The following is a 288,358-nucleotide window of genomic DNA, read 5'->3' as shown; positions in this document are numbered from 1 at the left end:
AAGATGTTCCCCAATATTGGAAGAGGAAGCAGTTTAAACAGCTGTTTAGAAAAGAGAGTTATGCAGGAATTAAATGTCTCACATAACAAGCAAAATTGAAAAAGTAAATCAAACATTAGAAATTAAGAAAACAAAAGGAAGAAAAGCAGAAATATTTTGAAACACACCAGTGAATCCTCATGGAGATGCCCTTTATACACCCTAGATCTATTGGGGTTGCTCTCTACTTACCATTTAAGGAGGAACTTGTATTATCTGTGCATCATTGCAACACTGATACTAGCATGCAATGCATAATTGTGTTTGCTCTCAGTGAAAAGCTCCAGCTCCCCAACTTGGTTCCTATAGCCATGTTCTTGTCACCATTCTTGAGATGCTGCCTGACATTGTTCCACTGATTCATTAATAACATGTGTTGCGGCTCATTCTGTTGTAAACATTGCCCAGGCTTTCACAAAGGTTTTAATAAATTTCTCCACCTCCACATACAATAAAATGAAACATTATTGATGACCTCTTTTGCAAGTCTTTAATGATGACACTGATGACATGCAATTTGGCTGATGAATCACAAGTTTGCTGGAGATTTAAGCTATGTTTGTGTCCGTCTCAGTGGAGTCTGTCCCCATCTTCTCCATGGTAACTGCTCTGCCTCTGACATCACTAGGCAAAATAGAGCATGGAGGTTATAAAATCCTGAGGGGGTGTGGGATGGCGAATGGTAGAGACAGAATGAAAACATAATTCAATCAAGGAACCATCCTTAACACTTCAGTCACCAGACAGTGTCCAGTAAAGGCAAAGGACATCTGCAGTCTAAGAAATAGTGATATCAGTATTGCAGAGCTGGGAATTAGAGTAAGGTTATTAGAGACCACTTGGAAAGCAGGACAAGCTATGAGTCCTTTTTTGACTGAATCATGATGTATTCGATACATATGATTTTCTTTCTTGACATCAGACATTCCCTTAATCACAATGAGGGCAAAAAGCTCCATGTTGGGAGTCAAGACAGGTCTTTGACAACTAGGAAAAAAAAAAAAAGAAGACAAGAGCAGACATTTCAGAGTAAGTGTCCTAAAGTAAACACTGGTTTTACTCAATTTTTATCACAATCTTTAGCTGTAACCTGGGGTGTTGCTTTCCTAAGGCCCAGACCTCAGAAACCAGGAATTTGATGACCACCTTAACCCTCCAATTTGAAAACAAACAAACAAACAAAACCCAACAAACAGAAACCTTTTTTGTGTTATGAGAGACTAATATAAACATGCCTTGGAATTTCAAAATCAGAAGGAAAAGACAATGAACCCAGAGTTTCTCAGCCATGAACATGTCACAGTTCAAAGTCCAATTGGGAATATCCTAGACCACAATTTAATGCTCTGGAACCACAAGTACTGCAATTTGGATGCCAGGAGAGCTTAGAAGTCGTAATGCAGGGCGGGGGGAAATAGTGGGCACAGAGACAGGTCAAGAGGGTGGGAGAATGTTTAGGCTCATCTCTTAATTTGAGCAAGGCTGTTACTCTTGGAAGGGTTAAGAGCTTCCAAGGGAATGGAAACTCAGCTCCAGCCTTGTCAGAGCTCTGACACGACAACACATATAAAATAAACAGAAGGGGAGTGTTAAGATAATGCACACACACCAGGTCTGTTCAGTGTCCAGAACATTTGGGTTCACTTCACATAGCTATTATCCCTTTTTGACTTGCATGGTTAGCCAATTTTAAACGTCCTGTGGACTGTTTCATTTAGGAGAAAAAAAGAGCTAATAATGGAGTCCCCTATTTCCTTTATTGCACCCCTGCTTTATTTACAAAGAAGGTACATGAAACCCTTTTTCTTTGCACAAAAAAGGAATGAAACAGCAGGAAACAGTTTCTTTGTTCATATTTTTGAGCCAGCATTTAGTCTCGAAGTCTTTCTCTCTCTCTTCTTTCATTCCTGTGTTTTCTTTTTCTCAGTGCTAGTTGTTTTATTTTGTTTTCCAAATAAACCAGATGTATGCAAGGGGGGGGGGCTGTTTATTTTTGCTTTAATAAAATGTCTTCTAAGAAATTGAGAAAGCAACTTGTCCAATGAACAGCAGAAAGAATGCAATGTGAGCTCCTACAAGTTTGTACTTGCTGTCCCTGTCTCTATTTCCACTCAGTGCTCAAACAACACAGAGACTGATACCCGTTTGCAGTTTGGCCTGACAGCATACCAAACTGGAAAAATAACTGTTAAATATACACTGTGGCCTTTCCCTCAACAAGTTCCTAGCTTGGACATCTTCACTTGGTTGTTGATTTTCATGCAACTCATAAGAATTTGTGACTTTCATTTGTAGAAACCGGGGAGAGTGATGGCCAGGCAGCATTGTCTTGTGTCTTATTGCCTTAGGACACTTTAGGTTTGTTTTATTTCAATTAACTAAAAAAAAAGAAAAAAGAAAGAAAAAGGGAGGGAGAAGAGGAAGGGAAGGTGGGAGAAACATGGGGAACAAAGGAAAAATACATTTTAAACCAATATGAGAGGAGAAAGAACGGATTGTGAAGCAATTGAGAAAAACATCGAGATGAAGAATCAAAAGTAATCTACACATAGAACGGAAGCAAAGGAAATTTACTCTGCTTGTTTTATGAAATGAATTAAGACTACGTTGACAGTGCTAGTGCAATTAAATCAGGTTTCTCTAAGGAAGTCAAACACAAAAGAATAATGAAATTTTGTTACACCATCTGCAGAAACAGCTGTCAAATGTCTGCTGTCTCAATTTTGGTGAATCTGAGTGAGTTTGGGCCATTGCATGTATGCACAGCATATATATAATCATCTTAAGAGGACAGGTGACACGATGTGTTTCTTTCTTGAACTGTTTCTAGCCAGGTGCTTAAATGTGCATGTTCCAAAATGTTTTTGTTTGAAAGGATGGATATTACGCTGTAGTCAAAGACCAAGTGTTGAGGTTTGGACTGGTGTTCAACAGGTACAAGGGGAGCTGTCAAAGAGAGGCAGCAGGTCCCAGCCTGGGTCCCACGGGCTGCAGGGACAAGGGACCTCCTACCATCTCTTTGGCCCCTCTTGCCTCTTTAAGACCAGGGTCTCCCAGGTCCTGTAGAGTATCTGCTGCCACATGGCTTCAAACTCAAAAGAGAAGTACAGTGTGGTCCACCATCCTCTCAGCCTCCTGTCCAACTCCACACAGCAAAGACTTTCCTTGTCTGCCTCTGCACCATTGCCGCTCGTCCCTCTGGCGTGGTGGCTGATGACAGTGAGCAAGTGCTCTGCCTCCAACCCTCATGGTCTTGCAACTGTAAGATGAAGGCTACACCAGTGTCAGCAGTGGCAGAGGTGTCATATGGAGTCACTAATGTGCAACCACACAGGACAACACCTTCACTTGCTCCCACAACCAGGTGAGAAACTGACACCAACCAGGAAGGGACATGAGTGATTCAGATGTGAGCAAGGCAAGCCTTGGGGGCAAGGATATTAGCTTAGGGGTGATGAAGAAATAGAATCGTAGAATCATAGAATCAGTCAGGGTTGGAAAGGACCACAAGGATCACCTAGGTCCAACCCCCCCTGCCATGGGCAGGGACACCTCACACTAGATCAGACTGGCTAGAGCCTCATCCAGCCTGTCCTTAAACACCACCAGGGATGGGGCCTCAACCACCTCGCTGAGCAATCCATTCCAGGGTCTCACCATCTTGCCATCCCTTTCCAGGTCACTGCTTCAAGGGGGAACACCTGCAAATCCCAAGTGTCAGACTCACACCTCACCTTTTCTGCTATCTTGTGCTTTGGCCATGCTGTGACATGTGGCCTGAGCTGTGCAATTCATCTCCATGCTGCAACTGCTCTGTGGGGTCACAAAAAGCTGCACCCAGTTAAAAGGAACAGGACATGTAGATTATTTTCAATCAATGAGGAGTCAATGAACAGGTGACAAAAATCCACCTGAAAGCATAAACCTCAGCTAAAGGAACAGCGAGGGCTTAGGTGTACACTTCAGGGGTGAGCAGGAAGGCTGCCTACTCTTTTAAGGTAAAGATGGAGCTCCTTTTTCTAGACTCATCAAAGAGCATGGCTGCCCATCTTAAAGGTGAATTTTGCTCTTCAGGTTCAGCTGCCCTGTTTCTCTTCTGAGAAATTTGAAGGGTTTTTTGAGGCCGCTTGGTTCCATGCTGACGCGGCCAGAGCTCTCCTTGGTACAGAGTTGCCTGGAGGCTTGACCAGCTTCATCAGGTCCCCATGTCCCAGAAGAGCCTCAGGAGGAGGAGCTTCCAACTGCTGCCTAATGTGGCGGTCCCTCCCCTGTCCTGAGTTCAGATGCAGATATGTCAAGTGACAAGTGTGGGCTTGCTCCAGCAGTGTGACAATGAATAAACCCTGACTGTGATTCAGATCATGCAGATGCTGTGTGATCTGAGCGAGGGTGCAGGGGCTGACGCGTAGGTCGGAAGACAGTAGAACAACTTGAAAACTGGTGTCCTTACCAGGCAGAGAGGCAGGACCTGATTAAAACCCCACAATGTTTGGTTCCTCTGCTTCATACTGCCTGTGCCCTCAGGTTTGATACCTGCTTCAAGGGGCATATAGTGATCCAGCTTTCACAGCATTCACATTTGATTTTAGCAGCGTGCGCCAGGCACATGCCTGTGAGAAAGATGAGGTAGGTCTTGATTAAGTCCTACAGGAACAGCAGATTTAGATGTAAAAACTGAAATGACAAGAAAGGCGGTGAAAATATTTCAATTGTGGCATTTATGGATTCCCTGGTGATTTTTGGCACCTGTACTCAATAGGCCCCCGAAGCAATAGACATGCTTCTGAGCTTGGGGTGGAAATGCCATTGCTTCCTGGTTGGGATGAGCACTCTTTTGCTGCAGAGGGCCAGGTGCTACAGCTTGGTTGTGGACAAGAAGCTGTGGGAGGCAGAGGATGTGATATGCTAATGTGGCTCACTGCCATTGGACCCAAGTTACAGCTATTAGCGCAGATAATTACAGGTGTTGCAATTTTATCAGTGTGCTTTTTCCAGAACTGTGTATCTTAGCACATTTCAAAAGAAGCGAGCAACCCACAATAGGCATACTAATTAGCAAGCAGTGCTGCTGAGAGAGACCAAAGAGATGCTGGAGGGGAAAAAAAAAGCCGCAAATCGTTCACAGGATCAAGCACTGCAGCTCTCAGCCAAGCTCAGATCTTGCAGTCAGCCTCCCGGCTTTGTGGAGTGACATTTCTAGCCTTTGAAGTCACATTTTCTTTTGACACCTTTGTGTGCTGAAGATGAGTCCACACTGCAATCCTCCATGTGCAGAACCGGATGCAGATGGGCTAGTACAAACCATGCCTGCGGTGCAGCAGGGCAGAGCACTCCCTGCAAACCCCGCAGCAGGCAGGCACCAGCTGGGGACAGGGCAGCCCGGCTGTGGCGTTGTGGGCTGTGTGGGCTGCTGGCTGGGCTTGGGCAGGCTTGTTTTGAGCAAGGATGTCCTTGGGAAAGCCAGGCCAGGCACATGCTCTGCACAGCAGGTCCCAGTTGGAAATCTGACTCTTGGGAACGCCAGAAGGCTGCTCCTGGCTGAAGGAAATGGCACATAGCTTCAGAAACAAGTCACGAAGCCTTCTCTTTCACATTCCCATAAATCACACAAAATTCATCCTGTTTTTCCTTCTTTTTCTGGGCTCTCTCCCAAGTTTAATGTAAATTCCTCAGAATTTACATTGAAACTAAGTCCCATCATAACAGAAATAGAATTTAAAATTACATTGTCGCTTTTTTTTGTTTTTTGGTTTTTTTTTGCTGGCCTCAGCTGGTGCAAATATCACAATGGATGAATGTGGAAGTTCACTTCCATTTTAACTTTAAACTTCAATGGAGTGGTCCACCTCCTTCATTCTCTGAATGAGGCACCATGAACTTAAAACTTGTCTCCAGGCTTGGCTCTCTGAAGAACTGCATTACATTAACTTCAAAATGCTTCACTTTATCTTCAAATCTCTTTATGGTCTAATTAAGTTCTAGGTGTGCCTGCTGGGTGGATTTGCAAAGGCAACTGCTTCCCTAGCAAAACCAACCTCTCTCTCAGGAGCCACCCCTGCAGCCAAAGGTGAAAAAAGCTGTTAAAAATTCTGTTTAAAATGGTGGAAATAAGACCTTGACAGAGTCTGGGTGAAAGAGGATCCTTCTTGGTGTGCCTTTTCAATGGCATAGATACCAGGAAGGCTAGAGAGGATTGTTTGGGTTGAAGTGGAGGAAGAAGTTTTACATATATTTTTCTCAATAACAACCAAAAAATAACAGCATGAAAAACAGTGTTTCAGATCTTTCTGAAGCATTTTTGCTCAGGCCAAGAGAAAGCACTTGACTGTTCTCTTGTGAATCTTCTGCAGATCTTACCTTTTAAACAAACAAACCAACACCACAAAATTTCTAGTCAGCTAGTCAATCAAAACCACTCTTTTTTTTTTTTTTTTTTTTTTTTTTTTTGTGTGCTGTTTAAAAGTCTGAAGTCACTCTGAAAAAACCTTAGATGCAATTTAGGCTTTTCCAAAATGGAACATCTCATTTTTTTAACATGTCTAAGTGACATTGCATGGCATTTTCAAAATTCCTCCTTCTCTTCACAGGTTTTCTTTTCCAGTCAAAATTATTTGCTTATTTTGACCCAGTTTTGCAAGTAGTTCCGTTTAATGGTTGTCAAAATAATTTCCAGATGATCTATTTATGCTGAGGTGAGTGGCTAGAGGAAGACATGGGCTGTAGCAACAAGGGCTCCATGAGGAAGGAATGGAGGGGCAGGAATGGGAATGGTTGAGCAGGGGCACAGCTACTAAGAGTCCTGGCCCACCATCCTCATTCAAGATGCTTAAATTCAGCAAATGAGGTGTCACAACAGGGGCATTTCTCAGATAACAAGAAGTAGGAGGAAAACCTGGAGTGCAGAATGTGCCAGAAGAACTGAGGGGAGACAGAGAGGGACTTAACTGGAACAACAAACTATGAGTGACAGTAAAGCTGCACTAACTATCCCAGCTCAGTAAAGAACTGAATGCCACAAAACTAATTTAAAGCAGACTCAGAGTCTATTAAGATGGTCATTCAGAGGGTTAAGCTCAGCCAGCTGCACCATATGTATTTGAGCTGACCAGGGGAGAGGGTGAAGTCCCAGGGATATTTCACAGGTGAGGGACAAAGCTGGATGACAAATTTGTTTCCCATTAGCCTGCCCGACTTCAGACTGTGAGCTCTCAACCCCGCTTGCAATAAGCAAGGTTCTGTTTGCATTCCTATCCCTACATTGCCTGCAGAAGCCAAGCCCCAACTGCCCAGGCACATCCTGGAGTGGGAGATGAGAAGTGCTGTGCAAGGTGAACAAGACACTGAAAGCACAGGTGATCCCCTCCTTGGGTAACACCATGCTTCTTAAAAGTAAATCCTCTTCATTCAGACCCTGTTTGAGTCTCTTAGCCTGGGGCCTGAGTCAGTGAGGTGGCAATGGCAGACCCATTAGGCAGCAAAGACCAGTGAAAGGTAAGAGAGGCAGCCTCTGCAGGCAGTAAAAGAAAGCAGATGCAGCAGCTTGCTAATACATAAAGACCAGAAAATTTTTGAAAGAGTACAGAAAATAGCATCTTGAAAACCTGTCAGTCAGCTTTTCCTTTTCCTCATTTTTTTTTCTTTTTTTTTTTTTTTTTGGCTGCCCATCCCTCTATGCTGGCTGGGGAAAGGAGTGTCTAAAGGGGCAATGCAGCACTGAGACCACACAACCTCAGAACATTAAGGGTCCAACCCTGCTGCCAGAGCAGGATCACCTGGAATAGGTCACACTGGAATGTGTCCAGGTGGGTTTTGAATGCCTCCACAACTTCTCTGGGCAGCCTGTTCCAATGTTTTGTCACCCTCACAGTACAAAAGTTTTTCCTTATGTTCATGTGGAACTTCCTATGCTCCAGCTTGCACCCCTTGTCCTATCACTGGACATCACTGAGCAGAGCCTGGCTCCATCCTCCTGACACTTGCCTTCACATATTTATAAGCATGAATGAGGTCGTCCCTCAGTCTCCTCCTCTTCAAGCTAAAGAGCCCCAGCTCCCTCAGCCTTTCCTCATAAGGGAGATGTTTCACTCCCTTAATCATCTTTGAGGCTCTGCACTGGACTCTTTCAAGGAGAGATGTCACCATAGCTAAAGCCAGGCAGATCCACTGGACCCAGAGGGACTTTTCCTCCCTCCTATTATTTACATGTTGGGCTGGCTTCTGTGGTAAACGACTGTGGATCTGTTTCTCTTCATGTCTGCAGTGTCCTGTGATATTTAAGCAGGAGAGTCATCCATGGAAAAGAGGACTCACCCACAGGGCTGGGGGAAGCTCACATATTTTAAGTAAGGATACAGAAGATATCTAGGGATTAAGGAAACCTGGCAGCTTCAGACTTATGCAAGCAGTGGCAGAGACAGGCACAGCATCAGAGCCTGATGATTGCTGCAGGCCAGGTATTCCATGTCTTGTGTGTAAGGCATAATACTTTGGCTGTCTCCTTCACCACAGACCCTTTAGGCCAGATGAAGCTGGGCATTCTGGGTGTCCTCTGCTCTGCAGTGCCTGGGTAGGAGAGACACAGCAGTACTGCACTGCCTCAGTGAGTGCACCAGCCTCCACAGCTGCTGTTTCCCACTGCAGCCTCTTCCTCATCCTCCCTGATATGCTGGATATGTCTCTCATCACATGATGTGATCCCTCAAGCATCACACAGGAGGAGGCTTGAGAGATCTGAGCAAGCAGGATAGGGCCTTTCACAGAAAGACTGGGGGAAAGTGGCACTCCCCTCTCCAGTGTTAACTGAAGAGAGTTATTGCAAGCTCTAGCTTCTTCCCTACACAGAGGACTAATGGGGTAGGTCCTCATCTAGAGTCATTGCTGCACAACCAGATGAGCATCCCTCAGCATGCATAGCAAGTTTTTCTGATTCCATCCTTTCTGCCAGCAAATCCAGAGCATCCTTCTCAGTTCCACATGAGATCAAAATCTTTAAATCTTTGATGGTGCCATTGCTCCAGTAGCAGACTGGCTTTGGCTGTGTCCTACAAAGTCTACCTTTAGTTTTCTGATTCACACAGGTGAGTTTTCATTTTTGGATGCTTTTCTGGTGAGAACAAACCAGAGAGCTCTTGGGTATGCTCAGAAAAGAGGAATGACTCCACAGTAAGGACTATAGCCACATGATGGTTAAATCTCTCTGTTATAGGCTCCTCAGGCAAGTTCCCTAGCTTTCAATCCACGAAAATAATCTCCTGTAAAAACAGCAGCTGGAAACACAAACCCCCAGTGCTATAGTGTGTTGGAGAACTGCAATGTCTTCACTCAGTTTCCATCTCATCCTACAAGTACTGAAGTGCAGATCTGCCCTACTCTATGGTGCCTCACGTTGAGGGAAAATGCTTCATGGAGCCTCCTGCAAGCACCATCTGAAACAAAGAGCCAGGCTGTGCTGACGTTGGTGGTGTAGGAAGAGGAAGCATCACTTGGCCAGATTTTTGCCTTAGGGTGATCACAGATGGTAAACACCATCTCCACAGTAGGAGAAAGGGACAGTATGGACAGCAACCTGACCTGCAATTGCTTGGAAATGTAGAATTGAGGAAGGATTAAATAACCCTGTGTTCTGTATTTACAAACAGGGAATGGCAGCAAAGAGAATAATAAACAAAGCTGACATGAACACGTCCAGGTGAAAGTGAAATGTTTGAGCAATGCATTTGTAAACAAAGTACAAAGATCTGGTGAAAAAGGTGGGGAAGTTTTAGTTATAAAAGAACAGTGCTAGGTTAGCTGATTCCTTGGTCTAATCCCTACTTTAAATTCACAGAATCACTTTCTGCCATGCAGCAGCTACATACATACAAGCCCAGGATCCAGGGTCTCCCATTGGCCAAAGGGTAAAGTCACATCACCCTGTAGCTGCTCAGGCATACTTCTGGCACACACTGGACTTCTTGATTTGCTGACTCACTAAGCTGGATGAAAACTACTTGAATCACAAAATAAAAATAGTCAGTCTGCTGCTAAGCTACTCAGCTGAACTGAGGTCTAGCACGGGGAGGACAAGGGCTTGTGGATGGGCTGGGATTTGGTGTAGAAGAGGATGGGACAAGGGCACTAAAGGACATCCAGCTCTGGGGGAGGATGAGTACACAAAGCACATTGTGTAAGGGGGGTGACCCACTCAAACACTTCTATCCAGGACCTTCATGTATGTGAAGGACATACATTCAAGGCCCCCTTCCCATCTTCACACAAGACTTCTGCTGTCCCACATGTGCCTTTCCTAAATGGCTGCAGCATATGGCTTCAAGTTACTCTGCCTCACTTGGTTGTATCCCTTCCAGGCATATCTCCTGCCATCCTGGGCTACTTCTGACAGTGCTGTTATCAATGAGTACTGAGCCTGATTTTCAATGGCAGACTGGAAGGATTTTTCTGACTATTGTTGACTAAAGGCCTTGATGTGGTGCTTTCCATTCCTCTTGCCCACGCAACTCCTTCACAGTCTCACTTCCCTCAGAGTAACAAAGAAATGCCTCTCTCTGACTTACTGTGTAGAGCCACTGGAGCTAACCTTCTCAGACACAAATGCCCTTACGTTAGTTTCACAAGCTTTTCCAAATCCAAGGACCACTTTCCTTTCTGAAGGGGCTCCAAGGACATCCTGTGCTGTGTGTCACCATGGAGGTTTTAATTCACAATCCAGTAACAATCAGTCCATTAGAAAAGCATTTCTTTCTTTAGTTTATTCCATCTGTCTGTGTATTTTTCAGCTCCTGCATCAGGAGAATGGTGAGTAGGAGGAGGTTAGGAAGGAAGGGGTTTTGCAGTCATTTTTCCTGATCACAGTCTGATGTTTCTCATGTACCATCTGAGGATACCATGCTGTAAGAGATGTTTCTATTTTGCTCTCTACTCACAGCTACAATATCCCTCCCTCCTTCCTGGTGGGACTGGGGCTATTTTGACCTTTCAGTATGCTGATTTAGAGACCAAAACTAGTTGAGAGTTAATACTTTTTTCCTTCTGTGACTTAGCCCTGCACTCTGCATCACTCCACGGACAGATCATCACCAGTATCAGGGCAAGGGAAGGGATGGGGGCACTTGGCTGGAGACAGGGTGCAGGACAAACTTGCCAGAGAGAGCTGACCACTGGATTTGAAATCAAACACATCATACCACACTGGTCCAGTGGATGAGGAACACTGTCCAAGAATCTTAATGCTGCCCCAGATGATGAACTACTGAATTACCTGTTGCCTAAACCTGCTGAGCCTCCCTAACATATTCCTTCCCTCACTAGTGATACTCACTAAAAATAATCATACTAAAACTGAAGCTTTGTCTTTAGAAAAGAGTAATAACCAAACCCAATTCAAGAGATTACAGATTTGAGAGAGTCCTTACAAAAAGGACTCAAATTAGAGAGTGCTATTACTTTCCTCTGCCAGCCACTCATTCCAACCCAGCCTTGGTCATTAGTAACTGGAAGTGGTTCCTGCCTGCTGGATTTTTCATTGAGCTACATAAAAGAGGTGAAATGGAGTGGATCCTTAGTGCAATGGCCAGGTGCCAACATCACATCCCCCAAGTACCATTTTCAGGGGTATGAATGGATCAAATGGATTATGAATAGTACCTTTTTCACTTGGTCTAAGTATTTCCCTCCACAGTCCTTTCCTGGTGGTGAGGAGCTTGCCTTACTGCTGTCACAGCTGGTAGCTTGCATTCTTTCTTTTTTTTTTTTTTTTTTTTTTTTTTGTGTGTGGTTAAATGGAAGATTCCACTCTTCTGGGCTACCAATTATGTGGTTTTCACTATCAGCTAGAGCCAGAGGGATGATCAAAATAAAGTGCAGAAGGACAATTAAAATAAAGTGCAGCCTTTTGTTGTGCCCTTTGCCAAAGGAACTGTCAGCCATTATGGATGATAATAGAGACTTCTCCCACCCCTTGCAGTTCAAAAGGTTTCAAAATGTTACAAATATATATTTATTTATCACAGTTCACCCCACCACAGTGTCTCCCATTTGATGAAATAACTTGTCTTTGTAGTACGACCCTTGGCATTTTGTTTTAGTGATTTGGCTTTTTCCTGAACCTCTGCTCACAGTATTAGTGCAAGCAAGTGACCGGTTTTAGCCTAGCTTTTACTCACAAAATAGACATTTCTGTTCCTGCTACTTGGCCTAACTGTGCAATTTTCTGTTCTCAGAAATGTAATAATGTCTTTAATAAGAGACTGACATTCAAGTATCAAAAGACCCTCTACATTCTTGTCAGAAAAAACCCATAGGCTAGTCACCATTTATGGTCATTTGCAAACAAAAAACACCTTCTCAAAGAGCAGCAGTGACACTGCTCGTGTCCTGCCAAGAACCCAGTCTGACAAACTTTAACTGTAGTTTGGGCAGGAATATTTTTATTCACTTGCAACCCCAAAGCTTTCTGCAGGCTGTTAAACAGATGCACATTTCATACCAGATGTGAATTTCCTAAAGTAATTCCTGCTGTACATAGAGAGGACTAATCTGAGGTCTTTGAAGTAAGTGGTAAGACCTGCTGTTGACTTTGGCTCACAAATGTATATGGACTGAAAAGATATTTGCAAGTTCTCCGGGGTAAGAAGACCACATACATGTAGAATATTATCACAGGCCCATAGAAGAGTCTGTGATTCATTTAAGATGGGAATCTGCCTGCTGTCTCCAGTGGGAGATATGTATGTCAGATTGAATATGGGCAGTAAATGTATTTTTCCAACTTTAAATTTTTTTGGAATGGCAAATATTCTCCCATTCGTGCACCAGTATGAATCTACCCAGGGGGGGATCTCTCTCTTCAGTTTTAATGGCAAAGCAATAACACCCCAAGGTGCTCAATGACAGCTAACATCCCTCAAGGACAGTTTCATCCCAGATGGCATATCCCTGAAAAAAAAAAAAAATCATGGTGTTATCATGCCCCCCATCCACTAGGCATGATAACATCAAAACCAAAAATAAAATATACATGCTTCTTTGGAAAATTCCTGACCAAGAATTTTGTTACAAACAGTTCTAAGCAGAAGCTGCTACTGAGAAGGAGACTCAGAGGTATTTGGCTCCTGCCAGGCATTGTTTCTCAGTTTGATTAAGCTCTTAATCTTACACTTCCTCTGTGGGTATCAAGCTCCAGGAAACTGCCTTATTCAGATGCCTAAAGGGAAATAAGATTCAACTTCAAACAAACAACAATCACTGCTCCATTTTTGATCATAATCTGGGGGGAAATGTATCATGAAACACCACAACACCTCCAAAAATCAACTTTGGGAGTCAGAATTTAAGAATCTGTCAGGGCTAATCACTTCAAATAACGCTGCAACAGAAGATTGGACTTGCCACAAGAAGCAATTGCAGCAGGAGATAAAAAGATTACATGCTGGATGATCTGATGTGAATAGGAAAGATGCTATTTGTAAAGCTCTGAACTCCCATGATGCAGCATTGCAGCTTTGGGCCAAAATGGTGAAGCTACAGTAGAATTGTGTGCTGATAACGTCAGAGCAGTCAGCCCCCGGGATGGGAGGAGAATTCCTGCTTCAAAAGCATGTTTCCATTGCAATGCAGTTACTAGCATTTAAACCAGCAGCAACTGGACTTACTGAATCTCAGCTGCTAGGTTTTACTCCACACCTTATAATACACAGCCACTGCCCCAAGAACTATAAATGTATAAAGAGACACAGCAGACATATTGTTGGAGAGGACATGGAAAAGAAATCATCTGACTAATGCTTAATATCAGAGCAAAAAATACCATACAGGGTCTTAGCATGCTGTGTGCTACAGCCAAGCATCCCCCAAAGCTGTCTCCCTGCCCTGAAGTGTCATGCTTTACATTAAAGGAATCTCAATTTGATAAGACTTTACCTGGTTGAAATGAGGAGGGAAATGACAGTAGGTGTACTAAGGCAAATCCCATGGGTTAGTGACCTGTTCTGCTTTTTGCTTCTGAAATGAAAAGCCTTTTGGAATGAAGCATAGAAAAAGACATTCCTAAGTGAGCAAGGATTGAGTCTGGGTCTGCCTAGGATACACGTGAACACCTATTCAAAGAGTTGAAACTGATCTGCAGATGCTCCAATAGCTGACAAACAGTGGGTATCAGCTGCAGTGAAAACTAGGTTGGCAGGCTGCCTTCAGCCCTAGTCAAGTCAAGTTCAGGAATTCAACAGATAGAAGAGTTTCTTGGTAAGATGAAGGAAATGCTGACAAGAGGCTTTAAGAGCCTATCTGCTGAGTCTGGCTCCAGCTAAACACAGCAGCAAGAAGATACCGGGTTGGGAAAGAAGTTATTAAAACTACAGAAATGTTTAAAAAGGAAGCAAATGAGAAAATGTTTTCTGCAGATGCACTTAAAATTAGAGCAACCTCCACTGATAAGTCCAGTGAGGAAAAAGAACTATTGATGCTTTTAAAACAGAGGTAGGATAGCTGAGGAACTGGATGTTGTGATGTGCTTCTCTATGGAAAAGGGAATGGAGTTAATTGGTCTTCCCAAGGCATTTGTTCCTAAGAAGACGCTGCTGTTCTTCCAAACATACTTTTCTAGGAAAAAAATAAATAAATTAATTAAAAGCTCAGAAATCTTGTAAAGTTTCTTTCCTATTGCAACATCATGAAAAAATTTATAAATCTGTGAGTATCTGATAACATCTTGGAGAGAATCTTGTGATCATTGATAGTTAGACTTCTGTTTGTTTTTGACTGGACCTTTCATATTTATAAGAATTATGCTTCTGAAAACTGAATCCTTTTGGCCCAAAATAACCCCAAAACCCTCCATAATGCATAAAGCTGGAAGAACAACTATCATCCTCATCTGAAAAGCAAGCCAGTGAACTGCAACTAGCCTAGAGTTTGTAACCAATATATTTATAGCAATCTTTCGACCCCCCTTGGGATGATTCACATTTCAAGAAAGTTTAAAACCTGCCTTTAAAAGATATTTTCACTACCACATACACCCATATCTATTGCCTCTTGGAAAAAAAAAAGTTACAGCACACCATGTTGGAATTAGGATATTAATCACACATATGTGATGATTATCCCTGATCATGCAACACAACAATACAATGCAGCAGTAAGGTAGAGATCTGATCACATGTCATCCAGCAAGGGTTGAGCCACTATATTTAGAGGTTGACTAATTTGGGAGAGCACTTATCCACCTTCCTGAAGGATTTCTGCAGCTCCCCTTCCTGGGGTATCTGAAGACTTCTCAGCCATCTGGGCATTTCATGTCTAGTGCTCCTGCAAGGCTGGAAAGTGTTGACCTTCTCTGTTCCACACCTGTTGCCCATGGCTCCCTGTCTCTGCTTGCCACGGCAGCTTGCAGTTACCATTCTTTCTCCTGGCTCTCTCAAGGGCAGCAAAGCCCCGGTTCTTTGCCCTTAGTACAAGCATCACCTGGACAAGAATGAACAGAAGAGGTGGTAGAAGCCTTGTCCCTGGAGGTTTTTAAGGTCAGGATGGATGTGGCTCTGAGCAACCTGATTTAGTGCAAGGCGTCCCTGCCCATGGCAGGGTGGTTGGAGCTAGATGACTCTTGAGGTCAATGATTCAATGATTCTATGAAGGACACATTCCAAGAAAACTGCCTCTGTGATGATGGAGATCTGATCTGTGGTACAGCACCACACATATGTATGCTTGTCCTAAAACATTGGTTAGACTTAACTAAGCCTGATTCTTCAAGTACTTTAAGTACTTTTCTCCCACAGTGTATGTAGGAAGGGAGGAGTGGAAAGTTCTTGAGTAGGTGTAAATATTCTCCCTCAAATTCCTCTTAACAGTGCCTCCAAGCATATTTCAGTCCAGGGTGTTGCTCATCTGCAACATAGCTCCACATCTAGCATCCTTTCTTAGGGGACATGGGGTCTCCACATTTGCAATGCTGCTGAGACATGCTTGGGGGGGGGGTGCTAGAAAAATATGCTGCTCACATCCAAGATGAGGAGCCACAGCTACAAAGCCCTCAGGGACAGCAGAAGTCAACTCAGCAGTAACTTTCTCAGATTGGAAAATCTCTATGCCTGGGAGAGATCCAGGCACTTGTAGCCAAAGCCTTTTTAGGAGCCTGTGAACTGACTGCGCAGGCAGACCCATCGTGGCAAAAGCTGGAGAGGTCAGCAAGAGGCTGCAAGGACAATCTGTGAGAGTGAAGCAGACCCAGGAGAGCCAGGGATCACCCATCACTCAGCCCAGAGCTATAGCAACACGAAAAGACAAGACAATCAATCTTTCTAACTTACTTGGCTACATAATCGAGGTACATTAAGCACTGCATCATAAGGTTGCTGTACTTGGAAAGGTATTTGGAGTCCACAGTGTACTGAGCTGGAGCATACTGAGCAAGGCTGCATGGGAGGTTATTGACTGATTCTAACAGAGACAGCTAACTCCTCAGCACAGCAAGAAAGGACCACACATAAAGATTGTGTACATGAGCTATACAACTCTCACACTCCTTTAATCAGGCCCCAGGATCCAGGCAATGAAGCACATCTGAATGTCTCTGGCAAGCACACGATCCCACAGAGCACAAAGACAGTGTGGTGCACACAAGGTTAGAGATGGCTGAGCCAGAGGACATGGGAACTCAATCTCTCTTCAGCACAGGGACCTGTCTATCTCTGCTTTGTAACAGGTGGACAACCACATAACAGGATCATATTTGATTGCCCTCCTCAGAAATGTCAGGTCACCGTTGCAAGGGCAGCTGGCTGATTTTTAAATCGCCACATTCAGCTGTGATTAAAGATAGCAGACAAGGAAGTTTATTTTATTATTGTTGTTCATAGAGAGTTTTGTTGTTTTTTTGCTTTTAAAAGGCTTCTCTGGGAAAAGAGAGGTGGCTTGTTATTGGCTGCTTGACAGTCAGATTGCAACTAGTTACAGCCTGGAGAATAAATGAAGGATTTCTTTTTGCTGATCACAGGGATAACCTGTGCATGCACTCAAACATGTTAGTATAATGGAACTGTCATTCACAATTTTCTGAATATAGCTACATTTTAAAAATTTACAATCTAGATAAAGGTATTTTTTTACAATGTTGAAGAAACTGCTGAGAGTTCAGAAAAACAAGCATTTAAAGAGTTACTGTTAGATAAGTCAAATGACAATGCATGTGCTGGATATAAGTCTCTTATCAAAATATTTTACATTAAAATACATGGTTTGCTCCCCAAAGAAAACCTGTTAATGGAAGTGTTTTCCTTTTGGAGTTCATCAGGATTGTAGAACTAGTTGACCTCAGACTAATTGCTAATCCTGAATTCAAAGAGAAAAATAAGCTTCCCTTTTTTGATGTTCTTAGCTTTGAGTCTGTTAACTATGGGACTGATGTAAACTGGAAAGAAAAAGCAGAGAAGATGTTATTCAAATGCAAAATGGATCTCAGTTGTCAAAGCAATCCACCACTTCAGTAAACTCTTACTCCTGGCCATTAGCCAGTTTGGACAGTTTTTGAAATTTAAAGCAGTTCATCTCTCCTGACAGCTGTTATTTTTAAACCTTGGTCCTTCACCTTTCTTACTCCCCAGAGAAAACAGTCCAGATCATTAAGGCTATTAACAGACTTTGCAGCTCACCCCATCTGTGTTCCCCTGCTCCCCATTAAGCTGCAAAGGCAGAAAGATTGGGTACAGCTAGGTACAGCTGGTACTTCTTACATGGGGAGAGGGAAGAGGGAAGAGGAAATAGGCAGAAGATACTACAGTCAGATGAGATGGGAGAGAAGATAGCTGCTCAGGTGGCTCACCCTTAGTTAGATGCCTAAGCAATTCATAGGAGAATTAGTGTTTGCAATTCATTTCCTCATAGACTAAGTGCCTAAACTAGCCAATATGTGTCTGAAAAGAGATCTATGGCTACATCCCATCCCCTTCAGGTGCTCTGCTGTCTGAATTGCTGGGTAAATACTGCAAAGGATCAAGGTGCTCAAACACTGCTGCAAGAAGTGGATAGGGGCTGAATGCATCTTAAAGCATGTACGTAACCATGGCTTATTTTTGTTCTGAAAGTGACTTGTGTTCTCACATATGGGTGTTTTTGAATTCAGCCCCAAAATAACAACCTCCAGTTGGTTGGGAGTGAGACTACAGAATAACGTGCATAGCTCTAAACAGCCAGATTCTCCAGGGAAATAAGTAGCAGTTAGGAGGTCCTAATCAAATGCTCTTTCATGTCTTTATAGGCATTATTAGACTCCTAAAAGATGAAGACTGACTTGGAACCCCCCCATCTCTGCAGTTTCCTCTGGCAATTAAGTCTTGGGTGGATGCTGAGGGAGCACTGGCTAGCAGTTGCTGAGGACACCATCCCAAAAGCAGTTTCCACAGATTTGGAAAGTGCATAAAAAACTGTGGTTTCTGGAGAGTGCCTAGAGATCATCCCAATGCTCATACCAGACAGTCAGTGCTCTGAAGCACTGAGACAGAGTGAGAAAGACAGAAAAGTGTCCTTGGCAGAAAGTGACCATGGCTACACTGCAAAGACCTCCACTCCAGAAAGAGCTCTCTGTCCACTGGCCAAGCAGTACAGTGTGAGTTGTGTCTGTCTTGCTGAGAACCACCCACATGAAAGTGGCTGCTTGTACACTGCATCGTGCCTGGCCTTGAGCTTCATCAGGCACACATGTGCACCAAAGACTTTAATTACTCCTCTTGTGTTTACTCTTCCCCCACATCCCATAGCTTTGGAGTCTGAAATTCCAAGGCCATGTTGCAGCCCACCAGAGTGTGTTTTGTAGCTCCATGCAGGGTGTGTATGTTGCATGCCTTGGAAAGTGGTACAAATGAGCATGCAGTGTGTGAGCATGAGGTGCCCGGGAGCAAAATACTGGAGGGATGTACAGGGCAGAGAAAGCCAAGTCTGGTGCAGACTCCACCATGCTGCCTGAAGGGCAGAGCTAAATATCCACACAAAGATACTCAGCTTTTGCCTTGGTAGCAGCTGGTTTAGAGTGAACTAATGTACATGCAGTGTGGATCCCATGACCTCAATTCAAGAGAAAAGCTGGGAGCTAGGTTATTCACAATATAGATATGTTCTCCACTGTCTTGTGTTTTAGGGGGAAAAGAGCTGACCCAGAATCACAGCAGCCCTATCCTATAGCTGTTATGTAGGACACAGTTCAGAGCCAAAGCAGCAGACTATTCTTCTGTTCAGGCCTTGGAGTCTCTTGAAATGCCTCTTACTGTCAAAGCCTGATTTGTAACTTCTGCCCTGCTCCTGTTGTTGCCTTGAGTGCCGTTAGGACAGAGCCTCAGTCTGTTTCCAGCACAGGAAGGCTATTAATACTTACAGTAGTGTAGATGGGCTGCGTGAGCATCATTCCATCATCCAGGTGGTAACCACAACACAATGCTGTCCCAACCCATGATTTCCTCACATTGTACCCTTCTCCCAAGCAAGCTAAAACAGTCTCTGCACAAAGCTGACATGCTGCACAGCATTTGGGAGGTGTAAAGTCCCATCTCCCCCTACATGCATACACAGCTTTCTGAGCTATGCCAGCACTGAGCAGAGCTATTCCATCCATCAGACCCTGGTATTTGTTTTCATCTGTCAAAAAGAAAATAATATCCAAGCCTGAAATCTCCCAGGAAGACCTTTGAGACTGGATCCAGGCTTCGATCAGGAGTGTAAGTCAGGGGTATTTATACTAACATGTACAGTTCTGGGTGTGTGGAAAACCTCCTAAGGAAGCCAAAATTATCAAATATACAGCAGAATTTTACTGTGTCTTTAATGCTTAGCTCTATAGCAGTGTTCATGCTCATGCTGGCTAACATGTTTTGCAGTCATATGGATATGACACATTTTGTTCTTGTAGTAAAAATATGGCATCAGTAAAATGCCATGTATCAGTTACAAAAGTCTTGAAAGAGTAGTCTGGTCCCTCAGTAATGAATGCAGAGAGGGGAAATTACAACTAACAGGCCTTATCGTTAAGGAAGTGATGGAAACTGGGGAAGACTGCCAGATCCCCATATTCCAGTTAGGACTGGGGTCTTAGTTGCAGGTTTGAATCACCTCCAAGTTTGAATTACCTCCAATTGCTCCCTGAGCAAGAGTGAAAGTCACCACACTGTGAAAGTCCAAAACTGACTCCAACCAGTGTCTCTGATGGTTCCATGTATCCATGGAATGTCTCTTTCCACAAGTTTTCTTTGCTTAAGCTCTCCCTTCTGATGAATATGAAATTGTACCTTTTTTTCTGGATTTCCAGCTGTGCCCATGCAAAGGCCATTCATGATCCAGGTTCTGACAGTGATGCCAGGCTGCCATACAAGGCTTAGACTGTGGATGTGAGTTATCCCAATGGAAAGCACAGCAACCATTCACAACTCAGCAGCTAGTTACCCACAAAGTGCTGGGACACTTTGCAAGCACAGAGAGGGGCAGAACTGGCTTCTATAACCAAAGTCCATTAGTCTGTCTGTAAGTCCCACGTCCTGACTAACAGTAGAAAGACAACCTCTTAGTTTCTTGCACTTAGAGTCTGGTGTAAACTGTGAGTTACAAGACTGAATATTTCTTCCAGGGTAGATTAAAACAAGGTCTGACTCCACCCTCTTCTTTTAAATTAAATGGAGATTTGGAGCTGTGTAAATGAAATCAGATTGCATCTCTATCTGTGCCCAGAAAATGTGATAAATATCCAAATAAGCTGAACTGAATATGATTTAATCCTCAAAGCAGACATATTTTGAAGGATTTGGTTTCCTTTGCCTTCTAAAAGTCAGATTTTTGCTGTAAGCCTTTATCTACAGAAAGATACTATTTGCAGGGACACACTAGCCCTTCCTTTGGCTTATGGAGTACCACAACCCACACCAGATAAGGTAAGGAGCAGTCTCTGCCTTAAACCCCTAATATAGAGTGGGGAAAGTTCAGAGGAGCTGCTGGGCAGTTTTATCCCCTGTCTTTCTAAATATGTACACAGGACTAGAAGCAGAGCCCTAAACAAATTCATTTCCAGCTAAGGAAAGACAATTAGCAGCAGGCTACAATGAGGTTCCCTCTTGCTGGACATAATGGCAAAAAATATGGAAGAGACAAGAGCCTACGTTGTGTTCATGAGGACATGCATAGCCAGTGGTAAATTGACAGCTGCCAGCTGTCAAACATTTATTTGTGGCTTGCTAGCCAACTGAAAATCCACCTCGGCAGGGTGAGAGAAGGAAATCCCTCCAGAGCATGGCAGAGTGCAAAGGGATGTTGCCATTTTGGAAGCGGACTCAGAATCAAAAGCTTTGCAAGACAGTATTTGTCAAATGAATCATACAGAAGGAGGCTTAGGAAAAGGTGTCATATGCCCAGGCTGGATTAGCTCTGTGAGGAGGATGCCTGCTCCTCTTCACTCTGGCACTGTGCTGTCAGCGAGAGGGAGAGGCCACGGCTCGGTCACCCATGTGCTCGTGGCCTTTGCAGAGTCACGCTGCAGCTGGGCCCGGGGCCATTCTGGCAGCACTGAGGGCTTCAGTAAACTCTGGGTCTTTATTAATGTGACATTTGTCCAAACTCCCTCCTGAGCTCTTGCCATCCCTGTCTACATGGATGGTGTCTTTTAGCTGCTGCAGGTCTGGCAGAGGGCTCTGCAGCTCTCCTGCTACATCACTTAGCACAACAAACCTTCCCCAGTTGCGATCCTCTGGTCTATTGTGTTGAGACTCCAGTCAGCATTACAGTTGTCAATCACCTCCATCTCCTCTGAGGTGGAGGTATTTCTGATGAGCTTAAAAGGGTTTTGGAGCATAGCACCACTTTTCAGAGAATGTAGGGGAGCCAAATGGGTTCTGGGAAATGTTTCTGCGTTTTTGCTCTCTAACAAAGATTTGCATTCCGGAATGTCCCTGGTTTGTTTCACCTTTGCTAAGTATTCACAAGTAATTGCTGCTGAGACTCATCTGGGGCCCACCAAAGCTGTTCCCTGTGCTGAGAGTTTCCTGTAAGCATGCAGATAGATGCATATGTAGGTGAAGGGTAGTAAGAATGAGAGGAGAGGAGAGAATGTTGTACATGATTGTGGCCATAATGCATTCTGGGGAGTTGGGATGAGGGGGCAGAAGAGGGCTGTCACTCTCCTACTAAAGCAAATGGGAGCCCCAGCCCACCTGGGACATTACATTTAGGTGACTTTCTGCCACTTAGGTGGTTGCACAGTGACTGTGTCATATCAGGTGTATGGTTTAATGAAGACACCTACTTTCTTTTGCAACAGGCTGTGACACTTGCCAGCTGAGCTGGGAAAACTGGGCTGGGAAAGCAGTCATTTATCATGAGCTGCCCAGACCCTGGCATGAGCAAGGGGTCTGGCTGGAGAGAGCAAATATCTATCTCTTATATGAAAGAAAAAAAAGGAAGCAAGAAAAGAGGTCAGTGCTGCTTACTCTTGATAAAGCTTTTAACTACAGAATGTCATATTCCTTAAAACCCAATCAGCCAGTCATGCTCTAGGCTTTAACAGCTGTAACTCTAACTGAACAAAGAAAATTAGCTGATCTGCAGCGTGAAAACATAAAGTACAGCAAAAAATCTAAGTGAGTTTGCATGGTAGGAGGGTCTCACTACACTGGTATTGATTGTCCACACTTCTTTGCCAGCATGGCCTTTCCAGCCTCCCACTGATGACAAAGCCCAAGATGGCCCATAAAGAAATGTACTTTCATTTACTGCTATCAGTCAGCCTGCAAGCAGCAGAGCAAATAACTCACTCGATAATTAGCATCTCTGCTGCTGGAAGAGCATGAGGCCAGCCTTACTGAGGAGGGAAATCTTGGCTGACATCTTCCCACCCTTGATGCACTGCTGTCTCCTTCCCTGGAAGAAGGATTTTCATTGTCCATGTCTGACAGTGTCATACATTACCTCTCAGCTTCCTGTCACCCAGTGACACCAACAAGAATAGCTTCAGAACTCAGGACAGGGAAGAGTTGCCTGGGGTTGGAGCTTAGAAGCAAAGAAAATTCTTCTAAGGGACAGTCAGATGGGCAGCTTCCCATTTGAAGATGTGCATTCCTTATTCATTTATCTGTGCTGCCTCCCAAGTAAGCATCTTTGTAATGGCAGGCTAGACCTGGATTTCTGCTTGCAAGCACTCCCAGAAGTACTGTGTCTGAAGGTTAAAATGTGCTGCAGTCTGCCCTTAGAGGATTCCTGGGTCTCTTGTCACAGGATTGTTCATGAAAGGCGTAGCTGCACTTCTGCTTGTGATAGTTAGGGGTAAGAAAGGCTGGTGTTTGTTGTGATGGTGTGTTCTGAAGTTCTAGAGATGGAAGAGGAGCTGAGCAGGTAATTGCTTGGCAGAAGAGGACTGATCCCTGCATGACTGATCCCTGCATGATCCCTGCACTTCCCAATGTCTCAGTCAATCGAGTTACACATGGGACAAAAAGCAGTGTGGATTTCAACACTTCCCCTGAAGATGTAGTCCAAAGCCAGCATTCAGAAACTGTCAAGGCATCAGACTGCTCCTCAACTCATGCCAATCCATTCCCTCTTTTTCTTGATGTCTGAATCCTTGGGGAGTTAGTCAACTCTATATCCTCTGCATCCAAAACTTTTCTCTCACTCTCCAGCACTGACTTTGGCCAGTCCCATTCACAGTTAGACACTCGTCCACTTGCTATAAAGCTCTTCTCTTCTCCCAACACTCAGTGTACCAAGTTTAGTTCCTGCCCTAAACAAGGCAACTTAAGGATGTCAAAAGCAGGTTTCTCTCTATACAGGTTTCTGTTGTGTATTCTGGCAGGGTGTGACTGAGAGGACAGGGAGATGTGACCCTCTGGGAGAAGAGGGTGACCTAAGCTGGACTCCAGGCAAACAGTCACAGGACACTCCATCATTCCCCAAGATCCTTCTCTTAAAGGACTGCACTCAAGCTCATAATTTCAGTAGATGGGTGGCCAGAGTCAAGTAAATAGTAGGTATTGCCTTTCAAGGCTGTGACAGAAGCCAGTGCAGGCCAAACTGCTCATGTTTAGTTTTCTGGCTGACATGCATGGCCTGCATAGCCAATGTGTCCACTTCACTATGCAGCCAGCCAGCCAACCATCCATCCATCCATCCATCCATCTCCCTGGAGTTTCATAATAATATCCATCTGTTCTTTAGCTTGCTTACAAGAAAGGATCATGGGGTTAGAGTGGTACCAATTAGCACATCTTGTTGAGACTGTGTTTAAAAATATTCACTGACCATCTGTGTGGAGAGAAAAATCCATTTCTGTTAACAAGGTTGTTTTCCTTCTGACGCTTGCTGTCTGCACTACTCAACTTGGTACACTGAGTGTTGGGAGAAGAGCTTTATAGCAAGTGGACCAGTGTCTAACTGTGAATGGGACTGGCCAAAGTCAGTGATGGAGAGTGAGAGAAAAGTTTTGGGTGCAGGAAAGTAGCAGAAGAGCATAAAACAGGGGAAGTATTCACAACATTCGCCCACCCCAAACCCCACCATAGACAAGCCCCAATGGCACGGAGCTATGCTCTGGATGCACTATCTAAAAAGGATTCTGTGAAGTGCTTACTCACTTGGTGTCCAAAGATGGAACACAAAGGGGGATTTTGCAGAGCACAAGCACTGCACTACCACAAATTGGGATTTGAAAAGATCTCATGGCAGGAATGACAGATGTTCCTCAGCACCACTGACTCCAACTCCATTGTGATTGGGCATTTTATCTGTGATTGCCTTGTTCTCTCCCTGACAATGGAAGACAACAGAAGGTATGAGACATGTAAAAGAATTTGGCTCAGGCCAAATTCAATAAAATGGCTGAGAGAGAGTGCTTGTACTCCCTGTGTGAACAGGGAGATTGAGGGGGGTGGCTGCCAGGAGAACAATGAGCAGCTCTCTGCCATCCCTCTGCTACCCCCAGCAGGGCACCCCCTCCAAGAGCCACTTGGCTCATTTTTAAATTTATCCCATGCTAACTCCATTCTCAGAGCTCCATCAAAAATGAAGCACTGTGAAAGACACTCACCATATCTCCCACAAGTCCTGGGATTCAGTTTCCTCACCATATGCGTACACTGGGTTAGGCTTGCTGCTGGTGCCACCTCGGGGAGAACGCAAAGCAGCTATGGCTATAGGCACGAGAGAAACGAGCGGCAAATCAGGCTTGGCTGGGGGGTCCATGGATGCCAGCCAGAGAACTGAATGTAAGCTTGGCCTATGCTATGGGCTCTCTTACAGTCCCAAAGGGCACTACCCCCTCTCTACAACTCTGGCCTGCTGTGTCAGACTGTCTCTCAGGACAGAGAGTAGTTGGTGAGGAATGTGGATACTGTCTGGTTTTGATAGCAAGGTCTGGCAGTCTGAATAAAGCTGGGGGACATCTCCATCACCACATGCAGATGCAGGCAGTGTTGCAGGACCTCTCTGCACTGATAGGACACTGCAGTGATAGGACAGTCATGGAATAGAAAACCTTTAGCTTAAGCAAGAGTTAAAAACTGTGCTGTAACATATTTACTGGCTGCTTATGGCTTTGTGTGGAGTTGGGACTGATATACTACAGTCCTAGGGCTGCTTAGCTTCCTTTGGCAATAACCAGAGGGGAGGGGGCCATACCTGACATTTCAATCTTATGGCTATACACCATTTTCAACTTTGTGTCATTACATTTTCTTTCACTGAAAAGTTAGCATGAAGGGAGCTTACAGACCCAAGCTACCAAATGTGAGAACCTTCCAGTGCAGGCTGTTTTGCATGCAAGGGTTACCTTGCCCAGGTGAACAGACCATAACATTCTTCCCAATTCTGAGCCCAGCGAGTCTAGGCTTGCTCTGATGAGGCTTTAGCAAGAGTAACTTTCCCCTCTGGAGGTGGTGGCACAAGATGTGACTGTCCCTCCCTTCCCTTTGCAGATCCATTTTCACGAGTCCGATGGGCCACACACAGGACAGCTGTAAGAGTTGGGGCAGGGGTCTGGAAGAGCCACTGAAGGACATTCAAGGCAACTCTGCTTTGCTTTGTTCTCTTTCCACAAGTACATCCACCTTCAGAATATGTGTAACTCCTTGTAACCTTCTCTGCTTGAACTTTGCAAAGAAAAATTAAAAAGACAGTTTTAAACCATCACACTCCTCTATCACCTGCCCTTGTTCCCTCCTGACCAAAGGATGAAAAATACCTGGAAGTACCCCAAAAGAATGTGTACGTGTTAACTTTGTTCCAACAACTCATATAATACATACCCTGAAGGTCAGTCTCTGGAGTGCTGGAAAGCTGTGCCCTATCTAGAGCTGATTTCTGTAATGAAACAAGCTGTCCAGCCACAAAGCAGGTAGTGACCTGGCTAAGTTTTGCCCAACCAAATGCTCCTCATCCACCCTGATGATCCATGCCTAAGAAAGCTTGGCTAAGTTCACTGAGAAACATAGCAGGGCGTGTTACACAGGCCAAAGCACTGAGGGATATCAAAATATTAATATCTGGGCAGCCAGGGCTTTTTGCTATGTGGGAAGTCCTAGCACCTCTGACTAGGTGCTAATGGGACACCAAAGGTGTTTGTAGCAATGTCAATACTACCATGCCAAGCATTTTGAAATTTGAGCCACCTCTTCCCAAGTCATGAGATTGGCTTGAAAGATATTAATATTTATTTTCTGACCGAAGATAGGAATAATCTGCCTTTACATCCAAACATCTGAATTTGTAGGGGTTGTTCAAATGATGCTTACCCAATTTTCTCCATGCATTGAAAACTTGGTTTGTTGTCTTTGTGTTGCTTTCCCTGCTTTAAAATAAAAATAAAACTGAGTGGTTTGTTTTGGTTTTTTTTTTTTCTCTCAGCACACAAATCCAAAGCCAAGAGGACTTGAATCTCATCAGCTGTTTGGAGATTTACTGTAAAACCACAAGGATTTGCACTGGTTATTGAGCAGCCATATGCTCGGCTCAGCGCAGTGCCCTTTGGTACCTCTGACCAAAGCTGCCTGTCTGTCCCCTTTAAAGCTCTCCCTGCTGGCAAGAGTTTACATTAGCTCAGGTAGAGTGAGGACATCAGATTTATTCTCTATTTGCCCTTTTCAGTATTCTCAAATAAAATTTGTCTAGCGTGATAGACACAGTTGCTAGTGATGTCTAAACAACTCATAACTGAGGCTGTAATGAGCCATGCTGAAAGCAGATCTCCAATCAACCCCACAAACTGTTATATGCTGGGAGAACCTCTCAGAGGTTCATCCTGCAAACAAAACGCCTGGCTTTTCGTCACCTTTCCCCTTTGTTTATAAAGGGAGGACAAGGAAGTTGTTTAGCAGTTCACCTGAAAACGTTTATTGCCTAAAGTCCTCACTGGCAATGAGAGCAAGATGCCATCACACACCCCCTTCATCTTGTCCTTGCTGCTGCAAGTGGTGCAGGCCTGGAGCACACAGTCTTTTAAAGCTGGGTGTGCTGAGACCCACCAAGGGCTACAGCACATCTGTCAGGGGGTCAGAAATCCTATTTTTAGTGGTGCACTTTGTACTTGAAGAACCCTTAGTGGGCAAAAACCACTGAACCAATAACCTTTCTCAGGATGTGCTCCGATGAGTGATGGATAGATTGAAAGGTGCTTTGGAGGCTTCTGCTGTTGCACAAAAGCTTCTGAAGCCTCCAGAAGGAAATTCAAGGCAGGGGTGAGGCTTTGAAGGAGGCACAAAGCTCTAGCAGATCACTGATTTCTAACTACCCAAGGATGTGAAATGTGGGCTGACGAAGCTTTGCGTGTGCGAGAGAAGGGAAGTGCCCTTTCGCACCTTCCCAACCTGCTTCTAGTTGCATAAGCCTGAGAGCGCAAAGCCTGAGGTTGCTATGCCAACTTGATTCCCTAATTCCTCCCAACAATCTCCCTGTCTGAACAATATTGTGGGCCTGCAAGAGTGGTAGCACACCCCAGAATGATGTACCCATGACAAAGGCTTTATTCAATGAGTGGAGCAGGCTGAAGAACTCTGAGAGGTGTGCGTACCCGTGGTCTGTGTGCAACCAACAAGGGACGGCACCAGAGGGACTGGTTTGCAGCACTTCTGCTTTGCTATTCTGCATGATTTGCCTTTAGTGCTGAATTTGATTTCAAGTCCTCACTGGCAGCACTGAGCCTGTGCTGTCACTCATCAAAAGAAGCACAGGTGCAGCCTGGATCTGTGTCCTTGGCTTCCTTTCTGTAGCATTAAAGTGTAAAGTGCCTCTCAAAAACACTGAGAAGGAGAAACCGCGATTTCCGGGTGCTTACATAAACTGTCATCATGTGCAAAAGTGGAAAAAAATTGAACTCCTTATGTTCTTCCTTTACTCCCTCCCTTAAGAAGGATGCTATATAGAATTAGGTTGTATGGTGAAAGGGTCAAATCCTTGAGACAATACAAAAATGCAATGTGGTGTAGGTCTGTAACGCATGGAAGAGACTGGCAGATGAAGCAGGTCCAAGTTTTCGTATCCTATCCTAATTAGCAATGACTTCCAGTACAAATTCTTATGCTTATTCCCTTCCCTTTGTTTGACCTGCCACATAAATCACACACCCTTTTCTCTACACCCCAGCACTTTCAGGAGTGGAAATCCTGATGGGTTAGTTTGCCAGTAATTAAATTTGTCCCTTCTGTTCATTTCACAGTTGCCCTCTGCTTTGAAGCAAAGTGCAGGTCAAAGCCAGTGGGAACTTTTAATAATCTGGTAGTCTCATCCAGTGTTGAAGAAGGAAAGTTTTGTTGTTAATTGGATTCTTGTGAGATTATCTAAAGAGGAACAAGCTCCTCTGGACAGAGGGAGGTTGGGAGAATATAGAGTGATGGAGAAGGTAATGGGTAAATTTATACTCCTGTACACGTCCTCTGAGTCTTCAGCCAGAACAAACATGCAGAAAATGCCTTGGATCTGATTTTCTTTGACTCAGCAGCTTGCTTAGTCATTTACACCAGAATAAAAGCACTTTGATAGGCTTTCATGTCAGAAAGATAGCTTTGTACATTGCTAAAACTGAGGTGCCAGGCTAGCACAGCCTGCAGCCTGAGCAGAAGAAACAAGCTCACAGCAAGAAAAGGCTGGTGTTGCCCTCAAGCTTTTACCAGGCAGGACAGCGGGACAGAGGCTCAGACTGAATTGCTCTAGGCTTGAAACCTTGCCCATGAAGAGGCAAGAGCAGCACTCTATACAAGCAAGAACTGCTTGTAGCCATTACTAGAAAAATCTGAATTTTCTCCTTTCCAGACCACCAGAGAGCTATTCAGGCAGAGCAGCCAGGCTCAGGAAAATTCTCTGATTACACATTAACTGAAGAGACCCATTCAGATCTGGACTCTGTCCTTAAATATGTGTTTTTTAGGTAAAAAATAACATTCTAGTCATTTCTGCTGCAGAATAAAACCTGATCCTGAGACACCCTGAGGGCTTCTTTCTTCTTATCTAGTTTGTTTTAATCTTGCAGATTTTAAGTCTGTTCCATGAGTTTGAGGACTTGATGTATATTTTGTGGAGAGACTGTAGCAGGCAACACTGCCTCTTTTTAAGGGGCCAAAGCTGTTCTGTTCTCTGGTTCCTTTCAAGGACACAGGTGAGGTTATTCATATATCCATTAACTATACTTCACTGATGGTTTTGGTACTCTGCAATAAACATTTGTACTATACACTCTTGGCCATACAGCTGATGCCTGGCTCTGGGGACAAGGACATGTGGACTCTTATTTCCACTCCTGCAGTCTAGAGGCTATTATTTTGCATGGCCCTTTCCAGACAGATAGAACCCATTCTGCTCATGCTCCAAACTGGATAAAAGCAATGTACCTCTCAAAAGGACTGATTAACTCATGCTTTGCAGCTCATTAGTGATGGTTGCTTAGTTTTCAGTTAGTATGGAGTGAGGGCAGAGGGAACTCAAGTCTGGAAAAGCTCACCCTGAGTCACCTGGAAGTTACTGCTAAAAACCTGTATGTGCATTCATTTTTTTCTAACTGTGAACTGCTAAAGTACTTATTGTCCTGCTCCATAGGAGGGACTGAGTTTAGCTTCCTTCCTAGAATTTTGCAGACTATGAGGAGATAGTAAAAAAGTTACCATAGGAGTACATAGTATTGCCATTATTATTATAATGGATTTCACTTTGGGTCTTGAGCACATAATTTCAGTCCTCTGAGAGGGGGAAGCAGAACTAGAACAAAAAGAAATACAGAAGAACAATCTGTCATTCTCACCTGTTCTTCCATCTGGAATGATTCCCATTCCCTGGCTTCATTTGATTATTAGTAAAGGAATGAGACCTTTTTCAATTGCCAAAGCATTCTTAGTTTCTTAATGAAAGGAACAGTAAAAAAGAACCAGGTTCTAGCACAGGACTGGTCCTTTGTTTAGAGGACAACACAGAAAAAATTAGCCCAGTATGAGGACACAGTGCCCTAATTCATATTAATCATCAACATGTTGCTGTTGTTCTTGTAAGTGACCACAGTGAAACCCAGTGCCAATGAAAACCTGTGCAGATGCAGAGCCAGAGCCACCAGGAAGTTTCAGGGTGGCAACCCAAGAAGATCACTTAGTACTAAACATCCCCAGTGCCCAGGCTCTGGCTCCAGTAAGACAACCAAGGGAAGCACCTGAGCAATCAGCTCGAGGTGGCACAGCCCACCTGCATGGCTTCAGGGAGCAGCAGAGGATTTAGAGAAGCCCATCTCCCAGGCATAAAACCACAACAGTGTTGACAGATTTGTGCTCAAAGGAGATACTTGTAAAAAATACCCAGGTTTTACAGGTGAATTAAGCCATTTTCTGTAAGCACAGGTGTAGACAGGAGGTGTTGGTGGAATATGAACAAATGTGAAAAACCAGATCCTTAGAGAAATAGTTTTTTTGCACTCAGCAGCTTGCAAGGCAAAGAGGGCTTCTGAATGGGAGTGTTTATAGAGACCCAGCTGATCCCACTTAGAGTGGCCAGGCCCAGCTTTGTGATTGCCCCTTCTTAGCGGAGACCAAAATAGAATAGGCAGTCACAGGCAGGATCATGTGTGCTGAAGAGAGTTTTGGCTTGTCAGTCTCTGCTTCATGCATTTTTTATGCATCTCCTCTTGTTTTTATGCCATTTGTTTCATCTTCGTTTTCAGCTCTATTTAGTTCTGCTCACTTTAGCTGTTCATATTCCCATCACAGGTAAAAATCATCCAGAGACAATCATCAGCCATGCCAAGAGAGTCAGAATGGACGGTAAAAGAGGACAGGTAAGGTCATATCTTGGGGAGCTAAGTAGCAACAGTGAGAACACAACTACAGAAATGGCCCAAAAGGGATCATTTTCCTCTCTGTCTTTTGGAAGCACTGGGGATGATGTCAGCCAGAGGAGAACTTTGGGGGCCTTTTGAATGAACCCCTTGCTATCAGAATCATTCAGCAGCAGAGATGTGCATTGGCACCCTCCCAAGTATGGAGTGATCTTTCTGGACGCAGGGCTCCAAAGGAGACAGGGAAAAGGGATGCTGAACAGGGGCTGAAAGTCGTGATGTGTAGCTACACCTACTCCTTCTTGAAAAGCTCACACAGCATTCTGTAGTCACTGTCAGGTGAGTGCATGACTTGTCCTTCATTCTGGCAGGATCATAAGCTACATGGATGGATGTTGTGGGGATCACTTTTCCTCCATCAGAGCCTTGGAGACTATAAACCAATCCCACCTTGGTATTCATTGAGGGTAAAGAAATTAATGGTACACTTTGGGGATTTTTTTTTCCCCTTCATATTCTCTTCTGGGGCTTTTTTGAATACTGGAATTTTTTTTAAGCTTTAATTTTGCTTCTTAGTAATTTTTCAAAGATGGGGGAGATTTAAAAGCTTCAAGAGTGGAATGAAAATGAAAGGGTGCATGCATCTCTGGTAAGGAAATGTAGACATGCTGTGTCAGTAGCAAAAGGAAAGGAGGGGAACTAGAAATGCAGTCTTTTCTCCAAAAGTTTCATTAAAATGTATTTTAAAAAAACATTCACAGCAAGAGCAGCAAATAAGAGACGACAGCAAAGCAATTCTTTTACGTTTTTCAGGGATCTCAGCAAGTATTATTAACCCATTTTACACCCTGGGATGCTGAGATATTACAGCCACACACAAATTCTGTGACAGCACCAGGAATATAGTCAGACCACCACCTTCTCAACTGTATGCCTTCTCCAGCTGTATTCTCCCAAGAATTACTGTTCTCACTTGTAACTGATGATCATCAGCACTTATCTTCCCAGTCACTCTAACACCCCTGGAGAGCCCTTTACTGAGTTTAACTGCCTGGGATGTACAGCTAATGCAGCGGGACTATTACTTGTGGCTGCTCACCTACTTGCCATTCAGAATATGACTTGATACCTGCAGTTTACTGACTCCTGAAGACTAACTTTTCAGCCTTGCTTGAAGGGAGGGCCACCAAGCATGAGAAATTAATGTGGGAAGGAGGGAAGGTGAGGGGGTGGAAAAATGAGCCCCCTTTACTGAATAATAAGAGGAGTGAAAATGAATGAGAAAAGAGAGAGAAAAGCTTGTTTAAATATTTAATCTCTGTTGCATTTGCTTTTGAAGAGGAGACAAAAGCCTTGGAACATCTTTTGTCTTGAACTAATTTTGACCAGCATGCATCTGTCACTTCTGTCATTTGCCTTAAGGAGGAGAAAAACAGATTGGTCCTGCTGCAGCAACCCATCACATCAGTCTCTGTCTCTAGCCGTGGCTGGTATCTGGAGCTGCAGAAGGTATAAATTATTTGTGACAGGAATATCTCTGTCTCACAAGTCCACACTCCCCCAGATCCTGGTGCAGAAGAGGTCAGTGTCCATGCTGCCTGGCAGCTGCACTTTTCTTCAGAGAGGAGGAAGCTGCTTTGAGGGGTCTGAGGAACAGTTGCTTGTTGATGTGTCCCACCACAAACGAAGTCACTTCACTTTAGGTCTTTACTACCACTTGGTGCCAAGTGGTTAGTGCAATATATGACAGTAGTACTTTGCCTTTGACTTTCCGCATTCCTCTGGACATCTTTTTAACCAGCCTCTCCCTGCCACATTTCTCTTCCCCTTCTTTTGGCTTGCCTTCTCAGGCCCTCCCTCTCTGCTCACCCACAGTCTAGGCAGAGTCAAAATAAGCACAGCTGTCTTGTCTGCTGGCCACAGCTGCACCATCTGCAGTGCCTTCCACAGCTGAGGCAGCTCCATGGATGAGCTGGCAGGACCCACACACCAGCTTCAGAGGCAGCAGCTGGATGTGCTAATGAGCTGCTGCATCAAGGAGGTCATTTGCTGTCAGTTAGTCCTACGTATACCAGGTTGTTGAGTTGATATAACTCATCTGCCATGTGTTCTGCTTCTCATGTCTCTCACACTGAACACCCAAACTCGAAGACTGCAGCACAAGTCATAGCCAGTGTCACCCAGTGAGTTAGGCTCAGCACCTGGTGCTGGTGATTCTCTGCAGCTATAGCCTGTTATCCTCCAAGACAGCCTTAGCCAGATAAAAGCCTCATTTAAGCTTTTAGACTGGAGGAGTAGGAGGGAGAAATCCCTCCAGAGAGTAATTCATTGTGAGCCTGGATTTTAGATTGGTAAATACTTGTAAGCTCTATGAAAGGCTGATGGTCTCTGACTAACCAGAGGAAATTGCTGAGGCAGGGAATTTTTTCTTTTCATCCTTCTGATCTGAACTCATTTACTTCATAACCCTAAAAGCAAGGAGGTGATGCCATCCCAACATCTCAGATGGGGGGCAGATACAATGTGAATTCTCAACCAGAAACCCTCGGGACATCTTTGGAAAAGCAAGGATTTTTAAGCTCTGGTCTCCTGAGCCCTGAGAGAAGGCATGAAGACCAAGCCTTCTGTCAACCCCTGAAATAGGAGCAAACCAGGAAAAAATGAAGCAAATAGCTACAACAATATCTCTCAAGCCCCTGAGGGCTCACAGGTAACAATTACCTTTCAAAAGCTTACTTCAGAAGTAATTTCTTATTTTCACTAGCTATTTGCTATGAGATCAAACAGAGAAAAGGTCCGTCCTTATTTATTTTGATATAATTTAAGGAACTCCATTGGCTACTTTAAATGCTGGAGAAAACAGCTGAGTAGGAGGTTGGGCTGGGTGAAGCCAGCTAGGCAAGTGTTGTGTATTTTGGCTTACAAAAGGGCTTGAGTAGGCTGAGATTCCAGGCTGATGAGATGGTCTCCATGATGACTACACTTCTCTTTCTTGGCAGAGACCCCCCTATACTCATATGTGAGCCACAGGCATGAAAGAGGAGTTTATTCTTTGTACTCGTACAGGTCTTGACTTTGCTGATTTTTGAAGCTGTTTCTCCCATGGCAGTGATACTAGGATGCTAGTCATCCTGTTTGGATCTAATTGTTGACCAGACACCAAAGACAGCAGCCCTTGACCAGGTTTGATCTGACTCAGGAATGGAAATTATCATATCTTATTTCAAAATATTTTATGAGTCATAAACATCCTCCTCTACTTTTTGCCAAAGAGAAAAGCCTCATGAGCTGAGAAAGGAGTCTTGATATTGTGGTGGAAAAAGAGCTGAGTTCAGGACCTGACCAGTTCACAAATACTGCGGTGTTCCAATGGTGCTGTGCCAAGCCATGCCCTTCCTTCCCACATCTAAAGTTGTCTGCAGGAGCTGCTGTTTCCCAAATTTGATCAATGATATTTGTCTTTGTGTTAACCTGGGACCTTCAAATCTGCTTCCTGTGCAGGAAGTAGGAGATGCTGCCTCTCACAGATGGTTACAGCAGGGCCATTCTCATGGCCTCTGTTACGGCCTTCAAAGTCTGTTGGCACAGAGAGAGGTACAGGTGTGTCAGATTAAGTGCTTGCATCAGCCATGGCACCTTTCTCAAGAGCTGCTGGTGACTGCTCTGCAATGCCAGGAGCACAGGAGAAGGAGGGAAGCATTATTCTGAAGGTGACAACAGAAACTTCCTCATGCTTGGAGAAGAAAAATGAGGAAAAAGCAAAGCACCTCAGGAATTCCTCAAAAACTGCCGGAAATGTGGGGATCTGGAGATGAAACAGACAAGGTAATATTTTTTTTAAATAGTCTTGTAGATCTAAATCATTATTTCAGCTCAAAAAGGAGGAAAAATAGTCAATACAGTGAAATAAACTGCAAGCATGATTTTTTCACTTGGAGTTGAGTAAACTCCTTGAATACACCCTTATTTTCCTTTGTGTTTCTTTTTTTTTTTTCCCCGACCCTTGATCTCCCCACACTTTCAGCTAGCTTGACCTTTTTATTTACATTCTTATTACCCAGTTCTAGTTCAATTTTTCATTTATTTAAATATTAATAAAATAACAGCAGTTAGGCATTGTTCTTACTGCTTAATCAAATCAAACAGCAATCCTAATATATCATCTTCGAGTTTGAGGGAACAAGAGAAAATACTCCATGTAACAAAATAATTACAGCAAAGCCCCTGTTGGGAAGATGAATCAATCCACTTCTATCTAGCAAAAAAAAAAAAAAAGATCATCAGGGAAGTATAGATCTTTTAGAAGCAGCTTATGAGTCTTGCAAAGTAAGTGGAGGCTTTGTGCCTCTCCTACACATACACAAACTCATTCCTCACACATGCATATGAGGAGGTCTCTGGTGGAAACACAGGGAATGTGCAGTCTGCAATGCCTAGGAACTTTCTGTTTAGAGGGGAAAAAAGAAAAGACTTTTTTCTTCAATAGGCACAAAATCCCACCCCCTCAGCAGCCCTCCTTCCCTCTGTGTCTGACACTGACTTCAAGGGAGGAGTTGAGCCAATTATCTGAGTCCTACAGAAGGAAAATCTGCAATTTGCCAGTAGTTGTGAGAGCGAGAGGGAGAAAGGCAGGGAGGGAAGAAGAAATACTTGACTGACAAATGTAAGGAAAAGCCCCTTCTGTCTTAGAGTGTTTTAAAGCAAATCTCAGACCAGAAGAAAAGAAGCTCTTGGGGGCTTGTGCCAGGCAAGACCCAGGGAAGTGTAGGTTCATCACAGACAACTTCGCTGATTTGAACCCACAGGGGCTGAGGCAGAGCAGAGGCAGGGTGGGCCAGCCGGATGCACCCAGGACCCTGCACAACTAGGTGTCGCTCCAGAGACCCCCTCCCCCTGCAAAGTGCAACTTGCAAGAGAAGCCAGTGGGAGTGGGAGAGATTCTGCCTCTCCTTCTCTCCAGCTGAGGCTGTGAGCAGAAGAGCTCATCTCTCCAACGGGAAAAGCTGTCACTGGTTCTGAGACCCTTCTTCAGCCTGATCCAGTACTTACCATCCATGGGGGAACACCCTCTGGAGCCCTGCAGTCCTTCCCAATCCTCTTAAGTTCCCAGGAAATACTGAGCCCAGAGCAAGCAACGTGGGATCCACAGAACAATAGCCCTTTACAGCAGCAGCCACCTCTGATTGAAATTATCAGCTTCAACAGACTGCATCAAGACCCAGGACTGCTCCTCCAAGAAAAGAGAGGTAAGACAGTAGCAGGGAGTTTGGGATAAAACAAACATCCCACAGGAGTGATTTTGGTATGCATGAAAATTATGGGAATCCTAGAAGTGATTTTTAAAATGACAGGTCTGTTATGTACAGTACAGTTTGTGTTTGCCTATGTTCATTTTAGCTGAATGATGCAGTGAATTACCTTGGGATGACAAATAGAGACACAAACAGTAGATGAAGACTCTGAAGTGCAAGAGAGGCAGTTCAGAAGTCTGTTCATGGATGGGGAATGGTATGAAGGATACTCCCTGATGTGAGGACGAAAAACTAAGGTGTAAGAGCTCTAGGAAGGTTGAATGGAGAATGCCTTCCTTAGGTATCTCTCTCCAGATACTCAGGATCAAATCTGTCAGCACCTCACTGAAATTCTAACAAACACACTTCAAGAGCTTGTAAAAGCAGGTGCATTGACATTCTCTCCAATATCTGTCTATGAAAGAAGCAGTGGTGGTTAGATATAAGATAACACAGAGAGTTAAAAGAAATGAGGTTTAATGTTGAGTTTGGGCAACTGTTTCAACTCTCTCTGGGCATAGGAACCTTTCCCTTTATTAAGTGGAGATAGCACTCTGCCTACATTTGTATGGCATTTTTAAATCCCTGTGCTGTACTAATGTAAAGTTTCTAGCACCAAGTCGGTGCATAAAGCAGAAGGTAGCACTGGGAATTCATCTATGCTTAAGCATTTAATAAACTGGGAGGAAAAGATGTAGATTATAGCCAGCTGGAGGTTGGTTGTCTCCTCATTCTCTTCTGATTGATTTTGCTTTATTTAGTACATGAACATGTGGTCTCTCTCTGTTCCTTTTCTTCTGTCTTTAATCTTTTTCAATGCATGAGTCCCTGTGCTCCCCCACACCCCTGGGTGTGAAAGCTGAAGTTTCATTTCTTTTCTGAGGGGAAAATAAACCAGGTTATATTGAACTAGAGAAAAACTGGAGTCAGGGGATAAGAAGAAAGAGCACGAAACACAAATATAAGCTCCTGGTTCAATGGCATGCTCTGAGTCAGATTTGCAGCAGAGGTGAGAGATGGGTAGCAACTCTATAAATCAAAGTGCTGAAAGGCATCTTTTGACTTCACGTGAAATTAAATGCATTAAGGCGAGCACAAAAGTCCTCTTGAACGAAGGCCTTGATAAGTGGAACAAGAACATCATAAGCAACTATATAATGCATTAAAATCTTCATATCCTCAAGCCTCTTCCTCTTTCACACACCTCTGACCTTGAGGCAAAGCATCCTTAAATAAGCAAGTGTCTGCACATAGGATTTTGCCCTTCATGGGGTGGAGGCAGTGTGATTTAATGGCCAGAGATGCAGGAATGAGGAAAGGTGAGAAGCAGTTTGAAAGGTAGGAGTCCCAGATTCTGTTCACATGTCCCATTTGTTTGATCTCAGGTGATCACTCAGCTTCCCTGTGCTTTATTCTCCCTATCTATGGGAAGTTGTGGCAGCAATCCCTTCTCCAAGCTCCTCAGTGCACTGAGGTCCAAAGTAGTGGAATTCATTTCAAGGTGGAGGAGAGAAATCTCTAAAGGTGCAAAATCACCTTCCACACAGCTGCAGTGCCCCGGTCCACCTCCTTTGCTGTGTGATGGGAGTTTCTCTAGTCACCAGCACCTTGGTAGCTAGCTGTCAGTCAGCCATGGAATCCACAGGAGTCTGACTTGTGAAGTTGCAGGCCAACTCCCCCAGCATGCACATTCTGTACAGGACATAGAAGGCATTTGCTTGGAAAGCTTAATTCCGCTCACTTTCAGATAGTGCCTCAGCAAACTGTACAAAACTGACCTTCAGCAGGTATGAACCGATATAGTCTGCTTGTCTTCATGCAGTCCATCCCAGTCTGAAGAGCTGACTCATTTCTAAATACTGAACCTGGGCTGTGGAGAAGTTTGTTGGTTTTCTCATTAAATCTATTTCCCTGGTTTTCTCTGTCAGCTAAATAAAGCCTGAGAGGGTGAAAGCAAACATCCCAAAGCAGCTCTGACACCATTTGTCTGCCCACGGAGGCAGGGCAGTATTGACTAGCTATGTGAGAAAGGGCTGATGGAGGATACATGGCAATGTTGAATTAGAGATTGTATTTGGTGTTTCTGCACTGTTGGAGATTGGTCCTGTTCTGAATAAAACACAAAGTCCAGTTCAAACACCTGGTGTGGTTCTTGCTGTCATTCCCATCACAGCAGTCCCAACAGTACCCAACGCTCTGCATGTGTATGTCCGCCCAAATTTATGCTCTGACATTTCTCTCTGGCTCTGACAGCACACTGTCCTGCCCACTGAATGTAATTCAGAGCTTGAGATATTCTTGAGGAAAGCATTGCATTTTATTCTGTGCTTTAGATAGGGCTGAATGTGCTGTTGGCACGCAGCAAATGCAGGAAAAATAATAAATAGTCATGTTTTGCTGTTGTCTTGGGCTATATCACAGTACTTATAATGATGCTGTATCAGAATTCCAGAGACGACTGTATTTAGCAGTGGCCAGAGATGCTTTGGTGCTTAGCAGGTGTTAAACAAAGTAAAAGGTTTCAAGCTTTTGACTGAGATAAATGTCAGCTGCATAAAAACTTGGGAGAAAAAATTCACTCAAGGGAGTGGGAGATAAAATTCTCTCAAGGGAAAGATAGGAATCCAGATCTGGACCCAGAAATGGACTTTCAGTGTACATAAAGTACTTGCATTGTAATATTAAATAAACAACACCTAAGTTAAATAAACAGCACAGTGGGAACTGGATTATTCTTTAATAAGATCCTAGTAACCAAAATAAACTCTGTCAAAAATGTGCCTTCTTTGCTTTAACAATTAGCTTCCCTCATACAGGGGTTAGATTTTTCCTTTTGGCACACGATTCATTTGAACTGGCACATGAAAAATATCTGAGCAACCCTCTTTGCTTTCCATCAAAGTTTTCTGCACCTGAATGCTATGTCAACATGTGATCTCCAAGGTAATAAGATTCATTTTAGTTGTTAGAGGATGGAAATCTTGCCTAATAGCTATATAGGGTGGCTGTCCTTCATCTTGTACTTAGCACCCACAAAAGACCGTGACGTCTATAACATGTGTGTATGTATAAAGACTGAAACTCCTACAAAATCTATGTTCCTGCCATTCTGTCTATTGCCAGCCACCCTGCTACAATCCTGATGGTTTGCTGACAGAGACCAGCCCAAAAAGCAAGATTAAAATCTGTTTTCTAAAAGGCCAGTGAAGGCTGTCGTGTGGCTCAAACTCCTTGAATCAGCAAGGAAGGCTGTATGGGACCAGCTATTTAAAGTAACTGAGATGTCTAGCTTCTGCTGATGTCAATCATGATTCTTGCTTCTGTCTGACTTTTGGCTAATCTCAGAAAATTTGTGTTATTCAGGAAACCAAATGAAGTAATCTAGGCTCTACTGGTAGCTACAGTGAGTGCAATACATTGGGAAATCTGACCTCTGTGTTTATGTATCTAAATGAGACCCAAGCTCTGCTGAACAAATCTGGTAATATCTAAGTGACGCAGATGGTGGAAAGGAACTCAGTGTCTAAGTTGAGCACAGGCAATAAAATGAGCCCTCAATGTTAAATAAAACAGCAAATTACAATTCAAGCCCATCCTATTTTCAATCCTCATGCCTTCATTTTTATATGACTTTAAAATAAATGAAAAAAAAAATATGTATCAACAACATGAGACTGAAAAAGTGAATCATTTCCAATGAGAAGATTTCTCTATGGATCATTCATCTCTTAACCAGGGCTACACTCCAGAGCACAAGCTTGCGGCAAGGAGTTGCCCTGCTCCGTCGTCCCTTTAGTTTCTGGTCTTTCCTCCAACTCTGTTATTTCCTCTTTCAGGATCAAGCAATGATGAAGACTATGTCTGGTGGAAACTGCAACCTGAATGTGCCAGCCAAGAACTCATACCGCATGGTAGTGCTGGGAGCCTCCAGAGTGGGCAAAAGCTCCATTGTCTCCCGTTTCCTCAATGGCCGCTTTGAGGACCAGTACACTCCCACCATTGAGGATTTTCATCGCAAGGTCTACAACATCCGGGGAGACATGTATCAGCTGGACATCCTTGACACCTCTGGGAATCATCCTTTTCCTGCTATGAGGAGGCTTTCTATCCTGACAGGTGAGAAATTGGGGGGGAAGTCTGCAGGTGGGGAACAGTGAGTGAAAGATAATAAGAACTGACGTTAGCCTGGAAACTGTAGCCTGGAGATGACTATTTCTCAAGAGGCAGCTAAAGAAATTGCTTGATTTTCGTGGCAAGATGCACTGCTCTAGAGAGATATTTCTTGGCTAGGATGCTCCAGGCACTATTGAAAGCATATTAGCTGCAAAGAAGTCCACTGGGTGAAGGTCTGAAATTGAGATTTCTCTGTAGTCTATTTCCCTCCTACCTTCCCTTCCTACTCCATATTTTTTATTGCAGTCACAAATAAATGGCTGAATAAAATCTCACGGGCATGAAATGCATCAAGGGACAAAATAATCATGTTGTTACGAGACCCAAGCAGTGACAAACAAATGTAAAAGTCACAGGAATGGAATTCCAAACAAGAAAATCTCAAAGATTTTTTTTCCCTAAAATTTCCAGCCTGATGCCCTTGGTTTAATATTCCAAGGACAGTTCTACTTTTGCCCTTTCTTCTTAGTCTATGGCTTATCAAATGTGTTAAAAGAGGGGGGAGAAAGAAAATGGTGGGCTCATCTTGTACGTTCTCCTGGTCAAGTTGTTCCTGTTGTGAGCTAAGATGTAATCTTCAGTTGTGAAAGTGGAGATATATTCAGCCACAACTCACAACAGACTTGCTTCCTGTATTTGCTGTGTAACCTTCTAGCTGAAACATGACATTGACATCTGACTAGGCTGGTGTCCATGTCTGGCAAAGTCCTAGGGCCAGTTTCTGGGATGTGGATGTGAGCTTTTGTCCTTGGAAGCTCTCTTAGCATGTTCCACATGAACGTCATGCAACAGGCAATGATTTGTGTTATTTTATATTTGCAAAAGGAATTGTAAGTCGGGAAATGTCAAAAGGAAATGCCAAGGGATCTGTGTCATTTTTGTATTTCTTTTCTTTCCATGATCTGATTCTCTTGAGCAAATTACATGACAGCAGAGCACTGCACAATGGAAAACCTCTCCTTCCTGACTTAGGTGTTGAGGACTGATTAGCTGTAAAGCCCCAGTTCAGGTGTTGCTTTTTGTACTGTGTAACCAAAGAGTCAAGGCTGAGTGGCTCTCCACTCCTTCTGGGGTCAGAACAGGCTGTGTTTTGCACAGAGATATAAAAGAAAGGAAGAGAAAAGAAAAGCAAAGAAGCAGAGCTGAGATAGAAACAGGTTTAAAATGGGCCTTAACTTGTAAGTCCAGTGCAACCTAAGAAGAAAATCAGATATGGCTGAAGTAACGTCACTGACGAGTCTTTTCCATGGCACTACAGAAAGGCGTGGGGAGTTGAATTAGAAGGACTGGATTTAAAGTATAGCTGAGTGAATAGATTCAAAAGGACCAAATTAAGACTATGGGGAAGAGATGGCAAATAAACCTATTGATTTTTTTTTAACATTAGCTCCTCTGACACAGGCTGTGACCAGCAAGGCTTTACAGTACCTTTTTTTTTTTTTTTTAATTGCAGGGGATGTTTTTATTCTGGTATTCAGCTTGGACAACAGAGAATCTTTTGATGAAGTCAAGAGGCTCCAGAAACAGATCCTTGAGGTCAAATCCTGCCTGAAGAACAAGACCAAGGAATCAGCTGACCTCCCTATGGTGATCTGTGGCAACAAAAATGACCACAGTGAAGTATTCCGCAAGGTAAGCTCAGATGAAGGCGAGGACCTTGTCTCCAGTGATGAAAACTGTGCTTACTTCGAAGTTTCAGCCAAGAAGAACACCAATGTGGATGAGATGTTCTATGTCCTCTTCAGCATGGCCAAGCTACCTCATGAAATGAGCCCTTCCCTCCACAGGAAAATCTCCATCCAGTATGGTGACACTTTCCAACAGAAATCCTTCCGGATGCGGCGAGTCAAGGACATGGACGCCTACGGCATGATCTCCCCCTTTGTTCGTCGGCCAAGTGTCAACAGTGACCTGAAGTACATCAAATCGAAAGTTCTCAGGGAAGGTCAGTCCAGGGAGAGGGAGAAATGCACGATCCAGTGAAGGGGGCTCACACTTCTATCTGAAGTCATCCTCCACATGCAGTGCCTTAAAGAAAAGTCATCTGGGAAGCACAGAATGGGCTCATGGAGGTCATTGAGAAAACCCAGTACTGAGAAAGGACAACTCTTCCTGTGGTTTCTACTGACTCATCAATATAAATAATGCTGTCCTTGTAAATGACTGGGGGAAATCATATGCCTGAGCTATGAGTGCATTTCTGTCTTTGTAATGTAGTTCCTCTTCTTTCCCCTTGTTGTTTAACAAGTGCAGACCTGAGGAATAAAGGCATTTCAAGCTCATCCTTGTCGAGGAAGGTCAACAATGTACAGAAGGCATTAACAGTTGCCAGGCATGCAGCTCTTGCTGAGAGGAGGTTATGTCTGTGTGCCTGCGTGTCTGTGTGCATGCACATGTGGAGCACTACTTTAAAAATAAAAATGAGACTTGCATTTCAAAGGGAGCAGTCTTAACTGAGGTTTCCCAGATTGGGAGTAGACTATATATGGACACATGACTCTCACTCACTTCTGAGAGGACCTGCATCGAGAAGACCTTGATTTTATGTTTGCTGGGACAGTTATAATTTCACATTAGCATGGATGTTGTTTTGTATTATAGATTTTATTTGGGATTTGGGAGTTTTTTATTGTCCAGGAGTGGGTTCTTAGCAAAGATGGCAAGTGTGATTGATATCAAAACAGTGCCTGCCTTCTAGCAGTGAAAGGTGTTTTTAATTTGTAAAACTATGTAATCTGTGCATTGATTGAGAGTGAAATTGTTCTGCCAAAAGCTAATACATTTGACTGCTTTGCAAGCCTCGTGTGTTATTGTTTCCCAAAGCAGTCACATTGACTCTGCATACTGCAGTGCAAATGCCACCCTTTGCCTAGCTGGCCACTGGAGCAGTGGGTCCTTCCTCTGCTTGTATCAGCCAAGGCTGACCAGATTTATTATGTAGTCTCAGGCAAGACAGTTTTCCTTCAAAATTAAGAACTGAAAAGTCATGGGGCCAGCTCTGTCACAGTTCTCCTGTTAACACGCCTTCAGTCATTTTGTTCATAGTTTTCCCTGTTGTCTGATGGTTTTCTTGACAGAAACCTTTACACTGCAGAAGTTCTTCAGAACAGAAGCCTTATGCTGGCTCTCCAAACAGGGCTGAAATGGCTGGACAGATAGATCTTGGGCTGTCCATTCAGTTCTTCCCTTTCTCAACCCAGTCCAGGCTTCCTTGTCTTCAGCTCTCTCCCTGTTCTGCTTCTGGTTTGGTTGGGTTTTGTGCTCCCATATGCCCCCAAAGCTCAATATATTCCTCAGATGTGATCTTACCACTTGCTGAGCAGAATGAGATGTGTGCACACATAACTGTGGGCAAAGCATGTCCCCAAGATTACACAACAGTATCTATGTTATATATACCTCAGAACAGCCTCCACTTATCGTGTGTCCCCCTTCCCCTCAAATTCTGTTCTTGGTTGTATCTGCCTTGCTGTGTCCTGGGCAGAGCTGTGTGCTATCTTATGCTATAATTTGACAGGAAACTAAGAGTGATGGTTGCCTGTAAAAACTAGCCTCTGGGACTCAAAATCCCATATTCATTTATCAGTTCCATCTTTCATTGGTACTGTATATTGACTGGTAAAATACACTGTTCTTTTACTCCTGTTGCCAGGGCAGCACCTTTCAGACCACATCCCCTTCCCTATCTATAAACATGTACATGGTTTATGATTAAACCTGGTTTATTTATTATCTGTGTCCTGATTGGTTTTACTTTCTCCAGAAATAACATGGATTTTTTTGTTGTTGTTGTGTAGTTGCAGCTAAGCAAGTAAGTTGTAGGCTGAAAGCCCTGATGAGATACCTAGCAAGTTCTGGAAGAGCCTTTTATGATCTGCAGGCACCAATGACTGCACATTTGTGTCTGTTTATACAGAGTTCTATCTATCTGTCTATCTATCTGTTTATCTATCTATCTAATCTACCTACCTCTACCTATCCACCTTTTTTTGAACATTAACTTACATATAGAAACCTCACAAGCAAAACAGCTCCTCTTCCCCATGCTGCCTCCAACACAATAGGACACCACCATTCTGTCCTTTGAGCACAGAGCAGACATATTTGTCCCTGGTGTGATTTAGTGTGGTCTCTGCAGAGACATCACTGCTGCTCTCAGCAGTCTCTCCATCTTACCATCTGCTTCATCTCATCAACTGCATGAGTGTTGGTCCCACTGAGCACATGTCCACCTCTCTGCAGATTCTCCACTCAGGTCCATGAGTACTGAATGTATCCTGATCAGGGTCTAGGATTCTTGTGCCACTGCCATTGGCTGGGCTAAGGGGCTCCAGGAAGCTAAAGGAGAACTCCTTGCACTGTATGCCATGTGCTACCTTATTGAGCCTGTGCTTGCCCTCCTTCAGCCTGCTGGATAAAGATGAATTTTTACAGCCCTTGCATAATCATCAGTCTACTGCCTTTGTCTTACTACACCAACCTTCTTACAATTATTTTCCCTACTGTCCTTCCACCTTTACAAAGACACCAGCTTTCCTCATCCTTCTTTCCATTCCTGCCTTTTCCACCATGGACATGAAGCCACAGGGCATAGAAAAACAACTTTGCAGTGGCAATGGTGCAAGAGTAGGGAAAGCTGAAGACAAAGGAAAAGGTGTTCACAGAGGTGTGCTGGATCATATGGGAAGACCAGTGAGCCTCAGCTTCACCTGACAAAGCTCAGAGTGAAAATCATCTAAGAAACTGGCTGGGAGTGAAGGTGAAGCAGGATTACTGTCACCCACAGAAACAAATGGCAGTAAGCAAGTAATCTTATTAAAGCAATCCTGGTCTTCTCTCTGCATTTTGTTACTGATGGTAATTGCTTTTGAAGTTAGATTATCATGCTCCTGGGGATATTTTATGGTTTTTTTTTTCTTTTTGTTTTTATCATTACAGTCATTCTACTAATACTCATATATTATTTGGGCTCTAGGAGTGCTTACAGCCCCTAAACCAGACAGTATGTATCAGTTGTTCAATCACAATTAGCAGCCATTCTATTCTGTGGAAAGGGCTGGACTGGAAAACAGTGAGCAAGACTACCTGCCTGCACAGGAGACATCAGGCAAGACAGGAGGAGGAAAGGGCTTGATGGGAAACTCTATTACATGTGAGAAGAACCTGCAAGATCCTAAAAGGAGCAAAGAGCAGACCTACATCCAGACCTCAGGAGCAATGACAAGAGAAATGAAGTACTTTTTTTTTTTTTTTTTTTTTCTCTCTTGGGATTCAAGGGGCCTGCACAGAACTTACTGTAACCCCAGAAGTTATGAAAATACACAGGACTAAGGGCAAGTCTGGAGGAAGGGGATTGTCTGGCAAAGATGCTGAGAGTAGATGTGCCCTTACTTGGTCTTACCTGGTGTAATGAAGCTGCTTTACTCCAGTAGCTGCCTTGTCCTACATTTCTATATGTTAAACCTATCAATTAGCCTCACTGATATTTTTCATGTACTTTCAGGACAACAGGGAGGGACATACACCTTACTGAGGATCAGCTCTGGAACAAGACAGGGCTCAGATTTATTTTGAACATTGCTCTACCCAGTGAGAATGTCCTTGTCCTGAAGAAACTACAAGTCAACACATTACAGGGGCTACTATAAATAATGACAACAATCTAATCAAGCCACAGAGTCTGTACAAATCAGGAAGGAAATAGTGGTCATGGAGAATTAAGTAAAAAATAAATGGAGGGTGGGAAGAACAGAGCAAAAAAAAAAAGCCTGTTTTGACTTCCACAGGACTAAATTAGGCTTCTGTTCTGAAGGATCCCCAAGAGAACTGCTGCCACCAGGCCAGGCTGATACTAAAGAGAGGCTGTCATGGTGCAGCCTCAACAAAGAACATTGTCACCTTGAGACTCCAGGTCTCATAAGCCTGATTGTCTCAGAGGCCTAAGGGCTTGTGATTATCTCAAAGACAAGTAAGAAATGATGGGATAATTTTCACAAGGGCAGGAGAAAAGAGCTTCAGAAGGGGGCTCACGAAGGCAGAATGGCAAGAGGAAGGTGGGTGGGTAAAGGAGAGAAAAGCTAGTATAGAGTTTGTGTTACAAAAAGTACCTTTCACCCTTGTTTCATCCTTCTCTCTCAACAAATCAAATCTACAGACAATTTTTTAATCATTTTTGTCCTTCCTCAACCACTTGCTGATGTGTAGGACCCTCCCCCCACCTCTCATATACTTTTGACTGCCTTAGGTTTACTCTCCTGTCATTTACCATACTGCAGGCTGCCTTGCAACCCCTGTCCCAGTGTCTTGGCTGGGGCAGAACGTTACTGGCAGAGGTGTTTTTGAAGTGATGATTATTTGATTTGATTTGAAACCACTATTACTCTTAGACATCTTATTAGCATTATTGTTTCTCTAAAATCACATGGTGGCAGGCTCGGATTAAAGCATCTCCTTGGGAAAATATATAAAACGTGCTATAATGTACATTTTCCCCACTGGTTTCTATAGCAACAGCCTTTTCTCTGCACTCAGAAAGATCAGAGAATTTGCAGGGGGGAGATGAGTAGCAGTGGCTCTGCCCTAGATCTTTCACCTCTGAGTCATCATGGGAAGTTCTCCTCCCTTCAGTTTCTGTTATGTGGAGAAACAAAGACCACCAGCCAGACTCACCTCACAGACCATTCAATATGTCTGGTAAAGCTGTGGGATGGATATGCTACCACAGATAAGAAAGTCACTTCCATGATGTGATTGCAGACTAGGGTATTGCTCCTGGTACAATACCTGACATATTGCAAGCTGCTATAAACCCAACTTCTGTACTCAGATCTGGTTAGTTAGCTATGAGCCTTGCCCAGCTTCTCTTCCCTGTCTTTATAGACCACCATCTGGTACAGTCAGAGCCTGAGACTTCCCAGAGAAATTTTTTTTTCTCTCTCATGACATCAGCCAAAGACCTTTCTTTGCCCCTACCATCACTGGCCATTCATAACATGCAGAACAGCCCTCAGTCTCAGGCATCATGTTCCTAGAAAGTTATTGACAGTTTGGAAGCAAGCCAAGAACAAGCAAGAAAAATAGTTTATGAGCCTACAGGGAGTGTCTTGAGTAAGCCTTAAAAAACACTCTGAAAGGGGTAATTCTGTGCCATGTAGGTAAACAAAGTCTGAGAGAGGCTGGCTGAAAACCACTATGTGTTTTTTGTAAAGGTGGAGATGACAACTGAGGCAGCACTTAAAGCTGGACAGTAGGATACCTCAGAGAGAACAACAATATTAAGCAGGAAATCATAGCCAAGAGAGCAGGGCAGACTTCAAAGCAAAGTGGAATCTGTCGGAATATTTTCTAAGAGATGTCATGAAAGTGAGGAAAACACTGGGAAAAACACTGAAATCTACACAGACAATGGGGTAACTTGGTACTGGCAGTGAGATAGGCCAGCTGAGCCAATAGATTTTGATCCCACACACTTGTATCTGGGGTGGAGCCTGATCCCAAGACCGATTCAAAGAAATTTCCTCAGACTTCCTGTCCTCACTACATGCTCCTGACCCCCCAGGTGGAAGGTTCAGTTCACTGGTCACTCCAGTCAGATCACTAACAATAAAGACAAGACTTCTTACATGAGACTCTGTTTCTCAGAACATTTCCACAGAGATCCCTGAGTTGTTTTCAGCAAAAAAGCTCCTTCTGTGGATTGCCCATGAACAGTTTCTTCTGCATTTGTTTATTGTTCTAAAATATTTGATGAATGATTTATGCAACCATGTCCTGTGCTTTGGCTGGGAGGGATAACTCAGATTGGTTCAGACTGAAGTCAACGAGGGGTGAGGTCACTGTTTTTCAGGACATCTTGTAGCAAAGTAAAAGAATATAAATGAAAAACATTCCAACTTGAAGATGTGTCTTCACATCACTCTGACCTAAAGGGAAGCAAACTCCCTCTCTCCAGCTCATTCTTCCCCACCAGGCTGTTGAAAGAGAGGTTTCAGACAGACTGTACTTTTTTTGTCCTCTCACAAGAATTTGGCTTTCCTAGTTAGTATAGAACATTAACTGATACATTAGAGCACTGAGTTTTAGTGATATATCTTCAGTCTCACATCTTGAAGTTAAAAAAAAAGAAAAAAGAAGAAAGAGGAAAAGAACCTCTACAGTTGTGGTGAAGGAAATTGAGAGGGAAAAGGGGAGGGCAAGAAAAAAAAAGATTTCTGGCTCCAAGAAACTATTTCTTCACGCATTGACCTTATCTGGAAAACTGCACACCCCTATTAAACTGGGATTTGTGACCTTTCTGTATAAGACCAAAGCAACAGAGAAACACAAGAAACACACTCCCAGGAGTGAAGTCAGATCTTGTATTTCAAACTTCACTAACATCAGAACTGTGACAGATCCCACCTCCTTCATCAATGCATTTGTGAAGCTCCCAGGAGTTCCAGAAGTCAAGTTACAGTCTCTCACATAACTGGTTGTTAGGTACCATGGCTTTCTGCCTTACTCTTCAGGTCAGAGATCTGACAGCCCCACCAGTTTCCACACTCTTCACATAAATCAGTATCTTGGTTCCCCATCCCTGACTGAGGGCAAATAGCACTCACAGGAGAGCTTGGAGAGGATAAATACTTTCTAGATTGCAAGGCACTTGGGTACTGCAATGATGGATAAACATGTTAAAAGGTGAAGAGGCAGACCAGAAACAAATATCACCTCAGGCTTGCCAGCTGCAGAAGAGAGTGATTACATTTTGTATAATCCCTGATTTCTGCCCTACCTACAGTCTTGTTCTCCTCAGATTCTACTGAGCTGGCAAGCCTGAGGAACCTCAGGATTAAAATCACACACTGGCTACTCCCTGCTCTTCAACCACTACATACCTGTGTGTTGAAGAAGTTTTCACTTAGGGGCCCTTAGGTGAATGCACAACATAACCTTTCATCCTCTGTCTGCTGGAGAAATGAGTGCCTCATGGAAACACAGCCTTGTTAAACACAAACTCTGGGGGTTAGAGGATGACATAGGGAAGATGAGTGGCATCACTTTTGCCTCGTCCAGTGCAGCAAGTCTCATCTTTTCTGTCACAAAACAGTTTGTTCCTTGCTAGGAGGTTCATTGCTGAGGTAATAAACACAAGATTCTAAAAAGAAATAAAGTAAAAAGGAAAAATAAACACAGAGCAACAACTTGTTCTGCAAATTGACAGGAGACTTGCCTGAGGCAATGGATAAGGGGTAACAGGGGTGAACAGCTCTCTTGTGGAGTCTTACTAGAGAGGGGGCCAGAGCTCTTCTCAGATACTCTTTATGAGATGTTGCCATCTGGGAGAAATCCAGATTGGCAATTATTAGAACAATTCCAGCTGGCCACAACACTGCCAAAGCAAAAAAATCGTCCCCTTACACAATGGCACTGACTCAGACCACTCACCACTTGTGTCGTGTTTGGGGCAGTTACACAAGGTCTGCTGTTAGTCATGGGGGTATTTAGTTGTATTGTGGAGCCTTGCCCACACAGCAGGGCCCAGATGCAGCAGTTGGTATACAAATGCACAGCAGGGCTACAGGAGAGCTAGGGGAGGACTTTTTACAAGGGCTTGTAGTGATAGGAGAAGAGGGAATGAAGATTGAAGAGGGGAGATTTAGACTGGATGTGAGGAAGAAAGGCTTTACAGTGAGGCTGTTGTGTCACTGGAACAGGTTGCCCAGAGAGGTTGTGGATGCCCCCTCCCTGGAGGTGTTCAAGGCCAGGCTGGATGAAGCCTTGAGCAACCTGCTCTAGTGGAAAGTGACCTTGCACATGGCAGACGAGTTGAAACTAGAGGATCTTCAAGGTCCCTTCCAACTCAAACCATTCTAAGAATCTATGAACAAATGGATAGTCCCAATGTATGCAAAGGCCAGAGCTGACCTTTAGTCATTAACTACATCTGCCATATCCACCCTGCCCCTCACAGCATGTCTTATCCTGTGATGGCTACCTACATGTTTCTTACCAGCATCCTATCTAACCTAAAGGGAGAAGAAACTGCTGTATGCAATATCAATACACTACTTCCCTGATTAACATCTAATTATTCCTACAGAGATCCTGTAACTACTATGCTGTGGTAATAACAGCACCAAGACCCTACTGTGACTTAGCAGTGTTCTTCCTTCAGCTGTACTTACTGAAAGAGAGAAAGCCCACACAAGGGTGGTGCACTGTTTCCAAACTACTCTTGAGATGTGCAAATTCTTTATTATTCTGGCACAGTTTCCTTGCAGTCGTTCCTAGCAGTTTTATTGAGGAGAAAGAGCATCTTTGTGCTGTGTTGGTGATCCTGTGGTCATGCAAGCCTCCAGCCAGGCATGACTCATGGTAGTTCAGAGCTAACTCTGAACCATGCCCTGTAACAGGCAGCAGAGCTGTCTTACATATGGCTGTTGTGAAACCTGACTCTGAGCAGGGTGAGGATGTAAAGCAGCCATGTTGCCAAGTCCTGACCAAAAGCTGATGACCAGATGATGTATCAAGGGATGTCTGCTCCTCTCCTGGCTGTGAGCCAGACCAGGACCTCCCACAGCTTTCAGCAGAAAGAAGTGGGTCATATATTTCTAGGCGCAGGGTGCCCACCCACCTCTGCCCACCTCTGAAATATCAATTGGAGGAACAGAAGGCACTCACAGAATTTAAAGTTGAAAGCAGTGAAAAAGCCTGGAAAGTGCTGAGATTCTCCTGAGTGGCCCTTTTGTACTGCTGTAATCCATGAAAGAGCTGTTAGCTGCCCTTGATGTCCCTGACAGGAATATCTCTGACACAAACTTTGGCAAAACAATTCAGAGGATCCTAAAATTTTGTCTTCTCCCTCCACAGCATCATTATTGGAGAAAGGGCTGCCCTCAGATGATACAGAACTCAGCTGAGGCAGAGCTCCCCAGCAGGAGCAGGACACTTTACTGTGCTAGACACTGAGCAGATGCTTAAGAAGTGAAAGCCCTTGGTGGAAAGGAGACCCTTAAGGATGTTTTCTATTCCTTCTTCTTGGGACTTGACACATCTTCCCCAAAGTATTTTCTCTTTTCAGACAAGAATTATGCCAAAGAGGAAAATGTCTAAAAACATCTCATTAATTAAGGAGCCTTGAGTTTTGCTGATTTTTCCATGAGACTTCAGACTGAATTGACTTTTGAAAATGAGATAAGCTTAGGCTCACTTAAGCACTTTCTCAAATTTATCCAAATAGGTTGTGTGAAGAGGGAACATTTAAAGATTTGAGATGTATCAGGAGGAAATATTTTTCTGAACCAGAGAAAACTGAAAAGACAAGTGATTTTCTGTAAGAGGTTCTTGAGTAATGAAGGTTTTCTTATTAAAACAAGAACTGTTTGAGAAGCCCTTCTGCTTTCCCACTCATTTACATAAAAGAAAAAAAAGAGAGAGAAGCTTGCTGCTTCTTAAGAGAACTGAGGAAAAAGAATGTAATCCAGAGTGAAATTCTGGGTTTGTCTTTTTTTTCCCATTGTATCTTTTAGTCAACCAGAAATTGAAGCAACAGAGATACCAGGGCCCCAAACATAAAGTCATCTGTGCCCCCACTTGAGTTTGGCTGGGTCTGTGCTCTGCCTCTAGCTTTTTATGTGAATCTGAGAAAGAACAGATAAAAGAGGCAGTTTGGGTTTTGACTAGAGGTATGTGGGATGCTCCAAGTGTTTGAGACAGCCAGAAGAGCAGCGTTAGCAAGCTGAGTGGGAAAATTATCTCTAAATTAGCTGTAAGTCTTATGTCAGCTGCTATCCTCCTCTAGAAAGGTCCTGTCCCCTTCTGTTCTTAGACAAATAGTCAAGGCAGGGGAAGATAACACCTCCTATTTCTAGCACTCCTAAACTTCAGGTGAAAGCTTCCCCATTTTTCTGCTTAGCCAGAAACAAGAGGAAACCAAAAGTCTCTGTTGAGCTCTGTCTAAGTATTCCCCATTTTGCATGTCAGCTCTTGTCCTCTGAACCTCCTCACCACCTGCACATGGTTGCATACTGCAGTGCCAAGCTTGTGCCTGCTTGATGGCTTTTAATTCATGACCCTGCAGGAATGCTCAATCCAGCTACCAGAGTTTCCACAGATGTGGTTTCCAAAGCCTACTCCCTGATGGCATTCTTAGAGTCATGGTTTGAGGAGACAAGGGCTTTGCATGCACACAGCAGAGTGATTCTTCTCTGCAACATGTTGTGCCCCATCTCACAAAGACATTAGATGTCATTTCATGCCATGGCAAAAATACAGAGAGTGACAGTACCTGCCAGAACTGAAGATCTTCCCCTGGGCTTGGCATTCTTCATACAAGTAAGCACTGGTGCCAGGCAAAGCATCAGAAATCATATTGTAAAGAGTAAGTCTAGATTACAGGACTCTTTCTGAATTTCCATGCCACAGTGCTGATCCTATCTGTGTCCCATATCAGGCATGACACCGTTTTGGCCATCAGACAAAGGAAAACCAGGTTAATACCCTAAAAAGGGACTTGTGGTATGCTGTGACAGAAGCATGGCTTGCTCTAACAAGTCTGTTGGGTGGCACAGACACAGACCTTCTCAGAAATAAGTGTACAGCCAGTCAAAATTATTTTAACTTCATAAGTGAGAAGTGAAAAAGAGAGCATTTGGAAGCTTTGCAGTTGCATCCAAGGTCAGCTGTGCAAGGCTCACTGAGTAAGTTCTGCCATGTTTAAACAGCTTGATCCTGAGGTGCTTACAGAAAAGCACAGCTGAGCAGCCTGGGGTCAGTATCCTCAGAGGGACCAGCATGTGTTGGCACCACACTAACAAGCTATCAGGGTAACTTTAAGGACACACTGGTCTTTGACACCATTCCAGCAAGGCAGCAACCTCAGAAGTCCCTGACGCATGATAACTGGTTCAACAGTTGTCTTCTGTGACAGGAAATGTCAGCGTGGCCCATGCCTTGACTCCAGCTGAACATGGGCATTCAGCCAGCAGCTGCTCTCTGGTGGGATGTACTGCCTGCCTGTTTGCCAGGAGAGGCACAGAGGGAGCAGCTGAGTGCATTGAAAAAGGTCAAGCCAAGAAGTGCCAAAGTCAGTCGTCAGGTTCCCCCAAAACAGCTAGAGTCAATTTACTCTCTGGAGCCTGAAAGAGGCAGAGATGACAACACCAAAAAAGTGTGCAGGAACTGGGGAAAAATGGGTGGATAGAATGGTCACTGGGTGATGCCTGTCCTGTGGACAAGAAATGTTACTCTGGGATTGTTTTAAAAGTTTCATTTATCTACCCCTGCTTCATCAGAGACAAGAAGCCTGACTATTTATAAAGACAAGTTTGACGTACTAGGAAGAGGCTTGTGTGACATGAGAGGTTGTTGCAGTCAGGAAATGGACACCCTGACCCAGGAGAGGCATTCCAGCAGTGTGCTCCTGAGCTCAGGCTCTGGCTATCTGCAGGCTTCACTCTCTTTCTCAGGAGAAGACAGGAAAAGGAAAGGAAAAAAAAAAAAGCCTTTAGTTTCAACTCAAGCTAAAGCTATTCTGAGGGGAACGGGAGGCATCAGGAAGTAAACAAAAAAGTGTCTAAGGAGATGCCTGTGTCAGGCATTCCCTTGAGCTAACTGATCAGTAGTGCTGTTCTTAGGGTAGGAGTTTGACACCAAGCCAGCAGTAGCAGTTGAGCACCAAAGGCCTATGACTTGCAAGGGTGATATGAAAGCACCACCCCATGCAAGGTATCACAAAAGCCTGTTCCTCAAAATCATGTGAGGGGATGTTGCCAGGGCAAGTCCATACTAATATGTAACCTGATAGAAGTCCAAAAAGCTGGAGGTGTTGTCCTTGATTGTTAACCAAAGATACTGGAAACTAAGACTTGTTCTTTTATATCTGACCAGAAAACTTGAGAAGCTAAAAAGTGGTTAAAGTGGCAACTTACCTCCACATAATAAGTGGGGACTCATTATGTTGGTCATATCCTTAGCTGGAAGTCTTCTTCCCCCAACCTGGGGAGGGCAGCTTCCCACCTGTTGCCTCATCACAGGGACAACAAATGCACATTCAGGCAGGGGGAGACTAAGAAACAGAAGCCATAAAGGAAGCTAGGAGGGTTTCCCACTTGGGCAGTTCTAGTGTCTGGTGTTCTCCTGCTAGGAGGTGGAATAACACAAGCCTCTGCACTGCAGAGAGGGAGATGCTGTGTGGGAGATTCCCATCTGCTGCTGCTTTTTGGTCTCTGCCAGCAGGGCTTAGAGGGTTTGCAAAATCAAATGCTGAAAGGCAAGAGGCACCTTGGCCATGACTATACTAACAAATCTACTGGTGTCAGGGTGTGTTCCCAGACTCCAGAACTGCATCACTGACTCTCTTAATTGTTTGCACATTACCTGTTGCAGTTTTGACATGGACCAAGGAGGGGTCCTTCCACACAATCCCTTCAAGCAGTCTGTGATTTAGCCCAGGCCAGGGACAATTAATTCTTCATAAGGAGATTGCAAGCTTTCACCCACTCCTGGAAGGTAATGAGGTTTAACAAAGTGAATACAGACCCCCAGTTAGTTTCAGCAACAGAGCAAGATCCTAGATTTAATTTTCCAGTACAGCTATAGCCTACAGTACCATTCAAGGAGCAGGGTAGAAAAGGTCACAGGGTTTGGAAATATCTCTGATGTAGCCTGCTCATAGTGTGAAACAACATCACCCTTCACATCTATTTGAAAAACAGAGCTGTGGCTGCTCCCTTCAGTTCTATTTGTGTTTGCAAAATGGCTCACTGGCAAACTCGTGGAAATAAGCTGGGACAGCCATAAAGCTCACCCTTTTGGAGGGTACTGCAGAGAAACAGCAGTACATTTCCGCACTGAGGGCTCTAGGATATCCAGCAGGGAGGGGGGAAGGAAGATTGATCAAAAAGAAAAGAAAATGAAGTCTGAGGGAAGGTCATACAGGACTAGGTTGCTGACTCTAACCATGCTTCAAGGGTCTCCCGCCAACTTACATTCCCTGCAGATGCTATGTGAAAAGCCTAAAAGTAGTTGTAAGACAAGCTACAAACCTTCAGCTCCATTCATCTTTTGCATCAGAAGTACTTGGAGCACAACAGCAGTAAATTAGTGCCAGCTCTCCTGCTGAGGTAATTCAAAGTATCTTTCCGTGCCCAGCAGGGTCTGATTTTTCATGTCGATTATATATTGTGATTAATATGGACACATTTGCTCATTTGATAGGGGAAAAAACCCCAAACTGCAAAACCTTCACCAAACAGGGCTTCTGGGAGGAAAACTTGCTCTGTTTATTCTTCTCCACTCAGTGAACTATTAATTTCAATGAAGAACTCTGACAGCAATGGGCCATGATACAAAGAGATTGACAGATCCATGCTGGTTCACCATCACTTACCTATTGGGGTACATGTACCTTCTGAGTGAGGCTTGTCAGTCACCCAGTGCTTGATATTGTCCCTACCTCCTACCCCACTGATTAGTGTCACTCACCAAATGAGCAGAGAGGACGTGGAGGCAGATTCTGCCTGCAGTAAGAAACCAACTGCAAATCAAACCGGTGAAATACAGCCTAAGATTCATGCCATGTAGGTGGAAGGGAGGGGAAAACATCTTTCCCTTGAAGAACTCATGGCTGCTTTTATTTCCTGTAAAAGAGAAATGGTCTAATTTGCTAAAGGGGAAGAAAGAAGGTGGGTTGATTGTAGGAGCACAGTATGATTGTCTTGGCAATGAAACAGTTCAGAGTCAGAGAGTGAGGGACTATACAGAGAAATTGTGCTACCTGCGGAGGGTCCCTGCGAAAGCAGGTAATCGATATCCATCTGCCAGAGACAGCTAGATTGTCTTTACAGGATTAGCTCCACATGGCAGAAGCCCAAGAGACTCTGCAAGGATGATACAGAGGTAGGGAGAGAAGTGGGGAAGAAAGTGGGAGGCTGGTTTTGATGTCTGCATATTGACAGCCAGCATCTTGGAACCTCGATGCAGAAGGCTTTTGCTAAAGGAGAGGTGAATTTTGGTAGCTACAAACTGCACTGAACTGCAAAGATCTGAACTGGAATCTCTCTGAAGCTTGAGTGTGCCTAGGAATTGGAGCTGTAGTTGCCATCCTGTGAAGAGTCAGTTTAGATGTTATGGAGTTGGTAGGGAAGCTGGATTGAAATCTGGTTGAAAATGAAGAGCAGGAATTTATGTCTTAGACTGTGGTGAGACAGAAATATCTGTGCTGCTTAGTAGTGCATTTGAAGTCAGGAGCTTTGGAGCAAAAGGAGGAAGGTCCTCTCTTCATTAGGACAGAGATTTAGCTGTATGGAATCAGTTCCACTTTCATCAAAACTGTTGCTGAGATAGACACTGTGAAGCCTATAAATGATTGCAAAAGACTACAGGGGAACCCAAATGCTCATCCCAAGATGTCAAACAGTGGGCATGCCTGACCCTGAGCACTTCTACTCATGGCAATGAGATCAGAACAGAGAAGATTGCCCAGGGATGTGATTGAGGCTCCATCCCTGGAAACATTCAAGATACGTGACCCTGGGCCTGATCTGGTTGGAGGTGTCCTTGCTCACTGCAGGGATGTTGGACAAGATGACCTTTGAGGGTCTCTTCCAACCCAATGCAATCTATGAATCTGTGAAGTCACATATTGGTTGGACTGAGCTTTTAGAAGAGCTATATCTTTGGAGTCTCATAAGCTCTGACATCTCTGGGATGGAGAGATTGAACAGGTCAGCTTTGCTATAGGAATGGGAGAGTTAAGGAGAGAAGATGAAAAATGAGATATTTGGCTGGGAGAGACCTCTTAAGGGTAGCGGTAGATGCTCCTGAAGTCATTTGGGGGGAAGAAAACACTGGTGGCAGTGGATGCTCTTCCCAGCATTAGTCATATCCCTGTACACCAAGTCTGTTGGGAGCCCTAGCCAGACTCTCAGGTCCTAGCAGAGGTGAGGTCAGCTGCAGGAAGGGGGCTGCCTTGTGTCTACCCAGCTGCTCAAGGCAGCTGCTTGTCCTACCTTTACTCAGATCCAAGTCCACTTATCTTTCCTGAAAGCCCTATAAAAGCAACAGATCCTGTGCTATACCAGCCCTTAGCAGGACCTGGCACATGGAGGTCCACTCCCTTCTTGGGGCTCTAAATACAACCCACAAAGCTATCAGCACCATTTAAAGGCCATTATGCAATGACACACTATTAGAAATTACAACACAGCTCTATTTTGCAGCCTTTGACGTTGCTGACAAAACCCTGCTAGGGCAGGAGTCCTTATTAAGGCAGCTGTGGGGTTCTCCACGTGGCATTCACACTTTGAGGAACTGATCCTTTCACTGTTAAATAAAAGCCATACAGCTGTATTCCATACACAAATTACTCCATCTAGAAAGAGATGTCCAATTAAGGGAAAATATCTTTCCAAAAGTAATTTTGTTTTCTATGGTTTACAAGCTTTCTTTTTTTATTTATTTTAATTTTTTCATTGACTTTTCATGTCAGTCAGTTTGGGGTTGGTTTATTTTCAACCAAGATAGTAAATTCCTATACCCCAAAGCCCCTATGAGGAGAGAACAGACTCTGCCATTTGGTTTTGGTTTTTAATGAGAGAATAGTTATTATATTTTCCACTCCATTTTTTGATCTAAAGTCCTTTGTTCCATTGTAAGTCAATGGATCTAAGATCTGTTTTTAAGTGAGGTTGCAGAGGCTCAAAAGACCAAAAGAAAAAGAAGATGAAAAAGAAGAAAGAGAAAAATAAAAACAGAAAAAGAAAAAAGAAGAGGAAAAATAATGAAAAGAAGATGGAAAAGATGAAGGAGGAAAAGGAAAAGGAAAAGGAAAAGGAAAAGGAAAAGGAAAAGGAAAAGGAAAAGGAAAAGGAAAAGGAAAAGGAAAAGGAAAAGGAAAAGGAAAAGGAAAAGGAAAAGGAAAAGGAAAAGGAAAAGGAAAAGGAAAAGAAAAAGAAAGAAAAAAGAAAAGAAAAAGAAAAGAAAAAGAAAAGAAAAAGAAAGAAAAAGAAAGAAAAAGAAGAAGAAAAGGGAAGAAAAAAGGAAAAGGGAAAGGGAAAAAGAAAGAGAAAAAGAAAGAAAAGAAAAAGAAAGAAAAAGAGAAAAGGAAAAAGACAAAGAGAAAAAGAAAAAGAAAAAGAAAAAGAAAAAGAAAAAGAAAAAGAAAAAGAAAAAGAAAAAGAAAAAGAAAAAGAAAAAGAAAAAGAGAAAATGAAAAAGAAAAAGAGAAAATGAAAAAGAAAAAGAGAAAAAGAAAAAGAAAAAGAGAAAGAAAAAGAGAAAAGGAAAAAGAAAAAGAGAAAAAGAAAAAGAAAAAGAGAAAAAGAAAAAGAGAAAAGAAAAGGAAAAAGAAAAAAGAGAAAGAAAAATAAAGGAAAGATAAAAAGGAAAAAGAAAAAAAGAAAAGGTAAAAGGCAAAAGAAAACGTTGCGGGGTCAGCCGAGACTGGTACCCGCGACCGCCACTGCTTCTCGACTGGGCGGCTGCGGGGGGGGGAGAAGTGGGGGCGGGGGCACAAGGCACCAGGGCGCCATCTTGTGGCGCCTCCTCGCCAATGACGGTGACCGTGGCAGGGCATTGACTGCCCTGCGGCTGCCTCTCCCCGAATGGTGCCTGAACCCCTCAGTTTGAAGCAGGCAGGGAGAGCCAAGCCCTAAGGCGTCTTCTCCACAAGGTGCAATCAAAATACAGATTAATCACTGAGAGGCTGGGTTATTCCTGCGGGGAGCTGAAACACTAGGGGAGGGCTTTTCATCTTCTTAGCAACAGCAAAGAAGTTGACTTGACCACAGGGCAGGTGGGTTTGAAAGTGGTCCCCTAAAATGAAACACCTCAAGACCATGTATAACTCGGGGAGCAGAGGTGCCTTCCCCCCATCCTTTGCACACCCTTGAGTCAGGAAACTGCAGCTGTGAACTGTGCAAACACAGCAGCTCCAAGGGCAGCTCCTCCACCACTCCACTCACCCAAGCCATGTTTCTCCCCAACAAGGCCAAGAGTGGCATGCAGCTCCCAGAGACCTAACATTCCCAAGGAACCATGGCTTTCAAGGAAATTGGTTTAACCACTGTGAAGCCCAGTGGCATGCTGGTAACTAAAACCCTGACTCACCATTCTTTTAGAATGTTAGAGAGCAGTAAGGTCTTCTTCTATGGTCAGCTTGCCTTGGCAGCATTACAGGAAGGCTTTCGTGACCCAGCATGGAAATTCTGGTCAAAGCAAGAAGAAGAGAAAGCCAGCAATCAGCTGGCAGCAATCAGTCTAGGGAAGAGGATGACAGTTAAGTGAAATAGTTATCAAAGGGGGAAAAAAGAAGAAGAGAAAGAGAAAAGAGAGAAAAGAGAGAAAAGAAAGAAGAGAAAGAAGAGAAAGAGAAAGAGAAAGAGAAAGAGAAAGAGAAAGAGAAAGAAAGAGAAAGAGAAAGAGAAAGAGAAAGAGAAAGAGAAAGAGAAAGAGAAAGAGAAAGAGAAAGAGAAAGAGAAAGAGAAAGAGAAAGAGAAAGAGAAAGAAAGAGAGAAAGAGAGAAAGAGAGAAATAGAAAGAGAATCTCAGTTGTTTCTCCTGTAAAAGGATCTGGCTTAGCCCCTCTGCTTACCTGCAGCTTTAAAGTTTGTGTTTAAGGCTCACCTGCTTAAGATCACCTGAGTTTGCTGCTGTTAAGATAGGACTGAAGCTTGCAGTCATGCCACATGGATTTAGCCATGACGTCTTTGATGATGCAGAGCTAGGCAATATCTCCTTCTCCTTGAATGCCCTCAAAGCAGGAGAAATGAAGGAGAGTGGATTTGAAGCAGGGAATATAAATTGCAGCACAACTTCCCTCCAAGCCCCAAACCACCGAAGGAGCCAAAGCCCACCTTCATGCAGCAGGAGTTGGATAACTGTTGGTGACTGGGATAGAGCCCATCCTTTGAGCATCCACAAAAGTCCTCACTTCTATGGATATCTGCTTCTACTACATCTACTGCAGGGAACTGCAGATTGAAGGCTTACCACTTTAAACAGCTCACAGCTATAGGCACAGAAAGCACTAATCAAAAGGGCTCATGCAGCAGCTGATGAATAGATGCAGAGCTGGTTTCCAAGTTTCTACAACATCATGGACAGAATGAAGTAAGTGGTCCCAAGCCTGTGGCAAAAAAAAAAAAAAAAAAAATGCTATATAAACCCAGGTCTTTGAAAGGCCTCACACCCACTGAAATTAATGAGTGCTGGGAGGCTGTGTACCTTTGAGGCTCCAGAATAAAACATTTAGTTCAGTGTACTAACTATAGGCTTTGTGCTGTACATACACACTCAACGCCCACACACACCCTCTCTCATGGCAGACTTAATTGTAAGCTAAGCACTCCCAACAGGAATGAAATTAAATGCCTGAAGAAAGGTTATTTCTTGAATTTATTTCTAGGGTGCTCTGTCCTCAGGACACAAATGACAGATGTTCAATCTTTCTCTCAATATCCACTCTCTAGTTTGTATTACCTCTTACATCTCCAACACCAGTACTTGAAAGGATGATGCTCTCTGCAGAACTTATTCTGGTTTGGTCTCTTTCTAATGCTGAGAGGCTCTAACACGCTTTTCCTCACAGATACAATTAACCCCTTTACTGAGGTGAGTGCCCTGTTGTCCATCTCTGACCTGACTGTAGATGGAAAGAAAAAGTATTGCTTCCATTTCTACCTATTTTTCAGCACTGAATGTTGCCGGAAGGACTGGAACTGAAGAATTCCTTGTTATGAGCCACTATGTGTATGGACATGGACATGATGGAGTTAGGAGAGGAAACATTTCTTGGCTGTTGCACTTAAGATCTTTAAATTCCTTCCAGTCAGGCTCAGCTGCAAGCTATCCTCAAAACAGAGCAATGTGGAAAGAAAATCCTCTTTCTCCTTTGCACTAGCTCTCTTCCAAGGAGAATTGTGTGTGAGGGTAGATTCAGATGTTACTGTCGATGAGGTCAAAGGGGAAGTCATAAGCATAGCTCACAGGAAAAAACCAACAGACTCTCTGAACACATATAGCAGGCTCTCACATAGCTTGTTGTTCCCAAACAGATCCTTCATGCTCTGCTCTATGTTATTTAATGCCAGGCACTTAAATCTTTTCTCCCTTCTCTCTCCATTTTGCTTCTCAAAGAGACCACTATGAATGGTCTCATCAAGATAGTAGCAGCCTCAAAGGTGTAGGAAAGCTTTTAGTTGCCCCTGGTTGCTGGAGTAGAATCTGAAGGCTGAGCTACTTGCCCAGAACTCCAGCACACCTCTAGAGAGTTTGGTGGTTCAAAAAGGTTTCAGACACCCATCTGTCTACATACAGCCAGTATGAAACCCAGCTCTGAGGTTTTTGTTTTGCTTTTTTTCCCCCCCCAAGCCTCCTCTTTTAGAACCTAGGCAGCCAAGTCAGGCAAGAATTCATCACCCAAAGGCAAGCCATTACAAACAAAATGTAATGCAAGGCACAGCTCACTTTCACAAAAAGAAAAAAAAAAAACCACACACAAAGCAATGTGAGCTGAGCTATCTATGAGGCAAAAGGCATGCACCTGAACCTTGTTCACTAACCACACTGTTAGATGGAAGTGGATGCGACTGCATTTTTCTGGAGGTCAGATGTAGGTAAGGTATGTTTGGTTTCTGCCATAATATGCAGCAGAACATCACTCCTGAGGACTATAAATTAATTTAGGTAGATGAACACTGCCTAAACACTGGTTGGCTTAGACCCACCCAAGACAGTGGAAGATCAGGGCATAGCGAAGTGTTAGACATCAAGTACAGGGTTACAGATGAAAATGTAAGCATGTAAAGATTTACACAGGAGGATTTGAGGTTCCTACACTTGGATTTAGGGACCTTGCTTATGCCAATAACCTTGTTTAGATATTTATATCCTTTATTGTCTCAGTCCAGGGCCTGTTTCTTTGGAAGTGAGAAGATTAGCAGTGTCCCAAGTGATACCAATAGTTCATTAATCTCCAGAGCATTTCATTCCAAGTTCACCCCAAAGGTCTTTACACTGCTTTGCTTTCTGTGCAGCATCTGTAATCTATCTGGGTATTTACACCACATCACTGTTTCAAATGAACATCTACATACAGGATGTCCTTTGACGACTGCTGAAATAAACCACATCAAAGCAAGGGCTGCTTACTGGCAGATGGCACAACTTCACATCCCTTCCTACACAAGAAGCTCACAAACATCCTCTGATATATCATTGGCAGCCTGGCCTAGTGGACAGCTGAATGACCAAAACATGAAACAATGGATGTGCTGGTGTCTGGCTGTGCCTCAGTTTACCCTCTGTAAAATGGGCTAATTGTACACTACTGTAGGTAGGCAGCACAGACAGGGCTGTAAGGAAGGTCTAGGGTAGTAACAGTATAGCAAATAACTCAGGCATCTTGTAAGAAGGGTGTTGTTCTAGATAGTACATTTCAGAGACTGAGAGCTTTAAACTGGATGAAACAGAGTTCCTAATTACCATTAAACATCAGGACAGAGCCTGTCCCAGATGACACTCACAGTCAACAACTTTCTGATCTAAAACAGACAAGGAAGCTACAGCACAGCTGAACTAGAAAAACCATAGCAGGGAATATGTTAAGGATTATTTTCCAATCATTATTGTTATGAGCTAGCAATTCATGATTGTGAAAAAAAAACCAAACCTCCATTTTGGGACAGGATTTTGACTGGAAAGCAAGAAAATTTATGACTTTATACTCTAAGGGATCATTTCAGCTGTTCGGGGAACATAGCAAACACATGGGGATAGCATCCTAAATGTGACATGCTGAAATTAGCTGGGGAGTTAGCAATACATGCTACTATCAATGCAAAACCAAAAAGGCACAAAATGTTCATTTTTCATGATTTATGGGCCAGCTTTGTGAGAGTGTCACATCCATAGTGCTAGTACCATGAGAAAAGTCCAAGTCCATCTTTCTTCCCAAACAAAAGCACATAGATTACCGATTTGTGTTAGGAAACTCCCTCCATCACATTACAGTAAGTTGTCAGAATAATGCTGCTGCTCTTCAGGAGGCACTGATAGCAGTAAATACCCTTTGGGGGAGGCAGTTATGCCTCCATTTCCCACCTGCATTTCATTTTCATTCTTCTTTACAGACCCCACAGATCCATCTGCCCTCAGAGGGGGGTAACTGCAAGCATGGCACATGACATGCCCTGTCTGCTTTTCCTCCATCTCTGTACAGCCTGGCTGTGTCTGATGCAAACCCTTTGCTCAGTGCAGGCTCTCCCACAGACTCTACAGGGATGCTCTATGGCTGGTTTAGGCAAAGCTTTGTTGTTTTTTTTTTCTCCCCAACCAGCTCACAGTTAATCCATGACATACTACATCCCTCAAAGGGCACCAGGCTATTCATCCATATGGCAGGTCAGTGAAAAAATACAGACTCACTTTGACACCATATCAGCTAACTGTCCAGATAACCCAAAGATCACCGAGAGCCAAGAAGACAAAGCCTGCTGACTAGCAAGCCCTGGGCAGAGCAATCACAGATATTAGTGAAGGTATCAGCTCCAGGAATTTTCCACCCCTTTGGTGAGAGCTTTCATGCTGAAATTTAGCTTGAAGAAGGAAACAGACATGTTGGGGGGGAGAACAGAAAAACAGCACTGAATAAAACCACCCTTACTTATACACACTGGGAAGCAACAGGAGATCTACAAGTTAAGCAAGGAGAATTAAGTGCTAATAACCCAGAATGTATTCCACCCAAAGCTATTCTGTCACTACAGCATTTGAACCTGCTTTAAGGATGATCTAAAATAAGATCAGGCACCCAGCAGCTGCATTCATACCAAGCTTTCCTTGGAGGAAAGGAACGGGAAACAAGCACAATTTTAAGCTCTACTCCAGGCATGAAGTTGCAACTAAGATATACAAACCAATAGTAGCTTTAAAATAGCCTTCCTGAATGCCAGTAACAGCATAGCTACAGCCCCCTTCTCACCCCTATGGCCTCAGGAAATTCACAAATTCCTAGACAAAATTATCTGTGTTTGACTCATTTTTAATACCTGAGGTAGGAAACTGTTTTGAAGTCATGTGTACTGCTGGATTGCAGGGTAACCATACCAACACCAGCCTCCTCTCACCAGGTCTGGGTAAATTCACCAACCCAGCCCCACAGCCCCATGATGTATCCAGCAGGCTGTCCCCAGTGACCTCGCAGCACTTGCATTTGCATGGGCATAACCCAAGCCGTCTGAGGACCACTGCTGTCATCATGTGATGCTTTTCTTGGGACATGGGGAAGGAATGGAGACTCCAATACCCTCCCCACCCAGACACAAATTGCTTTGTCCACCCAGCTACCAGCTATGCTGGTATGCCCTGCACCAGGGCTTGCCTTGCCCTGCCCAGCACAGCCCCAGACCTGCCCTCTGTCTGCCATATCTTACCATGGGTGGTCTCTCTAGAGCTGTCTGATAAGGTGTAGGCAGCCTGTTCTGTTTGTATATTTACAGGGGCTGAAAGCCAAACTGGGAAAGGACTTGGTTAGAGTGCAGCCAAGGGACTATAAAGTACTGCTTTAAAAAGCCACAAGGTCACCTTTGCTGACATTTGGATAAGGATTTTATAGAAGTCACAGGACTGGGAAATGGGCTTGTTGTGCCTACTATCACCAAGGAGGAAAGAATTTATGCTGGTCAAGGAGGCTGCATTGTTGTGACTCATAAATGCTCATTTATTAGACTGTTGGATAAAAGAGGCTGACTGGGATTCCTCTTCTCACTTACTGTAGTTCCAGGTAGCTTCCTTGCCAGCACACTTTTATAAAATTTAACAGCCCCTTACTTACCAGCAATCTCCACATCCTTGCACAGTCTGTCCTCCAGCTTGGTGAGACCTTAGCAAAATTTGGTTTCACAACCACACTTCATTTAAGCATGGTGTGAGGACTAATACATACAATCCTTTCCAATGAAGAACCAGCACACAAGTACACTTGACTCTGAAGGATCTGGATGGAGAGGGGCTTGGCTAGTGATGTGTGAATCTCATGCTTTGTGTTTAGATAGCCATATGTGTGTGCTCAGCCTGAGAAGCAGCACAGACTCTGAATGTTAAGTCCTGCACAGCCTGATCAAGCAAGGATGCAGCCTTGAGTGGACCTGAGAGGAATGAGTCCAGGAAGCAGGAGGACATATTCTGATATTATGTACCTTCTGGGAAAAAACATTATGAGCAACTGAGTCTCCATGAAAGAAACATCTGGCTCCACCACTGGTTTCTTTTCCTCAGTGGCATAACATGCAGGATGGGTTTTGACCAGGTGGCAGAAAACATAAGGATTGTGACAAAAATAATCCACATCTGAAATCATGTGATGTAGGTGAGCATTTGAATCTCCTCATTAAATTACACTGTCATATAGACATTACATCCTTCAGGCACTGTCTGTGCTTCACTACCCAGAAACCAGACGTATCTGTTCAGTGACTGTATCTGGGTTGGAAACTTCCCTGCCCTTTTCTCACATCAGCCCTGCAGGGATAGGCAAACATGAAGAATGTCACGAGCTTCATGCTAATGTGCTAAGTATTTAACATAATTAGTCACTGGAGCCCCATCCTTTTCTCCCTCTGAGGTGACCAAGAGACAGATCACAGGATTATTAGCATGGTCCCCAGAACTTGATGCCACTTAGACTTTGGCAGGTGTACTGGAGCCAGGCAGGATCAGCCAAGCACAAATCAAGGGACACAGGCAGCACAGCCTGCGGTATTGTTGCATGCTGGCTGGGGCTGACTCACTCACTTCCACAGCACTTGGGAAGCAAGGGCCTGCTCCCCATGTCTGAGATCCTGATGAGTCACTGGCATCTGACACTGAAGGCCAAGAGAACACAGACAGGGCAATTACTTAGTGTCATGGGGAGCTCTGCCATGCAATAGAAACCATGGCAGTGGGAGAAGAATAGTATGTCGAAGATGTTTCTCAGCCTAAGGGAGGATGCAGGTGGATAACACATTTGCTGCCAGAGACAGCATCATTAGCATTAAAAAATTGTGGGAGTGCATGGAAAGCATAGGACAAGCATAAGCCTGGCAGTAGTCAGTGTGTACGTGCTGGAGCAAGGAGGCTGGCAGCCACACAATCTACATCCCATCATGTGATCAGGACCTCGTAGGTGACACCAAATGGTGCTAACGGAGAGTAGGGCTGGGCACAACCCCCTGGGACCCATCCTCCTTATGCAAGCTATTCCTGGAAAGAAAGCAGGAAAATGTCTGGGCTTATGCTGATATGGTTTATCTCTGCTAAGGGACTTTGTCCCATACCAGAAAAGCTACGTGTGCAGTAGCACAGTGGAAAAGGTGACTCCAACAAAGATGTGGAATCAACATAGTATGGAGCTAAAAAATCCTTTCCCCACCATCTCCTTTCCCCTAGGAAACTTCCCCTGTCCTGAAAGTAGGGGCTGCTGCAGGAGCTTCATAGGCTCACTGTGTGGGAACTGCATATATCACTATGCTGTCCCTGCACTGTAGCCAAGGACATGCTCAGTTCCCAAAATAGCAATGTTGCAGGCACACAGATTTCCCCACAAGCATCCCAACACACTGAACCTGCTGGAGATAGCTCTGCTGTTACTGGTATCTGAACTTGCTGGCTCATCTCAGCTTGTGCACCTAAAGACAAGGGGTAATGGATACAAGTTGCTACTGGAGAGATTTGGACTGGGTGCCAGGAAAAAAATTGTTCACCATTTGAACTATGAGACATTGGAATAAACTCCCAAGGGAGGTGATGGACTCCCCTACATTAGTTTCAAGGTCCAGCTTGACAGGGTGCTGGCGCATCCTTATTTAAACTATATTCCTACCTGAAATGTTGGACTAGATGATCCTTGAGGTCCCTTCCAACCTGGTATTCTATGAATCTATGAATCCTCACTGGACCATAGGCACAAGCAAAAAAGCTACATCAGGCTCCACATCCAACCAGCACAGATTTAAGGATGGTCCCTAGGGCACCGACACAGTGGGCTAAGAGAGTGTTAAAGGTCAGTGCTCTCACTGGACCAACATCTATTCCAGGTAGCTAATAACCAGTACCTAGGCATGACGTGCATACAAACCCTCCCTCCTCCACCACCCTGCTCTACATAAAAGTATCTAGATGTGACTCAAGTCCCACTCAGACTGACAGTGGCAGCTGCTATAGCAGACCTTTTAATCCCAAAGTAGAGCCTGTTGTCCCTGGCAGGAAATCTTATTGTGCTGGACAGGCAATTCTAGACCTTAATTAAATAGGTTGCCCTCCCTGCAAAGTCAGACAGACTAGACTGGAGTCAGACGAAACAAGTTGCTTAAGCCAGGAACCACCTGGCTGTAACTTCATCTAGGTGACAGCATATGCTTTTGTGACTTGCTGTGAAAGGTTGAAACCCCAAGCAAGTTCCCAGAGGTAGAGTGAGGATTTATAAAGTGTAGGAAATCAGAGATGCTCTTTTCTGGGAAGGAATTCATTCCTCTCCTTTCAGAGACAAATTTTGCAGACTTTGCCCTGACCAAGCAGATCAGAATGGTTCAGAACTGATTTTTAAGAGAGCTGGTGTCTCCTCTTCTGTTTCCATTGCACACAGTGTAGCAGGGAGCATTTTAAACCAGATCCTGGTAGTAGCTCCTAATACAGAAGCCCTGCTTTTCTTTCTCGTGCTTGCCCTTGCACTTTCCCTGTGAGATAAAGCATCTCTGTAACAGAAAAGAGCAGCCCTGTTGACTCCATATACTCTTCCCCTTTAGCACTTCACTGCTGTGCCAAAATGTAACACTGCCATGAATGCTCTAGATCCTGTGCAAATATACAAGGCTGTTCATCCACCTTGCTTTCTGCCTGGAGACAGCTTGAGTACTTATACCAGAAGAGACTGAAGCACCCTACTGCTGAGGCCCTGAGCTAGATGATGGGGATGAAGGAAGATGAGGGAATGAGGACCCCAGTACTCACTGCAGGGTATTTACTGCCCCTTTGACTAGGTCCAGCCAGAGAAAATGCACAGTTCCCAGAGTCAGATAGTCCACTGTGACCCAAGATGTCAGGTCAAGACTTTGCACCCAAAAAGCCCTGTTCAGGCTCCAACCATTTCTGACTAACCTTGGGGCTGCTTTAAGCAAAGCATGGCTTTCAGCCTCTCTTAAGTCAATTCTACCTCACTGTGGTACCAGGATGGGGAACGGCCAACAAGCAGAGATAGGCACCTTGCTGCTGTGTCTGTCCCTTAAGCTCCTCCACAGAACATCTGTAAACACAGTGCAGCATGCACTGCACAGACACCTCAGCAAAAATGCAAAATGGTACAGAGACCAAAGATTTGGTTTGGAGAGCACAGGTTGCTGTTGCAAGCAATGCACTAGGACCCAAGGCACGTGCTACCTCTCCATGAAAAAAAGCAAAGAGCCTTCCCTCACCGCGTTCCCCCAACATGCACAGCAGTGGCCATGGCCTTTAGTCAGGGACTGCTTCTCTCAGCTCTAAGGCACTGAGTCTAGGCTGCTATTTTCCACTGTGAAATCTGTTAACCAGGTCATGACCCTAAGGTGACACCTGAGTGCCCGAATGCCCCTGGCTGAGAGAGATGCCACATGCTGCTTAAGTCAGGGACTGACCCTGCAGGATTCAAAACATCCTCTTGCTTTCTCTCCCCCACTTCTCACTGGCATGCCTGCAAAGCCAGGAGCAAACACAGGACATTGGTGCATGTATTTTTATTTTCTGAGACACACATACTTCGCTTCCCAGTGTAACAGAACTTCAGATGCGTAGCGGTGGCTACCAGAAAGCCACAGGAAGCACTTCTCTATAGTTTTGCTGATGTGAGTTTTTGCCAAAGTTTCTGAGCTGGCAGACCCTAGTGACTGACTGTGTTCACCCTCATGGAGCAAGGTAATAGTGTACTGGAAGCTTCCCACACTAACCTGCCAACAGTCTCACCTGTGGGAGGAATAGGAAGCTGTGCTCCTGCTCCCCATCCTGATATCCCTTTCATACCATTTGAGTCATCCCTTCACACTCCCATTCACCACGCTCCTCAACATTGCCCTTATTCCTCCATATCCCTTCATCTCTGGCCATTCCATTCACCTCTCAGATGAGACTGAGTCTCAGGGAGGAAGAAAAAAAAAAGGGGGGGGGATAGGATAGGCAGAAGCTCACAGATAACCCTTTTATTTTTCCTAAGAAAGCAGATTATTTCTCTGGTACACATGAAGCCAGGAAACACCGGTTTGTCATGGATATCGCTCTGAGTGCCTCTATGCTGCCCAGAGCGACTCTTGGCCTCTCATCAAAACTTTCCCACACATGTTGGACAGCAGATTATGAGAAGTCCAAAACAGTGCTGGGGAAGCTACTCTAAGATGCACGGGCAGGCCTCCACCGTGATGCTCCTCTGTGCGTGGGTGCTAACCCTGGAAACCGAACTCCTTGTACTTGCTGGCCATGTCATTTCGGAACATCTCCAGCGCCTTCTTCATTGCAGCCTGGGCATCAGCCCCAAAGTCTGCAGCGTGTTTTTCAGCAAGGACCTTGATAATGACTTCAGAAATGAACTGTAAGGAAGGAAAGAGAGAAAGAAAAACTGAAGGGACGCTCAAAGTTTATTTTCAGAAAAGCCAGACTGGGAAATAGGTTGCAGAGCCCGGAAATATCTCCGAGCTAATTCAGTAGCCCTTCTCAGAGTCTCTGGAGAGACAGTGAGGTCTAGCATGTACAGAGCCTGGGCTGGGCAGAAGAACTGGGCTCTATTCCTGGCTCTGACGCTGATCTGCTTCATGACCTTCAGCAGACTATGGCACTTCCCACTCTTTGTCCACCTCATCCATCAAAGCTGAAAATTCGTGCCCTTTAGTTGTCCAGCACTTAATTTTGTGGGTCTCAGACTCCAATGGATCCCCCAGGGCTTATTCTAAATTATATGTCCCTTGTGTCCAGCCACTGACAGTTCTTATGTAATGCAGTTTCTTAGGCACACAGAGGCTGCGTGGGCTGGTTATTGTCAAGGGTTGCTCAGACTGGATGTGCTGTTTGGAATGGGAAATGTAAACATGGATATTTGCATACAAATCACATACCATGAGCCCTGTCTGTGCCTCCTCCTGCCTGTACATAGAGACCTCAGATTTGAGGGACAGCTCACTGGTCCAACTAGCCATCAATAAATAAAAGTGAAACACACATAGCTGTCTCGCACACATTCACTACACATCAGATACCAAAATTCCCTGCCATTTTCCATACCTCCAGATATTTGACAGGGATTTTATGCTTGGTCGCATGGGTTTGAGCCAGGGGCTTCAACTCTGCCTCATGACTACCCTTCAGCTTCAGGATTTTGCCCAGCTGAGTAAGGACTGTAGCTCCATGTTTCTTCAGGTCTTCAGAACCCTTCATCTGATCAGGGGTCTTCAGGCCTTTGAACCTTTCAAATTTATCCAGGGTCTCAGGGTGGTCCTGAAAGAGTCTGTGGACAAATGCAGAGGGACTTGTGAGACTTGAGAGAGCTGTCATCCAGACCAGAGCTGAGGTCCATCTGCTTCAGGTATTTCAGAGTATATGGACAGGTGAAGAAGCCGTGACAACCTGCTTCACTCCCCAAAGAAACCCCTTAGTTAGTCCCTGCCAGTAGAGGCTACTTTAACCTGAGAACACTGACACTTTAGATCCTTTCCAAATTACCACCATCCCCAATCACTCCTTTTAGCATGTAGGTAAGCCAGGCAAGCACCTAGCCCTACTCTGAATCTGGTCTCAGTGTTTCTCGTCCTTCTTCAGGTAGGTTGTTCCACAACCCGATGACCACCACTGCACAGAAGTTGCCTTTCTATTTTGTGCAGGCTAATTTCTATCACTAGCAAATTATAAAATGCCTCTTGTCTTTGCAGAGCAGAAGCTCCTGACATACCTCCCTCAAGTATTGCATTGACTTTAATCCCATCCTCTTACACGTGTTGTAACATCGTTGCTGCCTTTTCCCACTCCCTTGGCTGTGACAGAAACGATGCCCTGAACATGTCCAACTAAAGCAACAGAGCAAGTGCCCATATTTTGTTTACATAGCTCTGCTAACTCTTTAGCACCAGTCCCCTGCTTTATCTCAACTGTATTAAGGTTGAGACAAGAGCCAAGGCTCATCCTGGTATTCAGAGGTGATTTGTTACATCCATCTGAAGAAAAACCAAAACCAAACAAAACCGCTTGTCTTCATTGACTTACTATTGCTGAGCAGCCAATGTGTAAACCCCTGGCTCTCACCAGGACCTTCATTCCAGCCTATCTCTCCACTGCTCAGAGAAAGAGACTTCTAGAGGCGTCTCTTATACAGACAAACACCCAAAAAAACCCAGAGCAGCCCATGCCCAAAACAGCATGAGGTCTTCCTGAACATCAGGTGGATAGGAGAGGTTACTGTGCCTCCACTCTGTAACCACAGACATGGAGGAGTTTAGTTCCTGCCATTTTTCCCCCAACCTTCAGCTCAGCTGCCAGCAATGTGATTCCTCCATCAGGAGGCATGGCACTTCAGAGTCCTTGGGAGCAAGTGGGTAACAAGAGTGTGGGGCCTTCAGGCATGCTGTTGCTGTGCCATGCAGTGCTATACATAGGCACTATGATCCTGAAATGGATATGGAAGAGTGGCTAAAAGACAGGATAGTATCATTCCCACTGTTTCCTCCCTGCTGTACTTCCTAGGAGACAGGAGGGAGACACCCCTGCCAACCAAACCAGTAGGAAATTTCACTCTTTTCCTTGCCAGTGTTATGGAGTTGAGGTGAAAAGGGGATACTGCCTGTCCTGATTATTAGGAGCAGTCTAATAATTAGGTGTTGAGAGACATCAGCTCCCTTGCACAAGTTTCTTTTCAGGTATCACACTCTCTGATGAGCACAATCCAACTGGCTGAAGCACCAGCAAAAGCAATGCTTGTCTTTATATCCAGGGCTCCACAGCTCACACCTGGGCAGTGGTTCATTCAAGTAACCTGCAGTAGTGTCTGGAGCTCCACTCCAGGACCTCAGCTCCCCTCTCATGGTACAGTGATGGCACATTTGCTCTGCCCTCACAAGTGTGCCCAGTGCTGGGACTACCAAGGGTTGCATCCCATCTAGAACTGCACATTCATCCTTAGTATGTTGCCATGAGGGCCAGACTCTCCACTCTATCATCTAAGTATGGGCCAAACTACACTAACAAATACATCAAGCACATGGAAAGCACACACTATTCTGCAGCACAAATATCTGCAGCACATCCTATAGATGTGACCCACTGTCCTGTGGCCAAGGAACCCTCCTCATTTGTAGGGAGGGCTCAGGTTCCTGATACTCTTCCAGCATGCCTGCTCTGGATCACATGAGGGAAGAGCTGCTACCCAGCTGCCCCCAGCTCTCTCTTCCCTTCAAATGGCAGCTGAACCAGGCCATGATAAAAAAGGTCAATACAACAGTCTCATCTTTGAAAAAGCTTTTCAAAGCTTTTCAGTGGATTTCCCTGGGGGTGTGGGTCCTTTCTTCAGCTGTGCTTAGGCAAGAAGATCCCCCAAGTGAGTGCCATATCCCCACTGCTCTCTTCAGTGTCCAAACCCTTCTAGTAGATCATACTGCACACAAGCTGAGAGGGAGATCTGGAAATATTCTCCTCGAAGTCTCCATCCCTGATGGTCTGGAAGGGAAGGCTAGCTTCCAATGCCTGCTCAGTGCCCACCGTGCAGCCCTGAGACCCTTTGCAGATTGCATTTCTCTGACCTTCTGATGGCACCTGAGATGTTCCCCTCTCAGGGGGCCAGGACTGCAAGGACAGTATTGTGGGGAGGGTGTCTGCTCCCCACCTCCCACTCTGACACCAGAATCATGGAGGAGTGAAGCAGAGGGAAGGATGTGCCTCATTTCACACCCAGGTCTCAAATTCACCATTAGAAGATGAGTGTTACCACCTAGATTTCTGGCCCAAAAAGCAGGATGGACAGGGTTCTGCCAGGTGAGACTAAGGTGAGGAGAGAAAAACAGTCAGCTACTGAAATACTGAAATTTTACTGAAATAGGGAAAATTGTCACAGAGGTGATTTCTCCTTTCCTGCTGCAGAGCATCCAAAGGCCTAAGACAGACAGTTTGCTCCAGCGTTTCTCACCATGGTGTTTGGACAATGGAGGATCCAAAGGAGAGCTTTGTCAGCAGAAGCAGAGGGAGTTGCAAAGTCCCACCATGTTTTGAAAGCAGCACTGGCCTGCTCCTGCACCCACAGACAGATGGAGAGACGAAAGCACAGCCACTTTACATAGTGAGTAATTTTTAACCCACAAACCATAGCAATGGAAGAACCACCACCCTGCAGCAAAGAGAACAGCCTGTTGAAAAAAACCATTGCCAAACAGAAGCCCCCATGCTAAACATACACTTCCCCTGGTCTCTCATCAAAAGCTCTCAGCTTTACTCTTCAGACCAAAGCTTCTTGCCTACCTCATTAAAATTTCATGCCCATGGCCGGCAATGTCAGACTCCACCTTCCCCCAGACGGTCAGGACCTGCTGCCATTCCTGATCACTGAGCCCCATGGTTCACTGAAGGCTGATCCTGAGTGCTCCCAGCAGCCGTCTGCCTTTCCCCAAAAGGTGTCTGGAGAGCTCACCCGTGGGATTTATAGCCCCTGCTCACAGACCTACACCTGTTAATCGTCAGCTGGACGTCTTGCTCTGTTTCAAGCTTGTCTAACCTAATCAGCCTCCCTATTTTTTTTTCTAGGAAGCTATTTTGGGTCAGGTGCTATTGTGGGTGCCACTGATGGCATCATTTCTGCTTTTCGTATTGGTCTGGCACATGTCCTGCTCTAGACAGAAAGGGCACTGCCGAAACACTGTGCCAGGAGCCTGTTCCAGGTTCCCAAGGACCCAGGACAGTGTCAAGCTTTATGGCAGGAGATTCCTGAAGAGTACTGTCATCTGCAAGGCCAACATACCTCTCTCTCCCATGGCCTGCCAAGGGCAGGCAGGAGAAAAAAGCTGGGACGGCCAGGAGCATCAGCTCCAGAGCTCCAAAGGCTTTTCCTTTGCCATGCTGATTTCACTCTCTTTTTCCTCTGGGATGGCACATGTCATTTAGTAATAGGGAAGAGCACAGTGTTAGAAGAGACATGTCCTTAAGAGCTAATGATGTTCAAAGCTCTGTCATCTCCCCAGCCCCTGCAGGAGGGAAGAAGCTATAATGGAACCAGTTACCCCACACCTGCTGCTGGAGTCCTTCTGCCTGGCTTTCTGGAGGACATCCAGGATTAGCCACCGGCTGAACCACAATGTCAAAGCCAGCAGATGTACAGCTAAGCCAGTAGGGAAGTTTGCAGCAGGCCAGAGGCACAAGAACACAGCAGGGCTTCACTCAACATGCACCCAGCCAGAGATTAAGGTCTTTGGCTACCTCTGGCAGGCCAAGTATTGGGAGGAAAAGCCACTGGGATGACAAACACCACACACAGGCTTTGGGACACCTCCCAGCCCCTCTACTCCAGGCCTGTCAGGACTGATAGCATCCTGCTACACCAGTAGAGTTCCCTCCTGCAGTCAGACCACAGCCCATTACCAAAGCCCAGCTAGCACTGCTGTCTTGAAGCATGCACCTACCTCTGGACACACACCACAGGCCTCAGCAGACAAGAAAACTCAACCAAGGGCTGAAGATCCCTGCCTTGGGGGTCAGGAGAAGAGCATGCTACTCTGCAGCCCCCACTGCAGTGCTGCAGGACATGAAGCTCATTGCTGCCTCTGTACCCATCCACTCTCTGCTCCAGCCTTGCAAGGGGACAGAAGTGCCCATGTACAGGGCTGACCAGGTAGGGAGGAGGACAGGGGCAGAAAGCCTCCCATCCCTCAGAAACACACAGGTTTAATAAAGGGAATAGTTTGGGTAAGAAAGGTGACAAAAGCCAAGTCAAGGTATCAGCTGGTGTTTAAGTCTAGAGGTAAGGGAATTTTGGCTGTTAGATGTTGCAAGTCAGCCTGTCAGCCTGTGATCCTGAAGTCCTGCCCTTGTCTCTCCTCTATACACCAGTTCATATCCATAGACCATATCCTAAACACTACAAGGCCAAGATTTCAGCCTGGTTTACCTGTGTAAACACCAAGCTGCTACCAATTACCTAAGTAAAACGAAAAGAAGAGAGCTTAGGACTTCTCTAGCTCATTCCTTGTGCTGTTCTCCACACTACAGGGGTGAGAGGGGAGAGGTCACATACCTACAGCTTCACTCCATAAGCACTTTGAGCAGTAAAAGAAGCATTTGTGCCATCCCAGGCTCGACTTTGGGTGGGATTCTGAATAGTGACCTTACTGTTTTACACACATTTCAGACATGGCAGAAATGTTTCTGGTGCATGAGAGACTGTTGCTTATGCACTGAGCTCTGTCATATTCTCCAGGCTGAAACTACTCAGTTGCCATAATAACTTCATTTGAAGCTGGTTGACTTTCCACTCTGTATATTTCCCCTGGGCTATGAAGCCAACAGTCCTGGTATGGACATTAATGTTAAATAGTCAGAAGGCTTAAAAAGAGAATGGGATTCCATATTGCTTTTTTCTTTTTTCTTTTTTTTTTTTTTACAAGAGTGTTAGTATTGAAATGAAATCATAAGCTTTTCTCCCTAGAGCTTAAATAAATTTGTCTGCAGAAATACTAAAAACTTTACAGCACACCAGACCCCCCCTCAGCCCTGCTGCTGCAAAAAGGACAAAACGTTTTATTATCTACAGGCCCCTCCTCTCCCCCTTTGGAGCAAAATCCGTCACTTGCATAATCATCTCGATAAACTACAGAGACCCAAAATATCAGCTGCCCCCCTCAAAAGCACCAGCTGATTCTTAGCCCGTTTTAAAGGACACTGCTCACCCCAGCCCACCTACGGCACTCCCGCTGAACGCGCAGCAAACGTATCGCTAACGTTCTGGGCCATGTTTTGGGGTGCATTGCTGACGTGATGAGGGTGCTGGCCTCCCCCCCGACCCTCCCGCTGGACCGCGACCACCCAGCGCAGGTACCCGGCTAGGAGCTCCCCTGCCCGGGCAGGAGGCGCCGCGGCAGCCCGGCTCCGTCGGCCAGGGCTTGCTACCATCTAGTGGCCACGGGCGACAAAGCCACGGGCACTGGAGCCTGTGTCCAAACCCCTACCTGAGATTCGGAGGCTCAGGAGGTGGCCAACATGTAGCTCTCATTTTTCAGAGGCAGGAGAGTGATCCCAGGGCACGCAGGACTGCAGCATCCCAGTGCCAGCAGCATCACAGGGCTGTCGCTGTGAGTGGGTGGCAGGTGACAGAACTTGGGTGAGGGACTTGGGTTCAGTGCAGAGCATAGAAACAGTCTGTTTTCCCCAGAAAGGGCCTGCGTTGGGGGTGGCAGGGCTTTGGATTGGCTGGGTGGCATTGTACCCAGCCTTGTGGCAGGTCTCAGGCACAGGCATGATGCTGTGCCTTCCCTCCAGCACTGGGGATGGCTGGGGTGGTGGGACTGGGGCAGAATAATCCCATGGGACAGCAACAGAGCCACAGCTGAGCCTCGGGGTACTGCCAAGGAGGAAGGCTGTCCTAGGAGCTTTGTGGGGCTTGTTTCTACTCAGAAATGTTCCAAAAGGTGCTGAGGAAAGGTCTGCCCATCTAACAGGCACAGCAGGCAGGGGAAGAGGCACTTGTGGCAAAACAGTGGCTGCAATCTCACCTTTGTCTTGCTCCTCCCTCAACAGATGTCAAACTTTTCTAAAGGTGTAAATTAATTTAGGCCGATTCCACAAATGACAATGCAGCTTGTTTTCCCCATTTCTGAGGGATCAAAGAAGTTCTGTGACTTGCTTGAGCCCACAGACACGCCAGTGAAAGAGCAAGAACTGGCTCTTGGGTATGGTTTTAGAAACACCATGGTGGTTATTAATACAGGGCACAGCTGCCCAGGCAGAGGTGGGAAGTACAGTAGGATTCACACACCAGGCACAGGGAGGGACCAGCTCCAAGTCGGTTTGGCCACATTCATTTTTTGTTCTTAAGAGTATTGCTGCTGTGAAAGGAATCCAACCTTGGCCTGTAAAGTGAACATCAGAGCACCCAGCAGTCCCCAGCATTGCCTTGGCAGGTAATATAACAAATCACCAACAATTTCTAGCCCTATTTTCTCAGCAGCCAAATCTGCTGTGGGGAAATGTGTACCCAAGAGAAAGGCACTAGCATAAATCAGTTTCCTTTCATTTGAAGTAAGTTCATGAAGTAAGCTTTCCCGCAAGAAGAGAGAGATGCTCCAAGACCTCATCCATTTTCCTCAAGAAACAATGCAGACGATCTTGTGTGCTTACACAGCAAAACAACTCAGAGGAACAAACAGATTTTCTGAGTAATTTTTTTTCTTTTAAATGGGTCTTCCCCCTCCACCCCTCCTCCCCCCTTTCCCCCCCCCCCCCCCCCCCCCCAAAAAAAAATCCCTGAGAGCAGCCAAGGGTCCTGTGGCAGTAGCGGCAGTCCCAGCTCTGCTATGACTCTGGATTGTACAAAGCATGGCATGACACAAGCATGGCACACACTGCTCTGCCAGGGGAGCGGTCAGGGGGAGGCTGGGGCTCTGCAAAAGCTAGGGACATTATATAACACCAACTTACATAATTGCCTATTGCATAATGCCCAGGGAACGGCCCTCCGCCAGGCGCCCGCCGTTTCTATGGCATTCTGCTGATCCACGGCTGCTGCACTTGGGGCTCAGCAGCCTGCAGCTCGGGCCAAGCAGAGGGGCAGGTGAGAGCCTGTGCTCACGACATCGTCACTAGCCAGAGAGGTTAGGGCAACAGTAACAGGGTCCTATAGCCAGAGCACTGCAAGAGCATTGGGGTTTCTGCAGCTGTGCCATTGACTTCAGTTCAGAGGAGCGGATAAGAGCACCGTCGGAAGCTGCATGCGTTGTATAGGGGCCGCCTCTTGCGGGAAACAAGGCGGAGTCTAACTGGTGGTGGCAGGGGCGAAATCCCTTCCAGCCTCGCCGCTCTCTTGCACTCGCTCTTAAACACTATACTTAGCAGTGTTTGAAGGCAAGGCCTCTCCTACACCGACAGATTTCAGCAGCTGAGAGGTGACATGAGTCGCTTGCTTAAAAGGAAGAGGAAAGATTAGGAGAAGGAGATATCAACGTCAGGACAAGATTTGCAGAGCTGTGCTGCGTACTTATCAGTATCTCAGCATGGATTCTTTCAGGAATCATGCCCTGTGCCATAAAGTCAGAATTAGCTTACTTTCACTTCAGTGCTCACAGGATCCAGCCTTTGGTAATTATCAGACAGACAATTTATGACTCAGTCATTTTCTTTTTCCAGAAGGTGCACAGGATAACACAGGAATGACCCACAGCAACCATGAAATCCTTGAGGCACCTCACTATGTGACACTGCACTGCACCTGGACAAAAGCATTTATTTGGGCTAAGCAGGACACTTATTGCAAGCCAGTACTTGCATTCAGTGGGAGAATAAGGAGAAAAGCAGCAACACAATCCCCAAACAGAATATTTAGGCTTCAGTACAGAAGCTGAGGCTGTTTCTGAGACTGCATGAGTTCTCTCTAGGAATGCAAACCTCTGAAGGACCAGGAAAAGAGAACATAAAAGGACAGAAGGTTTCTGTGGGAAACTGTGAGTGCAGTTACAAGAAGGAGGAGTATGATTAGAAAACAACAGGCAGATTTTAAAGCCCTACCCATCCCAGGAGCAAAGGGAGGAAATTATTTTTTGGAGGTAATAACACAGTGAGACCCTGGAGATCTCTAGGAGTCAGTGAAGGAACTGTGGCATACAGTAGCCCCTTCAGATGGATTAAACTTCATAATACTGTAACAACACACAGGGTTTTGTGTGCTACTTACTGAAATAATAAAGCAAGAAGGGAATTCCTCCCTCATCCCTCACTACTGGCATAGTACTGTAACTAGAGCCTGCCAAGGGGCAATTGGAAAGGCAAAAAAAACCCCACCAAAAATCACATATGGGGAAAAAAAAGTCCCAATCAATCAGCATGCATGCAGTATTGGGTGTCTGCCTGACAGCCTGAACTCTGTAGGCCAGAGCTACGTGTAGGAGGGTGCAACAGAGGTGTTTGCACAATGGCTGAGGCTGGGATTTCATAGAATCATAGAATTGTTTCAGTTGGAAAAGACCTCTAAGATCATCGAGTCCAGCCTAACATCATCAACCTAACACCACCATGGCCTTCATGATCAAGTTAGACTGAAATCCAGGCAACTGGAAATGGTGGCTTCTCCCACACCATGCCTTATGCCAGAGAGGGTCCCCAACCCCCTCCTCCCTTGGGAATACAGGTACAAGGGGCACCTTGCATGGTGACTTGCCCTGCAAGAGTGTGGGGTGCACTGAGTGAGTGCAGCCGGAGCGGCACTGATGTGCCTGCAGAGGCAGCAATTGCAGCATGACCAAGACCACAGTGACAGCAGCATCAGAGGTGGCAGAGCTGAGCTGCTGTGCAAACAAGCACCTCTTCTGCTGACCACCCTTCCTTGGGACACATGTAAACACATGTCCAGAGTCTACAGTGAGCTGGCAGTGCCTGCCTGCTGATTAAACTGTCTCAACAATGAAAACTTCTTCTCATCTGAGCTGTTCCTCAGGGAAGAGGAACTAACCAGGCCACAACACAGCACACAGCTCAGCTCTGGGCTCTCAGCCTCCTTACAAAGGGTGAGAGGGCCCATTGCTGCATGGTGAAATTGGGTGATACAGCTGCAAGCTGTCTTGTTCAGCCCCAGTGTGCAGGCAAGCAGCCCTCAAGGCACCAGCACTTAATAAGAGGCTGTGCCTGTTTATATGTTGGATTTGGAGGCAATGCCAGCAGTGCCTCCTCCACTCCAGCTCATTATGAGGGCTTGAAACGAACCGGATCACACAACTGGTCTGAGTTTAAAGTAGCTGCATTTATTCTTTGTTAAGTTTGTTTTGAAACCAGATCAGTTCTGCAGGCTGGTTTGTCACACAGCCAGAGTGACACATGCTGACAGCGGGGAAGGCAAAGCTGCTTATATAGGTATTGCTTGTGAAAGCAACACCCATCAAGCAATCCTCCAAAACCCCAGGCAGCATGTCTAACTGGTGGCACAGCACACACAAATTAGGACCTGAGTTTCACTGCATGAGAGATGAGGAAATAGACACCATTTTTTATTCCCTTTGCTTGCAAAATAGCCTCTTAACAGAAAGCAGGGAGGTTCTGGAGATAAGGGCTGGTAGGGAAGCCAAGATCTGCCCTTATTTTGTCTTGATGTTTACACTTGCCTTTTGATGAGCTCCAACAGGTTCTTCCTTCCAGATGCAGTTGGCCCTTTTCAAAGTTCATGGTCTCATTTTGCCTGAGAACTGCTTTAGGGAGGAGATGGACAAAGGAGGTCTTTTTCTCTTCTGAGAAGCAGCACCAATTTAAGCAGTCCCTCATCCAGTAGTGCTTTCTGTGCTCCATGAGTCTCATGGGGAACACCTGCAGGGAACCTGAGCCCTCTGAAAAAAAGACATGGCAAAAAATAAATGTCTTCTTCAAGCAGATCAACACTGGGCAGTGGTGAGCACCCTAACTACTGTGCTGGTGTCCTGGCTGCCCAAGCAGGGCATTTACCACTGCATTTGAGATGGGATCTCTGTTCTGCATCTCTTCCCCATTATTGTCATTCTCACAATTCCATCTCGTTTTCATTGCTGTGCTTGCAATCAGATCTTTTGACTGCTCTACTTTAGGATCCTCCTGGCAAGACAATCACAGCAGTGGGGCTTGATACTGGTGAAAAAAATCCAAGTACTGGAAGATCTCACCTATGCTGAGAATCCTAGTCCTGTGTTTGCTTTGGTAGTAAGTAAACCACAGCATCCCTACCAAATGCTCAGCCTGGCTAGTCCTCTCAGATGTTTGGCATCAAGGGTGTACAAATGTCCCAGGCTGGGCACCTTTAGAAAGCTCACCTGTAAGCATCTTACATACACAGGATCCATGGACAGGTAGAAGCTCATCTAAATCTCTTTCCCCAACAGCACTAGAGGTAGATGCCCAGGAAAGTTGTAAGAAGTGGGAACAGTCCTGCTCCATCAGGGCACCTTGAGCATAAAGGACTTTCCAAGGTTATATTTGCATGCCCAGCAGCCTCAGGCAGAACTCTGCATGAGTTCATAATTTTCTAATCCTCTTACTTGTGCTCCCCAAAACATATTTCAGACATTGCACCAAACTGGTACACACAACCTGCTGACTTTGTGTCTCTGCAACAGATTAACCAACAGGCAAGGACAACAATCTGCTATTCACTTTCTAACTCTTCACAAATGGCCCGTTAACAAAAAAAAAAAAAATCCCCAAACAATAAAAATGAAGATCCATTACCCTCAAAGATCTATGTACTTACTGCACAGGGCTCCCACCTCTGGTGCCTTTTTAATTGCCAGTTCTCCAGACACCATGGTTTTGGTTTTTGATCTTCCTCCTCCTGCTAAACACTCTAGTGCTGGTGGCTTAGCTGGTCAGATCCAGCTGGTCTGTGGCAGCATCTGCCTGGAAATCACAGAATCACAGAATTGTAAGAGTCAGAAGGGATCCCAAGGATCATCTCATTCCAATCCCCTCCTGCCACAGGCAGGGACACCCTCCACTAGATGAGGTTGCCCAGAGCCACATCCAGCCTGGCCTTAAAAACGTCCAGGGATGAGGCTTCTACCATCTCCCTGGGCAACCTGTTCCAGTGTCTCACCACCCTTATGGTGAAGAACTTCTTCTTGATGTCTAATCTAAATCTGCTCTCCTCTCTGACACGTGCAGAGTGAGCATAGGAAGTCATGACTCCATATCTATTCCCATTTCAGGACTATGGTTCCTGCTTTTGGGTGTTTCACTTTGTGGACAGAGATGTACCTTTTGTCTGTTGAGTGATGAACCTGATGCCAGAGCACTCCAGGGGTTGGCTCTGCAGATCAGTCCACTGCCTTGGCCTAATTCACAGAGATATTTAGCAGAGGAGTTATTATGAACCATCACATCCAACCATCTCATTACAGCTTATGATAAAACCATCAGAGGTTCAAGGCTGCTTAGCAGCACCAGCAGCTACCAGACACTACACAAAATATAGAGGAATGTCCACAAGAGGGAGAGTTGGTGCCAGTCTTGACAGTGATTTTGTGCAGGTGGCACTTTGCTGCCTGGCAGTTCTAAGAGAGCTGTTCTGCTCACTTCACTGTTGCCCATGCTTCATTTAGCCCAGCAGAAACGTTTCATTCTGGAGATTCCTCTTTCCACATTATTTTCTCTCCTCCCCTCTCTCCAGGTGACTGGGATTTCATCTTCTTTGCATGGGATATGCCCCAAAGGCCATCCTGTGCAGGTGCCAGACGTTGCCATCAGAAAAGCAGTGTGATTAGGATGTTCCTCTGCTGCTCTGCTGCTCTTTCCTCCCACTTTTGTTGTTCCATGATGAGAGGACATGCCCTGTCAGCCCCAGCACAGGCATCCTCTCCTCTTGCCCAGCTCATCACCTGGAGGTGGCACCCCACATCATCTCTTCTCAGGAGCCCCATTAGCCTTCGTGGGCACACATACAAAACACTGCTTGCTCCTGCTGGGCTCTGGGTTCAGCACCAACATCCCAGGCCCAAAACAGACTCCAGTGAGACGTGGGATTTTCAATCTCTTTTCCAAAAAGAGGTGATGGCTACCAACAACAAGAGCCTAGAAGTGTCCAAGTTTCTACAGGAAAATGCTTACTGCAAGGAAGCCCTAGAAGACACCAGTGATGTGGAAATGACACAGAAAAGGATAGACCAGGTGAGGTGAAGCAAAGAGACCTCATGGCCAAAAGAAGGTCCTTCATATGCACTGATTTTTCTTCATGGGCCAAGGTCTGTGTATGTAGCCACATCTGCAGAGGGTAGGAACAAGATCCCAAATCATGAGATGAACAGCGTGGAATGTCTTGCACCACAGATGATTATCCAGAGGGGGAAAAAAAAAATTAAAAAATCTAGGAGTAAGACAATGTGGGGAACCAGGTGACCCAGAAGCTAACTGTATGGTTTAGAGTCTGTGGAATTTTTATTGGGTTCACTTGTGGTCCACAAAGAGTTGAGAGAGCAGCACCAGCTGTATCCAAAGGAAGGTAGAGCAGCAAGAGTTGCCTTCAGAACTGCCCCTCCCCAGATGGAGCACTATTTTCTGCAACCTTCACTCTTTTTTAACTTTTCCAAATACTATCCTGGGCAAACATCCACATTTATGAACACTTTGGGGCCTCAGTTCTTACAGAATTACTAGGGCAGGTAATTTCCTACCTTCTCTGATCATTCCACTTTTGTTTTTCTCCTGGTTTTCATGCCTTGCCCTTTTGATCTTCTCTCTTGATCTCTCTGGCAATGTCTGGAGCTCTGAATAAATGAGAACCCCTCGAAACAGTGACCTTTATCCAGGCCATTCTACCCTAGAGAGATGTCCAGCCTTGGCTTATTTTCCTCAAGTCAGTGTGGGCTGGGGGCACCGCAAGCAGCTGATCTCTTCCCTACCTCCTTCCAGCCTGTGATGGTTTGAAACTGTCTTTTTAATTTTTCCTTGCAAAGTTCAAAACAGAGAAAGTGAAAGAATGTAAATAAGTCACTATTGGGTGTAAGAAAGCAAAATACTGATTGTTCTAAACACTTCCATTGGATAGATAGAAATGTTTAAGAACTATTACCCAAAACAAAGTAGGCATTCGGCACATTCTGCGTTCGGCAGTGGGGGCAGTTGCTGGGCTGTCTGGCTGCTGTTTCTTCTTCTCTTCTGGCTGAAGATAACACATACTGACCTTGGCAGCTAAGTTAACAACTTTCTGCTTAACTAACTCTGATCTCTGTCCAAGGGGGACCTGGGGGGAAGCTCCTGGGAGAGGGAGGCCCCTTTGGGAAGGGTCCCCTTTGGGGGGAAGCAAAGGGAGCTTGGTTGTGCTTTTCTGTTGATTGTATATATTTGTAAATGTTGTGAATTTTGTATATTTGTACATATTCACTGCATTTCATCATAGATTTTAGACTCTGCTTGTAAATACAGCCTTCATTTGCTTCCAGACTGGGCTAGCCTGGTTACTTGTTGGTGGGGGGGGAATTTCAGCTCACACCGACACACAGCCATCCTCACATCCTCAGAGGGAGGAGGCATGGACCAGTGGTCAACTATGTGCAGCAGGAATGAGCACCTGTCAGCTGCACACCCACGTGCCTCTTCCTTGCCACGGGCCACACACCCTGCACTCTGTAGCTTTTCCCAGGGTGAATCCTCCACACTGAGCAGTCAGGGCTCCATGACAACCTCAGCTGGTATCTCGCTCTTCCCTTTTCTTCCCTGCTCTCCTCCACCAGGTTTTTGGCAAGACCTTCTCCACTCTGCAGCCTCTGTGGTTGGAGGTGGTCCTTGGTGCTAGGGCAGCATAAGCACCAGGAGGATTTTCCCTGTGGGATCATCCCACCAGCTCTACAAACAGCATCCCTAAGCCACCAAGTCCAAAAGCTTACAAGATACATTCTGATGGTTTTGCTGAATGATTTATCAGGAGCTCACAGCATCCCTGGGGCAATTTCCTAACCTGAAATCTTAGAGAAATGTATCCAGAGGAAATCCATATGAACTACATCACCAGGATCACCAAAAAATCCCCAAGCATGGCTCCTAGCACCTTGGCCACTCCCCAGCCACTTTTAGACTCTGACTGCCAGAGCAAGCCTTGCTTGTGCCCAGCTGGCTGCAGCATGGTGGCAGCAGCAGCCAGTGCTGATTGTGCAAGTCTGTAGGAAAAAAATCAGCTCTCCAAGGGAAAGGAACAAAGCAGGGCAGCTGCTGGCAGAGTGGCCCTGGCAAATCAGGCTGCTGGCTCCCTCTGGGGAGAGGGATTTCCAGCCCTAGAAACAAAGCTGTGGCCTCTTCCTCCGAAGCACACTGCACCTGCTACTATTAACATTTCAGGCATTGTATACAAAACTACCCTGGAAAGAAGCATTGGCATGAAAGTATATGGGCTCCTACCTCTGACCACTGGCCAAAGACCTGACCTCAGAGGTAGAGTGTGGCCCATAGCCCAGCTGTGGACATCAGGCAAGCAGAGCAAGAAGAGGTCTACTACTGTATCCAAAGCAAAGTGATTTATCAGCATGCTTGCAGGACATCCACACTATTGTGACACACACTGCACACTGAGAGGGAGGGGAGGAAGTGCAAATCTACAAAAGACACAGAGATGAGAGAGAGATGCCAGCTTTACTGTAAGCCAAAGCCTTAATCACTCTGCTCCATATTATAATTCTAGGGCTGGGCAAGCTCAGGCACACAGCTAGCAGCTCATCACCATCCAGGGGGTGCAGAAATGCACCATGTGAAGAACCAGCACCTAACACTAGCTTCTGCAATCAGTCAGAGCATCTCATTCAGCATTACCTGCTCCTATAGGGTAATCTGGACAGGCACAGTGAGGCAACAGCATAAGCATCAGCTTAGCAAATACAGATGCCATAGATAGCACATTTGAACTTGGCTTTAGGTGTGCTGACAGGAAATATCATAACCAAAAGCCACCAGAGGTCAGAAGGTGAAGAAGAGAAGGGCAGGGCTGAGACAGCAAGGTTATTTACCAAACAGCCAGTGGACATGTGTCATGTTTATACAGGGTAAGAAAAACAAAAGCTTCTACTGCTAATACAAAGTTCTCTTATGTTGAGTGGAGTAATTTTATAACACACAGTCACTTCATACAGATTAAAATAGAAGTAATTAAAAGATAGGTTGTGCTCTGAGGCAGAGTTACCCTGGCACTGATTTCAGGTCCATGGGGAAGCTCTCACTTGTAGACTATCCCAAAATCCAATCCCCAAACTTCCCTAGCATCTTAGCTACCTGTGGTGTCCTTTGAAGTAATATTTTTGGTTCAAATTTAAATCTTTATCCTCCTTTCTAACTATCAATTTCTCTCTAGTCTATTGTCCATACAGCCATGAATTTAATAACCACCTGCCCTTGTTAACAAGCAAACATCCCCCTGTGCTTCTGTGCTACCCTGTTCTCCACTGAGCAGCATTTGAAATCCAGAGGCAGCTCCCTGTGTGCATTGCAGGTTCCCTAGGGTGGATTCCCATGCTCCAGCCAGACAGGGCCATGGAGATCTCGGCTGTGCAGTGTCAGGCAGTGGGGAGGCAGCTGGGACACTCACCAGGGCCTTGCTCTCTGCCCTGATGCAGGACCTGAAGGTCGGAGCTCAGGAGTATGTAAAGGGTTAGAAGAGACCTGCCTTGGGACTAGAGCTGGGAACAAGGTCTCCTGTGAAACATTTTCATCTGATTGCAAAGTCAAACCATGTAGGCAACAGACTGCCAGGATGTCAAGGGGCTTTTGGCTTGCCAAGAACCTAAAAGAAGTATTTTCATCTAGAGTGAGGCTGATATCAACATTTTCTTTCTCTTTGTTCCACTCCACGAACTCAAATGTGAACCAGAAGCCAGCGTTTTGGCCCTTTGGGGAGTGAAATTACACCAGGAGCAAATGCTTTTATAGTTCTTCAATTAAGTATGAAACCTGATCCTTCCTTTCTGTCTTTGCCCACGTGTGCATGCATGATCAGCCTCCCTCCAGCTCTGCAAGGGCATGACTTTCAACCTGTACTCTTGCAGCAGGCAAACATTGAACCACATGGCCCCAGGGCTCCATCATTTTTCATTCCTGTGTAGCACAAGCAAGCAGTGCCATGGACCAGGGCACTGTATGGCAGAGATGCCTCCAGCACTGCTCCAGCACACAGGGGGACCCAGACATCATCCTTGAGCCAGGGCATCAATGGCTTCACAGGGATATGAGAGCCCATCTGGGGAGACAGGGCTGAAGAGCCTGGCCAGGTGGAGAGAGGTTGGGCTGAAGACCTTTGCCTCTCCTCTATGCACACAGCTGCACTACCCCCAGCATGACCTCTCTTACAAACTCACAGATCAAATTTTTCACAGGGGGAAAAAAAAAAAAAAAGATATTTTACCAAGGCTAAACACTAACACCAGCTTTGCAGAAGTGTTTTGCTCTCTAGCTGCACATTCCCATCACACTTAGGCAGCCTAACACTGATTCCTTGTTCATACTCTTGGGTTTTGGGTTTTTTTTTATGTTAAAAGAAAAGCATTTGAAACAACACAATCTAATTACAGAATAAATATTTAGCTTGAAATGAGCAGACAGACATTCAAAACCATTTTCTGACATGACAGATGATCTGAAAGGAGCTGTGCTGCAGGCACTGTACACCATTCAAACCCAATTTAAAAATACATGGTGTAGTAGCAGAAACAGCCATGACCCTAAGCACAAACACAGCACAGGGACAAACCTCTCCTGTAAAATGCCATCGGTGATTTGCGAGGCAGCTGAGCCCAGCAGCAGTGGAATTGCATCGCCCACCTCTGTTGGTGCTGCTGTGATAAACTCATGTGAACACCACTGCAGCAGCACAACACATTCCCATGGCAGGGCTTGCCCAGCAGCTGCTCCAGTTTTGGGATCCCAAACTAGGTCCCAGCCTTTCCTGAAAACCTAAAGGAACTTCCTGTCTCCTTACATATGAGACCTGACCTTCAACTCTTGGCAAGCTGTGAGAGACCCAAAATGACTCTTGCTACCTTTGCCTTATCTGAATTATTGTCACATCTAAATGACAGGTGAGAGCCAGGTAGTATGGGGAAAATAACCTTTTCACCCTTAAATACTGAGGAGCTCATCTGCTGAGGAGCAGAGGGATGCAGGTGCAGTAGCTCCAACTCTAAGCCCACACAGTGTACTCAGAGATCAGCCTACTCCAAAAGCTTTGGCTCAAACCCTGGTGGCTTCTGAGGCAGCCATGAGCTTGCAGCAGAAGAGGATGGAGGCATGGCCCCAGTGTTGGTGAGATGGGCTGAGAAACAAGAGCTCTAAGGCCACACATTATCCATCTAGGGGAAAACCACCTCTGAACAGCCAGAGGCTGTGCTGGGTCCCTATGGGAATGAAGAGGCATGACCAGACATGTGTGTGACTCCACATGGGAAACACAGCTACAGGCACGACTTGGTGCAGTGCAGAGAGAAGAGAAGTATGAGGGAGCTTTGCAGACTCACCTCACTACCCACATTCCACACACAGGAAACCAGACAGGCATTGATGGGGTAAGACACAGAGGGAAACCCTAAAGGAAGTAGCTCTGGGATGGGAAAATGTGAGTGAATCACACAGTACCACTGAGATGCTGAGCCCACATGCCAGGAAAGACATTAACTAAGCAACACAGTGTCTCAGTGGGGTCATCCTGACATCTAATGATCCACACATTCTGGTATCAGCAATATGTAAAACTGCAGCAGTGGAGATGAAAACATGAACATCAGTGGCTCCTTGCAGAGATGTTCTCTAGAGCACAACTATGATTGAAGCCAACTTTGAGTGTGAGGTACTAGCCCCATTTTTCCAATGTGAGTGAGAAGCAGGAGGCACCAAGTGGTCAGGTGGTCAGAAGTAGGCAATGCCTCCATCCACAGCTGGTGCCTTGTTCATCCACCAGCCTCCTATCACCAGGGCAAAGAGGGCCTCCTTGCTCTCCTGTACCTCAGGTTTAGGATGGAAGTTCACAGAGCCCCTTGTTCCTGATCTCTCCCAGTTCCAGGATGCCTTCCCAAGACTACCCTGCCATGCTCACTGGGCTGTGTCTTCCCTTCATCATTTGGTCACCCCTTTGATCTAATCTTTAGCATTAGGACCATTGGTCCTCCAGATTTCCCACCCAGGGTCCTATTCTCTTTGCATAAGGCAGCTGTCATCTGGCCACCAGTGGGGCCAGATCTTGAGAATGGGTCCTGGGTTTGCTGTTCTTTACTGGTCAGTGACTTGTACAAGGCCAGAGAAGAGGAGAAGCCAGTCCTGTTCCCAGCGTGACTGCAGGGCTTCAGTCATGCAGCACAGCTCTGGCAATGGCCTTCCTGCACAGAGCCAGGAGATCCCTGGGATAGCAAAGACCTAGAAACCATACCATGGGGTTTGGAGGCAAGGGCTGATGACTCCAAACTCTGGGGCCTCTCCAGACTGTTTGCAGAAACAATAACAAAAGCAAAGCAGTGTTAAAGAAAGAAACTGTAAAATGAAGAATAAGTGTAGGGGAATCCCAGAAATGTCCAGACCCTGACTATCCTGGTAGGTAAGACCACATCAGGTGCTCAGGGCACTGCAGAGTCCTGCAGCCACATCCAGATAATCCATATGCAGAGCAAGTGGAGAGGGGAAAGTCTGTGTTCTGGGAGGAGCAGACTATTAAAACACCACTCAAAATCTGCCTTTCTGCTTTTGCTGCCTTGGCTCATCCTATCTGCTCAAGCCCTGTTGTTCCTGTGGGTCATTCTTTTGGGCACAGTCATGACACATGGTTTCTCTGAGGGTCTTTAAAAGTGCTACTATTTTCCCCAAAGCCTGGAATGAAGTTGAGGCCAGAAACATCTCTAGCCCTGAAACCTGACTCTGCGTATGTGAGGACTTTTTCCCACAAGGCCTGCTTGTGACTGAGAGAGGGCAGAAACGAAAAGGTTAGGAAAAGATAACCCCTGCTCTGCAGCACTTTCTGAGCAGCCACCTGCCAAAGAGCCAAGCAGTTGGGGCAGCATAGAAGAGCTCAAAGCCTGGGACCTGATCATTAGCAAAGCAGAAGAGGGGAGATTCACCCATCAGTTCTTCTCTCCTCCTGGCAACTCTCAGTGTATTTTGGGCACAGATGCTCAGACTTGTGCTGGTAACTGATCTAGAAACATGTGTCCCCAGAAGACCTACATAGCTGCAGTTGTGGGGAGGGAATGCAGAGGTGGACTCACGTGGTGAGCAGTGTCTCCAGGGTTCGCTTCAGGGAGGTACTGTACTAGGACTTGGCTGTTCTTCAAAACATGCCTTCTGCATGCCCAGGCTTGCCGGGGTCTCAGCCTTGGCAGTGTCCTCAAGGATGCTCCTCTGTGCCTTTAGGGCCTCTCAGCTTTGAGAGTCCCCAGTAAAGGGACACAAAGTCAGACAAGCACACAGAAGAATCAAGTATCTCAGATCTTCCCAAGGAGACCCAAGTATAAACCCACCATGCATTCGCCCAGCTCCAAGTAGTGCTGGGTGCTGCTGCCTCACAGGAATGCCCTGGCTCTTGGCACTGCACCACAGCCCCGTAAGTCTATCCCACAGTGGGCAGAGGGATGCTCAGCCAAAGTGGTTTACTTTTGTCAAGGTGTTGCATTTGTAGTGGAGAGGCTTGGGGGAAAACAGCTCCAAGGGACTCTCAAGCAGAATGAGAGCACACCAAAGATGAGCAGAGCTCCAGAAAACTCACTGATTTTTCTGTAAGTAGGTTTATAGCCCACCTGGTAGAGAAGGAGATTGTTTGCCTTTCCCAATACAAGAAATCAGGGGAGGCTTCCCGCTCACCCCCAGCCACAACTCAAACCTTCAAATGCTTTTTCTCTCCCCAAATGGGAAACATTTAAATGTGTAGGTAAAGAAAAAACATGAGTAAAGCTCCCCAAGTGCTGATTCACCACTGAGAGAAAATCTCCCTGGTTCCATGCCACAGCTCCCAGTCATACCTGGCCTGGAAGTCACGGCAGAGTTTCCACAGGTGCCAAGATGTTCCACCTAAGACACCACACGGGGTAGGAGCTGGCGTGGCTCTGAGCATCCCAGGGCATTGCTGGCAGCCTTTGGATGGTCACCACACCTACAACCTGAGCAAATCCAGCCAGACACAATCCCCTGGAATGAAATTTGGCCTCAGCCTCGTTTTCAGTTTTGAGGGCACCATTCCTCAGCAAAACACAATGTACTTGAGAGGTTGAAGGCTCCAGGATCAGCCACAGAAAAACCAGCAGGCCTGGCATCCTGTCCCCAGGGTTTTTTTATGATCCCCCTCAGTGCTGGTGTTGCCTTACATCTACCTCCCACACACTGCTCCCCAGGGGATGTCTGGAACAAGCTCCCTTAGCTCTGCGTGCAGAGTTTTTGCCCAGTTTCCACAAGAGAACATTGGCTGACAGCAAGGAATTGTTTCACTGTGGCCCACAGCTCACCGGTAACAGTGGGGACCAGTGGCTTGCCAGCATTCATGCTGCTCAGCAGAAGAGCCCCTGGTACTTACTCTTGCCAGTGCTGACAGGTCCCAACTCCATACTGCAAGAAGTATTTAATGTCACTAATAAGCCCGTGGGAATGGCACGTGCCACTCAACCCTGCGGTTAGTCCAGGTACTTGCTCCTTTCTAGTCAAAGCTATTTGAGAGCCCAGGGTTGAATACTTTGTACAGCCACTCAAGTGACCTGAATTGTCAGGCTGGGCTCTTTCTGGTCTCCCCCCTGGAAATAACGACCCTGTCAACCACAGCAGGACCTCGATCTTAACCAGGGATGACTCAGCTTCATCACTAGCTGTCATCTCTGTTGCCTCAGGGCTGCCTCACCCAGTCAGACTCTGAGGAGCGTGTTAAACTCATCTCTCTGGACCTTTGGCTGCAGCAGCTCTCAGCTTAGTGCCAGTCAAACTGTGGTGTTAACAGCAAGTGAGGATGGATGAGATCCACGCCAGCACCACAAACACCATAGCTGGTCCATGGAGGAGAAGTGTTATCTCGAGGCTACAGCCCTGAAGCCAGCTCAGCTGTCACCCCACAAAGCAACTAGACAAGTTAGGCGGCCACTGGCTTTCCCCCAACCAACAAGTTCATGCAAAGGTCTGCATGGATAGCTTCCCTTTTCCCTTCCTACCCTCCAAGACCACAGACAAGCAGCATGGCACAGCAGGCAGCTCTCCTTGGTGCCTGCCCACATTTGTGCAGAAGTGAGCAGAAAGCCCTGCCCAGCCTCTTGTGCTCAGGGTACCAGTGGCTGCAGCTGCCCTTCACTGGGGGAAACCTGCCCCCATGCTCAGCAAGCGTGGGGACAGCCAGCAGCACCTCGCCCACGCAAGCTGTGCTGGGCAGAAGTTATTTCTGGAGAGCAGCTTCTCTCAGAGCAGAGGTGGCAGAACTGGGGTGCACCGAAGCACTGACTGTGTTGGAAATGCAAAGTGAGGCTCCTCGGCCTCCCTCCAGGGAGGGCAGCTGATATCCTTGCAAAAATAAGAGCACGCTGCGGTGCTCTGCGGCAGGAGGGCTCCAGATGAGCAAAGGCTGTTCCGATAGAATGTAAACATGCCAGAGCTGCTGTCGTTGCAGAGCTCTGTGAAATTGGTGATTTGAGTAGAGTTCAGCTGGAGAGTGCTGCTGCTGCTGTAATAAACAGAGTGACTTTGGGCTTTGACACTTCCTCCTGACACAGAAAAAGGCGATTTGTGATTCAAAAGATGAGGAATTTATCATCAAAAGGAGCTGGGCCAGAGCTCAGTGTTTACACATGGAAGAACAAGACAGGCAGCGAGAGCAGATATATTTATACTCATCCATTAATAAAAGCCCAGTCAACCATACCTTTGTGCTAAAGTTAGAGCACAGCACTCACCATGTCCTTAAAAAGGCAAGAAAAGTTTCCGCAAACTGGGACAGCTGCTCCTAGTGTCGGCTCTGCGCATCCCCCTCCCGCCATCAGCACCCTGCAGCCAAATGTGGTGAGGCTTCTCCAAACAAGAAGGCTGACGCCTGGACTCTGGTCACAGGCTAACAGCCACTGCCACTCAGGAACCAAACAGTCCCTGAGCCACGTTCAGAGGCCTGCAGAGTAAGACTCTCTTTTCCCAGAAACAAAATATCCTCTGCTTTCAACTCCAGTACCCTTTGCTTCCCCAATCATAGGGATTACACAAGCAAGGAGCCTTCACCTCTGCTGCAGAAGACATGAGGGCACGCTGGTCACAGCACGCTGGTGTTGGTCTTGTGGATGAGGACTTGGTTTGTGGAGCTGTCTCCATCAGCTAGCAGAGGGAAAAGGAGTGGTACCCAAAAGGTGACAAGGTTGGGCTGTCACTGGAGGGTCAGTGCAAGCCCATGGTTAACAGAGCACTCAGGGCAGTTCATTCCCAGTGAAGTTACCAATAGAACTGGCCAGTGCCAGTCACTGGAGACTTCCAGATTAGGATGTGACTTTTAGAAATGCTTCAGAAACAACTAATTACAGCATGTCCCTTAACCCATAGGTAAGGCTGAATCTGTCTGGCTTTACCTCCCAAGGGCTGGGGTATATTTCAACACTGATTGATAGCAAAGACCCATCAAAGTCAGACCTTTGTTCTTTGCAAGGTGCTTCTAGAAACAAATGAATTGTCTTTCTTGACAAACAGATGAGCTCTTACAGTTGCTTCCTTGTTTACCCTCTTTCTACCCCACCCCCTGTCAGCTCCAGCCCTTTAACTGTGTTGGAAGCTTTTCACTGAACTGCTCCCAGCTGGTCTGGAGCTACAGGAGCCAGTGCCAGACATGCTATGATCCTGCTTCAGGCAAACAGAATGGTCACAGAAAGCACATCTTTTCCAGATAAAAATTAATTGTGTTGCAGTTTTTCTTCTCCACGTCCTAGTGAAACAGCCACAAATGACAACCAACCCTGGCCTGCACAGAGAAGGCAATGGGACGAGCACAGGAGGCCACAAGACACTTCTCACCTCTGGGGACATGATGAGGTTATTTGCTGTCCATAACTCATTTCACCTCCAATCTCATGCTGAAGATGATAGTTACATGAACTTGACTGACCTTTGAGCAAGACATGGAACTGGATGACCTCCACAGGCCTCTTTTAACCAAATTATCCTATGACTTTGTAATTTTCTGTATAAAGTCAGAAAGCAACCATGCAAATAACTTCCCATTCCACAGCAGCTGTAAAACTTTTCTGTCATAGGAATGCTCAGGCCACTATCCCTGAGCCATTGTAGTCAATGGCAGACCAGCAGCAAAATCCCCAAAAAAGGTCAGCTTCACCACTGGCACAGGAATCAGTGCATTTCCCTTGGCTTTTCAGCTCAAACCTCCTGATGCAGTCTGTCAGCACCAGACTAAGACACAACTTTAGCACTAACCTCACCCTTGAGCTCTTCTGCAAATTCATTTTGACTTTATAAACCATTTCAACATAATCCAAATGCTTTCCTGCAAGTGTTAGCATTTATTGACTAAATTCCCACCACACAGCTGCCAATCACAGCAGAGTGGCAGAGAGATTCTTGCTCAGCAACCATGTTGGTGGATCTTGGGCATGCACCAAGCCCTGCTGCCTGAAGCCCACAACCAGGTTGTTACCAAACTCTCTTCTGAGCTCCTTCCTGAAGCAACAGCGGTGCCCTTACTCAGTGGATGCTACCTACACATGCTGAAGTGGGCACTGTGGCTTGTGACCAGCTGTGACTCCTGACTTGTCTGCTATTTATAATAATTATTCAGTTATAGAGAGGACATTTATTAACTCCTCAGTGTTTGTTTCCTTAGCCAACTTACAGCCCCTTCAAAGGACCTGTATCAGCTTGCTTTGAAAAGCTCTGTACTTGCTAAACCCTTACTGAGTAGGGCAGTAACATTACAACACTTTCAGTGACATATTAGTGAATTTCAAGATTAGTTATTTTGTGGCTTTGCCTTGAAGTGAAGGTAGGCTGGAAGACCTAGAGGACCTCTGCTTCACTGCTGAAGCATACTTCTGCACTACATCTCTCCCAGCACAGTGGAGCTTCATTTCAAGACCTCTCCCAGTGTCACCAATACAGAATCCCTTAACCAGCTCTTCCACGACAATTATTCATCTCCCATTTCCAGGCATCTAATTTTAGCAGTTACTGTTGAACATCCTCTTGAATTATTGTTAGAATGAAATGAGGATCATCTGACAGGAACACTGCAGCTCCTTGGTAAACACCAGGAAGGAATGCTTAAGGAGCTCACGTGCCTTCCTGCATCAGTATCAACAATCCTACCACCTGGGGAACACACCTGATCCCACCCCCTTTTGTTCCTGGTACCTTGGATTTCCAAAAGCACTAAAATCCAGTGCTGGTCTCAGCTGTACTAGGCATATTTCTCTGAATCATTTCACTCAGTTAACAGTTTCCATAATTACTTGCAAATTGGCAAGAGGGATTTATTATTTGTTATTTTTAGGATCATTTCAGCAGAAAAGGCATCTGATTATATGGAGATGTGTTTGCATGGCATCCTTCACTTGAGGCTCTCCCAGCGCTTTGCAGAATATGAATGAATTTCTGCTTGTCTGCAGCGATGCTCCTTTTCTAGGCATGACAACAGGAGCAGTGATTAAAAGACACGTCCCAGCTCTCAGGGGACGTTTATGCCAAGCTCAGGCACACCAGCTTCCAGTTGTGTGTGTTAACTGTTAAACCTGTGCTAACACAGGCAGCAGGAGATTGGCTACACAAGTCACTACAGAACACACTGATGCTATAATTTGATATGGTTGCCTCTCCTTCCACTCCAACAGGTTCAAACATAGATTAGGTTTGGAAAAGGGAAAAAAAAAAATCTCCTTATCAAATACCAAAAGGCTCTTTTCAGCTAATCTGCAGCAATGGGAAAGAAAGGCAGGGGGTGAGGGAGAGCCTGGTGTGTGAACAGGCAGTGCTGGGATTTTGCCAGCATCACTCGCCTAGCCCTTTGTCACTGTTAAGAAGATCTGATCTTCCAGCTCATTCTTCACGACAGCTTCCCTTCTTTGCATGTTACCTGCCAGGGAGATGCACCAGTGAAATTCATCCAGAGGCACTGAAAAAACAGGCAACACACAGGAGCCAACAGAGTGGTGTTTCTCTCTTTTATTTAAAAACAGTGCTTCATTACCATTTGCAAAGGGTTAGGAAGGGTATCCCCCCTTGCTTAGAGTTTATAAAAGCCAGCAACATGATCAATAATTTATACACATGGATAGTAATACAAAAAAAAGGAATAAAAGCTAAAGATCTAACTACTCCGACCTTCACAATTCCAGCTACTTGATAATAATAGGAATAACCCAATGAATACTGTATGGTCTGAAAGCTACTATACAATATGATACTTAACGAGGGAGGGCAGGAAGTTAGAGGCTGTCACAAAGCCCTGGGATGCAGATACTGCTTCTCCAGAGTCAGCAGGGAAATGGGACCCTGGGCAAGCGGCTCGGGCGTCCTAGGAAATGATCCAGGGGAAAGGAAGGCATCCCACTTGGGACGCATCCTGCTCCTTGGCGGTACCTGGCAATGGGAGGTGCTGGGGAGACTGTGTGAAGGGGCAAGTCGGTCGCTGCCACTGGAGGTGCTGTGGCATCTCAGCCTCGCACTGAAAATCTCCAAGTCTCAAGTAGATCAGCCTGTGAGGTCAGTAAAACACTCCACCAGCTCCATATCACTCTACAGCCCTGGTTCTCATTTACTATCAGCCCCAGGTTTTAGCTCCAGCTATTTACAAGCAGGATTTATCATATTAAAAAAAAATAACCAAACCGAATTATATCTCCTGGGGTAAAAAGAGGACTATTTTGTCACTTGATAATGCAGCCAAATCAAGCTGCCAAAACTACCAACACACACACACAAAAAACACTGTGAACAGAAAAAGAAAAAAAAAGGAAAAAAAAAAAAAAACACCAAGAAAACCATGATTAAAACTGAAACTAACAACGTGGGAGGCCCAATTTCTGAAAAAGAATTCAGTCCTCAGGGAAGCAACAAGCCACTCCATCAGCAGAGAACTGGGAATCTGGCAAGGGATTTATTTACCCACTTCTGAATAAAAACAAAAATTAAGAAGAATAAAAACCATTCCTAAGATAAACTGGCATTTTGCTGACTGCCAGCCAAATAAATATTCAGGTGGACGGCGTTAGACACCAGAAATCTCCTGGTGAAATCAGGCAGGATTTTTAGCTGATGCATTTTTGCTCTACCACAAGTTGAGAGGCAGCATGGGAAGCTTGTCTCCTGCACAAGCCTGGACCAGATGCAGCCCACTACCCAGAGAGGACAACTACTGGCAGTGCTTTTAGCCAGTGGCAAGAAACTGCCTTCCAGGGTTAGCAGTGGCAAAGGAGACAGCCCTGGAACATCCCAAGTCCTGTTTAGTCTGCCAGTGACGCATGAGCTGCAGAGGCACAGGGGCTACCCTGCCAACTCCCAGCTAGAGCAAAGCGTACCAGGGAGAAACCCCAGAGCCTACTTGAAAAGGGCCCCATTTCATGCTCTGGCTATCAGACTCCTGCTTGCCTTACTGACTGGAGTTTTTATTGTAGAAGAGAAGTTTACTGGGGTTTGAGGGCAGAGAGGGCAATCAGTAAGGTGGGGGTGGAGGGAAGGGATTTTTCAGACATTAACATCACCAAAAATAGTGTTTTATGCAACAAAGAATCAAGTCTCACTGGTGTATACTACAAAATGTTTGACATTTTCCAAGAGCATGACAAAATAAAAACACAAAGAAGTTTACATTGGATGTTCATCTTGTTCACTAGGTTGGGTTTTGTCTCCCCCCCCTTCCTATTTTAAAACAGTGCAAACAGGTAACACACTTGAAAAATCACCCCTCTGCACCATGGACAGCATTCCTGAGACCCCACCAGGCTGGAGGGTCACAGGCAGTAGGCCATCTGCCACGCTGCCCATGGGCTTTCCCTTTGGAGCTAGACTCAGCAAAAGCGATCCCCAGAGCTGTTGCTTGTGATTCCCTTTATCAAATTCCTAAGTGCTCCCCAAACCTGTTCTCTACTGGCCTCGTTCTTGGGGCTGGGATGATGCAGATAGGGCCAGATTGGGGAAAAATGTGGGTAGGAACTGAGAGGCTGTGCTTTGTATTCTCTGCTGCCAAGATCTGGGGGCTGGAACTGAAACCCCAGCAGCCAGCATCTTTTTAGGCAAGGAAATGGTTCCAATAACCATTTCACAACCAGCACTTGAGCCAGCTCTTCAGATAACCTTCCTCAGCTCTTGCTGTGCACTTCACATCCACAGATCACAAAACAGGTGAGAACAGGGGATAAACTTTCACTTCACTGTAGGGACAGGGAAGCAAAGTCTAGCGTAGTGATGTGACTGCTCCACGATAACCCTTGAGGATCGTTGACAGAGCCCTGCCCAAAACACAGGGCTCGGACTCCTGAGCGGACTCCTGAGCTAGGTCTTTCTTGCTGGGCAAGTCTGCTTTCTCTCAGACAATGAAACAGCCAAGCCACAGCTATTTGAAAACATGGCTTTGTCTATCTGAACTCACGACACAAGACCCACATAACTGCTTAACCTGGGAAAAGCTGGCTTTTAGAAAGCTCACACTGACCTCCATGCTGTCTCCAGGTCCCATCACGGCTTTTCTTAGAAAAGCCAACCCACCTGCAACAGTGCAGCCTCCCTGCCACAGGAACAGTGACAACAGTTTGGTAACATGCTGGACATCAACATTACTTATTCCCAGTACAGAATATGCTATACCAGTAGAAGTCATCTTTGTACCAGCACAACTGCACCCACAAGAAAAGACAGACCAGCACGTTATATAAATCAATTCCTCATTCCAAAATTTCATCAGTATAACACCATATGCTGGCCAGACCTATTGCAAGACAGTACAAACAGCAACACTTAAAAGAAACATGTTTTCCTCTACATCAAGAAGAATCCCAGATGCCACCAGACTAGAAGGTGACAAACAGCAAGCTATTTGCCAGGCTGCCTGTGTAGTTTCCCTTGGAAAGCCAAGCCTTGCTTTGTGTGGGACCTGTGACTGCAGACCCATCTTTGGGACAAGCACTAGCTGCCATCAGCCAAATAAGCCAGGGCCCAGTTTAATTCATTAAGTGTAATTAATTTTGCATAGGGAGATATAGGCTTTGCCCTCACTTCTTTAAGAAGATGGATACAGCCATGACTTGACTACTCTGAATTCATCTCAGGCCAGTTCACATCCAAGTGAAACCAGAGCTGTTGTTTGCCAAGAGGGAAGAAAGACTGAAAAGCTTCTCTGCCATGGCGCAACACTCGCTTGAGAAGCCTGGTGTGCAAGTTTTTGGGAAGTCTAGTGCTCCAGAATCCTGGAACCAGTGAGCTATCTCCAGCCTCCAGCCATGCAAGCATGCCACTGTCCCCTCTGAAGTTCACCACTGAGCAGCAAGCCAGGCGATCAGCAAGCTGCCTCCGTAGGGATCTCACAGCATTAACTACAGGGTTGAGAAGACACCAGCTGCTAATGCAAGAGAGAAGCCTGGCAGGGAGCAACCAGAGCAGGTCAGACTTGGATACAGGAGGAATCAGGCTGGATAGGCTAGAGCAGGTACTACTTGGAGATCATACAGCAGGGGACCACAGCCCCACAGAAGTTGGGCGCTTCTGCACTAAACCCCTCACATTGCTAATATACTTGGGCGGGCTGAAGCTGCCATGCATAGACTCTGCTCGGAGGCAGAAACAGGGCTGGGCTCCCTACTCCCAGAGAGGCCAAGTGCAGGGGGACTGCAGGTGGCATTGCCAAGTCAGGGGAGGGCACTTGGGGAAGGAGAACCCAGCTCTTCAGGAGCTGCAGTCAGAACCGGCTGAACTGAAATGTAGGAAAGGGGCAGAGGGGTGAGCAGCTGCCCCTGTCGGGCTCTGCAAGCTGCGCTCCTCTCGCTGGCAGCCTGCAGACCTGCTGCACGGGGAACTGCCTGTGAGCAAGGGAAGGGATGGCCTCACTCAATCCCTTCAGCCACAGGTGGATAAAACAAGTCCAGTAGAGGCTTTTGCTGCATCTCAGCTCCACAAGTTCCCTGGCTGTCCTGTGGTGGAAATGGCTTCCCTTGAATATGACTATATCTACCACAAGTCCTCCCTCCCCTACCCCAACTCAGGCAGTAAAAGTCCCCAAACATCCCAATTTCCCCTCATTTCCCAGATTTTGTGAAAGCCCCAACACCCTGTTATCCCCCCACTATTTTTCAAGCTAACTAAAATATGTATATACAAACAACAAAAAAATTGTCATAACAGCAACAAACCAAACTTTGGCTTGGGAAAAAAAGTTTAAAAACCAACAATAAAACCAAAAATTAAAAAAAAAAAAAAGAAAAAGAAAAAAGGTGGCCAAGAGGCTGGCAGTTTGGTGTCCCTTTTATCTAGCTATTCCTCCAGAAAATCAACAGTTTCAGAGTCTCTAGCTAATGGCTTCCCCATTCTTCCCATTTGAGGTGTGCACAGAGAGGCAATGTGTATCCCTGGAAAAGAGCAAGAAAAAAGAATGGTGTTGCATGGCTGGGCCAGGACACCTCCCCCAGAGCTCTGCTTGCTGGTATCACTTAGTATTAAACGAAGGAGGTTTCCTATTCTGGTATCAGTGGTGGATGGAGAAGCAGGCATATAACAGGAGCCACAAAGGCTCCACCAACAAACCCACACTCCAAACATTCCTCCTGGGGGCAGCAGGCTCAGCCCAGCACCAATCAAGGGAGTTGAGGCAGCCTAAGAAAACCGTGCTTCTGCATTTCTCTATCAAGTAGGTAGAGACCCTGCCTCTGATTACTGGGGTTACTGGGAGCACTTTAGTAGCCAGCAGCTGAGTGGGGAGATCTGGAAACCAGCAACTCCCCATCACAGTATAGCTCACACAGTCATCTAAAAATGCTGACTTTGAAACACAGCGAAATCATTGTACATGAGAGCAGAAGGGAGATGGTCTTAGGAGTCATGGAGGTCTCCCCAGAATAACTCTCCATACTTCCAAATCTTCTAATATGTAGTGTCTATATGCACTGAGTAGACCAGGTGCACAACTTTATGGGAGAGGCTGGGCAAAAGAGAGCCAGGGGCTCCAACACAACTGTGTAAGGGCCTGAAATAGCCTGTGGTGGGAAGTTCCTATGAATTCAGAGCTTGCACAAACTGTGTCTACCTCCCCTTATACTCCTGACAGAAACAAAACTACTTCAGGATCACATTTAGATATAGAAGACCCTCTTCCCATGCACAAACCCACATGCCTGCCCCTCGCCTCAAGCAGCTTATACATGAATTGCTTTCCCTCACTTGTTATTTGAAACAGATTACTTGCAGAAGTGCCTGAGCACCTCAGGACAAACAGGAGAGACCTCGCACACTGAACCTCAGAGCACCTGAACACACAGCAGTGATGCATGGCTCTTCTGCCAGCTTTCTTCCTCTGCAAGGCTGCATGCACTTCATCTCTGCAAGTTTAACCACTTGCTGTCCACAACAGAAGTGCTCTGTGTGATGCTGCACTGCATCTGCCACTCCTCGAGGAAAGAAGAGGAGGAAAAGCACAGCAAGGGTGAAGGATTTTGAAAAGGAGGAAGGAAAACTAAGATAATTACAGCCACCAGCAATGGACAACAATCAGCTAGAATAAGGTGTGGGTGTAAACAGCATCCTCATCAAAATTCCTTTCAAAGTCTTGTCCACTATAGAGCAGACACCAGCCAAAGTCTCTGGGCAGGTCAAGGAAATCTCTCATTAAGTCTAAAATCCTGACATTGCTGAAACTGTCCCAAACCTGTGCGCATCAGATGGTGATAAACACAAGGAAAGTCTCTGCATTTCCCCCATTTCCAAATGCAAATGACTATTTCCCACTAGCATTTAGGTCCCAGCCACAGTTAAAGAATACTTCCTTCTGCAGACCAGAAACACAGCAGGTAGAGACCTCTCCCTCACGTCCTCCTTTCTCACAGGCACCAAGCACCAGACCCAGAGAAGTAACTCTGTCTGCGTGTTCCTGACTAATCACATGGTATCACTTGCTTTCCTTATCGCTGATCGCCTTTTCCATGATTGGTAGGGTAAGCTATGCACTGACATACAGACACGGAAATGCAGGATTTTTACCACAGTTAAAAAAAAAAAACAAACCCAAACCAAAAACAAAACCAAACCAAACCAAAACAAAACAAAGCACAATCTTTGGAACAAAAGAATTAAAGGCAGAAATTTAAAGGGAAAAAAACCCAACATATTCGAAGAACATAGTGAGGTATAAAAAAGTATTTTCTCTTTTTTGTTGTTTTTTTTTGTTTGTTTGTTTTTGTGTGGTTTTTTTTTCCTCCTCATCTTGCTATAGAGTTCCTCTACTAGTAAATATTGCAATAGCCAGGCCTCATGAACTGGGGGGGCTGTCCCACTTGCAGGGGGCTCACGTCACTTCAGTAGGGGGCAAATCGGCTGTAGCCACCTCGGTATAAACTCGCCTGTAGAAATTAAATGAAAAAAGAGGTGGTTAGGAGCAGAACTGAACAAATACACAGGACAGCACCCAAATCTCTCAGAAGGAGTAATGGACATGGTCTGTCACTGACCCACCACCATCAGCGCCTCCAAGAAGCAAGACAGGAGAACCTTGCCTGTGAAACCAAAGACACGGCTCAGGATACGATCACAGCCAGCCAGCTGCAGGTGAAGTTTGGCATCTCTTTTCATCTAAGAGTTCAGTACCAGAGAGGAGACTCCTGAGCCCTAGTCTCTGAGTCAGTTGTCTAGGCTGTCTTATATATAAGATAGCAGAAATCAGAACTTCTATGACAGTCTTCGCTTCACCTTAAGATAAAGGTCTAAAATAGACACAACGACCTAGTATCCTAGAGGTACTAACTTTTCCTGCACTGACCCTGAAGAGAGCCCAACATGATGAGCTGAGGCTGAAACAGAGGTGCTACACTGAAGGTATCTACATTTAGGTGTCTTTTTGTCTCAACACATTTGTATTCCAGCCTTTGCAACAACACAGATACTGCACTGGCTAGCAGATGGGCAAGCACATGTTTTCAGCAAGCTGCTCCTCTCTCCTCTGATGTCAGCTTACTTCATTCCTACCATTGCATAACTACTGCTGGCAGGCAGGACACCGCATCCTTCCACTAGTGGAAGAGGGAACCAAGTGGAGCAGCTTTGCAACAAGATGTCACAAGAACAACTTATTCCCTTGCTTCCTAAAGCTGATTTCTCAATATGCAACATGAGCCTTTAAAAGTTTTTGAAAATGGCAAGAAAAGGTGTCTGGCATTTCTAACCACTGCTGATTTTTGCTCTATGCATGTTCTTAATAGAGTTCTACTGATTCACCAACAATGTTATGGCTCCTGGCATATCTGGTCATTGTTCTGCTATCTCACAGATTCACAGATTGTGTTGGGTTGGAAGGGATCCTCAAAGGTCATCTTGTCCAAACCCCCTACAGTAAGCAGGGGTACTTCCAACTAGATCAGGCTGTCCAGGGACACAGGGAGTCTGATGTACCATCTCCTTTGTATCAGGCAATGTATAAGACCACGCAATAACTGATCTACAATCTGGCTCCTTTTCTAGCACATGCACAAATACACCAATGCAGAACTGGGAACTCAGCACTGCAACTAAGGATGTCCTCTCTAAAGAAAGAAGATACTCTGGGTGAGGTTTTATTACCTGACACTCATTGAAATGCAGTTCCCCAAGCTGGAAATGAGAAACAGCACAATAAAGAAAATTCCACTTACCACAGCGCCAACTCCGTAGCTAGCGGCAGGTGCAAGGGCATGGTAAGGATCTGCTGTGTACACCCTGCCATAACTGAAGAGAGGAAGAGAAGAAACAAAACAAACAACAAAAACAAAAAAAGGGAAAAGTGTCACTTCAGATGGGCAGAGAAATGGCCGTCCAACGACAGGCAATGGAAGCAGCAGCATGCCCTTCTACACACATGTATGCATACATGCACACAGGCAGCCTCTCTTTGAAGAGATCCTGTAGGCATTCTGCCATGCATCATATGAGATGGGTGAGAACAGCCTGCAAGGAGGAATACGGTAGAAGCTACGAGCTTGACCTGTAGAAAGAGGTCAGCACCATTAAAATGTCAGCTAGTGCATCCCTTACCTCACATGATGCAATTTGGGAGGAGAGTGACTGCTGGTGCCAATGCTACTGGCACAGTCACAGCTGCTTAAATGGAAAACAGTGAGGGATTCTCCGTAACAAAAAGGGAGTACATATATAAATTTTAATGGTCTTGCATGTGCTAGGATTAAAACACATCCTCTGCACAGGAGATGAAAAACCTTAAGGCAAGCACTCTGATGATGATAATCCTTTGTATCTACCGAGAGCTGCTCACTAAAGCATCCTAGAGTACTGTATAAGCTGAGTGACTTTTACTTTGTGGATGGGGAGAGAACTGCACCCAGTGATTAAACACAACCTGCCCAAAGTCACAGAGCAACGAGCTGGTAAGGCAAGCCAGGTCTTTTGACTCTGAGGCCATAACCACACTGCCTCCTTTGTAGAGAGAATCGCAATGAGAGGGAAGAGGCCAGAATTTGTGCCAGCTCACATACACTAGCAGGGCAATGCTGTGCAGGAGCAGCGACACAAATCGTGCATGCATGTGTGTGCGTGCAAGTGAGACAAAGGAACAGGGAAAGAAGTACTGTGATGGATCAACGCTCCTTGAATCCCTGAGCACAGCAAGCTAGCCCCCATGGACACCTCCCCCTTACATACCCATCGCTGTAAGCTGCTGCAGCGGCTGCAGCGGCTGTGGCTGCTGTTGCAGTAGCAGGCTGTGCATATCTGTAGGCTGCATATCCACCCTGCAGGAGAGAAGAGAACTGACTTTACAGATACCTGCCCACCCATGCAGAGCATAAAAAAGTAAAATTAAAAATAAAGTCACACGCATCACAAGGAGAGGAAGTGTTTCAAACTGCATCAGCTCCCATGTCATGTCTGTCACAAGCATCGCCCATTAACTCATGTATATTCCTTTCCTTAGAAGGACCAGGGAGACTCTTCCATTATTCTGTTTAGCAGAAAGAATAAACTAAAAGCAAGTCTCAGCATGGTTATATCCTTGCATGAAATTAAATTTGTCATCGAGGAACTGAAAACCAGGAGAGCACCGAAATTTTCTGTAAAATGTAATTTTTATATCCTCTTCCACTTATGCTGGGGAAATCAGAGCTGGGTGCTTTCTGTAGAGCGTATATTTTAGAAAAGGGAATAATCAAAGGAATTCCTTTTGTCCTCTCTACCTCTACTTTAAGCCTGGGAAACCTGAAAGGCTGCAATTTTATTTGGTCCAAATGCATGAAAGCATCAATAGTTAGAAAAGACAGAAAGCAATCAGGAAAAAATGGTCAGAGAAGCCAGTCTCTGGTGGGCTCAGAACTGACACTGGTACCAACCACACCTTTCTCCCCTCCTTCCACGTAAGGAGGGAACAGGTTGGGGGAAATTATGCCCCAGTCTGTATTTTTGCCCACTCCTGCTGCATTTCTGCCCTTGCACACACTTCTAGAAAAGGTCTTCAAAATGCTACCCCTGGTAAGAGGCAATTACTAAAAATGTGCTTACAGCTGGGTCAACAAAATGGGAATCTTGACCCAGAAGACAATCTGGCAAGTCTCCTGGAACTTGTACAAGGAGCAGAGTAAGATCTGGTTCAAATGAGCAGCTCTGCACACCCTGTGGTAGTGACAGTTGGAGGCCAGTCACCTTTTAGACCAGGGGCAAGAGCTGCATGGCAGGCAAAGCAAAGAGGACTCTGAAGCCCAGGCTTGGTCATTCCTTCTTGTATACTTTTGAACACGTTTTTGTTACTTTGAGTGGTTGGGGAGCAGGCAATGCTAAAGGAACTGTGGCTTTGCTTTGCTAGAAACATAAAGAGCAACAAATAGCATTAGAAAAATCCAGATTGCTTCAAACTTTTCCCCCTTTTTCCCAACTGACATTTCAGAGTTTGAAGGATCAGAAAGTAAATTTATGCTCTTCCCCTTCGGGATAAGTTCAGCATATATGTACCTAAGAGTACAAGATCAGCTCTACTACAAGACTGGAAGTTTGCTCAGCAGAGCTCAGTTTGGGGATAACTGGCTTTTAAATTAGAAGGAATGATTTGAAATTAATTTTGGTTGCTTTTGTGGGACCTGCTAGATTCATGAAAGCTAATGTGCTATCCAATACAAGCCTGAGGATTCTTTCCTACTTTGGGGGAGAGGTTCTTGTAGCCTTTTAAATCTTCCAGTTAACAGATGAAAGACCAACACAAATCTACAGTGCTTAAACATTACCATACAGCCCGGAAGAGGAGATGTCACGTTAACAGTTTGCTCTTTTAATCTCATCTAGTTGTTTCAATCCCTGCATTTTGGACTGATGTTTTGGGGAGGTTCAGCTTGGTGTTGGCCTGCTATCATTGCAACACCATTACTCCCACCTTCACAACATGACAGAGGCGAGTGTCATGAGGTACAGCCTCAATCCAGGCCAAACCTTTACTGACTTGGCCAAATCAAGACAAAACTTTATACCAATGTCATTGTGGTACTCCCTTAAGTTTACAAGCTTCCTGAACTCTCAATGGGGTCTATCACTTGGGCATGGTGTACAAGCCATTTTCATTTGGCACTACACTCTGCAGGGCAGCTGGCTTCAGTGTATGCCTAGATTCCCACCTGCCTCACACTTCCCAGCCACATTTCAGATCAGAAGCCATTTCGAAGTGCCTGGCACATACTCTGAGCATGAGAGCAAGATGTAGTTTGAAACCAAAAAGGGTTATCATGTAATCTCTTTTAACTCATGTCTCTCATAAAGGAAAATGAAACCAAACCAAATCAAAACAAAAAAAAAGAAAAAGAAGAAGAAGAAGAAGAAAAGAAAAGAAGGGTTGGAATCAGGTGTGGGAGGGGGAATGGAGTAACATTTATTAATCAAAATTAAAAACTAAGCATGCTGACATCTGGAGCTAGAACAACCAGCAAAGTCACCACGTTCAGACTCATATTGGCTAGTTCTATCCGTCCCAGCATTCTCTTGGGACAGCAGTTTGCCCTAGGCTCTACCACAAGCTCAGTGAAGTACACAGCCTCAAGTACTAGAGCGTGCAGCCACAACAACCTGCTATTACGGAAACAGTCAGTCACCACTGGAGTTAACATTCCAACCTTAACAACTCCCAAAGCCTCCCCAAATGGCTCCCACCCTAGCCCTGTCCCACACCACAATGTTAATAATTATAACAAGCAATAACCCATCTGTTATATCAGAGAAGGGAACAGAGACTCCACTGAGAGATTTAGAGCGGGATGTTAACATTTCTTCAGTCAACTGCACAACAAACAAAAAAAAAAAAACAAACAAAACAAAACCAAAAAACAGGAGAAATAATTCATTGGAGAAATGAAGTTAAGAAATAGCTGACATGTGTATTGCTTTTTAACCATGCACTGATGCAAAATTGAAGCTACTGTTAATTAAAAAGGAAAAAAAAAAGATAAAGTCACAGAATAGAGATACACACGCATGGGCAGACTTGTTCAGCTCAAAGCTGTCTGCAAATTCTACTTGTGTGTACTTCAAACAAAACCAAAAATGGGGATTATAATGGCCATGGTACGTTCCTGTTGTAGGAGCAATGAGTGTGGACAGCTGGGGGTTTTCTGACACAGGAATGTATTTAGCACAACCAGCAGGTCCAAATACACCAAAACAGGGCAAAGGAACAAGGAGGAAAGCTGTGATTATTACTTGTTATTTTATAAATGCTTTCAACCAAGCTACAAAGCAAAGGAGGCGCTGTGCAGGTTACCTTACCCAGCTGATGCTCCTGTTTTCCATAACCAAGGACCCACCTATCATTCCATCAATGTATCTAAAGCCCTAGCAGTTTGTCCAATGCACCAGTTATTTTCTCTGGCTATTCCTGTTCACACACACTGGTATGCAGAGCTCATTTATAACCCCAGCTACTCAGTCCTACCATCTCTAGTGATTTCTGATGCCACTCACTTTGGATACTCTAGTAAATATAAATGACAACAGAGTAGAGCATCTTCAACAAACATGAATAATCATGTTTCCCAATAAAAGAAATAACAAAAACAACAACAAAAAAACCACCCCACCCCTTGCTAGCTGCACCATGCTCCTCCAGTGCCACAGCCAAACTGCAACAGAAGACACCACTGAGTGGCATAGTCCCTGAAACACAGGACAGCCATGCAAACTCCCACTCCATCTGTTTAAGCAAAGTGATTCCACAGGGAGAGGTTATCCATCTAGGATAATTTAAAAATCTTTAGCCTCATCTCAGAAGAAATGAGTGTGGTCAAGCTTCTTGGGAAGCTGTTAAGTGAGATGTTTCCATCAAAAGGGTAATTTAAACACTGCCTCAACAAGGACATAGAACAACTAAGGGAAAGGCTTATGCATTTTCTCTGAGCAGTAACAACCAAAAGGGCTGCTAAATCAAGACAGGTCCTTTCCAGTACAGCCTTGTGTACCCTCTGGAAAGCACATGAGAGAGAAAGGACACAGCCCTAAATGTTGCTTATTTTTATTCAACTTCTCTTTCTCTGAACATCCTGCCAGTGTTGTTGGGGCTGTGCTAAACCCCCTTCCCCACATGAAATGTGTAGCTTTAGAGCCTATCGATCTCAACTGTGCAACGACTATATTGGCTCAGGTATTCACAAAAGCCCAAATTTAAAATGACTCATCTGTGGTGTTATCATCCTTAGCTCAACCACAAAGCAAGAAAATAATGTTTGGTTTTTTTTTAAAAATCCTTTTTTAGATTGGATGACAGCTTTTACAATATTGTCATATATTCCCTGAGGTAACACAGACATGGCAAAACAACATACACATGAAGCTGCAATCCCAGCTAAAGCAGCATTCCAGCTACTGAGCATGTTAATGCAGATAAATGAGCACTTTAAGACTATACAGTACGGCTCAAAATATGTACATCTTCTTTTCCACTCTTCAGGTCCATATTAGGTGATCAATCCGATAAGAACATGAGGAAATCCAAAACTACAGCTTACTTTGTCAGAATATTCTATGCTGTAAGCCTCCCTTTTCTTTTTCCCTTGCTGCCATTGACAGGTGCACAAAGTGTGTTGCTGGCTGTCTTTACTCCAAAGTCTTTATGCCACAAGACACAAGTATTCCATACCCCTGGAGAAATGTGTAGCTCATGGTATCAGTTAGATACATTTAAAAACTTGCCAAGTTTATGTAGCAAGCCCAATTTTGGGATCTTTTATTGTATCTCAAATGTGTTTTCCCACCTCCAATGCCGCTTTAGAACAGAAGTTAAAGAAGCAGAAAGGGCCTGAACAGCTTCCAGTATTTCTGTATTAGAAGGGTGGCATACGTGCACCAGGAATGAGCATGAATGAATTAAAAGAGGTGACAGGACAACGGTGTCCATTGTAGCAGGTGCTTCTACATGGTAATGGGACAAGCATGATCTTGTTAGCCCTTCCACTGAATTTACATTCATATTATTATTATTTTTTGTAATGAAATGCCCCTCAGTGTAAAATCTGGACACACGCCGCCCTGCTGCAGCGGGGGCTTGGATCACACGTGGGTCTGCGCTGCCCTAAAAAAGCCTCTGTTCCCATCTCTAACGTGGTGCTGGAATGGTTAGTATAATTCAGTTTTTTCCACTGCAATCCACAATCTGATCGGTTGGCAGGTCACACTGGCACTCCTACCTGAGGTATTTTAGCGCTAATGATTGGTTCCTGTAAGACTATTCTATAACAGAACACAGGAAGAGCAGTTCAAAAAAACACAGCTGTGGAAAGAAACAATCATACAAACAGCCCACGGGGGGCTCACCAGCCTTTTCTTTCCAGTGGATGCAAGCACGCTTTTCACAGGCAGCAGCGGTCTTGGCACAGGTGGGCTCGTTTGGGTTTCCCCCCCGCCACCCAGATTGACCCCGTTGTAGAAGAAAGATAACCTTTCTTACGATCCAAAATTAAGCCCTCTGCATCCTGGGGCAGGTTGTTTTATGAATTCGGGTGTCTTGCCAGAGTGAGATGCATCCAACAAGAGATGGAATGCCTTCTTCACAGAAGGAATGGCTAGCAGGATGGTTGCCCCAGGAAAGAAAAGAGGAGTGAGGAAGAGGAGGAGGAGTAGAATGAGAAATCGGTGCAGAACGTATGCAGAAAAGGAGCCCAAACTTGGGACGTTTCCCCTTCATCTTGCCTACCGCTAACCACTTCCTGCCAGCTCAGCTCCTTTTCACCCTGCCTTGTCACAATACTGCAGACTCAGAAGACTCAAGGGAATGTCAGTTAAACTTTCCCCTCCAGTCCTAACTGAAGTGCCCTCTTGCCATCCTTTCCCCAATCTGGACAAGCCTTTCAGAGCAACCAGAGGGATGGAAGCACTGCAGTGAAAGGCACAACCAAACAGTGGGGCATTGGGACACTGGAATCATTCCACCTGTGCCAGGCAAATTGTTTAGAAGGATGACTGCACGTTTGGATTATGGTAACGTTTTCCTGAGCTACATCAGATGGCTCTAGACAGCAATAACATAGGAAAAAGCACCTCAATCCACCTTGATGTGTCCCCTCTTGTATCATCCTGCTTTCTGATAGTGAGACCAGAGCCACCAACAGCAAAGTCATCGGAAGTCCACCTAATGATTCTAACCCGGGGGTTTGTTTTAGCATTACATTATTACTGCATTACAGCACTAAGTGGTTACAGGCATTCCTCATTATTGAAGTATCTTGTCCCTAAAACATATTAAAATAAGCCTCTCTCCAACTGCAATGGAAGCTCTGAAGAAGCTTTCTCAAAAGAAATATGGAGTAGCCCTGCCTAGTCTTCCTTTTCAACATGACAGCTTCTTATATGGCACATTGTGAGGAAGAAGGCACTAAGTTCATTTGCTGGCTTACTTCCAGTAGCAAAGTCAGTGGTCTGTAAAGCAATGTTTAAGGAGTGAGGTTGGAAAACCCAGAACCCTCTGCAGACCTCGACATGGTTTTATAAAGGAATGCTTGACTAGGCAGCTTAGTCTTTAAAGGACTATGCATACAACAGTGTCCTTAAGAATGAAGAAATGCACCCAATGCAGAGAGCATGTCTTCCTCCTGCTGTAACTGCGTTGGGAAAAGCACTTTACAAGACACGACCCTTCGTATAAACCAACAAAATCCAATAGCTAATTCCATCCATTCATTATCTTAACTCTAACCCCAGGGTCCTCTTCGTAAATGTCAGGAGTAGCATTTTCAAAGGAGCAGGGAGGTGAAATCCCTGCCAACACCTGTGCCACTACTCAATACAAAACTTCCCCAGCTCTAAGGAGCTATTATCTACATTGCCATAAAAGGGAACTCTGCTAGAGCTAGGCCGACCACAAGTTGTGATGGCAATAGCAGACCTGAATGTTTTGGCTTTGAAAGGCGTATCTTAAGATAGCTCCTCTGCAACAACTCTCCTTCAGAGAGGAAACCAATCTTCTCACTGACCAGTCAATCTCTCCATCTGTGAGCTACACAGATGCCCTGGAGATGTGCAATACAAACTGGCTGGACAGGATAAAGGACAGGACAGTCTCCTGTGGCATCAGAGCTAACTCTCAAGACAGGAGGAGGCTGCTGACTTTTCTAACCCAACATCTCCACGTATTTGTACTTTACAATTCCCCAAAGAGGCGAGAGAATCTAGCCTATTTAGGTACCGTTTCTACCAGCAAAATGAGATGTCAGTTTTCACTCTAGCAACTCAGTCTCAATTTTTAATCAGTCCCAGTGTCTTCCCCAAAGGGATAATCTCCACATCCCAGTGGCACATGAACATTTTTAAACAAACAGCTCGTTCAGTTTAGTGTGGGCTGCACAAATCAAACCTGAAAGGGCCCCAAGAGGGGAGAGAAAGGGGAGGGCAGAGGGGAAGAAGGAAAAGGAAGGTCTGAGGCTAAACCAGTCCTGTTATTTTTATATCCGAATTATGTAAACTGGAGAAGTGTTGAGAGAAATTTTAATTCACTAATCATCTCTCAGGCTGATTAGTAGCGGTGTGCATGTGGGGGACAGGACACCCATTTAACTGACCCTGGCAATGATCAGGAAACCCAAAGGCTTAGGTCTTGCACCCAGGGGCAAGCGCAGTGACAGAGAAGCATGCTTGCATTCCTAAATATATAAATATATATATCCACAAGGAAGAAGAAAACTAAAGTAAATGATACTTTAAAAAAACCAAACCAAACCAAATCAAACAAACGGAAAAAAAAAAAGAAAAGAAAAAAATTTAAATAAAAAAAAAGGCTGGCTTGTCAGGGGTTGGGGACGAGAAGGCTCCGGTGTTGTGTACTTACATAGAGGTCAGCACCGTAAAATCCGTCCTGGTAAACCACACTGCAGAAAATCCACACAAAAACAAAAAAACAAAAAACAAAAAACAAAAGAACAGAAAACACATTCCGGTTATTGAGGACGGCAGCATGCACATGCGTTTTACACAGGCAGGTGATGTATGAATCCACAACCTGGGCTTTTGGCAGGAGCAAATCAGCAAAGAGAATGTGTGCGCACGCACGCTTAGACGGCTCCAAGTCATCTTCCATGGCATGCAAAGGGGAAGGGGCGGGCAGAGGGGGAGACAGTATGCAAAGGAGAGAGGGAGGGGAACCACCATCTTGTACAATAAAAGTAGACTCTAAAAGATCTCATGTCCTGAAGAAGAGAAACAAGGGTTTAGAAACCTCCACTCTGGTTATTCTCCTGGAATGGTTTTAGTTACCCCCTAAATGCATAGAAACATTGGCTTCATGAAGTGGGTTTGTGAAATCAAGGAGCCCCTCAGAAGGCATCCCAGAGGGGCTGGAGTCACCTATGTTGGAAGCACGTTTCAGAGCGTTTGTATGATTACATATTTTGAGCTCCACAGGGCTGCATGACTTTGTTTCTGACATCCATACATCACCTGCTTTTGCCCTGCACATTAGACATGCGATAAGATTTGGCTGATCACACAAGCATGCAAAGTATTATTATTCAGCATCTTAAAGAACTGATGCAACACCTCAGAAAAACAAGTCAATCAATTCTGATCAAAGTAAACACAGAGAAATGTAATTAAAAAGAAAAAACCAAAAATACCCACAATGCATTGCTTTCACAAGCAGAGATAATGAGCTAAAAAGGTTAGGTGACTGGTCCAAGGTCCAAGACTTGAAAGGTGCAGTGGGAGTCCCCAGTAGTAATGACCTATTCCATAGCAGTGAGGAGCAACTGGAAGGGTTTCCATGGGATGGTACTTTTTCTGCTTTAAACCACGGTTTTCTTTCTCTCAGAACTTCAAGCAGGAAAGCTGTTAAACCAGAGCCTGGGTTCCCAAAGAGTCACTCTCATATGAGCATTTGCTGGCCTAGGATTATGCAGCTTGCTTTTGGGGACAAGGGTCAGGGAAGGTTGAGGAAGGAAGAGAGGGGATGCCCCCCACCCACCTTGAGTTCAGCAGGTACTTCATACTGAGGAATTTCCTCCTGTTTTTCCTTTTCAACAGCTCTGCACAAACTCACTCAAGGCTTTTAAAAGCAGTAGCCCCATCTGTGATGTTTATGGATCTAATGTGCATGACTTACCAGTAGCATTAAGGAAAAAGGTATGGAACACTAGCTTTTCTTTTGATTATAATTTTTTACTCATTAGATGGAATGTGAAATGTTGACAAGAGCCTGCCACCCTCAGACACCCACCTATTGTAAGGCACGCACACACAGAAAAGCCCAGCAATCTTGCCAAAATTCTGCATGCTATTACTAAAAAGGAAAATAAAATAAAAAGAAATCTGTTGCAGAGTTAGCTACTGCTCGAGTAATTTAGTCTTGCTGTCTTCCCCAGGAAAAGTATACTCCATTCCAAATGGATAGTTACTATGGCCTTCAAGAGCATTGGGAGCAGGTATGAAGATAGAGACCCTTGTTAGAGGAAAGGGGGAGCCACTTCAGCAGGGAGAAGCAGGCCATAAGATCATGTTTGTTGAAGCTGTATTTTTACAACCACATAACAAAGAATTTGGCTCCTGGGGCAGTGACTTACATTGCTGGGTTCTCTATCTAGGACCAGGAGTTTTAGCAGTGATACTCCACCTGCTCCTGCAGGAAAGGCAAACGCATGACAGAGGAAGTGACTGTCGGTTTATGAACAGGTTATCAGTTTTATCAGTTACTCTGAACACAATCAGCTGGTTGAATATAAGCATTACCACATTGGATCAGGCCACTATTCCTGTAACTTAGAATCCTGTCAGTAAGAGATGCTAGCAGAGCTCTCCAGAAAAAAAAAAAAACAAAAGCAACAAAAACAAAACAAAACCAAAACCAAAAACCTGCAAGGAACACTAGTAACAGGTAAGAGTAAGACCTTCTGGGTCCAAACAACCAAGTACACATGTACCCTCTTGTCTCTCCTTCAGTTAGGACTTGACTAGCACTGATTGCCAGGACTGAAATTTAGCAAGGTTTATTTACAAGCTAGAATATCCATATTTATGATTCTTAATGCTAGCAAAACCTGACAGAATTCCTTCATTTGAGAACCACAGAGACCATTCTGGTTCTGTGGGCTGACCAGAAACATGAAACAGCCCAGCAGCCCATCAAATCTCAGTGGTACCTGCAAAAAGTCCACCAGCTGAGCTAAACCATACCCATGAGAAAAAGTAATATGCTGATTTTGTAAAGCAGCATCATATCCTTTTGGGGTACCAGCAGTTCACTGTGTTGCAAAAGGAAGAAAAAAATCCACTCCAAACCCACAAAGTTCCCTACTGCCTCATATCTAGTCTGACTTTTATCTACTTTGGGCTTTGAGTCAGTGAATCCTCTATATATTTACACTCCTAGATTAAATTATTCTTTACTGTGGCCAGCCTACTCTTCATATAGGTACTTAACGAGCATGAACAAGACAATGACTACCCTATAGTTTGAGAAATAAATTGATCAAGCTTACTTAGTTGTGATATATTTTTTTTTTCAAACTGCTTAACTCTCACACTTTTTGGTTCCAAGTGCAATTTGTCAGCATTTCTGTTCAAAAAGCGTGGCTAATGCAAACCAGGGCAATACTCCAGCATAGGTTTTACTCATACTGTGTATCAGAGGTTATGACGTCTCCTTACTTCTGCTGAACACTGCTTTGGTTACAAATTGAAGGTTGCATTTGTATTCTCCAGTCAGGCTCAGGTGACTATCCAATATCCTCTTGTAATTGCTAAGGTAAAAGTAGCCTTCCATACTCAGGGATGTACATTCCACATATGCATTACTAAATCATAGCCTTTTAAAACTATTAAAAACTATATGATTTCTTGTGCCTTCATCTGGAGCATCAAGCACTATACACTGCCTGAAATGACTATGACCTGACTGGCCCTCGGGTCTGATCCAGTATGGCAATTCCAGTGAGCTTTTATTGATCTGCATTATCTATTACTTTAATTCTGCTAAGCTCTCAAATGCAGCGATACCATTAAGTTCTGCAACTTAAAATTTAAACACCACTAAGGTTTATGAAAACCAATTCTTCCTACCAGGTTTGACTTAACCTGCAGCTTGCTTTACTGTCATCTTTCACGTTATTTTGTCTTGATCATTCGTGTCTTGCTGACTGCTCTCACAGTGTCCACTTTCCACTTGCCAGGAAGAAAGCAACTGCTGCAGGGTAAGGTGTCAGGAATGTGCCATAGAGTGGTGCCCATATAAAGTGGTGGCTGTCCTCAGAGCTTACTGCACCATGGAATTCAATAGCACATTTTGTATTACTCCATCAGGAATCAAACTCCCTCTACAAACTACCTTGTAGAGATTCAAACTATGATGACAATAAACACCAAAATTAGCTAATTACGTTCCAGTGGTTGGGACTAGGAACATTTGTGAGCCTGCCTTGCTTACTGCTGTCCTGCAAATGCTTACTGGGTAGTAAGCTGCCCATGAAGACATGAAGTCAGCAGGGTCCAACAAACTCAACATAATTAAAGTAAACACAGTCAAGAGACAGTATCTGGAGGGAATAATTATTGGAGCCTGGCCCATAATCCAAATGAAAATAAGCCTTTTATATGGGACTCAGGCTGGATCTATAAAGACAAGCCTACAGTCCTTGCCAGTGACTCATAAGAACCTCCTGCTCAAGAGCACTCCAGTTGTTACTCCCAGGGGTGAAGAGCTCATTCCCCTTCCCTGGTGCAAGTATTTAATATTCTGCTAGACAGCAGCACTTAACTCAGCTTTGCTTCTCTGTTTTACTGTTGAGCACTTCCTAATAAAACTGGACTGGGTCATTTTTAGAGCAACAGACATACAAGTTGCAGGTCAAAGGCTATGGTTACAGGACATAGAAGATGAACTAGGAGTGGTAGCAAAAAAAGAGGTGGATCTGAAAACCTGAAAGAAACACTGTATTTGGAAGGCCAATGTGTTCAGACAAGAGGTTTCATTTAAAGTCTTGCAATGAATTAAATACAAACATTGCCAGATTTGCTGGAAAGCGAAGCTAGACAGATACATGACCACTGCAGCTTGCTTCCTGGAGCTCTACTTTAAGTATCAGACTGGACTCTAAAAGGAAAGGGCCAGAGTCTGCTACAGAAGGTATTGCAAACCTATCCAGAATACATTGGGCTGTCTCCTTGCACTGATGTGTGCCGCTTCCACCTCTCTTTTTAATAAAGGATTTATCATTTATGTTCTTCACTTTTCGGGTTAGTCTAGAAGAAAAGAAAAGGGTCAGTCCAATTCCCTGTGCTGGCAAGATTTCATTCCTATTCCTATTCTTTCTGAAAATGTTGCCTGAAAATATGGCAAACAAAATTCCAGAGACAAGCAATATGGATAAAGCATCCTCAAGATCAGAAACACAAAAAGACAGTTTGAAAGGGATTTGCTGATTTATCTGTCATTCCATCACACTTAAGAGAAATAAAACCCCATAACGAAACTCACATACAAACCTACTTCCCTATACTTTTATACAGCAGCAACTGCTCCACTGTATTACTCGTGAAAAGTCAGAGGGCAAAGAATGCTAAGGCCATGCATTCACCAGTGCTTCATAGAACAGTTAGAGGAATGTTGGACTTTCATTCTCCCTATATCCCAAACACTCCCAGCTTTAAATGAATGGACTTGATTAATCTTTGCTTTAAACCTTTTTAAACCGTCTCCAACAAAGAAAGCAAATCCATTGTGGGTAACTGGCTCTTCTGTGTCCTACTGTCAGATGGTGAGGCATGAAGGTAATGGATAATATTCCTTATTCCTGGGTATGAAAATGCAAATGAAGTGCAAAGAGCAGAACCTTTTCAGAAATTTTAGAGTTTTACTCCTTGTGTCCTTCTCAGCAGCACTATAACATATTGGCTCAACAGATGATGGATACTATGTAGACAAATTGCAAAATTATGAGAAGGAATCCATCAGCATTTTAAGCTGTTGCAAATATTGAAAGTTGTTTCAGTCCAGTACTTAACATGGAAAAATTTAGATTTGCCCCCACTAAATGCCACCATGTGCAGAATGCTCTGGCACTAGCAATACCCTGACTCTCACCATCCAGACAATTTTAGTTATTTTTTGTTAACTTATTAGCTATTTGACACGGTTGTGCAGAGCACTCTGCTCTCATGACCAGTGCTTACCCTGGGTAGGCAGGGATGGCTGTGGGAGGTACTGCCCGGACTGCCCCATACACTGTCCTTCCTCGGCCCCTCAGATGTGCTCCCCGAAATGCGGCTGCTGTGGTGGCTGCAGTTGGGTAGGGGAAGCCTGGAACTGCAAAGACAGACAAGGTGGAGGGTGAAAAGGATCCAAGCTCCGCCCCAGAGAACAACCACCTGCTTCAAACAAAGTGACACAGTAGCTCCACAGCGGTGGGACATTTTGCATCAGTCCTGCAAAGGGGCATGCTTATAACCCAGCAAGCACCCATTACATACTTCCTGCTACACCATGGCCTTTCAGGGAAGAGGGGTTGCAGAGAGGTTTGGCATGCAAGAGGTTAATGCTTTGGCATGCCTCACCCACCACATACAGGGTACAAATCCCCCCACCTTTTGACACCGCCATGCAGTCTGGTTAGAGTCTGAGAAGCGCAGAGAATTGCTATCAAAATAGCAGGCGGCTCTTCCAAAACTGCAGAGGCTCTTTAAAATAATTTGTCAAGAGGTCCTTAAAGTCCATCAACTTACATCAGTCTCTTCCCTCCTTTCCCCTCCCACTCTTTGCCACCCAATCCTCTGTATGTTCATTTTAAAGCCTGAAAGACAAGATATCCCATATAACAGCAGTAGAAATTTCCCATAAAGTGCCAGTTTACTGTGAGCCCACCTACAATTAACAAGTGTGACCAGTGACTGGCTCCATGTATAGTGGGGCCTGTGTTATTGTGCTTTACACTGGAGTAAACTGACTCATGATGAAAGGATGTAAAACCTTGGAGGCATCTGTAAACACATAATAAACAGATACCCAAGAGGGAAAGAGTCCCAGGGTGCAAACCCAACCCAACCAGTGTCCAGATGCATGCCACTGGGGGCCCTGCAGACTCACAGTTTAGCAGCTTGTATAATACGTACTTCGGAGATTTGTCTGTTTTGTTTCTTTGATTTCAAAAGGAGAAGGGGGGCAAGGGAATGTTTTATTCCTCACACACACTCTCCCCTTGTTCTGCAGCCTCCTCATCACTCAGAAAGACCCATCCACCAGTACAGAAACACACTGCAGATGAACAAGTTACAGCAACTGCACAGTGTACTTTGCCTCAAGGTAAACTCACTCCCAGTGAGACCCATTCTTTCAAGTATATATTGTACAGACTGGAGAGAAGAAGGGTAATAGGTCATTGTTAACTCAAGCACAGTAATAACATGGGAGCCAGCAGGGGCTACTTACTGATTAAAGGAATGTAAGTGTTAATACCCCCCCTTCCCGACAGGGGCACTGCGGCGTCATTGCCCAGCGAGACATCTGCTTGAAAGCTGGATGCTAATTGAATGAAAAAAAAATAAAACAAACAAAAAAGCAAAATGTAAAAAAGGTTATAAAGAAACAACAGAGTGAGAACATTAAACACCACTGCAGTTAAATGGCAGAAGTGGAAGCGTCTACTTAAGCTCTACCTGCATATAACTCAGGGCCGTACACCGCTCCAACCACAGGACTCAACTTCCAACCTGAAACAACAAAGACTGCAGTGAATGCCAAAATCTACACCAAGAGAAGGAGCGGGCAGCGTGGGTAGGGGAAACAGTCTCTTGCATGCGCCCCAGCTTCACATGCACAGCTCTTTCCAATTTCTGCTTCGCCTCAGTCCCCCTTGGTGTAGATGGAGGCCAACTGCCTTTTTCTAACGTCAGGTTGCTGTATCAGAGGGAACAGCAAAACATTAGATGATCCGCAGCACAGCAAAGGCTGAGGGAATGCCAACTACCTCTCAAGTGCCCTGCCACCCTCTGTTCCCTGCATGACCCTTGATGTCAGCTCCTCCAGCTGCTCCCTGCTTTCACTGGGTATGCTGCGGATCCAAAACCTCTCTAACGCCACCAGTGCAGACTGCCACCCTGGGCAACTTACAGCCTTAAATTCTCAAAGCATCCTTCTGTCTTATTCACTAGAAATCTGCTAAAAAGCAACACTGAATTACGTTGCTAACTGAATTACACATAGATAGTGCAGAAGAGCAATCTAGTCTATTCATCTCAGTTTCTCCTCTCTGTTACTTTAGTATTTCCTGTCCTCTTTACACTGCTTTTCAGGTGGAAGCCTTCCCAACAAACTGATTTTCATTTTATCTGGATAGCTGGCAGAACTGCAAATCATCAACATGAAGCCTACAGGAGAACAGCCCTTAAAGAAGTTATGAGTCATGTATGAGAGGAGGAACCCATTTCCAGACAAATCCAGGAATCTGTCTTTCCACCCCCATCCTATCACAGGAGAGAACGGGTATAAAGCTAACAACATGATGTGAGCTGGCTTCCACAAAGCATTCCTTTCAGGAAAGCTCTCAGTTGTTCAACTTGCAATCATAGAGGCTTTTTGATTTTTAAAAAAATCCATACCCTTCCCCTGTCTCTCGGAGTCTTGATGCACTTACTACACTTCAACATGACTAACCAGACTAGAAACCATATGAACAACTTTGTGAACTGCAGCCCATCAACAGCAACCCTTCATCTGCTGGCAGAGCATCAATGAGAGATGCAATGCATGCTTCCTCTGCAAACCTGGGTGCACTGCTGCTGTGCTGCCCATCCTGATGGCAAAATACTCGAGTGGTAGCAATGAGAGAACTAAGAGCAACCCTCAAACTTAGTCATACTACTGCTCGTGGGTGTGCCTTAAGACTGGCCTAATACTAAACGCATTTCCATAGCTTTAAAACTGCCTTTAAATTGCTGATTGTGAAAGCAACATATTCCTGCCTATTATCAGGGTTTCTCCAGCAAGCTAAATTTTGACCAGTCATATGCATTTTCTGCCCTTGTTTCAGGACAACACAACATAGCTACATTGCCTTTTGCTACAAAATTTCCTGGTTCCTTTCAGACACAAACTCAGAACCCCAGTCTTTCTGCTTGTCCCTGTTTCCCCAGCTCTATAATCACTCTAAGATTTATCTGCCAAGAGCCACAAATAAAATTTGTATCTTCTAACTTACAAGTCTTACATTGTAACCAAAATGGATTCTCGCACTAGCAACTACCTGTATGTAGCCCCCTGATTTTTTGTAGCTGTTTGGGAACATTTTCAGACCAAGAAGAACATTTTTGCTGTTTCAGGACAAAGACTGAGATTTGAAATCTCAGTATTTAGTTCTGTTGAGGGAAGGATGACTTTTTATGCTATATATGCCTATGCAACAAAATTACTGCACAGACAGAACCACCAAGATATCCTGACAAAACATAATTCTTCATTATCCAAACAACTCTGTCTTTCTCTATTCAGGCTCACTGGAAAACGACTGAGCACAGGCACAGTCTATAACAAACAGCAAGCACACAAGCAGTGCAATGCCTCTGTACTCCTGGTTGCTTGGGGACAGATGCACTTTTACGGTTAGAACTTAAACTGAAGTACATCCAATTATGTAAGTTTCTAAATGATGGCAATGAGATTCAGGAGTACTGCACATCCCACTGCACAGCATCAGCTTGCAGTAAATGGCAGGCAATCCATCAGGGCTTGGTTTCTTTACCCAGCTTGGCCATGTTAGACATGTCACCACTCCTATCTCTTCCTACTTTTCCATCTGTATAATGGTATTCCTCCATAAATCCTTGAGGGTCATACTGAAGGATAATGCTATAAATTAGTGTTTATGGGGTTTTGTTGTTTCTTTTGGGGTCTGTTTTGGTCCTGAGGAGAGGTGATGCCTCTTCCCTTCTGCCTGTCTTCCAACTTTTCAGGTCATCATTAGTACAAACAGTCTCTCTTACCATTTGCGTAAGGTGTGACCATCTTCTTATTGGTCATCACTCGTGCAGTGGCGTTGTTAACCTAAAAGTAAGAAAGGGAAGGGGGAGGAGAGGGAAGGAAGCACAGGACGTTAGGGAAAATGGTGGAAAACTCTCCAGTAAAACACACACACACACACACACACATTATACTTCTCTCAGCGAAAAAAAAATTAAACTAATTTTATAAAAATGCAATCTTTAAATTACTTTTAACAGTTGCCATTTAATTATAAAAGTTAAGCTAAACATGGCATTTTAAAACTATGCATTAAACAAAAGGCCAGTGAGAGTCAAGTGCAGATTCTCCACCACCACACCACGTGCTTATTTTCAGCTCATGGATCAAAAGGGCAAAATGTTGGAGGTTTTGTCCAGGCTCTGTTCAAGAGGCAGCAATAATTTCTGCAGCCTAGGACAAGGGAATTGAACCAGGTGACAGACAAGCTGACTTGTTTCTCAAGCTCACCACTGAGACTGAGGCCCAGCAGGTTACTGGCAGGCTTACTTTTTACATAGAAAAAGGCTACTTGGAGTCCATCAGCTTTAGATTTGACCTTCTACAGGTTGAGAAGATTTCTGAACACCATCAAGCTTCTGGACTGTCTATATTCACCAACTTCCTCCTCATAATTTTCAGATCTTTTTCCAAATTATTGTTTCCTTGTCACCAGTCTCATGGAGCAAAAAGAAAAAATACATAGCAATACACTTAGGTCTTTTTTTAATTTTATAGTGTCCTCCACCCTCTTTACAGAGCTCTGTGTAGTTTCAAGCAGTTTGATTGCTCAAGCAAGTGGGGTGTTACCACAGAGATGGTGCTGATAAAGAAAAGATGGACCAGTTTGGAAGCCAAGTTACTGCAGCCCCGTGTCAGACAGCCTCAAAGTTCTTGCAAGGAGGGTGAAGTCTTTGTACAACCGCAATAATTTATCAAAACCTATGCCAAACGGGAATTGAGTTCAGGGTGTAGAAGAAAAAAAAAATGATATAAAAATAAAAGCTGCCTTGGGTACTTGAGATTTATGGATGGTGAGCTTATGCAGGGTGGGGAGTCTGGAAACTACATTTTACTCTCATTTCAGCCCCCAAACAATAGAAACATTACACATTTAAAAAGAAAGAATGGGAAACAACAATGATGAGACTGAGAGCATGCAGTTAAACACACACAGATAAAAGAAAGAAAAAAAAAAAAAAACACAACCACAATTGATTCAGGGGGTGGGGAGGGGAGGAGGAGAAAGGAGATAGGGTCTCACAGACAATCATTAAGATGGAGCGAGTGCCTGAAATCAGCTGCTACAGCAAAGTGCAACACAAGCACTTAAAGGAAAAATTGCCAGAACCGATCAGAAACCACCAGTCAGCAAGAGATCAACAGCTGCATTTAACCAAATAAACCAGGGGGGAGGGAGTAGATAGAGAAAGAAAAAGAGGAAAACAAACAGTAACAGCTACAAACAGGTCTCAAAGAGAGCAGCAGAAAGAAGGGGCAGAAAAGAGAGAGGAAATGGGTGCATTAATAAAAACCAGCCAAACTGGAGTTCAGTAACTCTGAGTAAGATGTGCAAGGGGAAATCACCATGAAGTCAGTAATCAAACAGCTCAGACTGCTACAAAACAATAATGTACATCCAAAGTCCAGGCGGCATTACTCAACAGCATTGAAAATAAAAGGGGGAGAAAAGGGAAGGAGGTGGGTGGGGACAACAAGTCAAATCACATTTCGTAGTGTTAATGTGAGATGGCAGATGGATTTTTTTTTCTTTCTTAATTTTTTTTTGCAATTTTAAGAAAAATCAAATTAAAAAATAAAAAATAAAGAAGGAAAAAAAGCTTCTTCTCTAGCGCTTTTGTTTCACTTACCGCCAACTCGTACCATCGCCAGCATTGTGTATAGTTACCATGGAAAGAGTGAGTCAAGTGAAGGGCCCTAAACGCTAAACCATCGAAAAGGGAAATAAAAAAACAAAACAAAACAAAACAAAAAAAGCAAAATATGCAGACATCTTACTCAAAAACGGCGGCTTTTTTGTTTCAGTATTTTTACTTCTTTTTTTTTTTTTTTTTTTTTTTTTTTAAGAAAGAGGGAGGTAGGGAGGGAGAGAGGGAGGGAAGATGCCAGTTAGCCTTCAGCACAGTGGAACACCAAACTGGTCAATACCAGGCATGCCCGATACATGGCCATATTAGCCAGCAACATTAACCCTTTAACCCCCTGTGGTGAGAGCTAGAAACATTAAGGATTAGCTTTCACCAGGCTGACTCTTGACAGCAGGCAGGTCAAGAAACCAGCAGTGTGTATAGCACAGTCCCTTCAGGGCTTCTGCCCCATTTCTCCCATCCCTTCCCACCAAGGGCATCATCTCACACTTGGGTGGAGGAGAACTGGCCTCATAGGAAAGAGAGGATACTGGCTGGCCCCCTGCTTTCTTTTTTGGACACAGAGTTAGAAGTTGGACAGTACTCTTTCAGTTAGTTTTGTTCAGGCCTGGTAACAGGAAATCGGAGCCTCGCAAACTGAAGCAAAGGAAAAATCAAGACAGCAGAAGGGCAAAAATTTGGAGTGACTGGGGAAAAAAAAAAAACAAAAACACCAAATAACTTAATAAAAGAAGAAAGAAAAGATAAAAATACCCAAAACAACAATAAAAATATTCCATAAGGGGTGTAAACTTTTTATACATTTCAGTGCAGGGAGGTGAAAGACACAGACACAAACACACACGCACACACAAGACTGGGATCCAAATGTGAAATAAGTGAGGCAAGACACAAAAAGAAATCAAAAGAATAAATATAAAGAAGAAATTGAATTACTGAAGACATGCACCTCGATTTTACGGCCCTCTACCACGGTGCCGTGTAATTTCTCCCTGGCCCTGTCTGCATCAGCACTATTCTCGAAAGTTACGAACCCGAATCCCTGCATGCAGCGGGAGAAGGGGGGAAAACATGCACATCGTTATATATTGAAATACTGATCTCTAGGTAAATAGAGAAAAAATATCACAGTATGAAATCGACATCAGCACAACTCAGCAATAACCTCCTAGAGTCACATTGTTGGTTCATGCATGTTTCATAAATGAAAGAAATTAAATTTGATAAAATAAAGGAACTGTAATCATAAGAATAATAAGAGTAATTAAAAAAAAAAAAAAGAGAAAACATAAAAGCAATTGAGGCCAGACCAAAAAAGAAGTACAAAGTTACTCGAGAATTTTTTTTTGGGGGTTGTTCTGTTTGTTTGTTTAATACCATTAAACCCTGCTCTGACACAGGCAAGCTGGTTAAAGCTCGAGCAGGGCTCCTATCCCCTCTGCTCATCAGTGCACATGCTTTGCAGGAGCCCTCGCCCACCCCAAACACAGCACAGGATGTCAACACTGAGCAGCACTTCATTCTCTTGAAAAACTGCTCTGAGAGCAAGTGGCGAGCTGAGATCACGCCTGGCACCGGGAATTCTGCGAAGGTTTGGGCAAATCAAACACTGAACCTCACTTTTCATTGCCTGTAAAATGGAGATAATAATAATTACCTACCTTAGAAAGCTGTTGAGAGGAAGGGCTGTGTAAAGCATCCCTTGTAAACTCTTCGGGGCACAGTGCATGTCTACTCCTATGCCTGTAATTTCCCTAATAATGCATGGAGCCCTGAAAGTAAGCAGGGCTTCTGGGTGGCACCATCAAATAAACAGGCAAAGATTTAGTGTATCATATATTCTAGCTTAAAAATTTTCCTAATGGAAGTGTTGGACTCGAGCATACATCTCAATACCTTAACACTGATTTGTTGGTAAAGGTAGGTTTTATTTCACACTGCTGACTCACTGCTACCTCTCTCTACCCCTGCTAGCCATCTTACTTGGTTTTGTTCCAAGATGGCAATCTCTGCATTGTGGATGGAAACAAAACTCTGCCTAGAGAGACTGTGACATTTGACAAGAAACTGGTATGTCCTCCTTGGAGCAGCCACAAAGGCTCAAGGACTATTAAAACATCCCTTTACCTCAACAAATTGGGGTTTAGGGCATCCATGAAGGCACATGCAACACACCTGTCCTACATGCGCATGCTGCTGCCAACTCGTGCAGTCATGTAACAGGGCACAGTAAGGGATCATGCTTCCTTCCATGGAGACAAGCATACTGACACTGAAATGGAGCCAATGTAGCTAAAGGAATTCGGATTTTAACTAGTAACAAATAGTATCTTACTAGAGTCAACTGTGATGAAATATTCTTCATGCCATTACAGAGAGCAGGAGCAAACTTTCTTGTATTTTGCTTTTAGGGTATTTTAAGAACAGAAGCAACTGGCTCCTGTGGCTTGGTCTAAAGCAAATACAGGTTTAGCATAGAGAGAGTAATCTCTGCTGGCTCAAATACCCTCAGGGGCAGGAAGAACAAAGATTGCATTTGTTGCAATGGAAATTCCTGATACTAACTGGAGGGGCAAGGTGATGTGAATGATCTAAAGCTATGCCTTGCCAGGGAAAGGGCATGCTAGCCTCACAGCTCTCTCCAGGCACCTTGAGGTTGACAGGGACTGGACCTCCCCCAAAAAATAGCATCTTAATTTCTAAGCACTGTTAGCAGCCAGACACAAGCAAACCATCACTCTTCAAGTGCTTTTTAAAGGTCCTTACAACACTAATCTTAAAAAGCTCAAGCCTTCTGCACATGCTGGCCTTTATAATCCACAACAAAGTTTCCAGCACAAAACTGCATACTGTGTAAAATGCAGAGGTATGTTTTCTTTTCTTTTTGGTGGTGGTGTTTGTGTTGCTTTTTTTTTCTTTTTCTTTTTTTCCTTTGTTCTTTTTTCCCTCCTAAATGGCAATTGTAAAAGAACTTAGCCAAGCACTGCAATGTTGAGATCAACGACAGCATTCCTTTGGGCACCAATTCAGTAATATAAAGGTTCAGATAATTTCACTTCTCCAGCTATAAATGAAAAATTAACAAAGCAATGCTTTTTTTTTTTTTCCAGAACAGAAGTTTTCTGTTTAAATGAACTAAAATTTAAGCTACAAGAGACAGGGGATTAAAACAGCCCAATTGCACATAACTCTCAAATATGTTGCAGGGAACCAGGCTGGGGAATGCAGAGGGTATAACAAAGCTGATTATGAAGGCATAGGGTATTGTGTCTGCTTCAAAGACCCCCTACAGAGAAAGGCACAATTGAGAAACAGAGCAACACCTTTCCCTCTGTTTCTATATAATGGGGAAAAAGCATCTTTAAAGGGCTGGGGAAGGAGGGGAGGTAAAGACTGCAGTAAGATCCTCTATTTCCCATTTCACATTAAAATTTCTCTTTGTTCTAGACAAGCCTGTGGAGACTGAACGAAATTTATGTCTTCAGTGATGATGTCAACTGAAAGCTAGAGAGCAGAGGGAAGGTAATTTTTCAGACATTAATCTGTGCAAGCTGGAATCAAACTAAGACTATTTTAATTCACATTTGTTTGCAATTAGTGAAGTCTGCATGGGATTTTAAAAACCACATTATCACTAAATATCTTTAAACTGAACAGGAATCTTCAATATTCTAAATAAGTTAACTCAAGGCAGGGCACAATCCACATGCAGACTATGTAAATAATTAACAATGTGAACTAAAACAGAATTAATCTGATTCTGAACAGCATAACTACTTAACCACAATTTTTTTTTGGTTTACTGACAGATCAGTCCTTCATTTGTGCAGCTCTCTGTTGCAAGCCATTTAATACCAGTGCTGAATTAATGCTTTACATAGTTGACTGTGTCAGTGTCATCATTTGTCCCTCCTTGCTTTTTCTTCTCAATGCATCTCTTAATCATTCAAATTTTTGTTAGAAAAAATAGGTAAGCCACACTTGACATTTTTATTATAAGTTTAAAACTTAGCAATTATATATACATATACACATACAGATATTTTTAATTCCTTCTCACAGATGACCTGTAAAGAATAGGGATTAATTTGTACCTAAATAAAGATACAACAAACAATTCTCAGTCTTCCCTCCCAAGGTTGTCTTGCCCTTGAAAAAAACAAAAGGGAAAAAAAAAAGAAAGAAGTGGCAGATGTCCAATATTTACCAGCTTAGCTTTGTACAGCAGGTACAGGTTTGCTCCATAGCAGTAAGCATGGAGCCAGAGGAAGGAAGACACAATCTTGGGTTAAAAATAAAAAAGGCTTATTGTTTCTAAAATTTAGTTTATACAAATAGCTTGGGTTTAATAATGCTGTTATGGTAACACGGCTGAAATTTTCAACAATTCCTCTCCATCTGCAACTGCCAAGAACTTCTTCAAAGCAGAAAATAAGTTTAAGCCTCAGTGTACCCAGCAAACATTTTTAGGACTGATAAGTAATTTGCAGTGCCAGACTAAGCCCTTTTTGCCCAAAGGTTTTTTCAAAGGGCCTGAAGAGACCGAGTAACTGTCACCCTTTTAGTCTGGCCTCAGACTCTGCAATAAATAACAAGCAACATGATGAGCAGTGAAAAAAAAAAATGTATATATAGAGAGAGTACTTGAACGTTGCCATCTCTGAAGAATGAGAAAGAAAATTTACCATGTAACCGTAAAGGGAGAAATCAAAAGCAGACGGTTCTCCTGGGTGTGGCCAGAACACAGAAATTAAACAAAAAAACAACAACAGAAAAATAAAGTAAAATAAAATAAAAATAAATTTAAAAATAAAATAAAACCAAAGGAAATTAAAACAGAAGCCCCCTGAAATCCATGCATTGTTAACCCTTTGTTTGTCATGGAGTTTAACCAGTCACCTCAGCAGCAGCGTCTTTGTCTTGTACCACTGGAGCACGCAGCCAGCAACCGGCCTTGCCGTCATCTGCTGCTCTGCTTGTTTTTAACCAAGTTGGGTTTTTTTTTAGGGGGAATCTTTTTTCATATCCCCTTATTTCCATAATAAACTTTTGGAACCCTGAAAAAATGGCCAAGGATACAGCAGCTTGGGCTACCTGTTTCCAAGGCATATGGAGAGAGTAGGAAGGTTTCAGCTATAATCCACCTGAGATGAGCAGGACCAAATGCATCAAACAGCACAAAAATTCAGAAACACATTGTTACAGTTACAAACAGAAACACAGGCTTTAGAACAATGAGGGAATCAGCAGAAACCAAGTTGCCACAATTGCAGCAGCTCTTCCACTTCCCCCTTGCCCTCACGGTGCACCTTGAGTGCATTAAGGTGCGTTGGCATAAAGCATCCATGCAACCTGGTGAATCAGATGCAAGAATTAATCTGGCTAAAAAAAACCAAATTATATCTTGAGAAATACCCTGACGGGCTATTTTTAGGCTGGATTATTGCCCCAGTCCAGTTTGTTTAGTAGCTCCACAGCCAATCCTTCCTGCAAAACTGAAGAGGGGGCAGAGGCTGGGAGTATATGGTGGGAGCCCAGCCAGCACTGGGCTTCCCAGTGAGAGCTTAGAGCTTTTGAGCAGCTCCAGCCAACTCAGGTCAGGGGCTTTACAACCTCATGCCATGCCTGGCTGTGTGCTTCTCCTCATACCCTCAAACAACCATGTTACTTATGTAGTCTGTGAGTTCAACTAGCTCAACTGGCAGAAGGCAAGCTCATTTCTCTTTCTCCCTGCTGCATCTGTTTTTTTGCTAATTTAGCATCATGGATTCAACTCCCTACACAGTGAAATGAGGACTACTGGGAAAGCGCTCCCACAGGAGCAGTAAATCAGCTTATACTATCAAGCCATCAAATTCAGCCTTAATTATTCAGGTTTATTTAAACTAGTTCAGTGTATGGACTAATTTGACTGTGTATGGACTAATTTAACTCCTGGGCTTAGTATCAGAGAGTTGAAAATACAAAACTGTACTACAGTGAGCTATGATGAGGTTGTGCCTCCTTCAGGCTATTGGCATCATAAAGGGATTTTGTGACCTCAGAAACTGATGCTGGTCACTGGTACTTCATTTGCTACTAAGCCTCTTTATGTCAACAAGACTATTTGTATTTCGGGCTCAGCTGATGGCATATGAGCAGAAATTACAAAAATAGAATTAAAAAGAAAACAAGATCTCTAATTTATTTTATGTCACAAGGGGTTTTATCTAGTTCACTGAGTGGAAACTAAGTCCAGATCAAGAGTTGCTTAACTCAGAGCACCTAATCCATTTTAATAAGAAATAAATGGACAGGCATATATTTAAAAGACTTAGTCTTTCAGGTACAGTTACCAAAACCTAAATCCATATTCCTATCTTAACCTACAGTTAACTGCAAACATTAAAAACCCCTACGTGTTCCCACACAGCTTTCTTCACAAGTTTTTAGCTAGCACTGGTTTACTTACAGAACTTTACTCATCAATGGGTGCAATTTTTTTGTGAAGATGTCAGCTACTATACAACCAATTTAATTAAATATGAAGTGCTTCTAGACACTTCAGTCCTGTACAAGAATTTGGAGATCTGGATCTCCCAAACAGAATGCAGTGAGGGACATAAACTTAGACTATACCAAAATCACAAGCTTGAAATTTGCACTAATATGAACTCTTACCATTTGAAAAACTAGTAAGAAAGGCTCCCTCGTCAGCCAAGATTTTGCTGTGTGCTTCTGCACTCTTGGACTCTGAATGTCATTGAGGGCACATCTTGGAATGCCACATGGTATGCAGCTGATGATCAGAGTTTGGATTCCCTTCTCCTGCAGCGTTATGAATGCCACAGGGTACTCATTACACAGGCAGACTGCATTAATTCTGCAAATATGTCCACTTGCTCTGTTCAGCACAACAGTGCCAAAATAGGCATCTAGAGGATGCATCTCCACTAACAAAAGGAACAGGAATCCTCTCTCTTGACTTCCTCTGGAGGCATTTTATTCATGGTTCAGCAAAGTGCATGGCAAACTGCAACTGTGAGCAAAACGCTATTTAAAGGCACTTACATGGGTCAGAACTAGAACCATAATGGTAAACAGGATAAATGAAACAGCTAGTTTCCTGGAAACAAACAAAAAAACCTAACACATCAAGGGAAGACTGATGCCCTTCTATTAAATAAGAATAAAACAAAATTAAATTCAAGAGCTGTTTCAGGCTCGTATCTTCTTTCTCCTATGTGGCAAAGCAATACCAGCGTGAAGTCTACCAGGGCCCACATAATCCTGCTAAACAGATTGAATTTGGGCAAAAATCTGGTTAAAAAACAAGAATTCACATTGCTGTGAGGGGAGAATCACCAAAACTAATTATTAACTGCTTCCTTTCTGAGGTGATACAGGAAGTCAACAAATAACATTTCCTAAGCCGAATGCAAGAATCTGAGGTGTGAGGTGGCTGTGATGAATGCTGCAAACTCTTTGGCCATCAAATTCCCTAAATACATAGAGATCCTGAGGATGCACCCAATTTGACGTAGTACCTCCAGGCTGTCAAAGAAAACTGTCTGGTCATCTCAGGTGGATTCAAAAGGAAGAATGCAACCTGCATGCTTCCTGCAGTCCCCTCCTACAGATCAGTACTGGAGCGATCCCAGCAGAGATCTCCTGCCATAGCTTGGCAGGGACAAAGCGCTGCTCAACCCCATTGTACACTGGGTGGGGGTGAACCCAGGGCAGTTTGGGATTTACCACTGTACCTTTTACATATTTACAAAACAGATACACAACTCTACAACCCTTAGGAACCCGGGGAAGGGAAAGGAGCATTGAGAACACAGCACAAGGCAGGCAGCAGGAGCATCTGCTTTCGGATTCCCAAGAGAGAGTAGGAGGAGAAGAAGAAAGAGAGGTTTCATATCATTAGATTAGAATGGAAACCACAGGGCAGGAAAATGCATTCAGATTTTTTTCTTTCCTAAGGTGGAGGAAGAACCCAAGAGTGAGTGAGTGGCCTCCAGAAAGATCCATTTCCTTTGCTTCACCATCAGATCACCAAACTGTTGTTTTTCCATTATTATGTGAATACCAGGTGCGTCGTGCAGCTACACCCCACTCAAACACTGGGGCCTCCCATTTTCACGCTAAGCAGGAATAATCTTGCATTCTTTTAAAAACAGGAATTATTTTGGGTACAGGTGGTTGCAAATATACCAAAAAATTACTCTTTGGGTGTTTTCTAATTCTGTTCAGATTCTGCCCCATCCCTCATACAGGCTATGAGCTCTGCAACTGCTTTTTGCTGCAAGATGACAGAAAAGCAGTGGAAAACAGCACGGTCAAGGACTGGAATGAGTCTTGGGCTTATTTTTAGTTTTTCATGTATTTTTTAAGGGTTCAGGATAAAATTTGTCAACGAACTCTTCAGCACTAATTTTTGTTTTAACTGAAAACCAGAAGCCTTGGCCTTTAACAACTGCATGGGAAGGTACATAGTCATAAATCAAGTCTTCACAGAAAGCCTTCATTGTTAGCACTGCCGAAGAGAAAGGGCAGCCGTGGGTATTTACTATAGGGTTGTATGGATGGGAAAGAGAGAGAGAAGTTCATATGTGGCGACGAAAACACTGCTCTAGAAAGCACAGGCAGTGGGGAATGAAGGGTAGAGATCATCACTTTGCCAGGCCAGTTATTTTGTGCTTTCCTTTGCAATTACATCCAACCAAGTAGAGATTTGATAGAGGCCAGAGGCTAGTTCCAAAGCCACACAGAAATTACTAAAATCAAGACTAATTCACAGATATCTCTGGCCTATAAATATCAAAAGAACAGCAGAGAGCAGAATAAATATTTACAAGCTCAGCACAGCTGATTGTTTTGGTAACGCATATAGATTTTCATCCACAGAGGGAAGTAAAACTTTCTAAGCCATACAGACATTTGTTTGTACAAACTGTCTTTATTAAAACCAAACCCCTCAGAACAACGAGAAAAAATCCACAAAAATAAAAAAATATGGTATTATGCACAAATAAAATACGGAGAAATGGCTAAGATTAATTTATTTTGTACACAGATCAACTGCTTTCTGGTTTCCAGCTAATACAAAGACTGAAGAACTTCAGAAGGCATCGTGGACAACATGGGTGGAAATTTGCAGAGGGCTCTGAACATGAACATGCCCAGGAATATGTTGAAGCAAAGAGGTCACCTTAGGACTGTGAACCTCAAATCCAAGCAAAAGGCATAGACTCGAAATCAGAACTGCTTAGCTGAATTGCAACTTCAAAATCTCGTGTGCATGCACACATGTGCACACACGTGTGTGGGGGAAGGAGGGAAATTTTGTTTTAATTGAAAATGGGAATCTTAGCGTTGATTAAGTCAAGCAGAGTATAGACATGCACTGTGCAAGCTTCCCCCATAGAGCTTTGGCAATGCACCTCACTCCTGACCTGCAAAACTCCCTCCTATTCCAGTGCTGAACCTCCTGGGCAGAGAGAGAATCACATAAATTTGTCATTGTGGTGATACTGGTTACATGATGAGAACCAATTGCCAATTAGGACAAAGATCACTGAATCTCTCTGCAGCTGCTCTGTGCAACGTTTGAAATCTCATCTCCAGAGAAACAAATTACCATTAACCCTCAAGAAAACCTCCCTTTTAATAGATCTGTGGGGAGAAAATAGGGGTGTGGATGCAAATTCAGTGGGGAGGGGTCCACGAGGCAAGGCAAATCGAATGAGGATACTTAAATTAAGCATGGAATCTCTCAAACATGAAAGGTCAGTATCTCAGAAGCACCACACAATTCTACAAATGAGAGTAAACAAACTCCTTTCATATGTGAGACATAACAGTTTTTCTACAGAAGTATTTTAATGCAACAAAAACATGGTTGCAGGGATGGGTGGGTTAGCCTTTATGCTTACAGTCTCCTATCACAAAAAGCTGTTTTAAATTATTCTGCCTTCCCTACAGGGCACCCATTGCTGATGCAATGGGAACAGGTTGGGATGAAAGGTCAAGTGACTGACTCCCTGTTTATTAAAAAGCTGGGGAACCTGATCCCACATTACAGACAAGAATATCTAGGAGCATTTGTACATGCTGCCCAGAAATGACCATGTTTAGAATCTGGAGTCAGAGGGAACAGGAGACAGCCCCTAAAACAGCTTTTCCCTTCCCCCATCATACTAATTCCTGTGTACACTCTACAGACTGTATTCTCTAGACAATGAACTGCCCTTTTTTTATTCAGCAATCAAAACAAGAGAAGTGGGTAGAGAAACAAGACTTACCTTCGAGCCACGCTCATTAAAGATTATCTCTACATCAAGGATTTTTCCGAATTGCTGCAAAGAGACAAATGGAAAAAGATTTGGTTTTGGCAATTCATTTTGCCTACCTTTTGGAGGCTGGCTTAATACAACAGTGGAGTTAAAAACATTTCCATTTGTAGCATACAGGCAAAGGCATAAAATCCCAGTAATGTGACCTAGTTCTCTTGGGTTAGGACATGCAGATCCTCTTGGTCATAGAGCCCAGGTTTTCTCACAATAGTCTAAAAGAAGAAAAACAATCTCCAGAAGAGGTTTAGGGAGTTGAGACAGCTTTTCCTTCTCCCTTTTTAATCTAAACAGCTTTTTTCTTCATTCTATTTCATCTAAGACACAGTTGTATGATTTCACCTCAGACACCTAACGATGTTTCTCAAAAGCAAATCAGCATTTCATCTCCTTCCTCAAGCGTCTATCGCAAAGAGAAACTTAAAGTGATGCTATTCCTCTGGAGGGGATAGTCACTTAAGACTCCAACCTGTCAATAACCTATGGAAGTTTTTCACAACAGAATTTTGACCTCTGTCTCAGCCAAGAGAACCTGAGGAGGGCAGGGCAGGGCCCTGATATTCTGCACTGTTTTGAGTTCCAAAAATCTCCCTACTTAGTACAGAGCAAAAATGATAAACAGGAGCTGTAAGCTAGAAAGCAGATTTAGCATACTCTGTGAATCCCTATATGGATCATATCCTTCACCTTGGAAACATAGAATAACACTTTTACTGAAGCAGCCAGATTTAAAACAGTAACCTATAGGAAGAAGCACCACTTCAGAAGAGATCTGCAATACTCTGTTCTCTTGAAGAATCAATGTTCCAAACTGGAGATCTGAAAGACAGGGCTAAGATTCATTTTCAACAGCATATATATGAGGCAGTCCTCATTCTAGAGATGAATTCTCTGCTCAGAAAAATGCTGTGTTTTGTGTATTTCCTATACCATTACTTATGAAAGCTTCCATCAACATGGTTTTGATCTCACTATTGGAGAAGATTTAAAAGTAGTAGGCAAATGAAGGAAGGGTCAACAGGAAACAAAATGATGATTTCAGAGTTAGCAAAGATGACAAACACAGCCTACAGGCACTAGGATACTCTCTACTTTGCCATGGTTCTCTTAATGTAGTATTTGTCTTCTTTTTCTGATTAACATTTCAGTTCAAAGTCAAATGGGTATAATGCTCAGTGTCCAGTTTTGCAAACATGGAACATTCACAACAGCGAGCCATGATGGCTGCTGATTATGAAAAGCAATAAAGCACCACTAAGTCCCTTGAGCAAGTATTCCACAACTGTCTTGAACCAAATAAAATGCTTCCAACACTTAGCTATAGTTTGTCTGCTTCTATTCTCCATTCTTAAAAAGGAGAGAGATGTATTCTTTTACAAATATTGGCTGACAGATGTTGTTTTTCCTTTTCTATTGTTTAAAGACAATACTTGATCTTCTATTCATCCCAAGAACAATTGAATTCAGAACATTCTGCGTTATGTGAAGTTTGAATAATGCTAACATAAACATGCATCTTCCTTGAAACCTCAACATCTCAACAGCTTAAGCTTGATCCATACTAGATCTTCTTTTGACCACTGTTGTGCCCATCACAGCTAAAATACATTCTCTATTTCTAACCCATGCTTGGTGTGGGCTTGTCTACAAAAGAGATTAGCTGTTGATTGCTTTTTGTTGTCTTTGTTGCATATGGCTTGGGCACTGTCATGAAAGGAACCAGCCATGATTGCTTTCTTGGCAGACTATTTCAGTGTTGTTACCTTACAGGGGCTGAAGAGCCCACAGCTGCTGAAGGGCTATCCCTGCTCCCTTGTCTTTCCTTGTCTGGTCTCACTAGCTTCCTAAAGCCAGCCCAAGTTTCCGTTTTCACACAATTTGATAGAACTCACTGAGCCTCCAAAAAAACAGCCCAACAAAAGGAATAAATGCAATAGTTTTGATGATTTACTGATCTGAAGTGGCTCAAAGGATCAGGTGAGCATTAGGGCTCTCAGATGCAAAGGGGAGCAAAAAGCAGCACAAGCTGCTTGAGAACAGGATCTGTAGCTGCCAGATCAGCTCAGCTGCCTAGCCTTGCCACACACACTGAAACATTCAAGCTCTTGATAAATGCAAATGGCAGAATTATTTTCAGAATCTTCAAAGCCATAAAAAAAAAAGTCACCATTTTCTACCTCATTAGAATCATCTTGAGAGAGAACAAACTGTGCAGCTTCTGGTGCACAATTATGCTGTGCCATCTTCCCCTTTCTCCACACCCAGCTGGGCCTGGATCCTTGGGTATTACTGCCAGTGCTGCCTGCCAGCCCTGCTCAGCTGAGCTCACTGCACAGGATTTCCACACTAACAGGGAATCCTGTCTCCTGTGTTTAATTTCTTGTGGCTGACAAAAAGCTGGCACTAATGCTAAATGCAAGTGGTCTGACTTAGCTCCATGAGAGACAGCAGGGCTGCCTCCCTGCTCTGCAGAAGATGGAGGTATGTCATTTCCTAGATGACAGAATAAAGATCACCAAGTGCTGTAGTTGCATCAAGTACACTCTTGACAACTACTGTAATGGGCTTCAGCCATCCAAGCAAACTGCCCCAAATGTCTTTTCTACCTAGGAGTTGTGGGTGTCTGAAGATGCAGGAAAGAAGAACCTGCTTGGGAGAGAAGAGACAGGGATATCTGCTGAACTGTGGTTTGCTGAGGAGGGGTTTCCTGCTCTGTGAAAGCAGCATGGCTGTGATAGAGCAGGACACACGCTGGGCTCTTCAAGACTCTGCTGTGGCTGTTGCCACAGATGCTCTGATAGCTCACAACACCATGGCTCTTCTCCACACTGCTGCAATGGTTACAGCAGGTCCAGCACTGGAGACGCCTCTTTTTTGGTAGTGTGCCAGATTTTCTTGCAGAATGAAAGCAGGACAAAAAAGAACCAGTTCATTTTAACAGTTTATGTCTCCTTCAAAGCTGAATCTAATTTCGTGGAACATAAAATGGCACTTTGTTCTCTGATGGTGCTTCCCCTACCAAATGTCAACAGTCTACTGCAAACAATTGGAGTTTTAAGAGCTCCTTAGCAAAAGGTCACAATTTTTGTACAGAAAATGCTAGGCTGTCTAAATACAAGGGTCAACACCAAATGGTCCATAGTAATTTTTTTTTAAATCATGAATGCAGGCATGTTTGTATCTTCCAGCAGATGGTGGGTCTGGCCAAATAAAACAAAATGCATGCTTAGGTCACCCATGAAGACTAGCCCTCTAATCTCTAACCTTGAAGACATGAATCCCTTTTCTCACAGACTTGGTTCACTCACTTAATGATTATCAAGAACTTCTTCTTACAACCCTGCACAGCAGCAGGGAAAAAAAAAAAACGCTCCTGAGCAGAGTTCACAGCCTCTGAAGGCAGCATTGCAGTTCTCAAACGCTGCCCATTGTGGCTTAAAAACTTCATTATGTGACCCAGAAGCCAGCATCCCCTCTTACACGCCAGGTCATGCTAAAAGCTTCTCCATGAAATGCTCATGGATGTGCCACATAATGGCTATATATATATACACACACACACTCACTTCCAGTCATGCCATGACACAGTACCTTGCTCTTAGTCCTCCAAGGTCACTCCTGGAGTGACCTTGTAGCAGCTTCTAGTTATTTTTGTGTAAAGTAGGTAAATGAGAATCATCTCCTCCACAATGGTAGCAGGGGCTGTTGGAAATAGCAATTTTAAGAGGCATAAAGATATTAACAGACATCAGCTATGACCAGAACTCAGTGTTCTTGCTTGAACACGTTGTACCTTACCACAGATGCGAAGGCATTGTGGAAGGAAGGGCATATGCATGCTGCGTGTTCCTTTCCACCTAGATGACACGAACGCAGCAGATTTTTTCCAACAGAGGCCATAACTCCATTATATATAATAAATTTGAGAGCTCTGGCACCAGAGAGCTTTTTCCTTCCAAGGTGCTGACAGTTTGGTAGAGCCCCTCCTGTATTCTCTGTTCCAGCTGGCCCTGTCTCCTCTCCTTGTCTAGAGCTTTCAAAATCAGCTCCAAAACGTGCCAGACAAATCATTTAACCCTCAAGATGCAAAGACTATGAACCAAATTCTCTAGAAACCACAGAACAAAAGGTGACATAAGCCACCATCCAACAAAATTGTGTCCCCACAAGAGAACTCTTTCTGGCCAAGTGGATTTGCACCAGCCCTACAAAATTCCCTTAGAGAGGACTGCAGTGAACTAGTTAAAACTTGGAAGGTGCCAAACAGTCCATTCTCAAAGATGGCTGAAATTCAAAATTGCCAGGAAACCTGCCTTCTATGAAAGAACCATTTCACATCCTTAAGCTTAAAATGCGTGAGCAAGAGCATTTCACATGCAGGGTATGCCCACACTGCAGAGTCCTTACCCTAGTTTCCAGCTCCAGGGGACATATTTTCAGCTGAGAACAGCTGGCTTCATCATAGTTCTTAGTAATGGTAGCATGGGGTCTGTCAGAGATACATTGCTCTCAGTATATTAATTTCCTCACCTAAAGCCAGCTCACATCTCTTCGAAACAGTGGGGCCAACCTTGCTAGAGCAAATTCTTCTCAGCTCAATGATACCAATGTGCTTTGCTGTCAGATAGATAGAAGCATGAAGGATTTATAAACCAAATCAGAACCACAATTTACCAATTGAAGGGGCAGTAAAAAGCACCAACAATCCCTTATTAGGGTTGATCTGCTGCCCATGCTTTCTAAGAAAGCAAACTTCAAAAGGAAGCCACACAGAGTACATAATCCTAACAAGGTTTACATATTGCAGCCATTCCAGCAAAACAAAGTGACAGCAAACAGAGTTTCTCAGTAATTTGTTATCCTCTGACTCACAAATACAAGATTTTCACATAGAACAGTGATGTGGGGTGAACAGTACCACAGGGTACTGTTCCAGAGATCCTAACACCAGGCGAGCTTCCAGATCTACACTTCCAGCATTGTGTTCCTGCCTTGAGCCATGCCCTGGTGTGATTGCACTATAATCTGGTACTGCTGCCACAGAAAAGGTACTTGGGCACATGCTCACAAAAGCAACATGCATTCAAAGCTCAGTTTGAGATGACTCCTCACACACGTAGACTGAATTTGTATAAAACTGGATTATAAAAGAAAACACCCTGTCGTTCTATCCATGCCTTTTATGCAAGTAAATCACAGAATATTAAAGGGCTGGAAGGGACCTCCAGAGATCATTGAGTCCAATCCGTCTGCCAAAATCCAGCTACAGCACAGCACTGTTCCCTAAATGATGTTCAGACCACTTTCACTGCAGACTCTTCCAGTAACTCACATGAAAACTAAACAAATCTTACACAGAAGTGTCATCCAGCCATGGCTGCCTTCCATCAGACAGTCACCACAGAAGTTTCTATGTCATGTGACATCACCACACAGGTTTTGCAGAGCAAGACAGAGAGCAGAATAGATGCTGACAGCTGCAGCAGCAGAAGTACCCCTGTACCCAGTACAGCTGCGCAGGATGTTCAAACAAGCACTGTGTGCACAAGTCAAAAGGTAGCCCCAGAAATCACACTGCTGAAAACACTTCAGGATAAACAGTGGTGCCTCTTCTAACTCTAGCCAACATCAGCAGCAACAAAGTCCTGCCCTTTGACAAGGCTGGAGCTCGTTCTCATCACAGGAAGAGCTTGGAAACAAGAATCATCACAAAGAGGCCACCTTGTGCCACGACTTGTGTTTTCCAACACTGGCACATAGGACTTGTCACGTGATCAGTGATCACTATTATAGAGATGAAAAATAATACATCTTAATATTCAGAAGACAAGATTTACTCCTTCAGATGTCCAATCCACTCAAAGTAGAGTGCCTTTTAGCAGCTTTCCTGTTTGCTGTACCTCGGGCCTCATGGCATCAACACCTGCAGGTTCAGAGCTTCTTAGTCCATCATGCTATTTACCTACTTAATGCCTAACAAGCAGTTTTCTGCCATTGCCAAGATTTGTGTATCACAAACTACTTTTGCATTTAAATTTATATACTGGTAAATATAGACTTAAAATTCTACCAAATACTTGGCAAGATACTGCTGTATTTTTGTTACTGCTTCAGCCTCAAACTGTAGGCTCACTGAGGTGTTTTGAACTCTTGACAGCAGAATGAAGTTGGATAAGAAATCACACCCACTGAGATATTTTAGGAAGTGCAAAGTGCCAAAATATTTCCCCAGAGGCTGAGATCTGAAGGCTACAAGAGCTTCTAAAAATATCTATTAAAATATCTGTGTTGCTTGGGTCATACAAAGCAGTGGTCTACCACAAACATACACCACAAGAACCTTGCAGTAAAGACATGGATTATGCTTAAAGAAAGAAAAGGGTAACGACATTACTTTCCTTAAAAACTGATGTTCAAAACCAAAAAGCAGCTACCATTCTATCACCTATCAAGTTATTAATAACTTCATCATTTGAAAAAGCTATTAAATGTGACCCAATGGTCATCCTTATATAAAAGAGCTGTGCATTATTACTGTTGCAGCTGATCACAAACAACAATCCTTTATATTAAGTAGGTTGATGATGTTCCCCATCAAAAGCAGTTAACAGTCTACGAGCAGTAACTGCGGAGTGAGCATGTTGTAAAAAAGTCAGTGTTTCCATCTGAAGTCAGAGTCTGAAAGATTTCACACCTGCCACTGTGCTATCCCACCTTCATCTGCAATTGCCATCAATATAATCCTTATCTTACACTACCTCCTTTTCAGAAAATAGTTGAAGATTCTTGAGTAAAGAGTATTTCACCACAGTAAATTCTGAGAAGGGTCAGTTCTGACTCTTCATACCATTGCTTTCACAACAGCTAAGAAGGATTATATTCAGATACCCACACGAACTACCAAAATGATCCACTTTGTTTGCTCTTGTGGAGGCAATTCATCATTTGGCTTGAGAACAGATGGACTTTCCTCTCACAGGGAGTTCAACCCAGCCTCCATCTACCTCAGAAGACTCTCAAGTCCACAACTGACCAGAGAATCCCAGCCAACTTTATACTGGAAGGAAAACTGCTTCTTGAAGCCTAAGAGGGAAGGTCTGAGGCTATTAGCCATGAGGCACAGACACTAGCCTCACAGCAAAGCTGAAAGGCCTGAAAATGTGTTGAGAGAAACAAGAGGTTTTTTTTTGCATGTATGATGCAGTAAGGAAGGGGCCAGCCTACCAGCAGTTAAGACAACTACCACCATCATGTCAGAGTCCCTACACACTAGTCCCAGAATGTCCCTCAGGATAGCAAGATTTTGAAAAGAGTTGACTTATTTTTAACACTGATTGCAACTCTTTTACTCCCTGCTTAAATTAGCCTAAATTACTAAGAATTATTATCTTATTTCAAGGTTAATTGTGTTAAATCTCAGCTTCCAACTGGAAAAATCTTATTATGACTGTAAACAAGACCTAGACCCCCTATTAATAGATATCATCCATGCATAAGCACCTGTACAGAACAGACTTGTCATCTCCCAACCTCTCCTTAGTAAGCCAAGTAAATCATGTACCCAACACCCTACACAAAAAGCCACTCAGCCCTAGATTACATTTTTCATCCATAACTGATCTCAGAACCACAAAAATGATGCAGTCCTTTCAGCTTTGAACACGAGCAAGATTACATCCCTCTTTCTACCTCTTAGCATTGTTGAAGCAACTATCTTCAACAATCACTAGGACTCTCCCAAATCAGTGTTTTCCAGAGAAAGCTTTCCACCCCACAAGCACAGCCTAGCTCCTACATACTCAGCACTCTGCACTGAGGTGTATCAAACACATTTTGTTTGATTTATTGTCAGCTAACCAGGCATTTCAAGTAGTTCTCTAGCAGTAAGATTATCTTTCTTCTTCCTCCTCCACAAATAGCTTTTTAACCTCGAGCCTTTACTGCCAAGGTTTTAATAGTACTGTCTCCATGGGTTGATACAGATACTGAACAGGACTGCAAAGGAAACAGAACCCTGTGGAAACTTACACTAGAAGCAGTCTTGATCACTGCTGTCTCCCCAGTACCTTTTTATTATCTATCACAAAAGAGATTTGAAATTCTTGGCATGTCTTGTGTTGATCTGAGGTTAAGTATTCTTTTTCTTAAAAATCATCATTGATCACTTGGATGAATTCAACTAGTTAAGCACTCTTCAACTACATCAGTGATGCTTCACACAACCTCATCAAACTAGGCAAGACAGTATTTGTCTGCAGAGATGTGTATTACCTTACAAAAAGTCATGCTGAATAGATAGTAAACCATTTCTTCACATCTTTTAAAACTTTCCACAATTATTTTTATCTTGGATCAACATATGGATGCATAGTTAGCAGCTCTATGGGCTGCAATACACTTCAATATTGTATCCCAGTGCAGAGCATTCCAGCCTTTTGCAACTCTCAATGTACAAGAAGTGGCTAAAAATTAGCATTAATGAACAGAAAAGCTCCCTGCTTTGGCTGTTAACTTCGAACACACCTTACCTAGATCTGTTGGGTTTTCAATAGTTGTGGGCACCATTTCATCCTCTTTTGTTATCAATTATATACAAATAGTACATAGTACAAATAACTCTTCTTAAATCATAAATACAGCAAGTTTGGGTCTTCTGCTGGTTTTTCTCTTTGGTTTTTGTTTGTTATTTGTGTGTTTTGTGGTGTTCTGGTTTTTCTTTCCCCAAAACACACAACTGTTTCCTAATTTTATATCGTGCCTACACCAAGATCTTTCCTTTTTGCATGTAAAAAATGGATGCCTTCTCCTGTGAACGCAAATCACTGATACCTCCATGATTAGCACATTTCCTTTCTCACCTGCTTAAGTTTGCAATTACATTCACTGCCACTTACTTCCTCCCTGCCTAATGTGCAGAATGCTTCCTGTTTTATTAACACAGTTTCAGTGACTCTGGAATCATGCCTTTTTGGCTATGAGTATGATTTTGTTGAATACTTCATAGCTTCCATTAACACTTCCCTTTTAAAGGTACCTCCCTGAGTAGTTATCCTGCCAATTGTTTAAACTCTAAGCAGCAGAGACTTCTAAAGCTCCTTACATTACTGCCTGATGCCATATTCTGTTTGCACAAAGCAAATACAGACAAATAACTATCACTGGTACCTAGGCAACCACGGGATTTCAGGTCAGCTATTAACTCTTCTTTATCTGCTAGAGCAAGGTCAGCTATTGATTTATTCCACAGTGGGTGCAGAACTGTGTGCATTAAAAAATGACCTATACCTCCTAGAAGCTTTCTAGAGGTCTTTTTATTGGCATCATGAAATGTCAGGTAAATATTACCTGTTTTAAGCAGCCTATTTTATTTGCCTCCCTATAAGAAGCACATACATAAGGAAGTGTTTGTTCCATTCCTTGGATATCTCAGGGACCTGTTAGAAACATGCAGTAAGTGAGAGATGATTTGAAACTTGAGTAACTTGAATTCATCAGGAAATCCTTATGTCTGCCACCCTCACAAATGGTGAGGGTTTTGAAAGCATTATGTAACTTCCATTTAATTACACACAGGACAACATGTCTGAAGTCCACCTCTGCTGGAGTCTGGACAAAAGCATTAGCTAATGCTTTGTGCCCCAGGATTGGGCTGACCTCTCGCATGCTGCTTCATCCTCAGGGGACTTCTTTACTCCCTCCTTCCCATCACATTTATTTCTTCCTCTATGGCTTTGCTGTCTACCCAATTCCTTTCTTTGTACAGTAGCTTGGGAAAATCACTCCAGGCAAGGATTTTGAGTCTCTCAGATATGACATTGAGGAAATGTGACCTGACACACAGAAGGGAGAGGGAGAAGATGGGGGTTACAGGCTAGCCTCAGCTGAAGACTCAGACAGCCATGAGTCCCCTCTAGGACAAAGGGTTGGTTTCAGTAAGTCACCCAAGGGAAAGCATCCTGATCCTGAAAAAGAAACAGGAGCAAGAAGCATTCAGAGAGAAATGCTCTCCTGCTTGAGGCTCTGAGCATGCTGACAGGAGCAGCATGGAGAGAAAGAGAGAGATGCAAGAGCCATTGATTATTTCCATGGCAAAGTAGTAAAGTTCTCTGTTACAGGAAAATGGTACATGGGGGTTTTGTGCCACAATAGATGGAACGCTGCTCTGGTAGGCACATCTCTCAGCAAACACAGGGTGAGGGGAACTAGCAAAAGGTTCTATAGGGAATATACCATTTACACCAGTTAAAATCACATCACTGTTCTGGAACTTGAGATGATGTTTAGAGTAAAACTGAAGAAACAACAAATAATTTGAGGAACACCAGAAATCAACTCATACAGCACATTTCCCCACCCTTTCTATGTACAGTAAGTGGCACCACATGGGCCAAAAACAAAGATAAGAAACCGTAATGCAATGGTTTAGGCTGCATTTTCTTTGAGGACAGTAGTTCATTCAAATTGTCTCGGTCTCCCAAACTGCAAAGGAAGGGTAAGAGCTATCAGGACAGGGGTGTTCCTAACATTTCAATCTCATCATGTCCCACACACAAGGGGGAGGAACAGCACCAAGGTGGATGAGCGTGAAAGAGGCCAGTTGTCAAGCCAAGCACTGGTCCCAAGGGAATGGGCAGCAACAAGTTGAATGGTTTATGCAAGTTGATGCAGCTCCCAGGAGAGGGAAGCAGCAGTAGCACAGGACGTGCTAAATACGGCACGTATTGTAGCAGGTGGCCCAAGAATTGGCTGTGATGGAACTGCCTACCAGCATCCCTGCAACAGCAAAAAGAAACCTAAACAACACAAAAGGTCAAGAGATGCAAAAACTGACACAGAAACATGGAAATATTTTGGAAGAGCAGAGGGCTACAGTCTCTCCTCCCTAGTATCAGGTGATAGGACAAGAGGAAATGACCTGAAATTGTGGCAGGGGAGGTCTAGGTCAGATATTAGGCAAAAGTTCTTCATGGAAGGAGTGGTCAGGCTTTGGAATAGGTTGCCCAGGGAGGTGGTAGAGTCACCATCCCTGGAAGTGTTCAAGAAACACGTGGATACAGCACTTTTGGACACGGTTTAATGGCCATGGCGGTGTCAAGTTGATGGTTGGACTCAATGATCTTAGAGGTCTTTACCAACCAAAATAATTCTCTGGCTATGCAGTTAGAACCAAGGTATACGCACAAGGCCTAAGACGGTTAAAGGAAGTATTGCTTTAATCTTTTGTGACTTGAGTACTCTGCACTGCATCTTAAACATGCAGCAACATTTAAAGTTCGTTAAGTTTATATAATAAGAACTATTTCTGAAGACCTTAAAATGTGCCAATCAATCAAGGATGTTACCATCATATCAACAAGTCAAGGATTCCTGAGGGCGATGATATATAGCCAGCCTCACCTGCAGGTTAGGTCATGAAACATCTAACTCATTTATCTCCGTGTCCAACATCTCTGTGTCCACCTATACTCATGTGAACAACTTTTTCCTCAATGAGCTTCTAAATTGAGAATGATGAATAGCATACAAAGATTAGGGAAGACAAATTATTTGGCCAAAAGAAATAGAATGTGTATCATACATAACATAAAATACCATCTGACTTGCACTAGCTTTTCCACATGGAATAGCTAGTTGGTCAATTCCTTGCAGCAATTTTTCATCACAGAAGCAGATCATGAAGAAAGACAAACATTTCAACAAGTTTCCAAGCAACTTGAAAACAGTGCTTTGCAAGGGATATATTAAGTCAATGTTTAATGCTAGTCTTTACTGAGAGAAAAGGTGAAGTTTTGAGTTGGGTTTTTTCCAAGCCCAGTGTTAGGTTACACATCATCTGGATACGAACAATGCAGTTATAGCTTTCCTGTGGATTTATCAGCTGAGGTAAACGCTACCAATAGTCCTAGTCCTGCAAATATTTTACACTGTATTGATGGAGGGAAAAGGGTTTTTCTCCTTCACATGAACACCCTAGCACTATGCGTCCCACCCGTGCAGAAGGAGAATCTGCCACTCCTTAAGAGGTGCTGGAACTTACCCCAAACATCTGCCGAAGGTCAGGATCTCGAAAGCGGAAGGGAATGTTAGACACATGGAGTCGTTTTGGAGTGGATTTGCTCTCGGTATTCTCACTGCTCTGTGTCTGTGATTGCTGTCCATCTGTCTGTGCACCTCCTTCTGTCTGCTGAAATCAGAAAGACAAAAACATGTGCATAAACTGAAACCACACAAATTACTTTCACGCGCTTTGTCTATATTTTTAGGTATTAGTACTACAATTGGTAACTGCTAGCACCTCGGCACTCGACCGTTACTTTGACAAAGCCAGTAATGCTGAACGATTGATCTGCTGTTCTTCCCCTCCCTTTCCATGAGGAAAGAAGTAATGAGATCTTAGCTTCCCTCCCCTCAGATCATCTTTTAGTTTAGCAGATTTGCCTTTGGTTTTCTTAAATTGCTTCTCTTTTCCCCTGTTCTTCCTCCCTTCAGCTGCCACCATATGAAAGCTCTAATGAAGAGGCGGATCTTTCACATCCTGAAGCTGGGAGGTAGTGCCACCACTCTAATCTCATGTGGCAGGATGTTCATGCAATCATCAAAATCCCATAGCTGAAGTGGCAGCTCTTCACTGGGCCAATACCAGAAATGCATCCCCAGGCAAAACGGCATCTGCACTGTCACGTTCCCTTCAGAGAAGCATTACCCCCAAAAGAAGATCCCTAATTAAATGGTAAAATCCATACACAAACAGCTTATGGATGTCTCTGATTAACTTTTTTCATACACTTAGAAGTCAGCCCGGGGACAGGAAATAGTCATTGCCACTGCAGAATTTATTAAAACTCCAAGTGCTACTTTCTGCTATCGGTTTCACAGCTAAAACAAGGGAATGCTTATCCTCAGAATTCCCAGCTACTGACTGGTAGAGCTAAACCAGGTCAAAGGGTGGGCCAGGGGTGTTTGTGCACAGAGAAAGTACAGTGAGAAGGCAGAGGAACAGGGAGTCCAGTGCAGCAGAGGAAAGACCTATTGCCCCCACAGGTATGATGGGCACAGGAGATAAAAGGAAGAGACCCCTTAGCCACCTATGTTGGGCTTGGACCAAAAAGTGGTAAAATTTGAGCACAGGACTAAATATAAAGATAAGACCCCTTTGCAAAATGGCTCGGTGAGAAAATAGCACCTTTCACACTTTAGTTGGAAAAGTGACCTCGAAACCTCCAACCTACAGAGTAAAGCAGACTACAATTTGATCAGGTTTATTGCTCTGTCCCTTTCCAATGCAAGCACTGACAGACCAAAGTATTCATCAAAAAGCACTCTCCTGCTGCTTGTCTCAGGCTCCTAGGAGACATGCTTTGGCCACCTGTGTGATGCATTTAAGTGTCATTTCATTTCTTTATGTGCCAATCTGACTTCTTCATTAACCCATCAAGTGAAAATAAGCTACATAAGAAAGCAAGGACCACCTAATTGCTACACCCAGCCTTTTTTTAAGCACCTTCAAGAACACAAGACAGGTCTTAAAACTAAAGATTTGAGAGTAGGGTTGGGTTTGTTCTGGGACCTTTTCCTTTTTTCCTGTTTAAAATACACAGTGTGCACCAAAGAGGAAAGAAATCTCGGAAGAGTTGCCCACACTGACTCCTCAATCACTTTCCGGACTTGCCAGACTGTTCTGCACATCATTCAATATATAACGCTTCATAAATACTTGGAAAGAAACATCTGTCTACAGATGAGCCGAACAGGTGACATTAAGAGATTCTTCTGACCAGAAATCTCTCTTTCAGACATGACGTTGAACATATATCCGTTATAAAGCACTAACAAGAGCAAGTGAACAGTAAGCACTGGGGTCCTTTCATGCTTAGCAAAGAAGGGGCAGCTTTTTCATCTTATTTTAGTAAGGCTGTGCAGGGAGCACAAAACACATTTGATCTGGTTCATACAAATAAACCTGTGGTAAGAAGAATGGAGATATTGCCCTGCAAGGAGCCCTACTCCCTAGAGCCACGCAAGTCCTGGGAAAAGCCTAGCAGGATGAAGTATTTTTATTTGGCTAAGACTCATCCATTCTTCAAACACCAAATTTTCAAGAACAACCTCTAAGATTTCCATGCCTCCCCTTCCCCAAGTTCTCTGTCCTCACCACTATGACAAAATCCATCTCCAAACATATGGAGAGTGCACCCTAGGGGAAAAGATGATGCAGCTGGCTTATGATTAAATAACTCTAAGCTATTTGGTAGTTTTATTTTTATAACTCCATCAGAGTCCTTTGTTCCCCAGGGCAAACCTGTCCAAGAAGAACAAAACACAAGGGTAGTCCAGCCATCACCATAGTATGCAACACCTGGAGGGAGTGCTTCAAAATAACTCTCCAAAATTGTCAACACTCCTGCTAAGAGAGATTTTTTTACAATCCATTTTCAAGCCCTGCTGCTGCAGCTTGCCAAATCCCATGTTTTCTGTGGCTTTGTGTGGAACTGGCAAGTCAGCAAACATCCATGCACACAGGTGCACCCTCCAACATGCACACAGGTGCATCTTCTGCAGTGTGCATGAGGAACAACAGATTCCAAACAGTAACGATGAAAATGTTTTGTCTTTGAATTCAAACGTAGGTTGCACAGGACTGGATCTGCTGCTTCCACAGGGGGGGAAGCTGGCAGGTCGTTTGCACTTCTCTCCCATCCATTTGTTCAGAGGCAGAGGGCAGAACTCCTTGCTTACCAAGGGTGTGATGTATCATGTATAGTGATCTGCTCAAAAACACTGACAGCTGCTCCTGCATATGGCAAAGTGCTGCCACCTCACAGGAGTCATTTTGCAGCGAGTGTGAAGTATACAGCAAGACAAAGGCTTCAAAGAGGAAAAGCAATAGAAGGAATAGGGAATCTCAGTCCACTTTTACCTTTCGACTACACTAAGAGTCTCCAAATGCTTTTTAGGTTTTCACATATCCTGATTTTTCAGCAGCAGTTTCACATTATATACCTTCTCTTTCTGGATGCTGTAGCTCCCTGATTTCTGACACCCAGGGCCCTAAGGTAAGATTTGAACTTTCAGCCACTATAACATTATCTCAATACATTTGTCTACTACCACATATTCAGCTGCACATAAATGAAAGAAATAGCCTCCTCAGAACTTGTCTTTTTTATTTTCTTTTTTTTTGCTATAGTCTTCATCTTAATTCATCAGGAAGGAGATGAAAGGAAGAGCCTGAAGCCTGTTCTCAGGCAGTACATAATGGAGACTGGCAACAGCACTACCCTGGCGAAGCCAGAAGATAAAAGCCTGCATTTCACCAAGCATGCACTGCCCACCCTGACTCCTTCCACGCACCAAGTTTCAGCTCCTTCCCTCTGGCCTCACATCAACACTTCACAGAGAAGAACCATTCCTCTCTCTTCACTACAGACAGCAATTAGGCTCAAAAGGGAGCTAAATATATGTTCCCTAGGTCTCGGTGTCTGTCACCAGAAAACACAGACATGCTGCAGCAAAGATTCTGCATTTAGATGGAGTATTGGATCCACCTCACCTCCTCAGCAAAGTCTGCATAGCGTACACTTACATAGGTGATAATGTCATTCATGCCTGCACAGGCAAGCTTTGAGCTCTGCTCAAGGTCACTGAGAAATGCATCAGAGCCCAGGACATGTGCAATATGTGCTTTGCTTTTAACTACTTGCTGCCCATGCCAGCTCCTCTCTTACACCCACCAGCAGTAAGGAAACTCCAAGGAAGAGGAAACTGCAAAGAGAAGCCTGGCTATATAGATGTGCATGTATACAGATAAAAGAGGAGAAAGACATCTGGCAATGACAGTGTTCTGAAATGGTTAAGGGCAGTTCTACAACCATCTTCCCACCTCTTGCCTAGACTCTTCTGTCCTAAATCAGCTGATGAACAAGCAATTGAAGAGGTCTGACCACATCTCCATCTGCCTGGCCAGAGAGAGGACTACCTCTCCAATGGGCCAGACAAATACCAATGCAACTGTCCAGCACAGAGACTATTAATACCCAGCACATTCTGTTTCCATCTCCCACTTGCTTTTAGAACTGGAACTGCTTCAGGTCCAAATTATAGAAAAACAAAAACCAAGCCCTCATCCTCTCTCCCAGGAAGCAGGCAGTCCAAAATGTTGTGAATCATAATGAGGAGGTTAAGAGCCATAAATCACTGCAAAGAAAATATTTACAAAACACAAACTGTAACTAATAACTATATTTAAAAGGGGACTTGGGTGGCTTACAAAATCTGGGAGACAGACTCTGCTGACTCCATTGCTTCTAGACCTTGTTTGGATCAAGGGCTTGAGGAACTGCATGGAGACAACAACTGAAAGCTATGACTGGCAGAAGGCAATCGTCTCAATGCAAAGGCAAATGCAGATGACATGGGAAGATCTCTGCAACTTCTAGTGAAGAACTCACATGGAAGCAACCAGTCACCCACCAAGGCACAGTTACCTACTGAACAGGTTTGGTAGAAAAATGAGTGAAGAATTAGGCATTAGACAAAATCCTTCTCCTGCCCCGCCACAATCTACCTTACTAGGACTGAAGTCCTACACTCAAGAGCAAAGGGCATGAGAACTTCTGCTGCTTAAATGACACTTGTTTAGCAGACAGATCATCACAAGGCTAATAATCACCTTTCAAGAGCAGTAAATATAATTTTAGAACTATATCCAGGTAATTGATTTTTCAGATATACCAAATTTGTTCCATCTGTGGAAGAGGGCAATGGTTTAGTGATTTTTCCACAGCAAACTGAGCCAGGTGATGTCTCAACTTTCAAAGTATCCTATGGACAAGAGGATGATTGCTAAATTTTTAATTACATGGAAAAAATAAAAAGAAACAAATACATTGATTTTGTTTTTTATATATACTTGGCACATGATTATTTCCTGTGTGCATCTTTGTAAGTGCAAATGGGAAATTTCCCTGTTTTATTTCCAATACCATTGAATATTCTATGTACTTGTCACATGCCTTCATTCCTGTCAGCTCTTTTCAGAAGTGAATGTTTAATTTCTTTTCATAAAAACCTGCTACATCCCTTTCATCATCACTATTATCTTTCTCCTTACTACTTCTGTATCTGCTACAACCTTTGAGATATGCAGAAGTACCACAGCTGTATGCTCTAACAGTATGATATTTGCTGATTAATTTCCTATTTCTCTTTTGAAACAATTTTTAAATGTGCCTCACTAGACACAAGTCTAGAACTGCTGACAATAATCTGCCTCATACTCAAAGCAAATTCCTGATGATGAATGTCAGAGTTCTCTATCTCAAGACAGCAATTTCCAGGATGAGGTGGCCAAATAACCAGCAGCTAGCTACTTATTTGAAGTTAGTTCTTCCTCATGCCTACCTGCTCAGCAGTATCAAAAGGTAAGTGAGGATATTCATTAAACATATTCTTCACCTGAAATACCTCACATGAGCAATTGCTTTAATTACTGAAGTGATGAAAAGTAATTACAGCGGAAAATTCTGCAATCTCAAAGTAGGCAAGAAGCACCTACCCAAGGGAAAGTCATCATTGTAACATCATCCATGTGTTACAAAAGTCAACTGATGAACCCTTGGTGTCATTTGCTCCCTTCTTTCCAAACCCTTGCTAGATGTATGTGGCACAGCCAGGTGACCAAGCAGCTTCCCCATCTTGCTTCTGAACACAATACATAGAGGTCTCACCACCACAGATGTGTCTCTTTTAAGAAGCCAGAAAGTCACTAGTCCTTTATGGTGTGGAAGATGAGTTGAATATGTTTCAGTGTGTCACATTAAGAAGCTGAGAGACACTCTAATTAAATAATGCTTTCTATCGGTTCACGACAACGACAGCACCTGCCATTGCCAGGCGAAGCAATTTACATAAACTTATTCCTCTACTTCTATACCTCCAGCTGCATTCCATAATTTATACAGACACACAAATTCTTCCCTCTGACATTAACAAGAGAAACGAGTTGAATAATCAGCTCACAGTATTAAGTGCATTGCATTTACTATCAAGCAAGCTTTTTTAGTTCAGTGGATGATTAATCTTCCCTTGGCGGGTAGAGTACCAGGAGATGCAGAGAGATGACAATTGCTCTCGGCTTCTGGCCATGAGCTCCACTCTATACACTTACCTTGCAACAACAGCGTTTGCTGGACCCCTCCAAGAGCTGCTCTAATTCACTAACCCAGCAAAAGAACTGACAGCTTTCTGCCAGGTCAGTGAATTAAAGTGGCTCACGTAAGGAATGCCAGAGCCAGTAAATAGGAGTGGGAGTTTGCTCCTGGAGCCAGATCTCTCATTTCTGACAGCAGTGAATCTTCAGATCAGCTCAGCTGCCAGGGGTACTGCAGGCTAATTAGCATCTCCATTTGCAGCTCTCTGTGCTGGGTGTTTCCATTAGGGATATGCACAATAACACAAGAAAGGGGAAGAAGCAGGTGACCCAGCACCATAAGAGGTGAAATGCAGAGTGTCGATGGGTTAAGAGACAAGCCACTACGGGCAGACTGAGTAGGCCAAATATGGTCCAGTACCTCCATCTATTTTTAATCCTGGTCTTTCAGCTGTGCTTTGGGACAGTATCAAGAGAAAGGACAGATGCATGGAGATGAAGACCAGGAGACCCACATGCCAGGCAAGAAACAAAGCCCCACAGATGAGGCTTGATCCCAAAATAAAAATTCCAAAATATTAAGCCGTTTGTATTACACCACCTATTGTGCCAATTTCTTTGCCATGCTTTGAGCTGAGAGCTTTGAATGCTTTCCACTGCACTCAGACCACTAGAACCAAGCTCATCCTCAGCTGATGACACCATCCAGTCATTCCCCTCTGCTCACAGCTTTTAGACTATGTAGAGAGGCATGGACTTTGACCCTCAAAGTTTATTTTACTTAAATTCACTGCTGATGTTTGACCTCAGGCTTCCCAACCACTGTCTATTAACTCAGACATCACCACTAATCTCAGATCGATTATTCAATCTGACTTGCCTGCCAGAATGTGCCAAGTTTCTATAAAAGGTACTCCTCTCACCAGTGTATTAGGGACTGCACTATAGACCCCACCACACTGCTACACAACAACTTCCCAGTGAGATTGAACTCCCCTTTCCATGAGGGACCATAGCCTCTGTTACTTTTACAATTATCTTAAAAGCTACCAGTCTTAAAAAGCAGGAAAGCCCCACCATCTGAGCACACCTTCCACTATCTCACTGTGTCCCAGTTGGACCAAGCACAAGCTTTGCTCTTAAAAGCAAGGAGAGACCTTATCTGTTTGGCTGAAGGAATTTCTAAATCATCCCATGGGAGCACAGGCTTCAAGTCAGTAGCTGAAAAATGCACCAGCTGCTCAGCTTGGGGTATCACCTTCACACACAGCAGCAGCTGCACTTGTCAGTCGCAGTAATGGAGAGAAGGAGCATACATCACCCGTGATGACTTTTTGCTCTATTAAAGTCAGCACTGTTCTTTGAGCAAGACAACAAAATGGTGAAAGGAAAAGATGCTGTAAACCACAGCAGTCTAGTCCACATGGACTGAACACATATGTCAAATGAATAACAATCTGCTTATACGATGGACAAGATGCTTAATGTTAGCTGTAGATGTTCAAGGTGAAATAACCAACCTGTTCTGCTATATTTTAAATGTGTGCTTTACCTTGAGTAGTTACTGAGCTTTCTTCCATCCCTTAGCTCCTACATCATTAATCAGTACACTAAAGAGAAAAGTTACAAGCAATTACATCTCAAGACAGCCCAAAGAACAAAAATAACTTCATACAGAAGGAATCCTAGACCTAAGGATACAGGGACTCAGAAGACCCGGGACCTTGTGCACATGAAAGTCTGGCATGTGAAAGGCCCTTGGCTGAGGCACATTCCCCCTCCCCCTGGATTTCTTCATGTGCCACCATCTGGGATCCTCTGGGTTTGATCAGTCCCAGCCATAGCAGCAGCAGCAGCACACACTCATCTATGCCCTCACCATCTACTGGCTAGCTACAACATGCAAGCCCGACACTGCATCCTCAGCTCAGGCATCTTTAACCACCTTAAATGGTCAGACCAAGACCGCCCACCTGTTTCCAACAGCCAGTGTAACTGCTACATGTTATTCACCCCGTTTCTTGGGTAACCCCAGCCAGTCAGGCTCCCTCTGCAGCCTCCTGGCAACAATGCGGCCTCCCAGCAGTCTCCCAGCAACGCTCCCTCCCCACAGATGGGCTCCCAGTACCTCCTCACAGGCTACCCAGCCTTCCCATGCACTGTGGGCTCCTCCAAGTCGGCATTAGTTGATGAAACACAGAGCCTGGCCCTGCACTGCCATGGAGATGGCTCCTAATATGGAAGAGTAGCAGGAGGGTTGGCAAAAGCTTACACCCAAGGTCAAGGCTTGCATCATTTCCATTAAAAAGAAACACTCTTAAGCTCTGGGCAAGGATGGGTACAGTAAAAAAAAAAAAAAAAAAAAAACCCACATGTGGAAAGCCACAGCCCTGCCGCCTTTTTTTTTTTTTCTAAACTGTTTTCAGCTTTCTCATCCAAGAGAGCTGTCTGTTGGAGACTGGCAGCCCCAGATCTTATGGGTTGGAATGACATTGGACAATCTGGTACTAAAATGATGACTTGCATTTCTGCACAGCGCACCAGCTCTAAGTTTTATTTCCAGCCTGATCTCATCTACATTGTATTTGCTGAGTAAGGTACATGAAGGTCCTCTTCCTTTGTCAATGCACTTCACAGGCTTTGTCCTCTTTTTTCTTCTTCAAGATGCCAACGTTGTGACGTTCCCAGGACAAATTCAAAGGTATCTTATCACAGCCATAACCAGTGGTGTCAACCATGAAACCACTGCCCATTGCAGAAGGAGCAGAGGCACATGCCAGGAACCATGCACACAAACTGGCACTATCAGTTCTTCCAATCGTTGGCTCTGAATTTACTCAGCATTTACAGGGGGAAAATAATCTCCATGAGCCAAACACCCAACTACAAGTAAAACTGAAAGCATTAACAGATTAAATCCGCCCCGAGCACTGAAGGCTCTCACCATAAGGCTCTTTATTAGGAAGTTAAGTCTTAACAAGTGGCTTAAGGGGTGGATAAAGCTTTTCCTGGGATAATCTGCCAGCATGTTGCCCAGTGCCAGTTCCAGGCCATGGGAAGAAAAAAGGAAAAAAAAATACAGATATAAGAAGGTGAAAAATCTTTGTTTGGCAAATAGATGCCTGTAACTGAGAGGTCCTTTACCACCTTTGGTCCTGAAGCTCCTCACCATCTTCAGGTAGTCAGGAAAAAAAAAATAATTTATAGTCTGCTAGATTCTTGAAAACAAAACCACTTTGGGATTGCACCTAAAATGCATGTGCTCACCCCTAATCCTCTGTACCATCAACCTTCCAGAATTTGCCTCCATCACATTCATTTGAATTGCCCATCAATTAACACAAGGTAATTAACACCTCTGTAAAGGACTGCCTACAGACAATGCCACCATGGTAAAAACATGACCTGAAGTATCGCTGCTCTTTGCAGACACCTATTTCAGAGGGGAGATGCATAAAAGACAAGAATCTAGTGTTTTGGTCATAATTCTCGCCTTTTCAAGTCTGCCACTGATTTGCTGCATACTTAAGCAGTCAGCAATCTAATCAATGGCTGCTCCTCCCCAGAGCACCACCTTGCTCTCCTGTTCTGCATCCTTCTGCACTTACTGCAAGAGATCCGTTCTGCGTGCTGGCCGTGTTCGTGCTCTGCTCTCCATGCGGCTGCGTGCTGCCGTAGAGCGTCAGATTGTGCTCGCTGGTCTGGCCTGCATAGTCCTGAGTGTGTGGCACCCCATACTCTGTGGGAATCCCATTCTGTGGGGGTGGCGGAAATGGGATTGTGGTGAATGGCTGCACCATTGCATCAGGAGTTGCTGCTGGCTCCTGGTTACCCTGAAGAAGGGGAAAAGGAGAAAATCGCTTTATATTATAGAAAACAGATCAAAACATCAGGTGAAGAAACGATATACATGTTAATGCCAATATCCCTCCCATAGCCACCATAATAGTGCACTCTTCTATTTTATTCTCTGTTAAAATGAGCATGCCTCTCACATCTCTGAGCCATGACACTGTCATCTTAAATCTTTTTGGTGCAACTTTCTCTTTACTGGGTGGCATATGAAGAACAAACTATGGAGCTGGAAAATGGCATACCCCTGTAATCTCACACAAGCCTTTACACACAGTAAGACGTTCTTTTGGAAGAGTGAAGAGGCACTGAAACACTGGAACAGAGAAAGAAATACAGAGAGAAGAACAGGGTTCTTTAATATGCCTAGAAGTACCATATCTGGGCCCGTCTCTTTCAGCTTGACCCTCACAGCTCTGCTCACAAGCAAGCATACTTATGTGGTTCAGAGCAGATTCTGCTGTGTTACAGCAAGAGAAAAGTAGTACTCATTTTAAAACTCGTCTGTGCAGCAGCCCCTTCCTTTGCTCTGGCAGCATGGAGTACTGCACAAGTGTTCAGGTACCAGTCATTAGAATATTCTATTTGCTTTGCGCTGACTCTGCAGAAGACTCTGAAGAGCTGTGGACCTGAGCTGAGAACACAAACCCGCAGTACACTCTCTCCAGTTCTGAGCATCACTGCCATCACACAAGGCATTAATTACCCACTCCTCCCTCATCTTAGAGTATCCCACAGAGACCTCCACGCTGGGACAGTGGACTTTTTAGCAGCTTTTAGCACTGTCTTACATGCAATTGACACCAACCACATGACTCACAAACAGCCAGATAACCACGCAAAAAGATATCCCCAAAAGACAACAAAAACCCTACCCTACCATGCCTGAAAAACCACCCAATGCAAACACACCCCTGCAGAGATCTCACAGAGTGGGGAGCTGCATTCAACCACCTGGGGTGAAGGAGAATAGCCTTGCCATTGAAACCCAACCCTGGGAAACCCAGGCTGCTGCACCGCTCCTTACTGCTTCCACACACAGAGCAGAAAAAAATCCACAGGAAAGATTTATGATAGGAGAGCTGTTTGATTTATGTGCGTGTCAACAGACTAATCCTGATTTTAAATTTTGGCTGCTGTTCCAGCCCTGGGTCCTCCCCCACAAAGCCCAGAGGTGCTCGAGTCTGTTCTGACACCAGCATGCCTAAATCAATGGCATAAAAAAAGCAGCAGACCTTATCCTGTGGACAGGAGAGGCAGAGTGGGAATTACCAAGCAGCCTTTCAGCAGGGAGCATACAGGGGCTGATGGGCCTCCAGTGCAGCCGGACAAATCTGTCAGTCCCTTTATCAGCCTACCTGCAGCTTTCCCTTCCGGGGGAAGGAAACAATGATAAATGCAGTGCACCTCCAGCCAGCACCAGGTCATTCAGACACTGGCTGAATCCCAAATTTGCTCTGACATTCCCCCTGGGGGCCACGTGGCCACAGGCTCCTGCAGCTGGGGAGGAGAGAGAAGGGCATTCAATACCACTTTGTGGAGCAGAGCTGCAGTTTTGGCCTGGACCGAACGGGCAGTTTCATTAACTAAAGTCCAGCTGCTGCAAAGCCTTGCTGCCTGCAGAAACACAAAACTCTGCAGTCTTATCTGAGAAATGATAATTCAGGCAAGCATGCCAGCCATGGCCAGTGCTCGGTTACAACCCACTGCAGACCTGCGTCGCATGCTGGCAGCTCTGCAGAGGTTTTTCCACACACTGAGTACACACTCAAAAGCAGGACAGGGTTCCCCGGTACAAAAGGACAGCAGTTCCACCAGCTCTTTGCTTCTGCTCACTCCTTTGCCATTCTCAGCTTCCAAGCAGGGAGCTTCTGACTTGACCTAAACTATCAAAGATCTGCAGGGCAAGTTTTACAAACAGGAGGAAGGGGAGGCTGAAAGATGGCAGCAAACCAGGTACCAGTAACCCCCCACTGCTCACCTACTTGGACCATCCTGTCATATTTTCCATTCTGTTCGTATCCTGCCTCCCTTTCAAGCTCTTTTGCTTCCAACATTTAATTATATCAAAATGACTGTGTGCTTCCATACAGCCCATGTTGTCTGCCCTTATGTTTAAAAGCAGGAACTAAAAATGAAACTGGTTTTAAACAAAAACAAACAAACAAAAAAAAAAAATCAATAATTGGTACAGTAACTCCAGTAAAGATGAAGCAGCAAAAAGAATTTCCAATTTTCTTAAAATAAGCTAGATTTACAAGCCAGTAGTACTCAGAATAGGGGCAAGGAAATGTTAATTAGCTACAAACAAAACCTATTCTGCCATCCTCTCAACAGTGCAGGGCTGCTCCCCAAAGGACATACTCCAGTGTTTTGTTTAATCTCACTCTTACACTGCTTAAAATGCCAGCCCAAAAACCTTACACAATCTCATTTTCAAGATTTTTACCTTCTCAGTTAATACTGTTCCTACCAGTTTAAATGCATTTCAACCTTTTACATATTTTCTATCCCTTCTTCAGTTATCTACAAATGTTTAAAGGATGAAAAATGCTCACTCTCTGTTCTGTTGCTTGTGGCATTTTGCCGATACATATTTATTTGGAGCTTAATCACGTCTTGCAAGGCAAAACAGACGGTAACTTTATTTATTACTTCTCTCTGACCTTCCCAAGATTTTTCAAATAACAGATTTCTGGTGCAGAACAAAATATTTTTTAGTACAATTGTAATTTTTTTCCTTTCCCCTAATCACACTACCATGCTAAAATCCTATCCTTTATTAGAAACGTATCCTTAATTTCATGTCTCAGGTTATCTGTAGATTTGTCACCATCATGCTTGTCCAGGTTTCATCATTCCACAGAGCATCTGGATCTCAAATTATTTTTCTCTTGGTATGATTATGTTCACATTTCCCATCTGATTTTTTTTTTCCTTTGGGTAATTTTAATTTCCTTTGATGCTTCAGCATTACTTCTTTTCTGCTTCCGCAAGTGTCTACAGAAAAGGACTCCTGATGAGATCTCTGCAGGTTTCACAGCATGCTGATATCCTCCAAACCCAGAGTAGATTCTACCTCTTCTGTTATTCTACCAAATTTCAACATTTACACAACACCTCATATTTTCAAGAACATGGTGGGGGAGAAAAAGTCCCACTTATCTTTGAACACAGCACCTGAACTCCTTCCCTTACTTCTAATGTACCAGGGAAAATCCTGAAGCCAAGAGGTGCTCCTTTTCCCTGTTCTCAGGAGGTACAAAGAACATGGAGAAAGTCCCAAACTTTCCCGGTAATGGTACATACATAGGAGGAGAGATGGAACTGAAAGTATTTTGTCTATCCCATCTTGACAATGTACCTCACTGCATTGCCAGTCCTGCCTCTTGTAGCTTGTGAAATGCTCTTAAGAGCTGACTCAAATGCAACAACAGGCCAAGATGGATGCATCCAAGAATAGCCACTGTCCTTAGACACAGGCAAGGACACCATCACAGGACTGCAGCCCTCCATAAAAACTCTTGCCATCTTCAACTTCTGTGATGGCATGAAATAAATCTTAACTAATAATTAGAAGCAGGCAGATACTGCTCTCAGCCACAATTCAGGGTGCCTGGCAGTCTCCAGGAGAATAGCTTGGGGGACATTTGGCTGCAGGAATAATTTTGGCTGTTCCAGGTTAACCGATTCCCTTCATGAGTTTGTACTGCCATATACTGACTATGCCAGCTGCTATCACAGGCTAGAACTGGGAAAGGCTGTTCAGTAAAACTGGAACTCAGTATAATTAACACCTGTGCCTTAATAAACAGGCAGGAACCTCACTACAATGTACATTAACCTATAGCTGCACTGCTACCAAAGAAATCACACATCCACATCAGGTAGGAATTCAAAGCAGGTCCCCTCTTGTAAAATGTTGACATCCGATTCATCAGCACCCAAGCCTTCAGGGTACATGAGGGGTATGAGATACTTGTCTAGCGTCCCCTTTCAGGCCCCTTTTCTTAGCACTACAAGGGTCCAGTCACGTCTTCCCAAGTGCCAACTTTTTTAAGTCAAGGGTTTGCCTACAAAGCTCAGTGCAAGCCCATCCCATATTTCACTAACAAAATAAATTAGGTAAACGAGCAGGGGGGTTGGAATCTAATGGAGATGCACTTCTAAGAGTTTACAGAGCTTTAACTTAATTAAGAAACTTTGTAGCTCCAAGATAGTCAGAGAAACAGTAAGTAACAGCAGCAAGCAACAGCAGCAAGCAGTACCTTGCAGATGGGTGGGAGCTGGGGACCACATCTCAACAAGCAACAATGTGGTTCAGCAAATGTGACATAGGATGAATTCTTTCAACAGACAGCAGGTGGTGATCCAAGATCACAGCATTGGAGCGCCAAAAGTGAACACCAGAAACACACACAAAGGCCTCCTACTTCCATAAAACTGTCAAAGATCAGTCTGCTTTGTGATGGGGTGGTTTTGTTTTGCTCATTAGAAAAACTGATGTAATTATAGGGATGTGAAAGGAGCCTTATAACAGCACAATTCCAGATCTCTTCTGAATTGGTATGCCATAACATGCAGAGGTATTAAAGCATGTCTTACCAAATAAACATTATAAACCTGGTAAAGCTAAACTAGTACAATTTCTGTATAGACATTCCCATGCAAACTGCCACAAGGTAAATGGTCTGTTCTGTCTATAACCCAACTGCAAGTAATAAGCACCAGAGAAAGGTGCAGAGAAATGCTATATCATGTAAGCATATAGTAATCTCTTAAACATACTTTTCAACTTTGGTGATCCCCAAGTCTCTGGGAGAGACATGACTATAGAGCCTGTTAGTGGAATAGGGCTTCTAATTGCTACAGATTCAGTGAATCCATTTTATGAAACGTTGAATCAACTAACTTGCAGCTGACAGAGGCAATTAACCCATTTGTGAAGACCAATGTGTTACAGGCTACAACTGTTCATTCTCTGGACTAACCTAATCCCTTTCGTAAACAGCAAAACTGTTTGTAGCTCAGATCTGAAGAGCCTGGCACAACCATTCCACCTGGAGCTGCTGCTTGCCCTCAGCTCTCCCCATGAAAGGGACTCTTGTGAGCGAGGGGGGTGCAGGACCGCAAAGTCACAGCCTTCTGCCAGGGAGGTAAAAGCAACACATGGCTCTGGCAGAAGAGGCCAAGCACTGCCCTCTGGCTGTAACACAGACAAGAGAGAAAGGGCCTACCACACATCACTGCTGTCCAGGAACAAAAGAACAATAGTAAGGAACACGGAGGGTTTTTTTTTCCACCCTGCTTCTCACAAATTAAGGTTGCTGCAGCAGGCTTCCCTTCCCATCCCCTTCCAGCAAGCCTCCCCTCTTGATGGGACTCAGGCCACAGATGATTTCAGCACACATCCCAGGGAAAAAAAAACAAACAAAAAACCCCACCACACAACACCACCTTGCTTTTTATTGTCAGGTTAGTTTTGTTCCCAGTTAAGAGTGCTAAAACAGCTTGGCAAAGAGTTGGAAGAGACAAAAGCCAAAAAGAAGAGGGGGTGGAGAAGCTGGGGAGGGAAGGGCCATGGGCACCAGCACTTGGATGAGCTCAGGCTGTAGGGGAGCTGCAGTCTCCGGCATGCATTAACCCTCTCCCCAGGCAATTCCACAATTTGCCTGCTGATAACTTATCACCAAGCAAGTTCTTCACAAATGGGAATGGATACAAAGCAGCATGAGGGATGCTCCAAGACCCACCAGACACCCAAGCATTATCCCTTCCAGAAAACCACAGGCTGGGGCATTACATCAGAGATAAACTCCAACCTACACGGTGGCTCTCGCAGCACATGGAACCTAAGCCTTGATTTTAAAAATAGTGCTTTTGCTCTCTAAGGTCATGAAGATACCCAAACACAAGGCAAAGTGATGCATAGAGTGGTAAAGTGACAGCTTTCCAAATCTCCAATCTTGCCAAAACAGTGACTCAGCCATGTGAACCCCACAGATGCCAAGGAAAATCATACAAGCTCTTCACCCCAAAATGCAGTAGTAACACTTTCTACAATGGATTAGTTTCTGTATGGGAACAGTGCGTAGAATGCCTACAGAAAGGAAGTTCAGAGGTGAGAAGGATATATAAAAAGGATATAACCGTCTTGTATTCTTCATCTTAGTACAAACCTGTACCTGGATTCAGAGGGGTACATGACCCTAACCTGACACCCACAGTTCACACTACAAAGGCATTTCTGTTACTCCAGAGAGCAAGACTGGAATGTCTTGTCTGGCAACCCAGACTGATAAAATCACCTCTCTTTTTCTTGCTGTGGGTTGATACAAAAGCACCTTAAAGAGGATCACAAGTAATAAGATGTTTTGTATTTCCATCTGCACATATGGAGTTCGATCTTCATTTGATCTATGACATATTCGGGTAACAGAAAAGGATGCTAGATCTTTACTCTACTACCACAGGCAACAAGAGCAGTTCCTCCTGGATCTTCCCAAAGCAGTGCTCTGTCTCTAAGCAGTCTTGTAAAAGTTTGATGGAGTTTCATGCTAGTTTTGTTAAAATAAAGGAAAATGTTTAAGTATCCATTCTTTAAAACAGCTGTAGTAATTTCAGGAAATACTTTTTACTTGGGGTTAACTTAAGCCTAAATATGCTATTCTTCCACCAAGGAAAAAAAAAAAAGGAAAAGGAAAAAAAAAGGAATGCCTGCACTCAAATTATACCTAGCTAACCATTTAAAGGCACGTTCTCTTCAACTTCTTAGTGCAAGCTTGCACTAGATTATCTAATCTTGCCCTTCCTTCTCCTAGATATGTAAAGCAAGGGAAGACCAATGTTATCTTCCAATATACACTCTATCATTACAGGCCATGGAAAACTGTTCTGCAAAATAAAACAGCTGGCTTTTCTTTCTTTTTTTTTTTTCTTTAAATGCATTTAAGAACTTTATGGAGAAGAAGTTCAAACCGTCTTCTGTAGGAAAGGATGAAAGAAAATTACAGCCTTATCTTACTCTCATGCACAGGAAGCACTCACTCATCCCCACACTGTCATTATTGTCAACTACGGTCAACTTTTGCTCTATCCCAAAGCACTAACGCACGCTCTCGGTGCTGAATGCGTACACGCTTAATTAAGAAGCCTCTGGGCAACCTGCAAAGAGGCTTCCTGTTGGACGGAGCCAAAGCTTTGGTTACGCAACATTAATAAGGCCCAGAGCCACATCTACTTACCGACCTGAAACATACCTTTCAGACTTTTTGAAAAGCCCTCATTTTCTGCTCCTGAGCTCTACATCATTCCCCATTTAAAAAAAAAAAAAAAAAAAAGAAAAGAAAGAAAGTAAAGCCGCAGTCAAATGTTACTGGCACAAAAGCGTCCCAACAAATGCTTTCAATCAATTCACGCTCTCTGGGGTTGATTAGAAAGAGAATTGTGCTTCAAGAGACGACACTGAGGTCTCAACATCTGTTTCCATTCCATATTAGGAATGAAATTACCTCTGAGAATTATTGAGAAGGGGGTGGGGGTGTGGAAAAAAGGAAAAAGTAATCAGGATGGATATGCCCTAAGCAGCAAAGCAAGCCAGCAAGTAAGAGGAAGGCTCAAGTTCTTTTTTGTTCCACATCGGTCCTTTAACACCTACCCTGGCTGTACTCTTCCCATCTCTGCAATATTCCAAGTGAATATTTTCCACTTCACATTCATAGTCAAACATTCTTGGTGGGGGGGGGAATCCACAAGACATCCAGCTTTCAACAAATCAGTATGAAAATAAAGTCTCAGAATACTACAAATCCAGTCATACGATAATCCAGCAGGCACTCAGAACGGCAGAAGCATCTCCCACACATGGAAGATTACTTTTACTCTCAGGAGAAGAGGGTTAAATTTCTTTTTCTGGACCAGAATTCAAATGAATCACAGCTAAGAAGCAGTGTGATGCAGATGTGTCACGTATATTTAATCCGAGCTAACCACGATTAGCTTTTCAGTGGATTAGCAAACCAATCACACTCGCAGTCGCAAGACTGTAGCTCCTCATGCAGGGAGGCAGCAGGGACCAGAGGCCAGTGGTGGGGAAGGATTGTGGTAACCACTCTCGCAGGAGGGGTTCACGGTTGCATCAGGGTACCTGGGCGCTCATGTACAAGGCAGAAGACCTGCCTGTGTTGGTTTTCTGCCTTACTCTTGACTGATAATGAGTGGCTCTTGACCTGCTCAGTTAAAGAAACGCTGCAGAACATGGAAATAGGAAAGAAAAGCCCACCTTGTCCCATGGCAACTCTTGACCAGGCTGTCAGGGTAGTGTCACAGCTACTGTCAGCTCAGCTAATTCTGCAGTCATGTTACTTACATCAGCAGCTTTGTTTCAAGGAAGACAGTAGTTCTCCAGGTGATGTCACATTTCTAAAAAACAGTATTTTCTTCTCCAACCCCAGTCAGGTACCTGAGCTGGACTGATAAGGAATTTTTAATCCCATATCCCTACCTTGTGATTGGACTATCACGCTGTACCTGCAAGCACATCATCAAATCTTAGAGAGCATGGGGAGTTATTCCTGCAGCCTCAAGAATTCGAACTGCTTTCCTGAATGTTTAAATCCTCATGAAGCTCATTCAGCCCCAACAAAGATTTGTGTCTACTTTAGTCAAAGGAATTTTTCAAAGCCCTTACTATGTGGTACAGCTATCTGTAATTGACTCTCCCAGATCTAGCTACATATCCAGAGCTCTTCCAAAGAGGATTTTGAAGATCACTTTTGGCATCAGGCTTCCCTGTCCCTCTCTCCCCTGCTGTGAGGAGAACGAGCTGTAGACAGTACTGAGCTGGGCAGAGGTGCTGCTCTGAGCTGACTTGTCTCCCAAGGGATGGACAAACCCCAAAGCCCCATCAAGCAGCTTCACTTGCACAGCACATACACAGGCCCCTGCAATTCCTCCCATTTCACTGGCCATCAGGAAAATCCTCCTGCATGCCTGCACCGATTGCAGCACCTCACAGGGAAAAAGCAGCCCTGCCTCCACAGCCAGTGCAGGAGGAGGAAGAAGGGACAAAGAGTTGGGAAAGGAAAAGCACATCTGGAATCAATTGGAGAGTACTGAATGCCTCAGGAAGAACTGCAGAGCTGGCAGAAACCATAGCGAGGAGCCGTGTGTTCGGACGTGACTGGAGCAAAGGTGGGGGACGAGACATATACAGCATACTTAAACACAAAACCAGAGCTCCTCCTGGGGCTCTTTTTCTGAATGCAAGGAGTTAAACGTCTCAACTCTGTCACGTTTTCAGTCACTGGCTTATCTTGGGTACGGTCAGAATTCAGCATAGCAGAGAGGGGATGGGATGCACGCAGTCCCAACCGAGGCAAATGGGACTCATCTGGGAGTCAAGTGCCAGAACTGAGTAACACAGCAACAATGCTGTACCAAGCTGCTCCTCAGGGTGCGGGACAGAGGAAATCTGCAACTGACTTGGCACGTGCTTGAGAACAGAAATGTGATGGTTTAAAAACGAAGAGTTCTTCCCACAGTTACTTTCCATTCTTGCAATGCATTCTCCTATCTCCCACCACTCACTTGTTCCAAGAGAAATTTTCCATTTTCAAGGAAGTCTCCATTATGAGTCTTGGAAAACAGAGATTCTGGAAAGGAGCAGAGTATCATGAAGAACCATTTCACCAGTGTGGCAGCCTGGTACAAAGAGTAGCTACTGTTGTGCAGATATAATACCAACAAGTAGGATGCAAGAAGCATTACTACTTTGGTACGTCGCCTCAGTCAGCTGAAAAATAAGATACCTGATTCCACATATGAATTTTTAAAAGGGAATTGAAAAACTCAAAAGGGAACATGAAAGAGAGAAAAAAATAGACCACAAGATTGGAAAAACTCACATTGCTGTACACTGAAAAACTTGGAAAGTCTAGTCTATTTTGCCTATAATTAAAAAAAAAAAATTAAGTGGCTGATTATTTTGTGAAAGTATATTAATGGTAACGGAGGGCAAAAAAAATTTGGCACTAATAATATTTAATCTAATGAACAAAGGCATCAAGAAAACCAATAGCCAGAAGCTGAGTCTGACAAATATAGTTCTAGTCAAAGACACCATTTCATTTTGTTTACTGATTTCTAAATGACAGTCATTAAGTCAGCTGGTGAGGACTGAGTCCTTTCCACCTCTCCATGCTTTCATGCTGAAAACATTGCCATTCAAAACAGAGCTACCTGAGTGACACGTAATTGCCCACAATGCACACACAGCCAGAAGAGAGGATCTAAAGCCAGATCTATAGGATAACGCTCTGGAAAGCTAAGAAGAGCTGGTGAACGTCGATGCACATAAATTAAAGCAGACTAAACTAAGCAGCAGACCCATTTATAAGTAAAATGACTTAACCTTATTGAGAGGAACAAGCTATTGAGAAATATAGGTTCATGTACCACCTAGTATGATAAACTACGAACTGGCCTGAGCAGCAGTGGCTCTGCTTTCCTCCCCAGCTGTTGTGAGATCCAGTCATGCCACGGCCACAGCCAGAAAATTAATTCAAACAATAGTCGTCTGTTTGGGCATAAACTGAACTGTCTCGCTTTCTATCTGCACGATGCCCAAAGCATGAGGAGGCTGAACATATGGCCAGGGCAGAGAGACGAAGGGGACTATTCTTCTCACAGCAGCCCACAGTTACGCTACATTAAGCGCAACTTGAAAATGCACCTGAAAGCCCCTTCAGCCCAGAACAAGAGGTTACAGGGACACTTAGCATATGTTATTGCCACTATCTGCTTTGCTTATATTTAACTCTTATTAGAGTGTCCCTGCATAAGCCAGCATAAAGGTGGTTCATACACAGTGAGAGTCAAGTATCTCAGGAAAGATTTCTCCATCATTATAAAAATCTTTTTAAAACCTCTTTCTAACAGGCCTTCCAGCTAACACAAGTTTACCAAATTCCTGCACTAATCACAAACCAGCTCAGACTTATTCCCTGAGACAGGCCACCTGCATGGCTCAAAGGTGAAGCTTGAGGTCAGCAGCACATCTGACCACCTTTCAGATGGCTCCTCCTGGGCTGGATGTAGTTAATGCAGCTCCTTCAGGCCCCATGCTCAGCAGCATCTTCGGAAGCACTCCGCTTTCTGTCGACAACTGCATCAATGCCTTGGTCACATAAAATGTGTGGGTTTAACAACAGCAACATACCAGATATTCACATTAAATGGTTGCATATTACTGGTAGCCTCACTTTTAAGCTGCTCTATTTTATGGAAGCTGAATCGATAAACCTTAAAAGCTAAACTGATGCAAGAGCATCTCATTTTGGTGGCATGCCTATCAGCATCTGCAGCTCCATTAATACGTCACTGCCCGAGTTCCTGAGAAGTTTACCCATCCGTAATTCCCTGCAGACATCCACCTTCCACAGTCATGTGCATTAAAGGTCCCTTTTTCTCCCTCCTTGCTCCGTTTGTCTGCTCACACCTACAGAAAGACAAGAGAACAGGCTACACAAACTTAAACCCTTTCAGCTAGTCAGTCTGCCCTTCTGTACATCCCCTTTCACGCACACAGTGTCAGGCTAAACAAAGCCACTCACTCCAGGATACAGGCCTGGAAAAAAAGCATTAGCATCTGGCAGCCAAGAGCGGCACCCCAGCATACGAGCCTGAGAGCAAACACAAGTCCCTAGCATGAAGAGGAAACACCGAGATGCACGTCTGACTGCTCCTGCCAATCTTGCAGTGGGGGAATGCCCGACTACTTTATTTAATTTTTTTTTTAGTATATTTTTATCATATTACTGAAAGGAAATGCCAGGGACTGCTGCAGCCCCTGTCCCTTGAGGCTCTGCTGCTGCCATCGGGCTGTGCTGCCTTTGCAGTGATGAATATTTAAACAGGGCAATAAATATTTCAGAGCACATTCATCCCGATGAGAAGTCTACTAGCGTAAGAGAGACAAGACAACCACACAGGGCCAGGGCTGCTCCCTGTTCTGCCCCTCTGGCTCCCATGATGCCTACTCTCCCTCAGCCCTCAACAGGCACCTGAGAGCCTCAAAGCTCATGAGCACAGTTCCAGTTACTTTGCAAACAAGCAAAAACACTAGCAAAAAAAAACTGAAAAGTTCTTTGCTTTCCAGAGTGGCACACAACACAGCTACCAATTCCTTTGCTTTGACCTGGGCCTCTGGCTTTTGAGTATACTGCTTACACTCAGGGAGAAAATAATATCCCCTAATTTCCTCAGTGTATTTACTCAAACACTTCTTCATTGCTAGCAACACCACTGAGCATTCTGTGAGGTGCTAACAGATGTACACAACTGGCACAAATAAAACCAGCCCAAAAACATGTTTAGGATGTAAAAGAAAATCCATTAATTTACTCAGCTGTCATCTGTATGTCATTCATGTACTGGGGGCTATTTTGACTTTCATAGCGATAAAAGCTTGGGGGTTTAACTAATACCTTAGCTATACCCTTGTGCATGAAGAATTTTAGTTTTTTTTAAAAAAGACAGTTTCAGGGGTAACTACAATTTGGCAGGAAACCAAAATCCCATATAAGACTTGTTAAGGATCAAATTTATAGGGTCGTAAAACCCATAGCCATGCTCAGAAAGGGACTTTTCATACCAGCTTTCCACTGCCTATCTCACTAGATTCAAAAGACATGACATATCTGCTGGTCACCTGATACATAAGAGAAGCCTCCAGAAAACAGGCCTACTCTGAGTGAAGGGAAGCCAAACAGACACCTTCATGAACAGCAGCCAGAAGCCAAAGGGTTATCCTAAGTGACAGGCACAATCTAGCCTGTCCTGGCTAACTGAGCCAGGACACCTCCTTTCCAGGTAAAGGCTGTAATTAATAGTATGTAAAAAGAGGACTCTCTGCCTTCCTTGGTACCCACGTTTTCAAAGATGACTGTAACTAAACTACAATCTCCATCTGTCACACGCTTTCAAGGATGCCTCTCACACTGCCTGTACCTGGATCCTGGCCCAGCCTAAGGTACAAGCTGGGTACACCTAGTGGTTCAGCTTGAGGTACAAGCTGGGCACCAAGTGGTTCAGCCCTTGCCACAGTTTGGGCATGGCAGGGCATGTGCAAGGATACACAACAAATCAGTAAGGTCTGCAGATGTACAACCTTGAACTCAAATATTTTCTAAGTTTTCCTGAAGTCTCATTTCAGCTGCTTTTAGATTTCTGAAGGAGCAGAAATGGTCCTGCAGCACATTAAGAGTGAGATTCCTACTGCAAGCCAGAGCTCCTGCTATTCCATTCATGTCCTCATAGTCAAGGGAAGAAACCAAGGCAGCATCTGAGTGCTGCACAGGCTGCTCAGGATAGCTGGTTCCCTGTTAATGAAATTCTCTCTCATCCCTCTGCTCTCTGGCACAAATTGGCTCCTAAGTGACGTATTGAACAGCCAAACAGCAAAACCGCTTTCCAGACAGCATTTCAAGGAAGAGCAGCTGCCTACTGAATAGGTGAATCAATTACCTGCTGCTGCCCTATGGCCCTTCTGACCAAAGGCTCCTGCAAGAGCAGCAGCATCCCCCCCTTCAAGAGTGGCCATCAGCCACCCCACCAAAAAGATGAAGTTTATGTTAAAATCTGCTGTCACAGCAGCGTAATTCAGAGAACAGCAACAATCCAGCTACTTTGCCAGCAGCAAGGCTGGGATTTTAGTCTCTGCTGATAACCACCACCTGAACTCTCCTTCATATACCACTAAAAGGATCCAGTCAGAAGTCAGAATGAATCTGGCCCAAGAAACACCTTGTACTTTCCTAGCCTGTTAAGAGACCTCATACAGAGGAAGCAAAATACCCTGGAAGATGAGCAATTACCTGACCAAGTAATTTAGAGCAGGAGCCACCATTTTGCAGCAGACATCAAAATAATGAGTGCTCCTCTGCTGAGTGTGCAGCTCCATGTAATTCCCATGATGGGACTCATAACCAGCAGCACACATTAGCATGGAAAAAAAACCCTGCATCTGATCCCAGGCAAGAATGAAAAGATAATGTTTGCTGCAACAAAAAAAAAAAAGTTTTAAGAAGGAAAACACTTAATGCTGTGGCTCCCAAGGACCTCTCATGACTCAGACAATAAATGCAAACAAATGAAAAAAGTTAATTTGGATCATATCGGCCCCACTGGCACAAAAAGGGCCGAGCAGGCACCCTGGGGAGAGGGAGGGAAAGATTTGCCATAGATCAGGTTACTATCACTGACTGCTGACCTAAAACACCACAAGATTTCAGCAGACACTGCCAGTTCTTCTAATTTTGAAAGGTGCAACAGCCTCCTTTCAGAGATGAGATGTGTGAAATGCGTAACACTGTAACTGAGGTCAGGAAAGAAGGAGATTCTGCAGCACAAGTACATAAGCAGCCAAGATGCTAATCCTCACTGCTTTAGAAGGAGCACAGTTAATTGAAAACAAGAAAAAGCAGAAGCTAATTGTTCCCTTGTAAATGTAAAAGTTTCAGTCCAAAGCAATAAAGGACATAAGGAACCAGAATCATTTCTCATCAGTCTGAAGCTACTGCACAGAACAGACAGACGGACAATTGTTCTGTCCTATAAACATGCTCCTTAGAAACAGATGTCCCTCTGCAACCCAACATGCTCTGGGCTTGGGAACCTGAAGACCCAGCTTGCTGGATGGGCACAACACAATCATCCCCCAGATGGGCCAGCACAGCCCACAGACATACTTATCCCTGTCAAACCTGAGAAATGCTCTTCAGCACAAACCCTCAGCACTCATCTGGTTTAAGGGATCTGAACTGCCCTGCTCCACTGGCAGCGAAGGGTAGGCAACACAGAACTTACAGGGCCAGTCAGGTGCTGAATGCAAGAGCTCTACAACCTGTTTTCCTGTTCTGGCTGATCCTTTCCAACTTCATCCATCCATGTTGGTAAGGTTCATAAACTAAGCATTGTTTGTCTTCCATTGATTTTTTTAGGAAGAGTTAATCTTCAAAGATGGACAAAGACTGCATGAGTAGTAGCCCACAACCATCAGCATATTTATTTTTACCTTAAGTCCCTTTCTTTGTTAGGCCTTCAAAATGCACTAGAAGGTTCACAGGAAGATTGATAAGTGTAAAAGACTTCCTTTCAATGATTTAGGATGAAAATTGCTCTTATAGTTTCCCCTCACACATCCAGGATGTTTACAGGATGCCTTTCCAGAACCCCAGAATTCAGAACCACAGGGGATGAGGCTTACCTGCACCCATTATGGTCAATCTCTGTTGATCACAAAGGGAATGGTTTGGGCAACTGTCTCTAGCTTTCCACTCTGCTTCTGCTAGGCACTACACCTAAGTAATGGACTCATCTCCATTCACTTCAGAAACAGCAAGACTAATACACCTGCTGTCACATGGGTGCAGAGGAGCAGCTCACACAGACACAGTAACCCCTGGCAGAAGGTTGGGATAGACACAGCTGAGGGCAGTTCCCAAACCACTTCACAGCTGGACTGGCTGCAGAAGGCCCTGCCTCACACTAACACTCTTCTGCTAGGATGGACAGAATAGTAGCCAGGAGGCTCATCACAGCTCTACATTTAAATTGTGTCAATCAAACATGGCTCTTTCCTGCCACCAGCTTCTTTCCTCCTAGATTTAGGCTAGTATCTCAGAATAATTGTATGGTGACATACAGAGCCTCACAGCTAACCTAGAGGCCTACTATACTTTTGAAAGCCACTACAGTCCTCTACAAATCCCTAGAAGACTGACATTTATATTCCTGTATGCTCCTCCAAAACATTAAGAAATTCCTTTTACTCAGCTTTAGCTATTCTTCTCTGTTACAAATAGCACAGCTCAGAGTTTCCTACCCGCCCACTAAAAAAAAAAAAAAAAAAAAAAGCCACTTCAGCTGTCTGGATACTTCTCCTTTAAGCAGAGGTCTGGCTGGGATACAGGTTCTTTGCCACGTGGCTGAGCTTCCAGGCAGGACCCCTGCCACCCATTAGGGCAGGAAGGTTTGGAGCTGGCAGGCAAGAATGAGGGCAGGCATGGATCTGAAAGGAGAAGCTTGAGTCTGCAGCCTCTGGTGCAGCTTTCTGATGACTTCTGTGCCACACTTGCAGTAACTCCTGCAGCTCACTGTCAAAACCAATTAAGAGTATTCAACAACAACAGAAATCCTGAGAATTCACATTTGAACTGAATGGGACAGTAACATCACCATCTCTCTTACCTCCTCAAATCACACCTTGTTTCAGGAGGACCTTTATTTTGTCTATGACCAAAGTGGCCAGAAGGCTGCTCAAAGCTTCAGTTTCAGACTTGATAAAAAACACAGCTCAGGGATCTTTAATCTGACTTAACCTGATTTAGTTAGATTCATCTCACTGAAGTCTAAGACAAGACATTTAGAAGTCTTGCTTTCCGACAGAGCATTGAGATCTCTGCAGTATTTTTTCCACCTCTCTCAAGTCCATGTTATCAGTTAAATTCATTCTCACACTCCTTTCTGCATTTTGACCAAAAGAAGCTTTGAAGATTTAGATTTCCACAGAAAATTTCTCCTAGGATCAAAGTTTGAATTGGAATGACCTAAATTCTATCTGCCACCAAGAGGGTCAGTGCCTCCCTGCCTGCAGCTCTTCATCAGTCACACTTAACATATGCTCATTCACAGTCTGTCACCCATGTCCCCATGAAGGACAACTAGAGCAGGGAACTGTCCTAAGTTCCCTCCAGTCACCACCTTCTTCATTCCAGTTTCTCACTACACTACACTCTTTATCACAGACTGGCTCCATCACACAGTCTAAACTGACCCCAAAAAAACATCACATCCCTTCTGCCCCAAATCAAACCAAATTTATATAGGGGGGACTCCTAGAGGTACTTTTCTTACTCTAGCCACTGCTTCAAGAAAGAAGAGCACTTTATCCTGGACTGGGGTGGAGGCAGACCAGAGAATGGTTTTGCAAAGCAAACAGAACACTGAGCAGCTTTATCACACACACAAAGCAAGGGGAAAAATTAAAGCAAACTAACATGCATTAAATATTTGAACACTAAGCAAAGCTAACACACCACAATGCCTTATAGTCCAACCAACAGTAAATAGACTAATTCACCAGTTTCACCAAATCACCGTGCTCTTTGTCCTCTACCTCCTGATTCAGGCTGGAAGGATCCTTTTTAAGATAATACAGATCTAAAACTCCGACTAAACTCTGAAATCCTGTTCCCTGCTGCCCTATTTATCTCCACCACATTTTGCAAAGCAGGAAGGAACACATGCTGGAAAACAAAAGCCTTTCTTAGTCCTGCTCCCTAATATTCTGAAGTACTTTGCATAAATGTTTTGATAACCTCCTTTCATATGCTGCAATAGCAAATCCAAGAAAAGCTACAAAGAACAAATCAAATTAAGGGCTCCATTCTTCATGGCAGGTATGTGAAACAAAGGAGGACTAGTGTTGTCCAAGAAATGTGAACTCCTCTCCAAGGCATTTTCAAGTCAGTCTTTTTAAGTTATTTAAAGCAGGTTTTGCTATTAGGACTGGAGGGAGAGCACAGGCTTCAGATAAGGAGCCTCAGTGAGACCCAATAGGTGAATGACGGTCTGTGCACTGCATAGGTCAACCTCTGATTATCTAAATCTTGGTTAATCAAAAGCAATTATCTGAAAGTCAAATATGCCCTCCAAGTCAGATAGCTCAGCAAGACTAGGACTTATAAAGCACACAGAAATCCTAAACTCCACAGGACCACAACTGCAGAGACTATGAATTTTAAGCAGGATAACTGGGAGGACAGTTGAGAGAGTTTTAACCATACTCAAGACTCCCAGCCTGAGGGTAGCCTTCAATAGCAGCTAAAAGATTACCCTCATAATTACTTGGACATTTTTGGTGTCTCCATGCATCCTCTGATTACAGGCTACTTGGAGTGCAATTCCACTTGGGTATTTAGAGACCACTCAGGGTAAAAGTCTCCATTACAGACAGGGCTGGTAGAGCCAGGATCCTTCCCATTTTAAGACCCTGTTTTCAGTTGCTTGTAACTCTGAGAAAACATTTCAACTAATCTTTTTCTTTTTTTTTTCCCCTCCCATGCTTTCTGCATTTGATTTCAGGGTTAGTAATTTTTTTTATATATACTTCTGCCGTATCAATCCAACCCAAGAAAAAAACAGGGGAAATATTTTGTCTTGTTTATGATCAAGGGGAAAAAAACCCCACTCACAAATTACCCCATACACTTTGAAAAGCCTACGAGGACTTCATATTTAACAGAAAAGGAGTAATTTCAGGGATCTGTATTAAGCAACCTTTCTACACAACCAACAAAATGTAACCAACGTTATAACAAAACTACGGAAAACTACAGTGCTTGTCTTACATTTTATCAACTAAATCTGCTAGTAAAGCCAGATACGGTGGTCCAAAAACGCTAAAAACAAGAAAGAGAATCCAGTATACAAAACCTGCTGTAAAGGAAAGAACCAATCCATTCTTCATATTTACCATGGAAAGAATCAAATGGTGGCAACATGCTTTACAATGACTTACGTATTAGGAACGACTCAGCAACACACGGAAAGGAAAAGAATGGGTTGTCAAGGGTGGCAATGGCATCACAGCTTTTAAGACCATCAGGAATGGTTTAGGCAGTAGCAGGAAATAGAGATGCTGTTGAGGGTGGCTGGCAGTGCCACTTGCACCCCATCTTCTGTGATTTCACAGTCTTGTTCAGAGCTCATCTACAGCTTCACAGGAGATACCAGCTGTCAGATCCAGGTCTGGAGATCAATGTCAGCAGGGAGATGACCCACCTTCGGTGCCTTGCACCATTCCCTTTTGTAGTGATCAAGATACATGGAGTAGCAGTTACCCACTTCAAAAAACCCAAGAAACAGATCTGGAAGTGTAGCAGAAGGAGTAAATTGGGACAAGAATCCTAAGTGCCAACAGGACAGGCAGCGATAGAGGGAAAAGAGATCAGAGAAGTTTGACTGCAATAGGAGCAGAAAAGGCAAACTAAGTGAGGAACACCAGGTGTGGGTGGAGAAGTTAACAAAGCATATGACAAGGAGATTAGTGAGGACAAGGAGGAGGAGAAGAAATAGAGAAAGAATAAACAGGTCTAAAAATCATCTGAGAAAAAACTGAAATGATCAAGGTGAAGAAGTAGGTGCTAAAACTAGATGACACATAACTAGGGAGGAATGGAGACAGGGACAAGCATGGGCATGGATTTACGTAGGATGAGCTACTGACCAGGTATCAAGAGGAAAGAGCAAGAGGAAGACGACCCATCCATCCACAATGGGTGGCAGAGGTGAGACAGAAGAGGTCATGCAGGGATGGGAGAGGAAAATGCCTACAACTGTACACTCCCAAAGCCTAAACCAGAGCTTAATACTGTGAGAAGTCACTATTCCTCTGCTGTCAGCAAATACACAAAACCAACTGGCAAACACAGATCAAAGCTGGCCTGCACAGAAAACAACAGCTAATTACACATTCAGTGTAAGCAGCAGAGGTCTGTGGGATCCATCTGGGACAGCCAACCCTGCTACTGATACTTGCAGAGGTCATCGTGATGCCACATCTACTGGAGCTGATGGGGACGGGTGGAGGGTTGTCTGGTTTTTCTTTCCTTTCTTGTGGAACAAAATAGCATGCAATCATGTGATTAAAGACTATCATAAATAGACACAGAAATAAAAGAGAACAAATGAAGGTTTATTTCACAACTTAAAAATATGATAATGCCCCGGAATTGAAGTGCCTTCCTATTACCATCTTGATAGCTCTCAATTCAGTTTGTGAATAATATTGCTCAATGGACAGTTTTGCAAAGGAGAAAAAAGAAAAGGGGAAAAAAAAAAAAATCGGATCTTTTAAACAAAGCACACTGCTGAACAGGCCCAGCATTTGTCCTATTTTCTTTTACATAGGCAAAGAACACTCTATTTTTACAAAAAAGCTTTCAGCTGAGCATTAATTGCTCTAGCTTCTGTGAACCCTGCAAAACTACCTAACACCTCTCCAGCCCTCACTGGACAACCTTTAGCAGCCCAGAAAAAAAAAAAACAACCAAAAAAAAAAAAAAAAAAAAAAAAAAAAAAAAAACCACAAACAAAAAAAAAAAAAAACCACACTCCAAAAAACAACCCACCAACATCCTGCACAGCAGAGGACCATAAATATCTCTACAGGAGCAAACCAAAATACTTTGGATAGGAAAGTTAACATTTATCTGCTCTGATTCCAGGGAACACGTATTATTCCAGTAAGAATACCTGACTACATCCCTTTAAATAATATTTGACAGCAGACTGAAGAAAATTAACCACCTCCTCTCTGGTACTCAGACATACATGGGATGCTGGTTTGTGAATTCTGTGACTCTGCAGCTGGGAGATAAGTAGGTTAAGGAATTCATTGCAAAGCTACAGTTAACTGCACATATCATCTGCTGAAAATGTATCTAAGACAGAAAGATCAAGCATTCAAAGTGACAAAGTTAAGACCAGAATCCAGGCCTAAAAAAAAAAAAAAAAAGGAAAAAAAAAAAACACCAAACAAACAAACAAAAAAAATCATCCCTCCCTCCCCTCCACTGCAGCCCCCTTTTGCACTGGTATTAGAATTTTATAGTAGAAGGCTGGTCAATACTAATTAAGTGCAATGGAGCCATCATGAATTAATAACCTGCAGGGCAAGATGTTGTTGGTTTTAAGGGTTTCTCTTGAGTTCAACCTACAACTTGTAGTATTTTTGGTAGCTCACTACAGCCTTTTCACTGATTTGGATACTTCACAAATTAATAGTTTTCAAAATAACAACGAAACAACGGGTTAAATTTACACAGCCTTGTTTCCTGAACATCACAACGTGTACTGTGGCAAACTGAGGCATCCTCATTTCTCAATTCCCAGGTACCCAGGGGACAGTTACCTAGTCACCTGCAAAAGAAATGCATTAGGGAGCAGCGAGGTTATTTCTAGGACAGGGACTTAAGGAAATGGCACTCCTATATCAAGTTCCCTTTTATATTGACATCCTGCCTAGGCAACATGGAACACAGCTTCTGCCATCCCAAGGCTGCTCTGCGAGAGCCTACAGCAGTTCACTTCCACTCCATTGCATCTGAAAGCGCTCAGCAAAGGTGATAAAGACAAAAGGACTTTTAAAAATACTCATCAGGTTCTGACAGGTTCTACTGATTTTAAGTTAAGAATAAGCTCTTCTCAACCAGTAGTTAAATCTCTAACTATCACAACAGTTATAGACACAATCCATAGGCCCACCTTAAGTAACAATGCCTTTACATCAGGGAAAGTGAGGTGCAGATCCATTCCTGGGAGAAATTCTCCAGGAAAAGCGACTGGCCAGGATTCCTCTTACACAAACCTTTGCTGCTGACATGGTGTCTGCAGTGCTAAAACAAAGCCCTGTAACAAACAGATGAAGGGAAGCAAAAACTACAGGACAGGTATAGGCACAGAGTCAGGTACCATGTGAGCAAGCATCACTTTCTAAACAGCAAAGGAATTAAGAGTCCAAGCCCACGGACTGAGCAAAGAGTGATCCCCCTCTGACAGCTCAACACAAGTTTGCAAGGGTACCATGAAACTGAGGAGCAAACACCAAAAACACTTGGCCCAAAACAGAAGGGTGCTGCAATTCTTAAAGCCAGGAAAGGAGACAGAGAAATAGTGGTAGCTCCAGGGAGCAGTCATAGAGAAAATAAAGCAAGCTTCCACTATGCAAAGTGTTTGGTCTTTTGGGGTTGGTTTTTTGTTTGTTTGCCTTTGGTTTGTTTTTGTATTTTTTTGTTCTTGTTGGCTGGTTGTTTTATTCTGTTTAGTTGGGTATCTTTTAATGATTTCTTTTAGGGGAACAGGAGAGTCCTGCAGCCTGCATGGAGAGGAACAGACCCTAAAGCAGGTATAAGAGAACAGGAAGAGGGAGGCTGTTCTGGGGCTCGGTCTCCCTTGCAGACAGTTCAGACAAAGGAGGACAGTCTCCTACAATAGGATGCATTGTACATTTTTTAGTTAGCACAAGGTAGCTGTCTGACAGGGCTCCCCATCTCCCATCTTCCTCCCACTCCAAATACACACCCCCTGCATGATCCCAACACAGACAGCACACAAAGATCCGTTTTATCATACTATTACTGTGACAAGAGGTAGAAAAGATAAGAAAAGGGAATGAGGCAGAGAAACAAAAAGGAGACAGAAAGGCCTTTAATGAGTCAGCCACTGCTCTGATTTAAATAAGATCTCCGTTTAAGGAGCCCTGCATTTTGGAGTTTTTCTTTAGTTAAGAAAATAAAAACACCCCAATCACTGACTAAGCAAGCAACTTTTGGCTGCACAAGGTTGTCTCACAGCTATACATGGTGTCTAGGAGGGAAAGGGTTATGGAAGGGGGAAGGGAAAGGGAAGAAAACCTCTGGAAAAAATGAGGTTGCTTGCTGGTTCGTTTTAACAAGGACATAAATTAGTCTCAAAGCCACAAACGCCATCACCTCCCTGAGCCCTGGGCAGAGTGTAGCAAGTTAAACACGTGCCAAGATAAACGGCACTGGCTGAAGCCTCTGAGGGGTGCTGGGGGGCCAAGAGGGGGCATGCTGGCAGGCAGGGCAACAAAGATGCTTCAAATGGTGCCACAAAATGGAGACTGGTGATCCTACAGCTGCACAAAAGCAGACCTTCAGATGCTCCTGCCTACATCTACATCAGAAGCTGAGAACTCAAGACAGAGAAAGAGGGAAAATGGGGTGCTGCAGTAGCAAAATAGCAGCTCTGCCCAGTCTGGCTTTAACCACCATGAGCAGCCCTTCCTCCTCCTCCTCTTCCCATCTTGGGAGAAGGCCCAAAGGCGGGCAGCAGCCCAGGTGAATCGCTCCACCAGCAGCAGCAGGGAGGGGGGCAGACAATGGCGGGGGGCATTCATTACAAAGGCACACACACACATACTCACACATACACACGCTGGCTCGGCGCTGCCGGCTGCCACATGGGCTGGCGGGACTCCTTAAGGAGGCAGCAGCTCCCTTCCCGCTCGATGAGATGCTCGACACCTTCCCCCTCTCCCAGCCCTGATGGGAAACAGATTCTGAGGAAAACGCCAGCAAGGCACTGGGGTGTCCAAGAAAGGGAGGGCTTTGTGCTCCATGCAAGCCAGCAACCTCACCATGCACCACAGAGGAAAAAAAAGCCTTTTCGCATGTAATTCCTTCCCACCTGAAGACTCTCTTTTATCTGCAATTAGCACATGATGTACAGAGCCTCGTTTAATACTCACTTTCACTGATTTAGGATTAAGGGGGATAAGACCAGAATACTTTCCATTAATGAATCTGAGCTCTTGCTCTCATTAACAGTTTTGGTTTCCTCTTTTTTAAGCATGTTTCTACCTTCCAGGATCTCCTGCTTCTTCCCATCACTGTTTCTAGTCTTCCCACCCCATGGAAGACATTTATTTTACCAGCCTCTCACACCTGTAGAGAAGCTGATTTCCCCGATGTCCAAGGAAGGTGGGCAAGCTTCCTCGGTAAAACACAACAGAACACTGACCAGGCAGGCAGTGATCTGGAGAATGAACCAAACAGAGCAACACTGAATTCACTCAGTGGCAACTACCAGTTTAACATACCAACAATGTTCACTTTTCATGAGACAGAGCCCCAGTGAAATATACTCACAGTTTGTAAAGCCACTCTACTCCCTCAGACAGCACTGCAGATTGAGACTAACAAAACAGGGGATATTGTTCTGGATATGCCACACTCCTTTGGACACACATTTGGCCAAAATTGCAGCTGCAGTACCGCTAAGGACCAGCCTAATAAGCCAAGTGCTCCCACTACAAGCAGCAGCATTATGCTACTGCTGAACTCACCTTTGCTGTCTTCCTCAACTCTGCATAAATGAGCTATCTGTTGTTCATTTGGAGACCCCACCTAAGACAGTCCAAGCTCTCCTCCCCTCATGGCTATTTTAATATGCGTCTTCTTCAGCACTGTCATGTAAATATGCAGCACAAGTCTGGAAAACCTATCCCAGACAATACCGGCTCTTAAGACAAGTCATAATGGAAGGTCGACAAATACTAATATTGCATTGTCTCAATGCCTCCTTTCCCAGATGAGTAGATTAACAATCTCTGTGGAAGAGAACATTTCCCTGCAGTCTATTAGGATATCTAAAGCCTTTAAAAGAGTTTATACCCTCCCTCATTTCAGCCAGTGTTCCAGCAGAATCCCATCCTTCCAAGTTCCACAGGTCTCCAAGATAACCAGCTCGTGCCTCAGGGTGCTTGATTCTATGCATGCACAAACTGCACACAGGAGTTCTGGTAACCTGGGCACTTTTCCGCACTGCACGGACACAGGCTGTGGTCAAGAGCACTATGCAATATGAGGCTGTGCAAAACAACTCTCCAAAACATGCACATGTTAACCTGCAGCTCAGGGGCACACACCTCTATCTAACTGGGCAGCAGGCTCTGGGCACACAGGAATACACAAATGGATCCTGACTGCAGAGACAGCCTTTCAGCATCACTCACTAACCTAAATATAGGTACAGAAAGCCTCAGGAGATTTCTGCAGAGCTCTTCCATCTCAAAACAGAAAGCCTTGGTCTGGATAAAAAGGAATTGGTAATGGAAGGGACTAATAACAAAAAGTGCAGCTTGGGAGCCTGGGGAAGATACCTTAAGAGTAGACAGAGACCTATTTTTCAGGCACTGACAATCAATACGAGATGAGACAAAGGGTCAAAGCAGGTGTCACTTCTTGCGGCAGACTCATTCTGAGACAGGCACCCGTGAAAACGCTGTCCCTTGCAGTGGGACACACAGGATCTCAGTAGCTGCTAACGAAGGGGGATTCAGCCAGGACTAAGGAAAACCAAGACAACAATATGCATCTGGTCTAAAAATCCGCAAAGCTCCACAGAAACCATCACTTGTGAAACCCAGATTTGAAAAAAAAGTTCCTTCTTAGAGTCCTTCCCTCCACCCCCTTTGGGAGTATCCCCCAAAGGTTTCCAGCTCCGCAAGGCACTGCAGGGCATTATATAATGCCGAAGTCCAAAGGATTCCAGCTTCACGATCCCACTTTCCTCCGTCCTTTGCCCCCTCTCTCCGGCGGCGACTTGCAGATGCCATGCCAAAAAAAATCAATACTTTTAAATCCAAACCCACACAAGAGCCTTAAAAGGCGAGCCATGTCAAATAAAATTCCCTTGCGAGGCGGGGAAAATGCAATGGCCATGGCAGCTGGGTACTCTCCCCGGGAAACGTCACCCGCTTTCCCTCGGGAAGACACGGGCAGCCCCACGCCTTCAGCTACCTAACAAGGGCTTCCCAGCTCTCACGATGACCGGCAGCAGGATGGGAGAACGGCTGGGAGAACGGCTGGGAAGGCGTTTACCTTCGTACGCGGCCGAGATCGGTCGTTCAGAGAAGGGCTTAGCCTAACTCAGGAGGCAAGGGCACACGTGCCCCTCACGCACCTCTTCGCCGTAGAGGGCACTGCGAGGCTGCTCTAGGTTGGGGGACTGCAGGAATCCCTTCCCCGAAGAGCCCAACCCAGGTCCCCGGCGCGGCGGGGCTTCCTCCCGCCCCGGGCGGGGGCGGCGCGGAGTCGCGGCCGCACCGTATGGAGCCAGCGGGGCAGCCCCGCTGCCGGTCGCTCCGCTCCGCACCGCGCCGAACCCCTTGCTCCCCGCCCGCCGCCCAGACAAAGCCGGGCAAGGCAGCCGCCACGACGCGGCTCCGGCAGCCCGGGCCGCCCACCAGTCTTACCTGAGTTACCATTTTCTTTTTCTCCATAAACCAAAATGGGGGAGCCCGGCCACAGGAGGGATGGGGGGGGGGGAGGGGGGGAAATACAAGAAGGGGAAAAAAATATAAAATAAGATTTAAAAAAAAAAAAGGGGGGGGAGGGGGAAGGGAAAAAACAGCCCCGTGGAGGCAGGCGGCGGCGGGTGCCTGCGCTGCGCTGCCTCGCCGGCGCGGTGCCCCCCGAGCCCTTTTTCCTCTCTTTCTTCTCCCGTGTTCCTCCCTTTCTTCCCCCTCCCTCCCCGGCCGCCGCTCCCCCCGCCACCCCCCGGCTCAGCCAGATGGCTGCGGGAAGCACCGCCCCGAATGCCGAAGGTAATTAATGCGAGCCGGGACCGCCCCCGCCGCGCCCCTCCTTGCCCCGCCCGGCTCGGCTCGGCCACTCCCCAGTCGCCGCCGCGCCCGCAGCTCCGGCGGGGGACTCTTTTGCCTGCCCGCCGGGACGACCCCATTGCCCGCCCTCCGGGAATCGAGGGGCTCAGCGGCGAGATGCTGGAAACAAAAGCGAGGGCGGCCCCGCGCAGCGCTGCTCCCGGCCCGGCAGGACCCCAGGGCCTGCCCGCGCTCCTCCGAATCTACCATCCCCAGGGAGGCTCGGGTCTGGCGGCCAGGCTTCCCCTGCCCGGACCTCACTAGGCTGGAGAGAGCATCTCTCCGCAGAAGGATGTTCGGAAGACAGCTGTCAGATTTGCACAGATCTCCCTCCTGTCACAAAGGGGAGAACGCGTGGGTTGCTCGGTGCATTGGATGAACCGGAAACAGTATCTGTGCCAGGATCTGCATTTCTTTAATCATAAAAGCTGGAGACTGCTGGACTCCTTCCCAGATTGCTTTTTTTCTCTCCCATTTATCTTCAGTAAGCATCTGGCCCTTAACACCTGAGTATGCTACGGTTGGCAGCATTCGTTCTCCTGGTGACCCTGTAAAACAGACCAATAAACTGCTGCCCCATTTGGCAGATGGGATTTGAGATGCTTTAACCAATTTTTCCCAACATCACAGCCAGAGACAGATCTGCCAGTTCCTCAGTTAGACAAGAGGCCTATGCTGATGCTCCAGTGCTCATGATGTGGAGATAAAACCAGCACAGGTAAGCCACCCCTCAGATGTCTCCCTTTTTGACACCTGGTACTCAAGAGACTCCTCAGGCTCTAGCAGCAAAAAAGCCAAATTATGGTGCAGTATCACCTTGCATCCCCATGTGTTCTTCTTCATTATGAATATGCCTGGCTGTCATTTCCACAATAAATAAATAAAAGCCCAGTAATTTTGCTGCTGCTCTCCAGGCTGCCTGTGCTGACCCGCAGTGCTTTTCAGTTTCCCAGTTTCACTCACTGCAAGTCGACCTCTGGCTCCCTCCTTCCCTTCCCCCTTCTCTCCTAATTCAGTGGAAGCCCAGCAGAAGTGCACACCCCAGCTCAGTTTGCTCCTCTGGCATAAAAAACCTGAGACCATGACACCAGGCAAGCCCTTATGTCCCACCAGAGCATGGAGGCAGAAAGCCACGGGACATCCGTCCTGTGCCACCAGCTAGTCAATCATGGTGTGGGGTCCTCTGGGAAGGAGCCAGCCTCCACAGCTGCAGCCCGCAGGGCTCCAAGTTAGAGTCCACATTTTTCTGGGTTATTTCATCCTCTCATCCTTGCATCTTATGATACTACAGGTTTACAGGCAATCTTGCAAAACCAGAGAAAGCATTGGAATTTTTTTTCCTTCCCTATTACAAACCTGAGATTCTAGTGCACAGTTCCAGATCAAATGTAAATTCCATTTCTAAGCAGCAAAAAACACAGTGACCTCCTTCTATCTTTGCCACAACAAAGCACCCAGGTTTCAGCAATGTGCATCTCATTCACTAGACCTCCGCAAATCACTCAGGATAATCTCTTTATTTTCTCCACTTAATTTACTCGCTGCACTCCGTCTCCTCCATGCCACAGGGTGGCAACTTCTTGTACCAGATCTAGGGCTATTGCACAGACCTTCACAACAGAGAAAGGACAGACCCCCATCACCCCATCAGAGTTAACCAGGATGGCACCATTTCTAATCCTTCTCCTCAGGAACCTCTTGAAATATTTGCCATCATAAAGAACCCTTTAAGAAAAAGAGGTGCCCAACCATGCACTGAACCCTCACTTGTACTGCCTCCCACCACCCAGTTGGTACAACTGCTTTGTTCATGTGCCAGCTGAATGGGAATTCCCTTCAGCATGATCTACTGCTGGTCTCCCCCTTTCATCTTCATTGCAGGCCACAAAGCAGCTCCTCCTCTCTGCTTGTAATACATCCACCTTTCTTCCTGTTTACCGAAAGAAAAGCACCAATTTCCAATGGATGTTCTTGGGCAACATGAAACATGGGTCTGCAGGACCTCCAAGTGCCACAAAACCAGCTGAAATAAACATCTCATACAGACTTTTTAAAGGCTTCAAGGGTACCATGGAAAACATGATCAGGTTTGATAACACTTGAGGTTTTGGTTGTCCTGGAACTCACAAAGCAACACCTGATAACAAATAAGACCGATAAAATTAATTGGTGAATCTGTGAAACTCACCTTTCCTCACTGAGGTCTGGAAGTTCGGATGTCTTATGGACAAATGAAATAAGTTTAGAGGGCCTCCACTTAGCTTCTACACGCAAATCGTGGAACCACTACCCAATTTACCATCACCAACTGAGGAAAAGACAAGACTCAAACTGCACAACATGCTGCTGAAAACAGAAAACCAGAAGTAGAGCTAAAGACTGGAAGTCTGAATAACAGAGCCATGAGATCATCCCTTTTTACTTACTGAATTTATTCAAAAAATGACATATTCAGAACAGCCCTAGATGCCAATACTTAAGAGTTCTCATGATTTCTTCTGCATCTCAGGCAGCAGCATTGAAGCTTCGTTACTGTGCTGGAGAAGTAGCATTCTGAAACAATTATGGGCAAATTTAACTACCCTGCTTCTGCAGTGCCAGGGCACAGCTTATCATCCTGATTGTGCCAGGTAAAGTTCATTGCTCGCACCTGAGCACATCTGCGCCATTTATATTATCTTCTGTGTTCACTCAGGTGTACATGACAGTTTTTGGTTAGCTCCTACCATTCAAACCCTAATGGAAAATTAGCTGGAGAAGTATGTTTATGCAGCAGGTGACAGGACAAGGCCACTGAAATCAGACTAGTGACAGCACAGCTGAAGAACTAACATCTCATTTGACTAAGTGGTCTACAAGTATGCTTCCAAATGCTTGGGTTAGTTTAACACTCATAGGACTCACAGAAATGGAGAGATGAGAAAGCCACAAGTACTCTGCTTTCAGCAAATTTCAGGATGAGTTTTCCTTTTTCTATTGCTATGCCTATAATTCCCCCTTGCTGCTGGGGTGGAAAGAAAGCACAGTCTTCGATTTTAACATTCCATTACCTGCATTTCTGTGCTGGCTCAAGTTTAGATGGAGCAAACCTGCCAGCTGGATCAAGGCCAGAGGGAGAAAAAAAAGAGGTTTCAAGTGCAAAGAACCAATTTATCAGGTACAAATCTTAACAACCAAAAGACACACTTCTGTTGGTGGATTCTATTCATGTGTGTAATAAAAGCCCCAGTACAAGGTAACCTAACAAAATACTCTTTAGAGGCTATCTAACGTATCTCAGGGTAGATAATCTTCAACCACTCGTCTGCGTTTCATGTTTTCTGGATAAATTTGGTGCCTGTGAGGGCAAGGAATGCTGACACTGAATAGCCAAGGACTGTGCAGAGAACATCATCTTTCACTTGGCTCTAAAAGTATTTGAGCCTGACCCACGGCCTCTGGCTTCTGCAAGACTCTACACGCCAGGCCAGAAAATCTCACGTGTGCTCCAAATATAGCCCCCTCCCCCAGCAGAGGCTGCAATACTGGCTTTGCCCTGCCCAGAGCACTGCTCTCAAACCCACCCATTCCTCACTCTACACATCCTCACCGACCTCCAAAAGCAAAAAGGTGATGAAAACGCCTTTGTCAGAGGTTTTGAGGGGTGTTTCAGAGAAGGGAGAAGGGAAATAGGTGAGAAGCCACTCTGAGTGGCTTGTCATCCCTATGGCACAGAGTGTAGTCACACGTACAAGTCACATGCACTGGGAAAATACAATGAGGCACACAAGACCACACTGGTTTGCAGAGCATGGCACTGCTATCAGCTCAAACCCCCTACATAAAATTTCAGAAAAAAGCAAAAAATGCAAACCAAAACACACAAGTCTCAAACAATACAGACCTTGGAGTTAAAGTGTCACATGGTACCGCTCATGTATGGGAGCCTCAAAGCCCTCCACAGAGACTCTGGGCAGCCAAGGCCTGTGACACCCCAAGCCAAGGAGCCCAGCACGGAAGCAGTGTTCTTCTACAAAGCCAGCACATAAGCTCCAGTTTTGCCCAAAGAACATACAGAGCGAACACCAACACTCTGTTGTAAAGTCACCACTGTCCTTTTGCTTACCTGCACAACTGGGTATTGGTAATCCATACAATACACACCATACATAGCCAAAGATCCTCCAGCTAAAGGCCAAATGGACACAGGACTGGAAGCTTCAAAGCCGAGTCTCTGTCTTTCAGCCTTGTGGGAAGGACTCTGGCAGCCCTGCGCAGTGCTTGGCTCAGGCCTCTGGGGCCACTCAGGTTGACACTAGCTCAGCTGAAAATAAAAAGGAGCTGCCTGGCTCGGCTCGGCTCAGCCCCTCTCTTCTGGGATCCAGCAAGGCAGCGCTCAACCATAGGTGGCAGAGGCTCCTAAAATTAGAAATCCCTTACTGAAAACAGCCCTGCAAGCCTCGACTGAGGAGTGTCCTGCGACTCCTGGGCAGCAAAGAGAAAGAATGCCAGGAAGAAGGGGACACAGGATCTTCGAAGCCGCTACCACCAGGGATGGGAGGAAGCAAACAGCATTTAGGATTGGAAAAGAGCATATGTTCTGGGCTCTAGGTGCGTCAGAGGGAACACTCCCAATCCAGGACAGGGAAAAACATATGGGTCTGTTCCTCCCCCATCTCCATACCCTTCTTGCTGTCCTCAGCAGGGACAGGTGCTGGGATTAGCATAGTAAAACCCTTTGGTGTCAGGGAGGGAGGGAGGGAGAGGGGAGAAGCCACATTGATATCTTGTGCTGAAGGGATCTCTTTCACAAGGGAGTATGTGCCCGTATCATTTAACGCCTCTCCCTCCCTCTGCACTTGAGGCAGGCAGGGACAGCTGCCGGAACTGGGGCTGGTGGGGGGAGCAAGGCCCCGGGATGGCCCCCATCACCCCAGCTTTGGGCCAGCAGATTGCCCCCTTCAGCTGTTCTAGTCAAACTAGGGGAGAAGGAGGGGATTAACTCTGCCAAAGGGGACAGTGAGCAGTGGGGAGAAGGGGACAAGGCTGGGGAGGGACAGTTGTGTCCGTTTTAGGAAGCTCGTCCTCTCCATTCCCAGGGAGGCATCTGCTCCATGACCGACAGGGACAGATGGAACGTTATAGGGACAGAGGCCGTCAAGCTCACCCTGCCAGCCACGTTACTGGACACCCAAGAGCCCACTGCTGATTTTCATTGTGGCTGGAGGGCCCTGAGCTCCCGATGCAAACTGCATGAGGTTTCACTCACCACTGTGCCAAACCACATCAAGTTGACGGCCCCAAACCCAGTGAGTTAATAGCCCCAAACTACAAAGGATTCCCACCTTCCTCCGAAGGACAGCAGTGATAAAACCCCTCCCTCCAAGGTTTCAAAAATAAGGATGTCACAGTGATCAAACCCAAGAAAGGTTGTCCAAATTCTGTCCCACACCCCCCATTTTAAATGTATAGTCAGAGGTTTTTGCATTTCTAATCTCTTAACATTTCTGCACTGCTCCTGTGTACTAGTAAACACCTACCTCAAGCCTAGCTCTGGCGTACCTGCCTTTCCATCATTACTGATAATTTCCTCCCACTCAGAAGGGGTTAAACTTCAGATTTTTTTTTCAATAGGTTAACTATGTGGATCATTATCTAGCACAATTTGCATGTGCAGGACTTTGCAATTTAGGTAAGGAGTGCCTAACCTGCATCCTTCCTATCCATCTAGCCCAGCAGCACAGCTCCTGGCTCATCCTCTGCTCCCACTGCCCTTTCCTTCTGCCTCAGCAAAGGACACTTATGAGCTGGGTGAGTGGTTACAGCAGCTGCCACCCACTCTCATCATCTTTCCTAGGGCCATGGGGCTGCTTCCTCCTTACAAAAGGAGCATGGTCAATTTGAGGAGTATAAAGCATTACGTTTTCTATATCTAAAAAAAAAAAAAAAGTTTCTACAGCCATTGTTTCTGTGTGAAGATTTCTACAGAGATAAATTAATTGCCCATAAATGGGAAAGCCACTATGATCTCTTCATTGGGGGAAAAAGGATGAGACTGCCACAATGGACTTCCATCTTATTCTGCCTTTGGGGAGTTTATTCACCCCAGAGCCAAACTAGCTTTCTAGAGCTCACATTATGCCTCCTCCTCATCTTCAGAGGGCTGTTTGGCCACGTCTCAGCATTACCCTTGCAAGCTCCGCTTTGGAGCACAGACAATATTTGGGTTTCTCTGAACAATCAATAAAGTAGGGTTTTTTTCCCTTTTCCTTTCTGAAACTACACATTCACAAATGGGTGCTTTCCTTCATTCTTTTGCATAGCTCCTTACTACGCACTCAGGCAACTTAGTATGTCCAATAACATTTTTTTATGAAAAGGCATTAATTTAAAAAAAAAAATGAAGTTTCTCCCACAGCCTGTTTTTGCTGTTCCATATTACTGCCCCAGGTTTTAAATCCAAATCCCTAACTAAGTTAAAAACCTTCCATTTATTTCACAGTCTAGTTCTTGTCATTTCCAACCAGGCCTCAGGGGAATAAAATGTTTCCAAATCCTAGCGCAGATATCTAACTATCTATAAATAACCATCAAATGGGCAAAACAAAACAAGGAGGGGGGAGCAGGAGCATCCCCTAAGATCCTCTTATTTTAACCACAATTGAGATAGAACTTCTATGCTTCAAGTCTTTGATGCAGATTTAACTCTGCCTTAACCAGCATTAAGATAAGTGGGTGGCACTTTGGTAATGAAGTGTTGCACCTCCTGTGTCCCACAGGAAAATAAATCATAAAAACTAGCTTTAAACAGGTATATGCCAAGTTGGATACAGCAGGTCTTTAATGATCAATAATACACTACTGAATATTCTGCAGACTGTTATGTTTGGTTTACTACTGCACACTGACCCACAACAAATACTAATGAAATACAAGATGGCACTGCACTCCATAATCTCATTTTGAGATAAAGGCCCAACCACATTACCATATAATCTGCTATGCACATACATTTCCAGTAATACAAGTTGGGTAACTGTTATAAAATCATAGCCTTGCTGCTGCAAATGCTTGCACATACAAATAATTTTTAAATTACAAAAATGCTAAAACTGAAAAAGACCTCCTGACACACAGAATCAGAGCAACTGCTATCATAAAACATTGTTTAATCTTTTCATAAAATTCGTCATGCTACATCTTAGAACTGAGTTTTATAGCTATGCTACCCTGGCCAAAAGGCTGCTCTAGAACAGCACTCCCCAGCACCTGGGACCTGTGTTCACCTCCAGCTTGGTTATTCCTGAGCAATTTCTGCTTATTCTTCGTTCTTGTGCCAGTTCTGTCCTCTGCCTTAACTGTATTCTCCCTTTCCCGTAAAATTAACCTTCCTTACATACCCCTTCTTTACACACCTACACAAGCAGCTGTTCCAGTCCTTTGTCACATGACAGGCTGGCTATTCCCCAGTCTCTAGAAGCCCTTTCTTGCACCTGATCTAGCTTGTGCTCATCTCATTTTTTTTTTCCAAAGACATTAGCAGAACAGCGCTGTTAGCTCCTAATCCCTTTTACAATTCCAGCACTAAACGGCATCTTTTCTAGCCTCATTAATACTTTCCTCTGTAGCACCACATCAGATGCCATAGGACCCATCTACAGTAAGAAACATCATCTTGTTAGGAAAAGTACACGTTATCAAGTTTAATCAAAAAATGGTTATCTTAAAAACAGATAGGCTGGTATGGCACAACCCTATTTTGATGGATTTATGTTGCCTTTTATTGCATTTTTTTTCATTTGTGTCCAAGACTTTAATTAATATTTTCATGGCAGCAGACAGCTGAGGTCAGACCAACAAGTCTGTATTTATTCAGAGTATGCCCCACCACTAATAAGTCTTTTATGCATCCTGTTCTCCAAACATACGATAGCAGCCCTGATTTGATAAGATTAAAACTTGTACCAGATATGCAATTTTATGAACTGGTTCTTTCAGGAATAGGTATCACTCTTCCCCAGGCAACCCTGCTCCCAAGCCTAGCCTGCATGCCCATAGGGTCTTTGAAACATCCAATATGTTTGCTTCCACAGGAGGTTCATGCCTGTCACCCATCCTGTCCCTAGTTTCCATGATTGGCTCTAACATCAACAACCACAAAGACTTCTTCAATTCTGTCATCACAACAGGAATATCCTCATTAACTACTCTATTGCCAACACTAAGCAGCCCCACATTTTCCTTTAATTGTATTTTGAGAAACTGTCACTCATTTCCCTAGCAACATTTGCAAGGTTTAATGCAGCCCAAGTTTTGGTGGCTCTCATCTTATCCCTACTGACTTTAAGAGCACAACAGTCCCAGATGACAAGTTGTCTTTTGCAAAATTTCTTTTTCCACCTAACAACCCCTATAAGGTGATTATGCCTCCAGTTACATTAAAGTTTCTTCTTACAAGGGTTTCCCCCTTTATATAATCAAGGATCTCCAAGCATAGTACCTCTAACAAAAATGAAAAACCAAAACAAGCAAAACTAAAAAGCCCAAAACCAACCAAACAAAAACCACCACAAAAAAAGACAAACAAAAAGAAAACACCAAAGCCACACATGTCTACCCTTAAATCTGTCTTTTCAATCCAGTTCACTGACTTTGTTAAATATTTTGCTTCATGTATCATGATCACTGCATCCAAAAGCGGGGACAGAGAGGCTTCTGAACAGCTTGTTTTCCTGTAACAGTCATAACACCAATAATTCATCCACTGTCTAAACAACACCTACTGATGATGCTACTGTGATGAAATCTTTTGACCCTATTATTATTAGTAGCATTTGTCCTTCAAGCTATATCTGAGAAATTAAAGTTTCTCATACCAATATTTATCTAATGATAGTGGGAATAGTATCATTTCAGAGCTTCAAGTTTGCATCCAAACCCAATCCTAAGAAGGATTACAGCAGTCTCACAGTACTCCCTCTGGGATCTCTTTTACTGTTCTTCCCCACAGCAATTTTGACCAGAAACAGATCCTGCATTATCAGTATTACTCTTCTTTACAGTCTACTGCACACAATACAGCCTATCACCTTTTGCATCTACCCTATCTGAACCACACATAATCTTGAAAACATGTTAAAGCCACGATTACTATTTTTGCAGATTGATATTATCCCTATAATATCCAGTTTCATGTTCTGCACCAGTAGCTTTGGTTCCTCTACTTCTTATTTCTAATGCCAGGAGCCTGATAAAAAATACCCTGGTATGTTTGTGCATTCACTGATCACACAGCTCCTGGCTCCCTCAAGTAAGAGCATCACCCATCCAGTTACTGCTGAATTTTCACCCATCTAGTTGCTGTTGAATTCTGTTATTCTTTTTATAACATTGAATTTTACTGTTTTCTATCTCCTACCGACCCATTGCTTTGCCTAGAGATACTGTTTTACAGGCTACCTTAATAGCATGTACCTAATTTTCGTCTTTCTGTGTACTAAGCAAGGCATGGAGATTACACAAGTTTTTCCCAACGTTCTCAAAACCCAGTATTTTGTTTCACTGCTCTCTTTGATGTCTGCAGATTGAGCAGCATTTTTGGAAAATGCAAGACCACAGCCTCAGGCTTCGCTTTGCCTGCTTTCTTCATATTGCTTATAGCAAGCATGCTAAGTCACAATTACAACCACAGCTAATAAGAACATAAGCTCACCATAGTGTCCCTATGCTTCATAGCACAGCCATGGTAGTTCCAGACATTTTCCATGTACATCTTTTTTTTTTTTTCCCCCAATTGCCAAAAACTGTGCTACTGTGAGGACACAGCAATACATAGAGTCTGAGACATTTCCACACTGCACAGTCATTACACCACACTGATCTTTACTAAGGAAATTACACCAACAGTTTCATTCTATAAAATGAATTTATAAAATCTTTACTGTAATTCTCTGTTCTGCAGACAAATTAATCCAAGCCTTATCTAGTTACTCCCACTAAAAAGCTCTTACCTCCGCTGATTCTAACTCTTCATCGCTAGAAGCCTGGCTGATGCTCTTCCTCTCACCCACCAAAAATGGCATCTTTAACAATTAGCCAATCACTACATCTGCTAAACTGGGTCATCAGGGATCTGATGAGCAGCTTACAATATGTCTCTGCTTTTTAAAGACTGATGTAAATGTAGGAAACATGCCAGCAAGCAAGGATGCATTTTCTGGCTGAGTATGTACTGATTTCCATAGCAGCTAAATAGATCAAGCAGCTCAGCCAGTTCCTACCGGTGTTAGACAAACAGCACACGGTACCAAGATTACATCTTTAAACTGCAAGATATTCTCATTTTCCACCAAAGCAAATCCCATGACCAGAGCACGAAGGTGGCTTTCACTCATTCCAGGTGAGAATTTATACTGTAAAGTCATCATTCCTCTATATGGCTACATTTTCTGGGCTGTATTGCTTGGTTGGTTTGAATAGGTGTAACGTTTTTCAAAAAGCTCTATGGGTGTTTATTCTTTCCAGTTTTAATATAACCAAGGACTAGAAATATTACGTATGGTTTAGTTGTTATTTTGACCCTGAAATCATCAGAGATTCAAGTGGAGAGGACATAAATATAGGCAGAGCATGCACAGGAAAGCTCAATATTCCAAAATGGCAAGTAGAAGCAAAGATGATGACAAATTGGTGACTGCCTAAATTGGTTTTTCTCACATTTCAGAAACTGGGCAGTTTTACACAGGTGTTCTGATCTCCAGAGCAAAAGGATCTGGTAGTGGATCAGCTATGCAGGGGAATAAATAACTCAGCACCAAGCCAGTGCATTCTTTGCAAGTGAAACATGTCAAGCATGCAAATGCTGAAGATCAGGAATGGGATGCTTTAAGCAAAAATGGACCCAGCAGTTCTGGGGGATGTAGAGTCGCAGCAGAAGTAAATGAGAGCATGTTGGATTAGCATAATAAGGACATCACAGGAAAGAATTTGAAGGCGCTGGTAAAGCCACAGGAGCGACTGCTTGCCTGAACCCAGTCTGATTATTTAGTGCTACTATTCCTTGTGTTCGTTAGGATTAATGTTCCTAAAACACATTAGCTCAAATGAAATTACCAAAAATACACTTTGACTCCGAGGAAACTAAAATCCCTCTGGCAAAGGCCTAAGAAGCCCAAAGCTAGAGAAAGTAGCAAATACCAGGTTACATTGTAGCAGAAAGGGTAGTCCCATCACACGCACTACCTCTGCCAAGGAAATACCTCAGGCAGAGAATGGAACTTCAGTCATTACATGGTTCTAGTTTTCATGAGTAAAATACATGATTTAAATAAAATTTAAGAGAGAAAAATACCAAAGACAATATTTTATCAAATGAAAGATCTGAAATAGCTCCCAGTCATGCACCGGAGATCTCCCCTTTTCAATCTTCTTTGGCAACACGTTCTCTATTCACAAGGCAATTCACTTTATGAGTGATGGAGTCTGCATCTGCTTCTACTGCCCTAACACTCCTCAGCCAAACTCTGTAGTCCTGAAACTGATCTGAAGTGACTTAACAGCTAGGAACCAGGCATGCTCTGAACTATGGACATGAGATACCTGCATTCTGTTACTGTCCTCAGCTCTTCACTGCAGAAGTCACACATAAGTATTAATGGTTTGTCTAGACTGGAAAACTAGTCATTTTAAAATGCAATTACAAATACACAGTATAAAAGGATAGGTCACAATTAAAAATAATTATTTCTTACGTACCACTTATTTTCAGAGCCTTAACAAACTGCTTAAGGGGAGGACAATGAAAATGGAGGAAGAGCGAAGATACCACATTGGTCTGCTTAAGCAACAATACTACAAGACCTTTGTTATCCAGACAACTGCTTTTTTGTTTTGTTTTGATGAGCTTTCTTACATCCTTCCAGTAGAATGGTAGCATTAGCAAAATCCATAGACCTACAGACCAATACGAGACTGGGTCTTCTTCAGGCAAAAATCAAGATCTCTAAATCACCTGATCTATGCAGTCACAGCTGCCAAGAAAGATAAAAGACTCTTGGTGAAATTGCTGGAGAGGAAAGACTCCTGATCCTAAAGTTAGATCTGTGTAGGCAGAGCTGTCCTGAAGTTGGAAGTACAGATCCTGCTCACACAACTTCAGCTGATGACAAGGACCCACAGTCAGTTCAGGCAATACTCAGATTGCCCAAAGTCTGTCTCTGAAATTATTACAAAGCAAAAACATAAGGCAGTGATGAACATTCACCTGAAGTTTGAAAAATCCTCTGACGAAAGACTGTGCTCCCAGAACCAAGGTTGTGCATGACACTAGCTAATGAGCTGCCTCCCTGGAAGGCAGCTTTAACAGAACAGTAACTCACAAAAACATACTAGTGATTAAGTTGTAAAATAAAGCTGACAGCAGCCTGGATGTACCAGTAGCATACAAAAGACACAATGTCAACTTTCATTTCTACCCCAACCCATTGCTTTACACAGATCATGAAACAAGCTTTCATTATGTTATCTTGAGGAAAACTCCAGCACACCCAAGTATCATATGCAACAAGTCCAAAAGGAGCTTCTAAACCCCGACAGGCTCCATTGCCTTAGTTATTACCAGAGGCACAGCATATAAGGGGAAAGTACACACAGATTTTTGGGGGGGTGGGGAAGAGGGGTAGGAAAGAAGAAAAAAAAAAAGAATCCATGTGTTGGGCCTGGGCCTGCTGTTAAGGAGAACTCCAAGTGCTTGGCACTGCTTCAGGAAGAAAGTAAGTGTACTTTTGGGATAAGCCATTTGGCAAAGAAGGTGATCATAGCACAGCTTTCTTTTGGGACCACTTGTACATGATCTTGGTAGTGCTCCATGTCCATCAAAATGCTTTTTGCCTGTTACATGAAAAACACAAAAGGTGTCCAGATACAGAATTTCAACATAAGAGAAGCTTTTCTCTTTGTAGTTTAGACATTACATGACAGCCATGCTGCCTTGCTATATTCACTTGCAGACAGTGGAGAAAAGGGAAAAGAATAGATTGGAGGCAGTTTTCCTCCACTATAGAGGCTGCTAGATCTACTGGCTAGTTCCAAAATGTCAATCAGGGAAAAACTTTTGACCATTTTGTCTCTCACAGTCATACTTTGTTTTTCACTTTACAAGTAGCAGCAGTTCAATTAGCTGATTCTTGAGGAGACAACAGGAAGACAGGAAAAAGAGAGAGTTGACTCTTCCATAAAATACAGCAGCTTAAGCCTGAGCGTTTCTCCAGATCTATGCTAAGGCTACAAAAATCGAGGTTTATTCCTTAATTAAAGGACTATCTTCCTAAGAATAAGTATTAATAGAAGTCACCAGATGGTAGTATCGGAGATGCTCTCACCAAGTATTTTTAATTGAATGAATCACAAACTGTGGCTGGGCCTCACTGGTGATGTTCCCCATAGTGTAAGTATAGTTATGCCGTTGTCAGCTCTACCAGTGAGTTGCCACCTGGGGCTGTCAGTGATGCCATATGCATTCCCAGTCTATCCCAGCAAATGCTCATGGGATCAACCACTTTCACCAAGGGTTTGAGCTAACTTGTTTTACCTCGCCTTTGCCTGGGGTGAAGGGAGCACAGATCAACTATTGCAGAACATTTCAGTATGTGGCCAAGTCTTGCTCATCCAGCTGAGCGCTCACTCCCTAACGGAGACGGTTTTGGTATGGATTTTCCTCCCCACCCTGCCTCCTGCCTTATCAAACTGCTTCCATGTGACAAACTACAATAGAAAAAGGCACTTGTTCCAACCTAAAGCATGTCCACACAATAAATTACACTAGTATCACCTTAAAGTTATCTCTGCCTTAGAGCAGTAGAAGCAAAAGCAGAATTCTGGGGGAAAGGTTTTCTCAGGCAGCATTTTGTTCGTCTGACACAGGAGCAAAGGCCTTTCCCTGCCCGACTCTGTGCACATAGAATAGCAGAGCAGCTGCCCACATGCTGTAACCACACAAGCAAGAGACAAAACACATGAAAAATATTACACTAAACTCTTAATTGAATGGAAGGAAAGGAAAACACCAGGCAGCACAGTCTATGTGAGATAGCTGGGTCTGAGACTGCAGGATTATTGGCAGGAACTGAGGAACTGGAGATCATCATGCAGGCAGAATCTTTAGCTTTGGAATCTCAGGAAATTATTTGGAAACTGTGTCAGCACGGCACTATACAGAACAGGACACCTCCAACATAAATCTGCAAAGACAATTTCATGACAGAAAAATTACATCCGCCCATTAATTTCTGTAGGCCTCTTCAAAATCCTGCTTGCTTGCTAAACTTCAGATGATGAATTCTGCTCTTTTCCATTAAAAAAAAAAAAAAACCAAAAAACCCCTAAAAATCCCAGATTTAGGCAGCTCCCAAAGAGATTCAAGATCAAAATACCAGAAGTGCTGCAGTTTGGTGCATTTGCTGAGTGCACAGAAAGAATCCAGAAATAGCATGAAAAGATGAGGTTTGGCAAGAACAAGGCAGTTTACCCTGAAAGAAGAAAGTCAGGCACACACTTAAATGAATGGTGACAGCAACAAGTCATGCTTTAATGTAGGGGAGTGACCCCAGGGATTACTCTTGTTGAGGCAGAGGTGCTAATTATTTCTGTGTCCCTCCTATGGTGGTTTTAGTGGAGAGGTAGAAGGCTGTGGTGGAGAAGAGCTATGTTAAGGCTAGGTTAGCTCTTAAGCAAAAAGTAGTCTTCACATCACTTTCTGCCTCAGACTAAGACAAAAATAGTAAAAGATAGAAAATACCTAGACTTGGGTTTGTTGAAATGTCTATTCGTGAGAAAGCAGGATTGATCAAAATTCTGGAAGTTTTATTCTCACACAGCATCCCAAGCCATGAGCACAGAGGTCTGCCATGGACATGCAAGGTAACTGCTATGCACACTTCTCCCCAGGAGCCAAGAGGACAGAGTAAAGCCTGGCATGGCTGAAGCCCTTTCGTATGTGCTAGCTTCACTTCCCAGCAAGTTCTAAACCAAACCACAGCAGCTGAAAAAGCTTGGACAACCACCATCAAAGGCATTCTGTGGTATTCACACATGTTCATTCACCTCAGTTTGCCACTATCTGCATCCCCTGCCCCAAAATCAGGAATCCATGAAGAGGTTTCCTGGCTTCCTGAAAAACCTTTATCTCTTTTTTTCTGACACTATCAAGAAATCTCCACTAAACCTGGCTCACATTCTCTGCATGTATCTCCAGTTCTCTGCAGTGGGGCTACTCTCACTTCATGTTAAGAGGACTAGCAATGCAAAAATTAACAGCAACCTCTCTGCATTATCAGCTTGGATATCAGCAGCACTCAAACTTGAGCCTCTAGAGCTTTATAGGACTCTTAACATGAATTTAAAAGAACCACTTATCTCAGGCTAGAGATTCATGCACAGGCCAGAGTTAAAGTAGGGCAATACTTAAGCTCACATAGTAATGAAGCAAAAGCTGCAACTTCAGGCTCTGAAGGGGCACAGCAGGCACACCTCCTGCAACTGCTCTGAATTAGATAGCTTCTGAGAAACTTGTGTGAATCCTGAAATCTCATCTCAATGGCCTGAGACTGAACTGCTTTAGCAGGCAGGTCAAGCTGCAGCATCCCCTTTCACATACAATACTGGGTCCTCAGTATGGTGCTGGGAATGAGACCCATTTCTGCAGCAGAAGAACATGGTAGGTGCACAAACCCTCCTCAGGAAGCAAAATTCAGAATGTCTGTTCTGTACATTCTGTTCCTGACTTAGCTTTTTGACAGTTATGGGACAGATCTAATAGCAGCCCCTAGAAATCCAGCTGTTGCATTTTGATAGTTTACTGATTGCCCACATAGATCTAATTACTTCAGCCAGTCTGCATGCCTTAAACCTCACGTGGGCATGGCTACTCCTCATCCTTGCCCCGTCAGAGGTCCAGGGAGTAGAAGTAAGAGCAGCACTAGGATGAGCAAACATATTTTTGGAGCCACTGCAGTTCAAGTATAGGGAAGAGGGGAAACAGCTGCTCTAGAGCTAGAGATGACAGAATGCTTAAAAACCTAGAAAAATAATTAAACGAACTAATGAGCCATAGTTGGCAAAGGAACTACAGGTCAAGGAAAAAACAATTCCTCAGTGTGGGGAAAACTGAAGAAAGGGACAAGCTCTCATATGTCAGGGCAGAGAAGTCAGCAACTCCAAAGCAGACCTGTGGCAAGAAGGGTAAAAAGAAAGGGATATGCCAAAAGAAGAGGCAACTTACTCTGGAGTTTCAGGGCTGGAATAAGCAGTAGAAGATGGAACAAAAGGGAACGTCTGTGGTGGATCCAAACAGGAAACAAGGGTGGGATGGCAATGCCACAGGATTTGTTTTGTTATTGTGTTTGTTTGTTTTGAAAGGAAGTTAACAGAAAAACTCCAGCAGCTTAAAATGCTCCAAGCATAGAGTCTGCCACTCCTCCTGGATTAGGACAAACATTCCTGCCCTGTAATGAGAAGGGCTTCTTGGGATGCAACAGCCCTCCAACTCTTCACCCCCAGCTGGGGGGCTGAGGGGGTTCCCATATCAGCAGCTTAGCAGCACGGAGCTCCCCACACTGGCACCGGCCGCCTGCCCAATTCAGACCTGTAATCTCCCTCGACTTTGATTTAATGCAGCAATTACTGGTAATGTGGTTTGAAGGAGATAAATGCCCAGTACAGGGCTGGCTGGCACTGACGCTCATTCCGCTCATGATGCGAGAACAGTTTTAATTAAAATCCCCTTTATGATAAAGGAGCTGCTTGACTGGATGTTTCTGTGCAGCCCTGATACGGAGCCTCCTCCAAAGCGGATTAGAAATCAAAGTTTCCCCCTTCTTGCTACTGGCAACACACAAAAATAGGGAACGTAGTCACCATGTCACCCCTCTGCAATTTCCTTAACCCTAGAACTGCTGGGAAAATGCCCTCATTTGCTTAAAAGCAATTGCCATCTCTTCTCATGGCTCTAAGTGTTTCCCAAAAACTAAGCACCAGCAGCTTTCATTAGAATAAATGCATCAAGAGAACTCATCTTCTATGATCCAAAAAACAGTTTCCCCTCTGGGTTAAAAGGGAATCAGCTTGGCAACTTCTACTGCAGACCCATCCCTACAGCCTGCATTCTGGCAAGGAGGTAAATCATACCCGCAGTGCTCTGGCAAGATGGTAGGAAGTTGGGATCTAGCTGAAAGGCTGGAAAAGCAGAAGCCTCTGCTGTGGGTGAGGCAGAACAGCATGGACAGGGAAGAGGGAAGGAAAGCATTGCAAGATAAAGGCATAAAATTTGGCAGAACAGTCAGGATCCCAGCACAGACATGTTCCAGAAATGATCTGTCAGCTCTTGATCAAGTTACAGCAAATGGAGGTGCAATTTTAGGTTGGTTTTCTTCTTTACAGTATAGGAAATACCAGAGATGAATACATTAAGCACAGCTAGTTTCTATTATTGCAAGTGCCAGGAGCAGATTGTCACAGTGAGAAATTGGCCTTGTGCATTAGACAGAAAAGGCAGCACTAGGTTTGGAGGCCTGCAGACAGTTCAATGTGAAGACAAAGAGCCTCCAGTCTGACTGCACATTATTTCTATCCTTAAGCCACCGAACACATGAAAACATAAAAAGGATGATTTAAGCAGCCGAAGTTCTCTGTGACCTTCAGAATATATCTATTGACCATGGGACTGTCTAAGTCTTCTCCTGGGGCCTCTTTCCTTTTCAGAGTTTTTCCCTCATCACCCTAGGAGTGCTCTGTATTCCCCAAAATTGCCTTCTCCCCCAAAGCTCTCAATACTAGTCAGTGGGATTCTGCTACAAAAAGCCTTTTTCTTTCTTTCAAATTTCTTTCTTGGAAGTGGCTCTCATGTTCCATGATTCCCCACCCCTTTCAGACAACACAATATCAAACAAGAGACTTGGGGAGGGGAGGGAAAGCTTTTCTTAAATTCCCATCTTGAACAGAACCAGGAAGAAGTCAGCACAACAGCCTGACTAGCTAGCTCCATGGGAGTCTAAAGCAGGAGACACCAGACCACCAAAGGCTGATGTGGCACTGCTGTAAGAGTAAAACCAGCCTTCAGGATCACCCTTCTTCTCAACAGGATGAAAAAAGGGTGAAAACACAAGGTCAGAGATGGACACATGAAGATTTAATGTGGGTTTTCTGGTCCACAAGGGAAAAAAAAAAGGAAACCAAATAAGGCCTGGTATAATTAACAAGATTAAAGGGGGATTTAGGATCAGGACAGAAAAGCAATGGGCCAGATTGATCCTTACAGGATTAAAGCTGGAATCCTACTAAGAGTCCAGTGGTTGAGAGATCAACATAATGTAATGGGATTAAATCAACATCAGCTTTTGTTTTTACACAGCTGAACCCCGAGTGCCTGTGCTTTTGTCACTTCAGGTAAATGGCAAAAAAGTTGGTACCTATAGACAACCAATGTGCAAGTCAACCAAGTGCTTCCCCCTTCAGCCCTCTTACAGCAGCAGAGCAATAGATACTGCCACTTTAAAAACAAAACAAAACAAAACAAAACAAAACCCAAACCCAAACCAAACCAAAACCAAAAAAAAGTGGTTTATAACAAACCATCCAAACTGTCAAGAAAGCTGAGCATTTACCAAAGCCCACATTTCGGACAGCTCTAAATTAACTGGTATCAAGTGTGATGGGATCACCACAGGACTGATGGATGGGAAAGCCAGGAGTACAGTTCCAGCTGCATTCAGACATGCTGCCGACAGGCAATTGGATTCGATATTGCCTCTTGATGGCAAGGAACAAAGGACGCAGTATACTCCGCGGAACATATCAGCAAACACATTTAAGACAAATTGTCGCATGTCCCCATTGCAAAACAATATCCAAGAATGACAAAAGTGAGAAAAGCCTCTTTCAGCATGTATCATTTGCATTACAGCTGGTGCAACACATGCAAGCCAGCTGCACCTCTATTCCCCTGCTCCAAAGTTTCCAAAGCTTGCTGGTAATTTGAGTTGGTAGCAGGGGGGGAGGGAAAGAGGGAACAAGACAAGGCACTTGGTTTTTTCTAGATATGTATACTATTTTTAAGTTTTAATTCTTGTAGGGGAGAAAACAACCATATTTAAATGAGAGGGAATCTATCACCACCCAGCTTGGCTGAAGAGGAAGGGTGTGCTTATTGCACACCTGTTCACAACAGCTAAAACAGCTGCACTGGAGAGCAACACTCCCCACGCAGAGAAAAGGCAGAAAAGCCTCTCATATTTGCACAGCACTTCTGAGTCCTAGAGGTGTTTAAAAATCCCAGTTATATACACCCTACATATGTTCCACGAAAGTTTGTGCTGCAGGAAAAAATTTTCCCCAACACTAACAATTTAAAATGCAGTTAACTGCCCAGTTCTTAAAAGATGCCACAATCTGTAGCCTCACCCATGCTGAATGTGCTTCTCCTTTTCAGCTGGTTGGGCCAAAAGAAGTAATTGGCATTCACTGCTCCTCCTCACTCAAGCAGTAGCCAAAAATCTCAGTGTGATCAGTCGAGGTCTGGGGAAAATAGCTGAAATTACTGCTGGATCTAACAGGCTTCTGCGAGCAAAGCTGCTCTACAATGTTACTGAGATGGTCCTAATGGAGCTACATACCGCACTTATGCTGTCAAACACCTTCCCAAGAGATGCTTCATCTCAGGAGGTGAGCAGCAGGATTCTCCATCCAAAAGGTATACCACAGATAATGATTGAGGGTGGGATGAAAAAGGAGGCCATTACAACAGAAACAACTTAAAAAGCAGCAACAGCAAATAACAATGCACATGCTCTACTTTCTAGCCACATACACATATTTGAATTCCGGTATTTTTCTGCATTTAATCTTCCTTTCAACACTAGATGATTTAGAAATTATTTTTAAAAGTACAGAGGAGTGTTCCAGTATCATCCTATGCCAGTTTCTTAAAGCATGATGAATAATAATCCCTAAGAATATCTAAAAAAATTGTCATCTGCTCAAAATATTTTCACTTCATCATTGTCTAAATGTCCAAGATTCAATTAGAGTACTGTGTGGGGGACAGAAAGTTTTGTTTGAGGCAGAGAAAAACTAACTGCCTTTGCCCTGGATTCAGCTATAGACCCAAGAACCATCTGGTAAAAAATCAGCCAGAGCATTGTGCAGGCAGTATATTAGTCATGAGACGTAGGACTCTGAGAACAATGAAACCTAAATTTAAGGGACAGACAAGGGAAACTTAATTACTTGTTTAAGCTTCTTCACAGCTTTGAGGAATCTTTAACACTTTCAGCAAAAGAATTTAACATCAGAGAGCACAAAGCACATCCTCAATTGATTTCTTCATTTTCTCCAAGCCTGTTTTCACTTCCAGCATGGAACTATCTGCAATGGTCCATCAGTAGAGCCTGCCTCTCCAGCGCACAGCCACAAGATGTGTCATATTGCCTTTGGTGCAGAAGCCATCCAGATCTGTGGTACTGCAGACAGACTTTAGATCCTCCTCAAAACTGAAACTCCCTACAGAAAACATTTTGTCTGACCCCAGCCTGACTCAAACTCCATCTGTACCCTGTACCCCTTACTGAGGGACAACGGGATCTCTTCCAGCTAATCACACAAGCCATTCAATCATACTTGTGGTTAAGCATGAACACATACACAGTGATAGATACCCTAGTGACTGCTTAGAGCTGTGGCAAAAAATCCATCCAAATTCAGGTGCACTCAAAGACCTTTCCTGTATCGTTGCCATAACCTTGAGGGCTTAGGACAAGGGTAAACTTCTGGCATTGCTGGAATTAAGATTTGCAAATAAGCACCATGGGAAGTGCAGGAAATACAGATGTTCAGTCTCACATCACTATTATCTGTGTTCTTCCTCAAGCTTTCAGCTGGAAATCAGGAAGGTTGAGGTTTATTCCCTTCCTTCCAAGATAAACAGGCTGTTATGTGAAAAACTAGCTTAAATAGAACTCAGTACCTCTCAGTCTTCCAAGACTTGGACAGGCTTACAGCAGAGTACCCTGATGCTCATCACTGTTTGGACAGGTGGGAACAGTGCAGTTGAACAGAAGTGCCACTGGAGAAATTCACACCAACTCAGCCAGCCTGCATCCCTCTAATTCTTTTGCTTAGACTCAGCCTGGAAGGAAATTCCTGAATGTGATGACAAACTGCTGGACACTGATTTTAACTGTGTTTATATTAATCAAATGTAGCCTTTAGAACAGATCATCCTGATCCTGAATCTCCCTTCCCTAATGGAAGATTATTTAATATCTTCATTTGAGTATCTTAATTTGAAATGCCTTCTCTTTTTGAACTGCACAGGGCTTTCTTGTCTCAGTAGTGACCTTGGCATCTTCCAGGATTACAGGCTTGGAAAAACATAGAACTGAAAAGATCACCTGGATTATCAACTCTAGTTTTCTAATGACACAGGAGGTCCCATTATGTAATCTCCTTCACACACTCTTCTGTTTCCTGTATCTCCAAAGCCTGTATAAAACCCCAGATGCAAACAGACACGAGTTGCTTTGTCACACTAACCCTCAGGAGAACACAATGCAGACACCCCCAAACCTGCTGTGCACAGAGCAGCTTGCATGTGGAAGCAGTATAACCATGTTCATGAGGTGCTGCACCAAAGCTAATAAAGCTTATCAAGCAGCAGAACTCATTATCTCAGTTGCAGTGCTGGACAAACATAGCTATATTACTTCTGGATTAAAGCTGCTACATGTGTATGCCACAGTATAGCACCGCAGGGACTTGCAGGCAGGGGAACAAGCTTACAGACTACTAGAGCAGTGATTTTTGCACAATTTTTCTGACTTTCCAGGACTCTTCTGCTCCAGAGCAAGAATCCAAACATTGGTGTATATAGCAACACGAAGTGCCTTTCACTTATGCTAAGAAATTTACCGAGACCTAACCTTTAACATGCATTAAGGAAAACTCTCCTGCACTCTCACAGCCACATCTTAACCTATCTTACTACTGACCACGCCATGCATGCACCTTTCACATACAGCAACCACATGTTTTCCATCCCATCAGAGCTTCAGTTGATGGCTGACATGTTTATTCTCCATTCCTACCAAACAGGTTCCAACCAAAGATATACAAGCATAGCCAGACTTCTCCAGCAATAGCTGCCCCAGGCTTTGCACCAAAACAGAGCAGGGAGGACATTTTCCCCAGATAGCCCCAAAGCAAGTGACTATCAAACACATGCTTTGACAACCACATCCTAATGGGCCATACTTTTCACTGGCAGTAGCTACCTCTGATGAAAAAATAAAAATCAAACAAAAAGTACAAAGACACGGTGTGAGGAAGAGAATGTTGCTAAAACCAAAGTTTGGCAGCGGAGTTGGATTTCCAACCCCTTGATGATGAAAGCTGATGAGTTTGGAGCCTAGAGAGAAAAATTATGTCAGTGAATGCAAAGAGAGGCATTTGAGTGACAAAAAGGCAAGCAAAAGGCAGGTCAAGATGAAAACCAACAAAAAATATTTCAAAATTAGCTTGGCAAGCTTACTAGCACTATTCCTGCTTATATGTTAGATAATTAGTAGGTCTAGGCAAGATCTTCTCTTTCACAGTGCTCTAGAGAAAGAAATCATTTCTAGCTGCAATAGGCAGCCAGTGCTCTCACAAACACTCAGCATGTACTCTGTACAAGGCTGTGAGAAATGAGGAAATTATCTATACCCACTATAATCTCAGATCAGAGAGATGAATCCAGTGCTCTCCTACCAGAAGCCTAGCAACAGCATGGACCTCCCCTACCTTGGTCCCTCCTGCCTTTGATAGTTTCAGCTGTCTTTGAGCACAGGAGAAGGATGGTTGATAAATTGCTCACTAGGGCTGCTGCCCCTTCCTTTCAACCTCTCTTGTAACAACAGACCTCCAACAAGGCTACATTCGTACATGCAACTCTCAGAACACATCATGCTCTTTAGAAAATACTTGGAATGAAATGACTTTAGATTATATCTTATGACTCACAGCACACAAAGATTCATCTGCTCATAAATGAAAAAAATAGGGCTTTCTTATCCAGAAAAGTGTTGGACACTTTTCCCACACTCAAACCACTCCACTCCTGGCTGTCACCAGCAGAACACCTGCCCCTGCATTGTCAGTACACACCTCCCTCCAAGCAAATACCCTCTCCCCTTTGTAGCCCAAATCACTCCATGTCCCATCCACAAAACTGACAACTAGGAGAAATCTTGAGTCCAAACAGATGCAAGCAAATGAAGAGTGAGAGAAGAGACAAAGTCAAATTTAGATGGTCCCCCACAAACACCTCCAAACCAGAACTCATATACATACCTCCTATATACAAGGCAAAGTACTCACCTTGAGTTTTAACACACAGAAGATCAGATGTATGGACCTGAACAATATGCATCATCAGAAAGACTATCATACTGTCTCTGCTTCAAAAACTCTATACAACTGCATCCTACACAATAAAAGTGTTAAGATAAATAATCTCTCTTGATATTTAATGGCACAGCTAGTCTGCCACCTTCACTTCCCTCACAATGCCAAGCATTAGGTCACCACGATAGATTTTAAGTTTCCCACTCCACGGCTCTCCACAGCCCACAATTCCCTGCAGTTTACAAGGCCCTCATTTAAGAGTATCCTGCAACAAGTTTCACCTGAGGGAATACAGTTCAGCAAGCAGGAATGTCAGTCTGAACCATAGCTAAACCACCACTTCATTTCAGAGACAGCATTATAATCAGAGACTGTGATGCTGCAGAGAGCCTATATTTTGGGGTTCAGTATCCATGCCGTACTACAGTTGCAGAGGAAGGAGTGTTCTCCTTTTTACTTTATTTTTTGTCAAATGTGACAGCATCTAACGTTGCACAATCTCTTCAAGGAAATAATTCAGTAACGTGCACCTCAGAAGGGATGGAGGGGAGAAACATTATGGTTGCTGTGGGAACCTTAATTCTGGATTTCAGGACTTGCATATTTAAAGCCTCAAATTTAACATTGCATTAATGTAGCTTCATGCATTGAATTAAGGAATGACTCAGTACCAATCTCCATGCATCTACTTTAGTCCTGATGTTCCAAGGACGAGAGGCACTGAACAGAAAAAAAAACCCACAGAAGAGGAAATGAGGAAGGAATGAAGGGGAAGCTGTGAGCAAGGAAGCAAGAAACCAGCACAGCACGGTAAACCCCTCACCCCAAACCCGATCTGTCACTTGAGGCTTCTTGTTCTCACCACTAAAGGTTATGCATCCCATTAGGATAAAGAGAGCCTAAGGTAGAAATACAAACAGGCACAAAGGAAAAGGTTCCTGAAATAACCAAGGAAGGGAAGATTCCCCGAAAGTATTATGGTAACCTGGGCTGAGAAGGGAAAGATCGTATGCAGATAGCACAAATCCACTAATTTTTTTTAATTATCATGGCACAATGCCCAGATGATGCCCTTAAGACCTCCTCAGCTACTCAAGCATTTAATACTTATTTCCCTCACTTCTCTGAAGTTTAACTGCAACATGAACATAGCAGCAGTGCTGCCCAAAGTTTAGGGTGCAGGCAGAAGCAGCAACCCACAGAAGAGTACTAGTCTTCACTTGTCAGAAAGCTTCCCAAAACTCAATTCTCTTTTAACAGTCCACAATAGTGCTCCATCTTTTGCACCAAAACCAGTCTCGATGCAGTCTGACACCTCCACTTTACACTACAGTGCTCAGCACCCCTATCAGCAGGAGGAGGCAAGACAGCAGGGCAGTTCTCCTTGGCTCCCACACTCCAGCATCCTCCACATTTCAGCTGGGTAAGGAACATCCCTATTGTTTACTGCTTATCTAAAATCAGCAGCAGCATGGTTGAATTACTCCTCTTCTTACCCCACCCACCAAATGAAGTACAAATCTTAGCTGAGCCATGGAGCCTGCGCAGCCTTTATCACTAAAAACTGGCACTCCAATTTGGGGTTCTGCATACCAGGCTGAAGGGGAAGGGGAGGGGGCAGGAGGGGTGGGAAATGAGGGTGGTACAAAGAGCAAAGAAGGTGCATGAGCGGAGAAGGTGGACCAGCAAAGAAGGTGGACGTGCCTGCCAGCAGGGCCTGTGGGGTGAAACCAGGCAAGTGTGCATACCCCAGCACAGAATCAAGTTACCCTGCAACAAAGATTGTGTGTGTGTGTGTGCAAAGGAGGGAAGTCAAATCCTTCTGCCTGGGTTCCAAGGCTTGCTTTGTTGCTAAAATAAACCAGTGTTTGTTTCTGGGAGCGACGGGGATCTGGACTCTAAAAGCAGCAGCAGTGAGAGCTCCCACCTTCAGATTATGAACAGATTTTAAAAAAAAACAACCAACCAAACAAACAAAAACTTGGGGACTGATTATTCGTCACCCCAAGTATCCAGGTAAGGAACCCAAGGGCAAACTGCTGATCTCAAGGGTGCCCAGGAACAGACAAAACTACATGTAGATGACTGAGTAGCCTAACAGCTGCCTGCTCCAGAGGAAATTCCAGTCCTTGCTCGAAGGCTGAAAATACATATACTTTTATATATGCTTTTACTTTGCTTGCTGGATCTATGTAACACTTCACACATGTTTTTCCTGACATTATTTTCCATACTCCACTAGTAACTCAAGTAACTGTGCCACTTCTGGAAAAACAACCTTGCACCCAACTTTTGTTGAAACAGCTTCTCCCCCCACCTCCAAAGCCCCAAACTGCAAAACTATTTGCTGCTTCTCTCTTAACCTTCAGTGACTACAGATCTCACTCAGCAGCATTCCTCTACTACCTGGGCTCTCAGTAACAGCAAAATCACATAATGTAGAGGTACATGGGAATAATCTTACACATGAAAAAAAGTATATACCCATATATATATGGGGGGGGGGGGGTGTATATATATACACACACACACACACAGGTGTCACAGGTGACAGTGAGCACCATTATATCAAAATTGTTTTTTCCAAGGCACCTGACCAAAACTGTTTTCTCCAGAGGAACTCAGAACTATAGGAAAAGCCTGCTCAATACCCAGTCAGCAGGACTTGCTCTAAATACTAGTTTTCACAAAGGAAAACTACAGCCCACTGTGTGTAGAGGCTGCAGAGAGCTAAGCCCAATGGCAAAGGCCGCTCATGTTAGTGCAGAGTCCTTCAGCTTTCCATTCCTTATATGTGCAAAGTGTGCAAGCCCTCACACACGCTTCTCTACTCACCCAGAGGTACATCATGTTAGTCTGGGTCCTTCAAACCTAGCAGTGAAATGATCCGGCAATGGAAAAGGCACTTCAGTAAGACTGTCGAGATCGAGGTTGGTTGAGGTGGGTTGTGCTGTTGGTTTGTTGTTTGATTTTTTTTTTTTCCCAAGGAAAAAAAAAAAAATCCAAACGCCTCAGTTTGAGGCTTAGAAAACGTCTCGCCTCCTCCACCCCCCTCCTCCAGCTCTGGCTGCTCTGCACTCTTCTCTCGCACTTAATCTCTCCCTGGGAGTTCCCAGCCCCGTGTGTCTGTACTGGCGTGCACAGCACACACTCTGCATTCGCCTCCAGGGAATTTCTCTCTGTCATTCTGCTTCTAAAAACACAATCTCGGCCTCACAAGATTCTTGCAAGAGGCAGGGATGGGTGGGGTTAGTAATAAATGCAGTCCAGCTCCCAGCGCCGGAGCATGCTTACTTTAGAAAGGGACATGAAGGAGGCACAGCATTGTCCTCCAAAGTCTCTGGGGGTGACAACTCATTTTCCCCCTACCCGCTAATTGCTTCTCCAGGAATCATCCACAGATGCAGGAGCCGTGCACTGTGCCACTGGCAGATTCTGCACATCTTCATCTACCCCATTAGTCAAAACCCAAAATTCGGTCACAATTCAGCAGCTGTATTTAATCATTAACCACTGACAGGCACCGAGGATCTAGAAGCTAAGGAGAAAATCTGTGGTGTGTCAACCACCCTGGGGCTCCCTCCCGCAGGAGAAACAACCAGTGTCGTTGTCAGCATGAACTGGGGAGGAGAAACGACTCACAGATAAAGGAATTAATCTGCTTTCGCAGGTGGCTCTGCATGAGTATTTTACAGACTTACATACTGCTAAAGGGAAAGCAGCAGCTGGCTCCAGTTCCTCTGAGTGTATCGGGTTCCCACTTGCCTGGAAGCAGCTTCCCCCCAAGTCTGACTGGAGCAAGCACCCTCGGAGCCTTGTGCTCCCAGACTGCTCCAATTTCAGGTTTGTAAAGCTTTGCCAGTGGGGTGGTAGACCCAGCAAACACACACTGAGCAAAAGACACTCTCATCCCAGCTACCTCGACAGGCTCCAGCAAGCCCTTCCCCACAAGAGCCAGTCCTTGTCCCATCCCCCATGCCCAATGCCACAGGACGAGTGTCACCTCTCATCTCATTAATCAGTTAAACCACTCTTCCAAACTAGGAAAACTGGTTTCTCGACCCCTTCCTTCCCCACCTCAGAATGAAGAATCAACTTCCCTTGCTGGGCTCCAAATGCTAAGTTAAAATTTGCCTCTTCTCCAACAGGGGTGAAAGGCGGGGGGGGGGGGGGGGGGGGGGGGTGTGTGTGAAAAATCATGTTTTCATTGAGGCACTGGTCTCCTTGGAAATGAGTTTTAAGAAATATTTTTATCCCAGCTATAGATAGATACAGAAATGGTGCTCTTTCATATATCACCTCTTCTCTCTTTACTTACTTACAGATAAGCACAATCCAGCAGGCTGGGAGCAAAGCAAGCAGCCATGCGGCCTGCTGTGCTCCACCCACAAGTCAAGCCCTGTCTGTGTGGGGCGACAAATGGATGTGGCTCCTGTCGCAGCGAGTGCAGGCACGCTCTGCACTCCCCAGGTTTCCCTCACCTTCAGCAAGTCACAAATGCACCCCAGGCCAGGCTTGTCCCAGGAACAGGCATAAACACATGGGATGCTGACAGGCTCTAAGGAGATACGTGACTCTTGCTGTAGTCCGGCATAAAAACTTGGAGGCATTGTGAGCAGGATATAGCAGCCACGGAGATAGGCTCATTAGAGACAGGCAGTACACCACTTAGCTTTCCAGACAGGAAAACTCAAGCCATGCTGCTCAGGGGAAGGAGCAGAAGCCCCAGTTCAGGAGGCTGAGATGTTATACGTTCAACTAGAGCATCTTTTGGGCCTCCCATCCATTGTCACCTTTCAAGCCAACGGCTCATGTTGAGAGAGTGAAAAGCAACGTTCCTAAAAATCACTTATTGCACCAAAGCATCACAGTCTCCAAAGAGCAAAGCATGTGAGCTATAAACCTGTTCTCAAATGCTCCAAGAGGAGCAAAACAGCAGCAATGTTGACATTTGCATCAGGGTTAGACACTTCAGTTAACATTTCAGCAGCAGGGCCACACCAGCAGTAGCCACTAGTTCAGCCAGCCTGCAGACTCAGGCAGATAGTTCTGCACCAAATAATCTTGACAGCATTTTCCAATCCAGAATCCCAATCCAAAAATAATCTTACTATAATTTTTAAACTGAGGTTCCTCGCGTGAAGAAGAGAAAGTGAGAAGACATGTGGACCAGGTGAGCAAGCCCAAATAAACTCTACTTCAAATAAATTTCCACAAAAGATCTGAAAAAGATGAATGTTTAAAACTAAGTTCAAGTGACCAACAAGCTCCATAATAAAAGAAAAAAAAAAAAAGAAAGAAGAAAAAAGGAAAGCAAAAAAGTCTCCCCTCCTTCCTCAGACTCTCTTATTGTTCCCTAATTTCAACAACCAAGACTTGTAACAAATTATCCCAGCAATGCTATAACTGGACAGGCTGCATTCAGCCAAAGTGAAACAAAACCTATGACTTTTCAAATCATCCAAATATTGGCTTGAACTGCATTTGCTACTTGCTACTAGGCCATCATCTTCTTACAGAAGGTATACAAGAGACTTCTGGTGACAAAATACCTTCATCCTGGTGCACTTTCTGATGAAGCACAGAGCAGGTTTCTCAATAATTACTATTCTTAAGCAGTGAGAGGAATACCCGACCAGTGAGGAAACGATGCTGTAGGATGCCTCTAGAGGCACCACTGCCCTGATTCTGCAGAGCTGCTGCTGCCCAAAGGTTCAAACCAACACTAAGAATATGAAGTGCGCACCCAGGACTACCCACAGCTGCAGACAGTACTGGTGGCAGTAGGATAACCATGTTAGCCTTAGATTATATGCAAGAAAGCATATTTACTTGGCTGACATAATTATGTGGGAGGAATAAGAACGAGATGAGCTATTAGGCCTTCTTTAGGATTTCATTCAGATTATAGAGATTTTCAACTACATTAGCTGGTATGTAAAATATATCAATAAAAGATGTGGGGTTTTTTTCTGGAAAACTTATCCTAGGAAAACACAAAATATTCTGTAAGTAGTAAGATGACAACAGTATGTTAATGAGTCTGATTAAAAAAAAAAAACAAAGATAGACATGACTAAGACAGGTTTTTGAAACAGGTAGCTAGAATCCTCTGAAAATGTTTTGTCTTAATCCTAACAATAGTGCTTTACAGGATAGATGTCAAGGAACTTGAAAGGCTGCTGTGTGTGGAAATGCACATGAGCTCTTAAGGATCTCTTTCACATCTCAAAAAGCATTAAAAGCAGAATGGAAAAGATTTTAAAATTAAAATATACTGAGCTAAGAGAAAAATGTTCAGAGAGCTGTAGCCTAGTGGTCCCTCTTCTCTAATGGCAGGCTGTTGTGTGAATCAAAGTGAAAGAGGAAGAAAGCCACCTGCAAAGATATTAATGCTTGTTAGAGAGGTAAGGAAAGTCTTAGTAAGTAATAAAAGGGGAAAGAGAAAAAAGGGAGCAAGTAATCATCTATTTAATATTATATCACGATATTTGGCAAAATAATAGGCACTGGTAAAACAGGAAAAAAAAAAATCTATCTGCTTCCATGGCAGTATCAAAAGCCTTAATTACATACATGAAAAAACGTAGCTGCTCAGTTACGTGCATTAATTCAACCCAACATACATAGAGTTGGTATCTAAGTTTCTAATAAGCCAAATGCTCTAAAAATTATTTACAAAAATTTCTAGCCTATTTAGGAAAGATCTGAGTGAACAAATAGGGGATAGGTATGGCACAGTTTCAAATTGACGTTATCTGTTTCTAGATGATTATGTCTCAGAGGCATATGATTTCAAACACTCACGGATTAACATTCTAGCAGATAAAGCTCGAGACAGGGTACAAGCTGGTGTGTCTACTACATACTACTGAAATCACATTAGATAGCATGCAGGATGAGTGGTTAGCTAAGCACCTCTTCATAACAGAGGAAAAAACCCATCTGATGAAGAATTTCAAGTGTGGTGACACTCACAGGAGGCAGAGGGGGGCTAATGCCAAAGAATACCCTTGAAATTTCTGAATTATAAAAAACAATTTCTTAGTTCAAGGAGTGTTACATTGAAAATGAGCAATTCCATTTTAGATTCCATCTTGACAGAAAAGAGAAATCAATTTTAAAAATAGAAATTAGCAGTAGCTTAGGTTAAAAAAAAAAAAAAAAAAGATTGTGACAATTGCATTTGGATACACAGAAGGAGAATAGGCACCAAACCAATGTATCTAAGCACATACTTGGCACTCGAGTGGGACCAGAGGTACATTGGGATATTTCTCCTGGACAGGCAGATTGCTTAACTGGGCTTCCCTGTCACATCCCCACACTTGAACATTTCAATATATTCTAGCAAGGGAAAAAAAAGCTGAGAGAAGGAAATGGAAATAAAATTAGGAAGGGGAAAAATAACATTTGCAAGGGAATTCTAGCAACAGGAAGTGAAATCCACAGCCAGAGCTAGAAGATAAGTTTTTCAAAGCTTCTCAAGAACAGCAGCCCCAGCAACTGTGTGAACCTGCACTAGGAGAAAAAGGTAGAAACATCCTCAATAGTGAAGAAAGAGCCAAAGCATTCAAAATGTATTTCTCTTCTATATTTGGCTAAAAGTCAGCTGTCATAGTCTGTGATAACAAAATGCTTTCCATTTCAGCAGCAGCTGAGGAAGATGTTCCAACAGCTACCCAATGAACAGTACTGTCATCCTCTTGTCTAGCTTGAGCTTACAAACAGGAGGGACGTAACCAGATAACAGGTGTGTTTTAACTGAACTACAGCTGTGAACACAGAATCATAGAAGCACAGAATTGTTTTGGTTAGAAAATGCCTCTACGATCATCGAGTCCAACCACTGACCTAACACCACCACATCCTGAAGTGCCATCTCCACACATTTCTTAACTCCTGCAGGAACGGTGACTTCACCACTTCCCAGGGCAGCCTGTTCCAACACCTGACCACTCTTTCTGTAAAGAAATTTTTCCTAATATCTAGCATAATCCTTCCCTGGCACAATTCCAGGCCATTTCCTCTCATCCTATCACCTGATATGAGGGAGAAGAGACCAATCCCCACCTCACTACAACCTCTTTTCAGGTAGTCATAGAGAGCAATGAGGTCTCCCCTCAACCTCCTCTTCTCCAGACTAAACAATTCCATTTCCCTCAGCCACTTGTCTTAAGATTTGTTCTCCAGGCTCTTCACAGCCTTCTCTGTGCATGCTCCAGCATCTCAATGTCTTTCTTGTAGTGAGAGGCCCAAAACTGAACAGTGTATTAGAGGTGGAGCCTCACAAGTGACAAGTACAGGGGTACAATCACTTCCCTACTTCTGCTGGCCACACTATTCCTGATGCAGGTCAGGATGCTGTTGGCTTTCCTGGCCACCTGAGCACACTGCTGGCTTATGTTCACACGTACTGTCAGAAGTGGACACTCAGGAAGGCCTGGCTGCAATCTGCATCCAACTGCATGACCTGCATTTGCAATTCAACTAAGCTCTGACTACAGTACTAACATTAAAACTGATGTAAGGTCAAAAGTACAACTGTGATGCAATGACATCCTCCAATGCAGGTGTTTGTTGGAGCCCATCTTATTCAAGCCCTGTGGCTGCTCACTAAGTTGAGCCAGAAGACTGCATCAGGAAAGCAGTGCTACCACTGAAGCCACTAAACACCAATTTTTGCAGCATCTGGATTTTCCTAGAAGCATCCAGGTGGGAACTCTTAAGCAAAAAAATGAAGAGTCTGTAATAGGAAGTTTGCAGACCAAAGATGCAGATGGAAGGTTTCAGGTAAGGGAGCACAAACTTAGTTGTGCAACTGAATACAAGTGGGAGAATGTTTGGATACATGAATGAAAAATACTGATTATAAAAATATCTATTCCTGATGTTTAGTAAGGCTCCCTGGGCACCTCTCCTGTAAAACTAACCCATAAAGTAGCTTTTAAAACAGACTGAACTCTAAATAAGATGGAATTCTTTTATAGTTAGTAAGTGCTATTAAACGTAAGTTCCCCCTCACTTACTTGGCTGAAAAGTGGGTGAGGAGGCACTCTGAGACCGGGGCAGGTTGAAGAGGAAAGTTTCATTTCAAACCAAAGGAATCAGTTGCTCTCACAGCCAACAGTCAGACCAAGCTTTCACATTTTATGCAGAAGGTAAATTCAGACTGACGATGAAGACTTAATTGTTGTCCCACCATCATAAGCACTTCAAGAACCACCTACAAAAGGTCTGACTGGAGATGAGAAGGAAGAGATGTTCTGCAGCACTGAGGAAAGTTTCTCCAACTCAATGGCTGCCTCCCAGGGCTTATCTGGCTCTTGCAGGATGTCCCTGCAAAACAGAGGAATCAGACTCCCGCTGACTGAGGGCCTTGGCCATGCCTTTTGTCTTGGTTCTGTTTTTTTAGTTTGGTTTCGTTAGGTTTTGGGTTGTTTGCTGGGGATGTTTGGGTTTTTTCAAAGAAGATTAGAGACGGGGCTGCGAACTATCTTGGGAAAGGCAAGGAAGGCAGCCCTGGGCACACATGCAGTTCCCATGGAGATAAGAGGAACTTCTTTGAGGTTGCTTTGCTCCTTTGGGTACTGCTGGAGACTATCCTGCTGGCAGAGTACTGCTCATTTGCAAAGCCTCCCTCCACTCAGGATCCTGGCAATATCTCTGATTATCAGAATTTCTGAACCACAAGGTAGATTTCCTCTCAACATCCAAAAGGACTCCAGGAAGCCTTTTTTCTGCATTATCCTCCTTGTGAAAGGAAGCAATACCAAGTGCATACAATGTATCACCCTGCAAAATGCCACAATCTCTTTTAGATGTTTTGCCAAGCGAATAAGCCAAACATTGGCATATCACAGGAAAAAAAGAAGAACTTTTTCTTAGAGCAAACCCATTTCATTACTGGAAAACTGGATTCCCTGTTCTCTCTCCTGCAGGTACAATTGGGCTACACAGCAAGAGGCTTCTGAAAAGAGATTACCTATTTAAAAGCAAACTATCAACGGCTTTATCTTCCAAGAAAAAAAAAAAACAACACAAAAAAACCCAGAAAGACTGAAATAATAAAACATGTTGATATGCAAACAAAACCAACAACTTTCAGCGACTGTCCTGCTACTGCTTCACAAAGTAATTAAACTTCGGATCTCAATTCACAAGCTTATCCTTGAAGTACTATTTAAAAAAAAAAATAGGAAATGGGTACCAAGAAAAGCTTTTCAGACTTTGTTTGGGATTCTCCCCTCCTCACAAGTGTGCTTAAGAGCACTAATTCTGGAAGGCACTGTCAATCCTTTAGGAGAACTGCAATAAGCTCAGTAACTAGGAAAGGTATTTTGCTGAAAATCTGCTTCCAGACAAAAATACATCCACACACCAACAAAACTGAATCATGAAGCCAGAGAATTTACAGTTTAAACATTCAAGAGAACGCAAACAGGAATTCTGTAAGGAAGGAATTCTTAAGAGCTGCAGTATACTGGTTTGCATTCATTTGCAGAAATGAAACGGTGATGCAACTGCTCCCCAGATACAGCAAACAGGAGTTTGGGCAGCCAAGTGGGAAGTCTCACGAATTACAGCTGCAAGCTTTACTATGGCAGAACAGGAGGGAAGTTTGCAATCCTCCAACATCTTCTGAGAACAAGCTGGACAGCTTAAGGTCTGCAGAAGAGAAAGCATCTCTGCAGCTGTGTTGCCACCCCAGACTTGATCTTCAGAATCTCTTCTTCATTCCATCACACCCAGATATAGTTTGAAGTCCAACCTGAACTGGCACATAGCAAATATATTTAGAGGGAATCAGAATAGGCGCTAACGCTGGTATGTAAATTAAAAAAAAAAACAGTTAACTATTAGCTGCCTTAAAACCTTCACAAATAATGTCCAGAGAACAGTTTGACCTTCCTTGAACTTTTCCAAGTTGTCAAATAAGGAGTACAATATCCAGTTGAATTGATAAAGGGCAGAAAAGTTCTCTGTGCTAAAGAGGGTTTTTATTTGGTTGCAGATTTTGAAGAGGAAGTCATAACTAAAAGAATGCAACTCAGCTCCTCCATCAACCACTCATCTCTTTATAGTCCACAAGGGAAGCCATACGAAAGGATGGACTAATTAATGATGTCCAAGTGTTATCCCATTTGAGGTGTGAGACTTAAGTGGCAAGAGAGAAACTGCTTCAAATACCTCATAATGGAGCTACAACATTATTACACTATTTTTTTTGTCTCCATGCTTACTGTATCAAGTGGCTGCACCATTTCAGCAATTCATCAGCACAGCAACAGCCCAGCAAACTGAAAAAGGTTATAAAGATGAGAGGACTGCAACAGTGGGGAGAAGATAGGGCACAGCTCTCTTCCTCAGACCACACAGGGATTTATTAATATGCTGAAACTTTGGCTTAGGCCTGCTGCTGAGAAGGGGGAATACAGACAGAGAACAATACCATCCTGCAGAAAAGGACTCCTTCTGGCTTGTTTGTGCAAAGGAAGGTTAACAATGTTAGTGAGTTATTCAGGAAGTAATGGATACCCTCTTGCCCTGAGCAAATTCCTTTTCAATAACAGTAGTAATTTCCTAGGCAATACAACTATATCAAGCTATAGTGGCTGTTATATTTATCTACTGAGGTCCTGTACTGCTGGGATCTAATTTACTACAGCATAGAAAGCAGTTAACAAATCCTGTGAAGCCGCTAGACGGGAATACGATTCTATCCTGTATCACTTTGTTTAAAGACTAGGTTTTAACATCCCCTTTTAAGAGTATAAAATGCATTCTCTCCAACTTAGAAAGACTCAAAGACTAATAAACCCCAGAAGCAGACTGCAAATACATCTATGAGAGGAAAAATCAGCTTAACAAATGCTACATTGTGCACATTTTTTTATCAGTATTGTCACAGCCGCTTTATTTTTTCTTTTATTCAAATAACATTCTTTCATTTGACTCTCTGAGAAGAAAAATAGTCTGTGGCATAACCTAGAAGCTTTATGTACCTAATGAAGACAAAATAGTTGAATGCCTGAAACATGGCTTCAGTGTGGGAAATGGCACAAGCATATAGTCAGCAAAGAAATGGCTCCAGCTGATGAAGAGGTAACCGATAAACACTGAATGACATCTCCCGAGGCACAACAAAACTAAATTGCTAAAAGATTTTGGTGGAACAGAGCATCAACCTATGCTAAGTAAGGGTGCATGGAAAGAGACTAAACACATGTGTCAGGGGACTGCAGATACTTGCATTATGTAACCATAGTAAGAAAAATCCAAGCAAAGCTGCCATTAAGAGAACTAAGAGCAAACTCTTTCAACAGGGGTATTGGCAGTTGTTAAACCACATAAAGGAACAGCAGACTGTTCAAATGTAAAGGCATTAATAAAACATAAGACAGGATACATAAATAGCTATGAAATACAGAAGATTTCTAGAGGACAGAAATGCTACTGCAAGAATTTAGTTATAGGATACAATATCTCCAACTTCAATTGACAATGATCAGCAAAGGTCAGCTGTCAGAAAAGCAATTCTGCTTCTGATCTCATTCTGAGCAAATCAGTCCTTAACCATACCTGTGCCACCACCATCTAGCTGGACTGTTTTCATGGCTGCATCAAACAGCGTTCCTCCATCTGACTGGTTCCTCAGGGAATTATGAGCATAACACAATTTAGAACAGCATGTGTATGTAAAGACTGACTGCTTGTTTCTTGCTTTCTAAGCAAAAGGTAGTCCGTTCTTCAAAGTCTTTTTAGTGGATATATTTAATATAGGACTTCCAGGACAACATGCAGGTAGATGCCCTTCTAACAGGGCATGTTGCCACTCTGCAGATCTCACATGCAGTAAGTGCTGGAAACAGCCAGAGTTTGTAACATGGGATGTTACAACAAATTCAGATGTGTTTCTTGCCACATGTCAACTGATATACTTGAATCAGGAGGATTTTGGCCCTCCTAGGAGCAGACCAGCTATAGATCTGGGTCTTCAGCACCACTGCAGTCTGTGGGGTACAAACATACCGTGACCCTTCAGCTCAGCTTGTGTTAAGGTTATTCCATGTTCCTTCCTTTCTCCTACACCCTGCCACAATACACAAAAAAGTACTATAAATTCCATTCTGATAGTTTTTTTTATCAATTCCCAGCAAAATCAGACTCTTCCATTAGAGACTGCCTGCAACTTCCTTATTCTTCTGATTCCTTTCTGAGACAGACAAATTGAATGAGCAACAGCTCCCTCACATTTGTTTTAGATGAGATGAACAGTATGAAGTAACTATGGCCAGTCAACACATGCAGTTATTGTGCCTTAGGTCCTATTTAACACATTCTCATCTTAGATTAATCCCACTTAAAGCTTTGCAGTGTAGCCATGCCATCCAACAACTACTGTACCTGCTAGTACTCACTTTGATAACAAAGTAACCAGCAACAAGTATTACATTTCTCCTCTTTTCCAAATTCCCAGAAAGCAACAGAGACCAGAACAATCTTTTTTCATCCTTGTGTGACCTGAAGAACACATTTCCTCTCAGATAAAGGCCTCACTATGGCTATCTAATACTAGTGTCACTACAAACTGCATTAGAGACACCCACAATCCTCAAAATATGTACACAGATTGTCAGCTTTATCCTAATTCTAAGCCTGAAGGAAATCAAATGCTACAAATTGTGTTTAATACAGTTAACTTCACCCTTTAAGTAGGATAGACCAGTAAAAACATAATACACAGTGATTAGATTAATTCTTGAGTGAAGTTCAGGGGGTTGGCTCTATCTGTCTATAGTGCCCGTATATGTTAAATTATTTCAGAGGCTATCACTCTTCCTGTGCTCTGCTCCACAGCAGCAGCTGCTCAAGAAATACTGCAGTTCTCTGTCTGGGGGGAAGCTGGCAGCAACTGGGGACAATGCTGCTGTCAGAGTTCAGCTCCCAGTTCTGAAATGGCATTCTACTGGAAATACCAAAGAGCCTAAATCTGGCCACGTATACCATGGGATGTAAGATATCTCTATCTCAGCTTTCAACAGAAAGCTCTGGAGTCTCATGACATTTACTCCTTTGGCCCCTGTCAGTCTTTCTCCAGACCCTCAAAAGGATTGGAGCTAGTTGCCATAAATGGTTAGAAAACAAGATGTTCTCCAAGCACTTGGAATTGAGGAGCACTGTTTTAGCTGAGGGAGACCATGGCAAGGAGCCAGGGTGACAGGTGCCCCAGAAACAGGAATTATGATCAAACTGTTGCCAACATTAGCCACTGCTATCCTCTTGACCTGTAAGAAAGGGTAGTTCATGTTCTCCAGATGTCAGGAACAATGGACCAGAAAAGGTGATGATGTGTTTTCCTGCTAGTACCCAAAGTCTCTCCTCAATAAAATCCAACTGTGAAGGAATTTCAATGGATCTCATCAGATACAATCCTACTGGTAAACCTTTTTTAGGCCTGGCAACAAGCACAGCTCAGTGCTTCTGTGACATCAGAGCTCACCACAGCCTACAGGCACCAAAAGAGTTAAACTCCCAGATTCCTGCTAAAACTGCCAAGAGCTACAAACCTTGTCCTGTGTGAGTGCAGCAGCAACTAAATTCACTCCTCAACAACTGGCTGGCCTGTGGAGAGGCGGGAAGAGACAGGACATGGGGGACAACCTCCCCCCCCCAAGTAAATAGCAGCACAGCATCTGCTCAGGTTTTCAGTTAAAAATCACTGAGACATTTCTCTTCATTTTATCACCAGCCTCCCGAGACAGCAGTCTCTGACCTTTATCAGGAAGAGCACCCTTGTCCACTAATCACAGACTTCCTGGAAAATGCAATCTAGCCTGCAATTAATACAGAATGGAGAGGGAGAAGCAGGGGGGGAAGCTTCATAACATCAAATTACCACTGCAAGATTTTTAAAATACATCCTCCAACAAAATGGCAGAAGAATTCAAGCATGTTCTCACAAGCCATCTTGCTCCCACTAGCATTATTTAACTCATTAAAAAGGTTTTTCTCACCTCTTCCCCCCACCAAAAAATCCTGCCCCTCCTCCTCCAAAATCTTTTTTTGCAGATGTTGCCTGCAGCAGCATAGCTTCTTGCTGTGAAAGCTTCAACACAGGTGTGCAGAGCGTGACCTGGGCAGAATTACATGTGCCATTTCCACTGGGAAATCTAAGAGACTTATTAAGCCAGGACAGTGCCGATTAATCTACTAATGGAATGAATCGAAAGTGTGTTCCTGGCCCTTTCCCTTTCACGTCCCAAAGCCTCAGGGGACCTGAAACCATCTGGCAAATGCCTGCTCCGAGCAACATTATGCTACTGCTGGAAATACCTCTCCCTTAATATTGAGAAGAATGAAACCATCTTCTATCCACCAGCTATTCTTAGGAGCATCTGCGCAGCTTGCTGAGGTAGCCTGCTTGCACGCAGCATCCTCCCCCAGCCAATGCAGAGCTGCTCACTCACCATGCAGAAGTCAGCAGAACAGAAAGTGATCCCATTCATTTACTCAGGGTCCCGCTGAAGCAGCCGGCAGGAGCGGGGCAGTGAAGCAGTTGCCGTGCTCGGTGTAGCACACACGAGCTGCTCTCCCACAGCAGATCCCCACCGCAGGCTGGCAGAAGCACACTCCCTGCCCAGACCGAGGAAATGCTCCTGCTGAATTCTCTCAGTCCTGTCTTCACGCAAGGGGAGTTGCAGGCAGGGTAACAAGGAGGAGTTTATGTTAATTTAAAAAATAAAGATGTTAAAATCTCTCTCTCTTTCAAGCACAGTGGAGAGGGAGATCTGGCCACAGAGCTTAAAAAGAAATCAAGATATCAAACAGCTCCAAGGTTCATATGTGATACACGTTATTACTGTGAGACAGAGGGAAGGACTGACTCAGAGATTTTGAACACCACGCACCCTTTGAGTAATATAATAAGCAAGCTCGGGAAGAAACAGAGCTATGAGGCAGCTGTCACAAAGAAAGGATCTCTGGCACTTTTTAAGATCATACAAGAGCAAAGGACCCTCTTTCCTTACAATTTAAAAACATAAAAATGAGAAAGGCCCAAGACAACAGCAATCATACAGCTGTGGCATTATGTAGATGGCAAAAACTTGCCTCTGACTGTCACAGAGTAACACAAGTAGAGGGCAGGGGAGACAAGAGGTCCTCCACGCTCAGAGGCAGCACAAAGCATGTTTAGACAAACATCCATCAGGAACTGCCTAACCTGTTATTACAGACTCCTAGAAACAGGAAATCTAGTCCCCTAAAATACCATTACAGTGCTTCACTACACTGAATTAGAAAATGCTGTTTCACCCCACAATGTCCATTTAGCTTTCCTTTATGTAAATAAAGCTGCTTTTAATGGACATAGTAAATAATCCTCATCCTCCATATTTCTCTGCTCTTCTTTTTAAAGAAAGAACAAACTCAGTATTGTCCTCCTATGCCATGCTCTCTGAGAATCCTTTTCTTGTTCTTCCCTGGACTTTCTATAGATTCCACCAGTATTTTTCTTCAAGTGCCTAGAACTAGATACAGTGCTCTAGTAACTGTGCTGACCTCTGATGTATAACTTACCTTCTGCAGTTACTCAAGACATATTAAAATGCATTCCAAGCTTTCAAGATCACAAAAACCAGCACCACATAGCCAGTTTATGTCCTATCATTCCAGATCATTCCTTTGATATTAATGCTTAGCCAGCTGTTCTCCATTTTATATTGCATATACAGATCCTTTTGTTAGTACAGTCCCTGGTTTTGTTTAATTTCACATTGCTAGATTTTAGACCATTTCTGCAATTTACTCTGATCTTTCTGATATCTAACCCTACCTTCCAAAGATCGACAGGCCCTCCACATACACACATTTCATTACCTTCAAGTTTGATGAACAGTAAGGAGTGGCCATAACAGGCCATGTTAAGACTCCAGATCACACACTCAGAGAAAAACATGACATAATTTCTCCAAATAGGCTTTTCTACTGAGGTGCTCAGCCTCTTCTTAATTTCACCTTTCATTTACTTAGTTTATGTAAAGGTTATGTGGGACTAGGTTCAAAGCCAGTAGCTTTCTCCATCTGCCAGGCCTGCTGCCATGTCAGAGGAGAAAATTTAATTGATCTGACATGATTTGTCCTTAAAAATTAGCAATGTATGCCTGTTATTGGCTTAATTTCCTTTTGTAAAGAATCTGACCAGAAGCATGTCATCTTTTCCAGCATCTTTCAAGGTTCTGTAATTACTCTGTATTTCTGGAGGTCTCCAGCCTCCTTTAACAAAAACAAACCAAAACACTAAGATGGAAGAACAATATTTACAGCCTTCACTCGCCTGGGAGCTGTGAGATGTCATGATACACAGAACACACACTGAACTGGAAACAACCAAACATTTAAGCACAACCTCTGCAGGCCTGAAGGAGGACACCCCGAACTCTCGCCATTAGCATGCTTCCATCTTGCCCTGGCCTCTCAGCAGAAGCAGCGCTGTGCAGCACACATGCCTTTGGCTAAATCCTGAGCTGGGGCCAGGAGCCTGCTCAAGCTTCCCTCTAACACAGCTCTCCCTTACCACCACTCCTCCGCAAATTTCCCTCCGGTATTTCCCCTCAGCTCACCACTGAGACATTTTGGAACAGAGGGAAGATTTGCATTAGGAAAACCTTTTCCTTCGTGCCTTTTGAAGAATTAGATGTCTAGGTAGGCCCCGTGGAGGGGCAGCAGGGCCTGTCTCAGCCCCCCCTGGATGCTCCCTGCTGCTGGATTCAGGCAGTGACACATCCTGTCCCCAGCCCTCCGAGCAAAACTCCCCGTGGCAGAAACTTAAGTCACCCTAAAATGCTGGCAGGGATGCATAAGACCGAACTCTCTTCCTCCTGTCCCCCTACAGCTTTAGCCCTTTCCGCCCCACGGACACGGCCAGTGGCTTGTGCCAAGAGACGCGCCGCGGAGAAGAGGGAGAGGCGGGGAGGAAGGAGCGGCGCCCCCGCACCGCGCCCCGGGCCGGGCCCCAGCACCGGCGGGGCGGGGCGGAGAGCGCTGGCCGTGTGCCGGCTGCCCTCTCCTGGCAAACCGCCGCCAGAGCGGGCAGCCCCGGCCCGTGCCCCGGCGGGGCTATAGCATGCACATGCTTACATCCGGCACGCCCCCTCCTGCCCTCCGAGCTCTCCCGGTTATACACCGCGACAGGACACGAAGGCCAGAACCGAAGCGCTGAGCCTCTGCCCCGCTGCAGCAGTACCTTCCAAAATCCCGGCGCATCCCTCAGCAACGTGCGTGTGTGTTTAGGGGTGTCTAGAAATAACTTTTTTTTTTTTTTTTTAATAATCCTTCAGGGGAAAAAAGACTTATACTAAATGCACACAAATTACTTCAATTTTCTTGGTTTTTTTTCTTTCCTTTGTTTGTTTTGTTAGGGGTCTTTTTCTTCCAGTTAAGAAGAAACGCCTCACCTATGCCATGACATTGCAGCTGTGCAAGATTAAAACCCTAAGATCTCCCCATCTGAAAGCTTTAAAACCACTTACATTTTGAGTTAGCTGTGTACTAGAGAACTTTTTCATCAAACATATCTAAGTAAAAAAATAAATAAATCTATGTGCAGGAAATCCCAAAACCCTGGGATTGCTTCAAGACGATGGAGGAGGGGAAATACCACCAAAGCTTGGCGCTGCTCCCTCTGCTTTGAGTACCTGCTATTAGACACTGTCAAAGCAAGAACACTGGAATGCAGAGACCTTCTGTCTGACCCAGAATAGCCACGTTTATGACCTCAATAGGATATAATATCCATCAGCAGGCTGTTTTCTCTACACCATTGGTTCTCCAACCGATCATTTTACAGACTACTTCTAACAGGTCACCCTCTCTAGCACTTGTATCGCTATTCTGAAGCGGAAATCTAAAGATGCTGTCCCTCTTGCAAAAATAACAGGGGCTTGGGAGTCTCCAAGACTCTTGCAGATATTGGGTGACGCTTTAATGGTCAAAAAGTATATTGCAGGAGAAAAAGTCTTCTCCCAAGGATGAGTCACATCTCTTTTTTAACCCCAAGCAGAGAGGAGAAATTGCTTGAATCAGAAGACCCAAATATGAAAGGAATTTGTATTACATCATCTAGCCCATTTCCTGCCAATGCCTGCCAACTCCGGAGCTTTGGTCAGACTGTTCATCAGCGAGGTAATCATTACTACCCTTGAGAAGCTGTTTAAAGGGCTGAAGGAGCTAACTTTCAGGAAGTATTCCCACATATCTCAATCAAATGCACTTCTTATGTGTCTTTTCTCCACGTAGCTATTTTTCCTCTCTTGTTACTGAGAAACAGTGAGGCCTTAAATAAAGTCTTAACACCTTACATACCTTGGAAAAGAGCTTGCTGGAGGCGTTTATGAAAGGTATTCAAGGTTTCATATGGAAAGGGTTCTCTGTCTTGTATTCAAGAGAAGATGATAGGCAACAGACATGAGGGAAAAGGGAAATAAATATACACCCAGATTGTTTGCAAGACTCATGCCAAATGCAAGACACCATACTTCCTATAGTATTTAAATAGTTTTGATGGTAGGAAATTAGCTAAACAGAAAGGAGAGGAGAGATGTGGGGGAATGTGGCCAATATAAGTACAGTAACTTGGTTCAGAGTGAAATTACAGAAAGCAGCTCAGTTATTTAGGGATATATGTGTTACATTTTTTTCTGATCTCAATTCCTGAATCTTTTCTGCAGTTTCTGTGGGATGTAATCCAGGCTTGAGAAAACAAAGAACCACTTCTTTGCACTTCAAGCGATCTCAACCAAGAGTCTTACCAAGATGGTTCTGAATTTAGGAGAGAAACACCACTAGATAGGATCCACCAAGACTAACCTTTCCTCTTCCAATTCATTGTTTGAACTTCAGTGTGAAACCAACTCCCTCAATTTTTAACTAAACACTCTGCTCTCCATTTTTCTTCTTGAATATCATTATTTACATTGCTTTTAATGTTACTCTCTCAGCTCTATCAACACTTTTTTACCTTCTGAATGTGCTGAGAGTTACAAGCAGTGTTAGATGCAATCTGGTAAATCATTTCTCAAACTCCTCCCCTCCTGCAGTGTTAAATGCCTTTTCATAAACTAGCCCATATCCTTCACAGCTTATGTGCTATGTGGTAACCCCCCAGTAGTTATCCCACTACATACCTCTGAACTCTTCTGAGTGCAGCTGCCTCACAGATGCTTCCCATTTCCTAAATATGTTGGACATTTCTGCCCAGACCACATTTTCTAAAGCTCATTAGTTTCTATGGGACACTGCAGTTAGGTCAGCAACAGTCTATTCCTTTGGTCCTTTCTAGTACAGAGTAGGAACATTTTACTGCTTGTATGAAGAGAGGAAGCAGGAGATATGGCAGTCTTAGGTATAATTCACCTCATTTTAAACATAAGGAAGATGTTTATACTAGTTTCCTTCATTAGCTTGGTCCCATTCCAAATTTTTGATTGCTTACTTTCAAGCAAAGAGGCACTCCTCAGAAGCATCATGAAAACCAAGCTTGATCTTCTCCATCTTATATGGAGGATCACAAAGACTTCCCGATCTTTGTCCTGGTTATTCACTCAAGGAGTAAAGTGTTAAAAATTTATTTAAGGCCTTCCTAGAACTTCCCTCTGTCCCACAGTCTAAGCATTTGTCTTAAATACGCTCTATTCTAACCAAAAGCGTAAGCAACCAACAAACCAAAAACCTACAAACAAACCTCCTTTTTAGCTCCTGAGTAACTTAACACTTCCACTGCCACAATCTCACCGAGCTCGTTAGCATACACACTACAGGGTTTATTTTCATGGTCATTTATAAGCAGGAAAACAAATTAAAAACCAAAATGCTTTTCAGGAACACTACTTACAGATTTAAGCTCTTGAGAAAGAGAGTCTTTGTTCCAAGACCAACACAAGTAGGGCACTGGAGAGACTGTGGCTGCTGCTATCATGGTACAATTAAAACAAACACGTGGCCAAACCATTTTGCTCCATAAGGTCACTGCTTACTTGTTTTATGACAAGAGCATCCCAGTTCCTTAATACTAAACCAAGAGATTCTGTGGATATCCTAATTCCTATTGAACCACTCAGCTGCTATTCAAATTGTGTCAATATCTCCAAATTCATGCTTCATTGACATGACAAAGAGAAAGAAGATAGGTGAAGGAGCTTCAGATCACACAGAGAAGAGAACAGAGGTTTCCCTCCTCTGACATCTCTGCAGAGATACCTGCTGCTCACTGCAGAGAGACCACCAAAGGGAGCAGCCACTAATGGGAACAGCAGTGCCTCTGTGCAGCCAGCTCCAAGAGGAAGCCCAGTGACCTGCAGCCCTGCCTCCCTATGGGAGCTCATACACCCTTCACATATCAGGATGAAGAGCTTCCTTGCCCAACTCACCACATCAGAAAGGACTGGGCAAAGAAAACAAACGGGGGGCAGGAGGGAGGAAAGCAACTAGGGAAGCTTCTTGTTCTCACAAACTGTCACCCCCACTGTTCAGTTCACCCAGATCAGATTGTGGTTCCAAGGGAGGGGACTACACACAGCCATCCACTGCCTACGATGCCCCAACAGATACTCCAAAGCAGCGAGACCCAGAGGAACAGGCTGACAATAGGAGAGGATTTAACAGCATTTCACCTTAAGCTTGAACTCAGACCGAGGGGATAGTGATAAAGCTGTTCCCAGCAGTTGCCATGGGCACCCATGCTACCTTGGGCTGCAGTCTCATCTACATACGCAAGAACAATAGGTCAGGCCTGGTCAGTGCTCAGATGGAAAACCAGCCACTGAAATTAAGCTGTTGAAGGAAGTGTCATTTGTGATAGGTAATGATGTTTCCACCACATTAGTACCAAGCCAGTGGCCCAGTTTGATTTAAGAATTGTGCTCATGGAAGTACAAGCTTTTAAAAGAGGCTTCAAACCAACACCCTAACCTGTTGTGATAGCTGAGGATCACTTTCCATAACAGAAAAGGTATAATAGCTCTAACATCCTGACCCAGTTCTGGTGTGTACAATTACCTCCTGGTTCCATAAACTCTCCCTCTCCTCCTCTCTTCCCTTCAGTGGCAGCTAAACAAGGTGTTCTTACTCATTTTGTTTCCTGATAAGAAATAAAATTATTCTGTGCAGTTGCCAAATTCTGTCATAGAAGTGCCAGTATTCAGCACTCAAATTTCAGATATCATGTCTAATATATTTTGGCATGAAAAGCACTAGAGCAATATGACATAGGCCTAGCTATATAGAAGATGAGCTGGCACAGTTAGCATGAAATAGCTTTCTGGAGGTATTTATTCTTGATGAGTTTGTCTATATGTAAAAGTTTTATCAGTATAGCTGTACCAGTCATTTTCCATGTTGAGACCAACTCACAGTACCTCAGAGCTATTTGTCACAGCTTGGGAAATGAAGCATGGAAGTCTTGCTTCACTGCATTTTAGGCAGGCGCTCATAGTAAAAAAAAAAAAAAAAAAAAATCACCACCATTTTGTTGGCAGGCCCAGCAGAGGGATTAAGAACTGAACAGTCCCCAGAGAATAAACTCCCCTCACCAAGAGACTTGGTTCTTATCTCAATTAATGATGCTACACTAACACTTCGGTGATTTTCCCCTTTACTGAGGGCTTCCTCCCTGCCATCAGTCTAGCTCTGGGGAAAAGTAGGGGCATCTTGCCATTCCTGCATATGCATTAGACATCCACAGAGCAAAACCTGAATTCTTAAGAACAGTCCCAGAGGGCTCTCCAGCTCCTTACAAGGCTGTAACATAGACACTGTAGTACAACACTTCAGCAACAGAAAACCTTCTCTTTTTAGGCAAGCTTGCATCGTAGTGATTTAGCAGACATGCTCCCCAGGCAGGACAGGTGAGGAACAACCCCAAGCTCTGGGTTATCATAAAGCAATCATGCAACAAATAACAGCCCCAACATGAACCCATCTCATTTGCCTCAGTGCTGGTGCCTGTGCTTGATGATGACAAAATATTTAAATATTTGGGAAAGGACACAAAATAGACTTGTTACTGCAGACCTAAGCATTCTCAAATGGCCAAAGCAAGGACTCATATTAATCACTTATTTCCACTGGCAGGAAGAACAACTACAATGTGGAACATCTGGGTATGATTTAACCACTAGAGGGTGTAAAAACAGCATAGTGAAATGTTTGCAGCCAGTAATTAATAGCATTTCAAGCCTAAAGGTGCAAAAACTACATTCAAACAAGGGAAGAGGCAAGATGCTACATAAGGTAAAAGAAAGGGTAAGTTATATCCACAGAATTTCTTCCAGGACTACTGTCATCACACGATGAGAAGCCCTAAAAATAAAGCTCTGCCTTGCTACTTCTGCTAAGAAAAACACTGTAGTAAAAAGCAGTGCAAGTATTTACAATAAAAAACTGCAATGTGAGAGAGCAAGATATAGGCACTTACACTCACCAGGTCAAAGCCAGCTAATCTGAGGAAATATGACACAATTAGTCCTGAATCTCATATTTACTTTGTGTTACAGGGTCAGGATTACTACATATATTCCCACACCACTTCCTTCCTTCTTCCCTAGTGCAGAAAGACAGATGGTGGATCAGCCATTGCTGTCTATCCCATACCAGCTCCAGTCTGTGTCAACAGGAGACTTCCTTCTCTGCTGCTATCATGTTAGAGGCTCCCAATCAGATTAGATAAAAGCCTTTAAACTTCATTAGTGAAAAACAGACCTGAATTTAAGATGCTTAAGGGCCAAAAATCAAGACAGAAGGCCAAATACACACCACAGATCAAGATTTTAAAAAAAATTAAAAAAACAGTTTTTAAAAAGAAACAACCAGTAGAAGATTTTCACAAGTATTCACTAAATTGAAAAGACCTGAATTAAACTGAATCTGTGTGTCCACTAAGAAATTTACACAAAGCTATCTGCATTCTGAAATATATATGCACACTTGCTAATATACATTACTTACTCCTTGTGCTCACCCATACAGAGCCCTGCAGGGCTGTGCAGACTGTAATTCTCATTTCACCCCCTGGCTACTCTACAGCTTCCCCTGCCCATCTCCACTGATCTGGTGACCAGCCAGCAAAAGCAGTTCTAGGCTTTCAAATAAGAAGAGTTAAGGGATGACAAAGAGGAAACCTGTGAAGCAAGACATACTGGTAGTCACCAAAATGAAACACCTCTAAATGGATAGGTAGAGTGAAGTGAAAAATAGGGTGCAGAGGGTACCACCAGAATGGAAAAGCCAAAACCAGATGTAAACTGCTTTAAGGATCTGGGTCTGGTTCTGCCTCTTAACCTAGCATACCTTATTTAGCCTGCACAGAGTAGGAACACAACTCTCACAGCATCCCAGCATGCAATATTTATTTGTGCTAGTTAACAGTTTAATATATCCCGGTAGACATTCTGAATAATTTCCTCCTATAAGGAAATTCATACATTACAATCACCAAAGATTTGAGCTGTTCAGTTGCTGAGGCTGCACTTCCTTCATAAAAACATCTCCTGTGAAGCTGTTGCTACCTATACCAAGACCTCATCAAGACATGATGAAAATCACTTCCTGTATATAGCAATACTTGAGAGTATTAAAGAATTTTATTTTGGTTTTGTTATTTGCTCATTACTGAAATGTGCTGCATTATTGATTTTCCATGCATATTAATTTCCTGTTACACTGGTTCACCCTCTGTTTTGCAATAGCACTGCAGAACACTTGAAATAAAAAAAAAAAAAAAAACCTTCATTCTAGGAAAGAGATTTAATGCGTGACAGTTGCATCTTACAAGCCATTAAATTTCATTTGTTCCAAAGCATCTTCTCCTTCCATCACACAAATTCATCAACTGGGATTTCTCTTTCTTCTGCTAGGAGGCAAGAGAATGCTTACAGATGCAATGCACTGAAAAGTATAATTTTTACTGCTGTAGGTGAACATCCTGAGCAAGAGCAAGGGGCAGGGGCCCTACAGAACTTGACAGGAAAGCAAGACGAGCTCACAGACATTAGAAACAACCCAATGGGACTTGTCATTCCCTACTCCACCAGAAAAGAAGACTCTCACAAAAAACTCAGTGTTGTTTTGCTCCCCAGATGCTAGAATTACAGCAATAAGTATAAAACACGGCCAAGCATGCACTGGCACCGACCATCTACATTCATTCACACTGAGGAAATAATAGTGGGAGCTTAGGACGCAGATTTTAAGTTACAACATTTTTAAGGATAAAATTTTTTCCCGAGCCATTGGCAATGTGGATAACATTTAACCCCTTACCAGGCACATTGCCACATACTGCTGGAGGCCACAAAAGAAAAAAAAAAATCAATTTACCACATCTATCTCCACAAGCATTCTACAATAGAACAAAACAATTTCCACTCCATAACAAGACAGAAAGGAAACTGTTGGACAAAACATCCATAAGCGTACAGAGACACGCACACATATTTACTGCAATCAGACTCTTACTTGATTGTCTCTTGCTGGGTATCCATGATAACCTGAAGTCAGAGGCTCGTTCTGCAAGACAAGAAAAAAAAGAGTGAAAGCAGAGGGTTACACAGAGTAGAAACCAAGGAATTACACATCTGCCTTAACTCAGTAAAAAACCAAGAACCTGCATGAAATGAGGAAAGTATGAGCCAAGATAAAAGTGTTCTGCTAACCTCCTCTCTTCCATGTTAGCCAATATACCTAAAATTCATTTTCAACTGCATATGCCAAATTGTGCAGAAGGAAGAGGTAAAAAAAAAAATTAAAGCCATAAAATAAGCATAAACTAATCCTACCTATCCTCTGATTTCAGCTGTGTATAACTTTTGTAGTTTTGCAATGAATTTTTACATGCAAACTTCATTTGCCATCATAAAAACTGAACAAAGCAGAACATAAAATTACAGAAGCTGCTGCCTACCTTGCCCAATCTTGAAGAAATGTTTCCCTAAACGTTAGCCACAGAAGTGTCAACTTTCTCCTTCACAAAACTACACTAACAGTTTAACATTCACATTAATTTAAAAAGCAGTCAGTGTAACTTCAAACACCCTGGTAAGCCTTAGAAATACCTCACACACTCCCAACATGAAATCAATCCTCAGACTTTCTTCCTTCACCCAAGAAGAGACTCTGGCACCTACAAATTCTGTGTTATTGGCATCCCGTCATCCTGCTCTGTGGGACTATATGAACCTCCAATGAGTCAGATTTTCTCCACGAAATTCCCAGACTCCTCTGTTTTATCAGCACCATGGGAATCAAGATAATATACTTCATCATGTTTCTTACATGTTTATTTCTGCGTCTTTATTTTCTGTTGCTCTCCCTCCAAGACTTTTTATTCAAAACAGGGAGAGGGCATGTACCCTATGCGTGCATCTTTCTGTCTTGGTGGAGGATAAACTGAACTAGATAGAGCCTGTATCTATTCCCCTCTGGTACCTCTGTGCATTCATGAACCAACTCCCAGCAGATTGCTAAGAGGAGGGAAGGAGGCAGTCATCCTCCACAATCAGTTTTTAGCTCTATTGCTATCTCCTGTTATGACTTCTGAGGAGAAACTCTTAAGCTAGCTCTGCACTTTGTGCAGGAGCTTTTGGGGAAAGATGGCGGAGACAGAAAGAAGCCCAAGGGGAAGACTCTAACAAAACACAGCAAAACAATCCCAGATTGTCAAAAGTAAAAAATATTCTGGGCATGAAGCTGACCGAGATGTAGGACCGTTGTCAGAAAGTTTATATTGGGATGTTTGGGGGTTTGTGCTGGGATATTTGGCTTAAACCAAAGCAGAGAAAGAGGTCTTCTGCCCCACACAGGGTGTGTGGCCACTGGCAGTTTCACAGTTTACACAGGAACACTTTAACACAACTTCTGCTAAAAAGCAAGGTGCTGTTTCAATACAAGGATTAGCAATGCTATTTTAAGTTTGTATTCGTCCTCCCTCTCTTCCGCTTTACCTCAAACCTGCCCAGGGGATTCTCCATGGAAACTTGCCAGGAAACATCCAGGCTCTCACACTAACACTACAGTAGCACTCACAGTTTGAGAGCTTCAAGGACAGCGAGACTTCTGGCAACCAGGTTTTGGGGATTAACAGTAATTACTTAGGCTGACCACCCAGTGAGTACATTGTTCTCAAATACTAACAGCCAGCAAGCAGGTAAGGTACAAAACTCCAGAAATAATAAGAGAAACAGAAGGGAAGACAGAGAAGTTGGAAAAAGCAAGTGGAAACCGCCAGCTACAGCACTACCCAAAGCTGCTGGGTTTTACATGTGAACTTCATTAAAACTCAAGCAATATCACAACAAAAAAGCACAACTAGTACTTTTCTTCTCCCATGTGTTCTGAGAAATGGCTGTGATTGTTTCTCCCACATGCTACAGTTTACCAAATTAGATCTAAGTGCCATAAACGTCCACCTTGTCTCAGGAGACAGTCTTTTCATGAAAGACCATTCATTCCAGGCATGCTTTTAACACTACCTGTACTGCAAGGTTCTTCACATCAGTGACTAACAAAATGGACTGTCACCACAAGGCTGTGGCAGAGAGAGACAAAATTGAACTTTGTGTGATTTCCTGGAGTCAAAGGACCTCGATGACCATCTGTAGAAACAGAACGGTTTCATAAGCAGAAGCAAATCACAAGAGTATGAAAAGGAAGAGATCTGAGGGCAGTCCACAGTAAGTGACAGGTCACAAAGAAACAAGAAAAACTAGGAAGGGAAGGAGGTGGAATAAACAAAATAAAGGGAAAAACCTCCACCACCAAAAGCACAGCCAAAAACCATTGCCAGCAATCTCCAGTATGTTTTTTGAAGACAAACTCTACAAATCACAAACTAAAAACACTTGAGGGATATGGCTGCATTTGGAAAATGAAAGAAGAGGTGAATGGTTTTATTAAGGAGAGTTTGGAGAATACGGAGATTAGAAAGAGGGTAGCAGCTGCAGCATTAAGGTCACAAAAAGGCCAAAGATATCTCTGCCTTTCATAAAGCAATGCTACCACCAAGTACTGAACTCTTTGCAAAATCCCTGCTGTGCGTATCATTGCTCTAATTGAACTTAACTCTCCACAAGAAGGCAGGAAGCGCCTAGGGAAACCGTCTCCCGCCAATAATCTCCAGTGCTGCCAATTTTACAGGTCACTAATGGTGAATCCAGGGCCTGCTGCATGATTATTCCATACAGAGTTTGCTTTTGTCGAACACTAAACAGAGCAAGAAGTGAAAGCGTTAAACTCCTGCAACTGGAACAGGACAGTCCAGCAACATCCAGACAGAAACCCTGTTAGTTAGCAGGCGACTGACAACATGAGAGGCTGGGGATACAGCTAAATCTTCTCTGCCCGCACACGCACAAAACGGAAGAGAAAAGAGAGGAGGAAGGTTTGACACATATAAATACCCTGCCCACAAACACAGAGGGACCCTGCCTTCTGGCAGCAGTCTGGTGGGAAAGGGAATCCCCAGACAACACCACCACTCTCATGGCTCCCTCCTGCCAACTGCATTTCTCTCTCCATACCAACATGCAACCAGACATTCCCACAGAAATTGAGTTAGGCAGCACTAGCCTGCAAAATCAAATCAAATTGACACTGGGATGTTTCATTACTTTGTTTACCACTGAAAGGCATTGCTCAGGTACTTGTGATTTGCTTTAGAGAGGGAAGGGGGGAAAAAAAGAAGCTAATACAGAACACATCAGCTTTCTGCAACACATATTGTAATTCTATTCAAACCCTATCGACAGTCTCACGGATGGGCTTCCACACTTCCATAGGATGTGTGAGCACTGTGGTTATTCCCTAGTAATAGTCTCCGTGACAGCCAAGAGGATGAAAGTCACAGCTCAGTCATATCCACAAAGCCTTTAACCTTTGCTCTGTACTTTAATTTTCCCCCCCTTATTTAATTTCCCAGCCTTGCTAACACAAGTTCTTTCCCATTCGCAATAGCAACACAAAAGGCTGCCACAAACCGCAAGCCATGGATACCATCTTGGGTCACAAGGTGAACACCATACAGCCATTTGCAGATGACTGAAGAGCAAAGGAGATACTCCTGCACTAGCAAAACAGCAAGGCTTTTGGGTCATTGGGCTTTTTGACACTCTGAACTTGGTATTTTTTTAAATTGTTGAATTAGACATATCTTGAAAACAAGAGGAACTGTCAATAAACCAGAATACCAGTAAGAAGTGATAGGCTCTGCAGATGCTATTAACTTATGAAAGGTCAGAGAGGACTGGAGTAAAATCAGTCCTCTGGAGGAAAGGTCACAGTTGTAATACGTAATGGAAGGTCTGAAAGACCTCTTACTTTTTTTTTTTTTCCCTTTAAACTTAAATTTTCGCTTAAAGAGGCAATAATTCTCTTTGACCTAACTTAATTCCAGAACAAATTAATTTTACATCGTGGACTTGCCATTTTGCCAGATGCAACAATCAGTGAGGTCTGATTAGCAGTTGTTTCTTGACACTTGAACTAAACCTAAAACCTGCCAATTAAAATGCTACTACTAGGAACTGTTAGTTCCATATTTCTCCAGCCAGATAACCAATTCCTGCTAAATTTGAAGTGTTGAGTCCTTTTGATAGCGATAACCTCAGAAACACAACTAAGCAATCTCTTCCTTGGATCTGCTTTCCTAACGATGCTAAGAGAAGTGGAGTGAAGTTCATGCAATTCTTTTGAGTTTCACAACCACATCCCAGGTTCTAAGCAATAGCACCAAAACTGATACGAGAACAGCTTATCTGCCTCTGCTCTGGTTTCTACTTGAGAGTTACCAGCAGCACAGAAGCCTGGTGTGGCTTGGACAAAAATGGCATGGGAGAGGCCTGGCTCTGGAAAGACAGAAACTCCTGGACTACATAAAGCAACAAAATAAAGGCTACAAGAAATTACTAGTTCCTCCCAAAAGGAAAATGTTGTTTTGAAGGGGTGAGACAGAACAACCTACACATTTATCAAAGACTTGTGCCAGACAAACAGAAGCCACTTTTCTAGAATACAGATAAGAAGATGCTTACCCTCCCCCCACCAAAAGAAAGCTGAAAACACTGCCAACAAAGCTATAAATCTGAAAGTGACACTTACAAAAAAGTAAAGCTTGTGAACCAGACAGAAATCCCAGCGCTGTTGACCATAGCCCTGTGTTTTCACTATCTTTTGTGCAAGCAAAAAAGAAATCTTATGCTGGAGGATGGGAGAGAGTCTGGAAAAAGGCTTTTCAAGTACTTCCAACTGTGGCAGAGCACCAGTAAAATTTTAAATGCTTGGACCTTATTTATAAGTCACCAAGAAAAATGGTAATTATTCATTATGTCTTTACTTGCACAAACTACTGCACATAAACAAAAAAGGTGATACTTGTTTTTTCAGCCAAGTGTATCTGATGTGTTCAGTCTGCCTTCTCAATTGTGTGCCATCTCCCTACCCCAAATGGTGTCTGGATAAAATTAATGGGAAAAGCAGCATCGAAGGCTGAATTACCAATTATTAATGAAAAACTGAAGTAGTTTTTAAATGGTTCTTAATGTCACCCTCCTCCCTTGATAGTTACCCTAATCTGATATATAGCTCTTGCTAATGATTGCAGTTCCAATAACTGCATCTATAGTGTCTGATGCTTCCCTTCAGCTCTCTTCACTTTCAATTAAACTTGCTCCTTGGCTTTGGCCAGTTTCCAGATGCACAGACATCATCTACATTCTGTGATTCATCTATTTGTTTCCTTGTTAGTGTCCTGACATCAATAGCCCAGATGATTTTCTGGATGCAAGTAACAGAACTCACATTTTACTCCTTACCCATGCCTTCCCCCCCCCCCCCCCCCCCCCCATATAAAGTGTATTCAGGGAATAAAGCACAAGATTTTGATAAAAAGTGCCACACTAAGCACACTGCTGTCCCTGCCATTGATGGCTAGGAAGATGTACGTGGGCTAGCAAAGCCCTGGCTTCCCACGCCCCACCAAATTACCAAGGCCACTTCTGGAGGGACAGAAAACCAGAGGTGCTGCAGCCAGGGCACTGCCGCAGCCACAGGGGGTCTAACGCTGATGGTTGCCCCCATGGGAGGAGAACAGGGAAAGCCCCTGCAGGCTCCCTGCTGCAGGGCCTGGAGAGGCTGTGGCCTGGCAAAGGCCAGGATAGAGGCCCATCCGGCTCCTCTTCCTTCCTGGAATTCTGGCCCTGTTGCCACAGCGACAGAGGCCTCCACAGCCAGGCCCTCCCCACTCCAAACCAGGTTTCCCCTCCTGTTTTCAACAGGAGCTGGCACATTGGACGCATGAGACAGGTGAGCTCCTGTGCCAGGCTCCTACTGCCTCGCAGGGCCCCAGATCCCCCAGGTGAAGTGGCTGACAGGACTCCTTGTTGCCAGCCTCTCACTTGCTCCATCCCCCCAGCACAAGGGGGTCCCCCCCTGGGCACCCACACTGCTCATGGCACTCCAAAGCTGGAAGTCTGCCTCTGTAGTGGGGACATGGAATCCCTCAGTCCCAGGTAGCTCAGCAGCCACCATGGGGTCTGTACACCCTCCTCTCAGCCATCATTCACAGGCAGGATGGAGGGAGGCCGGGCCCACCAGAGGCTCCCCGGGCAGGAAGCCCAGAGACACAGTAAAGACAAGAAAGGAAGGTGATGTCAGATTCATAAAAATAGCTTTCTGCCCTGACCAGAGTTTGAATAGTTTGGAGCAATTAGCTACACAAGGCCATGAGGTGGCCAGCAAGACAGAACGGGGAAACTCTGGTGGAGGCTGAATCCCTGTCAAATAGGGCTCCTGTGAAGCCACCCAAACGTGTCAGTGGAATTTCCTCTGTTTGAAATACATACTTTCTTTGCTCCAACCTCCTGAGCACTTCTGATCCACAAATTCCATTAGATACTACAGGAACAAGAACTGGTTGGTACAGCAGAAGCTGCAGAATGGAATACACGCAAATACACATCTGACCAAACCACACAGAAAGATATTATTTAAACTTTTGCTTGCATTAATCAAATTCAGTATGCAACGAGTTTACCAATGCACACTCAGGTTTCAAGGTGACAGCATCTGTATTAAGTTACAATACAGATGTCTGATTTTGCAGAGAAAAGGGGGACTTTCATACACAGAAGGCACTTCCACAATTGAAATGGAAGAGCTAAAATTGACGTATTTTACCAGGATTCTTTATAACAATGTGGATTCTTCCCTGAGTATATAAATAATGGAAGAAGCTTTCTGGAGGTCAGAAGCTGCTTTGCACCAACTGGGTTTTTCATTTTCCACATCAGCCAAGGGGCATTTTCAGCTTCTGAAAGAGATGAGATCTCATTAATTTAGTGTAATTTAAATGTGAAAAACACACACTTTTTTTTTTTCTTTCAGACCACATATGGCAGCATCCTCATACTACTCTAGGCATAAAGCAAACACAGCCTGCCTCTGCTGGTCTATGACCTACGCTGGCAACAATAGATTCAGTGCAAGATAAAGCCCCTGGGAATACTGTGCACAGTATGACGTCTATGATCCAGTAAATACAAGGACACTATGCATGCACAGAAGTCAATAGCAAAGAATATTGATTTCCCTCCTCTTTTACTAGACAGAAGCATTTTAAAATGGCAGCTCATCTTCACCTCTGCTGTTACTCAACAAGAACAGGCCAGGTCACATAACAAGGCTTTAAACCCCGGCACTGGCGGCACCTTTGGATGCCGTAATTGTTACATGGGGCTGTGGAAGCATTTCACACAATTCATGCTAAGCCACTCATTACAAAGCAACATGCTTATGGTATAAAAATTCAGCTTGCTCACACATGATGGCTACAAGCTTTCAATAGGTGAAGAATCCTACAGAGTTTTGCCTTAATGAATGGCATAATTGCTTCTGCTTTTTTAAAAAACAGGATGGAAACTATGGGAGAGAACAGGACAAGGAAACGATAGACCAGATTGGAATGATGGATCCAGAAGGGAAGTCAGTTGATCACAAGCTTCTTGGCTGATTTTACAGATCCTCAAAGGCTGTTGCTCAAAGGCTAAAAGGAAAGAAGAGTTCTCCTACTTTCCAGAATGAAATCAGGCTTCTTACATTACCTGCAGAAGAGAAAGCTACAAGTAATTTCATGTGAAGAGACTGTGAAATAAAATTAAACCTGCCTTGCTTTTAGGGAAATTGGCACACAAAACAAACCACACAGAGGCACAACAGCACAATTCAGACAAAATCATGCTGTATACCATGTGCTTCAGGCAAATAGGCGAGAGAGAAATTTTCTGTGTCCTGGACATGCTGGCCTCATTGCACAAACTGCCCCAGATAGTTACAGAAATTATCTTCCCAGCTTCACATTAAAAACTAGCTTCCCTTTCCCCAAAGACATCATTTCTTTGAGCAGTCCAGCCAAACGCAGTTTCACCTCTGGGGCACTGCCATGCACACAGCCATCCCGGGGAAGGAGAGAAGTGAGGCGGTCAGGATGATGGGCCAAAGCAGTAATGTCAAGGGGTTAAAAAGTCTGGAGGAAGGAGAAATCACAGGGCTTGAGGCACAGGGTGAAGAGAAGGCAAGCTTCACGAGTGCCTCAGCAGCCAGGGCTGTTTCTGATTAAGTCTGCAGGATTGTGGAGCTGCACAGGAAGTGCCGGGGGGGAGGTCCGGGGGGGTCTCGGCTGCCGCCATCCCAAACACACTAGAAATCTTTGTGTTCCAGCAGCACCATCTGGAAACAGTTAGAGAGAAACAACTTCCAGGCCTTCCCTCCCAAAATTTAAAAAAAAAAAAAAAGTATATATATATATTTATAAATAAATCCACTTTTAAGACCATTAAGCCTGGCCTCTTCATCCCCCTCCTGGAAAGCTCCTCTCCCTGCAATAGCAGGGAACAAAAGGGCATCTATAAAAGGGAATGAACCCCCTCGAGTACTGTGAGGGCAGCTTGCACAGCATGGCAGCTCCCTTTCCTCACAATGGGCATCCCAAAGTAGCAACACAAGGGACAGAAAAAGACCAAATCCTCCATCTCCTACTTCATGCTATTTCAGAAATGGCACTGATGAAAGAGCATCCAGGACACTAATTGTACCTGAGACCAACATGGAGAAAACATCAACAGCGAGTCATTCTGCATCTGGAATATCCCCAAATGGGAGCCATGCATACTGACAGCTCACCCTGAATTTTGGCCCCTTCAGAGCTTTCATCTCTGTGCCATAAATCAGCACATGGATGCAAGAAAACTCACTCCATCGGCGACAAATATTCCAGACTCACACGAGTTCTGTTCTTAAGAGGGCAGAAAGACCAAGATGCTCCCCTGCTGCTTCAAAAGGTACCAAGAATCATAAGGACAACAGAGACTGATCCAGTCATTTCCAGCCCCCAAGGGCTTCTTTTGATAAGGGCTGGGACAGCTTGTTAGTGTCTCAGCACATGTTCTGGGGACAAAGAGGGTGTCTGTCTCCAAAATGCCATTCACTAGTATTTTAAAAGGGAAAAAGAGGTCATGACTGTTGAATTTCACCAGAATAAATCCCTATGTAACAGTTTCTTACAGAGGTACTCCCCTTGCAAAGGTTGCTACCTCCACAGAGAAGCAAAGCCTATAGGGCTCTAACCCTCCCTCCTTCCTTTTACGTTTATTCACTTCTCCCACCACATCAGTATTTTTCAGGGGTTTTCTTCTAATTAGACAGCCAAGTGCTACACACTTGCCTATGAAAAAGCAGAAACATATCAAAACAAAATCAAAGCTAACCTTTCAACATCCCAATTAAGCAATTACAGATGAAAAGTAACATGAGTGATTCCTGCTATAGCACAATGCCATCTCACCACAGGAAGCAAGCCTTTGCTTTTCTTGTTACATCCACCCTATGACTGAGTACCATCACCTTATGGGCCACAAACAGTCTAGATGGGATGTGGCCACATGCCAGGGCCGTCTATATCCAGAATGCAATTCATAAAAATGAAAAAAGAGTCTTAAAACAACAGGTTTTATAAGCCATTAACTAAGGACTCCTTGGAAACCACTTCTGTTACACAAAACTCCTCACTGCCCTTGCAAAGCTAACTCTTGCTAAACACAATTGTTCCAAGATGCCAGCATGGTAGTTGTGGTCACACCTCTCTACTGAGTCTATGAAAAGAGAGCAATTCTACCTAAGCTAAGAGAAATACACCTTCCCAAGACAAATTGTCTAGTAAGGCAGGCTGTAGCTGATACCCTAACCAAGCCAAATAACTTTTGCTGGGGGAATGAAGCATCCATCTCCATGCAGACTACAGTCACAACTAGAAAGGAGTTAAGGAGGGAAGAACCAGTAACCAAAGAATCTCCTTCCCTCTCAAAGAAGGAAGACCTCCTCTCTGGAGTAGTTTTGAGAAGAGCTTCAGTACATGCTTTGTTTTGAAATTTTAAGAGAAAGGAAGAAGCTGTCCTTCATTCAGAATGCTGCATCACTAAAGTTGAGAATGTTCCAAGTTCAGAAAGGAAGATTCAAAAGAGAACACCACCCAGCCCAGATATGAGGACAAACCCAGGCATGCATTTACAGTATGCTCGTTTCCATTTCATTGCACACACAAGCAAGGCAAGCTACTCCAAAAGCGTTTCTAAGACAGACCATGTTACTGTGGAGAACACAATTACCAGCAAGGCATCTGCCTGTATAAGTGGTCTGAATTCTTCAGTTTGGCCCACAATGGGCATGCTAGCCCTGTTTATAAGGGAAAAGCTGCTGCTGCTGCCACCTGTATTTTACCCAGAAGGCCCAAGAACTTTATGTATTAATGGAAAAGAGAGGCTGCCAGCAGTCTCAGACATTGGATATTCTTACACCATTATACATCCTGTGTCTCAATGTTTTGGATGGAAGAGGCCTTCAAGATCATTGAGTCCAACCATTATCCAACTCTATCAAGTTTAGTGTTAAACCATGTCCGTAAGTACCACTCCACTGCGTCTCTTAAATACCTTCAGGGATGGGGATTTAACCACCTTCTTTGGGAGCCTATTCCAGTGTTTGAGCACCCTTTCAGCAAAGAAATTTCTTCTAATATCAAATCTAAACCTCCCTTGGTGCAATTTGAGGCCATTTCCTCTCATTTTATCTCTTGTTACTATGGAGATGAGACCAACACCCACCTCACTACAACCTCGCTTCAGGTAGTTACAGAAAGGAGTAAAGCCTCCCTTCAGCCTCCTTTTCTCCAGACTAAACAATCCCAGTTCTCTCAGCTGCTCTTCATAAGACCTGTTCTCCAGACCCTTCACCATCTTCACTGTCCTTCTCTGGGCCCACTCTTGCACCTCAACGTCTTTCTTGTTGTGAGGGGCCCAAAACTGAATACAGTACTCAAGGTGTGGCCTCACCAGTGCTGAGTACAGGAGCACAATCACTTCCCTGGTCACACTGTTCCTGATATGAGACAGGATGCAATTGGCCTTCTTGGCTACCCGGGCACACTGGTGACAGTGCTCTCAGCACTATTTTAACCTCTGGCAGCTTTCAAGCCACTCCTCCCCAAGCCTGTAGCATTGCCTGGGGTTTTTGTGACCCAAGTGCAGGACCTGGCACTTGACCTTGCTGAATCTCACAACGGACTTTGACTCACTGATCCAGCCAGTCCAGATAGATCCTTCTGCAGAGAGTACTGTTGATCTACCCTCAAGCAGATGAACTCTCCCTCCCAACTTAGTGCCATCTGCAAACTTACTGAGGGTGCACTCAATCTCCTCATTCAGATCATTGATAAAGACATTAAAGAGAACTGGCCACAGCAGTTCTGGAGAACACTACTTGTGACTGGCCATCAACTGAATTTAACTCCATTCACTACCACTCCTTGAGCCCAAACATTCAGCCAGTTTTTAACCCAGCAAAGCATCCACCCACCCAAGCCATGAAACACAGCCATCAACCACAAAAATAAGATTTCACTTCAATAGCAAGTGATCATAGGAACAAATCAGGCCGGTGAAAGGTCAAGATAGGTGCCAGAAATCATTACAATGACTGAAGCATTAAAGCACCAGCTTGGTGCGCCCCCGGCACCTAGACGTAGAGGTCTGTCAAATGGGCACGAGATAGACAGGGTTCTTGCCCGGAGCATCCAGCATTGTGCAAGCCTGCAATGCATTTCTCTTTTTTTATCAGTTTTAAGTTTAGTGAAGTCCCAGAAGTCCTCAGAAACAGCAGATCCTGCTGGTACTGCCAGGCAGAAGGGAGCACAAGCCACAGCACGGCCAAACCGATCTGTCTACCTGCCCCACATGGAGCCTGTCATCCACAAGTCCTGACTGCCCTCTAGGACACTTGTCTGCATCTCTCTCCACCCCTACCCCCCATCACTATTTTTCACGAAGCTTTTAGAAAGGCAACAGCATTACCATTCTACTATCTTTTAAGTGTTACCGAAATTACAGCTTGGTTTGTAAGTGTCCATGCATGGGAAAGGATTGTCTTAGCATATTCACCTACGGCACGTTTCCTTCGTGATTTAGTATAAAAACTGTGTCTGTGAGCAGTCCCTGGAGACACCTTTGCATTGGGAAGTTATCATTTCCCTCGCTGAGTCTAGAGATAAAACGCCAAAGAGGTATAAAAATACCTCAGCTCCTGCAATTACAGCACCATCCATCTTCCTATGCATCACATTCAGATGAAGGTAACAAAAAAGGGAGCCAACCACCAATGGAATACACAAGTTTTGTAAATTAGTTGCAGAGAAACTGGCAGCAAACTCCTGAACTGGAGCAGACGAAAGGCATCATGGCAAACAGCAGACAAGAGGGCCAGTCCAAGCTTCAAACCATGCCAAAGAACCACTTGTATTTTTTGTTTCATTTTTTGAGGTTTCTTTGTGAGCACAGACAACATTTTTATACAAAACTCTGGACAGCTGCAGCCCTATAAATTGTTCTACTTGCTCCTTCCTTTCTGTGCACTTGCTAACAATCGCTTGGCCTAAGTATAAAGAGATTAAAACTCAACTCTCTTGAGTTGAGCCTACACAGTGATACAAGCCTTCTAAGAGCATGGTTTTTACAGTCAGATTAAACCAAGCTCAAAAATCACACTACCAATAAAGGGAACTGCTCCCAAGACTGCAGTCCTACCTCATCTCTTGCATGAACAGTAGGGATCACAGAAGACCATAGCAAGTCAGATCAGCTTGCTGATCCTCCTGGAAACTAATCCCTCAAAAAGGAGAAGGATTAGCTTCATGAATAAAGGTGGTCACTACAGGCCACATAATCCCTAACACCTGTACATGGCAGGATGTAGGACCATGTAGTTGGAGTCATGGAAAAGGCAGGGCTCCTTTTCAAATGAAAGCATGGTCTTAGATCAGCTTAAACCGATGATGAAACTGCACGAAAGCAGGAGCTTTGCCAACAGGCCTCCTCCTTAGAAACTACATCACCCATACCTTGCAAAGTCTATCACACAGGCTTCTTTAACAATGCTTTAAGATTCAGAGTTTTCACTCCCTTGAAGAATTGATCAAAACAAATACTAAGTAGTCATCTAAGGCAGCAGCAAAAAAAAAAATCCTATTTCTGATCACATTTCACAGCTTCCCTTTCTCATACAAAAATGTCTCAAATATTGCATGGCCTAACCAGATACAGATTATTTTTGCTCATATTCTTCTCCTTTCTTCATCCCTCAGAAGCACAGCACAACTCATGTCTGCTGCTGCTCTACCCAAAGACTGGAGCTGCTCAACTGAGTTGTCAAAGGGAGCAAAGGGATGCTCTACAGAGCATAACCATGAGTATCCAAAATGAAGGTGTCATGCTTAGTCTGTTAATTATTTCCAGTTGTGAGAATCCAAGAAGAAAAAAGGCATTTTTATCAATTAAAAGGCATTTTTATCAATTAAATGTTCCCATGATTGGTAGCCAGTTTTCAGCTCAGTAATTGGGAAAATATCTATGATAATATTTTCTCCCCACTGCATTTGTAAAAATGTAAATAGACCCTTCTGTTTTCAGTGCTTTGGATTTGTGACCTCCATGACTTCCAGACAAAAAGCACTGCTCTTTGCTACAGGCCCATATGCCACTGTCACAAAGAGATGGATTTGACAAGACCAGCTGCAGAAGTATCGACTGACACTGATTCTGGGAAGGATGCTGATGGCAGGATGAGGCATGTAGAAGACTTCACTATTAAGCATGCTAAAAGTACACATCCTCTGTCATCATAGCTATCCAAATTTTAGAAATGTTCCTGCTTCTCAGCCTGATGCTACAGCCTTCAATAACAAGACCTGCACACATCCAAGAGCCGCACACATTCAAGGGCAGAGCGACTCTACCCCAGCCTGCAACATGACCTGGCTTCAATGATTAATGCTTTCATTACCTTTCAGATGGCAACAGTGACAGTACAAGACTTCAGCTTTTAGGAAGGTTTGGAGCTCACACAGAAACTGGGAGCTGACAATTTAATGCCTTGAACCACTGTAGTTCTCCATACAACAGCTAAGCAGATCTCAGGGTGAACATTTATACAGATCATACTGTGAAACACACTACTCTTGAAGCCAAGGAGCACCACAAACTTCATCACTTTCCAGGAGTGGTTACTTCAAATCTTCCAGAAAAGAAACAAAACAAAACAAAAAAAGTAAAACCTTTCTTTTGCACTAATGAACAGGTATCTTCAAAAACACATCTTAAAGGAGCTTATATTGCTTTTTCTAAAGAGAATAGGAAAAACCAAACATCATCTCACTAGTCACATTGCTTCATGCATTACAAGAAAGCACCCAAACTGTGACTGCAGAAGATAACCTTGTGTGTGAATATAAAACATACATTTGTGCACATATATTACACATACCTGTATCTGAACCTGACCAAACCTGAAACATAACATACCCCCAAACCTTTTAGGCAATAACCAATACCAGTGTGGATTTCACAGCACTAAAAGTATCACAGAAAGGAAGAAAGGCATAGGAAAGTTGGCTTCCTAGAGCCAAAAGCCAAGCCTTGAGATACCAACACTACCACCTGTAGTATATAAATGTTTGTGTCAAAATGAAGCTTGTAATCCTCCTGGGTGAAAAACCAAAACTCCTAAATCTCATCCCTTATGAAGACAGCATTGCATCAGTCTGAGTCTACTGAAAGACAACACTGGTGCCTGGAGGATTACTTGCAACTTTAAAGCAGCAGCAGAAAAAGAAAAAAAAGAAAAAAAGGAGGAAAACCAAATGTAAGCTGCTGGAATTTCACACAGATGCTGCTGCTGCATGGGAAAGCTGTTATCAATTGCACAGAAAGGTACTGCACAGATTTAGGACAGAAGGGTTGAACACATGCAAGTCACAGACTGATGAGATTGCTTCTCTCCCCCACTGCTCTTTAATCGAATCAGGAAGATGAGGGAAAGAGCTGGAAATCTGCTCCCTTCTGGAAACAGTCAAAAAAAACTCCTGGGGGAAGAAAAAAGAAGGAAAGAAAAGTATGTTTTCCCTCTCTCCTGCTGCCATTATCAAAGCCAAAATGGGTATAAATGAGAAGTCACAAAACTTAAAATCCCTGCTACACAAAGATAAAAGCATACAGCCCCAAACTCTGACAATGGCAATTCTAGCATCCTAGACACCATATAGTACAGCAAGTCTCAATGGACTACATGTAGGCCATGCCATTCACGAGTCCCAGTCCATCAGCTTTTGTATTTACTTGTAGAAACTCTGAACACTTTTGCTCACCGAAGAAAAAAAAAATTTTTTTTTAAATTGCAAGCCCTGTGTGTTCATAATGGGTAAGTGCAGCCCCAAAGTCTCTCCCAGCTGCTGCATGAACACCACTGCAGGCTTCACACCTTCACAACTTCTTGTCTGCCTTCTACTCACTTAACTTTAAAAGCATCAGGAGAAAGGTTTTTGCAGACACTTCCCTCTCTTCTATTGACAAGGAATATACATCTCTCTCCACTCCTGCCTGTATAAAGAGTAGAACAAGTGACTTTATCCTGTTTCCTTCCTTCTACCCTGTTTGATTCAGTAACTGATCAATGTTCATGGACACATACAATGATCCAGACTTTCCTGGGACTTGTTTCGCTTTGCTCCATCTAATCACTTGCAGTCCCCTCTGCTGCTTGCTGCAGAGAAGCCAGAGTTACCTGCACACTCCACTTCTCTAGGCATAAGAGTCAAAGTAAGGAATGCACACTCTTCCCCTCTAGTTGCACATCACAGCCACATGCTGCAGACTGAGGCTGGGGAGATAACCAGCAACTCTGAAAGATTTTGCCTTTGTCTGTGGTGCCAACATGTAGCAGGAAAAGCCTTCCACTGGCCAGCAAAAAGGTACACTTCCTCCAGTATTCAGCATTTACACTGGCATGAAAGGACTGGGTTTCTCTCTGTTTTCTCCAGCATCTGTCAAACCCTAGGGACCCCTTAGCACTTTATGAAATACTAAAATCCCAGAGGGCTGTAACAGCACAGGATTTTAAAAATGAAAAAAAAAGCCAACCCCTGCCACTTTGTTCTCAGTCATTTATATATCACCTCTACTATCAGTTTTTGAGGGAAATTAATGGTCACAATTCTGATTATTACCTTTATTTTGCTCGTCAGATACAATAGTTTTTACATATCAACATAACTAGTAAACAAAAATTCAATCCAATGTCAAGGTTGATTTATACATTAAAATCACAAGAAGGAGACTCTGGACAAAAAGGACGAGACAAAGGAAGAGCTGATTTACATGATCCAATTAGAGGTGAAAAAACACTCCTCTGTGTAGCCAGAGAAGAACCTGAAACTCCATCCGACCTCATCAACCGAGACCAGAAAGCACTCTGGTCAAAGGAAGCTTCCCAAGGGACCTGCCACCTGCTGAAATTGCTTGAAAAAGAAAATACAGAGGAACAAAGCAGAGGATCAACACAATGAAGATGGTACCAAACATACATATGCCCAGAAGTTCTTGCAAAATGATGTGATAATCTCCTCCACAAGTACAAAAAAGCTACCAAAGGTATGGTTTAAGTTGTGATAATGTGAACAGTAGAGATCTTTTAAAGGGTTATTTAAAAATTATTCAAATTAGTAAGACTAACATCATAGGCAAATGGGAAATGGTTTCCATTAGAACAATAAAATAAACATTTTCTCTCAGAAAATGTGAAATGCGATTGCTTTTTATCATGACAACCCCTAAAAAGGCGGGATGTGGAAAGAGGAGAGGAGAACCTCAAACCACGTTTAAAAAATGAGGATGTGGTTTGCAGAGAAATCCATGCCATGAAGACGAAATACAGATAGGACACAATAGCAGACACCGCATCTGGAGAGATGGTAGGAAAAGATTAGGACCTGGCAGCCCAGGCAGACTTCAGCACGGTTGCAAGGCACAGACAGATACAAACACAGGAAAACCAGCCAAAAACCCTTACAGCAGCAAAAGGGTCGGCGCCCACCTATGCTGCGACTGGAGAAACTGCAGGGCAACCGAGTCTCACCAACCCGCGGCTACAAAACTCCAGTGCTAGCGGCCAACCCCCTCGGCCTCACTTCCCCAAACAAGAGGGCGCAGGGTGCCCCCAGGCCAGGCGCAGCAGTGAATTCGTCACTGGGTGCTGGCAGCATGCCCCGACACTAGGAATTCAAAAGGAACAGCAGGCCGAGGAGCAGTGAATAATTCAGGCACTCCGCTCGCTTACACCACAACGAGGAAAGACGAAGCCAGCTTGCATCGCCCTCAGCCATTGGGGTCAGCCCGGGAAGGCAGTGTGCGAGGAGCACATGGGTGGGCAAACCCCGTGCTGCCTGGGAAAGCTGCCGGCTTGCCGAACCGTGCCACGCTGGCAGGAGCTGGCCAGCCATGCCCACCCTTGCCACCAGCGGGAGCGGAGCACCGACTCGCTACACAGCACCTCTTGTTCCCCTCACACACAGCTCCCTGTGTCCCGCCGGGAAGGAAAAGTCACCGAGAGCGTCATGTGCTCTTCATCAGCCCGGCTCCCAAAGCTCAGAGCACAAGACAACGCAGATAAATCTCTCTCAGCCAGCACTCTGCCCCAGCATTAAGTGAGCCTCGCACAAATATGTAAAGTTGGAGGGGAAAAAAGTGACAAGACAATAGAAAGGCGCTGGGGGTATGAAAAATGGTCATCTTCAAAGTGACTCAACATTGCATCAAGCAGCAGAGGAAACAGCTTTTGGAAAGAATCCTCTGTGCTGGTCAGTAATACCTAGAGATGACCAGGAGCACATGGAAACATTGGGGACAGTCTCAATTTTCTCCACCCAGACTAAGGACAGACACCGATTATGACTCAACACACTCCAGAAACACAATTTCTTCTTGGCACCACTAGGAACCTGAAAACCTCAAGAACAGCAGGCAGTACCTCTGGATTCCTTTCCTCCCAATTCCACAAAAACACATCAAATGCTGAAACTGTGCTGCCAGACTTCAAGTCTTGAAGCCAGATAGACCTGGCAGATTAATCCGATGTTCTGAGTGCTCTGCTTTTATGGCATGCCTCCCTCAGCACATGCTGCAACACAGCTCATAATGAGTGTGCTTCCTCCTCCTCCAGTCCAGCAACCAGGTTTGCCCCAAGACCCTACATTATCCCACTGCTAGGAATAAAAGCAGAGCCAGGGCGTGAACAAACAGCAGTTACAGCAAGACATGGAGCCTCAGCACACACTGAGTGGCTGACAACAGCACCGAGTCAGTCTTCACCGTGAGGAGTCGTCCTCATCATTTCTGCTTTCAAGGACTTTCCAATCAACCGATGTGGGGCCAAACACTTCACTGGGCAGCGGCGCCAGCACTGTCCTAGGGAACTGCACTCCCTGGGCATCACACTACGGCTCACAGACACACTCAAGCTAACAGCGCACACGATGGCACTGTACAAGGCTAAGCAGATGGAGGTAGATCAGGTCCACTGTGCTCAGTGGGAGCAGGGGGCGGGGAATTTTTTTTTTTTAAATCTCATTTGCTACCTACTCTTTTTGCTGCACATACAAACAGACAGAGCAAAGCATCTTAAGCACAGATGTCTGTGCCATTACAGATCTCTGGGGCCTGGCAGGACTTAGACCATAGTTCAGCAAACAAAGAATCCCAAACTTGAACATGAAGCCTCAAGTAAATTCTTGTAAGCCTAGGCCACAGCAGCAGCTTCTGTATCTTCACTGCAATTTGTATGGTTTTACTTTTTATTGGTACTCTGATGACTGTCACAAAGGTAACATTTGCAATGTACAAATCTACATCAAAAACTAGGCAAAGTGAAACTACATTTTCGCTGAATGCATACTTGGTACACAGCATATTTAGATCAAATCTTTTGACACTTCAGGTCATACTATACAAACACCTGCAAACCAGTAGCTCTGCCTTTGTAAACAAAGGTAAGATAAGTGACAGGAGAAGAGTATGAAATCCTTCTCAGCTTGAATCTCTCATTCCTTTTAACAAACAGGAATTACTGCATCATTAGATTTAGTGGCAGTACTTAAAAACAAATCAGATTTGGTGAGAGGAAAATGAAGCTGTTGACTTCTGACATTTGCAACTTTGAATATATTAGACAAGCTCCTCCATTTATATTTAGTACACTGGTAAAGAAAGCAGCAGCCTCTAATTAAACAGACACAGCATAATCTTTACTGAGGGATCAAACACACCAGAATCCTTCCTCTTCCTGGTGCCACGGCTCCCTGGGAAGCCAGGCTCTTGCATGCTGCGGAAACCATCCCAAGCCAAGTGAGTCATCACTGCTATCCCAATGGGGCACAATCCAAAGGGCAGTTGGAAACAGCTGCTGGGAGATCACCCGAAACAGGGAAAGAAATTCAGACAAGGTCTCAATTTTGTTTGCTCCAAGATAATGGTTTTATTCTTCTCACTTTGTATGGCCCATAAGTCTCTACCACACCTCCTGGAACTGTTTCCCCATTGAAGGTGGTCACCATTATTATTTTAGCTTCTCTGACACCCTGATGGACTCCAGAAGCCAGAAGGAACTTCTGTCACATGCTTCTTGCCAGCCAGGGAGGGCCTACTGGAACAGCTTCTGTGCAGCATAGCCTCAGGTTAAGAGAAAAGGAAAGCAGCACAAACTGAAGGGGACAGAGGGCTGCAATTTGGGGGGTGTAGGGCTCTGTCACTGCCAAAGACTGCCACAGCAGATTTTGATATCCTTGAGTTTTTACAGGAGCTGCAGACTTATAGCTCTTGCCTATTTCATCAAGTAGAATCTTCCAAGGAATTTATTAATTTCCTTACAAGCTCCTCACTACAAAATGTTCCCTGTTTTTCTCATGTTTGCATGGGCACAAACAGTACTGGCACTGCCTGGGCACATATTGCCCAAATTCAGTGAAAAAAAGATGAAGGGTAATATTTCCCTCTTGCTTTAAATTCACTACAAAAAGCATGAAAACACAGCATATGCCATATGCCCACACAACACCTGCAAATACACAGGGGTCTACACACAGGTTCATGATCAAAACATTTTTGCCTTCTACTGGCACAGCAGCACAGAATAACCATCCTGAAACATAAATGACCCCAGTTTTCATAACTAACCATCCTCACTCCAAGGGAATTGGAGTTATTTTATATCATGACCTTCAACCTACAGGAAACAGCAAAGTATGAGACGAGGAGGAATATTTATAGAGAGGAAGCAGCTGGAAAGGGGCCAGATGAGCATCTTCAATGTGTACAAAGTTTTTCAGCTCCCTGTTTCAGTTATTGGGCCAGCTGAGAGTTACCAAGCAGCACCCAGCTGCAAACATGAGTCTCAACACTGAGACTTCCCTTGACAATCAAAGGAAGGGTGGGAATCTCTCAATGAGCCTGCCCAGGAGGTGGAAATACAGCATATTTGGCCAAACTTCATCACAGGGCATCTCCGGTCTTTCTCTCCTCTGCTGTTTGCTCACTGTGACAGCCAATCTATCAGTCACACAGCTCATCAGCACGCAGTCGCCTGTCCCCCACACCCTCCCCATACTCTCCCCAGCATGCAGCAGTAATTGCCTTTCCTATTAGCCCACAGCAACAACAGCTGCCATGGCAACTAGCATTGATTTTAATAAGTTTGGTCTGCTTTCAAGGGCAGCACAAGCGTGCCGGCACATGAGCGTGTTGCGGACACACGCCGAGGGGAAGGAGGGGCTGCCATCAGCTACAAAGGCAGACTTTAAAATGTGGTTAATTGGAGAATCTGCAGATGAACAAGCATTTGCCCACGTCCTCTGCAGCAGGAGAGGAGAACTGCTTACTCTTAAAGTGGTGAGGGTGTGAGAGAGGTTGACAACGGTGTGATCAGAGAATCACAGAACATTAGAGGTTGGAAGGAACCTCCAGAGATCATCGAGTCCAACCCTCCCTGCCAGAAGCAGGATCACCTAGGGTAGTCTGCACAGGAATGCATCCAGGCAGGTTTTGAAAGTCTCCAGAGAAGGAGACTCCACAACCCCCCTGGGCAGCCTGTTCCAGTGCTCCGTCACCCTCACTGTAAAGAAGTTTTTCCTCATGTTGATAGCGATAGTAGTAAACATGCAAAGGGCTCCTCTTGGAAGAGCTACATACGCTGGCCAGGTAAGAGAAGTGACATGCAGCTGCACTCTGGGTACAGTATGCCATGTCCACATATGCACTGCTGCTCTCAGCACCAGACAGGCAGAGCAAGCACTACACACCACCTTCCCTCTCAAAGGGACAACAGATGCAATTCATCCTCTTCAACATCTTCTTTTTCTACAAAACTACCAGAACCTTCTCACAGGTCATTTCTTGAGTCTCCCAGACTCCAGAAAGTCAACATGAAGTTACTAGTTTAAAAAAAAAAAGAAAAATTAAGGAGAAAAGTTTTGCTATTGTTGCTACATGCACACACTCAGAAAAATACTGCTAGTTTACTTCTTTACATTAGCCCCTCAACATCTGGGGTTACCTGCCATGGTTTCAGCTACAAGCTTCTCCCCTCTCACAACTGTACCCAAAGGCAGGACCTTACTGGCACCTGCATCTTCCCAGCATACCACAGTCCTCCAGGACACCCTGTCTTGCCAGGCAGTCCCTAGTGCCCTGTGTTCCTCGCTCCCAGCACTGTGGCACAGAGGTTAGGCTTGTGGTACCTCAGACTGCTCTGCATATCAGTTTAAACTACCATGGAAGATCCAGTTGCTGCATTTTGAGAGCAAGGTTGTGCATTACAGATGAACTACTCCAACACCTGGCAGGATCAAAAAACCATGGTCTTGCACTCTTCCCCAAATAAACAGTGGGTTCACCTGCCATCTTCTCTTTTAAAACATGACCTAGCAGGCATTACAGTTGAGTCAGCTGGATTTAGTGATAAACTTTTCCTTGGCATTACTCAGTTTCTATGAGATCATGAAAAAGAAGCTGAGAGCTAAATGGAGAGGAGAGGGAAAGGATCACTTATTTCAGCAGCTGTTTACCATCAGACTGGGTTAGCCTGGAGGTGAGGTTTCACACCATGCACCTCAACACAGGGAGTCACCACACAGAGGCTGCGCCTTCTGTAGATGCCCCCGAGACACATGCCCTTAGTGGCCCAGAGCAAAGGGGGTGTTTCAATCAGACCAATACTGCTTAATCTAGTAGTACTGATACAACATTTGCAAAGCATAGACTTCATGCTATTATTTTTTTCAAAAGCTTTTTGAAGGTTTGGGTACATCAGCTGTTTGTCATCCACTCAACAGCTGCTACAAGGGGCACATTCTGCAATTCAAACTGCACCAGTATCTGTAAACTCCACATAAAAAGTCGAAGCAAACAGACAAGAATAGCACATGTGGTGTGTTGAAGCCCAGATTTCCAACTCAGCTGCAAGACTAAGCACACAGTATTATCCCAGTCTCACAAGCTACACAGACTCTGGGTGAGGGCACTAAAAAAAAGAGAAAAGAAATCTGCACAGCCTTTTCCATCATACCGTGTATTTTGCAAAAGTCTAATGAAAAGATGAAATACCTCTAAAAAACAGGATGCAGATCCATACAAGCATTTAATTTTAAGTGAATTTTAGTGCTAGGTAAAGATGTTGCAGTTAAAATGCTGCAAATCATACCTTCTATTTAGATAGCAAGCTGATGCAGCAAAAGACGTGCACATCCTCGAGGACCATTCTTAGGTAGAGTGGACAGCAATTAAGCAAGGAGGTCACCTAGTCCAAACTAGGGGAGGAATGATGGCTCACTGAGCCCAGTGCTCCAAGATATGTTCTCCTCCACAGGTGACCTGATGGAGCTGCTTGATTCCTCTGTGCATTCCCTTGCACTTTTTTCTAACATAAATGCTATGCTGTTACATGCATCAGAATTTAAGAAGGGCTCAAATCCATGATAATGGAGGCTAGGCTAAAGAACACAAAGTTATTTAACTGCTAAAAACAAAGGATTAAATCTATGAACAGGAACCAAAAGATCTGTTTTGATTCCTGTAATGCTATCTGCCTTGAACAAACGCTGTGGATACACACCAGTCTCTGGCTAGCCCATATACGACAAAAAAAAAAAAAAATGCTATTTAACTCACTCAAGTGATTGAGATACAATGGAAGTGGTGGAGAAAAAAAGGACTTTTGGGAACCTTCTCTATTCTCTTTGTCTGACATCCAAGCTGTGCCTGTGAACCTCTCCCCTAAGCAACAATACTACTTCATTTTGTTATACATCCTCCCTTTCCAAGCAGCACGTGAAAATGATGCTGCATCCCTGCCAGCTTCAATGCTGCCCAGGGGGTTAAATACAGCAGCAATGAATTGACCAGTCTTGTTAATTTAATTCAGCTACATGGGAAATCTGTAAACAAGAGCAGAAGCCATGACAATACTATCAGAGGGCTCCGAACACAGCATTGTATAATTTGCTTTCAATTATCACTGCAAACCGTACAAGGAAGAAGAAATCTTCCTAATGGACATTTTACATTTTTACCGTTTAAGGTCTTCCAAGTAAGAAAAAGCTTTCCTACAGGCATATTGTGTTTTCCACCCTGCCAATTAGTTTCATGCATAACATGCTAAATTAGCATTTGACAGAACATGCTAAATTAGCGTTTGACAACATGCACTTCCAGCAGCTCCAGCACAGGGCTGATTTAACAGTAGCCGGAGGTACAAGTGAGTCACCGGGAAATGCAGCACCACCTGCCCTGACTCCACTAGAACAGAGCAGCCTTTGGGTGACAAGGGGCACCACATCCCATCCTCTCTTCCCACTGCACATCTGTACAAAATTAATTGTAATTTTTCCTACCAGCTTCATGGAGATAGTTGCCTCCGTGACAAGCACTATGCAATAACCACCTGTAGACAAGTACATCATCCAGACTGTGAAGCTAATCATCCAACAGCCTCTGCAACCCAGGAAAATCCATACAAGACAGAAAATACTTACCTAGGAATTCAAGTTAAGAATTGACCTGTTAAGAACTTCTCCAGTACCTACTGTGACTGCATTAATCATCAAAATCCTGCTCAGGAAGTAAGAGGCAGAGAAAGTCTTACAATGGTAGGAATTCACCCATGGAAGGGGAACAATACCACATGTTTACTCCAGCCCAAAGGGCACAGAGATTTAGAGATTGCAATTAAGATTCAGGTTGGTTCTGAGATTAGCAATTTTTACTTTTGTTTTCAGAATAGGATTTTAAAGACAAAGTTCCAAGAATCCAGGCACCAAGAAATTGGTGACCTAGAATAAGAAACTCCTCAGGAGAACAGGCCTAAAAGTTGTATTTCAGATTAACCCTAAGGACCGGAACAAGCCAAACAAAACAGTTGATACTATTGTGCAGTCACAGCTGGCCAGTTTGTCCACTGTACTACACCTTTGACAGAGTATCTGTAGCATCTCTTTATCAAGTACCAAATCAAGAGAAATGACTTTACTTAACACCTTGCAATAGAAATGGAAGCCCAAACATAAGAGATTTTATGCTTATTTAGAGACAAACATAGAATTGAGAGTTCAAAGAGAAGCTTGCTAGCATCTTACCAGCAATGGTGACAAAACAGTTGAAACTAGGCATCTTGGGAAAGCTTAGTGCACACAGGAATCAAAAACCACTCATCTCCAGTGACACCTCCCAAGCACGGTCTGGGACTGGCACTACATCAGGCAGATTTTGTCACCACATTCATGTCATAGAGGATTCCTCATTCTGAGGGGACAGGATCACTCTCCTCTGTTTGCCTGCAACCCCCACACCAACAGATACTAAAATTCAACAGAAACAGGAACATTTTTATCATAGGATGAATCAGGCCTACTGAAGCACTATCCATTCACACAATTACAGAATGGTAGCTGCTGGAACAGACCTCTGGACATCATCTGCTCCACCCCCACGTACATGCTAAAATATGAAGACTGGCTAGTCTTTTCACTCTGTGTAGAGATGCCTTGCAATTTTGGATGCCAGCATGATAAGGAATGAGAACCAGATCACCAAAGGTGAAACACAATGGCTGGTAGAGAAAGGACGAACAAATGTTATATTGAATGCTGCACTGCAAAGCAAGCCAATCTCCCTATCAAACTTCAACAGAGCTGCCAAACCCTGCTCCACAAAGCTACCAAGTTTGTGAGCTACTTCTATGGTAAATGTCTGCAGTAATCATGAGTTCTAAAAATGAAACAAACACCAAGCTGGAAAAAATAAACAAAACAAAACAAAACAACCACCACCAAGGCAAAAACTATCTTCCTGTATTCACTGGAAAGGTCATGCCTATTTAAGGAAACCTTCCCAAGCAACATGGACATGCTCCATCTACATCCATCAACTAACAGCACAAAGTTAAATTCCTAGTCCTTAAAGGAGTCATGGTCCAAGCTACAGGTCCAGCCCATGCTCCTCCAGGCATGCAAAGCAGTCACGAATACCCAATACCACTCAAGATGAAAACAAAACTCATTGACCAGCAGGGGAGGAGAAATCCTTACTCACCCCTTTAAGCACTGAATAACAGGAGGAAAACACACAAGAAATCTCACAGCACCTCCATCTATTCTAGTCAACACCCCACTCATGGGAAACGCCTATCCCCGGGAGAACCTTTATATTGTTCAGTTTGGCTGAAAGAGACATGCTCAGATATGTTCTCAACCTCATAGGCAGAGAAGTTTCATGAAGCATCAAGAATTTTAAGTGGTGCTAATTTGTGATTTATCAACAAAGAAGTGATTTTTCTGAATCTGCAAAATTTGGCACTGACTACAAGATGCTCCTGTTGAAAGATGACAGAAGAGACTGGGCAAGATGCTGAAATGCAGCAAGTCTTCTAGAAGGATGCAATCAGTGGACAGAGGCACACAAAAAATCACAGATCTCATTACAAGCACCCTTTTAATTTTCTGGCAAAGCCACACACAGAGACGTATCAAATAACTGGACAGACAACATATACTCAAATGCTAGTCTCATTCTGTTTCACCACATCCAAATCCATCACAGCAGTCCAGTTCTGGGACAAGACTAACTTACACGTCAAAAGTGAGGAGGAGTGGATAGATGGTGTGCTGGTTTTGGTTGGGATAGAGTTAATTTTCTTCACAGTAGCTGGTATGGGGCTATGTTTTGGATTTGTGCTGAAAATAGTGTTGATAACACAGGGATGTTTTAGTTACTGTTGAGCTGTACTTACACAGCAGTAAAGCCTTTTCTCCCTCTCACACCACCCCACCAGCACGTAGGCTGGGGGATGCACAAGAAGCTGGGGAGGGACACAGCTGGGACATCTGATGACAACTGACCAAAGGGATATTCCATACCATATGACATCATGCTCACCATATAAAGCTGGGGGGAGGTTTGGAGTGATGGCGTTTCTTATGCCAAGCAATCATCACATGTCATGGAGGCCTGGTTTGCTTTGCCGGCATGCGTGGCTTTTGCTTAACTTATTAAATTGTCCTTATCTCAACCCACCAGTTGAGATTTTACTTTTACTCTCCTCCATCCCACCAGAGAAGAGCGAGCAAGTGGAGTGTGGTGCTTAGTTACCGGACAGGGTTAAATCACCACACATGGAAACACTACAAAGGGTTTTTCCCACTCTATGCCTCTATTTGAAAATCAAAATCCACAGTTGGGCCATTTCCTTTTTTCTTCCTCTTCCCTGAAGCTTTCTCTGGCCATGGTTGACATTTAACCATCATCTAGAAAGCACTGTTCACAAATGGTGTTATCACCTCCTGCTGAATCCATCCCACTCAGGCAAATGATGGCCTTGCCTTTGCTGTTTGTGACTGTGACCTCTCAGCCCAATTCTCACAACATGAGGCACTTGGCATGCAGACCCCCACTTTTAGGGAAATCTAACTAGCCCAAGAAGTCAGAAATTTCCAAGAAGTGCTTAGGTATAAAGGTCATATAGAGAAAAAGCTGTTAGATCCAGCTGGTGACATTAACAGATTCCAGATCTCCACTGGATTTCTGTGAGAGCTGTAGAGTTCCAGTGTCATCTCCTCCCCTCACTCCAAAGCAACAAGAGATCCTAGAAGGCATGCAGAGGCACAAAAAAAAAAGGCATTGCCAGGTTGGTCTTTATCTCCTCTGGGAGAAAAGCGGTGAGATGGAGTGTGTTTTCCTTCTCTATATATTTATACTATTTCCATCATAGTCACCTGACAATCCTGGCAACAAGACAGAGCATCAAGTCCAAAATCACAGAACTGTTTGGCTTGGAAGGGACCTTAAAGATCATCCAGTTCCAACTCCTCCTACCATGGGCAGGGACAACTTCTACTATACCAGGCTGCTCAAAAATCCATCCAGTCTGGCACTGAACATTTACAGGAATGGGGCATGCACAACCCCTCTGGGTAACCTGTTCTACTGCCTCACTACCCTCACAGTGAGGGTGTCTTTTATGAAAAACCCTTCTCCAGTCCTGGTCTTGTTCTCCAGGGCTCCCTGGAGATGATGCAGCTGATTCCCTATACGGCCAGTACAGGGAGTCAGTTGGGAGCTGGCTCCCAACTCTCCTGTCCACACATCAGCTTTCTGCTTGCTAACAGACTGAAACATGCTTTTAAGGCAAATGGCAAGATAGCTACATTCTCTCCTAAAATAGCATTTCAACTGCAAAAGTCAAGGGCTGTGGATTAAAAAACACCAGTTACAGCTACTCACACACCTTCTACTCTGTTTCCTCACGCTCAGGGATGTTACAACAAATCAGGCTTAGAAGCTATTTTTTCCTTACTCCTGCTTCATTCTAGCCTAGGCAGCACAACATTCTGAGCAGTAGCAACAGCTGCAGAAACAGAAAGGTATGTGGGTTTGTAGTTAAAGACAAGCAATATCCCTTCTACTTAAAAAGTTAGATTTCAAACCTCATCTTCCAAGTAAAGTTTCTCTACTATGACAACCAAGTTATTTAATGCACACTTCTCTGCTGTTTATGATGAAGACAACATCACAGAATCACAAAATATATTTGGTTGGAAGAGACCTTCAAAATGTTCTAGTCCAACCTTTGACCCAGCACTACAAGCTCAACATGAAACCATGTCCCTAAGCACTTGGTCCACATGCTATTTAAACACCTCCAGAGATGCTGACTTCAACACTGCCCTGGGCAGCCTGTTCCAATGTTTGATAACCCTTTCAGTGAAGAAATATTTCCTAATATTCAGCCTAAACTTCCCCTAGTACAGCTTGTATCCATTTCTTTCAGTGGTGTCACTTGCCACCAGGGAAAAGCTGGCCCCCTCCTTGCTTAAACCTTCTTTCAGATAGCTGTAGAGAGCAATGAGGCCTCCCCTCAGCCTCCTCCTCTCCAGACTGAACACCTCCAGCTCCCTCAACCACTCCATGTGCCCTCCACAAGACTCACTGCCCTCTGGACACACTCCAGCACCTCAATGTCCTTTTTATCGTGAGAAGCCCAGAACTGAACACAAACACTCAAGGTGTGGCCTTACCAGTACCAAGCAGAGGGAGACAATCACCTGCTGGCCACAGTGTTTCTAACACAAGCTAGGATGCCACTGGCCTTCCTGGGCATACTGCAGACTCCTATTTAGCTGACTATCAACCAACATCACTTTACATTTGTCCAACATGACTCACTGAGGGATCAGCCTGTGTAAGTGGTAGGTATTCACACATACAGTGGAAGTTGCAGAGAGCTGGATACCAAGGATCTAAGCACTATCAAAGCCCCATCAGCTACAATTAAAAAAAAAAAAAAAAAAAAAAAAAAAAGGTTGCAAATGTCAATGGAATTTTTGCAAAACTGGTCTCATTACCAGTACCCCAATTCTTCACCTCATAAGTAAGAGATTATATACTTTTTCTACCTATCAGGATAACTGCAAAACCAAGATCATTAGTATCTGTGAAGCAACCACACTATAGTAGTGAGTAACATAGGAAAGACCATTAAAAATTAATTGTTCTGTATTCAGAGCAAGATTTACATTATCTACAGTAAATTCAGTTTGGGGCCACCCATGAGATGAAAAGGAAGAAATCAAATACTGAATAGCTCTCAGTCCTGACCTCACACCCATTTTAACTGATAACAAAACTCCCATTAGATTTTAATAGCATCTCTATGAGCTTTATTCATCTGATACACTTAGGAGATGAAGTAATCTCTAAAAACATAAAAGGTACAACCACATAATTAAGACTTCACATTGTACCTTCTTGTCACATCCTCCTGCTGGGCACTTGCTGAGTATGAGCTCTAACATGCTGGAGGTGCCATGTATTAAATCTCCCTCAGCTGCAGCTCGCTGCAGCACTGGTTCTTACTCTGGTATGCTCTCCATGTCCTCACCCCTTCGCATCACGGGCACAGTGCCCAGCAGCTTCAGACCACCCAGGACAAACACCAACTTCCACAGCAACATCACAGCCTAACACACCTCTTCCTACGACTGGAGCACTGAGGGCATTCTGCATTTTCATACACTTCAACTTCCACTCCTGGACAAAACAAGTAACTGGACAGGCAGAAGCTTCAGAAGTCAACTGATTTCTGCTGACATCCAGACCTCAGGAAAACAGCAAAAGTGATGCATACATTTTACTGCCTCAGTGCTCTACGTAATTCAGAATGTTCCTGAGACCACCATCACACAAGTTCATGCTTCCTATTCCTGTACATCCCCCACCAGCCCCATACCACATTGCTAGCTCCCACCTCCTTCAGTATACCCCATGGTTCAATCTGCTGCAGCAACACCGACGTCTGTTTCCTTCCCTGAAAGAACCACTTCAGTCTCTTTGGTTTGTGTGACTGGTCCCATTCTTGGGAGTCTTTAATCCCAAGAATCATGCCAGGTCACTGCAAAGATGATCTTTGAGAGAAATCCTGAAGAAGCACCTACAAAACATGGTCCAGCTTTGCTCTAAGGCTTTTAACATGAAGCAAGGATCGGAAAGAGGCCTCTAATAGACCTTCTCTCGAGGACAGAAGAGTACAAAGGGTAATGGAGAAGCTCTTTAACGCACACACTTCCCCTCATTTCTTCTTTCCACAAAAAGGCAGCAAAGCCACAGAACAGAATAAAAATAAAAGGGCCAGGCTGAGATGGCTCAGAAACACCATCTCTCAGCAGCTGCTCAGAGGCTCACGCCTGGCTACATTGCCTGCAGGACCAAGGCCCCAGGGAGAAGGCATCCAGCCCTGCTGCAGGGCAGAGCCCAGCCTTCCTCCTACCTCGCCTGCCCAAGAGGGAAGGCAGGCTGGAAAGAAGGTGACCTTCCCATCCTTCTCTGGGTAAAGGAACAGCAACCACAAGCAGCAAATTATAGGCCTTGGATCCCAGCTACAGCCTCTCTTCAGCCCACACAGCACTAAATCAAGGCTTTTAAGTGATGCCTTGGTGGGATTTTCTTCCCAGGCATCGCCCCCAGTGGTGACAACCACCCCAAGTATCTGCAAGAATCTCCTACAGAAATAGCAGGGGGAAATTTTGTGCAGAAAGCCTCAGCTGAAAGAGCACAGTCTGGTCCCCTGAAGAAAGCTGAGCTGGATCCAGATCCCAGAGCCTCAAAGGCCTCTGGGGAGAATATTTTGATATTTGCACAACACAAAAACGCCACATAAGGTTGCTTCTTTAGCCTCTCTATTAAAGGAAATTTAGCTACATATAGCCAGAGGGTAAAAAGTCCTGACACGTTGGTGTTTTCCCCCCCTTTAAATGGTGCAGGTTCTTCCCTTGTCTATGCTAATACTTGCATTATTGCTGAGGCAGTTATGAGCAGATAAATCCCAAGATAGTTGCACAGAAAAAGCAACAATTGGATGCTGGCTTCAAAGAGTGTGGGCTAGAAGCAATCTTCCTGCATAACAAACTCTCCTAGTCAAAGGCAAACATGGGCAACAGCCCAAGGAACACCCAGACACTTCAAAAACATATCAGATCAAATCCCACTGTCCTACCCAAGAGACGCAAGTAAAAGATCTCATGACCTCTTTTCTAATCAGTATGAATCAGTAATACACTCTGCTCACACTCCAAAGGTTAGGAGGTGGTAATGGTACAGCTGGTTGAACACCAATGTTGCACCAACTGAGCTGTCAGAAACTGCCAAAGTTTCCTGCTCTGCCCAAAACTGATGCTGGATCCAGCTCGAGTTCAGCAGCTGTTGCCCCTCATTAAACAAGAGGGGGTTTGGATACATCCACAAGAAGGGACGAACAGAAGAACCTGGGAACTACAGGCCTGTCAGCCTGACCTCAGTGCCAGGGAAAATCATGGAGCAGATTGTCTTGGGGGCAATCACTGCATACCTGAAGGATAGCCAAGGAATCAGGCCCAGCCAACATGGATTTAGGAAGGGCAGGTCCTGCCTCACCAACCTGATCTCCTTCTATGATCAGGTGACCAGCCTGGTGGACGTGGGAAAGGCTGTGGATGTAGTCTACCTGGACTTCAGCAAGGCCTTTGACACTGTCCCCCACAGCAAACTCTTGGCCAAACTGGCAGCTTGTGGCTTGGACAGCAGCACTGTGCGCTGGGTTAGGAACTGGCTGGAGGGCCGAGCCCAGAGAGTGGTGGTGAATGGTGCCACATCCAGCTGGCAGCCTGTCACTAGTGGTGTCCCCCAGGGATCAGTGCTGGGCCCCATCCTGTTCAATATCTTTATTGATGATCTGGATGAGGGGATTGAGTCCATCATCAGTAAATTTGCAGATGACACCAAGCTGGGAGCAGGTGTTGATCTGTTAGAAGGTAGAAGGGCTCTGCAGAGGGACCTTGACAGGCTGGACAGATGGGCAGAGTCCAACATGATGGCATTCAACAAGTCCAAGTGCCGGGTGCTGCACTTTGGCCACACCAACCCCATGCAGAGCTACAGGCTGGGGTCAGAGTGGCTGGAGAGCAGCCAGGCAGAAAGGGACCTGGGGGTACTGGTTGACAGCAGCTGAACATGAGCCAGCAGTGTGCCCAGGTGGCCAAGAGAGCCAATGGCATCCTGGCCTGCATCAGGAATAGTGTGGCCAGCAGGAGCAGGGAGGTCATTGTACCCCTGTACACAGCACTGGTTAGGCCACACCTTGAGTACTGTGTCCAGTTCTGGGCCCCTCAGTTTAGGAAAGATGTTGAATTGCTGGAGCATGTCCAGAGAAGGGCAACGAGGCTGGGGAGAGGCCTTGAGCACAAGCCCTATGAGGAGAGGCTGAGGGAGCTGGGGCTGTTTAGCCTGGAGAAGAGGAGGCTCAGGGGAGACCTCATTGCTGTCTACAACTACCTGAAGGGAGGTTGTAGCCAGGAGGGGTTTGGTCTCTTCTCCCAGGCAACCAGCACCAGAACAAGAGGACACAGTCTCAAGCTGCACCAGGGGAGGTTTAGGCTGGAGGTGAGGAGAAAGTTCTTCACAGCCATTGGAATGGGCTGCCCAGGGAGGTGGTGGAGTCACCATCCCTGGAGGTGTTCAAGAGGGGATTGGACGTGGCAGTGGCACTTGGTGCCATGGTTTAGATAGTCATGAGGTGTAGGGTGACAGGTTGGACTCGATGATCCTTGAGGTCTCTTCCAACCTTCTTGATTCTTGATTCTTCTTGAAAATGAAGGAAGAGAGAATCTGAGCTAATTACCTCAACCTTTGTGACTACTTAAATGCATCATATCATTGCTAAGGTGTGCATGCCCCACTTCCTTCAGGCCAGCAAGAGAGCTGCTAGGGGTGCTTTTGATAGATGCCATCTGTACGCTTGAGAAGCCAAACAGGGGACTGCAACAGTACACAAACCTCTTCCCAAACACTCTAGAAATCCTCCAGAACCAGAATACAGGTTAGAAACTTCAGCATCCAACAGCAGACAGCAAAGCTTTCCTGCAGGAGAGGTGCCCTGGCACAGCTCAGTGGGACAGCTCAGCCAAGCCCTGACACTGCAGGTCAGGATGATGGCACAGTCCAACTCTGGTGAAATTAGTTTCATACAGCCCCTGCCACCGCTGGGCTTGGCTGCTACAAATATCTCAAATTCAGCCTGGAAGAAAGGAGGTGCACGCAGAAAAGTGAAGCAGAGAGAAGAGGATACATGCTGGGAAAAACACATACGCATCTTTCAAATTAGCGTTTTCCTGAATTTAGAAAAAGCTTGCTGGCAAAATTAAATTTACTGGAGAGCAAAGGGAGTTAAGGCCCAAAATGCAGTCAAGCAGCTCTAATCCCTAAGCATCGGGATTATCTCATGACAGCTACACTCCAGTGTCCACTCAATACCACTGTAAAATGTAGATCAGCAGAATGCTTCAATGAACTGGAACTCGTTACCTCTAATTGCTTCTCTCACTTTGCTTCTGGATGTTCCTCTGATCCCTCAGCCACTGCATTTCAAAAGCACACATATACACAAGGTCAAGCAATATCTAAGACGGGCAAACTAAGAGGTTTCCAGTCAGCTGAAACACCTACCCTCCTCTTGTGCTTTGTATGAAAGCTAAGATCTGTCCCACACCATGAGACAAGTCATCAGCATAGAGGGGCAGGTTTCAAAACACTTTCCACCAATGCAACTCCTAACATTTTTCAAAGGGGCAGAGGTTCCTGTGCAGCAAGCCAAAGGCTGCTGGTGACAGGCTTTATTTTTCTGAGCTAACAGGGGTATGTCTTTCAGCAGCAGCAGTCTGCAGGGGATCACAGACCACACACAGAATCCACTTCAGGTCTGTCTCTACTACAGCTTGGCTTCTCTACCACTAGTGCAAACAAAGCAGTTAATTTTTTAATTTTATTTTACTGCTACCTCCTTCGCATCTCCTTGTTCTGGTATTTCTGCTGCCACCAGCCTCACCACAGCAGAGCTGCTGAAATCCCTGAGAACAGCAACAATAAAGCATGAAGCTAGCACAGTAACACAGCAGCTAAACTTTCAGTGAACAGCACTTCTTTCACTGAGGCAGTCTTGAAAACACAGGCATGAATCCCAGGTGAAAAAGAGCATGGTGGGAGTCCTGTTTGCTAGGTCATTGGGAGGAAAAGCTGACAGTATTTCACAGGACGTGCCTGGGAGAGAGACACACTGCTCTGAACTCAGCTAGGTGGGTAACCTTTTCAAGATGCAAGGGAGAGCCCAGGCTTTCTGCAAAATGCCAGCACGCTTGTGTTTCTAAATGGGAAATCTGAAAAGCAAAAATAAAAAGCATATGTCTCCAGCTGGGACACATACACAGAAGGAAACCATCTCCAGTTGAGCCAGACCTCTGTTCAGCTTCCAATCTCACAACTAGGGCCATCACCTTAAGATGCAAACCTCTGAAATCCACAGAGAAATTCCAACAGACCCTGGCTGGAATGGTACTAAAAGCATCCAGAATACTTCACTTGGGCTTTCTATTTTCCTCAATACAGCAAGAAAAGAGCCAGCATCTCTGAAATCTTTCAGACTTTCAGTCTGTTTGCCAAACGTTTTGTTTGAACTGGAGATTTTTTAAGTCTTCCCAGACTGTGTCAGGTCTAACTCATAACACTCAAATATTTTAAAAAACCAAAGGACAAAAGCAGACACAGAAATAACAACGAACTTAAAGGTGATTCATTATGTCTCATCACATCAGGAACAATCTATCCAAACACCATCCCAGGAAACCCCATCCTGGATGCAAAGTCAGCTTCTAAAAACTGGAACTTCATTTATTTTCTGGAATATCTTGTACCCCCTGTATTGCTCTGCATCTCTTTACAAAGATGGTTGTGCCATGAAAAATAAAAGGGGGGAAAGCTGAACTGATTACACACTTTTTCCACAATTTTGGAACTACATGTTCTCTTCTGCAAGATTTAAAAATACACATTTCTATAGGTCCCCTACGACACAAAAAAAATGTTATTCACAGATCCTTTCTCGATTACAGTGCCAGTCAGCTCTCTTACATGTCAAACCCAAGTCTGTCTTTAGAAATTATCAGCAGACTGATAAATTGTCTTCCTCTGGAGCACCACAAACAGGCTATAGTGTGAATGAAGGCACTGGTTGTCATGAAGCACCACTGACATCCCTGCTTTCCCTTTTCTGTGGCACACTGCTGTTCACGGTTTCCAGTCTTCCAAGCTGTAAGAACTTGAGCTGGTAGACCATCTTCTGGCTCGCCATAGGAAGAGAAACCACAGGCTTCTTTGCAGAGCAAATACTTATTGTCTGTTACATTATTTAGCCACAGAGGACTGACCTCAACACCACTAGACATCTTTGTGAACCCTATGCAGACAGGCCTGAATGACAACACAAAGTCACCGCTCATCACTACCACTAAAAGTTTACATGGACCAGATAAGGCATAGACCACAGCTGCGTTAACTGTTTTCCCTGACCAGTCATCCATGGTCACGGTTGTAGAAGAGTAATACCCCCAAACACTTGGAGATACTGAGCACAAGCCATTCATGAAAGAGGAACAAGGATCAGCTCTGATCACACCTTGCATCTAATTCCAATCACATAATACCCCTAGGTCCAATTTTAATTCACTAACCAGCCTAGACCCCATAAAAAAGTTAAATTAAAATTCAGCTTGGGGATCAAATGATTAATTAACTAATTCAACCCCATGCAAAGCAACTGAAAGATATTTTAGTAACTTTTCTCAGAATGAACTGGCTGGTACACTTCTAGCACCTCAGTTGGGAAGAAAAAACACAACATCCTTGTCTGCAGCTCCAAAGAGAAAGAAAGCACGCTTCCCAGCTAGCCACGATACGTCTTCCATCATGCAAGGAACAGAGGAGAGATTACTGCAAAGAGCACCTTCTCTTCCATCTGTGCAGCAGTCAACTTCTGACAAACAACAAATACAGCTTCATCAACAACTGCACTTCAGATCAGTTTTCCAAGTGACTTAAGCCAACATAACTTACTTTTGGGGTTGTTTTTTCCTCCGCTCTGCTAGGGTCTGTGTTTACCCAGATCAGCAAGCTGATTCAAATGATTCAACTCACCCAAGCCAAGCAAGCTAGTTCCTATTTAGTATTTACATAGTTAAAAAGCAGCAGTACCTTTGGGGCCCTTCACTTCCAATGGTTACAAACATAACCAAACACTTCCAGGAGACATTCCTGGGTAGTGGCATTTGATTTTTGCTGCTTATGGACCACAGGAAGCTAAAAAGCAGCAGTCTCTGCTGGACCTTTTCCTCCCACGCCACGATTAACTGAAATATGCCCCAGATGCAGATAGGAGCCATGATCCGATTTGTCCCAATCCCAACTCAAGCAGCTTTACACCACCCTCCTAACAAGATCAGCACTGACCAAACACCATTTATCCAGCCTGATCAAAGATGGATTAGATAACGAAACCCTAACTGCATAAGCTGTCTGAGCATGCCGGCCTGAGACAGCAGAAAACAAGAAGCCCAGTAAATTGAAGGGCTGCTTTAAGCTTTAAGGCACACTTTGCCCCAAGTTCTTACTAGCTAGCTACCACCTTACCTTCTTATAAGGCTATTTTTAATATTTCATGTTAAGAGAACCCAAAAACAAAGCTATTAGTTTTGCATTTGCATTAGTAATTTCTATAGCTAAATGCTTTGTTTCAGCATTACCAGCCATGTTCATATCCTGAACCATCAGCAGCTAGGGGTTATGCAAAGAAAAAAGCATGGCACTCCAGGAGTCCTCACTATCAGCCCAGAGACACGAGGTCACCAAGTTTACACAGCAACAGCCTGTGGCTCTGGAACAGGAAGTAGAAAATTGACAGGATCTGCAGGAAAAACAAGGTACGAGAGTTGCTGGTGTTACTTCCAGTTTCCAGAAGACCTCTAGTACACGGAGGGGAAGGCAAGAAAAATCAAAGAATAGACTCTTTATTCCTCTTGTAAGCATTAGGTACAGTCAAACAGAATATACTAAAAAGAACCTGTTATTCTAAAATAAGGTACTTCAAAAGAATACATTATCTGAACAGAAGTCCTCATGAAAAACAATCTTGTGTTTTGACTTTTAGGTAAAAAGATATCAAATTTCCCCAACATTAAAGAACACATTTTTTCCAAGCTCTGATATAATTTGTAAGTTTGGCTTCAAATTTGATTTTTTTCTTCTTAAAAACCATGAGAACAATTTCTAAACAAATAAACCAGACTCTTCAACAGTAAAAAATAAAAAGAGGGGAACTTCTGGACATAATGTTATGGGTGTCTAGATAGATAGATTGATAGAGATATAGATATATATAATGTATGTATGTGTGTATTGATGAGGCACTGAACAGGTTGCCTAGGGAGGTGGTGGAAGCCCCATCCCTGGATGTTTTTAAGGCCAGGATGGATGTGGCTCTGGGCACCCTGATTTAGTGGAGGATGTCCCTGCCCATGGCAGTGGGGGTTGGAACCAGATGATCCTTGGGGTCCCTTCCAACCCTAACAATCCTGTGATTTACACATATGTTTATTTTCATCTTTTGTATTGATTGTAAAAGCTTTTCCATGTGTATAAAATTATGCCAAGAATACCAACCAAGTAACTCCAATATGAGGGTCCCAGTCTGAAGAACAGTTATACTGCCTATAAACACACTTAACTTTAAAACTGAACTCTGATAGTTTCACTTTTCCATCTGATTTCTCCACTGTTTGCCAGCTTTTGATATAGAAACAAAACCCAACTTTCCACTAAGATTCACAATTAATCCCTACCACCATTACCACTAGTATTGTATGTTGCTGTGCACTGTCATAACCCCTTGGTTGAATGCTGCTACCTTGTACTATTCACTGAAAAGAAAATAAAATGCATCCCTCAATATAAATATTGAGGAGGACTTTTTTTATGTACATAAAAATTGTACTTATTTGGAATTTAGAAAAAATTAAAATGTGAAGGCTGCTTCATTAAAACTTTTCAAATCCCTTCCTGGGCAATTTTCAGTTGATTTATATCAACACCAACCAGTTTAACCATTAACTGCTGGTAAAGTGGTGCGTCTGCTCTAGCTACACAGGATCTGTCCCTCAGCTCCACACTGAAGAGCTGGAAGAGTTTCATGGCACCATGTTCACACATTCATTCATAATTCCTAGTAAGACACAACGTATAAGAACTCCTTCAGTGCTGAACATCTTTCTCCTTGCAATTATACACATTGTCTGAGTCATGTTTGACACCTACATGTGGGAGAAGATACTACTTCAAGGAACAGAAGAGCACAGCACGGTTTTTACTGGCCTTTACAAGAGCACAAAAGACAGCACTCAGGTGTGAAGCTCCAACCTAGGTTCAGCCCACACCATTACACCAGGGAAAAAGTGAGGTTGTGAGGTTGAGAGACCAACATGGAAGGCTCCACATCAAACAAAACCACAAACAAAACTCTCCTGCTGCAAGCTGTTTAAAAAAAAAAAAAAAAAACACTACTCTTGAGCATGCAAACTGGAGAAAGCCTAGGAAATAAAAATGGAAGATCGTTGGCCAGCATTGGGCATCTAGATGAAAAGCACATTGGAGGGATTGCTCCCACTGACAACTATCAGCAGCACTTCCCAGCCCAAGAGAACGTGAGAGGAGAAACAAGTTCAGATTAATAAACCAAAGAGTTCCGATATACTCGTCACAAGGAACAGAAGCAAAAAAAAAAAAAAAAAAAGCCGTTGCACTTGCCATAATAAAACAACCCTGTGCAACACCCAGACAAAGGAAAGCAGAAATACCTTGGCAGCATCACCCCACAAACACAAAAGCTTGGAAAAAGCAATATTTGGGGGACCATCAAAATGGGCTGGCAGAAGACGACAGGAACCCAAGATCCCGCTGGCAGTCCCTGGGCCAGGCTGGAAGCCGCCTGCCCCACCGCCCCATGATCACTTCTCCCCCTTCTCAGGCATCACCTGGGTTTCTCCCCGTGGTTTAGGAGACCCAAGGCAGCGCGGGCAAATCCGAAAGCTCCGCCAGCGCCCTGTACACATCTGCGGCCTCCCAAGTGTCCCCGGCGGGCCGAGAACGGCGGTGCCAGCAGCGCCGGACCCAGCGGCGGCTCCCTCAGGGCCGCGGCCCCGCGCCGCCGCCCCACGTGCTGGGCTGTGCCCAGGAGCCGGCCGCCTCGGGCCGGGAGCCCAGGGCAAGAGACCCGCTCCCTCTCGCTGCTGCCGGCGAGGGCAAGGGCCGCACGCCCATCAGCAACGCGCCGACTCCCGCAATCCGAAATTAAACGCGGCCCGAACTGGCCACCCCCCTCCCACGGAGCCCCGGTGCGGGAGACACGGCGAGGGCCCGGCCCTACCCGCTACCTGCATGCCGCCGCCGTCGGCCTCCGCCTCCGTCCGCAGCCGCTTGCTGTGGCCACCCTCGGCGCTGTCCCCACCGGGCATGGGCTGCTCCAGCTCCGGCTCCCGCTTCACGCCGCGGGCGGCCCCGCCGCCGCCGGCGGCCAGGAGCTGCGGCTGTGGTTGCTGCTGCTGCTGCGGGGGCTGGCCGCCCTCCGCCATCCGCGCCGCCGGAGCCCCGGCCGCCCCCCGCCGCGATCACCCCGCTCTGTCACCACGACGCCCGGCGCTGCCGGAGGAGAAGGAGGAGGAGGGCGAGTCCTGCGCTGCGATCAGAACAACGGGCGCGGTGCGCTCCGACCCACCGGAGCGCCTCGGTCACAGGTTCGGTGGCGGCTGGGGACGGGCCGAAGCCCCTCGGCAATCTCCGGAAACGCCGGCCGGGCCGCCGGAGCCGCGCGACCCCCGCTCGGCAACCTTCGGCGGTGGTGGGCGGGACGAAGGGCGGGCCGCAGGCGGGGCTCGGGGCGGGGCGGGGCGGGGCTGGGCCGGCGCGGGGCAGTGGCCGCCCGCCGGCGCAGAGGAGCGGCACGGGAAGGTTGGAAATGGCCGCCTGACTGCCCGGCCAGAGAGCCACAGCCCGCCTCAGGTGGCGTTCGCTCACCCCGCAGCTGCGCTGCCTCGTCCTCCGCGGCTTGGGATGAGGCGAGCGCGCAGCTTTGCCGGCCGGTGATGGCCGCAGCGTTAAGGCACGGAGGCGGCCTAGTCTCTCCCTGCGTCTTTTTGCAACGGGGCTGGGCCAGAGGCTTTGTGGTTCGGGCCGGCGCGTCTTTATAACGGAGCGCGGTGGGTGCAGGACCCCCAGCACGGCTGGGGCGGTCGCGCTGGCCGCAGGGGTTGCAAAGCGTTCACGACTCGCACAGAGCTATGTGCCCTGATCCCTGCCACAGGCTCACCCACCTTCCTGTCCCCCGTGTGGGGCTACCTTTCTAGATGGCGTTTCTGTGCCTCTCCCTGTGGAGAGCGATTCTGAGCTGAGGTGAAGCTGGGGTGAGGGATACTGACTTGATCCCCTGTGTCAGAAGCATCCATCTTCTGCCCAAGGTGGTACAGTGCTGTTCCCACTCAGCACAACCTCAGGCTTGCTCCCTGCTGTTCTGGGCAGTTCACCCCAGAGCTTGTCTCACAGCCCCACTCTGTACCTGATTTCTTGAGAAAGAGGCTGATCTGCTTTCTCATTCCTAGTAGCCTCTGTGAGTTTCTCCTCCATTCTTCTATATAACTCCTCATTCCTTCTACTGCAGGTGACTTCCAAGCAGATGGAGACACCAGTCTTCAGAAACCTGAAGCCTGTTCATCAGCCCTTTGTTTTGTATGTTTCCACATTGCTGTCTAGTAGCACCAAGGACAATAGTCTGCTCTAGAATGGCAACCTGTACTGTCCTGAAAGAGGTCTGAAAGCCATGGTAACTTGAAGGAGAACTAATCTGCAAATCATAATACAAAGCTGCAATTTATAATGGAATGGGAATGGCACTCTTCTTCCATTTCCCCATGCTTTGGAAGAAAGGGAGAAAACCTGCAATGGAGGTGGTCATTGTGAGTTGATGCACATAGGAAGCCTTCTTAAATGCCACCATGTATAATAAAGCTTGTAGACTAGTTAGGTTTTCTTGATATATCTCTACACATCTGCTGATCTTCGCAAAATGGTAACACCTTTGGGTTTGAGTGACAGTTACAGTATGTGAGTCCAGTCACCCCACAGCCTTATGCTGCATTTTCCTGATCCAAAAATACTCTTCAAGGCCACATTAAAAGCTATTTTAAGTGATATGTTTTGTGCTGAGGTGCCAGTTTGTCTCCTCCTGTGACAATCTGACAATCTCTTTTTTTTTTTTTTTTTTTTTTTTTTTTTTTTTTTTTTTTTTTTTTTCAAAATGATTACAAATCCCCACGGAGCATCAGGCACCCAGTGGACAATTACATGCAGCTTCTGTCTGCTCACCCACCGAGGGTAAGTACACACCTCATTTGGTTGGGTTTGGTAAAATGAACCAGATGGTCACACAACATTGAAGGAACATGTTCAATCCACTCTTGGCTTGAAAAGAAGCTGCTCATTCAGAGAAAAGCAGCATTTTTGTGTTCGTCTTCCTCCTAATTTTAATGAGGGGTTCTATCTTAATGATACAGGTTGGGATACTACCCATGAGGTGCAGCAGATGGTTTCAATCTGAATACAAATTAGGAGTAAACAGTTTTGAGCCCAATCTGTGTGTGTAGTTGGGAGTGCTCCTCTCACTGTGATCTAGGCATCCGCCTGATACTGAGGGTTATCAAAAGAAGGAGCTGCTCTACAGTGCCCAGCCTCCGTATTTCTCTTCATCTTCTCCTTATCCCATTTCTACCATCTCCTGCTATGCAGGTGCCAAAGCTGCTTCCACTTCCCTCTTGCATCCTGTGTTCACGTGTCTGTGCTGCAGAGCCAGTGCCCAGGAGAAGTGGCGGTGCCATAGGCAGGTCCCCTGGTGAGGTGTTTCTGGCTGCCTGCGCGTGGTCTGCAGCCTGCCAGAGAAGCAGCCGGGACCGCTGCGGAGCACAGAGCACCCTCATGTATGGTGTGGACAAAAAACGCTGAGGCAGGGTGCTGCACCCTCCCTGCCAAACTGACCTGTAGCTGCCGCTGCTGCTGCCATGCTCTGTGCTATTGTTTGTCATTACTGCCATGATACTTCATATCACTATTTCTCTAGCTCTTTCCATTTCCTCTTAGGAAAAGATTAATGAATTAATCTTCACCGTATGCTTGTGGGATAGGTATTATCTCCATTTAACAGATGGGATATGAGGCATTCCTCGAGTCACAAAAAAGCTTTTGAGCTGGGGCTGCAATCTTAATCCCTTGATTTCCTTTCACACAACCCAGCTGCCTTTTAGGTATTTGTATGTGACATCTGAGACATACTAAACAGACAGCTGACTCCTCTGTTAACCCTTCCCCTGCTGCACAGCACTCTTGCCAAAGGCTCCTACGTGCCATGATTTTATGGACAAGTTTACAGAGCACTCACCAATGCTTTGTCCTTGACAAATCACAAGGGGTGATTCGTAAGAAACAGTATCCTTCAAGAGAGCTCTCTCAAGCTAGTGTGAAGAATGTATCTCTCTCAACAGATTCATATAATTTTAGAATAAATTGAGGGGGTAGGGGGTTTCTTCCCCTTCACCCCCTGAAAGACATCCTCTGACAGATGGTGCTCTCATTGGGCTGGAGATCAGGTAGCATCAGGACATCAAGTGTGAAACACCTGTGTTAAAAAAGCTGGGCCCCACACTGCACTTGGATGGAGCAGAGACAATAGCTCATGCAGGTTCTGAGGTACAGGCATGAAGTGAGGCACAAACTATTTAGTCTTTGACCTGAAGGCATGATAGTCATTGAGACAGTCCAAGGCAAATCTCTCCACCACCACAATTGAGAAGGGTTTCTTGGTGCTTCCATCACTCACACATGATGTCGCATCTTGCTGACCAGCTCCCTTTTGCCCTCGCAGCTTCCCGCAGCTTTGCCCCTCTCCTTCCTGGAGGATTCAGTCTCTCTGCCAAGCAGTTCAGGTGCAGTTCAGGGGAGGTTAGCAGTTAGCCCAACCCTGCTCATTCCTGCCATTTCTGTCCTGCCAGCCAAGTTCCTGGAGCCAGACACTCTCCCTTCTGACAGCAGTACTCCCACAGGTAATGAAGTGCTGCCAAGGTAAAGTTTCAGCCTGCACTTCGGTCCTGCTTTTGCAGGAAGCAGGGATGGAACTTTCTGTAGCAACAAGCATGGGTGCATGTTTCTCCATATTTACCTCAGGCCAGCTCTTTGCTACAACATTTCATAACAGAATACTGCCTTTTCTTACCACCAGTTAGCACACAGATAAAAATGCATAACCTGAGTCAACAAAATCCAAAGCCCTTGTCACCTGACTTGAACAGTCTGGCGGAAGGATGCCAGTGCCCAAGCAATGGCAAGAGGCCAACATCGATATGTCACTCTGATGTAAGGGTGCTGGCAGCTGTCAGTGGGTCAAGACCTACAAAGCACACAGTCTTTTTCCACATCTAGCAACGAGGACACCAGCTTCAACACACACCACCAAGCACCTTGGCACTTCAGCAAAACAGCAATGTCAACAGCTGGGAATCAACCAGAGAGCTCAGAGCAGAACTTTCCTGACTCATTTTCCTGCTGGCTTCAAACATCACTGCAGCATGTTCACCACTGCTAACTGCTACCTGCTCTGTGGTTCTGTGGGGTCTCATCACGTACTGGAGCTGTGCTGTTTCAGGTGCACTGACACTGCTAAAGCAGCACAACACCTGCAGTGCAGATGCAGTTATCTTCCTGTATGCAGATAGCATCAAAACACTGTCTGCCTGCACTGCTTATGCCTGGAAGGATGAGGAATAAAGTAGGTCCTTCAGCACTTCTAATCCAAAAGGGCCTCCTATTTTATATCCTAAACATGTAATAATAGGAAACTGTATGAAGAGCACATCTGGGAAACAAAAGTGCTTTTGCTTTCTTATTGAGGCAGCAGGGATGACTGACTTAAGTAGTGTGAGCCTTGGCGGTACCACAGGGAGCGCACAGGGATGCAGACCAGGAGACAAACAAAATCTGGGTGCCAGAGGTGAAGAAGTGTGGAAATACCTGGCCTTTATTCCCCTTGGCTGCCTGTCATGAGTGAGCCAGAGGTTGTTGGAGGCTGGAGTCTACTTCAACAGGCCAGCAGTGATGGCTGTTGCATGCAGTCCTCCAGGAGCCCTGCTGGAACCACAGCCCCTGCATAAATACATCCCTGGCTGTCTCTGAAGTACCGCAGGGCTGCACCGCCCTCTCCCCTCTCTCAGACATGAGCCTGTAGCAGCCATGACCGTGACATTATTATTCAGTCTACACGGGCACAGAGACAAACAGACGGTTCAAATCATTATTTGCAACTGCTGGTTTCCAAATAGGCTGGAGGCTGCGCAGCTTGAGAAGGGCAAACATGGCACCAGAGGCAGTATCCATTCCTGGTGTCACAGGGATAGAGCAGAGGACAAAGCAGAATGCCTGTGTTGGTGGCCAGGCACACCATGCAAACAGAGCAGGTGTTAGCACTTAACTGCTGCTCCCTTTCAGTGAGGCACCCTGTGTATTAGGGCCCCTCAGCTACAACTCAATTTCCTACATGGCTGATCTCTGGAGTCAAGGCTGGTTCCTTCTCCCTGACAGGTTTAATGAAAAGCATCTGGAAGTGCATTGCTATACACAAAATGCTGGGCCTTGACACAACTCAGCTAGCAAGAGGAGCCATCTCCCAGGGCACAGAAGAGCTTGCAGATTATTTTCTACAGTGATCCCTGTATCACCTTTCACTTCTGTGGCTGATGCAGGGATAAAGAAGGGGTGTGTGGCTGAAGCAGACCCACACCCTGATGTTTCCCAGCTGTTTGAGCCTTCCCTCGAGACAGCCACCATCTGTGCAAATTACAACAGCATGAATTACGCCCCGGGATCCAAGCCACAGGAGTGTTTCCAGGATTGCTCCAGCTTTTTGCTATTCCAAACATTTTGCAGGCCCCTCCTCTTCTGCTGCTAAAGTTTTAGCTCTTTGTGTCCTCTGCGCTCGCAGAGTTTTCCAGTTCCATTCCTCATATTTTCCTCGCTCTCAGCTTTCAGCTGAAATTTCCACGTGTCCAGTCGCACTTACTCAGCTTTCCAGATCACAACACATCCATTATAGATGACTCCACCTGCTGGCTATTCACTCGTCCAGCATTCGTATCAGAGGGGCCCTGCAATGCATACCACTCAAATATGATCACAAAAATCATACCCTTGGACTGTACGTTCTCTGCAAAAGATTAGCAGCTTCCCTTTGCACAGAAATTGATATGTGAGTTTCTGATAGCATTGTACCAATAAGCACAGGTTTTACCTTTCCACCATGCCATTTGTTGCTGGTACAGCATGTATTTAAAACAGAATTTGAAAACATGGTGCCTTTCCCCTCCCCACCCCCCTTTCTTTTTTTAATATGATTTCTCCACTCTAGAAATAGTTACTGCCTCTTTGGCTTCAGATCCAAAACAGAAAAAAAAGACAAATAAAGCACAATAGATACTCTGCCAAGGGCATATTTTCAAAGTTAGGCCAACTCCAGTTTGTGAAGCCAATCCCCTGTACGTGCTACATCTGCATAAATACTGAGAGTTCACATGAAAACCTGATGTGTGCACAAGAGCAGAGCCAGCTAGGTCAGGAGAACTGACTCAGAGAGCACGAAGCAATCCTTTTCTTGTGATTCAGTGTGACATTTAAGCGCTTGCTTAACTTTAAGCATGAGAAATATCACTGCAATCAATGAGGTTATTGACATGCTTCTGGGCTGGGCTGGGCTGGGCTGCACTGGGGCTGCGCCTGGCGTGCACAGCCAGAGTGGCTGCACAACATGCAGGCAGGGGAAGCTGCCTGCATCTGTCTCGGAACATGTCCCATCTGCTCTGCCAGTTGTCAGTGCTCTCTTTATCTCCAAGAAAAATTAAATTATTTCAAATGCAATTTCTAGCCCCCACTGCACACACGAAAAAAAAAAAAAAAAGAAAAAAAGAAAAAGGCTGACCCTCTCTCCCGGAATCATCCCAAATCCAGACAACACATAATCCACTACAGGAAACATAAACGCCTAATGCAATTTTCTAGGCGGCTGCAGGATGCCAAGTTTGTGAGCCCACACAATAGGTTGCAGGCTTCTTTGTCTGCAAAAAAAAAACAAAGAAAGAAAAAGGGGGGAAAAAGAAGAAGAAGAAGAAAAAAAGGGTAAGGGGGAAGGGCTGGACTGCAGTTCTTCTCAGTGCTCCTGAAACCTTGGGAACTTCGTTTGTGTCTGCTGGCAAGAAGGGGCCGCTAATCCCGCAGTCTGCAGCAATCAGAAACACAGCCATATTTAGTCATGTTTTCCAGCTCCTTCTCCTCTTCCTGCCTGCTCAACAGCCATTTGGAAGGTGAGCAGGGCTACAAATTCAAAGCAAAATAAAATAGTGCCAGCCCTTGCAAAATTCAGAAGGGAATATCCACAGCCTTGTAAAAACAATAATAAAATTGTAGTGGAAATCCTTGCTTGAGTGACACTGGAGCTAGCCAGGGACACCAGCTCTGCCCTGCAGGATCCAGCTGACCCAGAAATTGGCTGTATGATTCAGGATTACCACCACCACACTGGCCTCACTCCCTCCAGAGGCTTGCCTCTGGCTTCATTAACACCACTTTTCTTTGCACTTTTCAGATTGGGTTATGGTCCTTTGGGTAACATGGGTTAAATATGAGGCTTGCCATGGTCTCCAAAGTATGTGCTATAAATTCAGGCAATTTAGGGCAAAGGGTAAAGCTGGAAGCAATCTGAGTGTATTCTTCAGCAGTGGGAATGCACAGGTAAGGCACCTAAGTGAGTGTAATTGCAGTCCCAGGCTATAGCCATGCCTTTCTGGCAGAGTCCCTTTAGTTTTATCTCCCAGTCTCACACTGATTTTTTAAAGTCACAGTATCTTTTTCTCCCCATGATTCCCATTCTCCAGCTGTCAGCCCAGCTGAGTGCCTCAGTTGTACATCTCTTCCCCTAAAACACTTACCAAATATGCCTTGCATTTGACTGCCTTGGTGAATTTCCTCAGTTTGCAATATGTATTTAGAGGTTAATTACAATATTCCTGTGATGGACTTTACCCTGGATAGCATCCACATGCTGTTCAATGCCAGCCTACATACATGTGTCTGTTTCCACCTATATCTAAGCTATGTGTATAGGTATGTATGCACACACACACACACACCTGAAGGTGTAAGAAAGCCTCAGCACTGTCCTTCTCTCCTCCTTTAGGGGGCTGCTTCGTGCACACAGGCTGTCCACCCCTTGCCAAGGGGGTCCAGGGCCTCCATCTCCTCTGTATTCGTGTCCTACCTGGAGGGGAATGCTCAACCCACACCCACCAGATACTGGGTCCCAAGGGAGGTGTTGCTGTTAGAAGTCACTAGAGATCTGGGGGGCATGTCCTTGACTTGCACTCTCCTGTACAGCTTCCCACTGGCCTGGACCCAAGCCTGGGTGCTGTGGGTGCTGTCTGCCCCCACTGCAACTCCCTCACCATCACCCCTGCAACTACTCCAGGCCATCCCCTTGGGGGTTGCTTCTATCCCTGCATCCCTCAACCCTCCATTTTTGTGGGTTTCCTTTCCCTCCCCTTTCATGCAGCAGGAATTTTCCTTTGGGAGCCACTAGTAGGGCAAGAAACACAAGGAGAAACAAGAGCCAGAGGTTCAGATCATGAACAGGCATGAACTCACCCCTCCACTGCCAAAACCTCTTTGAAGGCTCCAGAGAAACCAGGAGTGTGAGTGTACAAGCAGAGAGCTCGCTGCCCTAACTCCACTCAGTCCTGTTTTTCCCCAGCACCACCTCTGCAGCATTTCCAAATCCCTCCACAGCATACTCAAAATCCCTCCTCGTGTTGCCCTTGGCCATCCTGTGTCACTGAGGCCAGAGCTCCACTAGCACAGACATCACACCAGGTAATCCCTTTCATAAATTGCTCAGGCTCCAACCAAAACCATTATTAAAGTGGTTTTCATCTTCTCTACTTCTGCAGGGTGGCTGCTTTGGAATTAGTTCGTAGCAGAGCTCCCTGTTTAATAGAAAGCTATTATCAAACCACTGCTTGGCTTTGACGGTCTGTGCTGTGAGCTATCAGCTCTATGCTGTGATGAGACACCAGTTTAGGTGTCAGGGCACCAAACCAATCAGAAAAAGGCCAAAAAAAAATTATCAGCTGCGATAAACTTCCCTCCATGTCCTTTAGCACTCACAGGCCAACTGAGAGGCATGGGATCCATGACCCCCCGAAAACAGCTCCTGCTGCAGCATGCAGCCAATTATGATATTTCATCCTGCTGCAGACAAATTCCTCCTGCACCTCCCCTGTGCCACTGAGCACAGCACCATGCCTGGGAGAACAGATTCTAATCAAGCTCAGCAGGGCTCATAATCCACACAGGTAAGTACACATCGCCTCTTGCTGTGCTTCCCAAAGAAACAAGGCCACCCTTTGCATCTGGAAATTCATCCCCTTCCCAGAGGAATTGCTTCAGATGAAACTGTTCTTCATTAGTTTTCTGAGACAATTTTTAAATGCATCCCACTCCATCAAGTCTCAGCCAGTGCTCTCTATCCACAATTCCCACATCATCCTCTAAGGCTGTATTTTAGCATTAGGACTCTCCACCAGATACATGACTCCAAATTTTACCTGACAGCTTCTGCAGAAGCCTGTGCCCAGCTGCAGACACGGCTGTGAGCATTTGCAAAAGGCAGGTTTTACATTTTCACCACTGGTCTTTCTCCTCTCCCATCAATGTCTGTCTTAGTTTTTTGTTTGCTTGTTTGTTTGTTGGTGGGTTTTTGGGTTGGTTTGTTTGTTTTTGTTTTTTTTTTTAAGAGGACAGCAGTTCAGATAGCAGAGCAGGAACTGTCATGAGCACTTTGTATTTTCTATGAAATGTTGTGCTATTGTTGGCTCTGGCATCAAAGCATTTACTAGGTAGTTCAGAGAGGAGAGGAGAAAAAAGGAATTTTAAAAAAAAGAAAGGGGAAAAAATAAAAGAAAAGACAGTAAATATTTTATCTATTTACTGCTTGGCAAAATCAGAGCACAGCAGCATCAAAAACACATGAGAGCAAACACTGGCCTGGTGCAGTAGCTGCCTGGGATAGCAAGAAGGACTGCACTGGTTGCAGATGGTGAGAAGAAAAGGCACCATCTGAAATCTAAGCAGGTAAAGGGAACAAATTGCTCTGAGCAGATTTGTCTACCTGTGCAGCTCATCACTGCTGCTTGGTTTGCTCTCAGCTGGCAGCTTGAACTAGAGGGGTTCGCCCTGCCCTGGGCACAGGTGGGGCTGGTCTCAGCCATGAGAGCAGCAGTGCAGGGCTGGTGTGAGGTGGCTGTGATCATTCCCAGCGAAGGTACTCAAGTGGTTACAATTCAGCCTTTACCCCCAGCCTGAACAAGAGCCTAAGTGCCTGGTTTTAGGGGGGGGTAGGGGTGTGACTCACCTGCATGGAGGCAGGGGGCTGCTGGAACCAGCTGGAGGACTCTCAGGGAGTCTATAACCTGTCAGAGAAAGACAAGCACAGGAGGGAGCTGTGGGCTCTTCTGGTTGGCCCTGGGGTGGGTGAAAGTCCTACCTGCTACAGTTCACAAGGAGCACTTCTTGCTTTGGTGGGACAGAGCTGCTTGAAGCTCAACTTGAGTCCAGAGAAAGTACATGGCCTATGGGGCTGTTGGTGCTGGTAAGGACCCAGCCAGGCACCCAGCCGTGTAGAAGACCTCAGCCCCATGCTTCATCTGCTGCAAGGAATACCAGGAAATGTGAGCTGAGTCACACTGCATCCTTTGCAGCACATGACAGCTAACCCTGCAAAAGCTGGGCAGGAAGGTTTCCTGCCTCTGAAATATACCTACCCCAGAGACACCAGCACTAGGTTCAACCCCACACCCCATCAAGCTGGGCTGTGGCTGAGAGGTGCCCTGTGGGCTCTCACCCAGGCACCTCTCACCCTTTTGCAGCACAGCCATGGCTCTGACACGACCAGGAGGAAAGCACCAGCCTTTCCAGCCTCTGATACTCCTGCCATGGTGCCTGCTGTGGGCTGTTTCCTTCTTCCTCCACAGCTGTCAGGAAAGGCATTGTTTGACAGGGGAAACCAGAATCAGCTGCCCACAGCAGTGTTCCTACCCACACCCCACTTGCCAATGAAATGGGTCTGAGGAGCTTCCCACCAGCACTGCCTGTCTGCCTCCTGACTTCTGGGCTTCTCCATGCCTGCAAGCACAGATTAACGTTCCTAGGAAATGAAGGAGTGCAGCTTGTGCTTTTTGTTTGGTATGAGCATCCCGTGACAGTTTATTTTAATCATCCTGCTGCTTTTAATAATTCGTGGTGGTGCTGGGAGGCAGCCTCTCCTGCTGGGCAAGCCGTAGGTACTGCAGCCCTATGGAGAGCAGGTGTCCCACAGCACAGTTTGTGGAGGTGCTGGGGAGATGCTGAGGGAAGATGGGGAGGGGGGGGCTCCTCTGGCAGATCCTGGACAGCAGGTGTGCTGGTTTGAGGCCAGCCAGAACATCTGTTGCCCCAAGAAGGACAAAAGAATGAGAGTCACACAAACGGACTGGAGAGTGATAGAAAGTTTAAATGGAAAAGCAATTGGTGAAGCTACAAAAGACTACAAAGGATAGTGCCAAGAATATCCCAAAAGCATACAGAACCACTCACGGAATTCCCAAAGCTTCCCAATCCTTCCCTTCTTCCCACCTGAGGGTAAACCCAAACCCCCCAGGGCTCTTTCTTCCCCCTCCCACTGCTAGGCAAGTCTCAGGCTGGCCAGGTCTGAGACTGCCCCCCCCCTCCATTCTCCTCCTGGCATTAGGCCTAGACAGGCCTAAGAGGCCTTGAGGATACTCCCCCGGCATTACCCGATAAGAGAGGACATCTCCCATGGGAGCAGAGAGGGAAGAAAGAGGAAGAGAATGACTCTGCAGATGGCCTTATAGGGCGCAGGATTTATGGGTAGAAATACGTCGTTTCCTGTGTCCACCCCTGTGGGTGGGCACCCAGGACACCAGAGGTGTATCTCATGCGGCAGTGGCAGGGGGCACCCAGCCTAAACGGCCACAGCAGGACAGGGAACAGCTGCTCTGTCCACCCTGGGGACCAAGACTTTGAAATCTTGCTTTGGAGAGAGGCTGCTTCCAGATGATCCTGCACAATAATCCTGGATGCAACTCCTGTGCCAGGCCCCTTGTCCATGCAGTGGTCATCCACCTCCTCTCTCCCTGGCACATCTCTGCTCCTGGGTTATGAGAGAGGAGCCACAGAGGAGCTGCAAGCCAGTCTGCCTCTATGATTTTCTCCCTAATCCTCATTAAACCACTGCCTGAAGCAAACAAGTCAGGTCCCTTCATGGAGATGTGGTACCAGGCTTCACTCATCTTCAGTGTGTCCTGCCAGGACGTGTGCCCTGCACCAGTCAGCCCCACAGATCCAGAGGCTTGTCCCCAGCCACTCCACTGCCTGTTTTTATTCAAACAGCTCTGCATTTCTCACCTTCTGCCCAGGGAAGTGGTGCAGGTGAACAACCTCTGGGGTAGGTGAGAGTCTACTCTTGGTGTAGCTGCTGTACAGTACCTGCAGTGGAACAGGACCAACAGCCACGCTGGATCTCTCTCCTCTGAATCAAACTCCCTGGATGCAGCAGAGAGGTGAGCACTTCCCTAGGCGAAGGAGAGGGTTGTGGTGCAGATAAACTCGCTTCAGCTTCACAGCAAGGGACTGAGTAAACATGGAGAGCACAAACTCAGCACTTTCCTCCTGTGGGCTCCCACTGTAGCTTCCTAATTTGCAGATCCTCGCTGGAGCATGTCCTTGAAGTCACCTCCCAGAAACTTCCCAGGTGAGAGGGAAATGGTGAGCTGGACTTCAAGCAAAAGCTGTTCAAGAGCTTTATCCATGCCTTACCCACAAGGACACATCAGGGCAAGACAGCTGGATGCCTCCTGCTTCCCAAACTGATGAGCCTGCTCGCTGCGAGCTGTGCCGCATGCAATTACATCGACAGCAGAAAGGATCAAAAGCCTGCACAGCAAATTGGGCTGTGTGTTACCTCCTTAAAACCCTCTTTTGGCTGTGCCAATACCTCTGCTTCAAAGCCTGCTGCAGTTCCTAGCAACAACATTAGCACTTCTTATGCAAGCCGAGAGCCTTGTCTGAGGCTGGAGCTGGTCTCTTCTCCAGAGGTGAGCTCCTCACAACTGCTGGGGAGGCTTTGGGGGGCAGAAACAGGCTCTGAAAGAGTCAACTCCAACCCAGGATGAGTTTGTGAGTGTGGACATGGTGCACGCAGCCCCCATGCCCCTTGCAGCCCCTGGTGGGGAAGTGCTGGGAAGGAAATGAAAGAAGCTTTCAATTCATGTGCACAGCCCACAGGGCACCCTGGGGAGACTGCATCCATCCTGCAGCCTATGGGGCTAGGAAGTTTTGCCAGGGTACTCTCATGCCCCAGTGATAGCCCAGGTTTGAGAAGTGGGTTCTGGGAGGGAAGAGCTTGGGCTAGGAGGAAGGATGAGTCCCTCACTGCTGCACCAGGAACATTCAGTGCCTGGAGTTTGGGGGAGGAAAAGTGAAAGGTGGGCTGGACTCTGGTGCAGTGCTGTTTCTTTATAAGGCAGCACAGGGAGATGTTTCCCAGGATACAGCAGAAATGAAGAGCTGGAAGCAAATTTCTTCAGTCACAGCTCCAAGGGTTTGGAGTTTTTTTCCTCCTTTATTTTCCTCCATCAAGTCATCACTTCACCCACAAAGCTGGTGTAGGCTGCCCTACAGGGTCAGCTAGACAGCACATCTCCTGGCTGTATAGTTCAGCATCTCAGTGCTCCTAGGCAACTCTCTCAGCTGACCACCACCAGTCTCCTCTGCTGGCACTTTGTCTCCAGCAATGTTTTTACTGGCCACAGAGCCCCTCTTTAGCCTCAGCCTCACACAAAGCCAGGGATTTGAGTGATAACTCCTCTCCTAAAAAGGAGTCTGAGGAAGCAATCCATTTATCCTGAGTGATCCACCCTGCCTTAACACCCTCTTCTACAAGGTTCCAGACAATTTCCATCAAAAGTCAATTAAGGCAGTAGTCAATGAAGCCACCCACAGTTGTAATTCCAGGTTATCAGCACACAACCACATTATGAGTAACACAGCAATGCAAGTCCAGCCATTCCATCACCATCAGTTCTCCATTTCCTCCCTTGTTCTTCCTTATGGCTGTGGTGCTGAGCAATAGTGAAACCTCCAGTGCAGACCTCTGCTGGAGGGCACATGTGCAGCCAGGCAGCACCACGGCCCACAGACTTCTGCTGCCTGCACCCAGCCTCTCATTGTAGGTGGGTGGAGAAGGCAGCCTGCCTTAAATGCTGCTCATGTACAACCAAGTGACCACTCAGTCTGAAGCTGATTCTACTCTCACCTAATCAACTTTTAAGTGTCCTTCTCTGTGCACTTTATCTCAGTTTAAACCACCTTAGGCTGGCTCACCTCAGTCTCAGTGAGGGAGGCTGCCCTGCTGCAGAGACCTGGCTTGAGAAGGGACTCCAGCACCTCTTCTCCCACATGCCAGACCATCATCTCTCAAGACATTTCATTTTCTTTTCCTCTTGCTGCACTACTGCTCAGTTGTTTGTTTTGCTCAGCCTTACTGGCTTAAAATGGTAGCAAGGATGGGAGAGTCACAAATGTAGGAGTGGAGCATTTGTGGGAGGTTGGTTGGTTTGTTTGTGCTTTTTGGCATTTTGTTGTTGTTTGTTTTTTTCTTTCTTTCTTTCTTTCCTTTATCCTTCTACTTTTGCTTCCACTGCTGGAGCATCAGGGGAAAGAAAACACTAGGTCCAGCAGGTCAGCAAACAATTATCTACTAGTATTGGTTATCTGTCCTGGAACTAGGAATATTAATCTCCAGCTGTGCTTGAAGACAAGGTTCAAAAGGACATGCCCCCAGCAAAGCTCAGATCCAGACTCTTCAGGGAAGGCAATGCAGCTGGGATCTTGCCAGCAGGGTTGGGACAAAGCCTCTCCAGAACAGACTGAACAGGTCTCAGGACTGGACTGGGCTTCCAGACAAGCCCTGTAGCCAGCCAGGATGGGGGACCCACACCAGCTCCAGAGCTTCTTTCCCATACCAAGTGCCATGAACCAGGCTCTGCACCCACACAGGTGGATGCTCCTGGACAGCACAGGCCAACAATTATTGCTTTAAATGCCCTTGGGGCCTGTTGCTCATTGGAGGTGGACCACATCAGCCTGCATTTTAGTTTGTGATTGCTCAAACCACTGCTCTGAGGCCTCCCTCAGGCAGGGAAGACTGCAGTTTTTCACCATAGTTCCCTCCCTTCGTGCCTGTCACAGAATCACAGAATGGTAGGGATTTGGAAGGGAACTCTGGAGATCAAGTCCAACCCCCCCTGCCAAAGTAGGGCAGGCCACACAGGAATGTGTCCAGGCAGGTTTTGAAAGTCTCCAGAAGAGACTCCACAACTTCCCAGCTTGTTCCAGTGCTCTGTCACCCTCACAGTAAAGAAGTTTTTCCTCGTGTTGAGGCAGAACTTCCTGTGTTCCAGTTTGTGTCTGTTCCTCTCATCCTAGCAGTGGGCACCAGTGAAAAGAAACTGGCTCCTTCTTCTTGGCACCCACCCTTATGGTATTTGTAAGCCGAAGCCTCCCACCTCTGCAGCTATCTAATCTGCACCCTTGGCTTTGATAAAGTGATTCTCCATTTACATTGATACTTGAAACAGTTTGGGGAGGAAATGGAAAAGGGCTCAATCCCTGTCCTAAATCTGGCAGGTCAGCACTGCTGTGCCTGGGAACCCAGCTGGAACTGGCTCTAATGGCCATTGTCTTCTTTCTGCCCCCAGGGAAGCTGTAGCAGGAACATGTCAAGCGTTAAGCTGCTCTCCATAGCAGGACTAGGTGCTGTGGGTCTTGGGGGCTGTGAGGGCAAATTGCTCTGTCCCTTGGTTCTGCTCTTGAAAGAGCCTGGAGTGTCATGCTGTAACCTGCATTGCAATGTTTTTTACCCAGGGTTATTATATTTAATGATCTGGTTTATAGATCCTTTGTGCCAGCACAATGGTCTGGCACAGGAACTGGATGCCTGAAATAAATTTTACCACCAGCTCAGGCATCTTCTGAAGCCACAGGGCACTCCATGTAAACCCCCTCAATTCAGAGCCTTCTGATGCCCACTGTAATTAGCTCCGAGGCTGGATCTTGCAGGGAACAGACAAAGCTCTAGTACCAGCTTTGAGGAACAACTCTCTTGTAGGGCCCACAGATCACATCCCAGTTTAATCTTATGTTTGCTTATTACAGCTTTTGTAACCACTCACCTGCTCAGACCACCTCCCAGATCTCAGGAAAACTTGTGTGAGACATTTAGCAGCTCTGGAGATCCATACAGCAACTAATTCAGGGCCACAAGAACTTGCTAGCTCAAGGTTCCACTCTGCAGAGTGGGCAATGTTGTGGGAGACAAATTTCAGTCCTTCCACGGGGATGCACAAAGAGGGGGATGTTGAAGTACTGTAAGTGGAAACAGAGACACAAGTCTCTTTCAATCTAGCACAGGACAGAGCAGCATCCAAGCTGTGCACCAGCTCACACACAGCAATCCAAGGGCACAAAAAGCAGCCTGAGCTTAAAAGGGTCAGTGCCTGGTCAGCACACAGGTGCTAGGGCAGTTCTGCTGTGTCACAGCAGTGCCTGGCCAGCTGGCCTTATTTTAAGATGATCCTATGATGGGAAGACAATTTTAATGCAATTTAAAAGGCCTGCTGTTCTCAAAGATCCCCTACATGCCTCTGCAACACACTTTGGAGAAAGATCCAAGTATCTGAACCAGTGAACTTCAGGTGAGAGCACATCCAGCCCTGTTTTTAAGTGTATACACAAGACATCAGCACAGCAGTGCCTGTATTCCACACCACAAGGGCACCTCCATCCCTTTGCGCCTTAATCCCTATCCAGGCTTTCAAAAGCTGCAGCCTGTGGAACCAAATCCCTTAATGTGACTGCACCCTACTTGTGCAGCAGTGCATGTTGAATCTTCACCTCCCCTTTGTTTTTTAACTTCTACCTACACTTCAGATTTTTAATGAGACTTCTTCCCCTCTCAACATCTGCTGAGGCAGAAATCCTGCCCTTCATGAGCAGTACGCGTGTAGTGCTCCCCTGAGTTTACTGGAAGCTTCACCCTCCCATTCCCTGCTTGCCAGCACTGGCCTTGGTAGCAGCATGTGCTGGCTGCACCCTCAGCCCTCGTGGTGAACACCAGCATTTCCTTCCCCATCTGCCATCCAGGGGCTGGCCCAGCCCCAGACAATTTCTAACTTGGACTGTCTCAGTGGAGAGGCCTCTCTAGACCTACTGTTCGCAAACTGGGAAGGACTGGTGGGTGATGTGGTGGTCAGAAGCTGTCCTGGCCTTAGTGATCATGAAAAACAGCCTTCTTGATTCTTGGTGAAGTGAGGAGGGGGGTCAGCAGAACTGCTACCATGGGACTTCTGGAGGGCAGACATCAGACTGCTCAGGACACTGGTTCAGAGTATCCCTTGGGAGGCAATGCTGAAGGACAAAGGGGTCCAGGAAGGCTGTCTGTTGACAAGGAAGTACTCTTATAGGTGCAGGGGCAGGCTGTCCCCATCTGTCATAAAACAGTCACGGAACATGCCCAGCCTGGCTGTGCAGGGAGCTCCTGCAGGGGCTCAGGAAGGAGAGCATCTTTGGCAAGGGGAGCAGGCAACTCCAGAAGAGTTCAGGGATCTAGTTAGGTCATGCAGAGAGAACATCAGAAAGGCAACAGTCCAGCTAGAACTCAGGCCGCTGCCCTGAGGGATAACAAAAAAGGTTTTTTACAAATACATGAACAACAAAAAGCAAGCCAAGGAAAATGTCCACCCTTTCTTGGATGCAGAGGAGAACATTGCTGTTAAGGATGAGGAAAAGGCTGAGGTACATAATGCCTTCTTTGGGTCTTTAATAGTCAGGCCCATTGTCCTCAGGGTATTCAGTCTCCTGA

The 288,358-nt window shown here is 44.6% G+C and overlaps 3 protein-coding genes across 3 annotated transcripts; 1 reads left to right on the top strand and 2 right to left on the bottom strand.

Moving 5' to 3' along the window:
• The first annotated feature begins 40,430 nt into the window (after positions 1-40,430).
• RASD2 (RASD family member 2) lies at positions 40,431-42,741 on the top strand. The gene is made up of 2 exons (XM_054386848.1): positions 40,431-40,701; positions 42,212-42,741. Exons 1-2 carry the CDS (start codon positions 40,431-40,433, stop codon positions 42,739-42,741), a joined length of 801 nt encoding a protein of 266 aa, XP_054242823.1.
• A 26,736-nt stretch (positions 42,742-69,477) lies between these two features.
• Positions 69,478-74,397, bottom strand: MB (myoglobin). Its single transcript, XM_054386669.1, has 3 exons — positions 74,233-74,397; positions 71,017-71,239; positions 69,478-70,328 (listed from the first exon to the last, which is right to left on the bottom strand). The coding sequence occupies exons 1-3, from the start codon at positions 74,325-74,327 to the stop codon at positions 70,182-70,184; spliced, it is 465 nt and encodes a 154-aa protein (XP_054242644.1). The 5' UTR covers positions 74,328-74,397; the 3' UTR covers positions 69,478-70,181.
• Positions 74,398-102,871: 28,474 nt separating this feature from the next.
• On the bottom strand, positions 102,872-270,875 carry RBFOX2 (RNA binding fox-1 homolog 2). Its single transcript, XM_054386856.1, has 15 exons — positions 270,678-270,875; positions 231,392-231,442; positions 155,979-156,203; positions 146,260-146,406; positions 134,175-134,228; positions 124,838-124,930; positions 121,984-122,044; positions 119,662-119,715; positions 119,435-119,527; positions 118,183-118,315; positions 112,853-112,892; positions 107,744-107,820; positions 105,214-105,302; positions 104,211-104,283; positions 102,872-102,926 (listed from the first exon to the last, which is right to left on the bottom strand). The coding sequence occupies exons 1-15, from the start codon at positions 270,873-270,875 to the stop codon at positions 102,872-102,874; spliced, it is 1,443 nt and encodes a 480-aa protein (XP_054242831.1).
• Positions 270,876-288,358: the final 17,483 nt, after the last annotated feature.

Source organism: Indicator indicator, chromosome 14, assembly GCF_027791375.1.
Source record: "Indicator indicator isolate 239-I01 chromosome 14, UM_Iind_1.1, whole genome shotgun sequence".
Lineage (NCBI taxonomy): Eukaryota > Metazoa > Chordata > Aves > Piciformes > Indicatoridae > Indicator > Indicator indicator.
This window is presented reverse-complemented; position numbering and strand designations above follow the sequence as displayed.

Bases quoted from the DNA above. Each gene is read 5' to 3' on its own strand.
- RASD2 (XM_054386848.1), top strand. From the start codon at position 40,431: ATGATGAAGACTATGTCTGGTGGAAACTGCAACCTGAATGTGCCAGCC. The intron at 40,702-42,211 runs GTGAGAAATTGG...TTTTAATTGCAG, and splicing joins GAGGCTTTCTATCCTGACAG to GGGATGTTTTTATTCTGGTA.
- MB (XM_054386669.1), bottom strand. From the start codon at position 74,327: ATGGGGCTCAGTGATCAGGAATGGCAGCAGGTCCTGACCGTCTGGGGG. The intron at 71,240-74,232 runs GTAGGCAAGAAG...ATTTGTCCACAG, and splicing joins GGGCATGAAATTTTAATGAG to ACTCTTTCAGGACCACCCTG. The intron at 70,329-71,016 runs GTATGGAAAATG...CCTTCCTTACAG, and splicing joins TCCCTGTCAAATATCTGGAG to TTCATTTCTGAAGTCATTAT.
- RBFOX2 (XM_054386856.1), bottom strand. From the start codon at position 270,875: ATGGCGGAGGGCGGCCAGCCCCCGCAGCAGCAGCAGCAACCACAGCCG. The intron at 107,821-112,852 runs GTAAGTACACAA...TTTGTTGTGCAG, and splicing joins TTTACGGTGCTGACCTCTAT to TTGACTGAAGAAATGTTAAC. The intron at 104,284-105,213 runs GTATGTAAGGGG...TCCTCTCTTCAG, and splicing joins GCAGCAGCTTACAGCGATGG to TTATGGCAGGGTGTACACAG.